The 262,301-nt window shown below is 42.3% G+C and overlaps 3 protein-coding genes across 7 annotated transcripts; 2 read left to right on the plus strand and 1 right to left on the minus strand.

Moving 5' to 3' along the window:
* Positions 1-310: 310 nt before the first annotated feature.
* Positions 311-5,262, plus strand: NKX2-6 (NK2 homeobox 6). The gene is made up of 2 exons (XM_064272683.1): positions 311-621; positions 4,652-5,262. Exons 1-2 carry the CDS (start codon positions 348-350, stop codon positions 5,260-5,262), a joined length of 885 nt encoding a protein of 294 aa, XP_064128753.1. The 5' UTR covers positions 311-347.
* A 29,026-nt stretch (positions 5,263-34,288) lies between these two features.
* Positions 34,289-40,387, plus strand: NKX3-1 (NK3 homeobox 1). Its single transcript, XM_010592369.3, has 2 exons — positions 34,289-34,656; positions 36,063-40,387. The coding sequence occupies exons 1-2, from the start codon at positions 34,329-34,331 to the stop codon at positions 36,479-36,481; spliced, it is 747 nt and encodes a 248-aa protein (XP_010590671.1). The 5' UTR covers positions 34,289-34,328; the 3' UTR covers positions 36,482-40,387.
* A 24,940-nt stretch (positions 40,388-65,327) lies between these two features.
* Positions 65,328-193,789, minus strand: SLC25A37 (solute carrier family 25 member 37). Of its 5 annotated transcripts, none has more exons than XM_003412472.4 (8): positions 193,519-193,789; positions 157,769-157,997; positions 155,728-155,784; positions 148,423-153,432; positions 129,598-129,925; positions 125,056-125,204; positions 70,079-71,892; positions 65,328-65,767 (listed from the first exon to the last, which is right to left on the minus strand). In XM_003412472.4, the coding sequence occupies exons 1-4, from the start codon at positions 193,741-193,743 to the stop codon at positions 152,912-152,914; spliced, it is 1,032 nt and encodes a 343-aa protein (XP_003412520.1). In that variant the 5' UTR covers positions 193,744-193,789; the 3' UTR covers positions 65,328-65,767; positions 70,079-71,892; positions 125,056-125,204; positions 129,598-129,925; positions 148,423-152,911. The 5 variants fall into 5 exon arrangements, with proteins under 5 accessions (XP_003412520.1, XP_064128754.1, XP_023406776.1 ...); XM_064272684.1 differs by lacking the exon at positions 193,519-193,789 and adding an exon at positions 168,702-177,702; XM_023551008.2 differs by lacking the exon at positions 193,519-193,789 and adding an exon at positions 164,284-168,686.
* Between the last annotated feature and the right edge of the window lie 68,512 nt (positions 193,790-262,301).

Below are 262,301 nucleotides of genomic sequence, written 5' to 3' on the forward strand. Positions count from 1 at the left end.
AGTTTTCCTTGCTTTTGCAAGCCGTCAGTAAGACCCAAATTTCTCGGGAGGTGCTGGGGATGGGCAGGATTAGACGGTTGTGAGGGGAAAGCTCTTGGTGGGGGGAGGGGAGAGGTGCAGGATTAGCACGTGGTTTCTGCGGGAACCAATGAGGGTGGCGGTCTTGTCTTGCAGCCTTGACCCCCCCCCTCCCCGGGCCGCAGGAATGGCCCAGCGCGGTCGGGACGCTGGGCGTCTGTCCCTGGGCTGGGATCCACGGAACCTGCAGCAAGGAGAGCCAGGTAGTTTAGGGCGCTGCGGTCCTCGAGGACTAGGGACGCCCCGGCCCCGCCCCCTCCGCCTTCGGGATGCTGCTGAGCCCGGGCACCTCCACCCCCTTCTCCGTCAATGATATCCTGCGGCTGGAGCGCGAGCAGAGCCTCCCCAAGGCCTCTCCACTCCTGGAGGCTCGGAGGAGGCCGGAAAACTCTCGATGCTTGCGATCGGACCCGGAACCGCGCGGATGGGAGGTTCTCAACACCGAAAGCGGCGGCGACAGGAGCAGGCAGGAAGGGTCAGAGCCTCTGGGGGGTCCCTGTGAGACGGTCTTGGAAATGGACGCGGAACGGTTGGAGGAGCCACGTAAGTAGCGCTCAGGTCTTGGCTCCTACCGGGTTATTATCGAGGGAGGTCCCTACCGATCGGTGCTGGGGAGGGGGGGCGGGAAGGGCGTAGCTCCTAGTTTCCTGGTCTCCGAAGACCCCTCGCCAGTTTCCCTCAGTTGAAGAGTCCAAAAACCAGGCCTCTCAGGTCCCACTACTACCCACCCGCATACCCAGAGAGCTTCTCGCGCCTAATAAAAGGCTCTGACTCAGGACTTCACACCGCAGCCTGCCTTCTGATTCCCACAGAAGCTCATCACCCCCGCTCACGGCCACAGTCCGCTCACGGCCACAGTTACCAGAATTTCCAGCTTCTCTTTCCCACTGCAACCCCCCCCCCAAAATATCTCAGCTGTGCCCACCTCCCCCCCACACACACAAGCGGGCGCGCGCGATAGAGAGAGAGCCCCTTTCCTGTCATCTCCAAGTCTCTCTCTACCCTAAACCATCTGCGAAGAAAATGTGACCTTCAAAGCAGCCGAGCCTGGAAGCAGAACCTCAGTCGGCTCTGGGTATCCGGCCCTTTCTTGGGTTTTGCTGAATGGCCTGCCCCAGTCCCGCCATTCCTCTCCCGCAGTTCCTCCTCTCGAGGGACACTAGAAGTGGGGACCAGGTGGTGTCTGAGTCCCTTGAAGTAGAAGGCCCAGCGGGTGCTGGCGGCAGGGTTTGGCGTCTGGGAGCATGTTAAGGCAGCTCGGGTTTTAGCTGCCCTGGGAGATGGCAGAGTCCTGGCGCCTGGTCACCGAGGGCGCAAAGGCGAGCCCCTACACCTGTGTCCATCCCTTAGGAAGGGGAGAAGAGGGTCAGGAGTTCAGTTGGGTCGGCTCCGGCGACCCAGGAGAATTCGGCAGGAAACGTCCACAATCCCAAGGATGAAAAAGCCACCCTTCCTCTTGCGGCAACAGGTTTGGTTTTTCTCTCACGGAACCCCTAAGCCTAGGTCCACCGTCTCGGATCAGGTCTGGGGGACCCCGAGAGATGTGAGCGCTCCTCAGGGCGAGTCTTCTCTGCCAGTCTGCGCCACGGTCCCTGTATTCAAAGAGCAAACTAACCAAATAAATAAAATCAAGATGTTGGTGCGACGTTATTCGCCGACTTACAGGCCGGTTTGGCAAGATCTTGGAAAGCAAAGAACCTTTGCTGTGTTCGCAAAGAAGCTGGTGTGTTTTCTGCAACCGATGCGAACTCCCTTGACCTTGCTTTTTCACTTCGGCTTTGCTGAGAAAGGATCGCGCTCCTCGGACCACCTCTGTCACCTTGCAGCGGGAGGCTCCCACCGCACGTTCCTCCTTTGCTGGCGATCCCGAGTCAAGTCTCTTCTCTTCTGCGGCTATCGTGGACGCCGAGGAGGGACCAGAGTCCCGCTCCAGGAGCTAAGCTGGCGGGCCGGGGCAGCGCTTCGCGCGGTGGACTGGGCGCCGCATCTGTCCACCCAGACTTCAGACGCGCGGAGCTGGAGAGGCTCAGGATTGTACACCAGGGAGCGCGTGGCGCCGGAACCGGAGGAAGGTTGATCTTTGTCCGGAGCGTGCAACCCTCAGCTTGCGTCTTTGGGGACTTTGAAATGGGTGCTGCTTGCCCCACAGCATTGCTGAAGGTCAGCTGTTATTTTCTGATTTGCTAAGATAACGAAGCTTCCTCAATATTTTTCCTTTTTGCCAGGGAAGAAGTCCTCGAGTTCTCTGACCCAGACACTGAGCGCAGGCTTCCCTAAAGTTGTTCTCTCCTCAAACGTCAAATACCAAACAGCCCCATACCCAGGGAGACTGTGCCAGTGCGCTTGGGGATTTGGAGTCGGGTGCCAGCCCGCACAGGCTCTAATTAGTTCAGGCAGCTCAGGCGTGCCATGTCCCGCCTCACGACGAGCTTGAAGCCCCTCCACACCTGTAGTTTTCTCCTGGCGTGAGTTTTTATTTAAAAACATCAGCATTTCCTTTTTTTCCCCCATCCTTGGCTTAAAACAGATCCTAAACCAAGAGAGAAGAGAGGTGGGGAGAAGGGAAGAAAAGGCTGCATTCTGGCGGGGCTTGAGGCACAGGGTCAGCAGTCTGTGTCGGGAGCCTTGTTTTCACTGCTTCAGTTTGGAGCCCCCGCCCCCACCGGGTTCCCAGAGAGGGCCCTTCCTCTGGGGAAGGAGGACTTGAGGGACTAAGCACGTGCCACCGACCTCACTGGGAAACCCCAAGGGAAGAGGCCACTTTTCAAAAAGTTAAATGTGGATCTCAGCTTTTCATACCCCTTAAAGAGAACATCCGTTTCTGCTTCCCAGCCAAGAGCCAGGAGTCAAGAAATATTTTGTTTTATTTTGTTAATTTGGATTACAGAGCATCATGGCCAAGAAAGATGGGATGGGTCTCTGGTGCCAGAGGAGCAGTTGGTTACTAAAAAGACAAGGCTGTATGCAAAAGGGGGAGTAAAGGTAGGAGACACACTCAAGACTCCTGTTCCTGGGCTGGTGGCCAAGTATCCTGGGATGCACATGGAAGCTTTGACCAATGACTTGGAGGCAGAAAGACATCTCCTGGTGAGCACTTCACCCAGCTTCGGGCTTCTCTGGACACGGTAGCAGACGGATCTGGAGAGAGGGTGTCTCTTTCTGTCTCCCCACCCCTCTTCTCTAAGGATGGTCCAGAGTTTCTGTTAGATAGAGCCCAAACTAACACTCGATCCTAACACCTAAAGCTTTCCCAAACTCAGCCACACTTCAGAATTGAGATCCCATGGAACTGCCCTCCCACCGATATACATCAGATACATTCTACGAAGGAAATGCAGCCACCTTAGAAGCTTGATAGTTTATCTTTTGGGAAATGGTGTGTATACCCGGGACCATAGAGTGTCACAATTTACATATATTCCCAAAGCTACAAAAGCCACCCAGCTTGGGAAGAAGAGACATTCAAACTGGCCTGGGGGGAGGCATGCAGGGGAAGGTTATCGAGGAAGGTGGATCTCTCCTTTTTGTTTGTTAATGTTTCATTTTAAGTAATTATATCTCAATATCACACATAGTTGCTCTCTTTTTTTGTGTGTGATAACTCCAACACTCAACAGAAATACATTCTTCCTGAAAAGTCAGTTAAGTAATTTTTATTCTACCTTCTTTTTTTTTTTTCTAATTGTGCTTTAAGTGAAAGTTTACAGTTCAAGGTAGTTTCTCATACAAAATTTATACACATTGTTATGTGACCCTAGTTGCTCTCCCTATAATGTGACAGCATGCTTCCTTCCACCCAGGATTTCCAGTGTCCATTCAACCAGCTCCTGTGCCTTTTTACCTTCTCACCTAGCCTCCAGACAGGAGCAGCCCATTTAGTCTCCTGTTTTTTTTTTTTTTTTTTTTTAATCTAGAGTCGCTGTGAGTCAGAATCCACTGTATGGCACTGGGTTTGGTTTTTGGTTTTTATCTACTTGACCTAAGAAGCACTGTCTTTACGAGTATCATTTTATGTCTTATAGTCCACTCTAATCTTTGTCTGAAGAGCTGGCTTCGGAAATGGTTTCAGCTCTGGGCTAACAGAGAGTCCGGGGTGTCTTCCGGGGTCCCTCCAGTCTCAGTCAGATCATTAAGTCTGGTCTTTTAACTAGAATTTGAGTTCTGCACCCCACTTTTCTCCTGCTCCCTCAGCAACACTGTTGTGTTCCCCATGAGGGCGGTCATTGGTGTATTCTATCTTCTTGGTAGCTAGATGAATAGATACGCTCCATGTATCTCTCCTCACCACACCCCTAATGGTAATGCTCCCTGGTGACATACTTACAATATGAATATTATTATTGTTATATATATCTCATAATATTTGCCAATTCAATGTCACATGTACAGTTTAGTGATATCAATTACATTACTCATGTGCGACCGTCACCAATAATTTTTCTATCACCAGGAATAGAAACACACTTCCTAAACAACGACTTCCGAGGAAGAGGAACTCTTGGTCGCAATGTAAAAATTGCTGAGGTGTGAGCCTTAGGCTAGGTGCTGATGGTGTTCCCCCCTGTGCTTTTAGAGCCCGGCCTGAACGCAGCCTCGTCCCCCCGCGGCGGGACCAGGGTGCCCGAGCGCGGCGTTGGGAAGAGCGGAGGCGGCGCGGAGCGGCCCAGGGCGCGGCCACGGCGGAAGCCGCGCGTGCTCTTCTCGCAGACGCAGGTGCTGGAGCTCGAGCGGCGCTTCAAGCAGCAGCGGTACCTGTCGGCGCCGGAGCGCGAGCACCTGGCCAGCGCGCTGCAGCTCACGTCCACGCAGGTCAAGATCTGGTTCCAGAACCGACGCTACAAGTGCAAGCGGCAGCGCCAGGACAAGTCCCTGGAGCTGGCGGGCCACCCCCTAGCGCCGCGGCGGGTGGCGGTGCCCGTGCTGGTGCGGGACGGCAAGCCCTGCCTGGGACCTGGAGCGCCGGCCTTCCCGAGCCCCTATGGCCCCGCCGCGGCGCCCTATTCCAGCTACGGAGGCTACGCCGGCGCCCTCTACGGTGCTGGCTACAGCGGCGGCTACACGGGCGCGCCCCCGGGCCCCGCGCCGCCCGCACCCTTGGCCCGCGGGGGCTTCGGCGGGGGCAGCCCTGGCGGAAGCCGGGACGGCCATCTGCCTGCCACGCTGCAGGGCGTCAGGGCCTGGTGAGGCGACTCAGCTGGGCCATGCCCACCGGGCCAGGTACCCCATCCCCGCTCCTCCGCGCGCGGGCGCGGCCGGGGTGAGGGGCCGCCTCCCCAAAGGGAAGCGGACATGAGACGGCGCTTTCCTCCCCCCAAAAACGATCTCTGGGACTGCAAATTGACACCTCACCTCCCCGACGAGCGACCCCCTCTCCCAAGGCCCAGGGAAGGTTCTGCCCCTAAGAGAAGTAACGCGGGGCCTTGGCAGCGCAGGAGGGAGGAAAACCAAGGGTACCGAGAGGTGTCGGAGCAGGAATGAGAGAGACAGGTGGTGCTTTTCAGGTCTTTGACTAAGAGCTTGAGAGCCTTTTTAATTTGTGTGCAGCACCCGCGGGGCTCTAGGCTGGAAGAGTGATGTAGAGGACCTAATTTCCAGCGAAAGATGGGGGAAGGATGAGAAGACAGGAGCGAGGGAAGGGGGGCGAAGACCAGCGAAGAGGAAGGTCTAGCAGGTTCACGCAGAGGGACCATTGCTGAGAAGTAGGCCCTTCTGTGGGGCCTAAAAAGTCCTCCAAAGGCAGCGCTCGTGGGGACTCACTACTAATCCAGTGGCTCACTCTGTTGAGGAGTCCAAAGATTGCCCTCCAGGAGTGTCGTCTATATTCTGTCTGTCCCTTCACTGTCACTTGCATTTTATCTCTTGTGTACAGTATAACATCCTGAGTAAATACACTACATATATTTGTGTGTGTGTGTGTGTGTCGCGTGTGTGAATCTGAGTCTGTGTGAACCTATACTCTTCCTGGCTATTTTGAAACAACTTTAAATTGAAGTAAAAATAAAACTCAGAAGTTCCGAGCCTGCAAAACAGGATTTCCTAAGGAGACAAAACTAGCTCTGCCCTAAAGGTGGCTTGTTGTCGTTAGTTGCCTCCCAGTTGGCTCCACCTCATGGGAACCCTGTGTATAGCAGAAGGAAAGATTGCCTGGTCCTGTGCCATCGCCACCATCACTGGCATGTTCGAGTTCATTGTTGTGGCGATTGTGTAGTGCCTTCCCACCCAGGGAGCTCGTCTTCCAGCACTGTATTGAACAGTACTCTGTTGGGATCCATAAGGTTTCCACTGGCTAATTTTTGTAAGTAGATCACCAGGCCCTTCTTCCTAGTCTGTCTTAGTCTGGAAGTTGTGCTGAAACTTGTCGCTGTTGGTGACCCTGCTGGTATTTGAAATACCCACAGCATAGCTTCCAGCAACATAGCAACAAGTAAGCCAGCACAATAGGACCAGCTGATAGACGGACGGGGGGTAGTTTACCTGATTTCTTTTCTCACATCTCCCTCTCCCTTTATAAGGTTTTCTTTCAAAACATAACCAGCTTCTAAATTCTATATCAGGAAAGCAGATGACATGGGAGGACACCTCCACAAGTCCATGTATGGCCATCCTTAAATGATGGCTAGGAGCCTGAACTTTACGGGAAACTTATGACCCCCCCCCCAAAAAAGAAGAAGTTATGCAAGCTGAACACTGAAAACAAACTCATTCTGTTAATGGTAGCATAAATTCAAATAGGAAATTTGTCTTCGGCAGGCACCGTCATAGGAAAATCACCCCCCCTCCTCCGGATTATCTTTTCAGGCAATAAAAACTCTGGTTCTTCATCTCTTGGACCAGTGATTTGTCAAAAGTTGAATTCTAATATTTAGTAAATTCTAATATTTAATGAAAAGGCACTGCCCTTGCAGTGTCTCATTGCTAAATATGCCCTGGTTTTTCTTCTGAATTGGGAAAGCAGAGACTGCTTGATTCTATGTAAACTGTAACTCACTATAGTTTAAATGCTTTAAATTGTCTCTGTTTAAGTTAAAAACCAAGAGTAAATGTTTATATTTTTCTCACTACCATTTCCTTACATTTTTTTCTTATTTTTGTCTGCATCCATTCTCTTTTATTTCTTCATTTTCACAGCCAATAAAACTGTATTTAGAAACAACCCCACTGTCTTTAAATTATACTTAGTGCTGACACCTGGGCTTTTTTTAAAAAAAATGCAGTGTGTATATTTGGAAATCTCAAATATTCCTTGGTCAATTAAGCTGAGATGAACTAGAGATTAAAGTTAAACTCTCCATCATGAGAAAATTGTTATGTTCTATGATTATTCTTCTTTCACGTTTGGGTTTATTCCTGACAAGAAGAAAAATTACTCAGTGAACACTGGCCTTATATTTATGACAGCTGAGTTTAGGTCCCACTGCTACCACTGAGTAACAATCTGTGTGGCCCTAAATTGTTAAGTGGTTAGGTTAAACTACTTCTAAGATCAGAGTCTAAAATACATATGTTAATTTTTAAAAATCCTTTGTTGTTTTTTGTGTAAGGTCCCACCTTGGAAATGAAGGTCATGGTGGTATAGTGGAAATTAATAAATGTCATTTCCTCCACCCTCCCGCTCCCTTCTAACAGAGAATGTAACAGAAGAAGAATTTACAGACACGTATTGTTCAGAATCGGCCTTGCATCTGTGAATTATCCAAGTCAAAGGCTCCCACTCCACCCTCCACACCTTTGTCTATCACATGGGAAGGCATGAGAAAAGAGGCTGCCCAGAGTGAAGCGGGGAAAGAAGCTTAGATCAATCACCAGGAAATCAGCCATCACTGAACACTCCTGGTGGACACCAGAGAAAAATAGGATTTGGCTGTCAGCCTTAGAGAATTTATTATCTAATTGGATAACAAAGACTAGCATAAGAAAAAGGTATCTAAAAATACAAGGTGGTGTGTGCTGCGTGTCAAACAAGAGAACAGACAATAAGTTCTCTCCGGAGAGAAAGAAAATCCAGTGCAAGCCGGGGTGCTTAGAGAAGGCTGCCCAGAGGAGGCGGGTTAAGCCTGGTGATTAGTGTGGCAATAACACCACTTATGAGGAGAGGTTCTGAGAGAGGTTCTAGGGACTTTGGATTGAAGAAAAGTCAATGGGCACATCCTAAAGCCAGAGTTACATTTTTTAGTTGTTTGAGACACAATTGAAAGCTAGCTTCTGCAAATTTTAAGACTGCATTCAGTTGGCTGAAGGCGTGAGGGAGGGGGAAGGAGGGTTGCTTAATTATACATCCAAGGTTCTTCAGCTGTTTCATTGACCTGCGCCATTTTCTGTTGTGCTCCCCAGATCACTCCAGCATACGTTTTTGCTGGTCTAAAAAATATATACCCCTAACTAAAACCTTGTCCGTGTACAATGCACGTGGCTTTTCTCTCCAGACCACGGCACAGAAGTTTGAGGTTCACAGGACACCAACAGCTTCTTTCCAAAAGGAAAGGAGGGCGAGAGAGTGAAGGAAAACTCTCTCCCATCTCTCCATCCTGTCAGGATCACTTTAAAATGCATCCCTCTCCCTGCTCCTCAAACCCGCCCCCAGCAGCCCATTTTCTGTCTCCGTAATCTCCTTTCCACCAAAAGCAGCTCTTTTTTTGTGACTCCTACCGAGGACTGCTTATCCGAAGCGGGGCTTTCACCAAGGAGCTTTCTGTAAGCAATCAAGGCTCTTATCTGCATCCTTCAGTCCCGTCACTCCAGTCACCTCTTAATGTTCACAAGTTCCTCAAATGGGAAGTAATTGACCTCTAAACAAAACAAAAAGCTCTCAGAGAGATAGCGGAGGTTCCTTTCCTGACTGTCCCAGGGCTAGGGGTCTCACCTAGGCCAGGTGGATAAGTCAATAAAATTGCAGACTTCCTGGCTCCCTGTCCCTCCTCTCTCTGTCCCAGCCCCACTTCAAGCCAGCTCCATCCAGATACCATCTGCAAATCAGATGGAGTATGAGTCCAACTCTAGACGTCAGAGTGCCCACGGATTTCTGGTATTTATTGTTTATAATGTTATCATTATTATTACATAAATTTTGGGGGGCGTGTTTAATTTTTTAAATTCCATTTGAAGTGTCTACAGTCTCAGAGTTCATACCAGCTCTTTATTTTATCAGCTTACTAACTGCCCCCCCCCGCCACCTTTTTCACAAAACAAGGGAAGTCTCAAGCTTAAAAGCTGTGGCTCTCCGCCCCCCCCCCACACCCCATTCTCCTCTTAAAGAGGCCCTGTTAGACAGATGGAAGAAGGAAGAAGGGAGGGATACTGAGTCAGGAGTTGTTGCACCTGGTTCTATGTGATTTGAGCAAGCCTAGTAACAATCTCTCTAGGAGTACCTGGTTGGTGCAAACACTTAAGCGCTAGACTACTAACTCAAAGGTTGGCAGTTCAAACTCACCCAGAGGCATCTGGGAAGTAAATCCTGTGGACCTGCTTCTAAAAGGTCACAGTGTTGAAAATCCTATGGAGCGCAGTTCCGCTCTGCGCACATGGGGTCACTATAAGTCCAAATCGACTTGATGGCAACTAACAACAACAGTAACCTCTCTGAAACTCGGTCTTTCCATTTATAAAATTAAGGAGGTAGACCTCTGAGGCTATGATTTTAATTTGGGGTAGCTCCCTTTAGATTGCAGATGGCTTTGTTTTTCTCTTTTTTTCAATCGTGAGCTATATCATACACCCAGAAGAGTATGTAGAACATTGTATAGATTAAAGAAGACAGTGAACACAGTTGTAACTTCCACTCCAGGCAAGAAACAGGGACGCCAGCTCCCCCAGAAGTCTTTCTCCCCAAGCGCCTCCCACACTGAACGCCCTGGCCCCTCCTCTTCTTCCCCCAGGAAACAGCTATTCTGACTTCTGTGATCTTTAATTTTGCATGCTTCTCTTTTTGAATTTACCCACATGGACATATCCCTAAACTATATGGTTTAATTTTGTTTGGTTTTGAATGTTACAGAAATAGAATCATACTGCATGTGCGCTTTTGTGACTTGCTTCTTTTGTTCAACTTGATGTTTGATTAACCCATGCCTGTTGTTTCAGTTTGCCAATTTCTACATTGCTACATTGTATTGCTATATTCCTTGCTATATTGTATCCTGTTGGATGGCTATACCTCCATTTATTTATTTACATGTTGATGAAAATGTAGGTAGTTCCAGTTGGGGATTTTAACAAGAGTGCTGGCAGTGGTGCCCTTTCTCGAAAGAACAGCTGTATTCTATAACTGGAGTTTTTCCTGGGGTCTTGTAACTGTTATAGCAAATTACAACCTCACACTAGTCCACCGTTTTAACTATTGTATGATTTCATTCTGTACTCACCACCTCCAGCTGAGGCAGCAGATATTACTGTTTCCATTCACAGATGAAGAATCTGAGGGCCAGAAGATATCAGCCACACTGACTTAGTGGCAGAACTAGGACCAGACCCCAGCCCTCTGCCCTCTGGCTCTGGGTTACTTGCACTGAATACTCTGCAGGAGTTCAGGTCCTCACACAAATCAGTTGACTGCACAGTGACACTGTTTTCTTTGTCCTGAGTTAAAAATGGATAGGAATAGGAGTCTTTTGGAAAGCATCAAGAGAGGATACATATGAAGCAAGATGCCAGAGAGGGTGGGAGGTGGATGAGAGAGATAAAACTTCTTCTTTTGATGCCTGTGGATAAACAGAATAAAGTCCTTGTGGGTTTGGATCTCTCTGTGAGTCTCGCCTTTGTCCATTTTTGTCCACACTTTCCTCGTACTTTGAACCCCTAGGGATACCAATTCCTGTTTCCTAGCAGCCAGCTCTGGAAAGTGGGAAAAATTCAGCCCTTAAGCTGTTTCTTTTCCTGAGTCCCCCCTCCCCCCATAGTGGAGAAAGAGCTTCATGGGAAGTCACTTTGCCTCCCCCTGACTCTCTGTTTAGACTTGTCCAGCGAGCTCCCCCTCCATCAGCCCAAAAGAAGGATGTGGTCTCAGTGATACAGTCCAGATTCTGCTGGAAGGAAAGCAAAGATATGCCCAGCAGCCATGACCACAGGCCTCCAGAGCTCTTTCTAACTCTGCCCCTGTGGGGCCGTCTTTATAAGCTGCTCTCAGTCTAACCCGCCTCCTTTCCATCCATTCTTCAGTGACTCCTGCTTCCTCCTGTCACCAGCCCAGCTTAATTGCCTGAAACCTTAGGACCCAGGAAATTGGAATCCTAAGTGAGGACTTCAGTGGGCCAAAGGTGAACCTTTCCTTTCCTGGCTCCTGTCTTCAGTTCTGCTCTGAGCGCCCCCCTCTGTACCCCTCTACCCCTTGCCTCCCTGGACATCCTCCATGAGAAGCCTTTCTTAAAGCCCTAGATTGAGTCAGGCCCCCTGGTGTGGGTTCCTGTAGCCCCTTGGACTTCTACATTATAATGCACTTATTCTCAGTGTCTATTGTCCCTTTTGAACAGTCAGCTTGGTGTCTGTCTTAGAGCCCAGGATATTTCTAGTATACCCTGCCCCTGCCATAGAATAGAGGCTCATAGCCATTTGCTGATTGATCAAATGGATGAACAGTTGCTACTTGGCTTCCTTGCATGGCCCCACAAAGTCTGCATTAAAGACCCAGGCCCCTTGGTGGTCAGAATTCTCTGGAAGGAACATGTAACTAAGTTCTGGCTAGTGGGATGTTAATAGAAGAGATGTGTGTAACTTCCAGGACAGGACCTTCGCTCCACTTCCCTCCTCTCCTTGCTGCTGGCTGGAATGCAGATAAGATGGTGGAAGCAGTAGCAGCTGTCTTAGATTATGCCAGACCAACAAGATGGAAAAAGCCTAGGTCCTTGACACCATGAAATCACCACATTACATGAGAGAAAAATGAACCTTGGTCTCATTTATGCCACTGTTATTTTGGCCTTTGTTGCAGCAGCTGAACATGTATCTCAACAATAGAAGACACAAGGCTGGTGATTAGAAAAACTGATACAATTGCAATCAATGTTTAGAAGACGAATAAATCATGCCACAGTGATCTGGGAGAGCCCCCATTAAAGAGGAGAAGCTTGAGACAAGCCTCGAAGGATGAATAGAATCTGGATGGGTGGAGGGGAAGGTTATGGAATTGGGTGCCTAGATGGATATACAGAGAAACACAGGAAACAAAGTGCGTGAGCCAAAACCAGCCAAACCCAGTGCTGTCGGGTCAATTCCGACTCATTGCGACCCTACAGGACAGAGTAGAACTGTCCCATACAGTTAAGCGCATGAGAAGCAAGGACTTTATGCAAGGTGACATTGAAGGCAGCAGTCTGGATACTTCCATCCAGGGTCCTGGTTTCCATCTTGCCCTGCACACTCTCCCCAGCTAATTTCTACTCAAAGCTTAACTACCAGTTCTATGCAAATAACTCCCAAATCCCAAAACTACCAGATCTACATCTCCAGCTCAGCTCTCTCTCTTCAGTTCCGGATCAGAATTGGCAGTTACTTCTGGGCTTCTCTATTTGACTGTTTCCCAGATACTTCAGTCTAAAACAGAGGCCATCTCTCTCCACCCCTCTCCTGCCAAACCTGCTCAACTTTCTATAGTCCCCCTCCTGTTGACGCTGTTGCCTTCTGCCTGTAACCCAGGCTAAAGTTCCATTGTCCTATTTAGCTCTTTCCTCTCTCTCATTAACAGCAGCTAGTCAAATGGCAAGTTCTCTTAATTCTATCCTCAAAGTAAGTCCCGTACCTGCCCTTCGTTAGGGTCCCACTGCTACTATTTTAGTTCAGGTCATTGTCTTTCATTGACTGGAGGAAATAGCCTCCTAATGGCCTCCCAGGGTCAAAGTGTATGCTTATGGTCAGATTTAGTAGGTACCGCTATTTATCCAAAGTAGTTGTGTCAATTTACACTCCTGATAGCTGTGTTTGAGAGCTCTGATTGCTCCACCTTGTCGCCACCCCTTTGTTTTTCTTTCTTTAATTTTTTACATTTTCTATGTTTTTTTTTTTATTGTGCTTTAGGTGAAAGTGTACAGAGCAAATTAGTTTTCCATTCAATAATTTATACACAAAGTGTTCCCATGACATTGTTTGCCATCCCCACAGTGTGTCAGCACTCACCCCTTTCCCACCCTGGGTTCCCTGTTTCCATTCATCTGGTTTCCCTGCCCCTTCCTGCCTTCTCATCTTTGCTTTTGGGCAAATGTTGCCCTTTTGGTCTCTTACAGTTTCTTGCCATCCCTTTCAATTTTCTTTTTCCCTCTCCCTTCTTCCACCTTAAGGCCTGGCAATCTACTTTTGAAAAATCAGCCGTTGAAAACCCTATGGAGCCCAGTTCTACTCTGACACACATGGGGTTGCTGGGAGTTGGTAACGACTTGATTGCAAATGTATTGCAGGCAGTACAGGCAGGTAATGAGTGCTCTATAAATATTTGCGTAATAGTATAGATTTGCATCACCCCTCGGGGAAGGAGTGGGAGATTAAGTGTGAAGTGGCACCCAGTCAGAGGGTAGAGAAAACTAATGCTTATCAGGCCCACACTAAGCGCCAGGTACCTAGATTCTTGGCACACGCTATGTCATTTAATCTCCATAATCACCTCCATACTTTAGGATTCAAAGATTCTAATTGGTTTTCACTCTGCTTCCCAAATTAGGAAGCTGAGGTTCAGAGCAATTAAGTAGCTTATCCAGAATCACCACCACTAAGGGTAGAAGTTGAGCCTCCAAAACCCATTTGCTTTCCCTTATTTTCTGTTGCCTTTTCATGATCATTACAGGCTGCTGTCCTTTACTGTCATTTAACTACTTAAACATGCAGCTCTATTTTCTAACAATTGAGCATTTAATACCTGCCTGCTGACTGACTGTGGTGTCTTTCTGATCCTGCGATTTCCTCCCACCTTCAAAAAGAATAATCCGAGGGAAAAGGTCTGACCCAAAGAGGGCCTTCACATGTATGAGATATATAAGATTACAGGGATTCCATAGGCCCTGCCGTCCAGCCAGGATGTCTGCATTCAAAAGCAGTCGTTTCATAAAAGTATTATGTATACTGCCAAGAACATTTGCGTTGGAGATAACGGCACTTTTTTTATGTAAACCAGCAGCCATTGCTTGCAGAACTTAAAACTTTCCGCCAGGGGGCACCATTACCCCCACTTTACCCCACCGGAGAGGGAATTCCCAAAATTCCTTGTAACTCCACTCAAAGCCTCTGTATTTGGGTTTGAGTTATGTTTCACCATCAGGCTTCTTTTTCAGGTCAAGCCCTTTGCTGTCCTGTTTGGATGGTGACAAGTAGGAGTGAGCAGAAGGAAGCATCGAATCAATAGATGAAGGGCTCCACAGGCACAAGCTGTTGGCGGTGGTTTCAGTGTGACAACTATTAATGATAACATTGGTGATGTCGGTGGCTACTGAGATTCCTGGGGCACTTCACAGCACACGAATCTCCTCCGTAAATACTCTCTCATTTAATCACCATATGAAAACCAACCATTTGCCAGCCTGTTGACTCCAACTCATGGCAACCCCGTGTGTCTCGGAGTAGAACTGTGCCCCACAGGACTCTCACTGGCTGAGTTTTCGGATCATCAGACATTTCTTCTGAGGTGCCCCTGAGTGGGCTCAAACCACCAACCTTTTGGCTAGCAGGTCAGTGCTTAACCGTTTGCACCACGTGCCACATATGCAATGCTATTCTCATATAGCTAAAGAAACTAGGGAAACTGAGGACTCGCCCAACCAAGGTCCCACGGCTTGTAAGTCACAGAGGCAGAATATGAACCCACTAATCCTGCTTCCAGATCCTTGTACAGGTTTGAGTTGTGCATCTACCATACAACTGTCTGAGTTTAGAATACCAGCCCTGAAGGGTTGGTAAAGCAAATACTGCCCATAGATTGGACTGCTGGCCCTGTGCACATTTTCACCTCTCTCCCATCTCCCTTCAAACACCCTGAAGGGAAAGTGATCTGATCACCTCACTGAAATTGAGTGGCTCAAAAATAAAAAAAAAATTTTTTTTTCTTTTTCTACTCAGAGCAGAAGTTGGGGACTCCTTTGAGATTAGACTTAACTGAATCTGTTGGACTCTGGCTTACCTCTGCCACTGACCAGCTTCATGATGGAGGGTTGTTGTTGTTAGGTGACATCGAGTTGGTTCTGACTCATAGCAACCCTGTGTATGACAGAATAAAACATCGCCTGATCCTGCACCATCCCCACAATCTCTATTATGCTTAAGCCCATTGTTGTACCTACTGTGTCAGTCCATCTCCTTGAGGGTCTTCATCTTTTTCACTGACCCTCTACTGTACCAAGCATGATGTCCTTCTCCAGGGACTGATCCGTCATAATAACATATCCAAAGTATGTGAGATATAGTCTCGCCATCCTTGCTTCTAAGGAGCACTCTGGCTGTACTTCTTCCAAGACATATTTGTTCTTCTGGCAGTCCACGGTGCATTCAATATTCTTCGCCAACACCATAATTCAAAGGTGTCAATCTTCTTTGGTCTTCCTTATGCATAGTCCAGCTTTCGCATGTGTACGAGGTGATTGAAAACACCATGGCTTGGGTCAGGGGCACCTTAGTCTTCAAGGTGACCTCTTTGCTTTTTAACACTTTAAAGAGATCTTTTGCAGCAGATTTACCCAATGTTATGTGTCTTTTGATTTCTTGACTGCTGCTTCCATGGGCATTAATTGTGGATCCAAGTAAAATGAAATCCTTGACGACTTCAATCTTTTCTCCGTTTATCATGATGTTGCTCATTGGTTCAGTTGTGAGGATTTTTTTTTCTTTATGTTGAGGTGTAATCTATACTGAAAGCTGTGGTCTTTGATCTTCATCAGTAAGTGCTTCAAATCCTCTTCACTTTCAGCAAGCAAGGTTGTGTCATCTGCATAACACAGGTTGTTAATGAGTCTTCCTCCAATCCTGATGCCCCGTTCTTCTTCATATAGTCCAGCTTCTCAGATTATTTGCTTGGTATATAGATTGAATACGTATGGTGAAAGGATACAACTCTCATGCATACCTTTCCTGACTTTAAACCACGCAGTATCCCCTTGTTCCATTCAAACAACTGCCTCTTGATCTATGTGCAGGTTTCTTATGAGCACAATTAAGTGTTCTTGAATTCTTATTCATTGTGATGATATCCATAGTTTGTTATGATCCACACAGTCCAATGCCTTTGCATAGTCAATAAAATACAGGTAAACATCTTTCTTGTATTCTCTGCTTTCAGCCAGGATCCATCTGACATCAGCAGTGATATCCCTCGATCCACGTCCTCTTCTGAATGCAGCTTGAATTTCTGGCAGTTCCCTGTCAATCTACTGCTGCAACATTTTTTGAATGATCTTCAGCATAATTTTACTTGTGTTGTGATATTGTTCGATAATTTCAGCCTTCTGTTGGACCACCTTTCTTTGGAATGGGTACAAATATGGATCTCTTCCAGTCAGTTAGCCAGGTAGCTGTCTTCCAAATTTCTTGGCATAGATGAAGTGAGCACTTCCAGCACTGCATCCATTTGCTAAAGCATCTCAGTTGGTTTCTTAGTGCTGCCATAACAGAAATACCACAAGTGGATGACTTGTCTCACAGCCTAGTAAGTTACAAGTCCAAATCCAGGGCATCAGCTCCAGAGGAAGGCTTTCTCTCTCCCTAGGCTCTGGAGGAAAGTCCTTATCCTCAATCTTCCCCTGGTCAAGGAGCTTCTCAGGTGCAGGGACCCCATGTCCAAAGGACGTGGTCTGCTCCTGGTGCTGCTTTCTTGGTGGTGTGAGGTCCCCAACTCTCTGCTTTCTTCACTTTCCTTTTATCTCTTGAGAGATAAAAGGTGGTGCAGGCCACACCCCAGGGAAGCTCCCTTTACACTGGATCAAGTGGGTGACCTGAGTAAGTGTGGTGTTACAACCCCACCCTAATCCTTTTAACATAAAATTATAATCACAAAATGTAGGGCCACCACGGAATACTGGGAACCATGGCCTAACCAAGTTGATACACACATTTTTGGGGGGACATAATTCAATCCATGACAATTGGTATTCCCTCAATTTCTGGAGCTTTGTTTCTTGAAAAAAAATAAATTTTATTTTTTGTTTTTTGCCAATGCTTTCAGTGCAACTTGGACCTCTTCCTTCAGTACCATCAGTTCCTGATCATATACTACCTTCTGAAGTGACTGAATGTCAACCAGTTCTTTTTGGTACAGTAACTCCGTATATTCCTTCCATCTTCTTTTGATGCTTCTTGCATTGTTTAGTATTTTCCCCGTAGAATCCTTCAATATTGCAACTAGAGACCTGAATTTTTTCTTCAGTTGTTTCAGCTTGAGAAATGCTGAGCGTGTTCTTCCCTTTTGGTTTTCTATCTCCAGGTCTTTGTGCGTTTCATTATAATACTTTACTTTGTATCCTCGAGCTGACATTTGAAATCTTCTGTTGAGCTTTTTTACTTCATCATTTCTTCCTTTCACTTTAGCTAACTGACATTCAAGAGCAAGTTTCGGAGTCTCTTCTGACATCCATTTTGTTCCTTTCTTTCTTTCCCATCTGTTTAAGAACTTCTTTCTTTCTTCATGTATGATGTCCTTGATGTCATTCCACAACTCACCTGGTCTTCGGTAATTAGTGTTCAATGCATGTTATGGATTGAGTTGTGTCCCCCCAAAATATCTGTCAACTTGGCTAGGCCATGATTCCCAGTATTGTGTGATTATCCACCATTTTGTCATCCGATATGATTTTCCTTTGTGTTGTAAATCCTACCTCTATGATGTTAATGAGGCAGGATTAGAGGCAGTTATGTTAATGAGGCAGGGCTTAATCTACATGAATAGGTTGTGTCTTAAGTCAATCTCTTCTTAGATATAAAAGAAAGAAGCAAGCAGAGAGACATGGGTACCTCATACCACCAAGAAAGCAGCACCTGGAGTACAGTACCTCCTTTGGACCTGGGGTTCCTGCAAGGAAAACTCCTAGACTGAGGAAAGATTGATGACAAGGATCCTTCTCCAGAGCCAACAGAAAGAGAGAAAGCCTTTCGCTGGAATTGGCATCCTGAATTTGGACTTCTAGCCTCCTAGACTGTGAGAGAATAAGTTTCTCTTTGGTAAAGCCTTCCACTTATGATATTTCTGTTATAGCAGCACTAGGTAACTAAGACAATGCTTCAAATCTATTCTTGAGATGATCTCTAAATTCAGGTGTGATATACTCAAGGTTGTACTTTAGTTCCCGTGGGCTTGTTCTAATTTTCTTCAACTTCAACTCAAATTTGCATATGAACAATTGACCGTCTGTTCCACAGTCAGCCCCTGGCCTTGTTCTGACTGATAATATTAAGTTTTTCCATATTTTCTTTCCACAAATGTAGTCGATTTGATTCCTGTGTATTCCATCTTTTGAGGCCCGCATATATAGTTGCCATTTACATTGTTGAAAAAAGGAATTTGCAATGAAGAAGTCATTGATCTGTCAACCTTCCCAACAGAAGGGATCTTGTCAAAAAGTGGGTCTAGCCCCAGGAGAAGAACAATGGGAGCAGAGGCTGCAGAGGGCATGGTGAGGACAGGCCTCCAGGGGCCTCTGTTCTCATGCCCTAGAGGGTCAGAACTAAATGGGTGAAGTTGTGTTGTCGTTGATAGATGCCCATAGAGTTGGTTTCGACTCATGGTGACCCTACGCACAATAGAACAAAACACTGCCCTGTCCTGAGCCATCCTCACAATGGTTGCTATTTGAGCCCATTGTTGCAGCCACTGTATCAGTGTATCTCCTTGAGGGTCTTCCTCTTTTTCAGTGACCTTCTACCTTACCAAGCATGATGTCCTCCTGCAGGGTCTGGCCACTCCTAATAACGTGTCCAAGGTACATGAGACGAAGTCTTGCCATCTTCGCTTCTCATAAGCATTCTGGCTGTACTCCTCCCAAGACAGATTTGTTCATTCTTCTGGCAGTCCATGGCATATTCAATATTCTTCACCAACACCATAATTCAAAGGCATCAATTCTTCTTCAGTCTTCCTTATTCATAGTCCAATTTTTGCACGCATATGAGGCAAAGGAAAACACCATGGCTTGGGTCAGGCACACTTTAGTCCTCAAGGTGACATCTTCGTTTTTTCACACTTTTTAAAGTGGTCTTTTACAGCAGATTTTCCCAGTGCAATGCATTGTTTGATTTCTTGACTGCTGCTTCCATGGGTGTTGATTATGGATCCAAGTAAAATGAAACCCTTGAGAACTTCCAAAAAAATCCAAGGCAGTTTCTTGGCCCACATATCTGAATGTCAGAAAGGCTTAAGGTGGAGCTGGCCTAAGGATAGCTGAAACCAGGACTCAAAGCCATCAAGTTGCTCCCAATCCACCTCTCATCTCTGTTTATCTCCATGTTTGGCTACATTATCTAAGCTGGACAAAACCATGGCCAGGAACGCAGCTGTACTGGCAACTCAGAATCACTTCCTTATAACTCCATACCACTCTCCTGTCAACTTCAGGTTGAAAATCTAAGTCAGTTTCCCTTCATCACAGGATGTAATGTACATCAGGCAAGATTCAAGGATGGAAACGCTTTTGAAAAGTCAGCCTCAGCTATCCAAAACCTCCTTCTTGAGGGTTATCCTGCCTCAACAATTCACTTGCTAGTAATCTCCTAATCCATTATCTCAACAGTTCCTTATGACAGTAGGGTCTACAGTGAGAAAGCTGGCAGTTCAATGTGTTTACTGTATCTCTTCTTAGTCTTCACCCATGGAACAAGTAGTGGACTTCCATGAATCTAACATCCCATAAACCTAAAGAAAGTAACTCAGAGACTGCTACGCCAGCAGTGGCTATCACTTTGCATCACTTCAGTCTGTCTCTCAGGGTTGTATTATCATCTCTGAGGCACCAAATAGAAACAGGCAATAAAGACACCATCATGATATAAGACTTCTATTGGAGAGGTTGATTTCATCTCTTATCAGCATCCTTTCGGACCATGGAGCTAGTCACCTCTCATCCTTCTGATGGAATCCTATTCATTATGACCCTTTAATAGTAGCATCTCTTAGCCTAGGGATGAAGAAATGAGGTGATATAATTTTTTGACCTTTGTATTCTCTTACACATTGGAGTAAAATTCTCCATACCTAAAAATAGCCTATCTACAGAGCAAGGCCAAGGCTCCCAGGGTAGGCCAAGGTGTAACGCAGTTGCAGGCTTGCCCCAAGGATGGCGAGTAGTAGAATCTGGGCAGGGACTTGGAGGGGCAGTAAGATGAGGACAGGCTCCATTCAGGAGGATCAAAATTATCAGAGGTAGAAGTGCATAAAACTCAGTCCCTGAATGCCAGTCTCTGCCTGCACACATTCTCACTATCACCATAGCAGCTGCAGACACTCTGGTGCCATCCACACCAGCCTCTAGGCCTGCAGCGGTCCTTTGATGATGGCCTTGCCATTTGTTTTGACTTGACCACTCCTCTGTAGAAGTTGCAGGGAGGGAGCACACAGACCAGGACTTGGCTTTGGTTCTATACCATCTGCAGAAGGCTCTGCTCCCAGGATGGCTGGTTCACTTCTGTTTGAGAGGCTCCCCCTCAGCTCTGGGCCTCAAAAGTTGTCCCAATTTTCAGAACAACTGTGTATCCAGAACTAGTATACCCAGAATTCACCCAATAATGCTGCTGAGGTAGTAATTTACTTCTTCACGCAAATCTCTTCTTGCTCCTCAGGCACTCACAGGTAAGATAATGTGACCATTCGGGTAGCTTTTCTGAGGTGAGTTGGTGGAAGGCCAGCATCCCTGTCTGGCCCTTAGGGGGCATCAGAGACAATGCTGAATGTTGAGCTTGGTCAGGCACTGAACTAAGTGCTTCACATACTGGACCTGGTGTAACCCTCAGGACGAATCTGCGTGACAGGCACTGTTACTCCTATTTACCAGGGGCAGTGAACTAGTTTACCCAAGGTCGTGCACCTTGTAAGTGACAGAACTGGGTGTAAACTCTGGCCTGTCAAAGCCCACACTGTAGCTGTCCTACCACCCTGTTTCTTTGCAGTAGCTCAGGCATAGGCCCACCCTCTCTACTCTCACTGTCATTGCCCTGGGTCAGCCTTGTAACTGGCCACCTGATTCCCCTCATGCAATCTGTCTCCACTTCCATCAGCACTATCTTTCTAAAACACAAATTGGATGATGTCACTTTCCTCTGTTCCAGAACCCTCTGCAGCTGAATAGCCTGGAGTATATAAACTCTTCCATATGGCAGTCCAGGCTACTTCCCTTACCGGACATGCCTTCCCTCTTTCTCTGCACCTTCGCCAATCTTCTCAGTGTGCCAAGGCGCCTATAAAGACCCACCTACTATGAGTCGGAATCGACTGGACAGCAATGGTTTTTTTTGTTCTTCCGTGAAGGCTTCCATTCTGAATCTGCCTGTCTCAAAGGGAGGCAGAGTTGAAAAGGCTCCTGTGCCTAGTGGTTTTCAAACTACGTTCTAAAAAACTACAAGGGTCCTTGGGACCACCACCGGGACCTAAGGGGCAAAGGGGGGAGGCTCTAGCTCCTTCCGCTGCCTCAGTGGCAGCAGATCAACCTTGTTGTATTTGGGATCCATGTAAAATTTCATTTGTAAAAAGTCCTGCTGCTAACATAAAAATAGATAATTATATTTACAATAATAATATCACAATAAACAGCATCCAAACTAATCTTCTGATTTTACAGATAGGGAGCTCCTACAACACTTGTCTACTTTTTATTTGAAAACTAGGTATATTAGCCCTGCACATTTAATTGCTTTTTCCTGTGTATATCAGTCTCCCCAGCTGAAATATAAGCTCCTCATGGGCAGGGGCCTGGTCTCATATCCAGCTGTCTCCAGGGGTTAAGAGATGTCTATTTTTATGACTATTTCATTGTTTACTGGGGCCCTGGTGGCACAGTGATTAAGGGTTTGGCTGCTAACCAGCCACTCCTTGGGAACCCTTTGGGGCAGTTCTACTCTACCCTATGGGGTGGTTATGAGTTGGCATGAACTCGACGGCAAAGTTTTTTTTTTTTTTTTTTTTGCTTTTAATTTCATTGTTTGCTTAAGATATCTCTTTAACAAAATCACACAATGCAGATACAGCTAAAGCCCCCCCCCATCCTTTCCTTCCTGCTCTCTCCCCAAGGGTAACTACCACCCGAAAGTTTGTGTGAATCATTTCTCTGCATGTTTTGTGGTCTGTTTGTTTTTTTCGATCACATATAGACATATTCTTACACTGTGTGATCCATTTTCTGAGTTTCAGTGTTTTGTGTAAATGGTATCATCCTTATCCTTTTATATCTTGGGTTATCTCAAACACATAACATGAGATGACTGATACTTTTCCACATGAATCTTGTTTTCCCAGTTGGGCTCTAAGCTCCTTGAGGGTACACATTATGTCCTATAACCTCCCAACATGCCTCTTTCCAATTCATACCACATAATGACTCCAGGGACAAGTTTTACTTATGCCTTAAAAATGTGGCGTTTCCTCCTCTATGGGGTCCCTGCCAGGAATAACACCAGCAGAAGACAGCATTGTCTGGTGGCTAAATATGCAAGACCTGGAGCCAGCCTGCCTGGTGGGAATCTTGCCACTTATGAACTGAGTGGCTGCAGGAAAGTTAATCAACTTTTCCATGCCTAGGGTTTCTCTTCTGAAAAATGGGAGCATGACAGTAGCCACTCAGAGTTGTTGTGAGGGTTAATGGAGTTAATACATGGGCTTTGAATAGCACATCTATATGTCAGGTGTTAGCTGTTATTGTTTCAGGGGGTTCCTGGGTGGCATAAATGATTTGCGCTCAGCTACTAACCTAAAGATCGGTGGTTCAAGCCCACCCAGAGGCTTTGAGAAAGAAAGGCCTGGTGATCTGCTTCTGTAAGATTACAGCCAAGAAAAGCCCATGGAGCAGTTCTACTTTGTAACACCTGGGGTTGCCATGAGTCAGAATCAAGCTGATGGCAATGAGTGTGTATATATATATATATTTCCACTGAGGTGTCATAGAAATAAAACACCGGTAAGGGAGCTTCAGCTGTGCAGGTAATACTTTATTTTTTTTAGAAAAATACATGAAAGAAATCTAATTCTAATAATCATCTCTGTATTTTTGAATGTTTAAAATAATTTATAGCAAAAATCACTCTATTTAAGGAAATAGAAATAAAACTGACCTACACATTGAGAGACCTGGGTTAAAGTTCCAATGTGGTCACTAACATGTGCAATTTTAGATGAGTCACAGATTCTCTGAACCTCAGTTTCCCCCTTCTAAAATAAGGCTTAAAATCTCTTACCATCCACATTTGTGATTTTTTAAATAGGAATGCCACGATAACTCCTGTTTCTGGACATTTCCCTCTCTCCAGCACACCCTGTTTTATGTCTTCTGTTTGCCCCCTTCTTCTCCCAGTACCCTAGAGTGGGGACCTGGAAACATGTATGAACGGGATGAAAGGTTTTGTCCTTGCTGAAAGCTCTTCAGGCATCAGTGTGCATCAGGGTGGTCCAGAGGGGTCTGCCCTCCCTCCCCACATGCCTGGGGTAGCCATTTCCCCTAATTTGCTGTAAAAACACCAGGATGGCTTCCCTGGGTCTCCTCCCTCCGTGGGAGTGACAAGGACAGGACATATCTCAGACCACATATGAATCCCTCCCTGCCTGAGTGACTTACTCTCTACCCAGTGGTCAGAACCTGAGTAGTCCCAAATAATTACCGGGAAAGTGTCCACTAGAGAAGAAACCGTCAGTAGTTCCAGAAGAAAGCAGCTTTCCTTGTGGGACAACCTCTCTGAGTACACAGGCTCTGTCTAGTCACAGAGGTCAGAAGAGTAAAGCCAAGCAGAGTGCCACCCCCCAGCCCCTCACCACAGGGCAATCTGCTCCTACCTCATCCCTAAAGATTGGTTCTGCTGCCTTATCAGATGCTCAGCCACCCCGGATACCATCATTTTGGGGCACCAAGAGGCTAAAATAACCTGCTCAGTTTTATGGAGGGCACTGGGAGCTGGAGGGAATAGGAGAGGGTCAGTCTCAAATTGCTTCTGGCAGCCAGAAAGCTGTGGGAAGGTCAGAGCCTCCTCCCCTAGACAAACAGCCCCCAATGTGTCTCCCAGGTGAGGGCGTCTGTTAAGCTGTTGAGCAGACTAGGCAAGGAAGGCCCTGGCCACCCAGAGAGCACAGGGGAAGCTCCACAGCCGCAGCCACAGCCTCGGACTCCCCAGAAACAGGCAGCAGCGGAGGGGCAAAGAAGAGGTTACCAGGGGCACCGTTAGCAAAATACTCTTGGGCTCCAATTGCCCAATAAATCTTCCCCAGTTGCTTTGCTTGGGTGGTAAGCACTGGAGGGCATGATGAGGTTGAATTATTATTTGCCACGGAAGTTTCCCAAAACCCTAATCCCCTTTGTCATCCGGAAAGGCCTGCAGGAAAAGTTGGCATAAACGGTTACAGGGTTGGAGGGGCAAACCTTTTCAAAGGGCCTCGGGATCAAGGAAGGGAGGCCTTTTGGCAGGTATGGGATTTGAAACATGAGTCGGTTTCACAGTGAGATAAAGGGCACAACAGCATAAGAAGTCTGGAGTCCCTCAAAGACAATGGAAGAAATCACATGGGTCTGTAGCAGGTTTCACCTCTTCCCCGTAGTACCCCCTACCTTCCCTCACTGAGCTGCTCAGAGCCCTCAGCTGATCACTACTCAAGCTGGGGTTTGGGGGTCCATGGACAAGTAACATCAGCATCAAGTGGGAGCTTGTTTGAAATGAAGAATCTCAGGGCCCACCCAGACCTACTGAGGCTGAATCTGCATTTTAACAAGATTCTCAGGTGATTTGTTTTTTTTTTAAAAGTCTAAAAAGAGTCCCTGGGTGGTGCAAATGGTTAATGTGCTCAGTAACCAAAAGGTTGGAGGTTCGAGTTCACCTAGAGGTACCTGGTGATCTACCTCTGAAAAATCAAGCGTTGAAAACTCTGTGGAGCACAGCTCTACTCTGACACACAAGTGGTCACCATGAGTTAGAATCAACTCCATGCAACTTTTTTTTTGGTTTAAAATCTGAGAAATGTTGCTCTAGCCAACCACAGTTCTATTCCCTGGTCCCTATCTCACCTCCTCCAGGCTAGTTCCCCTGTGCTCTGAACTGATCTCTTTACAGGACTCTACTCTGTCGAACCTATTGCTCTATTGCACTCTGCCAACTACCCATTGGCCAGTCTAATTCATGCCATTATATATAAATGGCTGATAGCAACTTAATGGGTTACCAAACTGACATTGCACTTTCATATTAATACCTGTCAATAATCTTAACCCAAATAAAATACCTGGTGGAAAAATCTGGCACTGAGCCAGTTCAGTGGGAGGTAATGCTTTTTAATCATTCCAGGGAGGCACTTGCCTATGTTTCAGGCCAACTTTGCAGAAGGTGATTTAATTCACTCCCCTTGTCCTTCTTTTTGATGGCTCTGCCTATGGTACTTCCTCAGGAGAAGAGAGAGAGAGAAGCAAGGAAATAAGATAAGCTGAGCAAGGCTTTCTGTAACAACCAATGGGGAACCTTTGTAGCCCCAGGTGATTTGTCAACAGTCTTCTTTGCCCTTCTCACTTGATGAAACTGGAGCACGTTGTCTCTCTTCTCATTATAAGTCAGACATCAAGACAACTGAAACGAGGTTCTGAAAGAGCCTGACTTGTTTTCAAAGTCTTTTCTGAGTAGTCAAATCAATAGCTGTTTATTGAGCATCTGCTATGTGTCTAGAGCATGGCATGGGGTGAAGGCATGGGATTTGGAGCTAGAACAAGCCTGGGTTACCTGTGAGAACATGGGCATGTCATCTTTGACCTCTCTGCACTTCAGTCCCCTTATCTGTAAAAAATGATCCCCAGTGGGTTATATAAAAAAAAAACCAAACCAAACCCAGTGCCGTCGAGTCGATTCCGACTCATAGCGACCCAATGGGTTATTAAAAAAAAAACCCTATGGTGAGGATTAAATGTCTACAGCGAGCCTTTTAAAAATGTTAGCTATTTCTCTCCCCTTTCCTGGTGTGATGCAGGAAAAGGAGAAACTGAGCTACAGTCCTGACAATCAGTAAGGCTAACAGTTTTATTGGGAGGACAAAGCTCAAAAGCATAAAATGATTATATATTTCAACGCAATATAGGATTAAATGTCCAATGAACAATGCAGCTATTAGTGCCTACAAAGTCTTTTGGGTGGAAACTGAACCAGTGAAGATAAACAAAACCAAAAAAACTCAAACCGACTGCCCTTGAGTCTATTCTGACTCATAGCAACCCTATAAGACAGAGCAGAACTGCCCCGTAGAGTTTCCCAGGAGTACCTGGTGGATTGGAACTGCTGACCTGTTGGTTAGCAGGCATAGCTCTTAACCACTATGCCAGAGGGTTTCTGAAGGTAAACAAGAGAGTGCAAATATGCACACACCATGCATAGAGGCTTGGAGAGTGGCCTGAGCATGATGAATGGGACCATGACAAAAACAGTCTGCAGAGGCAGGGGAGGATGGGGAAAGAAGGGAAGGGAAGGTGTTATGGACTTAATTGTGTCCCCCCCAAAACATGTGATATAATATCATTTGGGAGTAGTGTTTTCTTTGTTAAGTTAATGAGGCCATATCACTGTAGGGTGTGTCTTAAACCTAATCACTTCTGAGATATAACAAGAGCAGTTTAGGCACAGAGAAGCAAGCATGAAAGAAGGGGAAGATTCATGCCATGTGGAGATTGTCAAGGAATGAAGGAATGCCAGGTTTACAGAAACTGAAAGAGATCTTGCCCTACAGACAACAGAAAGAGAGCTTTTCCCTAGAACCAGTGCCCTGAATTCAGACTTCTAGCCACCTAAGCTGTGAGAAAATAAATTTCTGTTCTTTAAAACTACCCACTTGCCAAAGCAAAGAAGTTTCCTGAATAAACTGAACGCTTCGAATACCACCGTAGCAGGGGCGTGGGCTTGGGGGCCATGGTTTCAGGGGACATCTAAGTCAATTGGCATAATAAACTCTATTAAGAAAACATTCTGCATCCCACTTTGGTGAGTGGCTTCTGGGGTCTTAAACGCTAGATTAATCAGTTGGTCTCAACTCACCTGGAGCAAAGGAGAATGAAGAATACCAAATTTTACACAAGGAAAATATGAGCCCAAGAGACAGAAAGGACCACATAAACCAGAGACTCCATCAGCCTGAGACCAGAAGAACTAGATGGTGCCCAGCTATAACTGATGACTGCCCTGACAGGGAACACAACAGAGAACCCCTGTAGCGAGCAGGCGAGCAGTGGGATGCAGATCTAAAATTCTCATAAAAAGACCAGTCTTAATGGTCTGACTGAGACTAGAAGGACCCTGGAGGTCATGGTCCCTAGACTTTCTGTTAGCCCAAGACAGGAACCAAACCGAACTCTTCAGACAGAGATTGGACTGCACTGTGGGATAGAAAATGATACTGGTGAAGAGCGAGCTTCTTGGATCAAATAGACACATGAGACTATGTGGGCAGCTCCTGTCTGCAAGGGAGACGAGAGGGCAGATGGGGTCAGAAGCTGATGGAATGGACATGAAAATAGAGAGCGAAGGGAAGGAGTGCGCTGTCTCATTAGAGGGAGAACAACTAAGAGTATATAGCAAAGTGTATGTAAGTTTTTATATGAGAAACTGACTTGGTTTGTAAACTTTCACTTAAAGCACAATAAAAAAAAAAAAACTACCCACTTGTGGTATTTCTGTTACAACAGCACTAAATAACTAAGACAGAAGGAAAGGAGAAGGGAAGCTGAGGCCTCTATGTGGGGGCCCTGGAAAACCAGGATGGCAAGCTGGGATGTTGGGTTCTCAGTAGCCAGAAGTGTGGCAGAGGAAAAGTACCACTAGGCTAGACCTGAGGCACATTCATTCATTCAGCACACTCTTTACTGTCTCTCCCTCCGCAGTTTTATTAGGAATTCCTGTATTCAGAGCTAATATTTGGTTTGCCTCTTTGAAGTGTGCCTAATTTATTGTAAGGGATAGGGGAGGTGTAGCGCCTAACATTACCAGTAGGAGTTAGCCATTCCTGGGGATGGTCCTGTGCCGTCTTCACAATCATTGCCATGTTCGATCCCATTGTTGTGGCCATTGTGAAGTGTCCTCCAACCTAGGGGGTCAATCATCCGGCACTCTAACAGATAACATTCCATTGCAATCCATAGGATTTTTAATGGCTAACTTTTGGTAGTACTGAAGGAAGAACTCCAAGCTGCACTGAAGACACTGGTGAAAAACAAGTCTCCAGGAATTGACAGAATACCAACTGAGATGTTTCAACAAACAGATGTGGTGCTGAAAGTGCTCACTCGTGTATGCCAAGATGCCAAGAAATTTGGAAGACAGCTACGTGGCCAACTGATTGGAAGAGATCCATATTTATGCCTATTCCCAAGAAAGGTGATCCAACAGAATGTGGAAATGATCTAATAATATCACACACAAGTAAAATTATGCTGAAGATCATTCAAAAACTGTTGCAGCAGTACATCAACAAGGAACTGCCAGAAATTCAAGCTGGATTCAGAAGTGGATATGGAACAAGGGATATCATTGCTGATGTCAGATGGATCATGGCTGAAAGTGGAGAATACCAGAAAGATCTTTACCTGTGTTTTATTGACTTTGCAAAGGCATTCAACTGTGTGGATCATAACAAATTATGGATAACATTGCAAAGAATGGGAATTCCAGAACGTTTAATTGTGCTCGTGAGGGATCTGTACATAGACCAAGAGGTAGTCATTCAAACAAAACAAGGGGATACTGCATGGTTTAAAGTCAGGAAAGGTGTGTGTCAGGGTTGTATCCTTTCACCGTATTTATTCAATCTGTATGCTGAGCAATAACCCGAGAAGCTGGATATGAAAAAGAACAGAGCATCAGGATAGGAGGAAGACACATTAACAACCTGTGTTATGCAGATGACACAACCTTGCTTGCTGAAAGCAAAGAGGACTTGAAGCACTTACTGATGAAAAGCAAAGACTACAGCCTTCAGTATGGATTATACCTCAATATAAAGAAAACAAAAATCCTAACTACAGGACCAAAAACCAACGTCATGATAAATGAAGAAAAGATTGAAATTTTCAAGGATTTTATTTTACTTGGATTCACAATCAATGCCCGTGGAAGCAGCAGTCAAGAAATCGAATGACGCATTGCAGTGGGCAAATCTGCTGCAAAAGACCTCTTTAAAGTGTGAAAAAGCAAAGATGTCACCTTGAGGACTATGGTGTGCCTGACCCAAGCCATGGTGTTTTTAATTGTCTCATATGAATTTGAAAGCTGGACAATGAATAAAGAAAACTGAAGATGAATCGATGCCTTTGAATCATGGCGTTGGCGAAGAATACCGAATATAGCACGGACTGCCAAAAGAACAAACAAATCTCTCTTGGAAGAAGTACACCCAGAACGCTTCTTAGAAAAAAGGATGGTGAGACCTTGTCTCACATACTTTGGACATTGTCTTAGTCATCTAGTGCTGCTATAACAGAAGCACCACAAATGGATGGCTTTAATAAAGAGAAATGTATTTCTTCACGGTAAAGTAGGCTAAAAGTCCAAATTCAGGGTGTCAGCTCCAGGGGAAGGCTTTCTCTCTCTATACTGGTCTTCTCATCCATCTTCCCCCAGACTAGGAGCTTCTCTATACAGGGACCCAGGGTCCAAAGGATGCATTCTGCATCTAGCCCTGCTTTCTTGGTGGTATGAGGTCCCCCTGTTTCTCTGCTTGCTTCTTTTTTTTATCTCAAGAGATTGTCTCAAGACACAATCAGTATTACAGATTGAGTCCTGCCTCACTAACACGACTGCCTTCCATTCTCCCTCATTAACATCATAGAGGCAGGATTTACAACATGTAGGAAAGTCACACAATGCTGGGAATCATGGCCCAGGCAAATTGATACACATTTTTTCGGGAACATAATTCAATACATGACAGACATGTTATCGGAAGGGACATCATGCTTGGTAAAATAGAGGTCAGTGAAAAAGAGGAAGACCCTCAAGGAGATGCATTGACACAGTGGCTGCAACAATGGGCTCAAGCGTAACAACAATAATGAGGATTGTGCAGGACTGGGCTGTGTTTCATTCTGGTGTATGTAGGGTCGCTATGAGTTGGAATTGACTCAATGGCACCTAACAACAAAGATTTTTGGAAGTAGATTTCCAGGCCTTTCTTCCTAGTGTATCTTAATCTGGAAGATCCACTGAAACCTGTCCACCATGGGTGACCCTGCTGGTATTTAAAATACTAGTAGCAGTACTTCCAAGATCATATCATAGCAATAAACAAGCCACCACAGTATGAGAAACTGACAGATCGGTGGGTGGTGGATATATATATTTAGAAACACACACATATATATAAGAGAGAGAGTTATTTTAAAGAACAGCCCATGAAATTGTGGGGCCCTGGCAACTCCCAAATATGTAGGTCAGGTAACAGGCTGGAGATTCCTGCAGTCTTATATCCCAAAACCTGTAGGTCAGGTAATGGGAAGAATGAACAGTGAGGAACTTCTGACAAAATATCTATTTAGAATCTGCAGGAAGAATACATTCTAGGGAGAAGTTCATTTTTGTTCTTAAGGCTGTTTGAATGAGGCCCACTCACGTTACCGAGGATAATCTGATTACTTAAGGCCAGCTGATTGAATCGTATGTAACTACTTCATAGCAGAGTCTAGTAGTTTGATCAAACAGCTGGCCACCAGTCTAGCCAAGTTGACACATAAAGTTAAACATTACACTGCTCTACTGCTATATATCCTTCCAGGTATACTCTGAATGTTAGAATACTAGAATGTAAAATACTGGATAGACAATTTATAAATACTTCTTTTTTTTTTTTACTTTTTTTCACAATTGGTTCCTTCTCTAACACTTTTGGCAACTTGAACCAATCTCTTACTATATTGAGGATATGTTCCCAAGTCAGTACATTGTGTAGTTGTATATTTCTAGGGTAAATCTCAAAGCATGGAATTGCTATGTCAAAGGATATGTCCAGTCTTAATTTTGACAGATGTTGCCAAGCTGCCATTCCAATACATGAAATGACTTACTCTTCCTCCAATGTGGTACGAGACAAACTGTTCCTCCATGCTCCCACCAACATTGGACAATACCTATCTTTTTAACCTTTACCAATCTGACAGGTGGAAAAGGGGTATCTCAATGTGGTTTTAATTTGCATTTCTTTAATGATGAGTGTGGTTAAACTTTTTTTTTTATGTGTCTGTTTATGCTTTAAATCTTTGAGCCATCTGGGATTTATTTTATTGTAAGAAGAGAACTTTATGTTTTCCAAAGGGCAGTGCTAGTTATTAAATAATTCACATTTTCTCCACTGATCGGAAGTGCTACCCAGCTCTAATTTTTTTAAGTGAAAAAATGTCACTTGAACCTAAACCTCACACTATACACAAAAATTAATCCAGAATGGATCATGGATTTAAATGTAAAATATAAAACTATTAAACTTTTAGAAGATAACATAAGAGAGCATGTTCAGGGCTAGTCAAAGAGTTCTTAGACATGATATCAAAAGCACAATCTATAAAATGAAAAATTAATAAATTGGACTCCATCAAAATTTTTTTCTGCTGTGAAAGATCCTGTTAAAAGAATGAAAAGACAAGCTACAGACTGGAAAAAATATTTACAAACCACATACCCAACAAAGGCCTTTTATAGAGAATATATAAAGAACTCTCAAAACCCAACAGTAAAAAGCAAAAAAAAAAAAAAATCCAATTATAAAATGGACAAAAGATATGAACAGATATTTCACCAAAGATGCGATGCAGATGCCAAATAAAGACATAAAAATAGGCTCAACATCATATTGCAGAAATGCAAATTAAAAATTAAAACCACTAAAGTATCTCCTATCTTATGAAACCACCTACCACAATGGCTAACATTAAAAAAAAAAATGATAACACCAAATGCTGGTGAGGATGTGGAGAAACAGGAACTCTCATACATTGCTGGTGGAAATGTAAAATGGTACAACCAGACTGAAAAATAGCTTGGTGGTTTCTTACAAAACTGAACAGGCACTTACCATATAATCCAGCAATTGCACTCTTGTACTTTTATTCCAAGGAAAATGAAAACTCTTGTTCACACAAAAATCTGTACATGCATATTCATTTTTTTTATATTCAAAGGAACTTGATTCATAACAACAAAAACAAAAAGAAACAACCCAATGTCCTTCAATGAGTAAATGGTTGAACAGACTCTTGTAGAGCCACACAGTGGAAGACTACTTAGCAATAAAAAGAGATGAACGATTAATACAAGCAACAACCTGAGTGGACCTTAGGAGCATTACGCTCAGTGCAAAAAGACAGTTCCAAAAGGTTATATATTATACAGTTCCATTTATACAACATTTCCAAATGGCAAAATTACAGAGATGGAGAACAGATTAGTGTTCTCCAGAAGTCAGGGAGGGAGAGGAGGGGCTTCAAGCTGGGGAGGTGGTGGGCAGTATTCAAATACAAAGATGTAGCATAAGGGAGTTCTTTTGTGGTGATGAAATCATTCTGCCTTGTGATTGTGGTGGTAACAGAAATCTACATAAAAAATATATTTTTACACGTGATAAAATTGCATAGAGCTATACGCGCACACACGCACACGCACACACACATGCCCACACCAGTGCAGGTCAAAAATGGTGAAAATGGAATAACTTCTGTAGTCTAGCTAACAGTAATGTACCAATGTCATTTTCCTCGTTTTGATATTGTGCTACAGTTATATAGATAGGATGGAGACATTGGGGGAAGCTGCAGGTACTGTTTGGCAACTTCCTGTGAATCTACAACTATTTGAACATAAAAAGTTAAAAAAAAAAACTTTAAAGAAAAGAGGCCTAAAAAGATGAGAGAAGAAAGCCAACTTTGCCGAAGACCTTCCCATTGCACAGCGTGAATGGCTGCTTTCTCCACAATAACCTATCCTCACGCCCACCCCCTAGAAACACACAACATACCATCCTGGTGAAAAATTTCCAGTCTAACGGAAAGTGCCTTAGACCAGGACTTACAGAGAAGCTGCATCAATAAAAATAGTTAAAACAAAATAACAGAATACTTTTCTCCAGACTGACCTATAGTTAATATTTTAACTCATTGGATTTATCATGTGTGATCTGTCATCTATCCATCTCATTGTTTCTGAACCATATGACAGGTAAGTTAAAACATGGCTCTTTGCCCCTACATAATTTAGTGATTGCTTCCTAAGACCAGAATTTCTTAAGAATGTTATCTTACATAATCACAATATAGTTAACAACTTCAGTAAATTTAATATCGATTCATATTGGTGATATTCTACTTTTGCTAGTTGACCCAACAACGTTCATTACAAAATCCAGTCTAGGGTCAGATATTGCACCTAGTTGTCACGTCTCTTTGAGAGGCTTAGATTTAGTAGATCCAGCTTTCACATCGATCTTTCTGTCATCGTCACCCACTAAAAACATACCAAACCCGTTGCCATCGAGTCAATTTCAACTCGTAGGGATCCCGTAGGACAGAGTAGAGCTGTGCCGTAAAGTTCCCAAGAAGCAGTTGGGGAATTGGAACTGCGGGCCTTTTGGGTGGCAGCCGAGCTCTTAGCCACTGCGCCACCAGGCACCCAGAATTCCCATCTGAAAAGTAGGATGACAGTGATTGCCTCGCCTATCTCTCGAGCTGTGATTAAAGCTGGTTTCCGTCCACACCAGCTAAATCGAGGATTTCTCTTCTGTATCAATATTCCTGAGAAGCGTGTCAACTTTTACGGGGTGGTTGGGTAGAGAAGGTCCACTTTGGCCTTCGCTCCGGGCTTGGGGAAGGGGCTTGGGGTGGGGCAAGGCTAGCCAGGAGCAAGCAGTAAAGGGAACTTGCAAACTAGCCTTCGAGGGAAAAGGGAATGAGACCCTGCGAAGTGACTCCTCCCTCTCCGCTCCCCCTCACCTGGAGGGTCAGGCGGCCAATCCAGAGCGCAGCCCCGGGTCCGGCGGCCAATGGGAAGGCGGCGCGCCGTGCTCCACCGGCGCTATAACTGAAGGAGGAGCTGCGGAAAGTGAAAGTGGTGGCCGGAGCGGCGGGTGCAACCCGGGACTGGAGCGCAGCGGCCCGAGAGGAGCCACAAGGATGCTCAGGACTCCGAAGCTGCGGCCAGGGGTCGCGGGGACCGCCGACTGCCTTCCCCAGACCACGCCGCCGCCGCAGTCCAGGCCGCTCACTTCCTTCCTCATCCAGGATATTCTGCGGGACTGCGCCGAGCGGCGCGGCGGCAGCCACACGGGCAGCCCGGAGCCGCAGCCCCAGCCGCAGCCCCCGCGCGAGCTGGCCCCGCACCAGGACCCAGACCCGGAGCCCGAGGGAGGCCGAGGCCGCGCCGGAGGCCCGGAGGACGAGCTGAGCGCCCAGCCCGGCGCCGCTCCGGGGGAGGCCGGGAACCTGGCGGAGACCGAGCCAGGTACGCTGGCGAGGCCGGGGGTGGGGTGAGGTCCTGCGGGAGCGGAGGAAGGGCCGAGAGGCTGGAGGGGCTCTAGGGCCGGGGGAGGGTTGCTCGGAGCAGACCTCACCGAGCTCGGGATGCAGGGATGCTGGGCCCACAGTGACAGACGAAGAGACAGAATCCTACAGTCCCCCCGCACCCCCTCCCCGGGCGCGCCTCGGGGATCCCCTCTGAGCCCCGGCGTCAGGGCGGCGCACGCTGTTGACATCGGCTCGGCGGCCGGGCGCGGTGCGCTCTGCTCGGCGGCTCCTGGCTCTCTGGGACTCCAGAGCGAGCGCGCACGCAGCGCTCAGCCGGCCGCGGGCAGTCTCCAGCCCTCCAGCGTGGGAGATGGAAATCCCCTGCCAGCTCCGAGCGACCGACTGCCGGACCCTTGCTCGGTACCAGCCCCACGTTACCTCTTCTTGGCGGTTAAGATAACTAATAATAACGTATCAATTGGTTAAGAGCTCGGCTGCTAACCGAAAGGCCGGCAGTTCGAATCCTCGAGCCGCTTCTTGGAAACCCTATGGGGCAGTTCTACTCTGTTCTATAGGGTCGCTATGAGTCGGAATCGACTCGACAGCGACGGGTTTAGTGTTAATAAATAGAGTTTAATTCGCAAACACTTCCTTTACTTCCCAAACCGACAGGCAGTAAGAGTAAATTTAGGAGTTCCCTCTAGTCTTCAGGAGGTATAACGTGGTCGGAAGATTTTAGAGTAGACTTAGTTTCTTTTCCACCGCTCTTTATGAGGCAACCTACCGCCTCGTTTAGAGGAAAAGGGATTAGAGCAAGAGAATGAATTTGCTGCTGCCAGTTAACCCTTGCGTCTTTGCTATCACACAAGCCCTTTCTTGCCCATCCCGGATGTTAAGGCCGGATGCTTTTTGGTCCCACTTTACCAGGTATCTTATTCCTCAGTGCCTTTTCTGCTTCCCTTCTCCCACCCCAACTCAGTACACATATCCAGAATCCCTATTTAGTTCAACCAATAAACACCTCTAACTGGGTTCTTGCAAATTATGAGGGAACAAACAAACAAACCCGTTGCTGTCGAGTCGATTCTGACTCATAGCAACCGTATAGGACAGAGTAGAACTGCCCTAGAGCTTCCAAGGAGCACCTGGTAGATTCGAACTGCCAAACTTTTGGTTAGCAGCCGTAGCACTTAACCAGTAGGCTACCACACATAATATACATATTTATTCATTCTCCACTCTGGAGAGTTCCTTAGTCATGTGAAAAAAGTGAAATGTAACCAGGATGACAGTGGGCTGTTTGTTCACTCACTAAAGAGATAAGGGTGGATTGAATTCTGTTCTCTTCCCCGCTAATATGTAACTTTGTTTTTCCCATCCCTCTTTCTCCCCTCTACTTTCCAGATAGGCACTTTGAGACTTATCTGTTTGACTGTGAAAACACTTCAGGCGCCTTACCAGACCTCCCGCCAACACCCAAGCAGCCACAGAAGCGCTCCCGAGCAGCCTTCTCCCACACGCAGGTCGTTGAATTAGAGAGGAAGTTCAGCCATCAGAAGTACCTGTCAGCCCCTGAAAGGGCTCACCTGGCCAAGAACCTCAAGCTCACTGAGACCCAAGTCAAAATCTGGTTCCAGAACAGACGCTATAAGACCAAGCGAAAGCAGCTCACCTCCGACCTGGGAGACCTGGAGAAGCACCCCTCCCTGCCAGCCCTGAAAGAGGAGGGCTTCAATCGGGCCTCCCTGATCTCCTTGTATAACAGCTATCCATACTACCCCTACCTTTACTGCCTGGGGAGCTGGAGCCCGGCTTTCTGGTAATGCTTGCTCTGATGACAACCATGTGTGACCAAAACCTGCCTTCCCCAGGTTCTCTCTGGGAAGCAAAAGGGGCCAGGGTTAGGGAGGACTGGGAAGCAAGAGGTGTGCAGACCAAAACTGTTGGAGGTTTGCATGGGGATCCAAGATTCTTCACTGGTGGGCCAGAGAAAGATCTGGAACTGTGAATATTTTAATATTTAAACAATTTCCCAAACACACAATGTAGGTCATTTTTGCTTTTTGAAGGGGGGAGGGATACACTCAGGTGCTGTTTCCAGCACTTTGTATGATCTGTTCACATCACTTCTGGGGATTCCATCCCTATGCCTTCATCCTCTGTGTAATTGAATATCGACTCTGAAAGAGCAAACCTGAAGGGAGAAAGGACAGCCAAGATGAGAATGTTGCCTACACTGACCTTGGAATATGACCAAAGTTTCTTTCTGTCTCTGTAAGAGAGAGGGATATAGAGGGCCTCAAAGAGAAATTCCTCATGCTCAGAGCAGATTGGTGTGGGATATGGAAATGAGTGGAGCACGTGGTGGCACAGTGATTAAGAGCTATGGCTGTGAACCAAAAGGTCAGCAGTTCGAATCCACCAGCCACTCCTTGGAAACCCTGTGGAGCAGTTCTACTCTGTCCTATAGGGTCTCTATGAGTCGGAATCAACTCGACGGCAATGGGTTTGGTTTTTTGGTTTTTATGGAGATGAAAATACCAGCTGCTGCTTATTTCTTTTTAAATAGTACACCAATTTAAGTATTTATAGGGTGGTCCCAGGTAGAACAAGACCCACTTGCTATGGTTTTTAAGACACGCTGTACAAACCAAAACTCCAAGTGCAAGGGTTGAGCCTCTGGTAGGAGAGCCCCATCATATCCAAGGTGGGGGGCTCAAGAGGTTCTCCACTCTGCTGGGGGTATTGCATTTTTTTATTGGCAAAATGTAAAAAGGCCTCTTGTGGACCTTTTTGCTCTGGGCCTGAGAATTTAGACTGAGAACGTTCGTGGAGTTCTCAGGCTATAATTCATGCTACATCACGACATACCACCTAATTTTTTTTTTTAATTTTTATTGTGCTTTACGGAAAAGTTTACAAATCAAGTCAGTCTCTCATACAAAAATTTATACACACTTTGCTATATACTCCTAATTGCTCGCCCTGCAATGAATCAGCACACTCCTTCCCTCCATTCTGCATTTTCGAGTCCATTCTGTCAGCTTCTGGCCCCCTTTTGCCCTCTCATCTCCTGTCCAGACAGGAGATGCCAACATAATCTTTTGTGTCTACTTGAACCATGAATCTCATTTTTCACCAGTATCATTTTCTATCCCATAGTGCAGACCAATCCGTGTCTGAAGAGTTTGCTGTGGGAATGGTTCCTGTCTTGGGCTAACAGAAGGTCTGGGGACCATGACCTCCAAGGTCCTTCTAGTCTCAGTCAGACCATTAAGTCTGGCCTTTTTATGGGAATTTGGAGTCTGCATCCCACTGCTGTCCTGCTCTCTCAGGGGTTCTCTGTTGTGTTCCCTGTCAAGGCAGTCATCAGTTATAGCTGGGCACCATCTAGTTCTTCTGGTCTCAGGCTGATGGAGTCTCTGGTTTATGTGGTCCTTTCTGTCTCTTGGGCTCATATTTTCCTTGTGTAAAATTTGGTATTCTTCATTCTCTTTTGCTCCAGGTGAGTTGAGACCAACTGATGTATCTTAGTTGGCCACTTGCTAGCATTTAAGACCCCAGAAGCCACTCACCAAAGTGGGATGCAGAATGTTTTCTTAATAGAGTTTATTATGCCAATTGACTTAGACGTCCCCTGAAACCGTGGTCCCCAAACCCCCACGGCTGTTACGCTGGCCTTTGAAACATTCAGTTTATTCAGTGAGCTTCTTTGCTTTTGGTTCAGTTCAGTTGTGCTGACCTCTCCTGTATTGTGTGCTGTCTTTCCCTTCACCTAAAATAATACTTATCTACCATCTAATTAGTGAAAAACCTTCTCTCTCCCTTCTTCCCTTCCTCCCCCCTCTCATAACCATCAAAGCATATTTTCTTCTCTGTTTAAACTATTTCTCCAGTTCTTATAATGGTGGTCTTATACAATATTTGTCTTTTTGAAACTGACTAATTTCACTCAGCATAATGCCTTCCAGATTCCTCCGTGTTATGAAGTGTTTCACGGATTCATCGTTGTTCCTTATCAATGCATAGTATTCATTGTGTGAATATACCATAATTTCTTTATGCATTCATGCATTGATGGGCACCTTGGTAGCTTCCATCTTTTTGCTATTGTGAACACTGCTGCGGTGAACATGGGTGTGCATATATCTGTTCGTGTAAAGGCTCTTATTTCTCTATCACCTAATTCTTAACTGGTGGTATTCCTTTATTATTTGTTCCTGTTTACAGAAATCATCCACCGAAGGGCTTCTTTTCAGTCATACTTTTAGTCTGGCTGCACCTAGCATAGACTTCCTTATTTAGCCTAAGACTGTGTCTTTTTTTTTTTTTTTTTAAGCTCTGTCTCTCTAGGGTTTAAAACAGAAAAAGTAGGGAGCCAATTTTGAATTTGCTCTTTTTTCCTCATTTAAAAATACACAGCATTAAATTCTAAATCCTATTTAAAGACCTGACAGATCTAGAAGGTCACTTACTGATGCTTTGATAAGACTTGCTGGTGGTTCTGTTGCTACCATTCAAAGTCTGACAACCCTTTTTGCTTGGACTCCCTACTGGCAGAGGAGGCAAATGACACTGGGCTCTCACACGCAAGGAACAGCGTGCAAAATGCAGGGCCAGGTGTCATGGCACTGTCTGGTGGAAATAGAGGCCTCATGGGCTGGGGATAGACAGAAGTGCAGCCCAGGCTTTGCAGAGCGTCTTACCACCCAGTCCACGGAGAAAGCTGAAGGGGCTGAGGACTTTGCAGGGAGAGGCTAAAGAAAAGGAAACCATTTTCAAAACACAACATTATTGTAGCTTCCATCACCAAAAAATGAAATTGCCCAAATGCTTTAGGAACTGTAATGCCTACATATATTTCTTAGAAGTCCTCATTTCCAAAGTGGGTCACTAGTGGCTTCAGAGAGAATGAGAGGGGGACAAAGGGGAAATTTGACTGCCTTTCCATTCTTCCCCATCCTGTTATCTCAGGTGACCTGGTGGTGAGGAGACCGGTTACTAATGAGGTAGCCTAAGGCCTGGAAGTCTCTTGATCCCACTACTTAATTCTATTTAGCAAGAAACAGGATACAATTTCCTAATACTAAAGCACCAGTTTACTGTTGATGGCAAAACTGCCAAAGTAAATTGATAAAAAGTTGGCTAGTTTCACCCCATTTTCTATGGTTTGGGCTCCACATTGAAATATTGTCAAAAGCCATGTACTTTCGACAGCCACCACCATACTAGTTGGCACAGAAGGCAGGAGAGCTTAAACTGCTTTCTCCTTTTTCATGTGTCTTTCCTAAGTGCTTTAATACTCACTCTCTACTCACTACCCGTTCCCTCCCCAAGTCTCTGAATTTAATTCATTCTTCCTGAAATTCCATGTTAGACATTTTACTGTGATGTTGCCTTGCCCCCCTCCAAAAGTCTTTGTTTAAAATTTTTTTCTTTCATTGAATTAGTTACTGAGTCATATCTTACCTAGTCAAAAAAAATTTTGAAGAACTAGTGTATCAGTATCTGACAGATGCTGGACAATGTCCTCCACCATCTCACCCAGACAGCCTGCTTCAGTTCTGTTTCATAGATTAGTTTGGGTTTCCCACATGCATAGCAAATCCTGCTCCAATCTGTAATGTTAAAGCCTTGACTTGAAGTTTAGTAAAGTAGCCCCAACCAAACTTTATTTTTCTATGTATTTTTTGCGACATACTAGTGTTTTTAAAATAAAGTACTGTGTCTTTATTAGAAATACCTGTGTGTGTGTGTGTGTGTGTGTGTGTGTGTGTGGTTTTTTAAAAATTTCTTAAAGACTGCATTCTGTTTAACTTACATGGTTCTGGTTACCATGTTCTCCCACCATCAGCCCACCTGACAAACCTCTGGAGACCAAAGAACCAAACTCAGCAGCTTAGCCAGTAACAGATGATGGTCAGTGTCTTAAAAACACATTGCCCTTGGATCCTGGCAGATCACAGGAGGGGAAAGATATTTCTGTATTCAGTTTAATAAATATCTGTTCCATTTAAGTGATAAAACCAATACCAGTTGCCATCATGTCAACTTCTACTCATGGCTACCCCACGTGTCAGAGTAGAACTGTACTCCATAGGATTTTCAATGGCTGATTTTCCTGAAGTAGGTTTTCTTCTGAGACGCCTCTGGGTAGACTAGAACTTCCAATCTTTAGGTTAGCAGCTAAGCACATTAACCATAGATACCACCGAGGGACTCCATCCAAGTGGTACCTCTTGTTTAAATTTAAAACATTACGTTTTTACTTACATTTCTTGAAGACCCTGAAGGGAACACAGAAACCACACCAGTATTTCTTTAAAAACCCCCCTTTCATCTCCCACTAGCCCCTCACAGTTCCCCTGTCCTGTTGCACCTATGTCTCCCTGAAAATTTAACCTTCAGCCAGAGTAGACAGACGTGTTGCGACACCTTTGAATTGGAATCACAAGTACTGAAAATAGGTTTTATTAATGCGTCAAAGTTAAAAAATAAATGCATAAAATGTCCTTCATCCCTCTGCACTTAAGGCTTCATTAAACCCCACAAGTAGAATGTCTCATGTACCCGATTTCCTGAGAGAATTGATGGTTTTCTCCCCCCAACCCCCGCTCAAGGAAATAGAAGCTTAAAGAGTAAGGTGCTTACTCTAGGTAAAACATATCATAATTTCAAAGTTTGCTCTAATCCTTTAAGTACATTGTACACACAGGTGGGGCCTCTCATAGCATGTTCACATCATGAGATTTGACTCTTTGCACAAATCTATACCCATTCTTCCCTTCCCCTGGGAGACTATTAGCTCTCAAATTACAAAGGCTTTTGCAGTAAATTTACAGATGTGATTTATTTATTTATTCACTGTTTTAAAGTAACTAATCCAGGAAATTAAACACAAATCTCTCATCTCTAAAGAAAATTCTCCTCTGCCTTCTCTTCTTTGTCGCTTTTCCAACTTTCCTTCAATATCTCTGCTAACCTCACAGCCATCTTCTTCCATCAATTCCCCTTAGCCTGTCACCTGTTCGTAGTGTTTGAAATTCCTTTTCAATCTGTCTCTCAGGTGACTTCAAGTGTAAGTTTCTGGAGTCACTGTAGTTTTGCCACTGGTGGTACCATTAACCCTCCCCAGGCCTCCTGGGGGCCATAGCAACCAGAGGGGAAATGATTTACACTAAAAGAATACTTTTTCTTCTAACGACAAAGCAAATAGTTTTTCTAGGATGGTGTTAACATTACGTAAACTCCCTGGGTGGTGTGAACAGTTTGTGCTCCACTAGTAACTGAAAGGTTGGCAGTTTGAACCCACCCAGCAGTGCTGCAGAAGAAAGGCCTGGCAATCTGCTGTAAAGATTATAGCCAAGAAAACCCTACGGAGCAACTCTACACTGTAACATATGGGGTTCTCCTGAGTCAGAATTGAGTTGATGACAATGGGTTTGGTTTTGAGGGGGTTAATATTACACATCTTGACCTCGAGAGGGACCTCAGAAGGTGCAGTGGCCATGACGAGAAAGCCCTGGAAACCACTCAGAGATGGAGAGTTGCATGCAGAAGATTTATTGAGAGTGTTCTCGGGACATGCATCTGTAAGGAAGCAAGGACGGCGGGACTGAAGAGAGAAGCTGACCCACTACACTGTTTCACAGTTCCAAAGCCAAAGTGCCCCAAATTAAGGCAAGGGCCCTGGGCATTTGTATCCCATCATCGGTCAATCTCAATCATTGGCTGTGGGCTGCCTCCTAAAAGTGGGAGTAACCTTGGGCAATGCAGCTCCTTTCCGTGGAAGGCAAAGCCCATTTAGAGACATAGCTTTGAGTCATTAGCAGCCAATATTCCCAGCAGCTGGGGGCTAGGGGGCGTCCATTGACTCTATAGAAGCACCAGGGAATCCACTGCAAGACATAGGATTTTTTCCTTGATCAGTGTCAGGGCCATGGTCACCACCATTTTTTGCAAGGAGGAAATCTGAGTTGAGAGGGTCCGGCTAGCCTTAGTGCACTGAGTTCTGCACTCAGGCATCCAGACTCTGCTCCTCCCCACTGCCATCATGAATATGTCACCAGGGCATGTTTTTCAAAGTCAAGAATTATTTACTGCCCCAGAAAAAGGGCAGGAACGATAGTCCTCGGACATGAAGGGCTCCTAGTTTAGCCATAGACTTGGCCTTCACGCAAGCTTTCCCAGACAGACGACTAACTCACCATGAGGCTTATCTAAAGTCTGCAAGGGAAAGGAGAAGAATCTCAGTTTCCATAGTCTGCCCTCCCCTCCCCTCTGTAAAGGCTCCAGTTGGGTTTTGACTTATTTCCTGGGCTTGCTGCTGTGGGATGGCTCACTTAGGGCAAGTCCCTGTGTGACCTCATGTAACTGGTCACTCTCCACCTGTTTCCGTGATGAAGTCAGACCTTATTAGGGAGGTGATGGGGCAGAGAGGAAGAGGTGGCATGCTGAGAAACATCCCTTCTCTCATTGGAACCATTCTAGGATACTTGGAAATTATGATAAAAAAAAACAAAACAAACCTAGAAGTCTATGTCGATGTGCAGGAGAATAAATGCTGATTATAATCTCTCGAAGGTGAAAGTCCAGTGTTTTGTCTCTAACACCAGTTGTCTCACATTCTCAGCTGCATTTGCCAGATGCCCTTTAGTCCAGTGGTTTTCACCACTGTCTGCACATTGGAATCATCTAGAAGTCTTTAGAATAACATAAGGAAGGTTCAGCCCTACTTAACACCAATTACATTCTAATCTCTGGAGGTAGGGCTCAGGCATCAGTATCCTTTAATACTAATGTCCGAGGTTGCAAATGACTTGCTTAGCTTTTTTTCAGCTGGTCTGGCTGCTCAGCCTCGCAGGTGCCAGGACAAGAGAGAACTACCTGAAGGGTCAGGAAGGGAGGAGTGGGGGGTGGGTTGGTTTTTTCTTTTTTTTTTTTTTTTTTTTGCTTGCTCTTTCTTTTTCCAGAGAACAGATGTTCATCTTTTCTTGCTTTCTTCCCAAGCCTTCTCCTCTTGGAGTCTCTGACATCTTCAAAAGGCCCTCTGTAATCCAGGAAAGCTCAGCTCATTCCGGCTAATCCCCCACTCAAAGTTCAAGGTATTCAAACTTCCTGGGTATTTTCATAACCTGTCCACAAGCACTTACTATCCATCTCCAACCAAGGCCCATCCGGAATGATAACATACTCTTTGACTGCCCCCGTGGAGGAGAGGAAACAAATTCCGTCCTCAACTATTGCCGAGGAGTTTTAGCCTATCCTGGCAGTACAGAGCTTTGTTTGTGCATTGTTGGGAACAGCAGGTGTCATTTAACATCTGTCAATTAGCGTCAGGGTTCCCTGACAACACATCTATCAGGATAAATAGTGTCTTAACGCTGATATAACATTTACACTTCCTTCTGCCAAGTCAGTTATTTTAATCTTTTTTTTTTAAAATTGTGTGTGCAGAGATGGGTAAGGGTAGAGGCTGGCTCAAGGGGGGAAGAAATATGCCTTTTGACCACACTTTTTTGGGGTAAAATTTGCATGCAATAAATGCATAGTAGGCATAAATTTGACCTATACAACATCTGAAAACAGGAGTGATAGGAATGAATTTGCTCTACTGAGTTCTTTTTATTCAGAAGAATACAGGGAATATTCACAACATGGAATGGAAGGTGGGGAGGAGATGTCATTCTCTCATGGAAAAGTTTGGCATCTCTGTCCATGCCGAGAGCTTGTTTATACCTGGATTGTTGATGTCCCCGCCTCCCCCTTTAAGGAAGATGATACTGATCAAAAGTTGAGATGTGCAGATTTTGTGCCTTGCAAAGACTTGGACGGCGACTGATTGGATACAAGGGACTGGCCCTGAATAAAGACACACTAAATGGGGTTGCTTATTTAGCTTTAGAAGGGCTCTAGTAGGTAGCCCACATCTCCTTTCTGTGAAGAAACCCACATAATGAAGACATCAGCCTGAAGGGCTTTTCAATTGAATTAGAGAAGAAAGGCACTTTTAAGGACACTGCAGACTTTTCTTCAGCTGCTCTCTTAGTCAATATTTAGATTGACAGGCTGCATTGATGATGGAAGCTTAGGACAAAGGTTCCAGGGTCTTCACTGTGGCTCAGACAAATTATTTCTCTGGGTTTTTAATTTTCCTTATCTGTAAAATGGGTAAATGAGACCCTCTGTCAATGTGTAAATTGCTTCAGTGGAAAGAGTTCTTTAAATAGACGAAAGGGAACGGGGTGAAGAAGGATGACGGGGCGGGTGAGGAATGACATCTTAAGGACACTAGCAGTTTGGATTTTAGAGTTCTGCAGCCTTCTCTCTCCAGAATCCTTACTCCAAAAATGTCTTTAAAGCTTTGACTTAAATGGTGTAGCCTGTTGCTGGATTGTTGCATTTTTCCTCTCAGCCAGTTCAACTGCCTGTGCTTTTATTATCTTCTTATCTTGGATGGGCAAAGGAAAGGAAGGAGAGACAACAAAGAGTCCAAAGCAAGAGGGAAGGGACTGGATGGGTAGTTTTCCATGGCCTGTGGAAGCACCTTTGTACATACGTGAGCTCACCACCCCTCTCGTTGGCTCCTGATTGACCCCTGAGTAGAGAGATGGCTCCACATCCTAGAGACTGGGTTTTATTACAAGGACAGGCTGGGGGCATGTCAACTTTGGCATCAGGAAGGAACACAAGCTGGACCAGGATCTGAGGGAAGGTGTTTTCATTATAACTAAATAGGTCTTATAAAAGCCTGTGCAGGCACAAGCCTCAGGGTAGCACGGTGAGTTTTGTTTTATTTACAGAGTAGCAGCTTGATGGAGAATGAGGCACATACTACACCAGGGGGTTATAGGAAGGACTTGAGAGAGCTAGCTGACCATGAACATCTAATCTGAGCTTGTGCAGCAACCAAAAGTGTACGGTGTCCCAAGCAATGGAGCTGAGTGTCCCTACCTACTCTGCACTGATCAGACGGATGTTTGACCCTGGTCAACTAGATGACTGAAGCATAAAGGAAGGAATGAATTAATTAGTGAATGAATCCCCACCTTACCTTAAGTACTAAGTTCAGTTCTGAGCACCATATATTAAGGAAAATTGTAGCAAGTTCAGAAGAGCATAATTGAGATGGTTAAGAAAAAAACAACTACTGCTATTGAGTTGATTCCGACTCATAGCAACCCTAGAGGACAGAGTAGAACTGCCCCCAAAGGTTTTCCAAGGCTGTAACCTTTATGGTGGAAACCCTGGTGGTGTAGTGGTTGAGTTTGGCTACTAACCAAAAGGTTGCCAGTTTGTATCTACCAGGTGCTCCTTGGAAACCCTATGGGGCAGCTCTACTCTGTCCTATAGCGTTGGAATCGACTTGATGGCAATGGGTTTTTTATAATCTTTATGTGGAAGCAGACTGCCACATCTTTCTCCCATGGAGCAGCTGGTGAGTTGGAACCAACAACTTTGCCGTTAGCTCCTTAATTGGGATGGCACAGGGGTTGAGAGCAGTCACATGAAGAAGAGTTGAAGAAACTAGGGATGTTTAACCAGGTAAAAGGAAGTTAGGGCTGGGGGGGGGGTAGTAAAGAGAAGAAAGATGAGACTTTCTCTGTTGTCCGAGGTAGAATCCTCAGGGTGACACAGCTCAGATGATCAGCAATTTCTGAATAATCTTTGGGCTGTCCCAGATAATGGGAATTTCCACTCCCTGGAGAGCTTCCTTGAAACTGAAACTATTTGGTGAGGAGGTTGTAAGAAGAATGGACATTCATAGCACAACTCTAAGATCCTTGCCAGACCTCTTGTTCTATGATTTTAAAGACTAGTTTTGGGTTCTAACGTGTCCACAGCCTACTAACTATGAGATTAGGGAAAATCGCCCCAACTTCTCTGAGCTTCAGCTATTCTTTTGCTAAATGAGGAAATTTACAGTTAAATGGTGGGGAAAGGAATCAAATCAGTTGTAGAAGTCCCTTCTCTGATTCATAAGTGAAACAAATAACTGTGTGATTTCAGGGACAAAAGGATGTATTGCGCCTAAATATGTTTCCTCTCCAGCTGACTGATATCTGAAATTCTACCTTTAGAGATACATTCTTGGGCCTAAAGAATCTGTCTCCAGTTAAAATGTGGATATTTCTGGGAGAAGTAAAGAAGTAAATTCAATTAATCATTTATCCTTGAATATAAATAAGTTCATTAGTTTCAACAGAGACAGCACACGTTACTGAAAATGGATCAGTATAAAAGAAAGGGGAAAACAAAAAATAACATAGAGGCTTGAGAAGAAAAAAATAAATTTCTATTTTTAAATTTCATCTAAGTTTAGCCTTGCCATAAGTCATATAGTTCTGATCGTTTTATTGCTTCATCTTACATTCTGGGCTTAAACTATCACATTCTTTTCTCAGAAACCTTTTGATTTTAGACCTCAGTACATGTATATTGTTGCCTGGGAAACGGGTGTCCAGGGAAAGGTAACACCATTGTTCTAGCAGCCAAAGAACAGACAGGAATGATGAGTTCTCTCAGCTGTATCATTAGAGTTTTCCTTCTTCCAACGTAGAAATTAGTGACTCAGTGACTATAGAGGGGGGCACAAATATCTTCATATTTATTTTAATTTTTAACAAAAATGTTATAACTCTAAGCCTTTACCTAAATCAATAACTGCAGAGGTTTCTCTCAGTGAAGTATGGCATATTGAAAATAGCATGGATTTCATGCCATCAGCTTTAGGGCTGACCTGTAACCCTAGATGCACTGCTATATTAGCTGCTTGAACTTAGGCAAATTATTTGACCTCACGGAGGCTCAGTTTCTTCATCTTTAAATAGGGATAATAATGCCTTATTTATAAGGTTAGTTATCAAGAGTTGTCAACTCACTTTTCCTCTTTTTAAAAAAAGTCTATTTTGCAACAATGTTGTTGTTGCTAGGCGCTTCTGCTAGGTTTTGACTCGTAGCGACCCTATGTACAACAGAACAAAACACTGCCCAGTCCTGTGCCATCCCCATGATCGCTGTTATGCTTGAGTCCGTTATTGTAGCCACTTTGTCAGTCTATCTCCTTGAGGGTCTTTCTCTTTTTCGCTGACTCTCTACTTTACCAAGCATGATGTCCTTTTCCAGGGGCTGATCCCACCTGATAACATGTCCAAAGCATGTGATACAAAGACTCACCATCTTTGTTTCTAACAAGCATTCTGGCTGTACTTCTTCCATGATAAATTTGTTCCTTCTTTTGACAATCCATGGTATATTCAATATTCTTCACCAACACCATAATTCGAAGGCGTCAATTCTTCTTTGGTCTTCCTTATTCGTTGCCCAGCTTTCGCATGTATTTGAGGCCTTTGAAAACACCATGGCTTGGGCCAGGTTCACCTTAGTTCTTAAAGTGACCTCTTTGCTTTTTAACACTCCAAAAAGGGCTTTTACAGCAGATTTGCTCAATGCAAAGCATCGTTTGAGTTCTTGACTGTTGCTTCCATGGGTGTGGATCCAAGTAAAATGAAACCCTTGATAACTCCAATCTTTTCTCCATTTATCATGATGTGGCTTATTGGTCCACTTGTGAGGATTTTTGTTTTTGTTATGTTGAGGTGTAACCCACACTGAAGGCTGCAGTCTTTGATCTTCATCAGTAGGTGCTTCAAGTCCTCTACACTTTCAACAAACAAGGTTATGACATCTGCGTAACGCAGGTTGTTAACGAGTCTTCCTCCAATCCTGATGCCACATTCTTCTTCATATTATCCAGCTTCTTGGATTATTTGCTCAGCGTACAGACTGAATAAGTATTATGAAACAACACCACCCTAACGCACACCTGTCCTGACTTTAAACTATGTAGAATCCCCTTGTTTTGTTTGAACAACTGCCTCTTGATTGATCTATGTATAGTTTCCTCATGAGCACGATTAAGTTTTCTGTAATTCCCATTCTTTGCAATGTTATCCATAATTTGTTATGATCCACACAGTTGAATGCCTTTGCATAGTCAACAATACACAGGTAAACATCCTTTCTGCTTTCAGCCACGATGCATTTGACATCAGCAATGATATCCCTTGTTCCACGTCCTCTTCTGAATCCAGCTGGAATTTCTGGCAGTTCCCTGTTGATGTACTGCTGCAGCTGCTTTTGAATGATCTTCAGCAGAATGTTAATTGTGTGTTATATTAATGATATTATTCAATAAATTCTGCATTCTGCTGGGCCACCTTTATTTAGAATAGGCATAAATATGGATCTCTTAAAGTCAATTCGCCAGGTTGCTGTCTTCCAAATTTCTTGGCATAGAGGAGTGAGCACCTCTAGCGCTACATCTGTTTGTTGAAATATCTCAGTTGGTGTTCTGTCGACTGCTGAAGACTTGTTTTTTGCAAGATCTTCAGTGCCGCTTGGACTTCTTCCTTCACTACCATCATTTCTTGATCATATGCTACCTCCTGAAATGACTGAACCTCGAGAAATTTTTTTTGGTACAGTGGCTCTGTGTATTCCTTCCATCTTCTTTTTATGTGTCCTGTATTGTTCAGTATTTTGTCTATAGAATCCCTCACTATTGCAACCTGAGGCTTGAAGCCTCCAGTTGGAACAATAGCAACAACCAAAAAGGGGGGGTGGGACCCACCTACAGCTGCTGATACTAATTAGACATAACCAATCACATCATGGGATCAGTTCTCTTGGTTTGGGGGCTTAGGGCCATAGTCTTCTGGGGCAATCCAGTAAATTAGCATAATATAGTCCTTAAAGTTTATGTTCTACCTCCCAGGATGCGAGCAGTGTCTGGGGTCTTACAAGCTTATGAGTGGCCATCTAAGATACAATTATTGGTCTTTATTTATGTGGAATGAAAGAGAAAGAAGAAAACCCAAGAGAATGAACTGGACTACAGGACTAATTGTCTACATGAACCACTGTCTCCTCCACCTAGAGACTGGAAGAACTAGATGGTGCCCAGCTACCACTGCTGAACACTCTGATCAGGAACACAATAGATGAATCCTGACAGAAAAAGAAAAACAATGTGGAGCAGAAGGTCAAATTCTTAAAGAATCCAAATTTGCTAGACCTATTGAGGCTGGAGGAGTCCCCAGGACTATGGCCCTGAGTTGCTTTTCAAAGCTTGAATTGAAACTATCCCCTGAAGTTACCTTTAAACTAAGTAACAGTTTAGCCCAGAGAGTAAAGATTGTCACTCTTGAGTATTTTTTCCTTAAAAAAAAAAAAAAGTTAGCTATTTTAAAGCCCAGATGAGAAGGTGGGGGGGGGGGGAGTGGGGGATGGAGGCAGAAACATGAAGCAAATGAAAGTGAAACAACTAGAACAGAAATAATGAGAATGTTGACACAATTTGAAGAATGTAACCAATGTCAGTGATTATTGTGTCTCAAAACTGGAATGGAAGTGGATTTGCTGTGTATTTTCACCAAAAATAAAATAAATTTTTTTAAAAGTGAAAAATATAACAAAAAGTCTAAATTTTATCCAAATATACACATAAATTTTACCTACTATCATTAAATATATGCAATTGTCACATAACATACTTTATATATACTTTCCCATGTAACTACACCTAAAAAAAAAAAACCTTTGCCATCAAGTTGATTCTGACTCACAGCGATCCTATAGGACAGGGTAGAGCTGTCCCACAGGGTTTCCAAGGCTGTAATCTTCATGGAAGCAGACTGCCACATCTCTCTCCCAAGGAGCAGTTGATGGGTTTGAACCACGAAATTTTTGGTTAGCAGTCAAGCCCTTAACCACTTAGCCACCAGGGCTCCTTCTGTAACTATACAGCTACACAATATTTGCCATTTCATTTTTTGTGACTGCTTTAATATGCCAGTAGGTTAATACTCCATAATATAGAACCATCATATTATTGTACATTAGAATTGTTGATAAGTAGATAGACAGCCAGAGAGATAGATAGATGGATGGATGGACGGACAGACAGACGGACAGATGGATAGATGGATGGATAAATAGAGAGTTTTCAAGACAGACTCAGGGGAAAATGCAGACAAAAGTTACCATAAAAGGAACTGAAGGTGAGTCTCCAAGATGTGGTAGTTTCTCCTGGGCTGAGCTATAATTCTATGGTATTCCATATGGGGTCTTTCTCACAGGAAAGAGGGCTATATACCCTGAGGTTAAATTATTAGAGGTGGAGGACTAGAGACGAGAGTTGCTTGCTTCGATGCCCAAAGTTGGATTTTGCAAATACAGACAAAGAAAATAAATCAACAAAAATAGCTAAGAAGCATTTCTAAACGTGTCCAGCTGCAAAAATTTATGGCTCTTAGCTCTCAGAAAAGGTCATTTCAGATAAGACAACTATTTATACAGAAAACAAAAACGAAACATTTATTGATTGGGTTTCAGTTGACTATCTCTAGTCCTAGGAGAGGCACTAAGTGGGAAAAAGTCTTCCCAGCCACACTGCTGTTTGCCAGTGCCTCATTCACTAAAGTCTCCCAAATTTTGGACTAGAAAATTGAAGTTCAGGGCTTTATGACCATGTGGACCATTATTTTTTCTGACATTTTTTTATGAAAGAGAGACAAGGACTCAAAGGCATAAATATTCTCGAGCTGTATGTAGGCTTTTCTGTGGACAAGTGAGATCTTTGAGTGCTGCAGAAGAGATGGCTCATGGCAGAGATTCCCTTAGCAAGGCAATAAAACTTTCTCTTTGAATAGATCCAATGAATCTATTTTTCAAAGGTTGTGTGACTGTACGAAAGTTATTCACTTCTCAATACCTTAGTTTTCTCATCTTTAAAGTATTCTCTAAAGTCTTGTCCATCTCTGTTGTTGTTGCTGTCTTGTCAGCCTTGACTCTTGGCAACCCCATTTGTGCAGAGTGGAACTCCATTGGGATTTCAAGGCTATGACCTTTCAATCTCTGATGGTGTCTATATAAACATAAATTTGAATATATTACAATGTAAAAATAAGAGGAAGAAAGAGAATCAGGAACAGGAGATGGAACTGGAATGTGTAGCTAATTGCCTCCATGAACAACTGTATCCTTTGCCATAAGACCAGAAGAACTGGGTGGTGCCTGGCTACCATTACTAAACATTTTGATCAAAGATTCTATAGAACAATCCTGATCAAATTCTCATGAAATCCAGAATTTCCGGAGCCATAGAGCCTAGATAAGCTAAAAACTATTGCCCTGAGATAATCTTTAAACCTTAAATCAAAAATATTACCTTGTTATGGGTTGAATTGTGTTTCCCCAAAATATGTGTTTTAAATCCTAATCTCTATGCCATTTGGGAATATGTTGTCTTTGTTACGCTAATGAAACAGGACTAGAGTAGAGTGTATTTTGAGTCAATCTCTTTTGAAATATAAAAGAGATTAAACAGGCAAGTGAGAGAAGTAGGGATAGGGTAAGGTAGATGTAAAGACACATGGAGGTCTCAAAGAAACCAGGAGGCAGAAGCTGAAGAGACAAGGACCTTCCTCCAGAGTTGACAGAGACAGAAATCCTTCCCCTAGAGCCAACACTCTGCATTTGGATTTCCATTCTCCTCAATTATGAGAAAATAAATTTGTATTTGTTAAAGCCATCCATTTGTGGTATTTCTGTTATGGTCGCACTAGATAACTAAGACCCCTGAAGTCTTCTCGAAGCCAAAAAATAGTTTAACCTAACGAGTAAAGAATATCTGTCTTGAGCATTGTGCTCTTTTAAGAACTATCTCTATGGGATCAAACTAACAATAGCAACTTGAAGGATTAGATAGGGACATTAGGTGGTAGTGAGTGTATGTTAACAGGGGAGGAACAATTTGGAAAAGGAGGGTGAGAACGGTTGCACAACTCAAAGAATGTAATCAGTGTCACTAAATTGTATATGTACAAATTGTTGCATAGGTGTATGTTCTGCTGTGTACTTTCTCAACAACAAAAATAAAATAAAATAAGAGAGGCAGAGCCAAGATGGCGGAATAGACAGACGCTTCTGGCGAGCCTTCTTTACAACGAAGACGGAAAAAAACAAGTGAAATGAGTATATTTGTGACAAGCTAGGAGCCCTGAGCTTCAAAGGCAAGCTTAGAAAATGAACAGAGGAGCAGGGGGAGGAAGAGAGGTTCAGAAGCAGAGAGGAGTTACCCACCCTCAATCCCTGGGAGCCCTCAGGCACCACTCTGGGAGCTGCGATGGTGGCAGGCTGGTACTACCATTCAGGAACAGTTTCCTCAGGGAGAAGCAGCCAGCCACACAGCCTACTCACACCTCCGGAACCTGAGGAGAATGGTGCTGTCAGCAAAAGCTAAGTACTCGCGTATATTTTACCATGCCCCCCTCCCCACCCCCAAGCCGGCTTCAGCGGCTGAATTCCCTGGGCCTGAGATAGGCACTGTTGGGCACCTAGAGCCATCCTCCCGGCCCTGGAAAAGGAAAAAATTTGCATTTGGAGGAAAACATAATTTGCCAGCTCCACTAACATGGGGAGCTCAGGACAGAAGTGGCTCCTGTTCAGGCATAAATGGTCTGTGGACTTTCAGCACCTTTCCCCTCTGCATGGACCTGTGTGGGCCTATTTCAGGAGAAGAGGCCCTTGTTGACAGACTCCAGTCATTTCAGCTGTGCTGTGGAGAGGTAGGTGTTTGACATTTGACATTGCTTTGCCTATTAAACAGAGTCCTTACCAACCCGCATCATGGGCCTAAGGACTGGTAGCTCCACTCATGTCACCCAGCCACCCATGACAGGGGTCCAAGGATAACTGGTACCTTCCAGTCCCTACAACCAAAAACATTGGGTGCCCATGATCCATCTGCAGAACCCACCCACCTGCACACTCTAGGCAACAGGGATGCACTTTCCTCAGAGATACTCGAGGGTCAGTTCTCAGCCCCCTGCGTTGTTCAGAGTGTGACTCCCTATTGCAATCAGATACCGGGACATACACCAATCACCCCTGCCCCTCTAAGACTGTAGCACAGAGCCTGTACCACACACTTGATGATCAGCTACCTGGACACCTGAGCTGAATTCATACAAGAAAAGTGAATGGACTCTTAGACTGATATACCTGATAACAGCTCTAGCCATCTGCGGAGAGGACATCAGAGCTCCAAAGATGAAAATAATCAAGCTAGCTCACTCAATTAACCCATTTGGGCATACTGAAACAAAACAAAGCAAGAAGCTACGACACAGTAAGCAAGCATAAATTAATACAATAACTTATAGATGGTTCAGAGACAACAGTCAATATCAATTCACATAAAGAAACAGACTATGATCACCTCAACAAGCTCTCAAAACAAAGAATCCAGGGATCTTCTACATGAAAGTGCCTTCCTGGAATTACCAGAGGCAGAAAACAAGGGATTAATATACAGAACCCTTCAAGACATCAGGAAAGAAATGAGGCAATATGCAGAACAAGCCAAGGAACACACAGATAAAGCAACTGAAGAAATTTGAAAGATTATTCAGGAATATAATGAAAAGTTTAATAAGCTGGAAAAATCCATAGACAGACAGCAATCAGAAATTCAGGAGATTAACAATAAAATTACAGAAGTAGACAACTCGATAGAAAGTCAGAGGAGCAGAATTGAGCAAGTAGAAGCCAGAATTTCTGAACTTGAAGATGATAAATCACTTAGCACTAATATATTTGAAGAAAAATCAGATAAAAGAATTTTAAAAAATGAAGAAACCTTAAAAAAAATTTTTTTTTTTTAAGAATCATGTGGGACTCCATCAAAAGAAATAACCTACCAGAGTACCAGAACAGGGAGGGATAACAGAAAATACAGAGGAAATTGCTGAACATTTGTTGGCAGAAAACTTCCCCGATATCGCAAAAGATGAGACGGTATCTACCCAAGATGCTCATCAAACTCCACATAAGGTAGATCTTAAAAGAAAGTCACCAAGACATATTATAATCAAACTTGCCAAAACCAAAGATAACGAGAGAATTTTAAGAGCAGTGAGCAATAAACAAAAAGTCACCTACAAAGGAGAGTCAATAAGAATAAGCTCAGACTACTTGGCAGAAACCATGCAGGCAAGAAGGCAACAGGATGACTTATTTAAAAAACTGAAGGAAAAAAATTGCCAACCAAGAATCATATATCCAGCAAAGCTGTCTCTTAAATATGAAGGTGAAATTAGGACATTTCCAGATAAACAGAAGTTTAGGGAATTAGTAAAAACCAAACCAAAACCACAAGAAACACTAAAGGGAGTTCTTTGGTTAGAAAATCAGTAATATGAGGTATCAACCCAAAACTAGAACACTGGGCAGAGCAATCAGAGGTCAACCCAGACAGGGAAATCAAAAAAACAAAGCAAGATTAAAAATAAAATTAAAAAGCTCAAAACAGGGTAACAGCGATGTTATTATATAAAAGAAGAAAACATTAAAATAATAAAGAGGGACTAAGAAATGTAATCATAGACCTTCCATATGGAGATGAAGATACGGCGACACAAAGAAATAAAAGTTAGTTTTAAATTTAGAAAAATAGGGGTAAATAATAAGGTAACCACAAAGGAGACAAACTATCCTACTCATCAAAATAAAATACAAGAAAAAAATAGAGACTCAGCAGAAACAAATTCAACAACAAGGAATATGAGGAAAGGACAATATGTAAAGATAATCTACCCAGCACGTAAAATTAAGTGGGAAAAAGAAACTGTCAACAGCACACAAAAAAAGACATAAAAATGATCTAACTAAATTCACGCCTGCCCATAATTACGCTGAATATAAATGGAATCAATGCACCAGTAAAGAGACAGAGAGTGGCAGAATGGATTAACAAACACAATCTGTCTATATGCTGCCTACAACAGACACACCTTAGACTTACAGACACAAACAAACTAAAACTCAAAGGATGGAAAAAAATGTATCAAGCAACAACAATCAAAAAAGAGCAGGAGTGGCAATATTAATTGCTGACAAAATAGACTTTAAAGTTTAACCCATCATAAAGGATAAGGAAGGACACTATATAATGATTAAAGGGACAATATACCAAGAAGATATAACCATATTAAATATTTATGCACTCAGTGACAGGACTGCAAGATACATAAACTCTATCAGCATTGAAAAGTGAGATAGACAGCTCCACAATAATAGTAGGAGACTTCAACACACCACTTTTGGTGAAGGACAGGTTATCCAGAAAGAAGCTCAATAAAGACACAGAGGATATAAATGCCACAATCAACCAACTTGACCTCATAGACATATACAGAACACTCCACCCAACAACAACCAAGTATACTTTCTTTTCTAGTGCACATGGAACATTCTCTAGAATACACCACATATTAGGTCATAAAGAGCCTTAGCAGAATCCAAAACACTGAAATATTACAAAGCATCATCTCTGACCATAAGGCCATAAAAGTGGAAATCAATAACAGAAAAAGCAGGGGAAAAAATCAAACACTTGGAAACTGAACAATACCCTGCTCAAACAACACTGGATTATAGAAGACATTAAGGATGGAATAAAGAAATTCATAGAATCCAATGAGAATGAAAACACTTCCTATCAGAACCTTTGGGACACAGCAAAAGCAGTGCTCAGAGGTCAATTGATATCAAGAAATGCACACATCCAAAAAGAAGAAAGGGCCAAAATCAAAGAATTATCCCTACAACTTGAACAAATAGAAAGAGAGCAACAAAAGCAACCCTCAAGCACCAGAAGAAAACAAATAATACAAATTAGAGCAGAACTAAATGAAAAAGAAAACAGAAAAACAATTGAAAGAATTAACAAGACCAAAAGCTGGTTCTTTGAAAAAATCAACAAAATTGATAAGCCATTGGCTAAACTGTCAAAAGAAAAACAGGAGATGAAGCAAATAACCCAAATAAGAAATTAGATGGGCCATATTACAACAGACCCAACTGAAATTAAAACAATCTTTTTTTTTTAATCAGATTACTACAAAAAATTGTACTCTTAACAAATTTGAAAACCGAGAAGAAATGGATGAATTCCTAGAAACACACTACCTACATAAAACGAACACAAACAGAGGTAGAACAACTAAATAGACCCATAACAAAAGAAGAGATTGAAAAGGTATCAAAAAACTCCCCCCAAAATAGTCCTGGCCCAGACAGCTTCACTGCAGAGTTCTACCAAACTTACAGAGAAGAGTTAACACCATTGCTACTAAAGGTATTTCAGAGAATAGAAAAGGATGGCATACTCCCAAACTCATTCTATGAAGCCACCATATTCCTGATACCAAAACCAGGTAAAGACACCCCCAAAAAAGAAAATTACAGACCTGTATCATTTTTTTTTTATCCCTTATGAACTTAGATGCAAAAATCCTCAACAAAATTCTAGCCAATAGAATTCAACAACATATCAAAAAAATAATTCACCATGACCAAGTGGGATTCATACCAGGTATGCAGGGATGGTTCAACATTAGAAAAACAATTAATGTAATCCATCACATAAATAAAACAAAAGACAAGAATCACATGATTTTATCAATTGATGCAGAAAAGGCATTTGACAAAGTTCAACACCCATTCATGATAAAAACTCTCAGCAAAATAGGAATAGAAGGAAAATTCCTCAACATAATAAAGGGCATTTATACAAAGCCAATGGCCAACATCACCCTAAATGGAGAGAGGCTAAAAGCAGTCCCCTTGAGACTGGGAGCCAGGCAAGGATGCCTTTTATCACTGCTCTTATTCAACATTGTGCTGGAGGTCCTAGCCAGAGCAATTAGGCTAGACAAAGAAATAAAGAGCATCCAGATTGGCAAGGAAGATGTAAAATTATCTCTATTTGGAGACGACATGATCTTATACACAGAAAACCCTAAAGAATCTTCAAGAAAACTACTGAAACTAATAGAAGAGTTCAAGAGAGTATCAGGATACAAGATAAACATACAAAAATCATTTGGATTCCTCTATGCCAATAAAAAGAACATCGAAGAGCAAATCACCAAATCAATAGCATTTACAGTAGCCTCCAAGAAGATAAAATACTTAGGAATAAATCTTACCAGAAATGTAAAAGACTTATACAAAGAAAACTACAATACACCTCTGCAAGAAACCAAAAAAGATCTACATAACTGGAAAAACATACCTTGCTCATGGCTAGGAAGATAACATTACAAAAATGTCTATTCTACTAAAAGCAACCTATATGTTTAATGCAATTCTGATCCAAATTCCAATGACATTCTTTAATGAGATGGAGAAACAAATCACCAACTTCATATGGAAAGGAAAGAGGCCCCAGATAAGTAATGCATTACTGAAAAAGAAGTACAAAGTGGGAGACCTTACTCTACCTGATTTTAGAATCTATTATATCGCCACAATAGTCAAAACAGCCTGGTACTGGTACAACAACAGATACATAGACCAATGGAACAGAACTGAGAATCCAGACATAAATTCATCCACATATGAACAGTTGATATTTGACAAAGGCCCCTAAACAGTTAAATGGGGAAAAGAGTCTTTTTTTTTATTAACTTTTATTGAGCTTCAAGTGAACGTTTACAAATCAAGTCAGACTGTCACATATAAGTTTATATACACCTCGCTCCGTTCTCCCACTTGCTCTCCCCCTAATGAGTCAGCCCTTCCAGTCTCTCCTTTCGTGACAATTTTGCCAGCTTCCAACTCTCTCTATCCTCCCATCCCCCCTCCAGACAGAAGATGCCAACACAGTCTCAAGTGCCCACCTGATATCATTAGCTCACTCTTCATCAGCATCTCTCTCCTACCCACTGTCCAGTCCCTTTCATGTCTGCTGAGTTGTCTTCAGGAATGGTTCTTGTCCCTGGCCAACAGAAGGTTTGGGGACCATGACCACTGGGATTCCTCTAGTCTTAGTCAGACCATTAAGTATGGTCTTTTTGTGAGAATTTGGGGTCTGCATCCCACTGATCTCCTGCTCCCTCAGGGGTTCTCTGTTGTGCTCCCTGCCAGGGCAGTCATCGGTTGTAGCCAGGCACCATCTAGTTCTTCTGGTCTCAGGATGATGTAAGTCTCTAGTTCATGTGGCCCTTTCAACACAGTCTTTTAAACAAACAGTGCTGAAGTAACTGGATATCCATTTGCAAAAATATGAAACAAGACCCATACCTCACTCCATGCACAAAAAGGAGCTCAAAATGGATCAAAGATCTAAATATAAAATCTAAACGATAAAGACCATGGAAGAAAAAATAGGGACAACGTTAGGAGCCCTAATACATGGCATAAACAGTGTACAAAACTTTACTAACAATGCAGAAGAAAAACTAGATAGCCGGGAGCTCCTAAAAATCAAACACCTCACACTCATCCAAAGACTTCACCAAAAGAATAAAAAGATAACCTACAGGCTGGGAAAAAGTTTTTAGCTATGACATTTCCAGTCAGCACCTGAGCTCTAAAATCTACATGATACTGCAAAAACTCAACTGCAAAAAGACAAATAACCCAGTTAAAAAATGGGCAAAAGATATGAACAGACACTTCACTAAAGAAGACATTCAGGTAGCTAACAGATACATGAGGAAATGTTCACATTCATTAGCCATTAGAGAAATGCAAGTCAAAACTACAATGAGATTTCATCTCACTCCAACAAGGCTGGCATTAATCCAAAAAACACAAAACAATAAATGTTGGAGAGGCTGTGGAGAGATTGGAACACTTACACACTGCTGGTGGGAATGTAAAATGGTACAACCACTTTGGAAATCGATTTGGCACTTCCTTAAAAAGCTAGAAATAGAACTACCATACAATCCAGCAATCCCACTCCTTGGAATATATCCTAGAGAAATAAGAGCCTTTACACCAACAGATATATGCACACCCATGTTCATTGCAGCACTGCTTACAATAGCAAAAAGATGGAAGCAAGCAAGGTGCCCATCAAAGGACGAATGGATAAATAAATTATGGTATTGTCACACAATGGAATACAACACGTTGATAAAGAACAGTGATGAATCTGTGAAACATTTCATAACATGGAGGAACCTGGAAGGCATTATGCTGAGTGAAATCAGTCAGTTGCAAAAGGACAAATATGGTATAAACCCCTATTATAAGAACTCAAGAAATAGTTCAAACAGAGAAGAAAATATTCTTTGATGGTTATGAGAGGGAGGTGGGAAAGGGGTATTCCCTAATTAGATAGTAGATAAGAACTGCTTTAGGTGACGGGAAAGATAACACACAATACAGGCAAGGTCAGCACAACTGGACTAAACCAAAAGCAAAGATGTTTCCTGAATAAACTGAATGCTTTGTAGGCCAGGGTAGCAGGGGTGGGGGTTTGGGGACCATGGTTTCAGGGGACATCTAAGTCAATTGGCATAAGAAAATCTATTAAGAAAACCCTCTGCATCCCACCTTGAAGAGAGGAGTCTGGGTTCTTAAGCACTAGCAAGCGGCCATCTAAGATGCATCAATTGGTCTTAGCTCACCTGCATCAAAGGAGAATAAAGAACACCAAGGACACAAGGTAATTACAAGCCCAAGAGACAGAAAAGGCCACATAAACCAGAGACTACATCGGCCTGGGACCAGAAGAGCTAGATGGTGCCTGGCTACAACCGATGACTGCCCTGACAGGGAATGCAACAGAGAACCCCTAAGGTAGCAGGAGAGCAGTGGGATGCAGACCCCAAATTCTCGTAAAAAGACCACACTTAATGGTCTAACTGAGACTAGTAGGACCCCGGTGGTCAAAGCCCCCAGACCTTCTGTTGGCCCAGGACAGGAACCATTCCCAAAGCCAACTCTTCAGACATGGATTAGACTGGACAAGGGGTTGGAGAGGGATGCTGGTGAGGAATGAGCTTCTTGGATCAGGTGGACACTTGAGACTATGTTGGCATCTCCTCCCTGGAGGAGTGATAAGAGGGTAGAGGGGGGTTAGAAACTGACGAAATGGACACAAAAAGAGAGAGAAGAGGGAGGGAGGGAGCTGTCTCATTAGGGGGAGAGAAATTGGGAGTATGTAGCAAGGTGTATGTAGGTTTTTGTGTGAGACACTGACTTGATTTGTAAACTTTCACTTAAAGCACAATAAAAATTAAAAAAAAAATGTAAATATAAGGTTTGCATATAAGACCTCATTCAAGCAGATCCCCAATAATTTGTCACAACGTCTGGTCCAATGTAGGCTGAGTTCAATTTTCATAATCTAAAAGGATTTTCTTCACATGACTGTTAAACAGAATCAAAAGAAATAATGCTATTAGAGTAATTTAAGAACTGTAAAGTGTAATATGTATTATCCAGATGCTAACTTAGTTGGGGTCTCCTGGCCCACTGAGAAGCAGATAAGCTTAGCTCAGACCCCCATTCACGACCTGTCAAAATCCAAACATTTAGCAAAATGGTTGCTAATTCCTAGTGGGCTCATTTCATTCTCAGTTTTCTCTGTGTGTCACTGCGGACAAAGATTTTCAAATTAAACATCAAATGGCAATGGGTTAATGGGTTTTATTCCTAATTTTATATCATGGAATTCCCACTAGTTGCTTCATCACATGTGGATTTCAGCCTTATTTCATCTGCAAATCCCTCCAACCTCCTATCTTTCTCTTTCCTTCTCTCTCCTCTGTATCCTTCCTTTTGGGAACAAAGAGAGTCTCTCTCGTTTCAAGAACAGATTCACCACCACTTTTCATTGCCTTGGCTCATGACTTCACGTGTTTTACCTTCTTCCCTAAGCCGTTTATCAAGGTAGTTTTATAGATGATGGCATTTTCCCAAGAAGAATTCTGGTGCTACATAATAATAATAATAATTCATTGATGTTACATATAAAATTCATAATGTAGGAAAATTTTCATCTGGAAAATTTAGGCAATTAAAAACAAAAACCTTTCATTTCAAGCAGTCTTAAAATGGCTTTATTTGTACACAGGGGTAGACAAACAGTCTATGATTACGTAAGGCTCTGAGCTAGACCTTGAAGAGTCAACGAAGTTTAAAATACAATACAAGGGCAAAAGACCTAGAATAGCCAACACAATACTGAAGAGGAACAAAGTTGGAAGACTGACACTGCCCAACCTCAAGAAGCAGTATAAAGCTACAGTAATCAAGACTGTATGGTATTGGTGAGAGAATAGGCATAAAGACCAATGAAACAGAAGCCAGAGACCAGAAACAGATCTACAAAAATATAGTTAACTGATCCTTGACAAGGGAGCAAAGGCAATTCAATAAAGAAAGGATAGTCTTTTTAACAAATAGTGTTAACGAAAAAAATGATGAGGTATTTGACTTTCATCAGAGCCAACTTGTGACAGAGTTGCCAGAAAAGATCACTGTCACTAGTCAGGGACTACTGTATTAAATTCTTAATAGGAGTTGTGAGGAACCCTGGTGGTGCAGTGGTTAAGAGCTTGGCTGCTAAGCAAAAGTTTGGCAGTTTGAATCCACGAGCCACTCCTTGGAAACCTTATGGGGCAGTTCTACTCTGTCCTGTAGGGTTTCTATGAGTAGGAATTGACTCAATGGCAATAGGTTTGATTTTTTATGATTTGTCTATTGCCTTAGGCATTTAATTTGCATTAATTTCTCTGTGACATTTTACAAGATTGGAGCCAGAGGACCCAGTCCATGGCCTTGAAACAGAACAAAGCTAACTGGCCCACAAAGGTAAAAGATCCATACTTTTGTTAATGTATGGTTCCAACCAGCTGAGCCAACCAAGCAGAGCCAGGAGATTCTGGAAACCCTTTGTATACATGTACTACTTGAAGAGTCCTTACGGGACTCTATGTCAGAGAAAAAATCAAGCCATCATCTCCATTCCGGTCCTTAAACCAAGCCAAAGCAGAAATAGAACATGGGAGCTTTTGACTCCAAAGCAAATGTTACATTTACAAGGCCCCGCCACCTCACACTGACTTAGACTGCCAACTCTGGCCATCAGAGTGAAGTAGTGAACTGTGGACAATACAATCTATCACCCCTGGCAAAGGACCCAGTGCAGGAATGTGCTCCACTTTCAACACACTTGCATCCCCTTTTAATTACAGTGCCTGTCAAGAGCTCTCAGCTCCCACACACCCAGTTCCTTACAATGCTGGACTGTTCTGTAGCTTCCCTGGGCAGCAACAGAGTAACAAACACAACTGCTAACTTCAGCTTCTCAGGGGAGCAAGGGTCCCAGCTGACCTGATCAGTCCAACAACTGTTACTGACTTGTTCTTTTCCAAGTCAGGGAACCCTGCCTTGATTGAGGGGAATAGGCTCTCTGCTGCCCTCTTGTCCCCAAAGAAGTAATTTTCCTGGGTGGCAAAAAAAAAAAAAAAAAAAACCCGTTGCCAGCCAGTTGATTCCGACTCATGGTGACCCTATAGAACTGAGTCAAGCTGTCCTATAGGGTTTCCAAGGCTGTAATCTTTACAGAAGCAGACTGCCACATCTTTCACCCATGGAGCAGCTGGTGGGTTTGAACCACCAAACTTTCAATTAGCAGCTGAGAGCTTAACCACTGTGCCACCAGAGAATAAAACTTCCTGCAGCCCTGGGAAAGAAGAGTTGTTCAACCGGAAGAAGTTCAAATCTGGTTTCTTCCATTATTCAAATCAAACCACAGTACCTGACAGAGGAAATCAATCAATTTTAGCAATGATGTTTAATTCTGGCTGGGAGACTTTACCCCAAATATTTCCATGGCTCCATACAGATGATGCCTAAAGTTTAAATTGGATAGGAGCCCATGGATACTCAGATTTGGGATTCTTTTAAAGAGAAGGAAAAGGGAGACTGGAGAAACAAAATTCCTGAAGGCTTATAGTCTGCTTTCTGGGATATAAATATTCTAATAACTCTAACTTTTCCTTCAGAGAATGTTGCCGATATGGGAGCCCTTGGATCTAGAAGAACAAGAGAATCCCGACAGCTCAGGCTCTTGCAGGAGCAGGTTCCACATTTGCTTTTTATCAGCTTTTTCTTGGAAAGGTCAGTACAGAGATAAAGAATCTCTGAGGTAACTAGCCACAAAGCCGGTCTTCAAAACCACTCTCTACTAGTGTCAGGTTGTTATTTATAATCATCCCTCAGCACTTGAAATGGAAGTATAGAATGCATAATCTAAATTTGAGAGATGAGCTTTACCCTGGAATGGAGTTTGGGGGGCTTGCTTCTGCTCCATACACCCCTCTTACCCTTAAGCTTTTCAGCCATAACCTGGCCACCCAGTTTAGGCAGATTTCACCCCCTCCCCAAGAATCTATTGAGCTTTTCATCTATACCAATGGAAACTGAATCCCTGAGTGTTGCTTTTCTGAACTTCTTAGGAGCTAATACCTGTAAAGAAGCTAACCCAAAACCATTGCCTAGAAGCCAGGACAGATTAATTAATAAGTTGTTAGCATTATTATTATTACTTTTTAAGAGATAAGGAAACTGAGAATCAGAGAATCTGTGACTTGGCTAGGATACACCACAAGTCAACGTTGAGACCAGAACCAAAACTCTGGGTTCTTTTTTCTTAATCTAGCAAATAACGAAATATAGTAAATTCAATCCATGTCTTTGTAAAAAATGATACTGAAACTTTGTAACAGCATACCCCTGCTCTTTTTCCAGAGGATCTGCTTTAATTCCCAAGAATGAATTCTAAACTGATGCCCACCTACTGGGGATGCTGTGGAGGAGGTAACTGCACTGGGCAGAAGATATACCACTTAAATAAGTTCTCTGTGTAGATTGGTATAGGAACCCATTCCACAAAGAAAGGCTGCAAGCCCTCCACATTATTATCATGATAGCAAGTTGCTAGACCTGTGGTTCCAAACTTGTAGTTACAGATACTGGGGTTTACAGTATAACTTTAAAAAACTAAGCATCCCACTGTGAACCAAGCACAGTCTGTACGCTGAGTAAATAATGTTTTTTGTGCATGTAGATGCCATTGTAATTATAAACACAAATGTATTAAAAACTTAACAGTGGCTTTTTGCATTATCTATTTTCTCAATCAGTAGATACTAAAGTTACTGAATATCATGAAAATCCATGAAATTTTTAGATGTTGAAAGAGTTTTTTTCTATAATCATAGGAGGCAAAAGAAAAAAAAAGATAGATATCTGCTCATCAAAAGGCCCTATTAAGAAAAGACAAGCTATAGATTGGGAGAAAATATTTTCAATATATATATTTGAAAAAGGAATTATATCCAAAATACGTAAAGAACTCTAACAACTTAACAGTAAGACAAACAACTCAATTAAAAATGGACAAAAGATGTTGCATTAGTTTCCTATGGCTGCTGTAACAAATTACCCTCAACTTGGCAGCTTAAAACAACAGAAATTTATTCTTTCACAGTTCTGGAGGCCAGGAGTCCAAAATCAGTATCACTGAGCCATAATCAAGGTATCCAGTAGGGCCATGTCCCCTCTGGAGGCTCTAAGGAGAATCCGTTCCTTGCATCTTTCAGTTTCTGGCAGTTGCCAGCATTCCTTGGCATGTGGTTGCATTATTCCAATCTTCAAGTCCAGCATCTTTAAATCTCTTTCTACTCCATCTGCATATCTCCTCTGTGTATATGTTAAACCTCCCTTTGCGTCCCTTTTATTAGGATACATGTGATCACATTTAGGGCCCATCTGGATAATCCAGGATAAGGTCCTTAGCTTAATCACACACATTTTTTTTTTTTTTTTAAACAAGGTAATATTTACAGGTTCCAGGGATTAGCACCTGATACCTTTGGGGAGCCATCCTTCAGCCTACCACAGATGTGAATAGGCAGTTCACAGAAGAAGATATTCAATTAGCCAGTAAGCACACGAAAAGACATTTAACACCGTTAGCTATCAGAGAAATGAAAATTAAAATGACAATACGATGCCATCACATACCCAGTAGTGTTGGTAAAGATGTGGAGGAACTGGAACTCTCATAAACTGCTGGTGGGAATGTAAAATGGTAGAACCACTTTGGAAAGTTTAGCAGTTTCTTATAAAGTCAAACATGCACTTACCATATGATGCAGCAATTCCACTCTTAGGTATTTCCTCAAGACATATGAAAACATGCTCACATGAAGACTTGTTATGCAAGTTCTTAGCAGCTTTATGAATAATAGAAAAAAATGGAAAAAAAAAAAGTAAATCAACATGTAAATGAATAAGACAAATTGTGGCATATCCATGCAACGGAATGGTACTCAGCAATAAAAAGGGATGAATTACTGATACATGTAACAACATGGATGAATCTCTAAAATATCAAGCCAAGAAAAAGAAGCCAGACTCAACAGAGCATATGCTTGATGATTCTATTTTTTATTACGCTCCAGATAGATAGACAGACAGACAGATAGCTTCTGTCAAGTTGACTTCAACTCATGGTGACCTTAAGTACAACAGACCGAAACGTTGCCCGGTCCTGTGTCATCCTCATGATTGCCAGCATGTATGAATCCACTGTTGCAGCTATTGTGCCAGTCCATCTCACCAAGGGTCTCTGTCAGCCTTGCTGGCCCTCTACTTCAGCAAACATGATTATCTTCTTCCAGTGATTGATCCCTTCTGATGACATGTCATCTAGTCATCTAGTCATTAGTCATCTAGTGCTGCCATAACAGAAACCTCACAAGTGGATGGCTTTAACAAAGAGAAATTTATTTTCTCGGTCTAGTAGGTTACAAGTCCAAATTCAGGTCGTCGGCTCCAAGAGAAGGTTTTCTCTCTCTGCTGGCTCTGGAGGAAGGTCTTTGTCCTCAATCTTCTCCTGGTTGAGGAGCTTCTCAGGTGCAGGGACCCCGTGTCCAAAGGATGTGCTCTGCTCCTGGTGCTGCTTTCTTGGTGGTGTGAGATCCCCAACTCTCTGCTTGCTTCCCTTTCCTTTTATCTCTTGAGAGATAAAAGGTAGTGCAAGCCACACCCCAGGGAAATTCCCTTTACCTTGGATCAGGGATGTGACCTGAGTAAGGGTGGTGTTACGATCCCACCCTAATCCTCTCAACATAAAATCACAATCACAAAATGGAGGACAACCATGCAATACTGGGAATCATAGCCTAACCAAGTTGACACACATTTTTGGGGGTATACAATTCAATCCATGACATTCCACCCTTTGGCCTCCCCAAATCACATCCTTGTAATATGAAAAACATTCACCCTGTCATATCATAGCAAAAGTCTTAACTCCAAGTCCAAAATCTAAAAATTCCTCTTCATCTGTGAAGTCTAGAACACAAGTTATCTGCTTCCAAAGGTACAACGGCAGAACAGGCACAAGCTAGGCTTTTCCATTACAAATGAGAGAAACTGGAGGGAAAAGAGGGATAACAGGCACCAAGCAAGTCAGCGGAACATACTACATTAGCCCTCAAAGCTTTGAAAATAATCCTCTGTTCTCTAAGACAGTTTACACAATGGCCCTGCCCTCCAGCCTCTAGGTATTGGCCACAATCTCTGGATTCTGAGTGGAAGCCCCTCAGCCCTGGGCTTCAGCTCTACCTTCCAGGTCCACTGGGACAGCAACTCTTCTCCCTCATCTTTAGGCACACCATTCTCCTAGTCCATGTGAGTGGCAGTCCCACCCTTAGAAACACCAGAGGCCATGGCTCTACCATTTGAAACCCCTGAAGTTATGGCCATACATTTTGAGACTGAGGCAGCTCAGCTTCTTGTGTTCCTTGTCTCTTCAGCTTCTGTTTCTTGTTTCTTTGCCTCTTGGCTCCTTGAGCTTCATGCTCGCATCTGCCCTGCTGAGGTAAGTGTTCCAAAGCTCTGTACCTCCACCAAAAGTGCCCAGAGGCATCCCACTCCCCCAGGAAGCCTCCTGCACACAGGCACTCAGCTCTCTGGTTCCATGGGTCAGCTCCAGCGTTGTCTGGCACTGGTCTTCTGGTCTGCCAGTCCTCTGCTGCTGTTTCTCACCATCTTTGCCTTCTCCACTTCTCATTGTGTCTAGGTCTTCCATCCATTCACAGTTTCAAAACTATTCCCACATTTTAGGTATCTGTTAAAGCAGCACCCCACTCCTGGTACCAAATCCTGCCTTCGTCATCTAGTGCTGCCATAACAGAAATACCACAAGTGGATAGCTTTAACAAAGAGAAATGTGTCATCCTCATGATTGCCAGCATGTTTGAATCCCTTGTTACAGCTATTGTGCCAGTCCATCTCACCAAGGGCCTCTCTAACCCTCTCTGGCCCTCTACTTCAGCAAACACAGTATCTTCCTCCAGCAATTGATTCCTCCTGATGATATGTCCCAAGCAAGCAAGTCAGATATCTATTATGACCCATAAGGTTTTTCTTGGCTAATTTTTGGAAGCAGATCACCAGGCGTTTATTTCTAGTCTGTCTTAGTCTGGAAGCTCTGCAGAAACCTGTCCACCATGGGTGACCCTGCTAATATTTGGAACAACGGTGGCTAACTTTCAGCATTACAGCAACATGCAAAGCATCAAATTATAAGAAACTGACAGACAGGTGGTGGTATCAAGCTCTATCAAAGATAAATCTATTATATTAAGTGACAGAAGTCAGATCATTTGTTATCTGGGTCTAGGGGTGCGGGTGGATTTACCAGGAAGAGGAACAAAGAAATTTTGGGGGTGATAGAAATGTTCTATATCTTGATTGTGATGGTGGTTACATAGATGTATTAATTTCTCAATACATATCAAACTATACATATAAAATGAGCACATTTTATTGCATGTAATGTAAATGTAAATACAGTTGATTTTTAAAAGTGTTTTTCCTACTCATAAATATTGGTTTCATTTACCTTGGACCAGGGTTCAATGAAATGATGAATGGGTCAAATCCAGCCCACTCTCTCTTTGTGTATGGTCCACAAGCTAAGAATAGTTTTTTATTTTTAAATGGTTGGAAAAAAAATCAAAAGAAGAATAATATTTTGTGACCATAAAATTTTATGAAATTCAAAAAAATTTTATTGGTGCATAGCCATGCTCATTCATTATGTATATACCATATTTTACACAAATAACACACGCCTTCTACGTTTGCCAACCATGCCCTTCCCCCATGAGTTATTTTCATAAGCACCACTATGTCAATGCTGTTAAAAAAAAAATTGACACAGCAGCACTTATGAAAATACCTCACGGAGAGGGGAAGGTGCAGTTGGCAAACAAATGTAGAAGGCGTGCATTATTTGTATAAAAATATGATAGCCTATGGCTGTATCACACTATAAGGGCAGTTGAATAGTTGCAACAAAGATGATATAGTTCACAAAACCTAAAATATTTATTATCTTGTCCTTTACAGAAAAGGTCTGTTGACCTCTGCTCTAAACAATAATCTCAATAACACCATCCCTTTGCAGGCTACGAGAAAGGAATGACTGACCATGTTTGTTCATTCGAAACAAAGAGGAGGTAAATGAGCCTATTTAGGGAGAAAAGAAACCAAGGTAAACCTGTAACAAAATCTATTTGCATGTTTTTCCCTAATCAAGAAGCTTGCCAACAGCTCGGCTATTAGAAAGTATTGGTGTTCCTTGGAGTTTTTGCACCTTTGTGAGAAATCATGGTCAGGTTTTGAGTTGAGTTCCATTGACAAAACATCGGTCTACCCTTTACTACAAAGTTAGCCTGATGGGGCAGACAGCTTGCTGGGTCTGAAAAGGAAGAAGGACTACAGAAATTAATACTGTTCCTCTTAGGCCCAACTGTTCCCTCCCACTTTCTTTTTCTTTAGACAGCCATGTTCTTCCTGTAAGGGCTCTCAGAGCACTTCAGAAATATATAATCATCCACAAAACCTCTTAACACAGATCTTCTATATCAGTCCCCTAGCTTCAGAAAGGATTCCATGTTTTTCCCCATTCAGTCTCCTGGTTCCATGGGCAGTTGCAAGAGCATGGATTCACATCATTTCCTCTTTTCTCTATTCTACCTTGCCCTGTCTGTTGTCAGGACCCAAACCTGTCCTAAAAGGTTTCAAGCGTCAAAGCAAATAACATTATGTTGCCTTCTAATTCTTCACAATATTTTTATTTAAGGGAGACCATGTTAAATCAGAAATACAATCAGAATTTTCCATAGAAGTGAGGATGGTGAAATTTTTACTTGCTTTCTTTGAATACTTCATCAGGAAAGATCAACTGCTAGAAGAGGACATTATGTTTGGTCAGCAAGAACAAGGGAAACCCTCCATGAGATGGATTGACAGAAAAGCTGCAACAATGGACTCAAACATACCAACAATAAAGCTGACGCAGGACAGGGCAAAGTTTTCTTCTGTCATACATAAGGTCACCATGAGTCAGAGTCAACTTGATAACAACTAACAACAACAACAATATTAAATGCACTTCTAGAGGAGTTTAATGGGGGAAAATAATCAAAACAAGTCTGTGGAAATGAGAACAGACAGACAATTAGCTTTACCTTGATGATGTGGTGGTATTCGGGTGGTTACAAGTTCATTACATAATCGAAGCCTAAAGTCTTTTTTTTCCCCCTGATGGTGACTGTCTCACTTCAGTGGTCACCTCTCTGTGTCAGGGTCTGGGACACTGATTCAGTTTTTCATTCCTTAGGAGCATGTAAATTTACACAGTTTTATAGTTAGAGACATACTGCCTGCTCCAGTCAACAAAGTTAAATCCAGAAGCCTCAACTTAGAAGCTTTCTTCCCGAGTAAGTGATACATTTCCTCCTGCTGAGAACATTTTGCCTCCCCTGAACCCAAAGCAACAAGTCAGGGGAGTGAACACATCATTTCCTTTGGCAAATGAGGAGAAATGACAAAAGGCTGAGTATCTTTGTATTTATTCTGAAGAAAAGGTGACTAACTGCTTTATTTATCTAGTAAAATCCTTCCCCAGGTGAACACACTGAGGTAGAATATCTTACTTGCAATTGAGATCTGGGGCATTGAAAAGCCTAAGCCACTGTACATATAAATCTCTTTTCAAAGAAGCACAGGAGAAGATTTTAAGTAGAATGAAAACAAGTCCAAACTGAGGGATTACAACTGAATAGTAAGTTATTGGCTAGAACCCTGATTTGAACCCATAAACTGCATAGCAGCTGCTGTTATTTCTCCAGAGATATGCTTCCCTCTGAGTGCCTCATCTCCAGTGAGATACAATGAAAATGCTTCCTGTCTGGAGCAAAGGAGAGTGAAGGAAACCAAAGACTCAAGGAAGAAATTAGTCCACAGGGCTCATGGCCCACACAAACCACAGCCTCTTCTAGCCTAAGACCAGAAGAACTAGATGGTGCCCAGCCACCGCTACTGACCATTCTGACCAGGGACACAAGAGAAGGTCCTGGTTAGAATGGGAGAAAAATGTACAACAAAACTCGAATTCCTAAAAAAGACCAGACTTACTGGGCTGATAGAGACTAGAGGAATCCCTGAAACTATTGCACTAAGATACTCTTTTAACCTGGAACTGAAGCCACTCCCAGAAGTCATCTTTCAGCCAAGTAATAGATTAGCTTATAAAATAAACAATAACAACAATGAGGAATGTGCCCCTTTAAACAATCAACCATACAAGACCAAACAGCATTTACCCAAAAGCAAAGATGAGAAGGTAAGGAAGGACAGGGAAACTGAATGGATAGAAACAGGGAAGGTGGAATGGAAATGGTGAGAGTGTTGACATATTACGGGGATTATAACCAATGTCACAGAACAATTTGTGTATAAATTGTTGAACAGGAATCTAATTTGCTGTGTAAACTTTCATCTAAAACACAATAAAATATTTAAAAAAAAGAAAGAAGAATGAAAATGAGACCTACTCTTGGTCCCTGGAAGATCTACTTGAACAGGCAGGTAGCCTGAGGAAAGTCCCACCTCCACCTGGTAACTTGAAATCAAACTATCTAGTTGACATGAAATATGCCAAAGAAAGATCAGATGTTGGTATTACTTTGCCATCTTCTTTACTTTCTTCTAACACATTAAAGTACATGAATTCAAGAAGGCTATAAAAAAAAAATTTATGCATGTATAGCCTTCTCACTTAGGGGGCCTTCTACAGCAAATTTTTTGATTGTTGTTGCCTTAGGGTCAAGATCAGTTCAGGGCCTTACTTACCGAGTGCTGCTGTAACATAAATACCAAAGTGGGTGGCTTTAAAGAACAGAAATTTTTTTCTCACAGTTCTGTAGGCTGAAAGTCCAAATCAGTGTCTTGGCCATGTGGATTTCCTCCTTGTTGGTAGCCCTGATAGCCCTGGGCATTCCTAGGATTAAAAAACAAAACTAACTAAAACAAAAACTATTTTCAAACAGGATTGCATCCACAGGTATAACAGTTAGGATTCCAATACATATTTTGTGAGGGACACAATTTAATCCATAGCAGGACCTTATGGAGCCCTGGTGACACAGTGGTTAACCTATCGGCTGCTAACCAAAAGGTCAGTGGTTCAAATCCACCAGCCACTCCTTGGAAACCCTATGGAGCAGTTCTATTCTGTTCTACAGGTCTTTTTTTTTTTTTTTTTTAGGTCCTTATGGCTCTGGTTACACCATCAGCTGTCATGTACTCTAATCCAAACAAAGTCAGCATGGTAAAGTAGAAGGTGCCTTGGCCCAGGATGCAGAAGACCTAGCCCCACCTGAATTCAGTATTCTCACTGATCAATGGGGGTACTAATATGTGTTCTACCCATTTCACCCAGGCATGGAAGAAACAGCTGAAAAGAAGGGCAAAAATGCATATACTATCAAGTAAAAATTAGCCCATGCAAGCCTATTAGGAGGCAGAAACAAAATTGAGAAGATGGAAAAGTTAGCTTTGGGCTCCTTCCTCCCACTTTGGTTGTCTTCATCTCTAAGAACTACCCAGCTTTGTCCTCCTGATGTACATTCTTCTTTCCTTTCTCTCCTCCCTAGTCCAAATTATTCTTATCAAGCATGTCCCAACCCTAGGGCTCTTGACTAAACTCACTTGCACAGAGGTAGTAATGAGAGAGAGATGGTTAGGGTGAAATGTCTCCATTTCCCACTGTTATTGAGCTTGCAATATGCTACATTAAGATCTTCAACTCCATAAAGGAGCTATGGGGGAATCTCAAGCACCAGGGCAAAGCTTTGGGGAGACATTTTGGGCACTCAATACTCATGGCCCCTAAAAATCATGTTACAGAACTGACTGCCTACCCTGCCCAGACTAAGACTTATCCTGGAAAGAAAAGGTGGTAACTAGTATTTCTCAAGGGCTGACTTTGTGCCAAAGTCCCTGGATGGTGCAGTTAAGCACATAGCTGCTAATCAAAAGGTCAGTGGTTTGAATCCACCCAGAAGTGCCTCAGAAGAAAGACGTAGGGATCTACTTCCGAAAAATCAGCCAGTGAAAACCCTGTGGCGCACGGGTCTATCTGGCACACGTGGGGTGGCGATGAGTTGTAATCACTCAATAGCAATTGGTTTGGTTTTTTTTGGGGGCGGGGGCTTTGTGCCAGCACCTTTACATACTTTACTTCATTTCATCAGGTGACTGACAGCTTTCATTTAATTAGTGTGAAAAGCTGTTAGAGCTGAGAAAGGCTTTAGAAAGCACAGTCCCCCCCCTTGTTTTCAGGTGTGCTGGCTTGGACCTCAGTGATGGGGTACTACTCAAGGTCACACAGCTGGTTGTGGTAGAGCTGAGTAGAAACCAGACTTCAGTATAAAGATTGTGCCCTTCCTTCCATTCTAAGGCTAAGCTTCTCCCGTACTGTAATTCCATTCGAAGCCAAGTCTGAGCAAGACTTTGTGTGATTTATTTCTGAAAACTAGACATGCCCTTGGTCCCCTTCATAAGCACTGATAGAGTGAAGCTAACTAGATGATTAATTTTATCACATTCCTGTTCACCAAGGGCCTGTACTTGATCTCAGGGTGGGGCTACTCAAAAGTAGTTTTCCTACACAAAATGATTCGTGAACCATTGAAGTACTTTCTTCTCTTTTCTGAAAGCTGGAAATACACACATGAATTGGTGTGACATGTATCTATGGTGTGTATGTTCAATGAAAGTGTCACACAAAGTGTGAACTGCTTTTGTTTTATATTTCTGATATATGGGTTCATGGTTTCTATTCACCTTTCTCATTTCCTTCCTGAGGCAGGTATAAGGCAAAACAACTGGCTGTGCGTGATTTATGCAGGCAGATAGATTCAGGCCTGTTGGCATATCCTTCATTCCAGCTTCCCACCTGTATGCCTGACTGATCTGTTTCCAGAACCAGCCTCTTAAAAAATGACAAGGAGGGAAAATGTGCATATTCTCCCAGGATTGCCTTGCCCATCCCCAAACACTTTTCTCCTTCCTTTTCGCCCATATCTAAATCCCACATTCAGCCAGAGTATAAGATCATGCTGACTTTTGTTTCCTTATAAATGAATACATGTTGTGCTGTTAAGAACTTAATATGTAACTTCACATATTTTTAAAGGCATTTTTAGGAACACGTTCTAAGGAGAGCCTGAAGAAGGCAATGCAGAGCCAGAGGAATGAATCTTCAGGAGGGGAATTTCAGGTATTAGTGGAGGAGATAATCTGAGAGAAAAAGGAGGAGCTTCCTCAGTGCCTTTTAAGTCACCACAGGGATTTGTAGGTGGTGTGTTAATAACCTCCCTGATATTGCTGGTTAACTCAGATTCGACCACTATTTACTGAATGCGTATTATGTGCTACACAGTGTAATAAACACTTCCCAATATCCTGCCTGGCTTAAATTGACATAAACCTAAACCAAACCAAGCCCATTGCCATCAAGTTGATTCCAACTTACAGCAACCCTGTAGGAAAGAGTAGAACTGCCCCATAGTGTTTCCAAGGCTGTAATCATTATGAAATCAGACAGCCACATCTTTCTCCCAAGGAGTGGTTGGTGGGTTTGAACCACTGGCCTTTTGGGTAGCAGCCAAGCGCTTTAATGACTGCACCACAGACATAGAGGTCAAAGCCATCCACAAATACAACCACAATGATTGTTCATGAAGCCAAAATGGCAGTATACAAATGACATTTTACTATACTGTGGTCCCAGATCCCAAAATTTCCAAGGATAGAAAAATAAATCAATGCTGTGGTATTGGTGATTGTTGCCACAGTCAAAGTCTAAGTAGCAGGGTGAGAGTGCCTTTAATACAGAAAATCAGTGCTTTTAATTCATAAAATTCTGAGCTCATAGTAATGCCTCAGTTAAATGCAAATTAACTCATTTCCCACATCTGCAGTTCAACCAGAGCTTTATGCACTGGCTTTAAAAACAAAACACAGCCCTCATACAGTCTCAAGAAAAATTACAAACTCTGATAGGAGTTACAGTATTCTAAGGTAACATTTACTAAGCATATTCTATACTCTAGGAATTGTGTTTAAACTTTACAAGAATCATCCAATTTAATCATCACAACAACCTTATGAGGTAAGCAGAGAGCCTAGTTGTTGTTATTCATATTTTTACAGATGGAGAAACTGAGTCTTAGAGAGTTTTTATAAATTGCCAATCACTCAGCAGGTAAGCAAGTGATAGAGCCAGGACTAGAAACCAACCTCTCTGATGCTCACTCCTACATACAATATTCTCCTATGTAGCAGAAGAGAAGATGAACAGGCTGACTGGGGACTCCCAAAGAAACAGGAGGTAGATCAGGCTGTCTACCCTCAGCTACAACGTTGTGGGAGACTGCCAATGCCAGAGAAGGAGGGGAGGGTGGAAACGGCCAGAGCCTTCCACCACCTGGCTACAGCCTCCCTCCCTAGCTGAGCACCAGCAAGGCTTCTTTTGCTAAGAACACAAGCCCAAGCAAAATGGTTGAATGTATTGTATCAAGGTCATCTTGATCCCCTCTGTTTATCCTCTCTCTCAGCCACTTCCTGAGCAAACTCACTTAGCTTACCCAATCCAGCCCTGTGCACTTTTGAACTACCACTTCCTGAGCAAACTCACTTAGCTTACCCAATCCAGCCCTGTGCACTTTGGAACCAATCACCTCCCTCACCTGAAATCCCAAAATGTTCCTTTCCCACTCTCTCAGAATTGTTCTGCCGATGAACAGAGCTTGTGACTTCTTTTTTAAACCTTCTTCCGTATATAAACCAAGGCGGCACGGTAAGATCCGGCAGTCAACAAGACAGATGTCTTTGGCAAAAGGTGAGCTAAGCTTCCAAACTTACTGGATCAGTTGAGACTGGAGGACTCGCTGAGATACTCTTTAAACCTTGAATCAGGACTATTGCCTGAGGTCATCTTTTAGTGAACTAACAGATTGGCACACAAAATAAAGGATATTACCTGTTTGTATGGGGCTCCATTAAAAAAAAATCTATATGGAACCAAAAAGTCAGCAATTAGCCCAAAGCAAAGTTGAGGAGACAGGAGGGGCAGGGAGATTAGAGTCCTGGGAATGGAACAACCAGAACGCAATTAATGAGAATGACACATTGTGAAATATGTAACTAATGTCCGTGAACAACTAGTTAAGAAATTGCCAAATGGGAATCTAATTTGGCACTTAAACTTTCACCAGAAACACAATAAAATGTTACTAAAAATCTGAGCTAAGCCTAGTGAAATTGTGAGGTGAGAAAAATTTGCCTTTCTTTACCTTCCCTTTTTGACTTTTCTCCCAAACCTCCTCAGCTTCACATTTTTGCTCCAACTTATTTGGGGGGTTTCAGATTCTTTATGCCCATTTCTTCTTTATAATACCTTCAAAGAAAATTTCCCTCAGGAAGAGACATGATGAACTCATTTATTTAGACATATAAGTGGCTAATAATGGCTTTAAATATGGAGTTGTCATGAGTCTGAGTTGACTCGAGGGCAACGGGTTTGGTTTTTTATTTTTTAGGCATTTTAACTCAACACAAAGCAATTCAGTTTATGCCAAAGAAATGAAGCTTTAATTATAAACATCTGAAGCCGAGTCAAGAGGAACATTAAAAAAAGGAAATAGGATAATTTTCAAATTCTAATGTCTCTAAGTAGACAATTTCCACCTATCAGGATCATCATAGCAATTTTAATTTTTTACTTTAGGGGAAAAAAAAATCTAATCATCCATCACTTTATGTTAACATTAAGTTTTATCATATAGGCAATGAATACCCACTAAAAATATTATTCAGAAAACTGACTCGGTAAAAGTAATGTTTTAAGATTTCTTGGCAGAAAATATGGTTGTTCAAGTAACTTACTATCTAGTTGGGAAGAAAACACTGAAATGAAAAAAAATTAGCATACAGTAAGTATGCTAGAGATTATAAATGGATATTAAAATATAAGAGAACTCTATGGAGCTTATAGTGGTACTTTAGCTTGGCAGCAGGTGCCCTTTATGAATAGATCTCTGTACCTTGACAGACTCTCCACTGAACATACTAAAAATGCTCAACAATATATTTTAAAACCTTTTTCTATGAATCTTAAATGCATTATGCTAAGTGAAAGAAGGCAAACTCAAAAGACTACTTTTTTGTATGATTACAATTATATGATATTCTAGAAACACCAATACTATAGGGACAGAAAATAGCTCAGTGGTTGCCAGGGGCTACAGGACAGAGAAGGGGTTGATTACAAAGAGGCAACATAAAGGAATTTTGGAGCGTGATGGACCTGTTCTTTATCTTCATTAGGGTGATGGATTCTCAGCTGTATGAATTTGTCAAAACTCATAGAACTATGTACCAAAAAGGGTAAGTATTACTGTACATAAATTACACTCAATTAAAAATAAAATAAAAACTAACCTGAACACCAAAGCCAGGCAAAGACACCACAAAACAAGAAAATTACAGACCAATATCTCTCATGAATATAGATGCAAAAATTCTCAACAAAATTCTAGCCAATAGAATTCAGCATCACATCAAAATAATAATAATAATACAGCACAACCAAGTGGGATTCATAGAAGGTATGCAAGGATGGTTCAACATTAGAAAATCAATCAACATAATCTACCACATAAATAGAACAAAAGAATCACATGATCATCTCAATTGATGCAGAAAAGGCATTTGAAAAAGTCCAACACCCATTCCTGACAAAGACTCTCAATAAAATAGGAATAGAAGAGAAATTCCCCAACCTAATAAACAGCATCTACACAAAATCAACAGCCAATGTCGTTCCCAATGGAGACAGGCTGAAAACATCCCTGCTGAGAACAAGAAAAAGACAAGGATGCCCTTTATCACCACTCCTATTTAACATTGTGCTGGAAGTCCTAGCTAGAGCAATAAGGCAAGAAAAAGAAATAAAGGGCATCCAAATTGGAAAGTAAGAAGTAAAACCATCCCTTTGCACAAATGATATGATCCTATACATACAGAACCCCAAAGATTCAATAAGAGAACTACTGGAACTAATAGAAAGATTTAGCAGAGCAGTAGGACCCAAGATCAAAATAAAAAAAAAATCAGTTGGATACCTATACTGCGACAAAGAGAACTTTGGAAAGGAAACCAATACAATTTATTAATATCCCCTAAAAAGACAAAATACTTAGGAATAAATCTAACCAGGGATGTAAAACACCTATAGAAAGAAAACTGCAAGAAACTAAAAGAGACCCACATAAATGGAAAAACGTACTGTGTTAATGGATAGGAAGACCCAATATTGTGAAAATGTCAGTTCTATCCAAGTCAATCTACAGATGTAAGGCAATCTTGATCCAAATATCAACAGCATTATTTAACAAGATGGAAAAACTAATTACCAACTCTATATGGAAGGAAAGAAGATAAGCAAAGTGCTATTGAAGAAAAAAGAACAAAATAGGAGGCCTCACACTACCTGATCTCAAAACCTACTATACAGCCATGGTAGTCAAAACAGGCTGATACTGATACAATGACAGACACATAGACCAATGGAACAGAATTGAGAACTCAGATGTAAATCCACCCACCTATTGTCAGCTGACAAAAGACCAAAGACCCTTAAAAGGCGAACAGACAGTGTTTTTAACAAATGGTGCTGGCAAAACGGATGTCCAGCTGTGAAAAAATGAAACAGGACCCACACTTCACACCATACACAAAAACTAACTCAAAATGGATCAAAAACCTAAATACAAAACCTAGAACAATAAAGATCATGGAAGAAAAAATAGCGACAACACTAGAGGCCCTAATACATAGCATAAATAGAGTATAAAACATAACTCACAATGCACAAACACCAGAAGAGAAACAAGTTAACTGGGAGCTCCTAAAAATTAAGCACCTGTGCTCTTCAAAAGACTTCACCAAAAGCGTAAAAGTTTTTGGCTATGACACATCTGACAACGGCCTAATCTCTAAAATGTGTAGAATACTTCAACACCTCAATAAAAAAAAAGACAAATGATCCAATTTAAAAATGGGCAAAGAATATGAACAGGAGGTGGAGCCAAGATGGCGGAATAGACGCTTCCGGCGAGCCCTCTTTACAACAAAGACCTGAAAAACAAGTGAAATGAGTATATTTATGACAAACTAGGAGCCCTGAGCATCAAAGGCAAGCTTAGAAAACAAACAGAGGGGCAGGGGGAGGAAGAAATCGTTCAGAAGCAGAGAGGAGTTACTGGACCTGAATCACGGAGAATCCTCAGGCACCATTCCCAGAGTGGTGGTGGCGGGCTGGTACTAGTGTTCAGCCACAGTTTCCTCAGGGAGAAGCAGCCAGCCACACAGCCTACTCACACCTCCGCAACCTTAGAAGAACAGCACTCTCGAGAAAAGCTAAGTACTTGCGTATATTTTACCATGCCCCCTCACCCCCAAGCTGGCTTCAGCGACTGAATTCCCTGGGCCTGAGATAGGCACTGTTGAGCGCCTAGAGCCATTTTTCTGGCCTTGGAAAAGGAAAAAATCTGCAATTCGGGGAAAAGATAATTTGCCAGCTCCAGTAACACAGGAGCTCAGGACGGAAGCAGCTCCTGTCCAGGCATAAATGCTCTGTGGACTTTGAGCAGCTTTCCACTCTGCATGGACCTGTGTGGGCCTATTTCAGGAGAATAGGCCCTTGTTGGAAGACTCCAACCATCTCAGCTGTGCAGTGGAGAGGTGGATTTTTGACATTTGACATTGCTTTGCTTATTAAACAGGGTCCTTACCCACCCACATCATGGGCCTAAGGACTGGTAGCTCCACTCAGGTCACCCAGCCACCCAGAACAGAGGTCCAAGGAAAACTGGTACCTCCCAGTCCTTACAACCAAAAACATCGGGTGCCCATGGTCCATCTGCAGAACACACCCCCCTGCACGCTCTACGGAACAGGGACACACTTTCCTCAGAGACAATTGGGGGTCAGTTCTCAGCCCCCTGACTTGTTCAGAGCGTGACCCCTGCTGCAATCAGATACCGGTACATACGCAAATCACCCCTGCCCCTCTAAGACTGCAGGACAGAGCCTGTACCACACATTGGATGATCAGCTACCCGGAAACCTGAGCTGAATTCATATAAGAAAAGTGAATGGACTCCTAGACAGATACACCTGATAACAGCTCTAGCCATCTGGGGACAGGACATCAGAGATCCAAAGGCGAAAGTAATCAAGCTAGCTCACTCAAATAACCCATTTGGGCATATCAAAACAAAACAAAGTAAGAAGCTACGACACAGTAAGCAAACATTAATACAATAACTTATAGATGGTTCGGAGACAACAGTCGATATCAAGTCACATAGAAAAACAGAACATGATCACCTCAACAAGCTCTCAAAACACAGAATCCAGGGACCTTCTAGAGGTAAGTGCATTCCTGGAATTACCAGAGGCAGAATTGTTGTTATCGTTGTTAGGTGCTGTTGAGTCAGCTCCGACTCATAGTGACCCTATCCACAACAGAACGAAACACTGCTCAGTCCTGCGCCATCCTTACAATCGTTATGCTTGAGCTCATTGTTGCAGCCACTGTGTCAGTCCACCTCATTGAGGGTATTCCTCTTTTCCACTGATCCTGTACTTTGCCAAGCATGATGTCCTTCTCCAGAGACTGGTCCCTCCTGAAAACATGTCCAAAGTATGTAAGACGCAGTCTCACCATCCTTGCTTCTAAGGAGCATTCTGGTTGTACTTCTTCCAAGACAGGTTTATTTGTTCTTCTGGCAGTCCATGGTACATTCAATATTCTTTGCCAACACCACAATTCAAAGGCATCAATTCTTCTTCAGTCTTCCTTATTCATTGTCCAGCTTTCACATGCATAGGATGTAATTGAAAATACCATGGCTTGGCTCAGGCGCACCTTAGTCTTCAAGGTGACGTCTTTGCACTTCAACACTTTAAAGGGGTTCTTTGCAGCAGATTTACCCATTGTAATGCATCTTTTGATTTCTTGACTGCTGCTTCCATGGCTGTTGATTGTGGATCCAAGTAAAATGAAATCCTTGACAACTTCAATCTTTTCTCCATTTATCATGATGTTGCTCATTGGTCCAGTTGTGAGGATTTTTGTTTTCTTTATGTTTAGCTGCAATCCATACTGAAGGCTGTGGTCTTTGATCTTCATTAGCAAGTGCTTCAAGTCCTCTTCACTTTCAGCAAGTGAGGTTGTGTCATCTGCATAACAGAGGTTGTCAGCGAGTCTTCCTCCAATCCTGATGCCCCGTTCTTCTTCATATAGTCCAGCTTCTTGGATTATTTGCTCAGCAAGAGGCAGAATACAAAAGTATAATATACAGAACCCTTCAAGACATCAGAAAGGAAATGAGGCAATATGCAGAACAAGCCCAGGAACACACAGATAAAGCAATTGAAGAAATTAGAAAGATTGTTCAGGAACATAATGAAAAATTTAATAAGCTGGAAAAAAACAGACAGACAGCAACCAGAAATTCAGAAGATTAACAATAAAATCACAGAAGTAGACAACTCAATAGAAAGTGAGAGGAGCAGAATTGAGCAAGTAGAAGCCACAATTTCTGAACTTGAAGATAAATCACTTGGCTCTAATATATTTAAAGAAAAATCAGACAAAAGAATTTTAAAACATGAAGAAACCTCAAGAATCATGTGGGACTCTATCAAGAAAAATAACCTATGTGTGATTGAAGTACCAGAACAGGGAGGAATAACAGAGAATATAGAGAGAATTGCTGAAGATTTATGGGCAGAAAACTTCCCTGATATCGTGAAAGATGAGAAGGTATCTATCAAGATGCTCATTGAACATAAGGTAGGTGTTAAAAGAAAGATATAATCATCAAACTTGCCAAAATCGAAGATAAAGAGAGAATTTTAAGACCAGCTAGGGATAAACAAAAAGTCACCTACAAAGGAGAGCCAATAAGAATAAGCTCGGACTACTTGGCAGAAACCATGCAGGCAAGAAGGCAATGGGATGACTTATTTAAAAAACTGAAGGAAAAAAATTGCCAGCCAAGAATCAAATATCCAGCAAAACTATTTCTTGAATATCAAGGTGAAATTAGGACATTTCCAGATAAACACAAGTTTAGGGAATTCATAAAAACCAAAACTACAAGAAATACTAAAGGGAGTTCTTTGGTTAGAAAATCAATAATATCAGGTTAACCCAAGACTAGAACACTGGGCAGAGCAATCAGAAGTCAACCCAGACAGGGAAATAAAAAAAAAACAAAGCAAGGTTAAAAAAAAAAAAAAGCTCAAAAGAGGGTAACAGCGATGTTATTATATAAAAGAACTCGGAAATATAAAAGAAGACAACATTAAAACAATAAAGAGGGACTAAGAAATGTTATCATAGACCTTCCATATGGAGACAAAGATACGGCAACACAAAGAAATAAACGTTAGTTTTAAATTTAGAAAAATAGGGGTAAATAGTAAGGTAACCACAAAGGAGACAAACTATCCTACTCATCAAAATAAAATACAAGGAAAAAAAAAATAGAGACTCAGCAGAAACAAAATCAACAACAAGAAATATGAGGAAAGGACAATATATAATCTACCCAGCACATAAAATTAAGTGGGAAAAAACAAACTGTCAACAACACACTAAAAAAGACATCAAAATGATTGCACTAAATTCATACCTACCCATAATTATGCTGAATGTAAATGGAATCAATGCACCAATAAAGACACAGAGAGTGGCAGAATGGATTAAAAAACATGATCCGTCCATATGCTGCCTACAAGAGGTACACCTTAGACTTGGAGACACAAACAAACTAAAACTCAAAGCATGGAAAAATATATATCAAGTAAACAACAATCAAAAAAGAAGAGCAGGAGTGGCAATATAAATTTCTGAGGAAACAGATTTTAAAGTTAAATCCATCATAGAGGATGAGGAAGGACACCATATAACGATTAAAGGGACAATATACCAAGAAGATATAACCATATTAAATATTTATGCACCTAATGACAAGGCTGAAAGATACGTAACAAAAACTCTATCAACATTGAAAAGTGAGATAGACAGCACCACAATAACGGTAGGACACTTCAACACACCACTTTCAGTGAAGGACAGGACATCCAGGAAGAAGCTCAATAAAGACACGGAAGATCTAAATGCCACAATCAACCAGCTTGACCTCCTAAACATATACAGAACACTCCACCCAACAGCAATCAAGTATACTTTCTTTTCTAGTGCACATGCAACATTCTCTAAAATAGACCACATATTATGTCATAAAGCAAGCCTTAGCAGAATCCAAAACTTTGAAAAGTTACAAAGCACCTTCTCTGACCATAAAGTGGATATCAATAACACAAAAATCAGGGGAAAAAAATCAAACACTTGGAAACTGAACAATACCCTGCTCAAACAACACTGGATTATAGAAGACATTAAGGATGGAATAAAGAAATTCATAGAATCCAATGAGAATGAAAACACTTCCTATCAGAACCTTTGGGACACAGCAAAAGCAGTGCTCAGAGGTCAATTGATATCAAGAAATGCACACATCCAAAAAGAAGAAAGGGCCAAAATCAAAGAATTATCCCTACAACTTGAACAAATAGAAAGAGAGCAACAAAAGCAACCCTCAAGCACCAGAAGAAAACAAATAATACAAATTAGAGCAGAACTAAATGAAAAAGAAAACAGAAAAACAATTGAAAGAATTAACAAGACCAAAAGTTGGTTCTTTGAAAAAATCAACAAAATTGATAGACCATTGCCCAAACCGATAAATGCAAAACAGGAGAGGAAGCAAATAACCCAAATAAGAAATTAGATGGGCCATATTACAACAGACCCAACTGAAATTAAAAGAATCCTATCAGATTACTATGAAAAATTGTACTCTAACAAATCTGAAAACCTAGAAGAAATGGATGAATTCCTAGAAACACACTACCTACATAAAACTAACACAAACAGAGATAGAACAACTAAATAGACCCTTAACAATAGAAGAGGCTGAAAAGGTAATCAAAAAACTTCCAACAAAAAAAAGCCCTGGCCCAGACAGCTTCACTGCAGAGTTCTACCAAACTTTCAGAGAAGAGTTAACACCACTACTACCAAACGTATTTGAGAGCATAGAAAAGGACGGAATACTCCCAAACTCATTCTATGAAACCACCATATCCCTGATACCAAAACCAGGTAAAGACACCCCCCAAAAAGAAAATTATAGACCTATATCCCTCATGAATGTAGATGCAAAAATCCTTAACAAAATTCTAGCCAATAGAATTCAACAACATATCAAAAAAATAATTCACCATGACCAAGTGGGATTCATACCAGGTATGCAGGGATGGTTCAACATTAGAAAAACAATTAATGTAATCCATCACATAAATAAAACAAAAGACAAGAATCACATGATTTTATCAATTGATGCAGAAAAAGCACTTGACAAAGTTCAACACCCATTCACGATAAAAACTCTCAGTAAAACAGGAACAGAAGGAAAATTCTTCAACATAACAGAGGTCATTTTTACAAAGCCAACAGCCAACATCACCCTAAATAGAGAGAGCCTGAAAGCATTCCCCTTGAGAACAGGAACCAGAGAAAGACGCCCTTTATCACCACTCTTATTCAACATTGTGTTGGAGGTCCTAGCCAGAGCAATTAGGCGAGGCAAAGAAATAAAGGGCATCCAGACTGGCAAAGGAAGAAGTAAAATTACCTCTATTTGCAGATGACATAATCTTATACACAGAAAACTCTAAGGAATCCTCAAGAAAACTACCGAAACTAATAGAAGAGTTCAGCAGAGCATCGGGACACAAGATAAACATATAAAAATCATTTGGATTCCTCTACACCAACAAAAAGAACATCAAAGAGGAAATCACCAAATCAATAGCATTTACAGTAGCCCCCAAGAAGATAAAATACTTAGGAATAAATCATACCAGAGATGTAAAAGACTTATACAAAGAAAACTACAATACACTTCTGTAAGAAACCAAAGGAGACTGATGAAGAGTGAGCCAATCATATCAGGTGGACACTTGAGACTGTGTTGGCATCTTCTGTCTGGAGGGGGGATGGGAGGATAGAGAGAGTTGGAAGCTGGCAAAATTGTCACGAAAGGAGAGACTGGAAGGGCTGACTCATTAGGGGGAGAGCAAGTGGGAGTACGGAGTAAGGTGTATATAAACTTATATGTGACAGTCTGACTTGATTTGTAAACGTTCACTTGAAGCTCAATAAAAGTTAAAAAAAAAAAAGAGACTAATGTAAGTGGAAAAACATACTTTGATCTTGGATAGGAGACTTAACATTAAAAAAATATCTATTCTACCAAAAGCGATCTATACATTTAATGCAATTCCGATCCAAATCCCAACAACATTCTTTAATGAGATGGAGAAACAAATCACCAACTTCATATGGAAGCGAAAGAGGCCCCTGGATAAGTAAGGCATTACTGAAAAAGAAGAACAAAGTGGGAGGCCTTACTCTACCTGATTTTAGAACCTATTATACTGCCACAGTACTCAAAACAGCCTGGTGCTGGTACAACAACAGATACATAGACCAAAAGAACAAAATTGAGAATCCAGACATAAATCCATCCACATATGAGAAGTTTATATTTGACAAAGGCCCCAAAATAGTTAAATGGGGAAAAGACAGTCTGTTTAAACAAATGGTGCTGCCATAACTAGATACCCATCTGCAAAAAAATGAAACAAGACTAATACCTCACTCCATGCACAAAAACAAGCTGAAAATGGATCAAAGACCTAAACATAAAATCTAAAACGATAAAGATCATGGAAGAAAAAATAGGGACAATATTAGGAGCCCTAATACATGGCATAAACAGTATACAAAACATTACTAACAATACAGAAGAAAAACTAGATAACTGGGAAGATAACTGGGAGCTCCTAAAAATAAAACACCTATGCTCATCCAAAGACTTCACCAAAAGAGTAAAAAGACTACCTACAGACTGGGAAAAAGTTTTTAGCTATGACATTTCCAATCAGCACCTGAGCTTTAAAATCTACATGATACTGCAAAAACTCAACTGCAAAAAGACAAATAACCCAGTTAAAAAATGGGCAAAAGATATGAACAGACACTTCATTAAAGAAGACATTCAGGTAGCTAACAGATACATGAGGAAATGTTCACAATCTTTAGCCATTAGAGAAATGCAAATCAAAACTACAATGAGAGTCCATCCCACTCCAACAAGGCTGGCATTAATCCAAAAAACACAAAACAATAAATGTTGGAGAGGCTGTGGAGAGATTGGAACACTTATACACTGCTGATGGGAATGTAAGATGGTACAAGTACTTTGGAAATCAATTTGCTGCTTCCTTAAAAAGCTAGAAATAGAACTACCATACAATCCAGTAATCCCACTCCTTGGAATATACCCTAGAGAAATAAGAGCCTTTACACCAACAGATATATGCACATCCATGTTCATTGCAGCACTGTTTACAATACCAAAAAGATGGAAGCAACCAAGGTGCCCATCAACAGATGAATGGATAAATAAATTATGGTATAGTCACACAATGGAATACTATGCATTGATAAAGAACAGTGATGAATCTGTGAAACATTTCATAACATGGGGGAATCTGGAAGGCATTATGCTGAGTGAAATTAGTCAGTTGCAAAAGGACAAATATTGTATAAGACCACTGTTATAAGAACTCAAGAAATAGTTTAAACAGAGAAGAAAATATTCTTTGATGGTTACGAGAGGCGGGAGGGAGGGAGGGTGGGAAAGGAGTATTCACTAATTAGATAGTAGATAAGAACTACTTTAGGTGATGGGAAAGACAATGCACAATACAGGCAAGGTCAGCAGGACTGGACTAAACCAAAAGCAAAGAAGTTTCCTGAATAAACTGAATGCTTCGAAGACCAGTGTAGCAGGGGCGGGGTTTTGGGGACCATGGTTTCAGAGGACATCTAAGTCAATTGGCATAAGAAAATCTATTAAGAAATCATTCTGCATCCCACCTTGAAGAGAGGAGTCTGGGTTCTTAAGCACTAGCAAGCGGCCATCTAAGATGCATCAATTGGTCTTAGCTCACCTGCATCAAAGAAGAATGAAGAACACCAAGGACACAAGGTAATCACAAGCCCAAGAGACAGAAAAGGCCACATAAACCAGAGACTACATCAGCCTGGGACCAGAAGAGCTAGATGGTGCCTGGCTACAACCGATGACTGCCCTGACAGGGAATGCAACAGATAACCCCTGAGGGAGCAGGAGAGCAGTGGGACGCAGACCCCAAATTCTCATAAAAAGACCACACTTAACGGCATGACCGAGACTAGAAGGACCCCGGTGGTCATGGCACCCAGACCGTCTGTTGGCCCAGGACAGGAACCATTCCCAAAACCAACTCTTCAGACAGAGATTGGACTGGACAATGGGTTGGAGAAGGATGCTGGTGAGGAGTGAGCTTCTTAGATCAGGTGGACACTTGAGACTATGTTGGTATCTCCTCCCTGGAGGGGAAATGAGAGGGTGGAGGGGGTTAGAAGGTGGTGAAATGGACACGAAAAGAGAGAGTGGAGGGAGGGAGCAGGCTGTTTCATTAGGGGGTGAGCAGTTGGGAGTATGTTGCAAGGTGTATATAAGTTTTTGTGTGAGAGACTGACTTGATTTGTAAACTTTCACTTAAAGCACAATAAAAATTAAAAAAAAAAAGAGTATGAACAGACACTTCAACAAAGAAGACATTCAGGCAGCTAATAGACACATAAGGAAATGCTCACTCACAATCATTAGCCATTAGAGAAATGCAAATCAAAACTACAATGTGATATCATCTCACCCCAACATTATTGGCACTAATAAAAAAACAGAAAACAACAAATGTTGGGGAGGTTGCAAGGAAATTGGAACTCTTATGCACTGCTGGTGGAAATATAAAATGGCACAACCACTATGGAAAACAATAAGGTACTTCCTTAAAAAAGTAGACATAGAAATACTATACGATCCAGGAATCCCACTCCTAGAAATGTATGCTAGAGAAATGAGTGGTCACACAAATAGATATACGAACAACCATGTTCATTGCAGCATATTTACAATAGCAAAAATATGAACACAAGTGCCCAATCAACAGACAAGTGGATAAAAAATTATAGTACATACACTCAATGGAATACTAGGCAATGACAAAAAGAAATAAATAAAACTAAATTGAAAGAAAACAAAAGCCTTTTCTTAAATGTATTGTTGAGTTGTTAGTCTAGTAAACAGTACTCAGATACCAAAAGCTGATTGAAAGAGGGAATCTAAGAAAGTAAGAGGAGCACCAAATCTGGACTTCTCTTAAAGACATTTTCTAATGCTGGTTTACTTGAGTTTTAGTAGTCAAGACTCCAAGGCTTGTGGAGGATAGGAAATAAAGTCCACTTTAGGGACTCTAAAAGAGAGTCACTTGCATAAAACTGGGACTCCAAAGGGTTGCAAATTTAGTTAAGGATGAATTAGAAATAAATTTGCTTTACCAACGCTTCCAACAGAGGACAGCTTGAAAAGTTCTTTGTCTCAAACTTGATGTTGAGCGGAGAAGAGAAAGAAAATATCCCTTGGGAATTAACAACTAGAGAAGGGCCTTACATGTATTTGTAGTCTGAATGCACACTATCTGGAAAGACTAATACATCTCAAGCCAAAAATTTGTTTAAGGGTATTTCTGAGTTGGTAATGTCCCCCTCCCAAATGCCTGGAAGAAACAAAAGCAAATATCTTCCTTGAAGGAATTTACCTTAAACTCAATCCTCACAGAATTTCCTTAAACTTCCAAGAAAGATGACTCAGTCAAAATTACAAAACACACAAGAAGACAAGTTTCCATCAGTGAAATGAAGCACAAACAACACACAGCTAAATTAGATCTTCCAGGATTTGCCAGATTTTAAAAAGAATCAAACACAATTTCTAGGGATGGAAAAGCTCATGATTTAAAATTAAAATTTAACTAATGAGTTTATAGCAGATTAGAAGCAGCTGAGGTGAAAAAATAAAGAACTTTATGCCAGATGCATCATCAGAAAACCAAAGACAAAAAGAAGATCATAAAAACAATTACAGTGGGAGGAAAAAAATAGAAAGCAGGTTACCTTCAAAGGAATTAACAATAAAACTGACAGTTGACTTCTCAATTAAAATAATAGAAGCCAAAAAGTAAATGAAGTAGTATCTCTAATGTGCGAAGGAAAAAACACATTCTGTTAATAAAGAAAATTCTAAAGGGTGTAATTCAAGCAGAAAAAAAAAATCCCAAATGGAAGCTCTGAGAAGCAAAAAACAATGAGAAGAAACAGAGCAAACATCCATTAATAATAGGAACATGAAATGTATGAAGTATGAATCTAGGAAAATTGGAAATTGTCAAAAATGAAATGGAATGCATAAATATTGATACACTAGACATTTAGTGAGCTGAAATGGAGTGGCATTGGCCATTCTAATTCTACAATCATATGGTCTAGTATGTCAGGAATGACAAATTGAAAAGGAACGGTGCCAAACTCATCATCATAAAGAACATTTCAAGATCTATCCTGAAGTACAATGTTGTCAGTGATAGGATAATATCCATCTGCCTACGAGGAAGACCAGTTAATTTGAATATTACTCAAATTTATGCAGCAATCACTAAGGCCAACAATGAAGAAATTGATTTTTACCAACTTCTGCAGTCTGAAGGTGATGAAACATGCAATCAAGATGCATTGATAATTACTGGTGATTGGAATGAGAAAGCTGGAAACAAAGAAGAAGAAACATGATAGAATTTTTCAAGACCAATGACTTTTTCATTGCAAATACCTTTTTTCAACAACATAAATGGCAACTATACACATGAACCTCACCAGATGGAATACACAGGAATCAAATTGACTACATCTGTGGAAAGAGACGTTGGAAAAGCTCAATATTACCAGTCAGAATAAGGCCAGAGGCTGACTATGGAACAGACCAACAATTGTTTTTATGCAAGTTCAAGTGGAAGCTGAAGGAAATTGGAACAAGTCCACGAGAGTCACAGTACAACCTTGAGTATATCCCACCTGAATTTAGAGACCATGTAAAGAATAAATTTGGCTCATTAAACACTAATGACTGAAGACCAGACGAGTTGTGGAATGACATCAAGGACATCATACATAAATAAAGCAAGAGGTCATTAAAAAACAGGAAAGAAAGAAAAAAACAAAACAGATGTCAAAATAGACTCTGAAACTTGCTCTTGAATGTCAAGTAGCTATAGCGAATGGAAGAAACGATGAAGTAAAATGGCTCAACAGATGATTTCAAAGGGTGGCTCAAGAAGAAAAACATTATAATGACATGTGCAAAGACCTGGAGTTAGAAAACCAAAAGGGAAGAACATGCTTGGCATTTCTCAGGCTGAAAGAGTTGAAGAAAAAATCCAGGCCTTGAGTTGCAGTATTGAAGGATTCTGCAGTGAAAATATTAAATGATGCAGGAAGCATCAAAAGAAGAGGGAAGGAATACACAGAGTTATTTTACCAAAAATAATTGGTTGACATTCAACCATTTCAGGAGGTAGTAAATGATCAAGAACTGATGGTACTGAAGAAAGAAGTACAAGGTGCACTGAAGGAACTGGCAAAAAACAAGGCTCCAGAAATTAACAGAATAACAATTAAGCTGTTTCAACAAATAGATGCAGTGCTGGAAGACAGCTACCTGGCCAACCAACTGGAAGAGATCATATTTGTACCCATTCCAAAGAAACGTGATCCAACAGAATGCGGGAATTATCTAACAATATCATTAATATCACACACAAATAAAATTTTGGTGAAGATCATTCAAAAGCAGTTGCAACAGTACATCAACATGGAACTGCCAAAAATTCAAGCCAGATTCAGAAGAGGATGTGGAACAAGGGATATCATTGCTGATGTCAGATGGATCTTGGCTGAAAGCAGAGAATATCAGAAAGATGTTTACCTGTGTTTTATTAACTATGCAAAGGCATTCAGCTGTGTGAATCACAGCAAATTACGGATAACATTGCGAAGAATGGGAATTTCAGAACACTTAATTGTTTTCATGAAGAACCTCTACATAGACCAAGAGGCAGTCATTCAGACAGGACAAGGGGATACCATGTGATTTAAAATTAAGAAAGGTGTGTGTCAGTGTTGTATCCTTTCACCATACTTATTCAATCTGTATGCTGAGATAATCTGAGAAACTGTACTATATGAAGAAGAACATGGCATCGGAATTGAAGGAAGACTCAGTAACAACCTGTGTTATGCAGATGATACAACCTTGCTTGCTGAAAGTGAAGGGGACTTGAAGCACTTACTGATGAAGATCAAAGACTACAGTCTTCCGGATGGATCACACTTCAACATAAAGAAAACAAAAATCCTCATAACTGAACCAATAAGCAACATCATGATAAATGGAGAAAAGATTGAAGTTGTCAAGAATTTAATTTTATCTGAATTCACAATCAACACCCATGGAAGCAGCAGTAAAGAAATCAAAGGATGCATTGCATTGGGAAAATCTCCTGCAAAAGACCTCTTTAAAGTGTTAAAAAACAAAGATGTCACCTCGAAGGCTAAGGTGTGTCTGACCCAAGCCACGGTATTTTTGATTGTTTGTATGCATGCAAAAGCTGGACAAAGAATAAGGAAGATTGAAGAAGAATTGATGCCTTTGAATTATGGTGTTGGCAAAGAATATTGAATATACCATGGACTACCGGAAGAGTGAACAAATCTGTCTTGGAAGAAGTACAACCAGAATGCTCCTTGGAAACAAGGATGGCGAGACTTTGTCTCATATACTTTGAAGACGTTATCAGGAGGGATCAGTCCCTGGAGAAGGACATCACGCTTGGTAGATGGTCATCGAAAAAGAGGAAGACCCTCAGTGAGATGAATTGACATAGTGGCTGCAACAATGGGCTAAAGCATAATAACAATTGTGAGGATGGTGCAGTGTTTCATAGTGTTGTACATGGAACACCTATGAGTCAGAACCAACTAGAAGGCACCTAACAACATGTTTAATTTAGAAGACAGAAAAAAGTAAAACAAAACATTCCCAAAGGAAGTACAGTAATAATGACAAAACTTGATGAATATCATTGTACGATAGAGAAGATCAACAATGCTGAAAGTCAACACTTTGGGAAAAAAACTAATAAAATCAACAAACCTCTGGCAAAATTGATTTTAAAAGGGAGAAAGAACAAATAAAAAATATTAGGAAGAAAAAGGGAGTTGTATCTACAGAAACTACAGAGTCTCAAAAAAAAAAAAGAGAGAATATTATGAATAAATTTATGCCAATAAACTTGAAAACAGATTATATGACACATTCCTACAACAAGATGACATCACAACAGTTTCCAAAAGAAAAAAAAAAATTCTGAATGTCCTATGATTATTCAAAGAATAATTAATGAATAAAAACCTTTCCGTGTACATACTCATACACACATCAAAACAAAACATCAGGCCCAAATGATTTCCTCAAACACTCAAAAGATAAATAAAATAAGACTCCAATCTTACCCGAAATATTCCAGGGTATAGAAAAGAGGCATACTCCCCAAATCATATTAAGAGGTTACCATAACTATGATACAAAAACCCAAGAAACACACTATAAGAAAGGAAAATCTCAGGCAAGCCTGATTCATAAACATAATTAAAAAATATATATATATAATTAGCAGACCATAAACATTTTTTTAAAAAGATAATACATCGTGAATAACTTTGGCTTATCCCCAGAATACAAGATTGGTTTAACATTAGAAAATCAACCAATGTAATTCACAACATCACAAAATTAAGGAATTGAGAACTATCCCATCACCCCAATAGATGCTGACAAGATGATAAAATTGAACATCAGTTCATAAATAAAGCTCAGGAAGGCAGTAATTGAAAGGAATTTCAAAAAACTTAGGGCAATCAAATTTAGAGGGGAAAATGTGAAATCTTTCCCTCCAAAATCTATAACACAACAAAGGTGTCCACTGTTACCGCTTCTGTTCATCATTGCTTTGGATGTCTTAGACAGCAGAGTAAGGCAAGGAATGAATGATATAAGTGTTAGAAGGAAAGAAAAAAAACTGCTATTCATAGACTATATGATTGTCAATGTAAAAAGTCTAATGCGTACATAAATCATTAGAATTATTGAAAATTTAGCAATGCTACTGAATGCAAAGTCAATGTTCAAAAATCAATAGTACTTCAAAAATCTTTGAGTTGAATTGAGACTCCAGAAAACAAACTAATTGTATTTCTACACACCAACAGCAAGCAGGTAGAAAACATACTTTTTTTTTCTTTACGGGATAACCTTTATAATAGCTTGAGAAATCTAAAGAAGTACCTAAGAATAAATCTATAAAAGATATCCATCTCTTTATGGAGAACTAGTATAACATTTGAAGGTACTATAAAAAAAAAAATTTTTTTTTTTTAACAAGGACCTATATTGTTGAAGAGATATACCATATTTATGGAGAGAAAGAATTGACAACCTGGTCCTGAGAGCATGTTTCTCATGCTCCCATGGAGGACAGGACTATCCCCGCAATGATGCATCCAAACAACGGTAATCCCCGGTAATCCCTGGGGATGGCCCTACTGGCGCCAATAAAAGGGCTACCCCATGCAAGGAGCTTGGCTGAAGAATTCCCGTGGGTAGCAGCTCCTTAAACAGTCCCTTACTGGTGGAAAATTTTGGCTGCGTTGTCAAACTTTCTGATCTTTGATAATTTTATAGGTGATAAATGGTAATTCAGAGTAGTTTTATTTTGTATCTATATTATGATGAGTGAAATTGAACATCTTTTCACGTGATTAAGAGACATTCATGTTTTCCTCTTTGAGCAATTTTCCTATTGGATAGGGATGGCCCTATCAGAGCCAGAAAAAGGGCTGCCCTATGTTTTTTTTTTTTTTTTTTTTTTTATGCAGAGAGCTTGGCTGAAGAATTCTGCTGGGTGGCAGATCAGCCCTCTCTCTTTGGTTCCTGCCCCATACCTGATTACATTATACAACACACCCATGATTATGAAGTGACTGTGACTGCCCTTTTTAAATAACATACAAAACTACCCTCACTCACATGTATATGAGTTCTTATATATTTGTTAAAAGTTTCAATCAGCTACAATCCCACCTTGGATAAACCTCATAGAATATGACACCACCATTGTAAAGGGATATTTGTTAAAGAGGGGGCAGTGTGGGGCAGAGAAGTAGCACCACCTTGGAAGACAGAGACTGGAGTTCAGGTATTAGCTCTGATATGGACTCCAGACTGGTCGCTTAACCCCTGGGACCTCATCAGTATGCCTGAAAACCAAACTGGATGACTGTTTAGCTTTTATGTGTTAGAATTCTTAGTAAATCAGTTTTACAACCACATCTCATGAATTGCCTTTGTTTTCTTTCTTTTGTATCTTGATTTCACTTATGGCTTGAAAACATTATGGGGAAAAATCCTATATTTTACTTCTTTTATATATCTATTAGGGGCTACAAAGAGTTTAGGGTGCAACAGGGACTAAGTAAGTGCTTTACAGGATGAATGTGTGAATGAATGGCATTGAATTTGCTTAAACTCTCCCTCACAGGAGCTGGGAGTCTCCAGGCAAAAATGAAAGTTATTCTCCAACTCTCTATGGTCTGGGTAATATGAAAGACCTTGCTTTAAGGAAAACTTATGCACCAAAAATCTTTTGAACGCTGACAGCTGTCAATGATTCTTTGCTTTGGGGTCTGAATCAGTCAGGGGTCCAGCAAGAAGAACATGGCACACTCAAAATGGGTAATTTAAGAGTTTAGTAGAAGAACTATTTACAGAGTGTGGGCAGGGGTTAGGAAGAACAGGAAGGGATGATGCAGTTGTAACTTGCAGCAAGGAGCAGCAGTTACAGCAGTCCTTACCAAGGGGAGGTCTCGAGGGAAAGTGGAGGCAGCATGTACCGGAAACCAGCGGGGAGAGCTGAATGGAAAAGCCTGCCTGACAGAGGCGATGCCTTCAGCAGAGGGATGCAGCCAGCTCATGGCCAATGGCAAAGAGGGACCCAGGGAAAGCAACACCCCAACCTTGTTTCCCTCTGGCCACCTACACTTAGAACCTGCAAGATGCACATTTATTCTAGAAAGTGATCTTTGAATTATAACCATTTTCCCTCCCAAGGGCCCATTGAAGGGTCAGAAAATACATATGTGAGAACTAAAACAATGACTGTGCCAGAAAATTTTAAAATGGGGTTGCATTATAAAGGAAGCCAAAGCAAGGAAGCCACAGACCAAAACACCAGAGGCAAGATCAATCCTTTCCAAGAGAATCTCAGAGATGCTCCAAGTATGGGGTCCCAAATATGAAGAGAAACTGTGAGCCATTGGGGCAATTATCAGGGTTAATAATGAAAGAAAATTAACTATGTTTTTATTTCAGCTGATCCAGAAAGTTCTAGATTTTACCCCACAGGTTTCTTGTAATATATTTCCCAATATTTTCATCAATGGTTTTTTTTTTTTTTTTTAACATAGATATCTGCTCTTTTTTGATTAGTAAGTCTAGCCCTGGAGCTCTCTCTGGAATTCCCTCCCTTGTGGGCATCCTTTATGCCCAGGATGTGCCTACACTCTACCAACAGTGAACAACATCCCTGCGTTGAGGGATTCTACAAGTGGGTGGGGAGAGGCTTCAGGGAGCAGCAGGTTAGGGACTTTATGGAACAGTTCTACTCTGTCACATGGGGTCGCTATGAGTCAGAATTGACTCAACGGCGCCTAACAACCACAACAGTCTATATCACCTCAGCAGATACAAAGGGGAAAAAGAAAGCAGTCGTGCTCCTTCAGAGAGGGAAATACACAAATGCCCATCACACCAGAGAGCAGCCTTCCTGTTTTGCCTGTCTCTCATCTACACACCCTGAAGAAAAGCCTGACAGCTAACACGCCCCACCCTTTGTGAGAAGGCCAGAGAGAAAACAGACCTCTTTAACTGAAGCAGAAACTCCACACCAATTATTTACACAAATCAAACAAATGGTAACACTTTATACACACCATTCTGTACCTTGTTTTTTTTATCCTGTATTTTAACCTATATTTGGAAACGTTTTCATACCTGTGCAGGGGTTTCTTTATTCTTTTTTTTACAGACTGTATATTATTTCATTGGATTGATGTACCATAATTTATTTAAACAGTTCCTTGTCGTTGCTGTTGCTCAGTGCCATCGAGTCAACTCACAGTGACCCCATGTGACAAAGTAGAACTGCCCCATAGGAGCCCTGGTGGTACAGTGGTTAAGAGCTTGGCTGCTAATCAAAAGGTCGGCAGTTCAAATCCACCAGCCTGTCTTTGGAAACCCTCTGGGGCAGTTCTACTCTGTACTATAGGGTCGCTATGAGTGGGAATTGACTCGATGGCAATGGATTTTTTTGTTTGTTTTGTTTTTTAGGGTTTTCTAGGCTGTAATCTCTATGGGAGCAGATCACCAGGTCTTTCTCCCAAGGAGCCTCTAGGCGAGTTCAACCTGCCAACCTTTCGTTTAGCAGCCAAGTGCTTAACTGTCACGCAACCAGGGCTCCTTAAATAGTCCCTTACAGGTGGATAATCTTGGCTGCATTGTCAAACTTTCTGATCTTTGATAATTTTATAGGTGATAAATGGGAATTCAGAGTAGTTTTATTTTGTATTTATATAATGATGAGTGAAATTGAACACCTTTTCATGTGTTTAGGAAATATTCATGTTTTTCTCTTCGAGCAATTTTCCTATTGGGTTGTGGGTTTTTATTATTGAAAGAAATCTAACAACCAAGTGGGGGGAGAGGGCTAAAAAGCAATGAAATTAAGGCTTTTTAAAGCCCATCACTCATTTGTAATTAACTTTTACAAAGATTCCCCTAATTAAAGAAATCAGGTTACAAACTTCTTACAAATATAACTCCATAAATGTAGCATAAGAGAAAAGGCATTGCTAAAGCCACCAAACTCATAGTCTCTTACAGTCTGAAAACTGGAGGGAACCTTCTACATGGTTTGATTCTACTGACTCATTTTATAGATACAACCCAGAGAAATTAAGCGAAGTATCCTTTGTGACTTGAATTCAAATCTCAAAACTACTAGCCTAGTAATCTTTGTACTTTACTTTGTTTCTCCTTTTAATCTGCTACTTAGAGAAACCAGAATTTTCTGTCCTTGGTCGAAAGTTTCTTTTTGGGAGATATGTGAACAGCCAGCACCACCCTCAAGGAAAACCCAGGACAGCTGACCTCCAAGTTTTTCTGTTGGGTGTTTCACCTAACTGGGGCCATTGTTCTCCCAACCTTGACCTTAAGCTCCTATAAAGGAAAGAATTCTGCAACATAGGGTTGCAAATAAGTATTTCAGATTTCTCCCCAGTGATAGACAGGACAGAACAAGGGTAGCCTGTACAGAGGTGTGGCTAGGAAAAACTTTCAGAGTCCGAACCTGCGCTGAATCTTGTCATCCAAGATAAACACACAGCTTAGTAAAATTTCAGGTGCTTGGTTATTTGCCTTTATGTCTGATCCCCTATAAAGGAGGAGTAATATTTGATGAGAAACAAAGATTTGAGCAAACCAGATAATAATCACGTACTGAGAATAGACACAGGAGTTTAATTGTTTAGATCCTGGATTAATATATGATGTCCCAGTGCAAGGACTCCAGCAGAAGCCATGGATAGGCAAGGCAATGTAGCCCCTGCTGCTGCTTACGTTGGAGGGTGGGGAGCAAGGGCCTCTCTTCTTTTAGAGAAGGAATCAGATCTTTCTCGCTTGTCTTTCTGGCTGTCTCTTCCTGTGCAAGAATAAGAGTTAGGAAGAGTGCCTGGATGGGCTTGGCTGAGTTGTGCTGTAAAGGAAGGACAGAAACGGATCATCTCTGAACCAGAGCTCTCTCAGCAGTAGGCCAGGAGATAGCTGCCTACATAGTCAGGGCTGCCCTGTATGGTTGGGCAGTTTGTGAATTGTTCAAAGGCATTTTCTGAGGGAGTACAGGGGCTGAAAACTAGCCTGCCCCCCACCAACCAAGCCATGTGGGGTAAAGAACTTTTCCTCTATACAAAGGCAGCTGCAGGGCTGCATCTGCCCAGAGAGAGCACCGTTTTCTAATCCAGGCAAAGATGCCAGGTAGGTTAGGGGCATCCTGGGATCTTATTAGAAATGTAGGTTCTCAGGCCCTACTCCAGGACTACTGAACCACAATCTTTCCATGAACGAGAGCCCCATGTAACTTGTGTACCCATTAAAGTTTGAGAAGCACTGGCCCACATCTCCCTCAGCCTAGAGCTGTAGCAGGGGCTACATTGCCCTTCCCTGTCCACTGCTCGTGTTGGAGTCATTGCATTAGTTTTATATCTGATGTCATTCCACTTTACAGAAGGGGGAAACTGATACAGAGGAAAGTGCTTTGCTTTGTGAAAAGGTAGGGTAGGCCTCCTGAGTCCAAGCCCTTTACTGGCTTTTCCAGCTAATAGCCTTTTATTTTCTCCAACCAATTATTTCATAGAAGCACAGTAAAAGGAAGCAAGCATCACCTCACATTTTAACTCTCAACAGAGAAATTGTTAAGTTTTTCTCCTTAGCATTATCTCCACCATTCTGTTTCTCCACCCCTCGTTCTCCCTCTCTTCTTCTTCCCCTCTTTCCCCACCATTAGGGAGGGTCTCTTTTATCCTTTTTTTTAAAGCTGATTAACATTTTCCAAGTCTCTCCTGTGTGAGTCCCAGGAAAGAGAGGTTTTCACAGCACATTTTCACAGGATGACAGGGTCTTCCCAAACAGGGTCCCTGTGTCTCCTCTCCTTCCCTAGAGTTTCATGATCCATATGTGGGAGCATGTTTGCTAAGCTCAGCAGTTTGCTCAAAGGCAGCTGCCTTGCATGCCACCTGGCTCCCTGGGGCTGGGGACCGTGGTGCTTATACACCCAGAGGCTAGACTTTCTCTCCAGCTGATGCACTCCTGGCCACCTGGGCCCTCGACTGAGAGCCACCGATTTCTCTCCCTCCTCACACCTGCTCCCCACTTCCAGCCCTTTGTATGGTAGGTAGGAGGATGTTGAAGGAGTTTCCATCCGGAACTTTTTGCTAAAACAAAAACAGCAAAAGGAGCAGCCATCTTCTTAAACTGAAGACTGAGGGAGTAGGTGGTAGGGTCAGAAGTTTAAGAGAAGTAGACGTTTTACATTGTTACACTGGAGAAAGAGAGCAAGAACTGATAGGGAAACACAGGAGGGCTGGGCGGCTGTGTGACTTTCTACCAGCCTGCTGTGGTAATGGAAAAGGCAGACTTTTGGATTCATACACATTTTCTCTCTCTTCTCTCACTCACTTTGCCTTGAGAGTAAGGATGGTTTTTTCTAGAGGGACCTCTAGCTCATTAATAACCAATAAGTGATGGGGAGAAAAAGGAGGAAGGAGAAACTTTTCAATAAAATGGGGCCTGACTAGCCCAGCCCAGTGTCTCATTATTATGGCAAACCACTCACCTCTCTGAATCATAATTTCCTTGGATATAAAAGTAGGATAACGACAACTATCCAGTCTACCACAAAGGGATATAGAAAGAATCACATAAGAAAAAGTCGGTGAAAAATTTTTTGAAAAGTATACAGTTGCTCTAAGAATACAAGGTGCTACTGATGTCAAATTATTGTCTTCAGTGCTTGTGAGAAATAATGTGCGTAATAATTGTTGAGGAGTCCCTGGGTACAACAAACGGTTAAGCACTTGATTACTAGCTGGAAGGTTGGCTGTTCGAACCCACCAAGAGGCAACTCAGGAGATTGGCCTGGTGATCTGCTTCTGAAAGGTCACAGCCTTGAAAACCAATGGAGCAGTTCTACTTTGCACACATGTGGTCACCATGAGTCATGATCAACTCCATGGCAACTAACGACAACAAAAAATAATAATTAAAAAAAAACCCACTGCCGTGGAGTCGATTCCAACTTATACGACCCTATAGGACAGAGTAGAACTGCCCCCATAGAGTTTCCAAGGAGTGCCTGGTGGATTCGAACTGCCGACCTCTCGGTTAGCAGCTGTAGCACTTTACCACTACACCACCAGGGTTTCCACTAACAGAAAAGAATTGTTTATCAACCAAAGAATTTACAATAAAATTAAGGAACTGAGACATATAGCATAAAATAATATGAGCTGGCTTATGGTAAGTACCAGATGAATGGTACAGGCACAAATGTGCTATGCAAATGTAGTGCAAAGAGTGATTTGGGAAGGTCTTACTGAAGAGATGAGAGTTGAGCAGGGCCTCGTAAGCAGTGCTGTATTCCCATAGGTACAGTAGAAAAGAGAAGAAGATTCTTCACGTGATATTAGATCACAGAGGAGTGTATAAGAGGTGAGCTTCACCAGTCAAGTTAATCATTTCTCAGTATGTTACAATACCTAGGGATAATGTCTGACTTCCCTCTGGATAAGATCAACAATTTCTTTTTTACTATATTATGTAGTAATCAGTATTATTGTAGCTTTGCTGCCTACTATATTTGGTTTGGCTGCACAAACTCTTTTTAAATTACTTCTCCTTGCCTATTATCTATTTATTGCCCATGAAGAATCATGCTGACCCTGTCTTCAGTTTTTAAAAATCAATGTTTGGCTTTCCTATTTGTTAATGCTCAGGTCTTAGGGCACCCAAATTTCCTGATAAATGTTAACGTTTGGCTCTAAAAAGAGCAGTGTGAAATTACCCAAGAAGGAACTCTTAAGCACTGTGAGCTCTGTTCGATACTCAACAGATTTTGCTTCAAGGAAATCCTGTTCTCTGAAGAAGCTGTTATGGTCTATTGGACCAGTACCATACCTTGAGAAAGCTCTAAGGGCCATATTTACACGTTCAGCTGTCATAGATCCAAAGTAGCCATTAGCGGTGATTAGGTAAATAGATTGACTTCAAATGTCCCTAAATACATATTTGCAGGATAATAGGCTATTGGGTGAGGTGTTTCTTTTTGAAAGAAGCCCAGATTTTCAAAATGAAACTCTGGTTAGGTTACAAGCACACTGCATAGCGCTGTCCCCGTCTCTGTATATTATCCATGAACGTATCATTGTTGTATCTGATAATGCCTTAGCCTCCTTTGGGCTCTCTAATGGTGATGCCTTCTAAGTATCCAACATTTGCTCAATGAGAAGCTCAAGACACTAATCAGTATTCTAAGTTTTAGAGCAGGGATGTCCTCAAAGGTAATAATGGATATCTGTGAGCGACTTTCATTACTTCAGCCTAGTGGAAATCATCTGCACTCAATTAACCACATTGTCTAATTTGAGTGTCAACTATGCATTATAAAGGTTAAGAGTTCAGAGCCTGGAGCCACACTGTCTGAATTTGAATTCAGCACCACAACTCACTAGGTGTGTCCAACTTACTCAACCTCTCTGTACCCAGTTTTCTCATCGGTAAAATAGAGATAATGCTACCTACCTTATGAGATGGTTGTGAGGCTTACCTGAGTTGATACAAGTAAAGTACTTTGGGCTGTGCCTGGCATCTAGTCAGTTCTTGAAAAGTGTTTATTATTATTTTTTGCTTTTAGCTAAATTATATGAATGCCAACCAGATATTTCATGTTAATCAGAAACTCTGCTTGGCAATGATACATATTGCAAATTAATTCTCATTAATTGTTAAATATAACGTATTTTATAAGCTATCTCTTAAAAACAGTTTGTACAAGAGAAAGGAAGTAAAGGGGTCATTGGTAGTGAAAATGTTGGGTATCACTGTGTTTATTTCTTTAAGATAGTCTTGGTTGTACCAGTGTTAACACTCATCCAAGAGCATACAGGGAACACTCACTCAGAGAATCCAGTCCTTTTAAGCAGAATAATAATGGTCATTTAGCAACTGGATATAGTCTCTGATTCTAGCTCTATCAATTTCCCATTAAATTATTCAAGGAGATTCAGAAAAATACAAAAGTGAAAATTAAAACTGAAAGACACTCTAATACCAGAATCTGGGCAAAATCTCCACTAGATAAGTCAGATCGAGCTGAATAAAGGAAAAGCCTACCCAGGATGATAAGGAACTTAAAATGCAAAACACCTAAATTAAAACCCACATTGGAGGGAGTAAATGCAGCCAATGTCAACATCATTCAAAACACAGTTTAGGGATTACCTCTTCTAGAAAGCTTTCCTGAGTCAAGCGTCTCTTTTTCCATTGTGAGTATTCCTAGTGCAGCCTCTATATTCTTTCAGAATGCCACAGCATACTGATATTATCTGTTTGTAGGCCTAAGTCTAATTCTAAAACACAGGGACTATGTACAAGTCATGTTTACACCATCAATAACTGGCAGAAAGTCTGGCTCACAATAGGCACTCAATATGTACTAGCGGAACTGAACAGTACAGTCTTGATCAAACCTTTTGCTGAAAGCTATCTATGCTCTTTGCTGTGCTTTCCTGAACTACGAGTTTAGTAGTCTGTCAAAGAAATGAATTTGTTTATTCATTTTGTCAGTTAGTCATTTTTTTCACTTGTTTAATACCCTTTGAGTTTTCCCCATGTGCCAGATGACATGTGCGTTCAATCTAATGTGACTTGTTTCTTTGGAACCCAAGCTGATGCCTAGTATGGCTAATTCCTTTTCTTTGTTCTCAGAAATGGTTCCTCCAGTAGTTCACTCAAAAACTTTTTCTAAGACCAATGTCAAGCTCATTGGTCCATAATTTGGTCAACATACCTTCTTCATTGTTTCAAAACTAGGAACCACAGCTGTCTATCTCTGATACCACTCTCATTCCTTGCAGATTCTTGTATTAGAATGCATTAACATATGATCCTTCAAATATCACTAGCAACAACAGTCGGACCATCTCAGCCACATCTTCTAAGTGGCATAGAAAGTAACATTTTAGGACCAGAAGACTTACAATCATCAAGAGCAGGTAGATGCCATCTTATTTTTATCAATTATAATTTTTCTTACAGTTTATATAGGAAGATCATTCTCCCAGACAAAGAAGATAGAAGGAAAATAGATAGTAGACAATAATGTTTTCCTTGGCAACCTATAGATAATTCACCACCCAAACAAGGCAGTCAAAACCAAAGTTTGTATTTGCCAAAACTGAAGATTAACTGCTATAGAATTGTCTTCCCACTGAAAATAATTAGAAAACAGGACAAAGCATATGAAATACCTGTTTTCAGATATTGGACAGTCAGCTTAGCATAGCGATGCCTGAGTGAAGGGAAACTAATTAGGTGAGCCCTACAATTGCCCCAGGTTACAGCCTATAGATAGCTTCTAGTCTTCAGCACAAAGAGGGGGAACCCAAATATAGTCTGCTGGTCTTGCTGAGTTGCGGAGGAAGGGATTGGAGTTTGGGGAATCTGAGGTAGCTAGAATTTGTGGGGAGGAGTACTGGAGAGAAGGGAGCTGTGTAGAAAGAAAGCTCTACACATGTGAGGTGAAATTCCCTGAGGCCAGGGAAAGATCTGCCAGAAAGAAACACACTAAACATTTTCCAGAGTTCACAAAGAACTAGAAATAATTCCTGTTTTCACCAGCCAAGTGTGGAGAGATTTCATAATATGTGGGACATTGGCTGCCATGTGCTGGAACTGGCTTGTACAAGCTAGAGAGAACTGTTGTTAAATTTTTTAGGGATTTTGAGAGCTGTTTGATGTCATATTGGTAGCTTGAAATTGGCTACCATAGGAAGTCAGTAAATGCTTGCAAGTCAGTGTTTGTTTTTTTTTTTGGAGAACCAAACCAGCATACCACTGGTCATTGATTGGGTAGTCTTTAGAAGAACAATGCTTTAGTTAGAAATTAGAGATTAGATGGTTGCCCTTGAGTCGATTCTGACTCATGGTGACTGTATGTACAAGAGAAAGAAACATTGCCCGGTCCTACATCATCCTCACAATTGCTGGCATGTTTGAGTTCATAATTGCAGCTACTGTGTCAATTCCATCTCACCAAGGGTCTTCCTTGTCCTTGTTGGCCCTCTACTTCACCAAACATGACGTCTTCGTTCAGTGATTGATCCCTCCTGATGACATGTCCAAATCAAGCGAGTCAGACAATGTTCTGTTTTTCACTGGCTAATTTTTGGAAGTCGATCACCAGGCCTTTTTTAGTCTGGAAGCTCTGCTGAAGTCTGTCCACCATGGGTGACCCTGCTGGTATTTGAAATATTGGTGGTATAGCTTCCAGCATCATAGCAACATGAAAGTCACCATAGTACTGCAAGCTGACAGGCAGATGGTGGACACTTTAGTCGACCCATTGCCGTCATGTCAATTCCAACTCATAGTGACCCTATAGAACAGAGTAGAACTGTCCCATAGGGTTTCCAAGGCTGTTAATCTTTACAGAAGCAGACTGCCACATCTTTCTCTTGCCAACCTTTTAATTAGCAGCCAAGCACTTGACCACTGTACCACCAGGACTCCTTTGGGAAAGGAGGCTAAATTAAGTATAAATTAATCCTAAAACAAAAGCTGCTCTGAACCCATCCTAACAAAGCTTAAAAGCAAGCCTCAAAAGGATCAAACTAATCTCAAGTAACTTAACCTCAATAGAGGCACAACACTTAGACAAAATACAAAACACTCGGACAAAATACAACAAAATTCAGCTTTTAAGAATATAACATTCATAATCACATGAATATATAGCCTTAAATCTATTAAATAAACTGGATTCATTATATATATATAAAAAACCTTCAAAAGAGAAAACTCCAGGCCCAGAGGATTTCATTGGTGAATTTTACAAAACGTTAAAAGAATAAAACCAATCCTACACAAACTCTTCCAGAACATAGAAGAAAACCAAACCCAAACACGTTGCCGTCAAGTCGATTCCAACTCATAGTGACTGTGTGTAACAAAGTAGAACTGCCCCATAGAGTTTCCAAGGAGCTCCTGGTGGATTCCAACTGCTGACCATTTGTTAGCAGCTGTAGTTTTTTTTCTTTAACCACTACACCACCAGGGTTTCAGAACATAGAAGAGTAGGAGGAAATTCTATGAGGCCATGTTTATCCTGCTATCAAAAGCAGACAAGAACATTACAAGAGAAGAAAGCTGCAGAGCACTAGCCTTTATGAGCAGAGACACAAAATCCTTAACAAAATATTAGCAAATTGTATCCATCAGTATAAAAATAATAACACATAATGGTAAAGTGTGGTCTAACCCAGGAATGCAGTAACTGCTTAAGATTTGAAAATCAATCCATATAAGTCACCATATTAACCCATTAATGAAAGAAGCCAGACCCAAGATTCCATACTGTACAATTCCATTTATATGAAATCCTAGAAAAGGTAAAACTATAGTGATAGAAAGCAGACCAATGATTGCCTGGTGCAGGGGTGGAGGGAGGAGGCTGACTGCAAAGAGGCATGAGGACAGTTTTGGGTGTGATGGAAATGCCACATTTCTTGATTGTGACAGTAGTTATGTGACTACACGAGACTACACGTTTGTCAATATTTATCAAAATGTACACTTAAAAACGGGCAAATTTTACTGTATGTAAATTATACCTAAATAAAGCTTATTCTTTTTTTTTTTTTTCTCAAATCAACAAATGCCCTCATAGCAAAAAACAGTTGAATCATCTTATTTCTCTAGGTCCCTCTTACCCTTCCTTTATAGCCCAGTGATACCTTAGTGGAAACCCTAGTGGTGTAGTGGTTAAGAGCTATGGCTACTAATAAAAAAAGTCAGCAGTTCGAATCCACCAGGTGCTCCTTAGAAACCCTATGGGGCAGTTCTACCCTGTCCTTTAGGGTCGCTACAAGTCAGAATTGACTTGATGGCAACAGGTTTGGTTTTTGTTTTTTGTTTGTTTGTTTATTTTTTGATACTTTAGTGCAATGTAAGTTCTGTGATATTTTTTTAAAGATTTAAAAAAAAATCTCATCTAGCATGTATAACTGTTTTTGGTAGGATAGTTGGTCCAAATACCCTAGCCTGATTTTTCTTAATGAAGAGTCTCAAAGAAAAGTATAAGTCAGTTGCCGATGAGTCAATTCCAACTCATGGTGACCCTGACTCATGGTGAAACCATGTATGCCAGACTAGAACTGTGCTCCACAGGGTTTTCAGTGGCTGATTTTTCAGAAGCAGATTGCCAGGGCTTTCTTCCAAGGTGCTTCTGAGTGAACTCAAACCTGCAACCATTTGTTCCACCCAGGCACGTCTAAGGAAAAGATCAAGTATGGGTATTTCAAGCCCCTGAGTCAGAATTAACTCCATAATAGCAACTGATTTTTTGTTTCGGTTTTAGTAGCATGGCGGGAGGAGTGGGGGAATGTTTTTGTCACGATGGTGAGATTTTTCCTTTTTCTCTGTTTTTTGTTATGAAAGTATACGTTTACCCAATTTGACTTGATAGCAGTGATTTTGATCTTGGCTCATAAGGTTGGACACTTTTCTTTGGTTCAATTAAGAAATATCTACTCATTCATCAGTGACAATAAATATGTCAGGAATTGGACTTAGCAGTCAAATGATGAGTTTTAGAATTGGTTCTGTGTGATCTTCAAGAAGTGAACAAGTTGCTTAACTTCTCTTGGTTTCAATATCATCTTTCATAAAATGAGGCTCAATAATTTCTAAAGTGCTCCCAATAAAATCTGACTCCTGGCTCTCCACAGGAAAGACTCCTGCTGCTGCTTAGAATTGTTCATTTGCCTTCAGTTCATAACTTCAAAAGTCATGACCATAAAATATTTTAGTGCTGAATTACACTCAGTTTGTTCTCGTTGTTAGGTGCCATCGGGTCGGTTCTGACTTACAGTGATCCTATGGACAACAGAACGAAACACTGCCTGGTCCATATTCAGTTTAGTGGTCTTAATATACAAAAACAACTCATCTGACTAGCACTCAGTTCTCCTGATTTCTCAGTTCTCCTGGATATAATCAAGGATCAGGTAAGAAGCTTTAAAGGACGGAGGAGAGGAAGGCCTGTCAGCAGTCCATTCACTAGTTTGAGCATTTTCCTAAAAGAAGAAAACCATAGGCTTACTTAGGGCTAATTTGTTGGTTATTTTCCATCCAAAACTAATAATATTAGTTTGTTCTCAAGCCCATGATAATAATCAGCAAATTAAAAAGTACATTGACAAACTAATTACAAGAGATAAAATAAATTAATAAAATACAAATGATCCGGTATAGACAATAAACAGTCCTCCACACATACTTCAATAGGTCCTGAGGGAACTGCTGTATCGGAGTCAAGTATAATTACTGATTTCACTAATGTTACCATCTTATGCTTCAGGGGACAACCTCTCAGATGTCCAGAAAACTCGCCTCTCCAGAATGACTCACCTTTCAACAGTTCTGGAAAGCTGATGTTTACTGTCAGCCATTTCATATGAGTAAATGTTGTGCTCTCAACGATACTGAAGCTCCTTGAGGGGAAGGGCTAGCTTATATCCTTCTCTGTAGCTCCCATACAGCCAACTAATCTGTATCAATTACTTATGAGGCTAACGGTACCACCCTCACATGACTGTGGTTTAGGTAAAGCATTAAAATGCCTAAGACAGAGTCTGGCACACAGTTGCTGCTCAATGTTAGTTGAATGAATGATGTCAAATGTGTTGTGCAGCTCAAGCAGTACTTGAATTACTATTAATTTTGGAGTCCCTGTGTCTTCTTCAAAACTGTATTATATGCTTGGGATGCCATCCCTTTTTCCCCCAACTCATCAATCCTTCTCTCTACGTAATGAAGATAATCTCTGGTAATAATCCCACAAATTCCCAAGACTTTCCTGATCAGCCTGAAATGGTCCGATGCTTCTCTTCAATCTCATGAAGGATGAATTGCAAACTCCCCTGGCCTTTGTTCCTATTCTCTTTTCAAAACGCTTTTTTTCCCCTACTTGAAATTTCTCTTATCTCTGACTCAAAATTGACACGAATTGTTTACAGATTGGGTTTAATATTTACATTTTATTTTCTCATTTCACCCTCTGTGGTCACATCCACATGACTGTCTTACATTACATATTTTTAGTGTCTTGGTGGGACATGCCATTGAAATTATTTTTTAGTTTCCTGTAGGCAGTTAGGTTCTTAAAAATACCTTTAGAAACGTGAATTAAGAATCCAAGAATTCAAGCACTTTCAAGGGAATATTTTCATCAGATGTTTTCTGACAACAAAACAGTTTTTAATGGAAAAAAGACAGTATTAATTTGTAATTGTTCTGTGAAATTCTGGGACAAGTCAACAAGTCTATTGCGTAGTTCTTGTAACAGCTAATTTGGGAGTCTGTAAGATAGGTGGCGCTGAAGTGATATAATTCAACATAAGTATTTAACGTATTTAATCTCTCATTGAAATATAATGACAAAAGTATTTTGAATATTAGAAAATAAAACAGTAAGAAAAAAATAACCTATGCCCCCACCCCCCGATAAAACTATTTGTATATACTTGAGAAGTGCTTGTTGAGTTTGCCCCGGAGGAGTTTTAAATCTGTGTGGGAGGAGGCAAGAGCTCCCCACTTGCAGGAGTTACAAAACAAGGTGAGACAATGTGGAACCAAGTGCTAAACAGAGCATTTAAAAAGGAGAGAAAATAGAACCTACAGAATGTCTGCCTACAAAAGGGCTTGGAGATACTGTACCCAAAGTATGAGAAAATGTCCAAAAACAAACCTCTTTATTCCAGTGACATGTTGGGTGAATGATACGCACTGGGGAAGTGTTCTTGACACCAGTAACGCTTACTGACCATGCAGAAGACAAGGATTTTTAACCCATCAACTGGGATACAATTGAACCCTCACAGAAGTAAGATCATGGGAGATTTTGTGAAGCTTTGTTCTTCTTCTACCCTTGGTGGCTCAATGGTTAAAGAGCTCTACTGCTAATGAAAAGGTCAGCGGTTCAAACACACCAGCCGCTCCTCGGGATAATGATGTGGCAGTCTGCTTCTATAAAGATTATAGCCTTGGAAACCCTATGGAGCAGTTCTACTCTGTCTTATAGGGTTACTAAGAGTCAGAATCAACTCGACTGCAGTGGGTTACCCTTCCTTGGATATGGTTTGACACCTTTTTAGAGTCATAGTCGAAACAAACTCTAAGTTAGGCCTGAACACTTGTGCAGATACTAACACACACTCCAGACTTAGGACATCATGTTTTCATTGTTTCCTAGAACAAATGACAATCTGAGAAAAGCAAGCAGTCATGCATATTTATACTGGGAAATTCTTTAAATGTGCATTCTATTTGTATAGGGTATGTACCAAATTTCTACAGTCAATGAAAAACACTGCTACTAGATGCTGTATGGCATTCTCTTTTTGTGAATTGATGTAGGGGTTTCTTTTCTTTCCAGCCAAGAGTTTGCAATTTACACCTGCGATTTCCAGTTTCGAAAATCACATTCTATGCAGCTTAAATATTTATTTTCATCACTTAAAAACAAATTAAAAACTAATAACCAAGTTAATAAATTTTCACCCTAACGCTGTTACTTCACCAGCCTACTAATATTCCTAAGATTCTTTCCAAATCAGAAATATTAGGACTTACTGTGGGATTCCAGAAAATTCAGTAAAAAAAAAAAAAATCTCTCCAATACCTAGAATCATAGCAATATTAGAGTTGTACATGAGCCCTGGAGATTATTTAGTCCCATTTCTTCATTTTACAGTTGAGATTCTGAGAGATTAACAGACTATTAAGATAATATAGCTAGTTATGAAAGAACTTCCATAGCATGCTTCCTACGTAGTGTTCAAATAATGTTTGTTGGGTGTCTTGCCTATGTCAGGTACTTGCGTTTCTTGCCTCTGGATTTACCGAGATGGAAAAGTATGTCAAAGAACTTAGTGCCCTTCAGGTATCCCGCTTCATTCAGCACTAGGGTTTGGCATCACCTCTTAGATATTTTCCACAGAGGTTGCACCATTTTACATTCTCACAAGCAATGGATGAGGGTTCCAATTTCTCTACATCCTTTCCACCACTTATTATTTTCCAAGTCTTTTTTTTTTTTTATAATAATCATCCTAGTGGGTGTGGAAAAGCTCAATACCACCAATCAGAACAAGGGCAGGGGATGACTACAGAATAGACCATCAATTGTTCATATACAAGTTCAAGTTGAAGCTTAAGAAAATCAGAACAAGTCCAAGAGAGCCAAAGTATGACCTTGAGTATATCCCACCTGAATTTAGAGACCATCTCGAGAATAGATTTGAAGCATTGAACACTAATGCCCAGCGACCAAAAGAGTTGTGGAATGACGTCAAGGACTTCATACAAGAAGAAATCAAGAGGCCATTAAAAAGACAGGAAAGAAAGAAAAGACCAAAATGGATATCAGAAGAGACTCTGAAACTTGCCCTTGAATGCAGAGTAGCTAAAACGAAAGGAAGAAATGATGAAGTAAAAGAGCTGAGCAGAAGATTTCAAAGCAAGCTTGAGAAGACAAAGTAAAGTATTACAATGAAATGTGCAAAGACCTGGAGTTAGAAAACCAAAAGGGAAGAATATGCTTGGCATTTCTGAAGTTGAAAAAGTTGAAGAAAAAATTCAAGCCTCGGGTTGCAATATTGAGGGAATGATTCTATGGGCAAAATACTGGACAAAGCAGGAACCGTCAAAAGAAGATGTAAGGAATACACAGAATCACTGTTCCAAAAAGAATTTGTTGACGCTCAAGCATTTCAGGAGGTAGCATATGATCAAGAACGATGGTACTGCAGGAAGAAGTCCTAAGTGCACTGAAGTCATTGACAGAAAACAAGGCTCCAGGAATTGACGGGATACCAACTGAGATGTTTCAACAAATGGGTGCAGCAATCAAAGTGCTCACTCATCTATGCCAAGAAATTTGGAAGACAGCTACCTGGCCAACTGACTGGAAGAGATCCATATTTATGCCTATTGTGGAAATTATTGAACAATATCATGAATACTATACATGAGAAAAATTTTGCTGGAAATCATTCAAAAGTGGTTGCAGCAGTACATGGACAGGGAACTGTCAAAAATTCAAGCCAGATTCAGAAGAGGACATGGAACGAGGGATATCATTGTTGATGTCTGATGGATCCTGGCTGAAAGCAGAAAATACCAGAAAGATGTTTACCTGTGTTTTTTGACTATGCAAAGACATTCGACTGTGTGGATCATAAATTATGGATACAGTTGCAAAGAATGGGAATTCCAGAACACCTAATTGTGCCTATGAGGAACCTGTACATAGATCAAGAGGTGGTCGTTTGAACATAACAAGGGGACACTACATCGTTTAAAGTCAGGAAATGTGTGCATCAGGGTTGTATCCTTTCACCATATTTATTCTGTTTCTATGCTGAGCAAATAACCCAAGAAGCTGGACTATACGAAGAACAGGGCATCAGGACTGGAGGAAGACTCGTTAACAACCTACATTATGCAGATGACATGACCTCGCTTGCTGAAAGTGAAGAGGACTTGAAGCACTTTCTGATGAAGACCAAAGTCTACAGCCTTCAGTATGGATTCCACCTTAACATAAAGGAAACAAAAATCCTTACAACTGGACCAATAAGCAACATCATGATAAATTGAGAAAAGATCTAAGTTGTAAAGGACTTCATTTTATTTACTTGGATCCACAACCAACACCCACGGAAGCTGCAGTCAAGAAATCAAATGATGCATTGCATTGGGCAAATCTGCTGCAAAAGACCTCTTTAAAGTGTTGAAAAGCAAAGATGTCACTTTAAGGCCTGACCCAAGCCATGGGGCTTTTAATCACCTCATATGCATGTGAGCTGGACAATAAGGAAGACCAAAGAAGAATTGATGCCTTTGAATTATGGTGCTGGTGAAGAAGAGTGAATATATCATAGACTGCCAAAAGAACAAACAAATCTGTCTTGAAAAAAGTACACCTAGAATACTCCTTAAAAGAAAGGATGGAAAGACTTTATCTCACATACTTTGGACATGTTATCAAGAGGGTCCAGTCCCTGAAGAAGGACTTCATGCTTGGTAAAGTAGATGGTCAGGGAAAAAGAGGAAGACTCTCAAGGAGATAGACTGACACAGTGGCTGCAATAATGGGGTCAAGCATAACAATGATCACAAAATTGGCGCAGGACTGGGCAGTGTTTCGTTCTGTTGTACATCAGGTCACTATGAGTCGGAAGTGACTTGATGGCACCTAACAACAAAGTGGGTGTGAAGTGGGTGTGAGCATCTTTTCATGTGTTTACATTGGGCATTTGTGTATCTTCTTTGGAGAAATGTCTATTCAAGTCCTTTGTCCATTATTTAATTGGATTATTTCTCTTTCTGTTTTTGTTGTGGGAGTTCTTTATAGATTCTGGATATTATATATTTATCAGATATATGGTTACCTAATACTTTCTTCCATTCTGTAGGCTGTCTCTTCACTTTGTTGATAGAGTCCTTTGCTGCACCAAAGTTTTTAATTTTGATGAAATTGATCTATTTTGTCTTTTCTTGCTTGTGCTTTTGGTGTCATTTCTAAAAATCCATTGTCAAAACAAGATCTTTAAGCTTTACCACTATGTTTTCTTCTAAGCATTTTATTTCTTATATTTAGGTCATTGATCTATTTTGAGTTAATTTTTGTATATGGTGTGAGGTAAGGGTCTAACTTTATCCTTTTGAATGAGGAGATCTCGTCCTAGGAGGGTTCCCATCACTTTTAAATTTAGATATTTTTTCACAATTTTAAGTAGATTTTGTACCAATTATTTCAATAATGAAGATTGCCTATAACTGTAGATATGAGGGACTGAAATACAAAAAGCAAAGCAACTTTTCCAAGATCACACATCTAGTAGTGGCAGAACCAAGTCACTTACCACTCCCATTGTCCAGAGATTGCTAATCTCTGTGCAAAGAGGTAAAGAATTTGCCTTGCACTTAACATGGCTTTCAAACATGGTAAGAATTTGAAAGCAGAAGAAGTAAAAGACACAGAGGAGATATTATGGAAGATCAAATAAAATTTGTTTTCTCTTCACTTTAGTTAAAGAAATGACATGTCTAAAATTGATCCTAATCCAAATTGTACATTCCAGGGATAAGACTTGCCCATTTTAAAGTGTGTTGTGGTGCAATTAAGAGATACACTTAAGGCAGGGATTAATTTTGATCATTCTCCTTAGGGTTTTTTTTTAAAAGAGAGTACATAGATGAAATCATAACACACCCCAGCACCTCACCCCTGCTGCTTCACTCCTTCCAACACATGACAACATAAGGCAGAAAGGAGGCCCTAGGTCTCCCAACCAGGTTTTAGTTCTTAATTGTCTGTTTTACAGTAGGCCACTGTTTCTTCTTATGTAAACATGAAGAAGATGTCATCGTCTGGAGCAAAGAGGCTAGAGATGTCCTCTCTTACTCAGCAGGGCAGGGGCTGGGTCCCCCTCTGTGTCTCAGAGGACAAAGCATTTATTGTGACACCTCTGGTCTGTGTTCTTGGCTCTGGAGACTACTAGTTATGTTTCTTTGACCTGCTCAATAATCCCTAGACTAACTCAGTTGCAGTCCAACCAAATAATAAATATTGAGGACTCTGCTCTGCCCTAGGGAATACAGAGATATGATAGCCATGGTCTCACCCTTGGTGATTTTAGGGACTAGCTGAGGAGAGAGGAGGGAATCCCTAGGCTATCGGGCCTGGCTTACGCCTCTACAGTGTCTAGGAGCTGGTGCAAATGGCCAATGCACTTGGCTGTTAACCAAGTGGGTTTGAGTCCACCCAGAGGCGCCTTGGTCTACCCAGAAGTGTCAGAAGTCCTGGCGATCTATTTCTGAAAAATCAGCTGTTGAAAACACTATGGAGCACAGTCCTACTCTGACACACATGGGGGTCACCATGAGTCTGAATCAACTTGACAGCAACTGGCTTTTTAGCATGGAGCATAAGGAAAATCCTCCCACTTCCACCCTTGATGAGGATGCTCTTGGTGACTTTGCTATGGTGATAAAGGGACTCTAGATGAGGCAGATGGAGTAGTGAATTTTCTCAACAATCCCTTTGGTTGCTCCCTAAGGAGCCATCTCAGGTATAGCCCAATTGAAGTGGTTCTTCCATTCTGTGCATGGCTGTCCTCAGCCACAGGGCCCAAGAGCTAGCAGCCACTCCCAGCAGTGGGGCCTGTCCTCATCCTCATGCTACTGGCCTCTGGAACCACTTTTAGGCCCCAGACTAGGCTGTGTTCCACTCTCTTAGCATACCACTAGAGGGTCACTCCTAGCAGAGCCCCCATGCAAACCTTCAAGCAGCTATGCTACTAATCACCTCTATCTCTGCAGGAAGATCCCATCAGCACAAGTTCAGCACAACTAACATGAAATTCACTATCTCACCCCTCTGTCAGCCTCAGCAATGAGATGTGTTCTTCCAGTATTTGTTGCCTCAATTAATGGCAGAACTAACTTAGTCGGCCAGTCCAGTGACTTCTACTTCTTCTCCCTTCATATTCAACTGACAGTCAAGATTTCTAGTCTCCATGGAAAGCTATAATTGAAACTAAGGATATGATGGTATCACTCAATCAGATAAGGAAACTGATGATCAGAGAGGGGGAGAAAATTTCCCAAGGTTACATAGCTGGTTCATGGAAGTGTTGGAATAAGATTTCTCCGTTTAGACATTCAGTTTATTATGCTTTCCAGGGCACTATGTTGTCATCCAAAGTATGTGTCATAAAATTACGTGAGCTACAGGAGTGTATGGTAGAAGCTAAGGCCAGAAAGCCCAGCTATCACCTGAAATGAAAGTGCTCCTTAGAACAATCAATTATATGAGAGCCAAAAGGGAATATTTGCCCAAAAGCAAAGACGAGAAGGCAGGAAGGAGTAGAAGATCAGGATGAAAGGAAATGGGGAACCCAGGGTGGAAATGGGGAGGATGCTGACATATCATGGGGGAATGCAACCAATGTCATGGAACACTTTATGTACAAACTATCGAATGGGAAACTAATTTGCTCTGTAAACTTTCACCTAGTGCACAATAAAAAAATTTTTTTTTAATATTTCTTGTCTAGGCCAAAATTCTATACCCTTTTCCATGGACACTGGCCTTATACTAATTAGACTCTTGAAATACATTCTAACTGGTTTCTCTGGCTCCGCTTTTTTAACTTCTCTAGTTTTTTTTTTTTTTCCTGCAGCCCTGGTGATGCAATGATTAAGGGCTCAGCTGCTAACCAAAAGGTCAGCAGTTCAAATCTATCAGCCACTCCTTGGAAACCCTATGAAGCATTTCTTCTCTTTTTCTATCCAACCTCCAGATTTATCGTTTCTTCCCCATGCTAAATAAACTTTGGTGGTTCCCTGTTATCTACAGTTTAAAATTCAAACGCTATGGTAAGACATTTAAGACACTGCATCACCAAGATCCAACCCACCCTTCCTGGCTCATTTCTTACTGCACTCTATCCTGACTCTGCCTTCAAGTCTCATTGGAGTATCCATTATATGTATCCCCAGAATTTGGCACATATGTCTCTGCAGTGGCCTTCTCCCAGAAAGGATTAACCTTACTTAATATGTTTCTCCCAGAAAGGATTAAAAATTAAGCATATTTATCCATGGTCCAATTCAAAAATTACATTCTCCTGTTAATCTTTCCCCCATCTTCTCAATCTGAATTAGTACCATTTTCTAGGTTCATGTGGCACTTTGTTAATAAATAGAATGAGCCTACAGTTCAGTTCACTTGGGATGCTCTCACTTTATGCCTAATGTCTCCTCTTATTAATGGTTTTCTCCTTTCACTCTCAAAAATGTCCAAGTTAGGAGCCTGAACGGAGCCAGAGGTTTGTGCTTGGCTACTAACCTAAAGGTCGGTGCTTCAAACCCACCCAGCAGCACCATGGAAGAATTACAGCCAAGAAAACTCAATGGAGCAGTTCTACTCTGTAACACATGGGGTCACCGTGAGCCAAGATCAACTAGATGGCTTCCCCAGGGCCCAGCCCACTGCCTAACACATCATAAATGCTCAATATTATTTGTTTATAAAGTGTATTTTAGTTGGGCTTCGAAGGATGAGTATGATTTGAAAAAGCAGAGAGTAGAGACAATTTTTTTTAATGATCATTTTAGTGATACTAGGGATACTAATAAATTACATTGCAGAAAATATTAGTTAATTCCAACATCTCAGATCTAGTGTATTTCCTGACCTGCTGAGCAGAAAGCACATGGGGAGGTTTTTGAACATGAATTCAAGGCTATGGCTGGCAGCTGTTCCTCAGGAGTTGGGCAGCCCCAGATAGAAGGCTGAGTGGTTTACACACAGATTCCCCTAAAGGCGTGCCTGACAAAGCTCAGCAGACTCTGGGTGAATCTAACGCAACAGAGCAGCAATTCCGGACTCCATCAGGAAGTGAGCATCATTAAATTGGATGTCCAATCAGTACAAATGCTTGAAAAGTTATGTGCAATCTCCCCAACTTCGGATAGCTCTGAAGGGTTATCTGAGCTGCAGAACTCCCCACGGGGTTGGCAAAGCTTCTGTTGCTCTGCATCACCACTCAAGTTCTCCCTCTGCCTAGTCTTGCTTCCTTCTCCAGTCCACAGATGCTGATCCCCAAAGCATTGCCTAAGAAACCTGCTGCACACTAATCATTGCAGTGTTTGCACTAAGGGAACCTGACTCACAACACCAGCCAAAGAAATAAAAGCCAAGATCATGATTCCAGAATGCTTACAAATTAACTGGAAATATCAAATTCATTCACAGGAATAAATAATAACAGTATTTATAAGAGTATAAATTGTAAGACTTTTGAAGGTAGACCCCATGCCCCGTTTATCTGAGTATTTTAAGAGGCCAGCAGCAATCCTAGTTCTAATAGCTGTTTGTTTAATGGATAGACAGATGGTTGGATGGAAATTGAATGAAATAATTATTACACATGAGAAGGGCCGTAAGACTTCAGAGGAGCACAGATCACTGTGGAGTTTGGCTCCTCGGGAAGACTTCACTAAGGAAGTGGCACTTGAGTAAGGTATTAATGTACAGCAGGGAGATGGAATTACAATCTGAAATATAGGAAAAAGTCACAAATAGTGAAGGCCAGATTAAGAAAAAGCAAATCTGAGCAGCTATCTACAGAGCCAATTTATAAGGGGCACAAAAATATCACTAGAAATACAACAAAATGGATAATTATATGATTGTGTGTGTCCATACTTCTCTTAAGGATAGTATTAGAGGTGACTGGAAGTAAAGCTCCAATGAGCCTATTGAGGTGAAGGGGAAACCCTAAGGGACGATGCTCAGATAACAACACATGGTCACCTAACTTCCTTTTGAGGAGGCAGACCTGAGTACACACAGGTTTAGGGTGAGAGCTAAATCGTTCAGTACGTTAGAGAGCCTGGGGACTACCACTGCCATTCTTCTCTGATCTTCCCCCATACAGCCATCAGCCACTCCCCTAAAAAATGTTGAACAAACATTTAAATAATATTAGTTTAAAGGAATGTCATTTGATTAGCTTACTCTGGGAGCCCTCATGTCTCAGTTCAGCCCTAAATCTAGAGATAATAAGTAATGTGGAAAAAATGAGAAAGATATTGCAGATATTAAGGTTGTATCACCCACAAATGTATTAAAATGCTATTTGAAGCCATTTATACTTTTGTAAGTTCCATGAGAGTACAACCGTTGCATTCTTGTGTGTGTTACTGGGAAGATACTGCAAGGAAGGTCTAATCCATGTTTTCACTCTAAATTCAACAGTGTCTGGACACACAGGAGAAGCTGATCAATGACAGCGTAAGCCTTACTCCCAGCCCGCAGGACTAAGACTCCTAAATATTCTATAACAAGAGTCTTCCCTTTACTCACCAGGAAAGCAATGGATAAAAAAGGAAATCATAAGGGTCAGGGGGTGAGCAAACCGAGATTCACAGCACCGTCTGGAGGAAGTGGCTGGTGTTGGAGGGAGGATAATTGTAAAAACAGTAAGACATGAATTAGGATTGTTCTCTCAACCAGTCTCCAGCTATTCATGATGGGGACCTAGGGTTGCTCAAAGTCTTGTCTTGCTAGGAGCACAAAGATTTGCAGTCTCAATACAGTTTAAGGGAAGGAAGTTTCTATACTTAAGCATCTGCTGGTTGGAGCACAGAATGGAGGTACAACAAGTCCACCAGGGTGCAGAGAACATCAAAGTCTCCCCATGATCAGGGACACCCCTAGAGTCATCGCAGGACTCTAGGGAGGGTATTACTGCAGAGACAATGAAAACTGATAATGCCGGGGTTACAGAGGAGAACAGATAGGTAAGTCCAGATGGCCATTTTTGAGCCCATGTGAGACCACAGAAGCTCTGAAGAACCAAAGCAAAGTGTGAGGGGATGGAATATCCAAAGCTTTAAGGAGAAGACTAACTCAAAGAAATACTGTTTGTTAAAAATATTATGACTCTGCTGTCACCTCCAACACCAGATGGCTGTTCTTGGGGAACGCAGGTGTGTGTGTATGACTGAGTTTACTGAGTTCACTAAAAGGATCATACACACCTGGACAGCTAGAAAACCCACTCCTAACTGTTTATATCTTGGGTGATTTCCTAGTTAGTGAAGATAGAAGTAGCCAGCTGGCTCATCCTGAGAGTACTCATCAGCAACTCTTACAGAAACATTTCGTCTATTTTCCTATCAGGAGTTTTCTGGTCTTGATGGCATCTGGAATAACCAGCCTGATACAGAAGTGAAAACAACTTCAGGAAGGCAGAGTAAACGGCTGTTGATGTGATCAGAGGTTTTGAGTGCTATAGAGAAAGTCCAAGGACTTAGAGAAAAATTTCTCCCATGCATCCTCCTGGCAGATGCCTGAAATTCTGTCATTACAACTTCACTCTGTTGACCTTTAATGCTGCTTATGGCATTTTAACTCCTAGATACACTTGAGTTTATTTTTTTAATTTAATTATGAAAATAGATACTGTATTCACATGATTCAGAAGCCATACATATGAAAAGTTTGCCTCTTACCCCTGCCCTTCACCACCCAGGTGCCTCCCATACCCTCCCACCATTGTTATTAGTTTCCTATGTATCATTCCAGAGTTTCTTTTTGCAAAGAAGAGCAATAGAAATACATATTCTCATTATTCCCCTCTTTTACTCTCCCCCCACAAAAAAAAAAAAAAAGCCAAACCCACTGCTGTCAAGTCAATTGCAACTCGTAACAACTCTATAGAACACAGTAGAATTGCCCCATATGGTTTCCAAGGAGCAGCTAGTGAATTTGAACTGCTGACCTTTTGGTTAGCAGCCATAGCTCTTAACCACTGAGCCACCAGGGCTCACCTTTTACCCAAAGGTAGTCTGTTATAGCATTCTTCTTGGCTTTGATTTGTGTGTGTGTGTGTTTTGAGAGGATAGAGGTTTGTTTATATGTTTGTTTTTTACTTAAAAATACGTTTTTAGCAGTTTTCCATATCAGAAGTTTCTTTGTTTTTTAACAGCTGGATGGTATTCCACTGTATGTACATACCATATTTTTTTGAATCAGTCTCTTATAACTATCCTTAGGTTGAATACAATCTTTTGCTATTACAAATAACCTGGCAAGGGTGGAGCCAGTAGAAGCTGCCACAATGGTCATTTTGTACGTGTGCAAGTAGTTATCTGGAAGATAAATGGAAAAGAATGTAACAAAATGAATAATAAAATGGTAGATCTATAACCAACCATATCAATAATTATATTAAATATAAATGACACAACCACACCTTTTAAAAGACAGAGATTGTTAGATTGGATTTTTTTTTTTAAAGACAAATAATGCTACTTATAAGAAATCTATTTTAAACATAATGATACAGATAGGCTAAATGAAAAAAGATAAATCATGAAAACACTAATCAAATGAAAGCTGGAAATACTGTATTACTATCAGACAAAGTCAAATTCAGGACAGGAAAAATTATCAGGAATAAAGAAGGCCATTATTTAATGATTAAAAAAAAGTCAATTCACCAAGAAGACATAACAATCCTAAATGTGTATGTGCCTACAACAGACTCCAAAATACATGAAGAAAAACTAATAGAACCAAAAAGAGAAACAGACAAATCCACAATTGTACTGGGAAACTTCAACACACTTCTCTCAGTTATCAACAGAACAAGTATACAGAAAACCAGTAAGATATAAACCCAAAAAGCCCATTGCCATTGAGTTGACTCTGACTCATAGCAACTGTATAGGACAGAGTAGAGCTGCCTCATAGGGTTTCAAGAAGTGGCTGGTGGATTCAAACTGCCAACCTTTTAGTTAGCAGCTGAATGCTTAACCACTGAGCATCCAGGGCTCCAGTAAGGATATAGAAAACCTAAATAATACTATATCATGCAACTTGACCTAATTGACGTTTAGAGAACATTCCTGTCAACAACTTCAGAATACAAACTCAGTGCACATATGCCATTCAGCAAAATAGACTAAATTCTAAGTCATAAAATAACCCTTAATATATTTTAAAAATCAAAATCATACAAAGTGTGTTCTCTGATGCTAATGGAATTAAACTATAATTCAATACCATAAAGATATCTAGAAAACCCCAAATATTTGGATATTAAACAGCACACTTATAAATAAGCCATAGTTGAAAGAAAAAGTATCAAGGAAAATTAGCATTTTTTAACTGAATGGAAATGAAAATACCACATATCAAAATATTTAGGATGCAACTAGAAGCAGAGCTTAGAGAGAAATTTATGCCATTACATGCTTACATTAGAAAAAAAGAGAGGTCTTGAAACAATAACCTAAGCTTCTACCTTAAGAAACTAGAAAAAAGAAAAGCATACTAACCCAAAGTATACAGAAGGAAAAAAATAGTGAAGATAAAAGCAATGAATAAAATTGAAAATAGAAAACAAGAGAAAAAAATCAATGAAACCAAAAACTATTTGAAAAGATAAAAAAAAAAAAAGGAAGAAACTTCTAGCCAGACTAACCAAGAAAAAAAAACAGTAAGACATAAATTGCCCATATCAGAAACGAAAGAGAGGATATCACCACAGACTAAAGATATTAAAAAGGTGGTAAGGGAATATTATGAACAATCTATGCCCATAAATTTGACAACTTAAATGAAATGAACCAATTGCTTGAAAGACACAAAGTGCCAAAACTCACATAAGAAAAAAAAGAAAACTTGAATTTTTTAAAGAAATTGAATTTCTAATTGAAAATCTTCCAATGAAGAAAACTCCATCCCAAATGAATTCACTGGTGAATTTTACCAAGCATATAAGAAAGAAAGAATGCCAATCCCACAATCTCTTCTAAAAGATAGAAGAGGAGGAAAAAAAAGAGGAAACACTTCCCAACTCATTTTTATTAGGTCACCATTATCTTGATACTAAAACCTGAAAAAATATCATGAGAAACCTACAGACCAATATTGCTTATGAACATAGACACAAAAATCCTCAATAAAATATTAGCAAATCAAATCCAGCAACATATATTTAAAAAAGGATAATAGAAAAAAAAAAAAGAAATTTTTTTTTTTTCTATTAGATAATACGTCATGCCTATTTTGGCTTTACCCCAGGAATGCATGACTGGTTAAATATTCTAAAATCAAAGTAATTAACCATATTAATGGACTAAAGAATAGAGGCCACAGGATCATTTCAATAGATGCAGAAAAACATTTGAAAAAAACTCAGCAAGCTTTCATAATAAAAACTCTCAAAAAACTAAAAATGGAAGAAAACATCCTTAAACTGGCAACGAATGTCTATAAGAAAACCTACAGCTAATATACTTAGTGGCAAAACTCTAATTATATACACCCAAAGATTGTGAACTAGGCAAGGATGTCCAACTTCACCCTTCCTATTTATTATCATATAGAAGTCCTAGTCATTACACTAAGGCTAGGAAAGAAAAATATAATCATTCAAACTGAAAAAGAAGAAACAAGACTGTCTCTGTTCAAAGACAACATGATAGTCTATGTAGAAAAGTCCAATGAATTTATAAAAAATAAAACCCCCTATTTTATAGCTAATAAGTGAGTTTAGCAAGGTCACAGGATACAAGGTCAGTATTCAAAACTCAACAGAATTTCTATATGTTAGCAACAAACAGTTGAAAATCAAAGGTTTTAAACTACTGTTTCCAATAGAATTAAAAAATGAAATACATAGGTATAAAATCTAACAAAATATGTGCAGGATCCATATACTTAAAACTATAAAAGACTGAAGAAGTAAATTAAAGAAAACCTAAATTAATGGAAAGATATACCATGTTCATGGATTTGTTATTGTTAGGTGCTGTTGAGTCAGTTCCAACTCACAGTGACCCTATATACAACAGAATGAAACAGTGCCGAATCCTGTGCCATCCTCATCATTGTTGCTATTTTTGAGCCCAATGTTGGAGCCACTGTGTCAATCCATCTCCTTGAGGGTCTTCCTTTTTTTTGCTGACCCTCTGTTTTACCAAGCATGATGTCCTTCTCCAGGGACTGAACCATCCTGATAACATGTTCAAAAGTATGTGAGACGAAGTCTCACCATCCTTGCTTCTAAGGAACATTCTGGTTGTACTTCTTCCAAGACACATTTGTTCATTCTTCTGGCAGTCCATGGTATATTCAACATTCTTCACCAATACCATAATTCAAATGTATCATTTCTTCAGTCTTCTTATTCATTGTCCAGCTTTTGCATGCATATAAAAAAAAAAAGTGATTGAAAATACTATGGCTTGGGTCAGGCACACCTTAGTCCTTATGGTGACATCTTTGCTTTTAAATGCTTTAAAAAGGTCTTTTGCAGTAAATTTTCCCAATGCAATACATCATTTGATTTCTTGACTGCTGCTTCCATGGGCATTGATTGTGGATCCAAGTAAAGCGAAATCCTTGACTACTTCAGTATTTTCTCCATTTATCATGATGTTGCTTAATGGTCCAGTTGTGAGGACTTTTGTTTCCTTTATGTTAAGGTGTAACCCATACTGAAGGCTAGTCTTTGACCTTCTTCAGTAAGTGCTTCAAGTCCTCTTCACTTTCAGGAAGCAAGGTTGTGTCATCAGGGTATCATAGGTTGTTAATGAATGTTCCTCCAATCCTGATGCCACATTCTTCTTCATATAATTCTGCTTCTTGGATTATTTGCCTATCATACCAATTGAATAAGTATAGTGAAAGGATACAACCCTGACACACACCTTTCCTGATTTTAAACCATGCAGTATCCTCTTGTTTTGTTTGAACTACTGCCTCTTGGTTTATGTACAGGTTCTGCATGAGCACAATTAAGTGTTCTGGAATTCCTATTCTTTGCAATATTGTCCATAATTTGTTATGATCCACGCAGTCAAATGCCTTTGCATAGTCAATAAAACAAAGGTAAAACTCTTTCTGGTATTCTCTGCTTTCAGCCAAGATCTGACATCAGCAATGATATCCCTTGTTCCAGGTCCTCTTCTGAATCCAGCTTGAATTTCTGGTGGTTCCCTGTCAATGTACCGCTACAACTGCTTTTGAATGATTTTCAGCATAATTTTACTTGTGTGCATGACAGGAATGATATTGCTTGATAATTTTCACATTTGATTGGATCACCTTTCTTAGGACTAGTCATATGGATCTCTTCCAGTTGGTTGCCCATGTAGGTGTCTGGTAAATTTCTTGGCATAGATGAGTGAGCACTTCCAGTGTTGCATCCATTTGTTGAAACATCTCAATTGGTATTCCATTAATTCTTGGAGCCTTGTTTTCACCGATGCCTTAATGTTTCGTCAATGATGCTCATATGTTGAAAGACCCATTATTCTGGGATGTCAATTCTCCCCAAATTGATCTATAGATTCAATGCAATCCCAATCAAAATCTCAATAGCATTTTTGTATATATTGACAGGTTGATTATAAACCTGATATGCTAAGGTAAAGAAAATAGAATAAAAAAAAAAATAGAATAGCCATGGAAAATTCACAGGATTTCAAGACTATCTGTAGTAATCAAGACTGTGGTATTGGTGAAAGGATGGACACATGCATCAGTGGAACAGAACGGAGAGTCCAGAGAGACACTCGTACAATATGGTCAATTAATTTTCTACAGAGGTGCAAAGGCAGCTCAACAGAGAAAGGGTAGTTTTGGAGTTTTTGAACAAATGGTGATAGAATGTTTGGAAATCCTTATACAAAAAAAAAAAAAAATGAACATTGACCCATACTTTGCATTTGTTAACTTATAGAAAAATTACCTAAACATTAGTCATAAACCCAACTTTGGAAAGTAAAACTTCTAGAAGAAAACACAGGGAAAAAAATTGTTGTGACCTTGGGCTAAACAAGGAGTTCTGAGATAAGGCACCAAAAGCACAATCCATAAAGGAAATATTTATAAATTGGACTTAATCAAAATTAAAACCTTTTGCTCTGTGAAAGGCACTTTTAACAGAATGAAAACACAAGCCATAATCTGGAAAAAAAAATTGCAAATGACATAGCCGACAGAGGATCTTTACACAGAACATATAAAGAATTCTCGAAATTCAGCATTAACAAAAATAGGAATGAATAAAATAAATTATAAGAAGAAAAACTCAATATTAAGACACAAATAACTCAATTTAAAAATGAGGAAAAGATTTAAACAGATACTTCCCCAAAGAAGATACATGGATTGCAAATAAGACCATGAAAAGATTGTCAAAATCATCAGTCACTGGGGAAATGCAAAATTAAAACAACAATGAGAAACCACTACACACCATTAAAATGGCTACAATAAAATAAAACTGACAATACCAAATGATGAAAAGGATGCAGAGCAACTGGAATGCTCACATATTGCTGCTGAGAATGCAAAATGATACACCCATTTTAGAAAACCATTTGGCAGTTTCATATAAACATACACTTACCATAAAATCCAACTGATGGTGATCCCATGTGTGTCAGATTAGAACTATGCTCCCAAGGGTTTTCGGTGGCTGACTCTTCCAAAGTAGATCACCAGGCCTTCCTTCTGAGGGACTTCTGGGTGGACACAAACTTCCAGCCTTTTGGTTAGCTGCCAAATATGTTAACTGTTTGCACCAACCAGGACTTTGCACTTATATTAGAACCCAGCAATTCCACTCCTAGGTATTTATCCACAGTAAATGAAACTTGTGTCTGACAAAACAGATATTAATATGTTTAGAGCAACTTTATGATGACTACTTATAATCATCAAAAACTGAAATCAATCTTAATGTTCTGTAATTGGTGAATGGCTAAAGAAACTACGGTATATTTATACAACGAAATGATATTCAGCAATAAGAAGGAGCAAACTATTGATATACACAACAACATGGATAAATTTCAAATACATTATGCTAAGTGAAAGACCAGCACGTGTCTGTTGGTTTGTCATAATTTGGTGGCTTGCATGTTGCCGTCATACCGGAAGCTTTGCCACCTATGTTTCAAATACTAGCAGGGTCACCCTTGGTGAATGGGTTTCAGCTGTGTTTCCAGACTGAGACAGACTAGGAAGAAGGATCTGGCAGTCTACTTCTAAAAAAATTGGCCAGTGAAAACCTTATGAATAGCAACGGAACACTGACATAGCGCCAGAAGGTGAGCCCCCAGGTTGGAAGGCACTCAAAATATGACTAGGGAAGAGCTGCCTCCTCAAAGTAGAGTCAACCTTAATGACACGGATGGAATAAAGCTTTCAGAATCCTCATTTGCTGAAGTGACACGACTCAAATGAGAAGAAACAGCTGCAAACATTCATTAATAATACAAATGTGGAAAGTACGAAGTATGAATCCAGGAAAACTGGAAATTTTCAAAAATGAAATGGAACACATAAAGATCGATATCCTAGGCACTAGTGAGCTGAAATGGACTGGTATGGACCATTTTAAATCAGGCAGTCATATGGTCTACTATGCCAGGAATGACAAATTGAAGAGGAATGGCGTCATGTTCATAGTCAAAAAGACGATTTCAAGATCTATCCTGAAGTATAATGCTGTCAGTGATAGGATAACATTTATACACCTACAATGAAGACCAGTTAATACGACTACTATTCAAATTTACACATAACCATGAAGGCCAAAGATGAAGAAACTGAAGATTTTTACCAACTTCTGCAGTCTGAAATTGATCAAACATGCAATCAAGACACACTCATAATTACTGGTGAATGGAATGTGAAAGTTGGAAACAAAGAAGAAGGACTGGTAGTTGGAAAATATGGTGACAGAAATGACACAGGAGATCCCATGATAGAATTTTGCAAGACCAACCACTTCTTCATTGCAAATGCATTTTTTTCAACAACATAAACAGTGGCCATACATGGGCCTCGCCTGATGGAATACATAGGAATCAAATCAACTACATCTGTGGAAAAAGACAATGGAAAAGCTCAATATATCAGTCAGGACAAGGCCAGGGGCCAGCTGTGGAACAGACTATCAGTTGTTCCTATGCAAGTTCAAGTTCGTGTTGAAGAAAATTAGAACAAGGTCACAAAATCCAAAGTATGACCTTGAGTATATCTCACCTGAATTTAGAGACCATCTCAAGAATAGATTTGATTCATTGAACACTAATGACTGAAGACCAGACAAGTTGTGGGATGACATCAAGGTCATCATACATGAAGAAAACAAAAGGTCATTAAAAAGACAGGAAAGAAGAAAACACCAAAGTGGACGTCAGAAGAGGCTCTGAAACTTGCTCTTGAACACAGAGCAAATAAAGTGAATGAACGAAATGCTGAAGTAAAAGCTGAACAGAAGATTCTAAAGGGTGTTTCGAGAAGACAAAGTAAAATATTATAATGACATGTGCAAGGACCTGGAGTTAGAAAACCAAAAGGAAAGAACACGCTGGGCATTTCTCAAACTGAAAGAACTGAAGAAAAAATCCAAGCCTCAAGTTGCAATATCGAAGGACTCTACGGGGAAAATATTAAATGGTGCAGGAAGCATCAAAAGAAGATGGAAGGAATATACAGAGCTACTGTACCAAAAAGAATTGGTCAACATTCAGCCATTTCAGGAGGTAGCATATGATCAAGAATCAATGGTACTGAAGGAAGAAAGAAGTCCAAGGTGCACTAAAGGCATTGGCAAAAAACAAGTATCCAGGAATTGACGGAATACCAACTGAGATGTTTCAACAAACAGATGCAGCACTGGAGGTGTTCACTCACCTATGCCAAGAAATTTGGAAAACAGAGCTACCTGGCCAACAGACTGGAAGAGATCCACATTTGTACCCATTCCAAAGAAAGATGATCCAAGAGAATGCGGAAATTATTGAACAATATCATTAATATCACACACAAGTAAAATTATGCTGAAGATCATTCAAAAGGGGTTGCAGCAGTACATCAACGAGGAACTGCCAGAAATTCAAGACAGATTTAGAAGAGGGTATGGAACAAAGGATATCATTGCTGATGTCAGATGGATGATGGCTGAAATCAGAGAATACCAGAAAGATGCTTACCTGTGTTTTATCGATTTTGCAAAGGCATTTGACTGTGTGGACCATAACAAATTATGGATAATATTGAGAAGAATGGGAATTCCAGAACACTTAATTGTGTTCATGTGGAACCTGTACATAGGCCAAGAGGCAGCCGTTGAAACAGAAAACGGGATAGTGCATGGTTTAAAGTCAAGAAATGTGTTCATCAGGGTTGTATTCTTTCAGCATACTTATTTAATCTGTATACTGAGCAAATAATCTAAGAAGCTGAACTATACGAAGAATGGGGCATCAGGATTGAAGGAACACTCATTAACAACCTGTGATAGGTGAATGACACAACCTAGTTTGCTCAAAGTGAAGAGGACTTGAAGCGCTTACTAATGAAGATCACAGACCACAGCCTTCGGTATGGATTACATCTCATCATAAAGAAAACAAAATCCTCACAACTGGACCAATAAGCAACATCATGAGAAACAGAGAAAAGATTGAAGTTGTCAAGGATTTCATTTTACTTGGATCCACAATCCATGCCCTTTGAAGCAGCAGTCAAGAAATCATATGACACATTGCACTGGGCAGATCTGCTGCAAAAGACCTCTTTAAAGTGTTAAAAAGCAAAGATACCACATTAAGGACTAAGGTGTGTCTGACTCAAGCCACAGTGTTTTCAAACGCCTCATATGCATGTGAAAGCTGGACAATGGATAAGAAAGACTGAAGAAGAATTGATGCCTTTAAGTTATAGCATTAACGAAGGATATTGAATATGCCATGGACTGCCAGTAGAAGGAACAAATCTATCTTGGAAGAAGTACAGCCAGAATGCTCATTAGAAGCAAGAATGGCAAGACTTCATCTCGCATACTTTGGACATGTTATCAGGAAGGTCCAGTCCCTGGAGAAGGACATTATGCTTGGTAAAGTAGAGAGTCAGCAAAAAATAGGAAGACCCTCAAGGAGAGGGATTGACACAGTGGCTGCAACAATGAGCTCAAACATAACAATTGTGAGGATGGTGCACAACCAGGCAGTATATTGATCTGTTGTACATAGGGCCGCTATGAGGGGGAACCAACTTGACGACACCTAACAACAACAAGTGAAAGAAGCCAGATCAAAGGTCTATCTATATACTGTAGAAGTCCACATATATTACATTCTGGAAAAGGCAGAACTATGGGAGTGTAGAACAGATTGCCAAGCGTTAGGGGTGGGGAGAGGAGTTGACTTACTAAAGGACAACATGGGGAAATTTGGGGAGTGATGGACCTGTCTTGTATCTTGATTGTGGTGGTGGTTAGATGACTATGCATTCCTCAAAACTCACAGAACTGTATATACTAAAACAGTGCATTATAATACATATTATTTGAAAAATAAATTTTAAAAATTTAGCAGCCTGTTGAATTCTTCAATTTCATGTCTTCCTCCCTTTAGTTGATGTATGCATTTCTAAAACTTGAATGCAAATCGAACTCCTATAAATTTAAATATCTAAAAATTCACCAAGTGAGCTTCCTTTTAAAAAAGAATCTTAAAACTAAACAAAATGCTATTAGAAAGTAAGCATGATACTGATATCATGTGTGTAAACCAGCTCTTTGGATTTCATCATCTGTTTAAAGTGAGGAGAATATGCAACTTCAATAATTTTTCAGGACATTTTTTTTTTCCACAGCTGTGATCATGAATAAGTTATTCTTACTGCATTTTCCATGCCAAGGTGGGAAAAAAAGAGCTGGAGCACTCCTCCAGTACCTCCCCCAATACCTACACGCCCGGTACCTAGCACTGGAGAAACCCAATGTTCTCTGGCTTAGAGAAAAGGGAAACTGGAAGGTGGGGCTTGGGGAGCCCAGGTGTGCCGTGTCTGTCCTTTGTTAATTCGTGCTCAGAGCTGAAGGTCACTGGGGCCTGAGCCCCATGGAGCTAGATCTCTGCCACATCCCTCCACTCACCCTGCCAGCCTCTGAATGCCCTGATGTCAAGTGCAAACAGCAACACCATGAGAAAGAGGAAGTGGCCTTTGTCTCAGCTTGGTGCTTAGTGATGTATGTCAGTGATGACACCTATTCAATAGACCAGGTAAACTTTACGCTCCTTGTTCTTGGCTTCTTTCTGGTCCTGTAGTTAGCTCAGGTGCTCCATTCGCTAGTTTGCATATCCTGGTCACATTTCCTCAGGCCTCACTTTCCCAAGCTGTGTTCAGGTTCAGTAGTCTTTCAGAAAATCACAGACAGCTCTGCCTTTGCTCCTCCTAGCTTCCCCACTTGGTCCAGCAACTTCCTGAAAAAACAATGGATGTAAATCTCATTGTTATCAATCACGAGCTTATTAAATGCCCAGGGGAGTTCCCTAACTAAAGCAAGCCCAATGGGTCTTCTTTATAAGCTGAAGTTTCCTTTTATAAAGGTACTAATCCCATCCCCCACCCAACACACACACAGACACACACACACATGCACACACACACATACTTGCCAGTTTCTCCAGCTACTAAATCCTTATTGCCACACACAATTTTTGATCTGATGGGCATTCTAGTAGTCACTCTCCTGGGTACCTTACAATTATCTATGCTTTAACGCAGTGACTCTGGGAGGCATAAGCTTGAACTTAATTGCTAGGAATCAAAACTACTCCTGGGAGCTCCAAGCTTCTATCAAAAGTATTTCCTCTTCTTTCTGTACCGTGCACTTCGGCTCCATGTAGCACTCCCTATTGACATGATGCCTCCTCCACAAAAGGAAAAGGCGGTGCCAAACAGCAATTAACCCAAGCTGAGGATACACTTACACGGTGCATTTAGTAAATAAAAAGACGTAGGTTGTATTACGAATGTATTACCAAAATACTACTAGAGTTCAGTTTCTTTAACCTGGACTCCTACCATAACCAGAAAGAGTCGGTGAATAATGCTAAATTTGTAAAATAAAGTCAGATTGAAGCCATTAAGTGTCTTATTACTAAGAACCCAAAGAGTATCCGTTAGCAACAAAGAGGCCATAGATCCCTGGCCCAAACCATCCATCAGTCTCTGCCAGGTTCCCGCTAAGCTGATTTCTCACTTGTTGAAGGAGAATTGTAGGTCAGGAGGACCAGTCCCTGACCAGACTCTGCCTCATCCTGGCATGCAAAGCCATGGCTCATTCCTGAAGGATTCTAGGACCATACCAACCTTAGGAGCAGAGCTGTTTGAAGAACTTCATAGGTCTGAGGCTCTCCTATTTTTGGAGTCCTCATCCCATATTAAATGAACATTGTAAAATTTGCCCACATCCCACATTAAATATAATTTCTATTCAGCTACGTAAGAATTAGAAGCAGTTAATAGTTGATACAATGTTTTATATACATTCAATTGTTTATTAATTTTGCTTTTACATTAGTCTTTTCGTATTTTGAAACCAGTACCCACCCTGAGATGCCTCAGAAGACAGGCCTAGTGATCTGCTTCTGAAAGGTCAAGGCCTTGAAGACCCTAAGGAGCAGTTCTACTCTGCACACATGGGGTCGCCATGAGTCAGAAATGACTCTAACAGCAAATAACAACAACAACTTTTCATTTTGGTCCCTGGGTGGCACAAAAGGTTAAGTGCTCTTGTACTAACTGAAAAGTTGGCAGTTTGAATCCACCCAGAGATGCCTTGGAAGAATGGTCTGGCTATGCACTTCTGTAAGGTCATAGCCACCAAAACCCTATGGAGCACAGTTCTGCTCTGCGCACATGGGGTCACCGTGAGTCAGAATTGACTCAAAGGCAACCGGTTTTTCTTTTCCGTTTTCAAACCTTCCCATTGCCCCCTACAATGCTGGTACACCTAAAGCACTGTGCCTGTAGTGCTTAATGGATACAACAGCCTTGTACAGAGGAGACAGGAAGCCTGCCTCTGGATCAAATGCCTGGTACACCCAGCTTGATGTTGGCAGGAGAAGCACGTTCCTGGGGTCTTTTGCCAAACTGAAAGGGTTCATGCTTTTGCCAACCATGGCCCAAAATGTTTGAATAAAAAAGAAAGTTATAAAACCCATAGTCGGTTTCACTTATATTATTTGCTTAATCTTCACAACAATCGTTTGAGTGTGAAATGATTGTTCATTTGGTACAAAGAGAAAATACAGTACGAAATCTTTTAGTAACTTGTCCAAGGCCTCGCAGCTAGAGAGTGGGGTTCTGAACCAAGTCTCGTGGCTCCAAAGTCCGCAGTTTTCAACTGAGTCATATCCCCTGCAGGCCCAGAGGCAAGTCATGACTACCCTTGCTGACATTTTCAGTTATATAAATATTGGCCAATTTCAATGACTACTTAATGCTCTGTCCATTCACTTTGTTTTATTTGTATCTTCTAGAAGCTATTCATTCCTTTTTACCCCCTATATCTATTAGTCCAAAATGACTTTGTTCAAGCTATAAAGGGTACCTCCAACTTTAAGTTTTGTTTTTTGGTGTGTGTGTATGTGTGTGCGTGCATGTGTGTGTGTGTGTGTGTGTGTGTGTTTAGGAGGTAGATTTCAATCACCTTCTCTGCCCCTTCTCAGCCTTACCCACTTTCTCCTCTTTATGCCTCGAGTGCCCGCCGTCTATAGAAATCAGTTGGCACTTGGAACCTAAGGTCATTTTTCTTCTCCTACTTGTGTGGCCTCTTTCAAAGTCTATGATCTATGACCCACTGGGTCAGGATTAGATCTTAGGCTTCTTGCTATCTCCCTTAGCAATGTGACCTAGTGGTAAATGAGTCCTTGTTTCAAATCTCCCTCTGAAGATAACATTAGGCAAGCTCCATAGCCTTAGCCAAGTCACCTAACTTTTCAGTGTCTTTATTTAAACAGTGGAACTGCTTACCTCACTGGATCATTATAAAGATGAGAAAGCAAGACAATATATATGTGAGTGCTTTGCAATCTAGAAAGTACTATGCAAATACACAGGATTATTAGCCAAAAGCATGACTGATGTTGGCAGGAGAAGCACGTTCCTGGGGTCTTTTGCCAAACTGAAAGAGTTCACGCACTGTAACAGTTTAACCTCTACTGCACTGGTCTTCCCAAGATCACAGCAGGCAAGTAAACCAGGCCCAGATATGATGTGACAGCCAGTTCAGAGGTCGGGGTTCTAGAGAATGAAGGAGAAATGTCAGTGAGTGCCAATCTTGTGGCTGAGAGGGAAGGAGGCTCTAACCTCAGGATGAAGAGGGAGAAAGGAAAAAGTCAGATTCTTTGACTAGTAAATCTCGGCTTAACAATGCATCGGGAAAATACTTGCTATGGAAAAAGAATTCCCTCCACAGCACACGGAAGCAAAGCTTCCACCTGTAACAGAATCCCAATCAAAGAGAGACACCTGGGTACTCAAGATCCAATACAACCAAGCCTCAACCTACCTCTTCAAGTCTAAAACGTATCTCCCTATCCCCTAGGCTGACATCTACTCCAGGCCTCTTTCATCTTCCAAATGTTTTCCAAAACCCTAAGCTTTGCTCACGATAGTCCATCTCTCCTAGAAAGTTCTTCCTTCATTCAAAGCCAGTGTGTCTGCCCTTGACAGAAGGAATAGTTTTCTCCTCCGGTACAAAGCCTATTTCACCTACCACGAAACTTTTAATGCCCCACTCCTCTGAGTTCATAGTTCATAATGCATGCATCACCTATGTGGTGCCATTTTATTGTCTTATACAGTGAGCCATTCTAGAAACATGAGTGAGCAAAAGAGTGTTTTTAGTTTGAGTTCACCAGAAAGCAGAGTATGAGCCAAGGAATTGAGGATAGGTAATATATTTAGAAGATGATGCCAGAACGCAGAAGTAAGGGAGGGTACAATGTGAGGCAGAGAAGGAAGAAAAGTCAATCAAAAGCTAGTTACCACCTTGAGCAACTGGGTCTCAATCCCACTGGGATCCTCTGAGAAACCTTATAAAACAAAGCCAAGATAATAATTATGCTTATGTCAGGGGTTATTGGGAGCGTTAAAAAAGCTAGTGTTTGAAAGGACACTTTGTAAACTGTAAAAGACGTTTCAAAAATCAGCCATTATTATAGCAAGTCTGGCCCAGAGGCTACCTCTGCGCCGAAGCAAGCCCTGGTGTGCCCAGCCACATAGATTTCTTCCTTCTCTGGAAAATTCCAGCTTGTTCCCATACTGCCCTGCATTATTATTTATTTAGGCATCATGGGTCTTTTATTGCGTCCCCCACCGACCACAATGTCTTGCACTTTTGAGTTTTTACAGCCCATTCAGGGGTTCTCAGCTGCTCCCTGGATAAAACACAGGCTCCGCACACAACACTCATGGTCCTCCATGGGTGGAGACCTGGCTGTGGCAGCGCACACTTTCTGGCCCACTACGCTTCTCTCTGCCCCTCCCTGTACGCGCTCCTGCTTCCACTGTCTCTCCAAGTTGCAATGCCCTCCTCCACCTTGACTTTCTCCATCTAACTGGCACCCATCGTTTTAGAGTCAGCTCTATCAACTTGTCAGTGAAATCTTTTTTAGGTCCCTTCATTCATGCATTCCGTGAGTATCTTTTTTGAGCACCTACCATGTGCCAGTACTGTGCAAGGTGTTGGGGGCACAATGGTGAACCAATCAGACTTGACCTCTTCCCTCATGGATCTAGAGCTTTTACTCCTAATGAGGCCTGGCACTAAACAATTTGCTTTGTATGGTTTGTCTTGACAACTATTTCATAAATGTGTATTGTATATCTCTAGCCTGAAACCTATATCTTTGAGTGAGGCTCGTTTGTACCCCCCACTCACAAGCAAAACAGTGTGTGGCATATAACAAGCATATGTCAAAATAGTACATGCTATAAGACAAAGAAACACATCAAAAATTTCCAAAACTACAAACATAACAGAGAACCTCTGAAAGAGCAGGAGGAAAGTGGGATACAGACCTCAAATTCTCATAAAAAGACCAGACTTGATGGTCTGACTGAGACTGGAGGGACTCCAGAGGCCATGGCCCCCAGGCTCTCTGTTAGCCCCAAACTAAAACCATTCCTAAAACCAACTCTTCAAAGATTAGACTGGACTGTAAGACATAAAATGATACTGGTGAGGAGTGTGCTTCTTCGCTCAAGTAGACACATGAGACTGCGTGGACAGCTACTGTCTGGAGGTGAGATGAGAAGGCAGAGGGGGACAGGAGCTGGTTGAATGGACACGGGAAATACAGGGTGGAGAGAAGGAGTGTACTGTCACATTGCAGGGAGAGCAACTACAGTCACATAACAATGTGTGTGTGCTTTTGTACGAGAATCTGACTTGAATTGTAAACTTTCACTTAGAGCACACACACACAAATTCCCAAACTGTAATAGCTATTCAATGCAGTGATCAATTAAAAACACCTAAAATGCACAAAAAAAAAAAAAAATTTTTTTTTTTTTAAATGCACAAGGATGCCTGGATACAAATATGACTACCTAGATGCGAGAAGGTTGAGTTCAAGTTTCCTAGACAAGCTTAAGTTAACGCAATTTCCTTTAGAAATGCTATCATTTGAGAAAAATTAACATCTGGTACCATAGTGTTCAGGAGCTGAGACCAATGCGTGCTTCTAACTGCAGTGCGAGATGAGGCCTATGACTCCTGTATTAATGAAAATCAGATGCCACCTTGTGGTCAACAATAGAAAGTCAGGGATTTAGCTAGGCAAAAAAAATCCACTGCTCTGAAACTGAATGAAACATAAAAGGGCATTCTACAAGTAACACACTCCATCCCTTTGGGAACAGTGTATCCCCACATTACGCCTCAAAACACTTCTCTGCTCCAATCTATGACTTCCTTACAGTCACAATCTTTAATTCGCATAGACACTACATACAAACCTCCTGCAGTCCTCCTGCTCTAGTCCATAGGGCTGATGGCCACCTCACTCAAAGTCCAGTGTTGCTCAACCCCGGACAAACCCTCAAGGAAATTTAAGTCCCTGAAGAGTAAAGATGACATTGCAGATATTTTCAAGGAAATTAGGTGAAACACAATTTCTTTCCATTAGCAAATAAATTCAGTGACAAGTGAATGGTCGCTTTGCTAAAAACCTGTCTATATGAAGTAAATTTTTTAACCAATACTTTAGAGTTACACGTAAGTGCCCAATTTTGGCAGTACTGAAAAGTTCACAATTTCCACAAAACGAAGAGTTATTCAAGGAGCCCTGCTGGTACAAAAGTCATGCATTTAGCTGCTGACTAAAAGGCTGGCAGTTTGAATTCACCCAGCAGCTCTGCAGGAGAAAGACCAGATAACCTGCTTCCGCAAGGATTAACCCGTTGCCATCAAGTTGATTTTGACTCATAGTGATCCTATAGGACAGAGTAGAACTGCCCCATAGTGCTTACAGACAAGAAAACCCTATAGGTCAGTTCTACTCTGTCACATGATGTCACTATGAGTTGGAATCGACAGCACCCAACAAGAGTTATTCAATAGAAAAGGTCAATATAATCATGCTTTACTGCAGATACTATCTATTTGTTGTTGTTGTTAGGAGCCATCGAGTCAGTTCTGACTCATAGCCACCCTTATACAACAGAACAAAACACTGCCTGGTCCTGCGCCATCCTCGCAATCTTTGCTATGTTTGAGCCACTGTTGCAGCCACTGTGTCAATCCATCTTGTCAAGGGTCTTCCTGTTTTTCATTGACCCTCTACCTTACCAAGCATGATGTCCTTCTCCAGGGCCTGGGCCCTCTTGATAACTTGTCCAAAGTACATGAGACTAAGTATCACCATCCTTGCCCCCAAGCAGCACCATCTATTTAGATGCTTTAAAAAAACAGTTTAGACCTAGAGACTACAATAAACAATACCACAGAAAAACTACATGGTGTTTTCCTGTAGCAATAGACTATTTGAAAATAAGGGCACTGCTGCTCACTGCTAACACATTTCCGAAGCTGGAGGAACTCAATATGACCTACTTCGTGCCAGGCACTGTGCTGGAGCTCAACAAGAGACAGACCAACAGTTCTCACTCACAGAGTTTGGACAGACATTAAAAACAAAATATGCATAAATAAACACATTATTTAATTACAACTGCATAGAGAAGTAGCAATTACAAACATTACAGAGTTTAGGGAGCAGTGAGTTTATGCAAATAGGAGAGGAACAACTCGAAAAAGGAGGATGAGAATGCAGAACTCAAAGAATGTAATCAATGTCACTGAATTGTACATGTCAAAAGGGTTGAATTGGTGTATGTTCTGCTGTGTGTATTCTCAACAACAACAAAATTAAAATAAATTATATAAGAAATTCATCTCTCAATGGGAAAAAAACAAACATTATAGAGAAGGATGCAAAATATACTTACATCCATCACTTTCCTACACCAAGTTCATGGATTTTTGTGTTTTATTTGTAAAGTAGTTTAGGAAGTGGGAAATGAGAAGTAGTAAAGAAAAATGATCATGCATGATTAATTCTGGTAGGAAGGCTAAAAGACTTGTGAAGATTTTCCTTCTAATCTCATATAAAAGCATGTGAACATATTTTAATTATATGCTTATATAGAGGCTAGGTTCCTGGGTGGCACAAATGGTTTGCTCTCAGCTACCAACCAAAAGGTTGGTGGTTCAAATTCACCCAGTGGCACCACACTAGAAAGGTATGACCCTCCGCTTCCATATGGATCACAGCCGAGGACCCTCATGAGATTGCCAGGGGTCAGAATCAACTCAGCCACAACAGGTTTGGTTTTATACAGAATCTGGAAAGATCTTGAATGATATGGACATTATCATTGGATAGTCCAGCTAGAAGAGCTATTATATAGGTCATTTGGCCCAACTTTTTCATTTCGTAGATGAGGAAACTGCAGAGCAGAGAGATTAAATGATATGCCCAAGGCCACCCAAAGTCACCCAACCAGTTAGGGCCCAGGCCTCTGAATGTACTGACCTATCCATTATGCACTCAATAGTTAAAATGGACCAGAGCAAATAAATTACTTCATTATACCAACAAATAGACAAAATTATCTTTGTACTGGTATTCACTATAAGGTAAGTATACGTTTTTCAAATGTGGCTTTTAGAAACTTGCTGATCTTAAAAACAAAAGAGGTATAGAGGCCAAGGTGGAAATTCAAGACAGCATCAGTAAACAAAGATTTTAATCTAAATCAAAATCAGCAGAAATAATTCCTTCAAATGAGAAGCTGGATCAGGTAAATCATGGCAGAAAAAATCTAAGGACAATTGTCCAATGAATGTTCTTGCAATCCTAGCTCATTGGAACACCATGAGACTCAGAACCACATGTTCTATTCTGTAAAGGAAGTTTTTCTACCACAATGAATAAGTAGGCTCAGCAGTTGGCACGCCCTTTTCCTCTAAAATACTCCTCTCCTGATGGCTCTTCCCATTAATCATGACCTTGATAGTGGGTGATTTACCCAGGTTTCACTCATTGTGAGCTCGAGAAGGACTCAAACCTTACAATTTGCCCTCAGATCCTGGGCCCTGCCTAAAAATTATGAACTCACCATAGAGTTTTAACTAAACCATGAATAAAACCAATGGAAGTGATGGAGAATAAGCAAGAACAAAAGAAAGCAGCTATGACTTGGGTATTACCAGTTTCCAGGCAGATATATGTCCCACTTACTGTGGAAAGTGAAAATCCATGATTAGCATGAGTTAAAAGAACATGAGTGAAGAGGCTCTTAAAGAAACAATTTCAACAGGAAACTGTGGAATTCTAAAGTGTCTTCTCATAGTCAAGCCTTCACAGAAGGTCCCCCAAAGTAATATTACCTTTAGGAGACAAGGCTGGAGAAATAGGTAAGCTTGGAAGAATTCTCAATTTTTTTAAATGTACTGGAGAGTACAGATTTTAACTGGTGTCTGGCTGGGAACCCCTGATGAAATATTCTTCCTTCCCCACTAAAATATCAGTATATCCCAGTATCCAGATATTCTATAAATCCTTTAACTTCTTGATATATATTTAGCTCATTTCTACTTTTTCACTTTTAAGAACGAGCCTAGGATGTACATTTTTGAGTGCTTTTTCCTTTATCTCTTTAGGTAACTATTGGAATATTATGTCAGATACATTAGAAATGACACTGGCAGGGAAAGCAGATGAACTTGGTGAAGGTGGGAGTTAGAAGGGAATCAGAAAAGGCAAGAGCAAGGGGAAGGGAGAGACAACTTACAGACCGGGAGAGAATTTTTTAGGAAGCATACATTTGATAATACAGAATATATAAAGAACTCTAACAACTTAATAACAATAACAAAAAAGACAAACAACCCAATGAAAAACTGGACAAAGGACATGATTAGATATTTTGCCAAAGAGTATACACAAAAGGCTAACAAGCACATGAAAAGATGCTCAATGTCATCAGTCATTAAACCAAAAACAAACAAAAAAAAAACACCTGTCACTGTCTGAGTCGATTTCGACTCATAGCAATCCTGTAAGATAAAGCAGAACTGCCCTATAGGGTTTCCAAGGCTGTAAATCTTTACAGAAGCAGACTGTCAGATCCTTCTCCCCTGGAGCAGCTGATGGATTCAAACCACTGAACTTTCGGTTAGCAGCCAAGTGCTTAACCACTGCACCACCAGGGCTCCTTTATTAGTAATTAAAAAAAAATTGCTGTTGATTTGATTCCGACTTATAGCAACCCCATAGGACAGAGTAGAACAGCCCCATAGTGTTTCCAAGGAGAGCCTGGTGGATTTGAACTGCCAACCTTTTGGTTAGTGGCCATAGCTCTTAAACTCTACACCACCAGGGTTCCAACTAGTAATTAGGAAGATGCAAATCAAAAGCACAATGACATATGACCTGACCCTCACTAGAATGGCTATGATTAAAAAAAAAAAAAGGGAAATAACAGATGTTGGCAAGAATGTGGAGAAACTGAAAGTCATCTATTGCTCATGGGAATGGAAAACAGTATTGCCTCTGTAGAACACAATTTCATGGTTCCTTAAAAAGATAAATACAGAACTACTATAACCCTATATGACTCAGCAATCCCACTACCTTCACTAGAATGGTTATGTTAAAAAAAAAAAAAGAAGAAGAAGAAGAAGAAAAATAAAAGATTTGGCAAGAATGCAGAGAAACTGAAACCCTCCTTCACTGCTGAAGGGAATGTAAAATGGTACTGACTCTGAGGAAGAAAATTTGGTGGATCCTCAAAAAGTTAAACATAGAACTACTATATAACCAATAAGTAACCTCATGATAAACGGAGATAATATTGAAGTTGTCAAGGATTTCATTTTACTTGGATCCACAATCAATGCCCATGGAAGCAGCAGTCAAGAAATCAAACAATGTATTCCATTGGGCATATCTGCTGCAAGAGACCTTTAAAGTGTTGAAAAGCAAAGATGTCACTTTGAGGACTAAGGTGTGCCTGACCCAAGCCATGGTTTTCAATCACCTCATATGCATTCGAAAGCTGGACAATGAATAAGGAAGACCAAAGAAGAATTGATGCATTTGAATTATGATGCTGGTGAAGAATACTGAATATACCATTGACTTCCAGAAAAAAAAGAACAAATCTGTCTTGGAAGAAGCCAGAGTGCTCCTTAGAAACAAGGGTGGTGAGACTTTGTCATGTACTTTGGACATGTTATCAGGAAGGACCAGACCCTGGAGAAGGACATCATGCTTGGTAAAGTAGTGGATCAGTAAAAAAGAGGAAGACCCTCAACAAGATGGATTACACAGTGGCTGCAAAATGGGCTCACACATAGCCAACACGATAAGGATGGCGCAGGACTGGGCAGTGTTTCATTCTGTTATATATAGGGTCAGAACCAACTCAATGGCACCTAACAAGACCATTATATAACCCAGCAATCCTAATTTTAGGTATATACCCAAAATAATTAAGAGCAGGGATGCACACGGAAAGCTGTACACTAAGGTTCATTACAGCACTATTCACAGTGGCCAAAGAACCTAAATGTTAAAAAACAGAAGGATAAAATGTGGCACATACATACAATGGACTATTAATCAGCCATAAGAGAAATGGTGCAGTGGTTAAGAGCTACAACTGCTAGCCAAGAGGTCAGCAGTTCAAATCCACCAGGCGCTCCTTGGAAACCATACGGAGCAGTTCTACTCTGTCCTATAGGGTCACTATGAGTCAGAATAGACTTGATGGCAACAGGTTTCAGTTTCCTTTTTTTTTTTTTTTTAATAAGAGAAATGCCACCACTCATGTGGTTTGCATGCTGCTGTGATACTGGAAGCTATGCTACCAGTATGTCAAATACGAGCAGGGTCACCCTTGGTAAAGAGGTTTTAGCAGAGCTTCCAGACTAAGACAGACCAGGAAGAAGAATCTGGCCATATACTTCTGAAAAAACAGGACAGCGAAAACTTTATGAATAGCAGCAGAACCTTTTCTGATATAGGCCTTACTCTATCTACCTGATTTTAGAGCCTATTATTCGGACACAGTAGTCAAAACAGCCTGGCACTGGTACAACAACAGATACATAGACCAATGGAACAGAATTGAGAATCCAGACATAAATCCATCCACATATGAGCAGCTGATATTTGACAAAGGCCCCAAAACTGTTAAACTGGGAAAGGGCAGTCTTTTTAACAAACAGTGCTGGCATAACTGGATATCCATCTGCAAAAAAATGAAACAAGGCCCATATCTTACTCTCCATGCACAAAAACGAGCTCAAAATGGATCGAAGACCTAAATATAAACTCTAAAATGATAAAGATCATGGAAGAAAAAATAGGGACAATGTTAGGAGTCCTAATACGTATATAAAACATTATTAAGAATGCAGAAGAAAAACTAGATAACTGGGAGCTCCTAAAAATCAAACACCTATGCTCATCCAAAGACTTCATCAAAAGAGTAAAAAGATTACCTACAGACCGGGAAAAAGTTTTTAGCTATGACATTTCCGATCAGCACTTGATCTCTAAAATCTACAAGAAACTGCAAAAACTCAACTACGAAAAGACAAATAACCCAATTAAAAAATGGGCAAAAGATATGAACAGACACTTCACTAAAGAAGACATTCGGGTAGCTAACAGATATATGAGGAAATGCTCACGATCATTAGCCATTGGAGAAATGCAAATCAAAAGTACAATGAGATTTCATCTCACTCCAACAAGGCTGGCATTAATCCAAAAAACACAAAACAATAAATCTTGGAGAGGCTGTGGAGAGATTGGAACACTTATACACTGCTGGTGGGAATGTAAAATGGTACAATGACTTTGGAAATCGATTTGGCACTTCCTTAAAAAGCTAGAAATAGAACTACCATACGATCCAGCAATTCCACTCCTCAGAATATTTCCTAGAGAAATAAGAGTCTTTATATGAACAGATATATGCACACCCATGTTTACTGCAGCACTGTTTACAATAGCAAAAAGATGGAAGCAACCAAGGTGCCCATCAATGGATGAATGGATAAATAAATTATACTATATTCACACAATAGAATACTCAGCATCGACAAAGAACAGTGATGAATCTGTGAAACATTTCTTAACATGGAGGAACCTGGAAGGCATTATGCTGAGTGAAATTAGTCAGTTGCAAAAGGACAAATATTGTATAAGACCACTATTATAAGAACTCGAGAAATAGTTTAAACTGAAAAGAAAGCACTCTTTTGTGGTTACGAGAGGGGGGAGGGAGGGAGGGTGGAAGAGAGGTATTCAATAATTAGATAGTAAATAAGCACTACCTTACATGAAGGGAAAGTCAACACACAATACAGGGGAGGTCAACACAATGGGACTAAACCAAAAGCAAAGAAGTTTCCTGAATAAACTGAATGCTTCGAAGGCCAGCATAGCTGGGGCAGGGGTTTGGGACCATGGTTTCAGAGGACAGCTAAGTCACTTGGCATAATAAAATCTATTAAGAAAACATTCTGCATCCCACTTTGATGAGTGGCATCTGGGGTCTTAAACGCTAGCAAGAGGCCATCTAAGATGCATCAATGGGTCTCAACCCATCTGGATCAAAGGAGAATGAAAAACACCAAGGACACGGTAATTAGAAGCCCAAGAGACAGAAAGGGCCACATAAACCAGAGACTTCATCATCCTGAGACCAGAAGAGCTAGATGGTTCCCGGCTACAACTGATGACTGCCCTGACAGGGAATGCAACAGATAACCCCTGAGGGAGCAGGAGAGCAGTGGGATGCAGACCCCAAATTCTCGTAAAAAGACCAGACTTAATGGCCTGACTGAGACTAGAAGGACCCCGGTGGTCATGGGCCCCAGACCGTCTGTTGGCCCAGGACAGGAACCATTCCCAAAGCCAACTCTTCAGACATGGATTGGACTGGACAATGGGTTCGAGAGGGATGCTGGTGAGGAGTGAGCTTCTTGGATCAGGTGGACGCTTGAGACTATGTTGGTATCTCCGACCTGGAGGGGAGATGAGAGGGTGGAGGGGATTAGAAGTTGACAAAACGGACACCAAAATAGAGAGTGGAGGGAGGGAGCGGGCTGTATCATTAGGGGGAGAGTAATTGGGAGTATGTAGCAAGGTGTGTATAAGTTTTTGTGTGTGAGACTGAGTTAATTTGTAAACTTTCACCTAAAGCAGAATAAAAACTATTAAAAAAAAAATCAAATGGAACCCAGAAACATCAATATCCTAGGCATTAGTGAGCTGAAATGGAATGGTATTTGCTATTTTGAGTCAGACAATCACATGGTCTACTATGCCAGAAATGACAAATTGAAGAGGAATGGTGTCATAGTCTTTGTCAAAAAAGAACATCTCAAGATCTATCCTGAAGTACAATCCATATGTCTAAAAGGAGGACTAGCTAATACTATTATTCAAATTTAGGCACCAAGCACTAATGCCAAAAAATGAAGAAATTGAAGACTTTCACCAGCTTCTGCAGTCTGGAAATTGACCAAATATGCAATCAAGATGCACTGATAACTACTGGCGATTGGAATGGGAAATCTGGAAACAAAGAAGCATCAGCAGCTGGAAAATACGGCCTTGGTGATAAAAAATGACACCAGAGATCACATGATAGAATTTTGCAAAACCAACAACTTATTCATTGTGAATACCCTTTTCCAACATCATAAATGGAGACTATACATGCAGCCCTCAGAAGATGAAATACACAGGAATCAAATCAATTACATATGTGGAAAGAGATGGTGGATAAGAGCGACATCATCAGTCAGAACAAGGCCGGAGGCCAACTGCAGAACAGACTACAATTGTTCACATGCAAGTTCAAGCCGAAGCTGAGGAAAATTAAATCAAGTCCACGAGAGCTGAAGTACAACTTGACTACATCTTACCTGAATTTAGAGACCGTCTCCAGAGTAGACTTGATGCACTAAACACAACCGCCTAAAGACCAGACCGGTTGTGGAACGACATCAAAGACATCATAAATGAAAAAAGTAAAAGGTCATTAAAAAGACAGGAAAGAAAGGAAACACCAAAATCGATGTCAGAAGAGATTGAAATTTGCTCTTGAACATAGAGCAGCTAAAGCAAATGGAAGAAACGATGAAGTAAAAGAGCTGAATAGAAGACTTCAAAGGGTAGCTCAAGAAGAAAAAGTATTATAATGAAATGTACGAAGACCTGGAGTTAGAAATTCAAAAGGGAAGAACATGCTTGGTGTTTCTCAAGCTGAAAGAACTGAAGAAAAAAATCCAGCGTTTAGTTGTAATTTGGAATGATTTTATGGGCAAAATATTGAATGACACAGGAAGCGTCAAAAGAACGTGGAAGGAAAACACAGAGTCACTGTTCCAAAAAGAATTGGTCAACGTTCAACCATTTCAGGGGGTAGCATATGATCAAGAACCCATGGCATTGAAGAAAGAAATCCAAGATGCACTGAAGGCACTGGCAAAAAACAAGGCTTCAGGAATTGACAGAATACCAATTGAGATGTTTTTTGACAAATGGATACAGCACAGGAGGGGCTCACTCCTCTATGCCAAGGAATTTGGAATGCAGCTACCTGGCCAACTGACTGGAAGAGATCCATATTTGTACCCATTCCAAAGAAAAGTGATTCAACGGAATGTGGAAGTTATCGAACAATATCATTAATATCACATGCAAGCAAAATTTTGGTGAAGATCATTCAAACATAGTTGCAACAATATATCGACAGAGAACTGCAGAAATTCAAGCCGAATTCAGAAGAGGACATGAAATGAGGAATATCACTGCTGATGTCAGATGAATCTTGGCTGAAAGCAGAGAATACCAGAAAGATGTTTACCTGTGTTTTATTGACGATGCAAAGGCATTCAACTGTGTGGATCATAACAAATTATGGATAATACTGGGAAGAATGAGAATTCCAGAACACTTAATTTTGCTCACGTGGAACCTGTACATAAACCAAAAAGCAGTCGTTGGAACAGAACAAGGGGATACTGCTTGATTTAAAATCAGGAAAGATGTGTGTCAGGGTTGTATGCTTTCACCATATTTATTCAATCTGTATGCTGAGTAAATAATCCAAGAAGCTGGACTATATGAAGAAGAATGCAGCATCAGGATTGGTGGAAGACTCATTAACAACCTGTGAAATGCAGATGACACAACCTTGCTTGCTGAAAGTGAAGAAGACTTGAATCACTTACTGATGAACAGCAAAGACTACAGCCTTCAGTATGGACTGCACCTAAATAAACAATGAACCCTCACAACTGAACCAATAAGCAACATCACGATAAATGGAGAAAATACTGAAGTTGTCAAGGATTTCATTTTACTTGGATCCACAATCAATGCCCACAAAAGCAGCAGTTAAGAAATCTGGGCAAATCCGCTGCAAAAGACCTCTTTAAAGCGTTGAAAAGCAAAGATGTCACTTTGAGGACTAAGGTGCGCCTGACCCAAGCCATGGTATTTTCAGTCACCTCATATGCATGTGAAAGCTGGACAATGAATATGGAAGATCAAAGAAGAATTGATGCATTTGAATTACATTGTTGGTGAAGAATACTGAATATGCCACGGACCTCCAGAAGAACGAACAAGTCTGTCCTGGAAGAAGTACAGCCAGAGTGGTCCTTGGAAGCAAGGACGGCAAGACTTCGTCTCATGTACTTTGGACATTATTAGGAGAGTCCAGTTCCTGGAGAAGGACATCATACTTGGTAAAACAGAGGGTCAGCAAAAAAGAGGAAAGCCCTTAATGAGATGGATTGACACAGAGGCTGCAACAATGGGCTCAAGCATAACAACGATTGTGAGGATGGCACATGACGGGGCAGTGCTTCCTTCTGTTGTACATAGGGTTGCTATGAGTTGGAACGGACTCCACGGCGCCTAAAAACAAGAGAAATGAAGTCCTGATACATACTACAACATAGATGGACCTTAAAACATTATGCTGAGTGAAATAAGTCAGTCACAAAAGAACAAATATTGTATGATTCCATTTATATGAAATAGGTAAATGTATAGGGTCGCTATGAGTTGGAATCAACCGGATGGCAAAGGGCTTGGTTTTTGTTTTTTTGGTATAGAGACCAAAGCTGATTAGTGGGAGGGAGGTGGAAGAAAGAGTCATTGTTTAGGGAGCACTGAGTTTCTGTTAATGGTGGTGGAAATTTTTGGAAAAAGATAGTGGTGATGGTTGCACATGATGAACATAATATCACTGAATAGTACATATAAAATTTGTTGAATTGGTATATATATATATAAACCAAAAAAACCAAACCCATTGCCATCAAGTTGATTGCCACTCATAGCATACATACATACATATATATATATACACACTACAGTTTAAAAAAAAAAAGATTAAGGGGAGGGGAAAACTAACCAGTGACAAAGAGGACAAAAGCAAGGAGAAAAAATCTGGAAAAAAAATTGAGTGGCTTGAGCTGCATTTTCATTACACCTAAGCATGTGGAATGATGACTACCCCTTCTTCATAATCACCTCACTTCTTGGTTTTCTTCATAATTCTCTAACCACTTCAGTCTCTCCTGGCTCCCATTTCTCTCCTTACTATTTAATATAAGCATTGCATTCCCCAAGATCCTTTTTCTTTCTTAGGCCTCTCATCTGTTTCTCTCAACTTTAACCATCACACCCCTTCAGATAACCGTCAAATCTTCAGCTCCAGTTCCAGCCTTTCTCCTGAGCACTAATGTTGTATTCCCTGGGTGGTGCAAACAGTTATTCGGTTGCTAACCAAAAGGTTGAGGGTTCAAGTTCACCCAGAGGCACCTCAGAATAAAGTCCTGGTGATCTACTTCCAAAAAAATCAGCCATTGAAAACCCCATGGAGCACAGTTCTACTCTGACACACATAGGATCACCATGAGTTGAAATCGACTGGATGGCAACTGGTAGGTAGGTAGTATCTCTACCTAGATGTTCCACTGGCATTTCAAACTAGTTAACTTCAGAAGTTAACTAAATTCAGTTAACAATTGTTGCTGTTATTAACAACTGTTGCTGTTGTAGAGGATGGGGAAAATACTAGGCTAGAGAGCTATGGAGAAAAAATGTGAATAAACTACCGCCTCTCTCCTCATTGGGCACACATCCTGGGCAGATGCCAGCAAAAATGCAAAGTGAGATAGGCCACAGCAGGCTTTAGGCCAGGGTCTGAGGAGGTGGGAGTGATCATATCTGATAATCCAATCATGAAGAGCTTTATGATGAGGTAGTAAATGCTATCTTCAGGGTGACGTTAAAGGAAAGACAGGACATTGACGGACAGAGAGGGAAGGTAGGAGAAAGACATTTCAATAGGAACAAAACACTGGAAAGAAGTTGGCACTATCCTGTTCAGGAAATTAAGACCTAAGAGTCTTATACGTCCATCCTACTGGACTACTCTGTTTCTCTCCAGTCCTTCACACACGAAGCTAAATTGGGTATTGGCATATACAGGAGAATCTATACTTAAATTCAATAAGCAATGAGGATCCCTTGAAGAATTTGAGCAAGTGAGTAACATGGGAAGCATCTGGGAGCAGGGGTGAGGTCTCTTCGAGTAGTGAGATCTGGGAGGTCTCCAGCAGACCATTAAAAATTTAGATGTGGAGTTGAGGAGGGAAGTCCGGGTTACTACATCCTCACATCAAGAAATCATCTTCCCAGAAGAGACAGTTAAGGCTGGGAGGGCAGTTCAGCACCTAGAAGATGTGAAGAGAAAGGAGGTCCAAAGGCAGAACCTTTCCCAGAGGCCATCCTCAGGAGCCCTAGGAAGGATTATGAAGCTGATGGGGGAGCCTGAGAAGTTAGTCACAAAGGTGGGTGACCTGGTAAAGGGCAGGAAAAGGAAGACAAGTGAAGGAACTTAAAAGAGAACACTCAAAGTGTTCTGCATGCCCAAGGAGAATGAGGACTAAGGAGATACCAGCAGGCTTAGAGCAGATGCATCTTCTCTACCACCACCTGCTTTTCCTCTCAGCCAGGTCTTCCTCCTGACACTGCCACTTCCCTCAGCCAGCCTATTCTCATCTTGCCCCACAGTCCTGTGCCACCGAAGCCTCTGTTAAATCCACTTCTATGCTCATTAGTCCTCATTCTGTTCCAGTTGCCCTTGCCTTTTTCCCTTAGTCATCCCTCTTCTGGACAACTTCAACGTGACACCAAATTAACCATCTCCTGGCCTCCAGGTGTTCCTTCTTGACCCCACCCTGCCCACTTCTGTCACAGGACTTTTCCTAAAGCAGGGCTTTAATCATAATATCCTCTTCCCAAAGACCCTTAATGACTCCCTATTACCTCCTGATTATAAAGGTCAAGCTCCTTACCATGGCAGTCAGAGCTCTTCCGGCTTAGCACTAGGGCATCTCCTAACGTCCTTATGTTGCAAACCAAGCTCCTTTCTCTGAAATTGCATTCATTACTCTTAGGGCACCCGCTGCATTCTGCCTTAGACCAGAGACAATTATTTCCCTTTCGGCAATGACACCGCACTTCCACTCCCACCCAGGAGTTGTGTGTGTCTCTCTTATACAACACTGGGTTTATTATACTCTTCTCTGTCATGTGAGTCCCACTCAGGCCACTCACGTGGGCTGGAGTGGAGTCTCTCCTAAAGAGGGTTTGGAAACTCATAGAGGAAACCTTATCCTGGAAGAAGACCTTGGCTCAGTAGCAGAGGGAACACCTTCCTTTCATGCCCTCTCTAGGGCTGCAGTTTGAAGAGTGTGGACATGTTGAGGGAGTCCCTGGGTGGTACGAACAGTCAGCACACTCGGCTGCTGACAGGAAGTCCATGCTGAGGCACCTTGGAAAAAAAGCCTGGAGATCTACTTCTGAGAAATCAACCACTGAAATCCCTATGGAGTGCAGTTCTACTCTGACACACATGCAGTCGTCATGAGTCAGTCAATTCCACAGTTTTGTTTTGTTTTTTGACGTGCTTGAGAGGGCTCCTGAATAATGCTGGCAGCCGCTAGGAGAAGCATGGAGCAGTTTCTCTCTGAGCCCTCAGAAGAAATTAATATGGCCAAGACCCTGAATTTGAACTTCTAGCTTACAAAACTGTGAGAAAATAAATTTCTGTTCTTTAAAGCCACCTGCTTTGTAGTATTTTGTTATGGCAGCCCTAGGAAACTAAGACATGCCCTCCACCAAGAAAGAAACCCACCCCCCTGCCCTGCATGGTGAGAAGTCACCCAAGAGGCTCCCAGCCTGGCCCTGGCATGAAACTATGTCTCTGGGTGGCCAAGGAGGCGGTGTGCTTCCCTTCTGGTAAGCGGGTTGGAAGAGTAGTTCCTACCAAAGCTAGGGATTCTGATCGTTAATGTGTGAGACTGGAAAAGAGACAGCCCCATAAATGAGGTCCCTTTTTCCATCCACACAGCTGTAATTTCAACATTCCCACCACAGAGTCCAGGACACTTCAAAGATCAATGCTTTATTTTCTCTAGCTCCAGTGTTATACAACTGTAGCAGCACATCAGAGATAAATTCCCCCCACATAAACACACATTTCTCCCCTTCTTCAAAGAGCTGGCAATTCAGAGGCCGAAACAATGATATTTACTATAGGCATTTAGGAAATAACACTGCCCTACCCCTATCACATACATTGTGCGTCTTGCAGATAGAAAGCAGCAGTACATTTGTATTTCACAGGCACAACCATCCTTAAATAAAGTTAAATAAAACCTCATTGGCATAGCAATGTGTTGGAGATGCGCCTTCAGGGAACTTTGGAGTACAGCACTTGGAATAAGACACAAACATTAAAAAAAAAAAGAAGAAGAAGAAAAGAAACAGAAACCACACATAGGATGTAGGTCACTAAATTCAATCCAAAGTTAAGAAAACAGGAAGTCGTGATCTGAAGATTTATCCCATTTGAAAAAAAATTATTTTTAAGTACTAAAATGAAAGTAAAACTCTGATTTATAAGTGGCTGACCTTAAATCATGGTCTGAGGAGAAGAGCGAGCACACACACACACACATACCCGCTATTAAAAAGAGTATTGTACTCATGAAGATGACACAGGACTGGGCAATGTTTCATTCTGTTGTACCTGGGGTTGCCATGAGTCAGAGCTGACTTGACAACAACTAACAACAAAACGACTGTACTCATGTGGCACTGCTTGGCCGCAGATGTCACTCAAAAGGCAATAATAACCAAGTACACGCCATGATTATATGGTCATCGTTGGGGAGAGGAAAAGCATTTTCCTATTTAGCACCTCACAGCGTCAAAGTCACAATCAACAACTGGACTGCAGTCTGCATCAGACAATTCAAACTTCAGAGCTAAGACTAAGTGGAAAACTCACTCCTGCAAAATGAACGACCACTTATATCCATTTAGCGCTATACCGCTTCCAAAGTATCTTTAGATACAATACTCATTCAACCTCACAACCACTCAGAAGGCAGGCAGAGCAGTGGTGTCACCTATTCCACAGAAGATCGGTCCCTCGCCACACAGCAAGAGGGAAGCCAAGACCAGACCTTCTGACTCCCAGCCCACATAACTCTGAAATCCAGTTCCTGCCTCTCCTTCTTGTATGCCCCTAACAATGGTAGCTTTTCCAGACAAGTGAGCGTTTTCTTTTCTAGATACCATCTAAAGCAAAATCCTGAAACAAGGAAGATTTTGCAGCAGTGCAGCATCACCACATTTAAGTAGACTAAACGTGGGGTTGGATAATCTTTAAAAAATTTGATCTGACTTTTTCCTTTATTCCCAGAATGTAGCACTAGCCCAAGACATGAATGGAGGACAGGTACAAACCATTTTTAGCAGCAGCATGGTCTCCAGGGGCTTTTTGCATCCCAGAGGGGGACAGTGCATACTGCAACTGGTTTCCTCTGGGGCATGGGTCCAGGGTGGGGCTGCACAGCAGCCAGGCCCTGCTCATGGGGTGCATGTGGGAGGGACACCATGTGTCAGCACTCTCCTGTCCTTGATCTGAAAAAGGAAGTCAAATTACCTGTTGTTTTAATAAAATTTCTCGTAACTATTAGAACAGAAACAAAAACAAAAGCTACTGGAGGTACTGTGTGCATGGTCCCAAGACAAAAACTCTCCGAGTGCAACCTGAGCTCTACCCTGGAAGTAACACTACCCAAAGAAGCCCAGGCCTGAGCCTCAGCAAGATGCACGGCTTTGGCGGGGCCTGCAGCCGAAGGTCCTGGCCACCACGAACTTCCCCCACTCAAGCCCACCAAAATGAGAACACACAGGTGCTTCTTGCTCATTTTTAAAGACAGACTCTGGTGAGGGCTCATAAAAGGAAACTGTTGTCATTCAGTCTTCCCATAGGCAGTGGTCTGGCAGCAATTCAGATGGCATAGCTAGAGGGAACAGGCTTATATTTTCTCTTAGGGATCATCTGACTTGGGACACACCATTTCAGAAAACAAAGCAGTTACGCCTTATGTTCTTAGGTGACATGGACCTAATGAGGCTGAAGAATGGGTCCGAACGGTGCCCTTTTCCATGAGGGTCTGAGTCAGGCTTCAGCAATTAGGCCAAGGCTAAAGGGCCTGCTGGCTTCTGCCACTACACAGGTAAGAGGCTCTGTGACAGGGAAGTAATGATCAGGACAGGGCAGGAGTGTAGACGCACACCATAGATACGCTTACTATGTTTTAAAAACCCCGACTGTACAGGAAAACAAAAGAGGAGAGTTAGCCAAAGCACAGATAGGAAATGATGCCCGAAGTACCTCTGTTAAAGGTTGATGAAGAAATACATTAAGAATTAAGACAGGATTTATCCCAACTACCTGCACAACAAGTAGCCGAAGGATTGTATTTCAAGGTCTTAATAAGTGCCAACCCAGGAGACATGGGTTCATGTCATTCACAACCCAGGGAAGGCCTCCATAGGCACAAGACCGGTAACAATCATACTGGGGGCCAATGTCCTACAGCGTTACGGTTCTGCCACCCAGAGTGTGTGCGTGTGTGTATACAGAAGGACAGAACGCTCCAGGGCTTTATCTTCGGTCCTGGAATTTTTAGGGAGGACAAAGAGAAAAAGCACATGAAGGTGAGTGACTGAATAAAGGGCGGGCGGGGGGGAACGGAAGAGAAGTAGCTGGAAGTAATACATCATTATTTTGATTTTTTTCAACGTACCCTTTTTTCTTTCATGAAAAGAGAAATTCAAAATATAAACTTAATATTTATTATTTTACATTCAAGTGAAACTCCCATCTGGGGGCTAAACAAATTTTAATCCAGTTACTCTGGTGCCTTTTTACTTAACCTGATGGAAGAATTTAGCCCTCTATTTTTTTTTTTAAACAGCTGTATATTCGCAGCTGTAATACTATTTGTACACACGCACAGGCACACACCCGAATTCAAAAACTTCTACATAGAAAAATAAAGGATAAACATTATCCATCTATTTCATACTGTGTCCTGGAACTTTTATATACATAAAATTTGTCTTTAATGTTTTCAGTCACTGCACATGTTCTTCCCTCCTCTGTGTTCTAAGATTCTGGAGAGGAGACTGTGACAGTGAAGCAGAAAAGCTACATCCCTCGTCGGGAAGAAGAGAAAAAGTCATTTCTCCTCCCCTTGTAAGGTCTCTCCCCGACAAGCACCACCTCGCGCCTCCCTGCGGACAGCCTTTGGGTAGGCCGCCATCTCGTCCTCCCCCTTTTTCTAAGGCAGCAGGAAGCAGAAGGCCCATAGTGACCACCCTGCAAAAATAATCTTGGTGTGAGGACAAGGGAATGGAAGCAGGCAGGGAAAGCCTTGTAAAAATAAAAGATTCTGGAATCACTTCCCACTGTCTGTTCCTTTAGTATGGAGTTCGATTCTCCAGCTTGTGCTTCGTGAGGAAGTACTTGAAAAACTCATAGACGGACCAAGAAATGGCGGTGGATGGCATCTGGTAGATGACACGTGCCTGCACGCCTTTGAAGTAGCCGGGCAGGCCATTGAGCTGGTACACTGTCCGGAAGGCATTGGCCATGCCCGACAGGCGACCGCTGACGTTGGCCAGGGAGAGAGCCACATGTTCCTGAGTGTTGAGGAGGGTCTTACAGACGTCGAGGGGGGTGGTGGCAGCCGCAGCAATGGCCCCCGCCAGCCCTCCTGAGATAATGTGAGACTGCGGGTTGTACTCGCGATGAGGGTTGACCTGCTCCTGCAGGAACTCGTAGGTGATGAAATGGATGGACTGGAAGGGAATGTTCATGGTCAGCTGCGTGGTGTAACTCCGGTAGAAGGCCCCCAACCCCTCAGTCCTCCACACTGTCCGGATGCAGCTGAGGGCTGACCGGTGGGGCGAGTTGTACATCTGCATGCGTTGCTTCACAACTGTTGTCGGGCCATATAGCAGTCCAGACGGGCAGCAGGTGGTCAGTTGGTTCGGTTTGGCCCCACCCCCAGGTTGGGGTGAAATGAGAAGCCAAGCCATAAAGAGAAACAGCAAGTTAGATACACTGGTAATGGCCCCAAAGAGCTAGCACACACCCAGCCCCAGCAGGAGAAACCACCATGGGCTGGAGCCAGGCAACCCCATTTACAAACGTGTCTTGAGAACCTGGCCAGAAAGTTGGCTATCTCCCTAAGTCTTTTTTCTCTGCTTGAGCCTTGTTTAAGGTGGCCTGTAAACCTGGCAGCCACTTCAGGCTGGATTAGCTGGCCCAATCTGTCAGGTCCAGAGGCAGTAGCCTTTGGCCTCCCCTCTGTCCTCCTTGTCCCTAATTCATCTGCTGGGCTTGTTTACCCCCACCTACTTTGCATGGTCTGTACCTCTGACAGTGTTTTAAGTGTCTGTGTCACAGTACTCCTGGAAGAGACATTAGAATTGTGTCTGCCAAGGAGTTCAACCACAAACTCCAATGAAGACGCTGGCTTTGTTAATACAAAAGCAACTGGTGGTTCAAAGGCCATGAGGCAAGCAAGGGCAAACTGTGGTCACTTATGCTTAAAGTTTTAATGGTCCCTTCGCACTGACAAATGAGTACATACAATGTGCTTTTCTTTAAAGAATTAAAGACCTGAAGTCAATAATAATGACAGGGAAAAGTGGGCGGGGGGGGCGGGGGGCTGATTAGGGCCTCATTTTTGCTCTTTAAAAAAAAACAAAACCCATGGGCTTACTAGCCACCCACCAGGTCCCTGTATGAATCACCAAAAAAAAAAAAAAAGCCCATGATACGTAGTATGTAAGTGCATGTATCTATTTGGGGATTTTAAGTCTTTCATTGAACTACCCCCTAGAGGGGTTTCCCTCCCCCTGCCTACCTAAGAATACCTCTAACCAGTTAATTTTTTAGGATAATCTTTCCTGGCCCCAGAGCACATACTTGAATACCAAATTACAGGACAAAACATGGAGACCCAGGAAGACAGGCAAGTCTATCTGAGGAAGTCACATCTCTTTAGAAAGATGACAGGTATAAGATAAAATAGAACACAGGCTTTTTGAGCACTCCACTTTCTAAATAAAAAGTGTAAACAGTGTGAGTCCCTCCAGCAAATCTCACCCTGCAGATAAGAAAACCAAAGTGAAAGGAGTACCTTTCTTCACCTACACAACCTGGTAAACCCTCAGTCCCACAGAGAAAGGGACTCCTCTCCCCCCCTCTCCCAAGAGGATATCCCTTAAGGTCAGAATGCGTCCTTTGACTGCTAGGACATGGGGAGGCAGCTGAGAGCAAATACATTTTTAAAAGACAAAAACAGACGAACTTAAAACACAAGACTTAAAATGTTGAAACCTTTTATCTCCAATTCTCCCTTCTGGCAAGGGACCATTTTCAGATGGAGGGGAAAGGTGGAGAGAGATCCACATCTCACCTAAAGCCACCATCAGACAGAGAATAACCCAGCTTACAACATGCCCAGTACCAGCTCCACAAGATCCTCACTATTCAGACCCGAGTCGGCTAAGGACACCAGGGTATGTAAAAAGCCAACTCAAGTCTTCATAGCTGGCATTTGCTTCATAATAATCCAGAAATTTAAAAAAAGAGAGAGAAAAAAAAAAAGATAATATGGGGGATCACCAAAACAATATGGCAAAATGTTAATTTTTGAAGCAACATAAGGGATGCATGGAGGCTAACAATATTATTCTCTCTACATGTATATTTTTATGTATATATGCTTGAATTTTCCACAATAAGAAGTTCACTTTTTTTTTAAAGTGAACTAAACACTGTTCTGCTGTGTATATTCTCAGCCACAACAAAAAATTTAGAAGTGAACTAAACACAAGCCCTAAGAATGGCCTTTGAAGGGTTCTTCCTAAATTTGCTAGTTTTGATAAAGGTTAACAAGGACCAGAAATGTGTGTGTGACCCCCACCCTCAGAGATTCTGATTCCCTGGTCTGGGGCCAGGCCTGAGAATCTGCATTTCTTACAGGCTCCCAGGCGATGCTGATGCTGCTGGTCTGAGAACCAGACGTTGAGTAGCACTATTTTGGAGAACAAGAAAATCACAAAGCTTGAACACTCATGTCCCTTCTTCAGGCCTTTAATAACACAATAAAGAATTTTCCTGCTTGTTCCAACTGGGGGGCCAGGAGTCCCCTTCCCACCACCTCTTGTTCTGCCCCTTTGCACATCCCCTACTGCCCCTCCCTGGGACCATGAAACATTACCTTCTGCTGGATTCATTACCGCATCGTGGAGCAGGGTGGCCATACTCCCAGCTATCCCTGCAAAACAAACTCCATAAAATTACCCTCTGGAATCTGATGTTCTGAGGAAGTTCCTGGAACCTAAAATCAGACAGAAGCCTGGACCTGGCTTTCTAAGAAGCAAAACTGACTACCAACTCCACCCAGGTGAGTGGTGACTAAACAATAATGAAAACACTAGATAAAAAATGGGGAACATTAACACAGACACGGTTACCCACATTTTAATATATTGCATGACCCTTCATTTACTTTTTTTATAGTCAACTCTTGGAAATGGCTAGACCTGCTTAAGTTGTATGGCACCCCCAAATCCCCCTTATGGCTTTTTTTACTATCTAGATTTTAATTCCTTCTCATCCCTTGCCCTTGTCTACAGATTAACTGGCTCTGCTCTTAAACGGGGTGGGGGGGGCGGGGATTAAGCAGGAATATGTACAAGGCTGAGGGGGAGGGGAAATCTTTTAAGAAAATTTCCTTAGTAAAATATGAGCAATTTTTAAGAAGATAGGCAAGGAAAGGGGAAGTCTGAAAGACCTGCATATGGCAGATTTCCATGGTAAGTTTGTAAAAACATGACTTGCTTGGGAGATGGCAGACGCCACCTGGGAGTCTCATCTGGCCTGGCTTCAAGAGTCAGGAACCTTTAGAAGCCTGAAGGTGGCCTGGGATTTTACTTTGGTTTTGGGTTTCCTCCCTCTGTGGTGACACTGCCAAGTGATTAAAATGACCACTGAATAGTGGGAAGCTCACGAGGGAGAGCAGGGTAACTCTTCAGGAATGCGTACGTCCCTCCTCGCCCAGGCACACTTATAATTACCCCCAAGAAAGATTAAAACCAACCAGAGCATACACCAGAATGTGGCAGAAACAAATGGGCAGAGCCTGGTAGAAACTAGGTTATGTCAAACTCCATGCAATGGATGCAGTGACCAAAGAGCTAAACTATTACATAAGGCAATTTCACCAAAAGGAAATCCCCCCGCCCCCAAGCCGGCAACGTGACATGAACTGGGGTACGGCATCACAGTATGGCTCCTTATGACCATCTCACTAAATGCAATGAATGGCCAAATTAAATGACTTGCAAACCAGCCAGATGTATGTATTATTACCAAGGTTTGCCGGTGGAAGGGGTGTTTTTGGTTTTCTCTGAATGGAACAAAAAGAGAAGAGAAAAAAGTTGTTGCTGGTCACGTCTACTCCATTCTTGAAAAATCAATTTTGTCAAAATAAGCACCCCTTTGCTGCTACCCATATTCCCATCCCATACCCAGACAAAAAGCAACAAAAGCCAAACCCACCCAAGAGGAAAGAACAACCACTCTGCCCGCCCTAGTAAAGCATGCCTTATGTAAGAGCTGTGCGCAAACTCACAACCCCCAACCGCCCGTCCCTCTCCCTCACAACAACAAAACTATTTCAGCCCTTGCTCGCAGGGAGATGCAACTCAGACAAACAGAAGAGAACCAGGGTAAAATTCCCAAATCCCCGGAAGCTTAAGGTGGGAAAGGTCGTCTGTGCTGGAGCAAATCCTTTGTCAGCCATAAAACTTCTTGACCTTTTAAAGTTTAGTTAGATCTTGACGTTGCAGAGACCTGTTGTACCAGTTTTTAAATAGTCTCAAAGAAGCTGTCCAGATAACTTTTTTTCTGAATCCAGCATTCAAAAGTTTTGTTTCTATTCAGGGTTTTTCCTATGTCTGATCATTAATCGCTTTTGAATGTTTAAAAAAAAAAAAAAAAACCCACACAACAAGAAAAACTGAAACACCTCTGTCACCAATTTCCCCAGGCTTCAGAAAGTGAAGGAGGGGAATGGAAAAAAGTGTGTGTGTGTGTGTATTTGGGTGGGCACACACACACAACGCTAGAGTTCTTTATTCATAAGCAAGCCGAAGACGAGGCGTTAGGCTGCTGGGTCACAGGGAAGAAGAGCGCCCTGGGGAAGGGTCTGTTGAAGAAGAGAGCTTTCTAACTCCAGACAAATGCTTTCAAAATACCATTGGCTAGGTGGCTGTTTCCTTGGTGGTGGAAAACGTCATTTAAAGTCCTTTTCATGTTCTCATAGCAGGCAAAATACATGGCGTGGGCAGGCCCCGCGCCTGTCACCATCACGTTGATGCCTCGCAACGGCCTCCAGAAGCCTTCAGTCCGAACAATTTTCTTCAGGGCTCCATATACACTTGTGTACTGGGCTTTGGGATCTGGATGCAGACTCTGCATTCGTGTCTGGAGAAGGGGGAGAAGAGAAAACAACAAAATAGGTGTTAATGAGGTCAGTAAAGAGAGAAGGGGGGGCCCAGAAGGGAGAGGGAGGAAATAGTCCATCTTCATAGCTTTAAGGATTTCTTAAGGAGCCCTAATGGCACAGTAGTTAAGCACTCGGCTGGTAACCCGAAGGCTGGTGGTTTGCACCCACTACCAGTTCCTTGGGAGACAGATGTGGCAGCTCTACTCTGTCCTGTAGCATTGCTATGAGTCAGAACTGACACAACAGCAATGGGTTTGTGTTTTTTAAGGATTTCTTGGTGAAGTAAAAGTTTTCATTCTATCCCTTCTGTAGTAGTCTCCAGCCCCCCTCTCCCCCTCCACACACACATATACAGACATTCACATAGATCTCACTAAGCTGGGGTTGGGGGCTGAAGGGGGGTGGGCAGGATTTGGCGTAGGGAGGCCTTGCCCTACCATTTGCAAGCTGGGGGCCTCTAATGAATCCTGTAAACTCTTTTGAGTCACAGAAGCTTTAACTTGTTAGCTGAAGACCAGGGAGTGGGGGCTACAGGATTGCTGCAAGCATCAAATGAAAGAATGCATGTCAAAACCCTTAGTAAATTCAGAGCCCTAGAGAAATACCCGAATTGTTATCGTGCAGTTCCCACTCTGGTCCCAAAGTCTTCTCCATCCTCACTTATCTGAAACCTCCTGCTTAGCTCCTACCACGAAATCTCCCCAGAACCCTCTAGCCCTCATGCCTCTATGGGGCAGTCCTACTCTGTACTACAGGGTCATTATGAGTCAGAATCGACTCAATGGCAGTGAGTTTTTTGGTGGTGGTGGTGTTATTACTATCATTAAGGGATTCATCAAGAGGCTAAATGAAGGTTAAGTAATGCAGTTCCAATATAAAATATGTAAGCTCCATGAAGGCAGGTTGCATCTGTCTTATTCACTGAAGATCCCCAATGCCTAGGACGGTGTCTAACTCCCAGTGGGAGCCCAGCAAATACTTGCGGAATGAAATGATGAACAAACAAACAAACACAACTTAGAATTCCAACCAGGGTAAGGGGGTACTGTCTCTTAGCCTACCTTTCCTACATACAAGCCATGCTTTCTGGGACTTATCTGTCCTTCCTATTGTTCTTTATCTAGATCTTTCCCTATAGATAAAAAGTCCACATTTCACTGCATTTTTCAAGCCCAGGGTCTGTCCTGCTGAACCACAAGCACAGCAGAGGCAGCCTGTCTCTAAGGGTCTAACTTGGGTCCATCAACAAGGGGTGGCTCATGCCAGTCACACTGCCAGAGGAGAGGCCACCAAGTCTTACTCCTGGACCGCCTCCTCCTTTCCTGGCTTCCAGCCTGGGGCAAGGTGTCATCTTGTTCCCAACAGGGTTTAAGACCAGTCTCTAGTACAAGGTCTTCATTGGGGCCTAAGAGGCAGAAATAAAAGATCCCCAAGCAAGTACGGCTGGCAGTGTGAGAAAACCTACAGAACCCTGAACCAGGAGTTGAAAGACTGCATTCTGACCTGACTCTGGCTCCAACTAGAGCCAAATGGCCTCAGCTAAGAAATCTCGCTTCTCTGGTCCCCACTGTCCTCAAATGGAAAATGAAGGGGAGGCTCACAGCAGTGGTCCCGAAACTCGGCTGATTATCACAATCACCTGGGAACTGTTTAAAACTACCAATCCACGGGCACCACCCCAACATCCACTGATTGAAAACCTTTAATTCTCCAGATGATTCTGATCATCACTTAGTTTGGAAAACCACTAAATGGCCATTTGGGCTGGTTTCAGCTCAAACACTTTGTAATAACATTCTCCATCTGGCCTTGGCAGTAATGCGATGATTCATCTTTGGTTACTGAGTGGGGAGTGGTTAGGGGGGACAGTGGGCGAAGGAGAAGGAGGCAGGGGCAGGAAATAGTGGGGTATGTGGTGACAAGGCTTTGAAGCCAGCCAAACAGACATCAATCTGAATTCCAGTCAGGGACCTCGAACAGGTTCCTCAATTTTGGAGCCTGGTTGTTCTCATCTGTGGTAATACCTCAGAGAGCTGCTGGGAAGATTGAGGGAGATAATCATGTAGAACACCTGGCACTGGTTGGCAGTAAATAATTACCGGTCTCCTCTTCTCCCCTACCCTCCATATATGTGAAGTCATCTGGAAGGCCTCTCCTTCACAAATCTGTCAGCCAGAGACTTACAAGGAAAATGTAAGATTGATTTCTCAACGTCCCCCTCTCCTTTTTTTATATTAGAGGCGGGGCAGTTGAAGAGGGGCAAATATTACTGAACCAAAACATACAACCCTCTTATGGAAAAGAAAATGACCACTGAATATCACTGTGCCCTTGGTGGATTTCTCTGTCCCTGGGGAGTGGTCTACTCAAGGATAGGCCACATTTAATGATGCCTGGCCAGTCAGCATCTTGGAGCCCCCGGTTGAGACAGAGACAGGTGGCTGGTGAGTGCAGAGACGAGCCTGTCAAGACCTTTTGGGCCCACCACAGCCACACTGGCAAAATTTGGGGCCAGGGCCTCTTCTGTCCCACAGCAACTTCACTTGTGCAACCTGTCCACACAGAGCACCCACTTGGGGTCAGGCACTGGGGTACTGAGAGGAAAAGATGACAACGGAAAGGACGATGAGGACGGAAACAGGGACTTACGTGACGATACAAGAGAAATATAGCATGGACTACCGGGCGGGCCAAAAAGTTGTTCAGAGAGGGGACCTGGAGTACTGAATGCTGCACCAGGGGTCAGAGCCAATGTTATAGGAACTTCCTCAGAAGAGAGGCAGATGGAGGCCGAAGGCGGGTGGAGAAGAAGTGGGGCAGCAGTGGCCAGAACCAGAGACTTCATCAGCTTAGTCTCTTTTTGTGGGGACTCTGCCTGTAAAATGTAAAGAATGAGGGCTGGGCATTTTCTATGTACCTTGTGGACCAGAGAAAGAGAAAAGTGGGGTGAGGGTGTGGAGAAGAAAAAAGAAAATGAATGAACAGGATGCAGAGAGGACAGACTTAAAAAAAAAAAAAAGACAACGGAGACAGAATTTCACCAACTTTTCACAAATGGCTTTTCTTGTCGGGAATTCATTTCTTGCTCTCAGGATCTGGCTGCATTCCTCCCCCATTTCCATATAATAAATTTCCATATTTTGTATTTTAATTCTCCTGGCTTGGAAATTCATAATGTACATGGGCCTATTAAAGTCTTCTGGAAGCCCTCCAGGAAAGAAGCCTGTTTAACTTAGTTTGAAGGCCCCTCTTAAGCTTCTTTGGCAAGGGAAGGCTTTTTCATTTGATAACTAGTTACTCCTTGCTGAAGACACTTTGGAAAACACTGCTGCAGCCAATGGTGAACCCTGAGGTGGGAAGTGCACCAGTCAGCTCTGGGTGTCTGACCCTTTCAGCACTCTGCACTGGAGTTTCCAGGGCAAGGCCTGAACTGGGGCATGGTACATCATCAGGGTGGCCCTGTCTTGCATATGACTCAGGGTCACTTCACACCAACTAGTGCAATTTGGCTCACTTTCAAAGAGGCTGGAATGGGGAAAGTACACTGGCCCAGAAATCAGGAAACTGTCACTCGCTGTGTGACCCAGAGCAAGCCCCCTCCAGCTCTAGAATTGCAATCCTAGAGGAAGACTCTGTGTCAAACAAAGATTGTGAAACAAACTCTGTATCTTCATTTAGCTGGCTCCATGAACTCCCAGCAAGCCCAGAATGGAGTGAGGGGTCAGTCCTTTACTTAAATTCTCACCTAAGAGAACAAAACAGGAAAAGCCTGTATTGTTTACCTGTGCTTTTACTGAGGGGAGGAGGGAGGAGATGGAGTGGAAAATGTGTGTTCTGTCCCACGTGAGCTTTTCATTCTTACTCACGGGATCATATAACGTGAGCCCTTGAGGAGAGAATTCATCTAGCCCAGCACCTGCCTCTTCAGATGAGAACCTGGGGCCCCCGGAGGGAAAGGACTTACCCAAGATCACATGGATAAGGAGTCATCACAGATGAGATCTCACACCAGAAAAGAGAAAGGAGAAAGCTGAGCCTGATAGGAGGCTTCAGGCCTCCCTGAGGGTCCCGCTGGGGATCTCCCGGCCCACCCCTGGCCCCTGCAGCATCTCTCAGCCAGTCTTCTTACCAGACCCGGAGACAGCTGGCAATTCCCAACTCTCCTTTCTCAATTTCTTAAAAATAAAAAACAGGTGGTAATACATATTTAAATATATTTTAATAATTTAAATAATATATATTTTAAAACAAAATTTCCCATATTTAAAGTATGTACAGCACTTTTAAGAGCCCTGGTGGTATAATGGCTAAGCACTCAGCTACTAATGAAAAGGTTGGCAGTACAATCCCACCCAGCATCTCTGAGGGAGAAAGATCTGGTGATCTGCTCCCACAAAGATTATAGCCTAGAATTATGCTGAGAGAAACTAGTCAGTTGCAAAAGGGCAAATATGGTATGAGACCACTATTATAAGAACTCAAAAAACAGTTTAAACAGAGAAGAAAATATTCTTTGATAGTTACAAGAGGGGGTAGGGAGGGAGAGAGAGGGGTTTTCACTAATTAGATAGTAGATAAGAACTATTTTAAGTGAAGGGATAGACAACACACAATACAGGAGAGGTCAGCACAACTGGACTAAACCAAAAGCAGTTTCCTGAATAAACTGAATGCTTTTCTTTTTTTTCAAAGGCCAGTGTAGCAGGGGTGGGGGCTTGGGGACCATGGTTTCAGGGGACATCTAAGTCAACTGGCATAATAAAATCTATTAAGAAAACATTCTGCATCCCACTTTGGAGAGTGGCGTCTGGGGTCTTAAACGCTAGCAAGCAGACATCTAAGATGCATCAATTGGTCTCAACCCACCTGAAGCAAAGGAGAATGAACAACAGCAAGGACACAAGGTAATTATGACCCCAAGAGACAGAAAGGTCCACATAAACCAGAGACTACATCAGCCTAAGACCAGAAGAACTAGATGGTGCCTGGCTACAACCAATGACAGCCCTGACAGGGAACACAACACAGAACGCCTGAGGGAGCCAGAGAGCAGTGGGATGCAGACCCCAAATTCTTGTAAAAAGACCAGGCTTAATGGTCTGACTGAGACTAGAAGGACCCCAGAGGTCATGGTCCCCAGACCTTCTGTTAGCCCAAGACAGGGACCATTCCCAAAGCCAACACTTCAGACAGGGATTGGACTGGACTATGGGATAGAAAATGATACTGGTGAAGACTGGGCTTCTTGGATCAAGTAGACACATGAGACTACGTGCGCAGCTCTTGTCTGGAGAAGAGATGAGCGGGCAGAGCGGGGCAGAAGCTGGCCGAATGGACACGAAAATGGAGAGTAGAGGAAAGGAGTGTGCTGTCTCATTGGAGGGAGAACAACTAGGAGTATATATATAAAAAAAAAAAAAAAAAGCAGCAAGGTGTATACAAGTTTTTGTATGAGAGACTGACTTGGTTTGCAAACTTGCATTTTAAGCACAACAAAAATTAAAAAAAAAAAATATATTACAGCCTAGAAAACCCTATGGGGCTGTTCTTCTCTATCAAATGGGTTGGCTATGAGTCGAAATCGACTCAATGGCACCTACCATGGTACTTTTAGGACCAGGAGAAAACAATGCAAATTCCCATTCATTCATCTACTCAAAAGCAGCTATGCTCCTGCTTATAGTCAGGTGCTGCCCCAGCAATGGGGACACAGGCGGATGTGCCCGCATGGGGCTCCTGGTTCAGGTGGAACCAGGTACAGACACAATTCCAATCCAGAAGCCAGGGTCTGAGCTCCAGAAGGTTGGCCAGGAATTTCTGTTCTAGACTTTCTCCGAGAGGAAGAAAATAAGGTTTAAGCCAAATCCCTTGCCTTGAATCAATTCCAACTCATACCGACCCTGCAGGACAGAGTAAAACTGCCCACAGGGTTTTCAAGGCTGTAAATATTTATAGAAGCAGACTGCCGTTATCTTTCTCCTGCAGAGCAGCTGGTAGGTTTGAACTGTAGATCTTTCAGGTTTAGGCACCGAAAAATGCTAGAAAAATGCCAAATAACATAAGCATCTGCTGCCCAATATGTGCTTCAGAATTAGAAATCAAATCTGTAAGTTTAATTCTACCTTTTTGCTAATTATTCCCAAGTAGCACTGAAGTTCACTAAATAGAACCATAGTAAAATGCCTAAGCCAAACTGCAGGGCCAAACACCAGCCCCCTCCCTATTTTCCAAGCCCCATTGCTCATCCTGGAAGCAAAGCCTTACCCTTCAGTCCTCTGACAGGCAGAGTTCTCTGCTTCCACCCCTCAGCCATCCACAGCGCTGTGTTCCCACTACATGGGATCTGCTAATGACTCTCCCAAGAAGTGCCAAGGCCAGCTCCCATCAACAACCACCCACAAAAGAGAATATTGGGCAAAGGAGGTTGTTCCTAAACAGAGTCCTCCCACACTGAAATACTAAGCCACAAATACAGCATAAGGTCAGGAGGAAGAGGCTTTTTTGGCACCGGGCTTTGTGGAAAGGATTGTCTTCCAGAGTAAAACCACAACCTCATCTAGGACTTGGAAAGCCCTATCTCACCTTCCAGAATCCCAGGAGGCACAGTACACATGAAGAAACCCAAACCACATCAAGGAACACCACACACAGTAAAACTTTCAGCCTCCTAGTTCAAGACTACCAGCATTACTCACTCAGGGCCCATTCCCTTACTCTGCTCATTTACAGAAGATGGACTCTTCATAGCGCTTTCAACGATCATACCCTAGCCCTCTGAAAACACATGTAATCATCATCAAAAATGGACATGTGGTGACCATCCAGCATCATTACCACGCTCATTAACCAAGTATGGAGGAATGCAAAAAATCCTCTAAGGGCGAACAATGAGAGTCATGGCTTTCTGAAGCACACCTAAATCTATTCGCATGTTCAAACTTTCAAAGCACATTCTCTTCACATCTCCCAAATGGCAAAAATGAAAAGTGTATATACAGAGAAAACATATGTGTGTGTATGTATATATACAGATATACATATACATTCTTTGTATATTATTACGCATATACACACATACATATATATGAATATATTCTCTGAAAAAAATATCAAAAGGAAAACTTGTTCCTCGTAAAGTTCAGGAACCAGCAAGAGAAAAATGACTCCTCAAAAGTAGTCACTGAGAAGAAAACCAAAGACAAGGAAACAAAGAAAGGTTAGTCCAAAGGACTAATGGACCACAACTACCACAGCCTCCACCAGACTGAATCCAGCACAATTGGATGGTGCCTGGCTATGACCACCAACTGCTCTGACAGGGATCACTGGTCTGACATAGACTGGAGAAACCCTGAGAGTATGGCCCCCAGACATCCTTTTAACTCAGTACTAAAGTCACTCCTGAGGTTCACCTTTCAGCCAAAGATTAGACAGGCCCAGAAAACAAACAATAATCCATGTAGCTCAACCATGTATATGAGGCTAAATGGGCACACCAGCCCAGGGGCAAGGGTGAAAATGCAGGAGGGGAGAGGAAAGCTGAACGAATAGAAATGGGGAACCCAAGGTCAAGAAGGGGAGAGCGTTGACACACTGTGAGGTTGGTAACCAATGTCACAGAACAATATGCATATTAATTATTTAATGAGAAACTCATTTGCTCTGTAAACCTTCATCTAAAACACACACACACACAAGAGTATCTCAGGGCAATAAATAAAAAGATTACAGCTGTGTCACATGGGGTTGCTATGAGTCAAAATCGACTCAGTGCCACCTAATAACAACAGGTTTTATGTTCCAGCAATATGAGTGCAATCTACATGGGTCTCCCACATTCTCCCCTTCTATTTAGTTAAACAAGTTGCTGATGAGCCAAATCTAATTAATGGCGACCCCATGTGTGTCAGGGCAGAACTATGCTCCACAGGGTTTTCAATGGCTGATTTTTCTGCTGTAGATTGCCAGGCTTTTCTTTTGAAGCACCTCTGGATGGACTGGAACACCCAACCTTTCAGTTAGTAGCCAAGCACATTAAACATGTGAATCACGCAAGGACTCCACCTATACTATACCTGCTATATCTACATCTCTACTTGTATGTCTATATCTATTCTATATTCATATACCTCTGTTGGTGAGTGTAACATGCAAATGACAAGTTCAAACAATGTAGAAATTTTAAAACGTTTTATTTAATCCATGTCCTACGCTTCACAGAAAAATTCAGATGTCACGCTGTTGAAAAGAAATCTGAAAATACAAATCACCTCAGATAAGGCCTTGGTATGCATTATTGATAAATTTTATCACATTTTCTTTTTGTGGATAAATTCAAGGTAAAATAAAAAATCTCCATGTTTAAAAAAAAAAAAGTAGTCCTTGCCCTCCCTCCTGAAAAAGGGAGAATCATATGGGTAGAATGGTACAAGGGGAATTCCAGGCATACACATTTTGAAAAAAGCTCCCCAGCTCATTCTGAAAAGCCCCTGTTAAGACTCACGACTTCAGAGCAAGCAGAAGGTTCCACTCTCTGGAAAATCAGTTTTGTCTTCTTACCAAGACAGAACAAAGAAATAATGAGGCCTGATGAAAACACGAGTCCAGCTAAATTACGTCTGCATCAATTTTCCCACCTACCTATAAGAAGCCCCAGGCTTCCTTCTGTTTTTAGGCCACCCTGATTTGGGGGGGACGGGGGTAGGGGAATGGAAATGAGTTCATATATGTGAGAACCATAAGGGTGTTCTGCCTTTACAATTATGTCCCCTGGTGCCCCACTTTCCAGAAAGATCACATTTACCCTTCTGAACAGACCTGTCACCATCCGACCTTCCTGGAACCTGCTGCCTCTAAAGTGCAGGCCTGGACTGCAAAGGGTTCATGCCACCTGCCATTCAGACTCTCCAGACACACAGTTCTGAAACATTCAGGGTCCGTCAGCGGCATGCTCAGAAGCACTGCCGTTTCTAGGGAAAAACAACCAAATGAAAGGCTTCCATCCCACATTTCAGTACAAAATACAAATTCCATTAAGAAAACCACAGCCAGGTTTCTCAGCCTCTCAGACAGGAAGCCACAGCAGCAAACATCGCTTCTCCTTGGAATACGCCACAGCAGGGAATACCAAGAGCGTAGATTCAGATTCTAGATAACATCCAATGGGGAAAGGATGCTCGAAAGTGGGGACATTTAAACTGCATCAAGAAAGAGGAACGGTCTTCAATCAGTATGAAATGGAGCTGTTACTACAATCTCTTTTACGCTATTTGATTTTTTAGCTACATGCATATGTTACTTCAGTTTTTTTAAAAAAAAGCAAACAGAGCAGGGAGAGGAAGAGAACAACCCTGGCTGAGGGAATGTGAATGTGCAGGTGTATCTGGGAAACAAGGACATTGTGGCTGGAGGGTATGTGTGCAGAGTAATACAATGGTAAGATACAGTTGGAGAGGTGGCCCAGGACTTAGGGTAATGGCTGGTACGTTAGATGATCGATAGATGTTTGCTGGAAGAAAGGCAGGTTGGGACTAGACTATGGGAGGCCCTGAATACCTTGCCAAGGAAATTAGAATTTACTTAATAATCATGGTTACCTGTTGCACAGGACAGCAATATGACAGGAGCTACGAAGAGCCACACAGTAAGCAAGACAGGTGGAAATCTCCTGCAGGTGGGAGAAGGGAACGGGCTTACGGAAGAGAAGCCCACCCTGCTGGCTTATGTTACAGGCTGGCCGCTCTCTCCGAAGATGCCACCACCTGCAAGGCCACCATTGCATCGTCACACACTACTTAGATCTTCCTCCCTACCACAGGCAGCAGCTCATGGCCTTGCATGAGGCTCAAGTGATGCCATTCTCACATTCCTTGACCCCAGCAGCCAGACCTGGTCCCCCTCTCCTCCTCTAGTGAGTCCTACAGTAGAAGGAAGGAGGGAAGAAACAATCTGTCCCTGGCTCAGGCCCAATGCACCAGGGAGGCACTCACAACATCCAGTTTGTGGCCCGCCCAAAGGATTATCTCTGCCCCACAGGTGGGGCAAATTCCCAAGATTCCAGGTAACAGGGCTGGGATTTCATGGGTGGGACTGGTGACCTTGCTGGGAGGAGAGGGATGGGAGCGCACCGGGCTGGAGGTAAAGCCTGAACCACCAGACACCCCGACCCATGTTGCCCTGCTCTAATAAGAGCAGCAGGGGCTGGGGGTCCTAGGTTCTGATCCCACATCTGCTTGAACTGACTGTATAGCCTTAGGTAAACCAATTTGCTTCTGAGGCCCAATGTCCTTATTTATAAAGCAATTATAATGAAAACAAGAGTAATATTAGCAGCTAGCTATGCTCATATTGCAAATGAGGAAACTGAGGCAATAAGTAACTTGCCCCAAGGTCACAAAGATATGAAGTACAGAAATAAGTTTGGAAGCCAGGCAGTCTGGCTCCAAAGTCATGCTCTTAACCACTAGGCTAAGGGGTGGACTCTAAGAGATCATAGGTGATCTCTAACTTCCTTCTGTCTCTGATACTGTCTTATGACCATGCTAAATTACATGTATACCATCCTCCTATGTGCCTGACCTTTTTTCAAGGGGAAACAGCCCTGACTATGTCAAAGTCACCCAAATCCTCACTGGTTAATGTCCATATGGCTCCTGAGGTGGTTTACTGAGCAGTATACTTACAAGCGGAGTTCGTGGTATTGCAAACAGTTAACATGCTCAGCTGCTATCCAAAAGGTTGGTGGTTTGAGTCTGCCCAGAAGCACCTCAGAAGAAAGGCCTGCTGATCTACTTCTGAAAATGCAGCCACTGAAAACCCTATGGAACAGTTCCACTCTGACATACACACGGGTCGCCATGAGTCAGAGTCAACTCAATGGTAACTGGTTTATACTTACAGGCAGTCATGATCCCAGTCCCATGAAGGTCATGGGACTTCACTCTGTCCCACAATCTTGGCAATTAGTGTGACCACTGGTTCTAAGCAGAACTGGATAATACTGACTGGTGTGATACAAACCCATTCTCTCTCCTGGAAAAGAGTTCAAACCATTTGTCTGGCAAATGTTGCGGGCAGGAGGGTTATCTCGATAGATGAAAACCTAGCGTTCCCATCACTAGTCAAAGGCTAAGACTGAAATATTCCGAAGGCCAGACTGCTTTCAAGGAAGAATTTAATTCACTGCTGTGGCGTGGACTAACTAGGTCCTACCACTAACTCGGCCAGCCCTTGTCTATATCATCGGCTTATAAACATCCCACTTACAAGTAGGGACAAGATGCCACATGCAGAACTGCAGAAACACCTCATCCTCGAAAGCTTTTTATTTTCCTGGTGTGTAGGTAAACTCCTGAAGGAAGCATCATAACATCACATCGAAGAATAAATTTAATTGAGTCCACAACAAAGCCCCCTCGAAACACATCGACTCACCATAAAACACCAGAATACCTACTGTGCGTGGGACAGAAGACGGGCCCTGGTCTCTGCTCCCCACTTCAGCCACAACAGGTCTGCCATCATCTCTTTGGTATGTTGGGGCTCCCTATGAGTTTTTTTTGATTACTGAGTTCTAACACCCATCTACCCTCGCCCCACTTCATTCTGCAAATGGGGACATAGTCCTGGCTGGCCTGAGCTCCCAGCATGGATGAGACTTGGCCCTGCCCACCTGACTCCCAGATCCTAGTCCACCCAGCCTTTGCCCATAATTTGCCGAAAACTCCAATCACAGAAACCTAGTCAACCACCCACCCAATGCTCAGAGGCAGCCTCTGCCCATAAGGTACTTATGTTCTAATTGGAGAAACTAGACTAGTAAGAGGTCTAAATGCAACAGGAATGGAGGTGGGATGTGGGGGCCAAGGGGACTGGAGGAGGGGATCAAAAGGGAGACCTCGTGTGTAAGGCAAGCATCCCTTCTCAACACGGCCCAGGATGGCAGGGCAAGACTGAGAGAATGGAGTCTGAAGTTCATTCGTTCACTGAACAATTACATACTGAGCCTCTACTCTATGCCAGACATCATTAAGAACTAAGCAGGCAGGGACAGCCCCGTCCTCAAAGGTCTCACAATCAAAATTCTGTTCTAGTTTTTAGTTGTATGAACTTGGTGAAGTTATTAACTTTTCTGAACTTTACTAGGTATAAAAACCCTTAAACCACATGCTTCCTCAGGTGAAAAAATGAGAAAACTTAGGTACATCCATCACCTAGTACAGTGCAGTAGATGTTCAATAAATGTTTATTATTATAATTATTTTTAAGAGAGGCTCCAATATGTTCACTGCCCGGAAGGGGGAGGACCACCACCTATGTAAATATAAATGGGTTAAAATCTCATTACAAACACCCACCAAAACCAGCTTAATCTTGCCTAAGGTGTGGGTGTTTCCCCCTGCATGCAGACAAATGGCTGTTTAGCACAATGTTTTGCATAAAAACCCTTTCTCATTAAAGAGTTTGAAATTAATCACATTAGACTCTAGAACAGGACAGATCATAAACCACACAATGGATCTCTAGGTCCCATAAAAAAGTTACCAACTGGGGGCATCTGGACACCAAGCCACAGTTCCCACATCCTCACAAAGAAGGGGAAGGAATGAAGCCCTACTCTGACCACCTCTGATTAGTTAAGATTGCGTGACAAAGATGCCCTCCCAGTTCCCGCTGGACTCCAGACCCACGCAGGCCAGCTAAACAATGCAGTGGTCAGCTGTCCAGGCTCTGAGCCCCACCTGTGTCTAAGTCCCAGCTCTGCCACTTCCTCCCTGTGTCACCCTCAGCAAGTTACTTAATCTCTCTGAGCCTGTTTCCTAATCTGTAAATGTGCCTACAAAACAGTGCCTACAAAACAGTGCCTACATCTTCAGGTTTCTGTGACGATTAAAAGAAATAATGGACGAAAAACCCTTTGCATGGTGTCTAGCATACAGCTGCCTTGCTGTTTCGGGTGAACAGCAAATTCCTAGGAAGATGTTATTTTTACTCTAATTCCTTTATACAATTCTCGTTCCGTAGGAGGAAGAAAATCAAACCAAAAGCAAACCTGTTGTCGTCAGTTCTGACTCATGACAACCCCATGTATGTCAGTATAGAACTGAGCTCCATAGGGTTTTCAAGGCTCTGACCTTTCAGAAGCAGATCTCCAGGTCTCTCTTCCAAGGCACCTCTCAGTGGGTTCAAGCTGCCAAGATTTTGGTTAGCAGCTGAGCGTTTAACTGTTTGCACTACCCAAGAACTCTGGTTAGAAGCAAGCCCACCCATAATTACTGTACACTGACAGTAGAAGACATCTGAACAACCATTCAGCTTTGCTTTCCCTCAGAAAGGGCCCAGAAAAGGAAAGGGACTTGCCCACAGTGGCCTCATAAGGGTGCCTGTCCCTCTCACCCCCATACACTCACCTTTCTTTACTCATCATTTCTGACTGAATGGACCAGCCTGCTTAAATTAATCCTCATTATGTAACAAAGGAAATTTGGATAGCTAGAGACGTAGGAAAAAAAATCACCAGTGTTAGTTTACATAGGCACAAAGGGTCCAAGATGAAGGTGCTGCAGGAAGCTCACTCACCTGGCCTGGCTAATGTGCTCAGGGCCCAGTGTTGTTTGGCAAAAAACCAAAACCAAACCAGTTGCCATCGAGTTGATTTCAGCTCATAGTGACCCTACAGGACAGAGCAGTATTGCCCCATAGGGTTTCCAAGGAGCAGCTGGTGGATTCAACCTGCTGACTTTTTGGTTAGCAGCCGAGCTCTAAACCACTCTGCCACCTGGGTTGTTCAGAGAGCTTAAAAAAAAAAAAAAACCCACTGCTGTGGAGTCAACTCTGACTCATAGAGACTCTTAAGACAGAATAGTGCTGCCCCAAAGGGTTTCCAAGGCTGAAATCTTTAAAGAAATAGACTGCCACATCTTTTTCCTGCAGAACAGCTAGCAGGTTCAAAACGCCAACCTTTTGGTTAGCAGCTGAACGCTTAACGGCTATGCCACCACTGCTCCTTCCTGGAGAACTTTAGCCAGTGCTAAAAGTCCGTGGCTAGGGCTGGGCAGGGAACCTAAGTACCACCCAAGATTCCCTGACACTGCTGACTGGCTCCCACTGCAGTGTGGTCTTGCATGGCCAACCACTGTGGAAAAGGCCCTCACCACTGCTCAAGGGCTTGCTACTCTCTGAACTGACAAGAAAACAGCCCCAGGGGCAACAGCTACAGAATTGGGCAGGGGGGAGTCCTTCGTGGGTTCTGCACCCCTCTACCATGCTGCCCAGCAGCCCTGGGGAACTTGGCCCTTCACAGCCTGTGGGTGTGAGCAGGCTCTTAGGTCTCTCAGATAAATCCACATGGCACTGAAAAATAGAGATGTTTACCTGAGTATGTCTTACTTTACCAAATGGGGGAATCCTCGAATATGTGCACCTAAATGTGCACATGATAAAACAGAGAGAGCCCTGTTCCAAAAGTCAGAAGATCTAAATTCTAGACCAGCTCTGCCACCACCTGACAGAGGAACTCCGAGCACTCACTTCACCTCTAGGAAGCATGGAATTTCCACCAGCATGGAAGCCCTATAAGGAAAGAGATTTCTTCTCCTTTGTTCGCCTATCTATCACAACTGTAAACATCTGTTGAATGAATAACTGGACTTAATGGACTATCTCTAAGGAGATCCTATGGAGCCCTGGTGGCGAACAAGTTAAGCAATGAGCTGCTGACTGAAAGGTTGGCAGTTCGAGCCACCAGTGGTTCCTTGGAAGAAAAGACCTGGTGATCTGCTCCTGTGAAGATTACAGCCTAGGGGCAGTTCTACTCTGCCCCATAGGGTCACTATGAATCGGAATCAACCTGATGGCACACAACACCACCACCAACGAGATCCTGTTCAGCCTTTAATGTTCTAGATCTATGAAACCTATAAAGAATCCTTTGAAAAACAAATGTGTGTGTTTTACTTTGAGTGGAAGGTAGATCTACATTATTCTACATCAGAACTACTTGAAGCAGAAACACACCTGTATTAAAATTAAAAAATAAAAAATAACAAGATTTCTAAATCTAATCAATGGCTCATTCCACACAACATTTCATAGTCTGAAATGTCAGCACAGCCAAGGAATTCAGACAATAGTTCCTTGGGGTTTCCCATAACACCTGGAATAGTAGGGCTTTTGTTTGTTTTTGGTAAAGGCAGCCAGTGGTCTCAAATGCACAGAATTCCCTGGACACAGCAATAATCTTGGGCCCCAGAGCTCGCCTTGTAAGGAAGCACCCAGAAGGTCAGTCCAGGGGCTCCTCAACGGAAGCAAAGGTTTAACAGAAGGCGAAACGCTCTAGACACAGAGCTAGAGCCCTCATTCTTCCCCACATGCTGGACGCTGCCCCAATTATGCAGCGCCTCCCTTTCCTGTACATGCTGGCCTGTGCTACCCCAAAAGATCTTATCCCTGGAATCAGCAACCCAACTGCTCGGACATGGAGGTAGCTGATGAAAACGCTGCCAAACATTAGTGACAATGCCAAAGATTCCAAGACACTGTCCCTGCCACCAAAGCCAGGGCAGCTGGGACGGCACCACAGAGTACTATGGTCACAGCTCTCCTGGTGTCCATGCTGAATGGGGCCCAGGGAGCCAGGCGCCTAAAAAGCCTGTGCACTTCTCTCAAGTCAGGACTGGTCCTGCCAGCTTCCACAATGCTCACTTTCCACACCCTTCACAAACCCTACCATTAGCCTACTATCCATGGGAAAAAAGATGTTTAGAAACAGCCCTGTCACCAGCCTTCTCTCATTCACTCCTCTACATATAATTATATCAGGTGATGTGCCTGCATGTCTGTCTCCCATTAAAGTCTGAGAGAAACGTGAAGGGACAGCATCATTCACGTTTATGATCTCGGCGCCTAGTGCTGTGCCTATTCAATAAATGACTGACATAGGCTCAGGGATGAACTAGATCTCACCCATACAAATTTCACCATACAAAGCAGGCAATGAAAGGTCCGCACTCACTCCCAGCCCTGCGCTGCTATGCGCTTCCTGATGATCTGTGTCCCGTGGCGTGATGCGCGATGCACTCGAGGAGAGCAGAGGCCCCTCACAGCATTTTCTGGGCCTACCCCATAGGCTAAGAGTCTAGGACATAAACCCCTATGAAAACCCTTCTCCAGCGTACAGGGAATGCTAGAGGTCTGACTAGGTGTCCAGGGTGAGTTCCCCAGATGTTTCTGAAGCCAAAGTCAGGTCTTCCCCAAACACTACTGTCAAATTATCTCCATAATACTAGATGATTTACACGCAGGCAGGGCCTGATCACAGCTCTAGAGGATATTCTCCCACTATCCTCACACACTTTTCACACCAAAAAGCAGTAATAAAGAAAAATGACAAAATACCAAAACCAAGAGGCTTGGTGTTCTAAGGATCTCAGGGGAAAGACACCAAAGGAAACATCTTAACTTTCACCCTCCAGGGGGCCTACGTGCTACAAATAAAACAAGGTAGACAATATGTAAAAATGGTTTTATAAGTTTTTTGGGGTTCATTTTTTAAGTTTTATTGAGTGCTGAAGGCAATGGGAGGAGCCTTCAATCATTGGGGTAAGATACCATGCTGATTAAAACCTTCTTCTAGAAAACAAAGAGCTCAGGTGTACATTTTAAACCAAAGCCAGCTTGCTAGAAAGAAAGCACAGGATTTCCAGAAGTGGGAGAAGGCTGGTACTGGGGATGATCCTGAGTCCCCAGACTACAACAGTCTCAGTTAGCAAAATGACATGGTCATTCTTAAAAAAAAAGTATCGAGCACCTACTAAATAAATGCCAGTGTGATGCTAGGAGTACCGGGGATTAATGATGAACAAAACACAGTCCTTGCCTTGAAGGAGCTTACAGGCTAGTAGTGGAGAAGAACACTAAACACACACACACACACACACACAAATCACACAAATAAAAAATTACAAACTCGAAAAGTCATGAAAGGATTCCTCATGGTGCAACAGTTAAGCACTTGGCTGCTAACTGAAAGGTTGCTGGTCTGAACCCGCACAGCAGCTCTGCAGAGGAAAGACCTGGTGATCTGCTTCCATAAAGATTACAGCCAAGAAAACCCTATGGGGCAGTTCTGCCCTATCACATGGGGTCACGAGGAGTTGCAAATTGACTCGACAGCACTGAACAACAACCACAGTCATGAAGCAAAGGTAGAAGGTACTATGAACAAATACGGAGGACCTAATTTAGGTATGGGGAGGCATCCTGGAAGTGACTTCTAGGCAACGATCTGAAGAGGTTGGGTGGCGTTGGGTAGGTGAAGCATGGGAGAAAGGGACTCTGGGGCACAGGAAGCAGCAGGTAGGATGAGAACACAGGCCCTGAGGAGCCTGGAAGCCTGGGAGTAGCAGGAGATGAGCCTGGGATGAGGCATGAGGACATAGAACCCATGCTAAGTCCTGAAAACCACAGCACAAGGAGGGTAGATTTTACCCTTCATGCTATGGAAGCCACTATGGAGTCTGAAGTAGCAAAGTGACACGATCCAATTTACTTTTTAAAAAGAACACTTGGGCTGTTACACAGAAAAACTGTCGGGGGCCAAGGGAAGAACAGGTAAATATGAGGAAGTTTGTGACCTGGAGCAAGGCTGCTGGCAGGGGAGATGAAGAGAAGGCAGAGATCTGACATGTTAGGGAGGGAGCATCAATAGGACTTGGTGAAAGATGGGCTGGGAGGGGCAATGGAGAGAAAAAATCAGGGGTGATTACTAGGTTTCTGGCTTGAACAACTAGCTAGATGGAGGTTCCCTTCATTAAGATGGGGAAAGACCACAAAAAAGAAGGGCAGATTTGAGATGAGGGGATGGGCAAGGAAGGATTTCACCTTTGTATATATTAAATTTGAGATGCCAGTGAGCTGTCCAGTAGGCAATTAGGTACATGGGTCTGGAACAAAGAAAAAGTCCTAGTCTAGAAATAAACATTTGAAAATCATCAGCAGATGACCGTTAGGATGCCATTATCCCAGTTAAGAGTGTAAAGTGAAACGGGAAGAGGGTGTGGGACCGAGCTCTGGGTAACTTCTAATGGTGCGAGATTAGGCAAAGGAAGAGGATCTAACAAGGAAGCACGAAAAGAAGCAATGAGAGAAGTGACTTCTCCCTACTTTGAATCCTCATAGCCCTTTATTTTTACCTCTCTTGTACTCTTATATTGTACATGTTACACTACAATTTCACTTGCAGGTGCTTGCCAACTATACTTTAAACTCTTGTGGCAGGGACTGAGTCTCACATTTGTAACCTCCACGCTCCCTTTCATAAAGCAGTAACCCAGTGATGAAGGGATCCACGAAAACACCAAAAATGAATCACATATACCTGCCATTTTACCATGTCCCCTTCAGCCTGAGCATACCAGTACTATATTCTGGTGCTTCTAAGTCTTTATTCTAGAAACAGTAACTTAAAAAAAGAATGTCATCAGAGAGAAAAAGTTCAGGAATAGGGATCTAAGCACAAAAGTGCCACCCCTGTCATCACCGCCACCATATACATACAAACATACACACAGACACACACACAGGTGAACGGCAGGAAAAAGTCTTCACTTCTTCTTGCCATGGTTTTCTCTCTTCTCTGCCTTCTTTTATTCTGCTTCCATTTAGAACTTCCAGAACACAATGGAGAAATTAAGATAATGAAAACTAAACTTCAATATGCTCATCCGCTCCTGTGAATGCAACCTTTATACGGAGACGCATGACAGGCTCCCAATTAGATGGACAGCATCGGGCTCTCACATGGCTCTCTTTACAGACACATGCCCTTCAGCAATCCTAAAGTCAGAAGGTGCAGTGTCCACAGGACTACATCTGCTTCGCACCTAATGGAAGTCCCAGCCTATCTGAATGGAAATGGTCTCTGGTCCCAGTAAGGGGCTGCACCTTTGGCTCGTAACCTCTAGGTCCCTGGCCAGAGAGCCCGCAGATCATGTATCCCGTATATTCCTGACAGTGACATATCCTCAAATAAAAACATGGGCTCAATTCCCACTTCCACTGCCCTAATTCAGGCCCTCACCATCTGTTGTTTGGGGACTGCAGTAGCCTCCTGGAGGATTGTCCTGCCTCTGACAGATCCCCCTCTAATCCATCCTCTCTGCTGTCAGTTGCTGGGGTTACCACAGGTCTATCTGATCACAACACTCCTCCACTTAAAAACCTTCAGTGGTACCCCAGATACCTGCAGCAATGCCTTCAAAGAATATCAGGGCAGGCTGTTGAATGAAGATTGGGTGCCCTACCCCTAGAGAGTCTTTCAAAGAATACTGATCTACAGAATCAAGTCCAAAGTCCATTGGCAAGGGCTTCCGGGAGACCATACCCTCCCTGTCCCTACTTTTGGAAATTCCTATCATGCCATGAATTGGCCCTCTGCACAATTTCCTACTTGCTCTCTCTCTCTCTCTTTAGAATGCCCTTCCCTCATTCCTCCATCTGCAAAATGCCACTCTTGAGGTATGGCTTGGATTATCCTAGGTCCTCAAGACCCTTGCCCTTTGACCCTCCAGGCAGTGAGAGACACCTCTTCATGTGTCCCCTTGATAACAAGTGTGTGTCTATCAGTGGGCTGTGGTCATATATATGCCTATCTGTCCTCCCCACAGTGTGACAGCTCTGGGAGGGTAGAGGGCAGGACTGGTCTCCTAGTGCCTGGAAAAAGTAGGTTCACCAAGCCTGTTAAAAGGGTACCTAAGACCAGGGTAAGTTACCCAGACATACCCCACATCACACCACAGAGCGGCCTCTTCTCATAGAATTGCTTTTCAGTCTGCTTGGTTTTTGATCTCTTGCCTTGGCTTTGGAACAGAGAAGAAGGAAGAGAAGAAAGAAAGGAAGCAAATGAAATAGGAGAATGTCACTGTAAAATCTAAAGGGCGCACGAGTCATCGGGAGTGATGACACTCCCGTCACCGTGAGGTGAGATGGTGCAGCCAGCCTCCTAAAGTGAGGAATGGTCCCCCCACTCTCTGTCACTCCTGCCCCCTCTCTCTCAAAATGCTCAGGCTGTCTGGGCTAAGCTCATCTGTGCTGCTGGCAACACTGGGCAACCTTGACCATACCAGCTGACCCCTCAATGACTCAGCTTCCTTCCTGGTACTGAACTTGTGAAAGGTCTCCAGCAGGAGGGAGTCAGAAAGCTATAAACAGGGCCTCCCAGAAGCATCTGCTACACTTCTCCCCTTGATTTCAAAGCAGGACTACGGCCATTCAGCATTTTCTGGAATCACCTGAATGAAGGAGAGATTAAATAGCTATAATTTCCAGGCAGACATTTTGGGATACAGGGGCAAGTCAGGGTGCTGAAAATGGTATTCACAGCTGGTTGCTGTCCCTACTTCTCTGCCTCCTTGCAGAATTCCACTGCAGGGGTCTTCTCAGCTCCCTCTTCAAAGAGGAGTGCTTACCAGTCTATTCTTCACATTCAGAGTCCAAAGAGGGAGGCCACAAGTTATACCGCCCCATGGGAATAAGGAATAAAAATTTCAGAACTGGAAATTCCTAAGAAACCATCTGGCTTTGGTTCAAACTTGCTAGTTTACAGGTGAAGAAACTGAGACTCAGAGAAGTTAAGTGTTCACTCAGTTAGTGGACTTCTGGTCATCTGAAGCTAATTATAATTCATCCAAAAACGTCAATAGAAATATTACGTGTATGTTTATACAGAAAGAATCGGTGTTTGTTTTGGTTTTCCTCATTTCATTTCCTGCCCTTTCATTCCCTGCCCCCCATACTCAGGTGACACTAGGAGCGGCGGATTCTGGGGTTTGCAAAGACTCCCGGTCGCTTATACCCTGGTTGCTCAAAGTAAAAGATCAGAAATCTGTTTTTAAATCTAAAATATCTTTTGTTAAAAAAAAATTTCCAGCATTGTAGTAGCTTTTGGTTTGAAAGAGAACTTCAGAAACTTTCTTGTGATTATCAGAAAACACAAAAGACCCTTGGAAGAGCTACACAAGGAAAGTTTGTAGCACGAATGCTCACCCAAAGTCAGGCGGGGCGTCACCCAGTGGGCATACTCTCAGAAGCCTATGGAGGGAGCAGAGCCAACTCCAAGGATCAATGGAATCTGCTGCCACCTACATTTCTACCAATAAAAAAAAATACTACCCCAAAATGACAAATTTCAGTTTCAACTCCTCTACCTCCTTCCCAACCTTGAAAGGTTTTTTGGAAGCCAAGAAGTAGCTACATTTTAACTTGTATTTTCCCCATTCCTATTACAGTTTTTACAATTAAAAGTTATTTCTGAAGCTGGTATTCTTAAAGTTCTCAGGGCTAAATATAAATCTGCATTAATTTTCAAAGCTGATTTAACACTTCACTCTTTCTGGCCTGCCTAAATACATTTACATTAGTCCAGTTACCGCCTGAGAGGCCAAGATTCAAGGAAAAGGAAAAAATGTTTTTAAACACAATTACACTCAAAGAGAGATCTTCAGTCTCTCACACACTGTAGGTTCTTGACCCGTCACTGACAACATTTCTCTACCCAGGTATTTTCTACGCCTCAACTTCTTCCAGATCAAGTCTTTGATTCTATACTGACCACTTCTTCTGAGTTAAATAGCTCAGCATTGTCTAACGACAATGAAAAAGGCCAACACACCGCTTCCTTCAAGACACCCAGCAAACAGGTTTTATAACAAAGACCTCCTTAGCCAGGGGACTCCATGGATACAGAAGGAGAGGGGTGGCACTGGGGTCAGTGGGTTTGTGCCTGTGTCACAGCACTGGCTTCTGGGAGAAACAGGACTCAGTTCCAGAAGCTGCGAGATCCAGGTACTTCTGTCTAACCCTTAGACTAATATAAACACTTGAAGAAAAAGCCTCAAGGGCTGAGTCTTGACCAGCTTAGAGGCAAATGGACAAGCTGCTGACTGAACCCTCTGTATTTTCTAGGAACCTCCAACTTTGAGAAAGAAACACTTAAAGGAAAGAGAGAGAACAGGAAAAAAAAAAAAAAGACTTCAGCTATATAATGACCTTGTAGAGTGACAAAAAATAATACATGAATTCAGACTACTCCTGAGTGTCAAGAAATCCCGGCACAGTTGTTACCTACATTTACCACCATCCTACAGTTCGTCAAGGCCTTCTTTATCCTACAAATTATGACCTGGTCACAGGGGCCCATAAAGGTCACTTGGGCAAACCCTAAAACTTCACATCACATAACCAGATTTAATTTTTAGCTACATACCTGGCCTCTGCTCCAGCTGACACTTGCCACTAAAGCCACCCATTATTATAAACCAATTACACATAGAAAAGCCTTTGATATTACAACTTTCCTCCCTTCCTCCTTTTGTCATGGTCTTCCTCTAGTCCTCTAGGCTCTGCCATGCAAGTTCCCACCCAGGGAGGAGGCTGGGCTTCCCTCGAAGCCATGGGGCAGTTGCCAGAGGCAACCTCCGGAGGCAGTCATTCGGTGGTGGTGGTGGCGGTGGCTGTGGCAGAGCAGGGAATTAAACTTTTAGAACAGGGAGAAGAGCAGCAGCTGCAGATTCAGCCCAGGAGGCTGATGATCCAAACTGCAAAAACTTCCCCCGCTGACTTTGCAGTCAGATGGCTCAGAGCAGAGCCGCACAATCAGAGTGTTAGTAGCGTGTAGGCACCTTGATGAAGGCCAGGTACCTCTGGGCCGAGCCATGTCTTTTCCAGGGACAGAAAGACTTGTACAGTTTTGTTCCAACTTCTGTATCTCCTTCAGGTCTAGATATTAGTTTCTTAAATATTACTGCCTCACGGGGGTTTCCTGACCCTTAGACAATTTGGGTTCCCTGAGGAGCTACACTTCCCCTCCGCAACAACATTCATCACCCTTGAGAGGAATGATTCACTTGTTCTCTGTCCTCCCTGCTAGACCTGAACCTATGGAAGGAGAGACCTTGGATGCGTTGAGCTTCCTGTCCCCTGTCACCGAGATCGGGAGGTTGTACCCAATTATGCTCCAACTCCTTAATTAATTTGGTCATTCAATGAAGTCCAGGGAACGAAGTCACATTTTTGTAAATGCCCTTCAACTTTTCCTAGGCAGAGACAGTACTGACTCAGGCTAATGCAAGCCAACGTTTAGCAAACAAGCCATTCAGACAGTAACTAAGGAGAGCAGCTTTCTTGGTTCTTCAGTTACAGACACACCCTGGATTTCACTCCTTCCACCTTTATATGTATGTATATATACACTAGAATCTTCTCTCCTTTCAAAAGGCTTCCCTGTCTCTCCAGTCTAACTTCTTGGATCTAAAACCCTGCTGGCTACCCAGCTCCTTTAATGAAGGCTTCCGCCAGCCCTGGGACACCCACAATCCTCTTCCATGGCCAGGCAGAGGAGGCAGGAGAGTGGCAGCGGCACCTCGACACGAGGGCAGCTGTGAGTCAGAGGCAGTGCCGAGAAGGTGGTGCGGGGCTCTGCCCGGTGTGTTCCGTTTCCCAGCACACCCAGCTGGCAAGCTTCCTGCATGCTGCAGGCGCCCACCCGCCACCTTCCGTTCCTCAAGCCAGGCGGGGACAAGGCAAAGAGCTGGCAAAACCATCCACTTGGCACCATGAGGACAGAGGGAGCAGGGACCCAGACACAATGGCATCTGTGTCCTCCCCATCCTTCTCCTCTTACTTTCTACGTCAGCAAACAAGGAAAACAGACAGGAAGCCTAGGGGGAAAACCCAATACATAGATGCACTTCAGGACCACCAGTCACCACCCTGGGCCTGGGAAAATCCCAGCCCCAACATCCTCAGGCTCATCTGCCTGGCACTCAAAGGGACAGACTCCTTAAAGTAAGCATATAAAATAAAATCCCACAGAGATCTTCACAGGTCGTAACAGCCCTGGGCACACTGTTGTACTCCCCGAAGGGGGTCTCATACTACCCAAGCCTGCCGTGTGCTGCTGGATGCAGTTATCAGCATCATTGATCCTACATTATCAATTTAAAATATATTTCAGAGAACACTCTGAGTACAATGGCTCTTCCTCATTATTTAGCTAATGGGCCAGCAGCAGACAGCCACCACTGCTTTTACCCAACAGATGGGAGACACTGTGTGTAAGGAGAGAGGTGAAGTGCCCGAGGCCACGCACAGAATCCTCCAGTAGAGCTGGAATGGGAGCCTGTATTTTCCATTCCCATGTGCTCACCTTACCCCTTTAACAGGATCCCAGTCTGATAATAAATACAATCACCTAGCACCCACACAGAGCTTTACACTTTTTAAACTGTGTTCACTGCAAACCTGGCTATATTCTCTTACTAGATGCAATATGCCTGCAGACAGGGTAGGTGTTGCTACTATTCCACATTTAAAATGAGAAAACTGCAGCCCTAAGGGGCCAAGGAACTATGAGGCAGTGCTCTTTCCAATAAGTCATTTTTATACTGTGACCTGGAAAGGAATTCTCAGACCAGTCCAAATTCTAATCACCATAGAGTCCAACTTCAACTCCCTGCTGAAATGAGAAGGTGCCACGGCAGCTGTAATTTGCTCCAGAGAGAAGAGCCAGTCAGAGTCAAATAACCCACAGCAAGAACCATCTGTCACCATACCCTTGCCCTCCTTACTGGAGTATGTGACACCAAGGAACTCCTACATATACATTAGAGCCCTGCACTCTGAGCCATACTTTGCTTTGAATCTAGTTCCTCCCTTCCAGGAATGCAGGTGGGGCCCCATCATCAATCCCAGTCCTTTCTCTCTCATCTCTCAGAAGGCAGCTCAAGGGTTCCACCGTCATTAACATCTGAGCCTGTGCCCTAGCTTCCCACTTGCTTGCTCCCACCTGATCCCCTTCCTCACTTCTTCCATTTTAGCTCTGGTATAGCAGAAACAGGAGCTGAGAGGAAAGACCCAAGTTCTAGGGCACATTATTTATCTGAAGCTCAGTTTTCTAATCTCTTAAATGAGAAACAGCACATGCCTTTCCCGTCTTCAAAGAAGAGCTAAGAAAATCGAGTGACATAATAGAAGTTGGGGATAATAACAAAATTTTGCAATATACAATTACAAAAGCAATATACAAGCATAACCAGGGACTTAATACCTTTAGAAACAATAACAAGAGCTAATGTTAACTGAGCACTTACCACGTGCCCAGCACTATTCTTAACACTCTATCATCTGAGTTCTCATAACAACACTCTGAGGTGGGTATTTCCGTGATCTCCATCTTACAGATGAGAAAAATAAGGCACAAAGAGGCTTAAGTAACTTGATCAGAGCTTGTGCTGTTAACCTGACCACTCTTCTCTTAATCATTAAGCATACTGCCTCTGATACAATCAGTCATTAGCTTAGCATATTAAAGTTTACATAAAGGTCATTTACAAGGGGGATCCCAGCTAGGCTTCTCAATACCCCTGTCAAGTAGGTAAAGCAGATGATATTAATGTAGTTCCATGAGGAGACACTAGCTCAGAAAAATGACTTACGCAAGGTTTCAAAGTTAGTTAATGGGAAGAATGGCAAGACCAGGGCTCAAATGCATGGGCCAAGACCCCTGGTTAATGTCTCTCCCATGAGCCTCGACACTAGCCTAAGTCTGAGACACACCCCTCCCCAGGCCCCAATTAAAGCAGCATCTTAAGTGTTCACTTGATGACTGTGGCAAGGGACAAAGGCTGCTGGTACCACAATAGGGCAGGTCAGGGGCTTTCGTCAGCATCAGGCACCACAGGCCATGAGGCCAGCCAGAGTTTAGGGTACGAGAGCTTTCTCAGTCTCTCCAGCTAGATGTGTCCAGTGGATCCAGAGGCCTGGTGGTCCCAGAGGAAGTCCTCTCAGTTACACAAAGCTGCAGTTCCTCAACCTAGTCTATAATAGCCAGTCATTTCCTAAACCTGTTATGCAACTCTTGCTTCAACCAAGCTGCTGCTGGGATTTCTCCCTATTTCAACATTTTTTGTTTTCTCGTCAGAGAGAAGGCATGAATGTGAAGCCACAGCACCTCTTAGTGACCAGACAATGGCCCTTCTTAACTGTCTGGGATTACCAGTAGGGTGGGGGATATTTTTGGAGGCACCTTCTATTAGCCAACTTGAGCTTCCAGAATGACGAACAACCACATGAGTGCAAAAGAGGATGGGGAGTGATACAACTGAGGACCACTGCCTCCTTCAGCAAAAGAAACCATTTCAAGGGTGGCCTACAAAGAAAGCCAGAATGACAGCCCCTCCCCTCCCCTGCCCCAGCAGGCTCCAGGCCTTCAAGAAGATGGCAGCTTGAGCACACCAAAATCCAGATTGTTTCTTTTAGCCCATGTGAAAGTAAATACCAAGACAGGCAATTCTTCAAAGGGAGTCAGTCCTGCCACACAAGTTCAAGGTCTAATTATAAGGAGCATGTTTTGGGGACAGAGACCATGAGTTCTTATTTTTACATCCCAGTGTCTAGTACTGTGCCTGGCTCTGAAAGGGTACTCAGTAGGTATGGAATGAATAAAGCGAGCAGCCAGATGAGTAAATCATCTCACCAGGGTACAATTGCTGTTCATTTGCTTCTACCGCAAAAAAAGGACACACAAAAGAACTGAGAAAGTTTTTTTGGTGACCAAGAGACATTATGGATTTAAAAACAATACAAAACAGCTAACATTTGCTTTATGGCAGCTTTTATAGTATTTTTCCCCCATATTTCTTTCAAACAGCCATGTCTTCACTTTTCACTCAATATTCATTGGATACCTTTATGTGGCACCCTGTGGACAAGTCAGAGAAGGCCTGAAGGGAGGAAAAACCTCAGCCTCTGTGCCTGCCCTGCTGTGAAGTCCAGGCTCTACCCTGAAGGCAAAAAGACCAGCTGAAAGATTACAAGGTGAGGAAAGATACCACCAGCTCTCAACTAGAGAAATGTCACTGCTCCTCAGTACCCCCTGCCAGCTCTGCTGCATCAGGGAGAACAGGCTGGGGCCTCTAAGGCCACAGTGGGCAGGACCAATTAAGAGCCTACTGTAGTAATTCTTTCAACAAATATTAATGAGCATCTGCTGTGTGCTAGGTACTGTTTTTGGCAATGGGAATACACCAATGAACAAAAGAATAAAAAAAAACCTGCCCTTGTGGAGCTTACATTCTAATGAAGGGAGATAACCACAAACAATACAAATAAGTAAATGATATTATATTTTTTTATTATATTACATATTAAATTATATGTTATTATATTATATGTTAGAAGGTAATAAATGCTGTGGAGAAAAGTCAAGCAGGGAAGGGGAAGAGGGAGTGTAGGGTGAGAGGAAGGGAAAGAACAATGAATTTTAGGTCAGGTGGACAGGAAGCCCTCAATGAAAAGGAGACATTTGAGTCCCCTGAACCCAATGTAGTAGCACTGAAGAGAGAAGTCAACAAATTCAAGAGGTACTGTATTATAGATGGAAAAATCAACAGTCTTGGAGGCATACAGGGAGGGGAGAGGGGAAAGGAGAAACACTAAAGATATTAACTAAGTTCCTGGGGGAGGGAATCCAGGCAGAAGGGCAGGACTGAGAGGAAGGTCTGGATGTCCATTCTGGACACACTAAGTTTGAGGAGTCTGTGAGACAGCCAAGTGGACATATCAGCTCCCAAGAGAGTCTGGACCAGAGTTACAGATCTGGGAGTTACCAGGACAGAGACATATGTCCTGTGGGAAGAGAAGAGGACTGAGGGCAGAATTGTGAAGATCAGCAGTAAAGGGAGATTAGGAGCCTGCAAAGGGAACTGAGGAGTAGCCAGACCAAAAGAGGGAAAACAGAGACAACTGTGGGCCCAAAAAGGTTAAGGGCTCCAAATGGAGGCGCACTCAGAGGGTCAAAGGCAGCAGAGGAGCCAGGAAATAACTGAGCTCAGCAACAACATCACCAGCAGCCTCAGTGAAGTTTCTAGTGGGGTGGCGGGCACAAAGGCCAGACTGCTGTGGGATGACGAGGTGAGGAAGCAGAGACCAAGAGTCAACAATTCTTTCATAACACTTGTTATTTTAAGAAGAAGGAAAAAAAAGGCAACAAGAGTTTGTCTGTTTACGGGAGGAAAGAGAGGGTAGTACCTCGGTAGGGCATATGGGGTCAAAGTGAGATGTTTGAGGTTTGTTTGTTTGTTTGTTTGAGATGGGACAGGCCTGAACCTCTATAAATGCATTTGAGAAGAAGCCAAGAGAGAGGGGAAAAACTGGGTGACTCAAGAGAAAAGTGACAAAAATAACTATCCTTGTCATCATTTACTGATAACTTATTTGTCAGGCACTGCAGCCAAGAGCTTTACATAATCTCATTTAATTCTTTCAGCAACCCCATGGGGTAAGTATTGTTATTAACAGCCCCAATTTGTGGAGAAGGAAGCTGAGTTTAAAGAGGACAAGTAATGTGCACAAGGTGTAGGTAAAACCAGAGTTCAGATCCAGGTCCGTCTGGGTGGTCCATAAACATCGTCCTTCCCGCCTAGGGGGTTCAGAGCCCTTAGAGGGCGATTTGCCTTAGAATGACAAAGCTTACCTCTTACCTTATGGCAGGAGGAGAGTGGTGAAGTGAAGGTAAGTGGGTTTGGAGGGAGAGTGACAAGGAGATGAGAGAGTTTAACTGGGGTCTGTCATGGATTGAACTCTGTCCTCCCAAAATAAGTGTCAACTTGGCTAGGCCATGATTCTCAGTATTTGACAGTTATGTAATGATGTAGTTTGGCAGTCATGAAATGATACAAGTTGGCCATAGTGTAATGATAAAGTCATCCTCCATTTTTTGTGATCTGATGTAATTATCCTCCATTTTATGTGTTGTAAGTCCTAAAGCCTCTATGAGGCAGGATTCGGGTAGGGTGTATCTTGAGTCACACCCATTAAGTGCTGTCTTACTTAAGACACCACCCTTCCCTGCCTTACTGAAGTCACACCTTTGCTTGAGTCATACTTTTTATCTTACAAAAGATAAAAGGAGAGAGAAGTGAGTAGAGAGGAGAGGGATCTTACGACCACCAAGAAATAAGAGCCAGGAGTGGAAAACATCGTTTGGACCCAGGGTTCCTGCACTGAGAAACTCCTAGACCAAAGGGAAGATTGATGCCAAAATCCATGAAGATCTCCAAGGAATGCCAAGCTCACAGGTGTTGAAAGGAGACAAGGACCTTCCTCAAGAGTCAGCAGAGAGAGAATGCCTTCCCCAAGAGCCAGCTCCCTGATCTGGATTTCTAGCCTCCGAAACTATGATAGAATAAATTTCTGTTTGTTAAAGCCACCCACTTGTGGTATTTCTGTTTACAGTAGCACTAGATAAGTAAGATAGAGTCCTAGTTACTTTACAAACTAGAAAGCAAATGGAGAGGTCAGAGATTTGAAGAGAAATAGGATGTTCTAAAGCAGCTGTTCTGGAGGATGGAAGCAAACTGACTAGAAAACAGGGAAGGATGAACAGTGGTGCTGAGAGCCCCACTGCGGCCAGAAAGCATGAACATGCAGGGGCAGCAACTGAGTCAACATGTGATTTTCTCCACAAGTGCTCAGCTGTCCGATGGACAGATGGATTATCCAGGATCAGGGTTTGGACAGACCGGTGTTAGATGAAACAAAGGCAGAGAAACCGAGGAAACAAGAGTGGGTGAAGTGATAGACTAGATAAGGAAAACAGGAAAGGGTTGGGGGGAGGGGCGGAGGAGACAAGAAGACACTAGAGACCAAGTAGACTGTGACTGTGAGAAAGCTGTGGCCAGGCTATGAGATGTCTGATTCAGAGGTGGAAAGGTTCTGGATTATGACAAGGCCCAGGTAAGGTAAAGGCTGTTGACCTGAAAAGCATAAAGAACGGAGAGATTTGAAAGTTAGTCAGGTGGTAGTGACACAGATGGGAAGTTCTTAGGATGATGTCAGGATTTGTGATGGAGAAGTAGTCTATGAGCCAGATGCCAGGGTCCTCATGAATGAAGGAAAGTGATGACAATCATGATGATGATGCTGAGGACAGATGATATTTTTAGACAGTGTTCACTATACATCTGAGGGTGGAACACCCTAGCTAAGCAACTCCAGTTAAAGAGAATGTGATTAGATATATCCCTCTTATGGAAGGTATCAGCTATGAACGTACAAGGTGGAGGCAGGAATGAAAAGAGCAGGTTTGGGAGAAGGTAGAAGTCATTCTAATCACCTAATGCTTCCTTAAGTGGTCCAGCAAACATCGTAATTTTAGAGATATGTCTGGAGCCAGCACTGATAGAACCAGACAGCTCATTTAAGAGTTCCTTAAAAAAAACAAAAAACTTTCAGAAGGAAAGGCTGAGTTCTAGGGGAGATAGGAAGAGAACCGGAAACAAACAGGAACATTCTAGGGTTCAAGACAGACGGCCAAAGGCTTCAACGCTAGTTCACCCAATGGGTCAGGGGAAAGCAATGCTCCTGAAGTAGGAAAGGGAGTTAAGAACCCAAGTCTATAAAAAAGGGAAAGTGGGATCGATGCCCTGAAATCAGTCACTGCTCCAAAGAGCAGATGGGACAAAAGCCCTTGTGGATAAGATGGCCACAGGTGGCTAAAAGGTGCCCAAATGGAAACCGTGAAAAGCAATGGCCTCCCTTTCATGTGACACACACATTCCCTACTCCCACATACGCATGCCTTTGAGGTTTTAAACAATGCTGTCAGTTAGATTCCCTCGTTAAACCCCAAATGCCTCTTTGAAGGGGGCATGGAGTCAAAAAGGAGAATTCTTGTATTTCCTCTGTTTCATGAGGGTACCTTCATTGCTCACTATAATCCTGGAGGCTACACTCCAACCCCTCTGCCCCAGCCCACCCCTCTCCAACCCCAGGGCAGAGGAGGCTGGTGGCAGGCAAGAAAGGGAACATAAGGGGGACGAAATGCTGAATCTGGGACTGTAAAAGATTCCCACTCCTCCTCCAGAATCAGGCCTCACCGGTACATGTCACGGCTATGGGTATCACCATGTATCCTGGGAGTTCATGAAACAGAGGAAGTTCAAAAATGAATACTACTTTTTTGACTCCATGCCCCCCCCGCCAAAAAAAAACCCCACATTTAAAAAAAAAGCACCTCCCTTTGAAAGAGAGAAAAGAAGGGAGGGGATGAACTTGGATAAGAGAAGACAGGAGAAGGGAGAGACAGAAAAATCACTATAATTTTGTTCCAGGAACCAGAGCAATTTGGGATTTCACGCCCATTTGAAGCCGAATGGCATCTACTGTACTTTGCTTCTATTGCTGAAGGACTTTGGAAAGCACTGTGGGTGGGAGGGGACTCTGGCAGCTGCCTTAACTCCCCTGAGCACCCTTCTACCAGTCAGCCTGCATCCTGGAAACCATGAGGAGGAAACTCCAATGTTAAGGAATTCTGAGCTGCCCTGGCCACCTGCCTCTGCTTAGTGCAGCTCAGAGCTCAGCAGGGCAAGCTACGGGAAGCCAATCAGGTCAATACGAGGGTTCTGCTTGCTCAGCACTCGCCAACTCCTAGAGAGAATGCTGAGCCTTACAATGCTTGGCTCTCAGATCTGTGGTCCTCTCATTCCTTCTGAAACTCAGCTGGGAAGGAAGGCTTATCCTAAGAGAGTTAAAGGACAGGGTTTCCCTGGCAAGGAAAGCAAAAGAAAGGGCTGTGAAGGGGTCAGCGGAAGTTCCCTCACTTCAAATCTTTCCTGTTTCCTTCTGCCTCTGCTTTCACCACCACAGGACTCAGCATGGTCTACAAGCAGTGTGCCTAATCTTGCTGGAATTTCCTCCTCCACCCACCTGGCATTCTCCCCACAGTCTTGAGCACTCCAGACTAGGGGTTCTCACAACCACCCCAAGTGCCCGTCTCGGCTACCATGCTACTGCAGAGGACCAGAGAGATCATAGGAAACCTGTACCCCAGGTACCCGCAGCGGGGCTTAGGGTTGACATGAGAAAACCTGTAGCCAAAGGACCCAGGAATCTGGCCCTTTATAGATTAACGAGCACTCATATTTACCCACAGTGAAAAATTAAAGAGGAAGACTCAAGAAGGGGCAGAAAGATTGCTGAAGGTCTTCCAAATACTCACAGGCTGTCGGCTGCTGGAACTTGAGAGCCATGAGTGATCACCAGGCTGAACGTTTTTCATACTTTTTTGACCATAATGCCCAACAAGAAGTAGATTTTACATTGCCACCCAGGGAACATACATATATATACAAAAAGTCGTGAATTACCACATCTCCCTGCCACATGTCATGCTCACTTATATTGTGTACTCTCACAAATCTCTTTCTAAAATGTCAATCACACTAATGGGTCACAATCCACAGTTTGAAAAACATAGGTCATTAAGTATAATGTTGGGGAGTGGGGTGGCACCTCATGAAAAAGCATATTTAATATTACAGTTTTAAGGATTTGCAAAGCTGGTTTTCGGCATTATGACCACACACCAAGCCGCTCCCAAGGCTCAGCACTGAAAGTGACCAGTGCTGGATTCTGTTGTCCACACTGCCTGGGACAGGATAGCTAGAAAAAGTAACACTCTCCTTTCACATCCTAAGATCAAAGTTTAAAACGTACGCCTTTCAAAATTAATTTTTTCTTACAAGATATGATTACATTGATTGGGTTTCACCTGTAATGATCATTTTGAAACTTCAAATAACATAAGAAAGGATAAACAGATGTTTTGTTTTTATTGAAAAGAGGAATGGGTTAAAAGTATTGAGAAAAACTGATCCAACAGCCCCATTTTATGAGCATCAAAACTAAAGCATAGAAGTGTCTAAGGCATGAAGCCAGATAGGGGCCGAGCTTAAAACCGAACCCAGGCTCTCCTGGTTCAATTACTCAGGGTCTCCATCATCCAAACTATTTAAGAAGAACACAGACGGGGTCTTCCGAAGTGAAGCATGTGTGTGGCTGAAGGACAGATGCATCCCTGGCACCTCACACAGGGCACGGACAACCGTGTCAGTGATACTGGTATCTGTTGCAGCCTCCCTGTGACCTGAGCTCACACCACTTCACTCTCTCTGCGCCGTTTGTCTCAGCTTAAAAATGAAAAGAATAATCCTCGATACCCTTCCAAGAAAGTTGTAGGGAAAAATGAGAGGTGCTTTCAAATTGTATGCTTAAGAACCGCCTGCTTAAGAACTGAAGAAATGTGAAGGGTAGTAATTTGGGATCAGAATTAGAATTCCAGGACCTGGAAGATCTTACTGATTAGCCACCCAAAGCCTTCATCTTACAGTCCAGCCCCATAAGGTAAATAACTTGTCTAGGAAAGCCAGACCAGCATCTTCTACCGTACACGCCACGCTAACCTGTCTGTAGCTTGAAACTGCTACAGAAAATAATGTTAAGTATAGATGACATCTGGGTCAAAACAAACCAATGTCTCAGAGGCAGAGGAGGGGCAGAGAGGAAATTAAACACAGATCACACAATTTAAACATATGAGACAAATGCTTCATTAGAGTATCAAAGGGAGCTCAAAAGGCATGACTAATTACTTTTAATCTTAAAAATGAGCAAAAATGATGCCTAGAACCAAACTCATGGTAAAAAGGCCAAGGACCTCAAAGGTGGTAAAGTTCCTTGAGGGAACATTCAGCTCGACAACTTCAGAGTCTGCAGCCTGCTCAAATAGTATCTCGCTACTACTAACTTTCCCCAGACTCTGCCCAAAGCACTTGAGACAACAGCTTCAAATACAGAGAATTTTATTACATTTGAGGGCTTCCTTCCTATACAAAAGCCATCTGGTATCTGTCCTAGAGGAGTTTGGAAATCCCAAGAGACAAGATCTCCTCCATTCCCTTGGCATCTGTGGCAGGCAAGAACCGTTTGTCTAACTCCCCACTGGGACACTAGAGGGATAGGAGTAATGACTCAGGCACTGCAGCACCATGACAGACTTAGGCCTGGCTTTATTACGAATGCCCCTTCATTTTCTCCCTGGACTTGTGCCTGTCCAGCCATCAACCGTCAGCTCTCCAACAGATGCCCAGAGTAGGAAAAGCCCTCTGAGTTAGACTGGCTGGCCTTCACGCCTGCTTACTTGGACCAACATCAGCAACAAGATACAGTTGCGGGGCGGGGTGGGTAGTTTTGTGGACCATGCCTAGCCATCTGGAGAGGCCCCCAGCTCCCCCAGAACACTTGAGCTGCAGGTCAGAGAAATAAGCAATGTATGAGACTTAGCAAGTTAATCAGTTCACCTCTCTGTACCTCAGTTTCTTATCTATTAATCCCCCCCCCCTTAACCTGGGGATTAACTATTGTGTGAATGAGATGACCTGTGAGTATGAAAATGCAATGTGTAACTACTAGTCAATACTAGTAGTGCCCCCTGCACTATCCCTGGCCACTCAGTCTCCTGAGCAGGCTGACAGAGGGCAGTTCTAATGCTAACAGGTAACATTCGCCTGTTAAAGTCACCTCTTTACAGAAGTGTATTTACAACTCCCTGGGGGAGTGACCTAGCGCTGGTGGCACAGTGGTTAAAGCGATGGATTGCTACAGAAACGTTGGTTTGAAACCACCAGCGGCTCTGCGGGAGAAAGATGCGGCAATCTGCTTCCACTAAGATTTACAGCGACCCTATGAGTCGGAGGCAGTGGGTTTGGACAAACTGAGTGCCTATTACACAACCCATATTAAGGGCTGTATGGCACAAGCTCGCCTTCCAGCAAACAAAATGAGAAGGCAAATGTCACTGCAAGTCTCTCTGCTGCCCACTGCCCGAACCCCGAGGACATGGGATCTCACGGGGCGTAGCTTAGCCAATACTCCCAAGAGAGCTGCCAAAGGCTGAGAAGTCCAGCCACCCCCACGCCCCCCAAAAAAGCCCGTGAGCAGAAGCAAAAGGCCAGGGCTGGCGGGCGCGCGGCGGGGCTGCGGCCACGTTTCTCCGCGCGAGTGTGGTTACCGCTTCCCCTCCGGGAGCACCCTCGGCAACGCTGCACGTGTGGGCAGCCTCAGCCTCCCCACACAGGCCTGCCGGCGCCTCGCGCAGCAGCTCGGGCACGGAGCGAGCCCACGGGAGTCCACGACGACCCAGGACCCCAAAGACCGCGGATCGCAGGGGCAGGAGTAGCAAAACTGTACAAAGCTGCACCGATCCCTCCCTCTGGATCCCCGCCACGACCACCAAGGCCAGCGGCGGGCGCCACCAGCCGGGACAGCAGAGGGAGCGGCGGCGGTGGGGCTGCGGCAACCTCGCCGGGTGGAAAGGCTCCTCGGTCGCCGAAACGTGCGGCGGAAGAAGCGGCGCGGCGCGCTCCCCGGCGCCCAGGCTGCGCGCCCACTCGGGTAGGGACCCCCGCCCCGCCTCCGGCCCCCGCCTGCTCCGGCGCCGAGGGGGCGGAACGGCCGCAGTCCGCCGCGCTCCACGGCCGGCACTGCCCGGTGGAGAGCGTGCTCTCATTGCGTTGCCGGGTTCTGGTCTTGCGCGGGATTCGGCCGCCCGCGCGTTCTCTCTAGCTCTCGCTCGTTCTGTCTCCACAACGTCTCCTCGGGGCTCACCTTCACTGAGTCTATTGGATACATAACCGAGTGCTCCAGGATCCCGGCCATCGCTCCGGCTGTCATGTGGGTGGATAAAGAGGCGCTGGTCGGCAGGTTCTCATAGTCCTCCGACCCGGCGTCCTTGCTGCCGCCGCCGCCGCCGCCGCCGCCGCCATCTCGGGTGTCCCCTTCCATCCCCCGCCCCACAGCCTGGCTCCCTACGCCGCCGCAGCGTAGCTCCATCCGCCAGCTCCCCAGGGGACGGGCGGCTGCAGGAGGTGGGTAGGGAGGGGGAGGGGGTGAAAAACTTCACTTCTTAAAGTGGGAACCACCTCCCTGGCGCTGCGGCGCCTGACGCCATGGCGGGATGGGGTGGAGCAGAGGGGCCCAAGACACCAATCACTAGAAAAGAAGCGGCCAGCCGCCGCCTGCCATTGGTGTGCGGGACAGTAGGGACCCGCCTCTTTGTGTGACGTCAGCTGTCCAGTGCAAATTTCCAAGCAACCGGATGGGGGCGAGAGGAGACGTTGGGGCGTCGTGGGAAGTTGTACTACCTCCAAGGTGGTGCTGCCCCGCTAGGGGCAGGCCAGTGGCCATCGTTGGAAGGGTCAGCCAGGCCTCAGGGGGCTATGCCTAGAGCTGGAGTGAGATAAGTTACAACGACTAAGGCGGGGGAAACCCGCCCCCAGAGTCAGTGGTTTTCAAAGAGTGTATTGCTCAGCAAGCTGTGGCATTTCTAAGGTCTGAAGGGAGGGAAGTTGTTGTCATGTCAGTTATGGTGGTTGGCGTAGAGGGAGGTGAGTAGAGGCCACACTGCAGGATAGCAGTTGTGAACCTTCCTTTGTGCAACACGAGGCCGTATACCATGGATGGGACAGCGTTAATACCCAAGGTCATGTTTGAGCTGCTCAGTCGGGGGGGGGGGGGGAAACACCCATTTATTCAAAATCTATTTCTTTCACTGAAAACACTTTTCTTACGTAGTGCTAATTTCTTACAAAGAGGCCAGATCCACCCTGAGCTGGACTGACCTAGATGATAAATAGTAACCAGGATGGAGCCCTTCAGAGGAGGCACCTCAAGCAAATTTTCTTTGGGTTTGACATGCTTGAAAAATGTTTGTAGAGGCCAGGTTGCACAGAGTGCAGAATGGCTGACAGTAAAATCTTGCAGCGTGTGTCTACCTGTCTTTTAAGACTCTCTTCTCCTAGTCCTTGAAGTCATCCCAAGCTGGCTTCTTAAAGTGCAACCCACTTTATCTTGCTCCTTTGAGGGAATCTGCGTATCTGAATAGGCATGTTCCAGGCCTTAAGACTTGACTCTCAGTGATCTACCTCCCAGGGCCTCCCTGCCTTATCCAGAGAAGACTTCTGGTCGCAAAAGCTGGGCCTTGAGATACGAAAGGGCAGAGGAGATGCTGCACCTGCTCTTTGCCCTCACCCTGTCCCAAGATTCAGGTTACAGCAACCCAGGCAGCTCTTAGGGAGTTGAGATGCAGCGATACGAGCATTGTCAATACAGGCCTCAAGGCCAGGGACCCTTTCCGGGTTTTTGATAGCTGTGAACAGTAGCTCCCAAGATGAGCGTTAGGGATCTGGTAGATCCACAAACACTGTATCTAGTGATTGCTAGAGAAAAATTTCCTACTGTTCTAAGAGTTAATTTTTAAGAAATTTGATCAAAAGCTGTTGCTATTCATTTAAAAGCATATGCCATTTAACCAGTACATTTGGGTGGGGGGCAAGGGGGGAGAGCAGGAAAGGCACCTTTATTTCCTCGTATAAGGAAAAGGAGTCAATTGGAGCTGCCGCTGCCAAGGCTGCTCCTTAACCAATACATATTAACCCACTATTCTACTTCTAGGAAAGCAACACAAAAGCCTAAATATTCATGAAGCTCTTCTTGAAAGCATTATTTATAGTAGGAAATAATTGGAAACAACCTACATGTTCAACTAGAGAGGGATGGTTAAGTAAACCATGACATGTGTACTTGTTGTTAGGTGCCGTTGAGTTGATTCTGACTCACAGCAACCCTTTCAGAGAGTAGAACTGCCCCATAGGGTTTCCAAAGAGCAGCTAGTGGATTTGAACTGCCAACTTTTTGGTTAGCAGCCAAGCTCTTAACTACTACACCACCAGGACTCCATATGTACTTAATGAAATATCCAGCTATTAAAAACAGATTATGATATGCAACATGAAAAATAATTATGATATAATCTTATATGAAAAAGCAAAAAGAAAATTCTATAAATATAAAATTCACAAATACGTAAAATAAGCACATGAAAAGAGTAAAATGGTTATTGCAATAGTGAGGTAGGATTATACATAGCTATTTTTACTCAAAAGCCCTGGTAGTAGAATGGTTAAGCACTCAGCTGCTAACTGAGAGGTTGGCAGTTAGAGCCCAGTAGCTGCTCCGTGGGAGAAAGATATGGCAGTCTGCTTCTGTAAAGATTTACACCTTGGAAACCCTATGGGACAGTTCTACTCTGTCCCATAGAGTCTCTATGACTCAGAATCAGCTCATTGGCAGTGGGTTTGGTTTGGGGGTTTGTGGTTTCACTCTATTTTTCAGACTTTAAATAATATTCATATTCTATAATTTTTTTAAGTGCCTAGAATTTTTTTAGAAGATTTATGTATCTATTTATCTGTCTCTCAATGAATGAGAAATGCTCTGAACTTTGCAGTGGTAGAATTGGTGGAAGGAAGTCACCTTTTGGTGGTTAAGAAAATAGTTGGCAAGGGTAAACATGCCCAAAATCTTCAGAGATATAAGGTTTTTTTTTTTTTTTTTTTTAATTTCACTAGATAATTACATCAGAATCTGTTAGGAAATCTTTTTAGAACATTTTATTATAAATACTCAGTATTTTTCCCCATATATTATAGATATGGTGGTTTGGCAGTCAGCATACATGTTAAATTACTTTTTGTACTGCAGTGGCCAGAAAGTTTAAAACTACACTTCTCAGACTCCCTTGCAGCCAGGGGTCTACATGTGAATTATATTCTACCAATAAGATTAATTAGGGAGATCTAGAATGTTTTTTTTAGAAGGTAGAAATGAGATGGAGGCTATCTTCCTGCAGCCTTGATGTTTTCTGCTGCCTAGAAAGGTCACAGACACTCGGGCAAGGGGCAGTTGGGGTGGTCAGAGACTTGCCTATTGCAACAGCACTGCAGTGTCTGGACACGAGCTTCATTTACAGTGTTGAGAGACAATTGAGGCAGTGGAGGTGGAAACAGTAATGGTGGCAGCCTACTGATCCCTGAACTGAAGCTTCAATAGGTGGCCTTCTGATTCCTCACCTTTGTGAACATGGCAGAGGCAGCCATTCCCTTGGAAAGCCAGTTTGGCGGTGTGGATCTGAGAATTCTTCCTGGAGCCTAGAATCTGCTCCTCCACACCTTCCAATGATATTGTATATAGTAGCAAAAGGGTATAATAATGAAGGAGCCACTCCTACATGCCGGAAACACAGCATCCAGCTTTGTTCTAGACCTCTGGGGAAGGCCCACTGGGAGAGGGGTGACATCTCAGACACTATAACCCAGTGTTTCAGCCACACTGTCAGCGGGGAGGGAGCAGCTATTTCTCTGAAAAGCAAGAACATGGGGACCAGCAGCAGAGGAGTGGCTGCTAATCTTCTCCCGTGGGAGGGGCCAGAAGACTCAGACTGACTTGCTGGTGCTACCAGAGTCTTTCATAAAGTTCCTGGACATTGAAGCTTTTAAGACGTCATCATACTGTCCTAGCCTAACTGGAAGCCAGCCTCCACTCAGAAAGGGGAAATTGTAGAGGGTGTAGGGTGAAGAGCACTTGCCTTGGAGTCATGGATCCTATTCAAGCCCTAGTTCTACACTATTTACTAGCTATATGGCTTTGGCCAAATTTGTTGGCCTGCTTCCTCCTCTGTAGTGCATGGACATTGATACTTAACATATAGTAATGTTGTGAAGAGTGAGTGAAATACAGAATGTGAAAGCTCATGATAAAGTATATATAATTTGGGGGTGTTGGGAGGTAAGAGGACAGAAAGGGGTACAGAGAGAGAAGAGGTCCAGGCTTTCTCCAAAATACTATTTTTTGCAGAATAATTCTCTAGCCCTGACATCCTCTGTCCACCCATGCAAACACCCAGATACAACAACACTCTATTCAGAATTTAGCCAATACTATGTCTCCACTGGAGCTCTGGTGGCACAGTAGTTAAGAGCTCAAATGCTAACCAAAACGTCGGCAGTTCAAATCCACCAGTCATTCCTTGGAAGCCCTATGGGGCAATTCTACTCTGTTCTATAGGGTCACTGTGAGTCAGAAACGACTCAAATGGCAATGGGTTTGGTTTTTTTGGTTTTATATCTCCTCTGCCATATGCCACAGAGAAGGTCTCTTGACATGGAGCTACTGCAGCTGGTGTGGTACCAGGGTGGTGGGGTATGTTTCCTGTCTTTGTTTATTACAGTGTGCACTCATCCAAATCCTTGTTAATTTTAAGTCAAGCTTTTATATGTTGGGAGGCCTGAGAGGGCCTTGTTCATATCTGACCCTGTAATCTCAGAATCCCTTGTTTTCCCAGAACAGCACTGTGTTTCTAAAAACTCTATCTGTGGCTCCTGCTAAGGAGCCCTGGTGGCACATGGTTAAGTGCTCAGCTGCTAACCAAAAGGTCGGCAGTTCAAGACCACCAGATGCTTGATGGGAGATAAATGTGGCAATCTGGTCCCATAACAATTACAGCCTTTGGAAACCCTATGAGGCAGTTCTACTCTGACCTATAAGGTCACTAAGAGTCCGAATCAACTGACAGCATCGGGTTTAGTTTGGTGTTCAGTAGTTCATATTCAGAGATGAGCTTCCTCGTGAGACAGAAGAGGAAATGGTGATGAAAAGCTAGTCTCAGAAACCCCAAGTCAGATAAAGAAGAGGTGGGGAGTGAGCCATCAGGTGCAAAGAACCTCCTCACTTTACCAGGCTTCCTTTTACAAAGGGTGGTGACAGGCAAGGATCAGAACTGGGGGCTTAATTGGCAGGTGTAGAGAGACATTTTGACCTGATTTACTTCCCAAGAACCTGCCTGTGCTCACACTTCCTCAGACTCTACTGGTTGAGTCCACTAATAATCCTCTCGTGGGATGTTGCTGGGCCCTACTGCTGTGTGACAGTCAGCTTATTCCTCTTCTGTGGAGATTCACTGGCAAGATGTAGCAGCCCCAGCTTCCTTTCTTTCCACATCAGGGGCCACCATCTCTGCCCTGCTGTCCTGTTCCCGCCTCCAGCTTGAAGATGTACCTTCTTTCACTGAAGAGCCCACCCTGACCACAGCCCTCTGACTATAGCCCTCTATCCCACCCCTTTGTCCACCTCTGGGGCCTTGAGCCACCCAGTATCCACCTACCACAACAGCTTACATTTGGAATTTTTTCTCTCTCCTTACCTATTTCTACAAATGTACTCGAGTGTCTCCATGTCCTAATAAAATCTCCCTTCCCACCTTAAGCTATTGCCTTACTTCCCTCCTCCATCCTGAAGTCCTTGAAAGAATAATCTATGCCTGTTGTCTGTCCTTACTCACAATACACCCATTCCTTAAACCCTTGCATAGTGGTTTCTAATCCCCTGGACTTTTCTAAAGGAGTTCTGGTAAAGTTCACCAGTGACCTAAATGCCAGATCAGCTCACCTCTTACCAGCATGAGCCTCTTGACCTCTACCTCCTCTGGAATTCTTTCACTCTTGCTCTCTTCCTGCCCTTCTGACGGTGCCCTCTGCCTCCTTCTCTACCTCTCCTTCCTCTCTTAAACCACATCCTGTCCGCAGAGCTCTTCTCCTCTCTTCCTTTCAGTAATCTCTTCCATTTCCAAGTTCCAGTTACCAATTCTGTCTCTGTTTTAACTCTTGACTTCTCTGAATTCCAGTTCCACATTTTCATGTGCCTAGACACATGGTGGTGGTGCAAACAGTTAACAGACTTGGATGTCGCAATGGTTAAGGTTTTGTGTAAACTTGACTGGGCCATGATTCCCAGTGGTTTGGCAGTTAAATGATGTAAGTTGGTAGCTATGTAATGCTGTAATCTCTTCCATCATAAGAAATGTTATAATGGAATCACCTTCAGGATGAGACCTTTCATGAGCAGTTGAAAGGGATTTTCCTTGGAAGTGTGGCCTACATCCGACACAGGTGGACTTTCTGGCAAAGCTCGTTGGCTTTTGCTCGCTCTGGATCCTGCAGCTGGCTCCTGTTCATCTGACCTCCAGCTCTTGGGACTTGAGCTAGCAGCTTACCTGCCAATCTTGGGATTCATGAGCCAGAGGCCTGCTGTCTGAGCTGCCGATCTTAGGTTCACCAGCCCCTGCAGCTACATGAGTCAAGGGAGGCCTCCTCCTAAACCATGGACTTGGGACATGCCAGCCTCTATGACCATGAGGGCCATTTCCTAGATATAAATCTCTCTCTCTATATATATATATATATAAAAAAAAAAATTTTTTTTGCACGCTTTATTGGTTTTACTTCTTTAGAGAGCCCAGCCTAAGAAAGCTGCTAACCAAAAGGTTGAATGTTGGAGTCCACCCAGAGGTGCCTTGGAAGAAAGGCCTGGGATCTACTTCTGAAAAATCAGCCAGTGAAAACCCTATGGAGCACAATTCTACTCTGATACACAAGGAGTTGCCATGACTCAAAATCAACTTGATATCAACTGGTGCTGGTAGTGGTACTATTGATGAATGGTTAAATTGTTTCCAATTGGGATCTGTTATGGATTGTGCTGCTGTGAGCATTCTTATACATGTCTTTTGGTGCACACAAGTATGTATTTCTCTTGGGTGTATATGAGAATTGCTGAGTCACATACTATGTGCATATTCAGCTTTAGTAGATATTACCAAATAGTTTTCCAAATTGATTATATACGTGCTGGTTATTTTAAAAGCCGGACTAAAAATACTCCTGATTATGTTGACTTTCACCTGTAAATTCTCAATTGCTCTGTGATTGTTCGCCAACAGCAGCTGAAACTGAGGTAGATACTTGAGAAGCCCACATGATTAAAGGTCGGGAGAGACGTACTGTGCATAATAGAATGCCATAGGTAATAGGGTGGTATAGTGGTTAAGTGCTATGGCTGCTAACCAAGAGGTCGGCAGTTCAAATCCACCAGGTGCTCCTTGGAAACTCTATGGTGCAGATCTACTCTGTCCTATAGGGTTGCTCTGAGTCGGAATCGACTCGACCGCAAGGGGTTTGGTTCTGGTTTTGGGGTATAGGTAATAGGCTGCTATGGACAGAGAAAACAAATGTGAAACCCAAATGGAAGATCACAATGGTTGGTGTTCCAAATCATGAAGGAGCTGCTTCTCACAAGGGCAACTCTAAGAAACAGCAGGTATTTATTTATTTATTTAATCCTCATCTGTCTCCAGAGCACATGCTTTTTATTTTTATGCTGTATCATCTCCATTACCTTAAAGAGCTCCTCCTCTATTCTCAGTAGTCTATTTGACTCATTGGAAATATAGCAACTATCCTGACTGAAAGATCATGATCAATGAACTCTCATTAATGATGCGTAGAGCTCAATGGTAAAACTCACTTGTGGAACTTGGCAAATGTGCCAGTGTGCTAATGTGCTGTGTCAGGTGAACTTGGCCAGAGTGGAGAATTGATGACTATTGATTTTTATAGAGTAGGCATCTGAGATATGACTAATGACAGCAATAGAGGAGTCTTATCAGCCTCAGAGTTTATTTCAAAGGTGAGTGACGAAAGAGTACTGAATGAAACACTTGGGCTTTAATCCCAACACTGCCACCAACCACTTTTGTGTCCTTGGACAAGTTCCTTTACCACTTGGCTCTCTTCTGCTCACCTGTAAAATGAGAGTCTAAGACCGTATCATGTTCAAGGTCCCTTCCAGCTCCCTGGCTTCATAACTCCATGTTATCCTAAGAAAAGTAACATGGTAATTTAATATTTGTGATACATACTGTCATGGGTTGAATTGTGCCCCCCTCCAAAAAAATATGTGTTTTAAATCCTAACCTCTGTGCTGGTGGTTATAATCCATTTGGGAATAGGTTGTCTTTGTTATGTTAATGATGCGGGATTAGTGTAGAGTGTTGTAAAAGAGATTGAATAAGCTAGCAGGGCAGAGATGGGGGAAGAGAGATGCCTAGCTGAATGAGGATCACCCAAGAACAGAAGCTAAAAGAGACAAGGACCTTCGTCCAGAGCTGACAGAGAAAGCCTTCACCTAGAACCAGCATCCTGAATTTGGACTTTTAGCCCCTTAAACGGTGAGAAAATAAATTTGTTTGTTAAAGCCATTCATTTGTGGTATTTCTGTTATAGCAGCACTAGATAGCAAAGAAACATATGTACTTTGAAAGAAAAGAAAATGTCATTTGTTCTCTCTTCTCCACAAACTATGTTCAGAGCCTCCAGATCTGAGAGGCAACTCGATTTAATTTCCTGTAAATCTTTAGCGTTTGCGATATTTTAATGCTATTATATAGAAATGGTAGTACAATGGTTAAGTGCTCAGCTACTAACCAAAAAGTTGGTAGGTCAAATCCACCAGCCATTATGTGGGAGAAAAGACCTGGAGATCTGGTCCTGTAAAGATTACAGTGTAGGAAACTCTATGGGGCAGTTCTACTCTGTCACATATGGTCGCTGAATGATTCTTACAGAGAAGTCATCTGAGATATGACTAATGACAGCAATAAAGGAGTCTTATTAGCCTTTGGGAGACCTTGGTGGTGTCGTGGTTAAGAGTCTGGCTACTAACCAAAAGGTCATCACTTCAAATCCACCAGGCACTCCTTGGAAACCCTATGGGGAAGTTCTACTCTATCCTATAAGGTTGCTATGAGTCAGGATTGACTTGACGGCAGTAAGTTTGGTTTCTGGTTTCTTTGATCAGCCCTTGAGTCAGAATCAACTCAACAGAACACCACAACAACAATAATGTAAGAATATAGGCCACTTTTCCAAAGAACCCATTGCCGTCGAGTCAGTTCCGACTCATAGAGACCTTATAGGACAGAGTAAAATGGTCCTCTAGGGTTTCCAAGGAGTGGCTGGTGGATTTGAACTGCTGACCTTTTTGGTTAGCAGCTGAACACTTAACCACCAGGGCTCTTACTCATTTAAGAAATGCTTTTTGAATGTTTACTCAATTTATATCTTCAAAGAACTTCCAGTATCACAGGAGAGATAAGATGGGGTACTACAACTGTTACATAAAGTAGAAGGAACTAAGAGCCCTAAAAGAGGCATTAAAAGAGCTACAGGGACATGAGGAATTCTGGGAAGATAGTGGCATAAACAAATCATTCCAACCCTCCCCCATAAATACAACAAAGAAATGGTGCCTAGCTTTGAGGGACATACATCAACAATGAGTCAACATATGGTAGGAAAATCACTTCTCCCACCATCCCTGCCCCAGCCACATGGGCCACCAGCTGCTGGGAACTGGGAAAGTGACCCCAGAAAAAGAGCCTGTTTCTCTAACCACCACAGCCCCTGCCTGTACAAAGAGACAGAACTCAAAGCCTCTGCTCTAAAGTCAACAAAGCAGACCTTCTCAGGGGTGTGTTTGGAGTGTGCCAGCACCTTGCCCACCTGGACACTGGAGGTTGCAAGCCTACTATGAATTGCTACAAAAAACCCCCGGAATGGAGTCTGCTGTCATAGGCAACACTGTGCCTAACTCCCTGCACACTCCATACCTCAGGCCTTTGAAATCAACAGGACAGACCTCCTGGGGTGTCAGTTTGGGTCTCCCTAAACCCCCTTCCAGTTGGTGCTGAGGACTGCTGACTGAGGTTGTTGTGTACTAGGAAGCAGACATCTGCAGTGGAGGCTACACCCACAGCCAACATACTCTGGGTGGTGGGGCTCTGATAGCAACAAGACAGACCTCCCTGGGGGTCCATTTGTAGTGTGCCAACACCTCCCCCACCTGGACACTGTTGACTGCAAGGCTACTGCAAATTGCTACAAAAGGCCCGTTCAGTGGAGTCTGCTCCCATAGTAAACACTCTACCAGCCTCCCATTGCCCTGCATAGCTCAGGCCTCTGAAACCAACAAGACAGACCTCCTGGGGAGTTAGTTCAGGTTCTGTTTGCTCCCCTTTTGAGTCAGTACTGAGGATTGCTGATTGAGGCTGCCGTGTGCTAAGAATTAAGCATCTTTAGTGGAGGCTACAACCACAGCCAACATACTACAGGAAGGGCTCTGATAGCAACAAGGCAAACCTCCCTGGACATCTGTTTAGAGTATGGCAACCCCTCCCCCACCTGGACACTGTCACCTGCAAGCCTGCTGTGAATTACTGCAGAAGAGCCCTGCAGTGGAGTCCACTCCCAGAGTCAGCACTTTGCCTGCCTCCCTGCATACCCGATAGCTCTGGCTTCTGAAACCAACAGTACAAACCTCTCTGGGTGTCAAGTACAGTTAGTCTGCCCCTATTTCCAGTTGATGCTGAGGGCTGCTGACCGAGGCTGCTGTGTCTTAGGAAGAAGGAGCCTTGAGTGGAGGTTGCACTCAGAGCCAACAATCTACCAGCTGAATCTGATAGCAAAAAGGCACACCTCCGTGGGGATCTGACCAGAGCATGACAACCCCTTCCCCACTTGGTAATTCTTAATTACTAGGCTGTTGCAAACTGCTACAGAAGACCCTCATAGTACAGTCTGCTCCCATAGTCAGCACTCTACCTGCCTCCCTGTGTATCCGCATAGCTCAGACCTCTGAAACCAACAGGACAGACCTCCCTGGGGATCAGTTTGAGCCTGTCTTCACCCCCTTACAGTTGGTGCTGAGGACTGCTGACTGAGGCTGATGTGTGCTAGGAAGCAGGCATCTTGATGGAGAATACACCCACAGCCAACATACTACAGGGTGGACTCTGTTAACAACCAGGCAGGCTTCACTGGGGGCCTTTTCTTCTTAAAATGTAACTACACCTCCCCCAACTGCTAACTGTTGGCTGCTGGACTGATACGAACTCCTATAGAAGGATCCCCATAGTGCAGTCAGGAGGTGAGTCGCCTAAGTTGAGACTGCTCCCCCAGCCAACACAGGGCAACTGGGGCTCTGAAATCAAGACAAATCATCTGGAGGTCCTTCTGGGGAGTGCCTGAAATGGAGAAAAGTCCACCTGTCCATCCACTGAATATCAGCTCAGAGATAAGCAACCCCCACAGAGCAGGGAAGGAAACCTCAGGCAAAACTGGAAGGCAACACTCCGCCCCAAAGGGGGCTTGCTGGGTATGGGTTTTCTAACTGTAAACGTGATTGCAGAAAACAGAGAAGGAAAGGAAGTAGTGATCAGAGAGAGAGATGACTGCACCGTTGGTGGACAAAGTGATTAGTTCATGATATCTCACCTAATTGGCAGTACCTGCTGGTGGAAAAACTGACCACAGCATGTTCTCTGGTCTGTTTGGGAGAGATTGAAAGTTGAAAAATGAGATCTGGAACTTTGAAATCCCAATTAAACCAGGGAGAAAGAAGGAGCTCTCACCCCAAAACAGCACAATATACATTCTACTCCAGTGCACATGGATCATTCTCCAGGATAGACCACATTTTATGTCACAAAGTAAGTCTTGATAAATTTAAAAAGATTAAAATCATACAAAGTATTTTCTCTGACCACGACAGAGTGAAGCTAGACATCAATAACAGAAAAAACCTGGAAAATACACAAACATATGGAAATTAAACAACAAACTATCAATGGTTTAAGGAAGAAATCACAAATTTCTTAGAGTCAAATGAAAGCACAACTTATGAGATACAGCAAAGGCAGTACTCAGAGGAAACTTTATAGCCATAAACGCCTATACAAAAAAAGAAGATCTTAAATTAACAGTGTAACACGACAATGCCAGGAACTAGAAAGAGAAGGGCAGCCTAAGCCTAAACCTACCCAAAGAAAGGACATGACAATGATCAGAGAAGAAATAAATAAAATACAACAGAAAAACAATAGAACCAATAAAACTAGAAGTTGGTTCTTTGAAAAGATCAGTAAAATTGACAATCCTTTAGCTAGACTAGACTAAGAAAAGATACAAAAAATAAAAAATGAAAGAGGCAACATGACAACTGACCCAACAGAAATAAAGAGAATTATGATAGGCTGTTAGAAATAACTCTATAGCAACAAACTGGATAACCTAGATGAAATGAACAAATTCTTAGAAGCCTACAGCCTACCCAAACTGACCCAGGAGAAAATAGAAAGTCTCAACAGACCCATAACCAGTGAAGAGGTAGAATCGGTGATCGAAAACCTCCCAATAACAACAACAACAAAAATTCTGGGATGAGCTGGCTTCACTGGGGAATTTTACCAAACATTTAGAGAAGAATGGATACTAATATTGTTTAAACTCTTCCAAAAGATAGAGAAGCAAGGAGTACTTCCTAATTCACTCCATGAAGCAAGCATAACCTTGACACCCAAACCAGACAAAGACATCACACACACACAAAAAACTATAAGCCAATATCTCTTATGAATATAGATGCAAAAATCCTCAACAAAATACTAGCAAATAGAATCCAACATCATATTAAAAGAATCAAATACCATGACCAAATGGAATTTATTCAAGGAATGCAGGGATTTTTCAATAATAGAAAAACCAATCAACGTAATACACCATATCAATAGAACAAAGGAAAAGAGCCACATGATCAACTCTATGGATGCAGAAAAAGCATTTGAAAAAATCCAACACCCTTTCTTCATGAAAACCCCAAAGAAGATTGGAATAGAATGGAAATCCCTCAGTATGATTCAGGCATACATGAAAAGCCAACAGCCAACATTATACTTAATGAAGACCAAGAGCTTTTCCCTTGATATTAGTAACAAGACAAGGTTGCCTGCTCTCACCACTTCCATTAAATATTACATTAGAAGTCCTAGCCAGACTGGGAACCATGGTCTCAGGGAACATCTAGCTCAACTGGTATAACATAGTTTATAAAGAAAATGTTCTCCATCCTACTTTAGTGAGTAGCGTCTGGGGTCTTAAAAGCTTGTGAGCAGCCTTCTAAGATACTCCACTGGTCCCACCTCATTTGGAACAAGGGAGAATGAAGAAAACCAAAGACACAGGGAAAGATTAGTCCAAAAGACTAATGAACCACAACTACCACACCCTCCACCAGACTGGGTCCAAGCACATCTAGATGGTGCCCGGCTATCCCTACTGACTGCTCTGAAAGGGATCACAATAGAGGGTCTGGCACAGAGCTGGAGAAGAATGTAGAACAAAGTTCTCGGTCACAAAAAAAGACAAGACTTACTGGAGAAACCCCAAGAGAATGGCTCCCGGACACCCTTTTAACTCAGTACTAAAGTCACTCCTGAGGTTCACCTTTCAGCCAAAGATTAGACAGGTACATAAAACAGACAATAATACACGTAGCTCAACCATGCATATGAGACAAAGTGGGCACACCACCCCAGGGTCAAGGACAAGAAGGCAGGAAGGGACAGAAAAGCTGAACGAATGGAAATGGGGAATCCAAGGTCTAGAAGGGAAAAGTGTTGACACGTCACAGGTTTGGCAACCAATGTCACAAAACAGTATGTGTATTAATTGTTTAATGACTAACTAATTTGCTCTGTAAACTCTCATCAAAAGCACAATAAAAAAAAAAAGTGTTCCAGTTTGAATGATAAATTATATGGTCACTACAGTGCCCTGGTGGAGCAGTGGTTAAGCACTCAGCTGCTAACTGAAAGGTCGGCGGTTCAAACCTACCAGCCGCTCTGTGGGAGAAAGATGTGACAGCCTGCTTCCATAAAGATTTAAAGCCTTGGAAACCCTATGGGGCACTTTGACTCTGTCTTAAAAGGTCTCTGTGAGTTGGAATCACCTCGATAGCAATGCCTTTTTTTTTTTGGTATAGCTATAAGCGATGCTATCTCAGAGGCAGACCCTATACACTGCTAATACAATCAGAGAGGTAGAAAAATAGAGAGGAGTCAGGACAAATTCTAAGCTTGCTAGGTGCTTGGCAGGTAAAATGCAGGGGAAAAAATGACATTAGAAGAAGTCACTGATTGGAAGGAAAGATAATAAAAAATTTAGTTTTAAACCAGAAAGTTAGAGTTGAAGGGACGGGGGGCCTTCAGATAAAGAAACTGGAGCAAGAGATTACTTTCCTAACGTCCCCAGTCACAGTCAGGGAGGCCTCCTGATCTCCCTCCCCAAGTATGAACCTCTTGACCCGCTACCTCACTGATCTGTAGATTCAGACAGAATAGTCAGGTAGAGCATCTAGTTAAAAAAAGGCAACTGGTTGCCCTCACATCAACTCTGACTCAAGGTGACCTTATGTGTGTTATAGCAGAACTGTACTCAGTAGGGTTTTCAGTGGCTTAAACGGTTTTGTTTAATTTTCCCTCTGTTCTTTAGTCATCTGGTCCATGACAACAGCGTGCTTACCTAGGCCCTATGTCTCTCTATTCCCAAAAGTTGGTGACCAAGTCGTACTAAATAATGGCAACTTTTATAGCACTTGATAACTTTCCAGCACTTTTATTTATCTTATCTCATTTGATCCCTAGGGCTATGGTTGTGGAATAAGGAGAAATATAGGCCATGTAATATGTTGTGGTTGGGTCAATTTGTAGCTGTATCCCAGGAGGATTGATTAATGGTGCCAACATCAGCAGAAAGGGAGGTATGACACAGAACTCTGTCCTTTGACCAGGTTCAATGCAATTATGTTTTATCAACTACTGGAAAAAAAAAAATCATGGAATACAGACTTACCAACCTCTTAGAAGACACAATGCCAGGAGGAGTAGCTTCTTGCAATGCCAAAAGTCAAGGTTGTTTTAAAAATATTTTAAAATGTGAAGTTTTACCGTCAAATCTTAAAAATAACAGAAACACTAGACAAGTTAGAACACTCCTGAACTAAAAAAGGCTTCACATGACACTATAGTTGCCTATACGCTCGTACAAGCTCCAGCTCCTAGAACATGTTTCCTGGTTCACCTCACCTGGATAGCTGCTACTTGTCCTTCTTGTCCCCTTTTAGATGTCACCTCCTCTGGAATGCTGTCCCAACCTCACAGATTTGCTTCCAGTTGCTCAAGTAAAAAACCCTAGAGTTATCTTTAGCTCCTTATTATCTTTCACACAAAGCATTTGATCAAGTCATACTAAATAATCATGCTGGCTCTACCTTCAAAATATATCCAGAATGTGACCATTTTTCACCACCTGCACCATCATCTCACACGTGGATTTCTGCAATACCCCTTCTCTGCTGCCAGGCTCTGCTCTGTGCCCCCCTGGTCTATTCTCAACACAGCAGCCAGAGTGGTCCTGTCACCCCTCCAGTGCTTTTCCATCTCACTAGAGCAAAAGCCAGTATCACATCCTTAGGATGTCTCCAAGACTCCGTGCTGTGTGGCTCCTCAGTTCTTCTTTGACCATATCTCCTGTTACTCTCCCTCGCCCTCACTACAGCAGAGCCATTCTAGCCTCCTCGTTATTCCTAGCAAGTTCCAGGCCTACCTAAGCGCCTTTCCTCTGCTTAGTGCTGTCCAGTGGAACTTTCTGCAGTGATGGAAATGCTCCATTTGGCAGTGTCCATTATGGTAGCTGGAATGGACTCGACAGCAATGGGTTTGGTTTTTTTGGTTTTAGTCACATGTGGGTATTGAGCACTTGGAATCTGGCCAGTGCAACTAAGGAACCAATTTTAAGTTTTATTTCATTTTACTCAAATAGCCACATGTGGTGGATTGGATGGTGTAGCTCTAGCTGTTCCCTCTGTTAGAATCCTCTTCCCTCCAATAGCCTCTTGGTCAATCCCCTGTAGTCTTTGTTCACATCCCTCCCTTTCAATGCAGAATAGCCTAATTACCCTATTGAATGCAGTGGTCTGCCCCTCACTCCCTGACTTTCCTTATCTTTCTTTCCCTATTCTATATTGGGTTTTTTTAATAGCACTCATCACCCTCTAATATACAATATCTGTTTTATTTATTATTCATTAATTCACAATATAGTTTTATTTATTATTTGTTAATAAACAACATGGCTTATTATCAATTAGTACACAATATAGTTTTTTATTTATTAATATATAATATAATTTTATTTATTGTCTATACTTTTTTATAATGTCTATTTATTTATGTTTATTGTTTATTATCTGTCTTCCCCCAACCAATAGAATGTAAGCTTCTCAGAGGGGAAGTCTTTGTTTTGCTCACTGGCACCTTCTCAGAATCTACAATGGTGCACTTTTTAATGAATGAATGAGTGAATAAATGACAATGTGAGCTAGGCACCCCACTTCTGTGCTCTTGTATTATCCTGTAATTCTCTCATGGTAAGACTTGATGCACTGAAGTGTAATTGACTGGGGTTTATTTCTACTTGAAAACATATTTTTTAATTACATGTTTGCCCATGAATAAATTCCAGTTGTCATGTAATGGTTTACTTGTCTGACCATCTCACTAGACTGCAAACCACAAGGAGTCCAGAGCTTGTCTGCCTCGCTGAGGGCTGCAGCTCTGCTCCTGGCACAGTGCCCCACACAGAGGAATGACATCTTCCTAGAGTGCAGGCACTCTTCTAATGTCCTACATGCATTTAATCCTTGCAAGAACCCAGTCAGGCAGGTGCTGTTATTATCTCCATTTTATAGATAAGGAAACTAAGGCCCTGAGAAGTTCAGAAACCTACTGAAAAGTCCATGGTAAGAGGTGAATCTCGGATCCTGACCTAGGAAGTCTGGCTCCAGAATCCAAGCTCTAAACTACTACACTGAATTGCCTCACGTTTATGAGTAAGAGCCAATAAAAACTGTTGAATGCATGAATGAATAAATGAAATGTGGCTGCCAAAAAAGGAATGCATTCTTAACCTACGTTAATGAAAGTATCTAGATAATAGAGATTATAGTCCCAGGACACAGTACAGGTCAGCTCAGTTTAGGATAAACCCTTTTCCAAAAGAGATCAGTAAATTGAAGTGTGTCTGAAGAACTAAAACCGCACTAGCAAAGGCCCTGGAAACTATGAAATAGTGAAACTGCTTAGGATTTTTTGAAGAGTGGACGGTGGTAATCCACGATTTTTCTTCACATCCAAGGATTCCTGTTGGAAAGGGACTAGACTGATGCCATAGAGCCCTGAGGGCAGAGCTGGGCAACTGGTTGTAAGTCACAGGACAGCCGATGTCAGCTCACTGTGTGAAAGAATTAATCGAAAAATTCAAAGATGAGAGTCTGCCTTCTGAGGCAGTGAGTCCCCCACCATTGAGAGTGAACAGCCAAAGCCTAAGTATCAGGGTAAATATAGGGGCATTCTTAAATTTGGGTGGGAGCTGGACTGGATGGCCCTTAAGGCCCTTTTTGATTTTTAGGTTTTTATTTACTTCTTTGTTTTAAGCATGTATTAAGCACTTATTATGTCAGTAACTGTATTGAACATGGATTATTTTATTAACTATTCACTACTAGAGGTCACCCCCACGTGTCTGTCAGCTTGTCGTACTGTGGAGGCCTGTGTGATGCTCTGATACTGGAAGCTATGCCACCAGTATTCAAATACCAGCAGAGCCACCCATGGCGGACAGGCTTCAGCTGACAGACTAGGAAGAAGGATCTGGCAGTCTACTTCTGAAAAGAATTGGCCAGTGAAACCTCATGAATAGCAGTGGGACATTGTCCCATATAGTGCTGGAAGATGAGCCTCCCAGGTTGGAAGGCATTCAAAAAATGACTGGGGAAGAGCTGCCTCCTCAAAGTAGAGTCGATCTTGATGACACGGATGGAGTCAAGCTTTCCGGACCTTCATTTGCTGATGTGGCACGACTCAAAATGATAAGAAATAGCTGCAAACATCCATTAATAATCAGAATGTGAAATGTATGAAGTATGACTCTAGGAAAATTGGAAATCGTCAAAAATAAATGGAACTCATAAACATCGATATCCTAGGCATTAATGAGCTGAAATGGACTGGTATTGGCCATTTTGAACCAGACAATCATATGGTCTACTATGCAGGGAATAAAAACTTGAAGAGAAATGGCGTTGCATTCAACATCAAAAAGAACATTTTAAGATCTATTCTGAAGTACAGCTGTGTCCATAATAGCATAATATCCATACACCTACAAGGAAGACCAGTTAATACAACTATTATCCAAATTTACACACTAACCACTAAGGCCACAGATGGAGAAATTGGAGAGTTTTACCAGCTTCTGCAGTCTGAAATTGATTAAACATGCAATCAGGATGCATTGATAATTATTGATGATTGAAATGAGAAAGTTAGAAACAAAGAAGAAGGATTGGTAGCTGGAAAATATGGCCTCGGTGATAGAAAGGATGCCAGAGATCAAATGATAGAATTTTGCAAGACCAACAACTTCTTCATGGCAAATAACTTTTTTCACCAACAAAAATGGCAACTATACACGTGGACCTTGCCAGATGGAATAGACAGGAATCAAATCGACTACATCTGTGGAAAGAGATGATGGAAAAGCTTGATATCATCAGTCAGAACAAGGCCAGGGCCGACTGCAGGTCAGACCATCAATTGCTCGTATGCAAGTTCAAGTTGAAACTGAAGAAAATTAGAGCAAGTCCACAAGAGCCAAAGTACAACTTTGAGTACATCCCACCTGAATTTAGAGACCACCTCAAGAATAGATTTGACACATTGAACTCTAATAACCAAAGACCAGACAAGTTGTGGAATGACATCAAGGACATCATACATGAAGAAAACAAGAGGTCATTAAAAAGACAGGAAAGAAAGAAAAGGCCAAAATGGATGTTAGAAGAGACTCCGAACCTTGCTCTCGAATGTCAAGTACCTAAAGGAAAAGGAAGAAATGATGAAGTAAAAGTACTGAACAGATTTCAAAGGGCAGCTCAAGAAGGCAAAGTAAAGTATTATAATGACATGTGCAAAGAGCTGGAGATAGAAAACCAAAAGGGGAGAATATGCTCGGCATTTCTCAAGCTGAAAGAACTGAAGAAAAAACCCAAGCCTTGAGCTACAATACTGAAGGATTCTGTGGGGAAAATATTAAATGATGCAGGAAGCATCAAAAGAGGATGGAAAGAATACACAGAGCTGGTTAACATTCAGCCTTTCAAGAGGTAGCATACAATCAGGAACTGATAGTACTGAAGGAAGAAGTCCAAGCTGCACTGAAGGCATTGGTGAAAAACAAGACTCCAAGGAGTTGATGGAATATCAATTGAGATGTTTCAACAAACAGATGCAGTGCTGGAAGGGCTCACTTGTCTATGCCAAGAAATTTGGAAGACAGCTACCTGGCCAACCAACTGGAAGAGATCCATATTTATTCCTATTCCTGAAAAAGGTGATCCAACCAAATGAGAAAATTATCAAACAATATCATTAATATCACACACAAGTAAAATTTTGCTGAAGGTCATTCAAAAGTGGCTGCAGCAGTATATCAACAGGGAACTATCAGAAATTTAGGCCAGATTCAGTAAAGGATGTGGAACAAGGGACATCATTGCTGATGTCAGATGGATCCGGGTTGAAAGCAGAGAATACCAAAAAGAATACCTGTATTTTATTGACTACACAAAGGCACTCGACTTTGTGGGTCATAACAAATTACAGATAACATTTTGGAGAATAGGAATTCCAGAACACTTCATTGTGCTCAAAACCTGTACACAGATCAAGAGGCAGTTGTATGAGCAGAACAAGGGGATACTGCATGGTTTAAAATCAGGAAAGGTGTGTGTCAGGGTGGTATCCTTTCGCCATACCTATTCAATCTGTATGCTGAGTAAATAATCCAGCAGCTGGACTATATGAAGAATAACAGGGTGTCAGGATTGGAGGAAGCCACATTAACAACCTGTGTTATGCAGATGACGCAACCTTGCTTGCTGAAAGTAAAGAGGACTTGAAGCACTTACTGATGAGATCAAAGACCACAGCCTTCAGTATGGATTACACCTCAACATAAAGAAAACAAAAATCCTCACAACTGGACCAATAAGCCACATAGTGATAAATGGAGAAAAGATCGAAGTTGTCAAGGATTTCATTTTACTTGGATCCACAATCAACACCCACAGAAGCAGCAGTCAAGAAATCAAAAGACACATTGCGTTGAGCAAATCTGCTGCAAATGTCCTCTTTAAAGAGTTAAAAAGCAAACATATCACTTTGAAGACTAAGGTGCACCTGACCCAAGCCATGGTGTTTTCAATCATGCATGTGAAAGCTAGACAATGAATAAGGGAGCCCAAAGAAGAATTGACGCCTTTGAATTATGGTGTTGGCAAAGAATATTGAATATACCATACCATGGACTGCCAAAAGAATAAACAAATCTGTCTTGAAAGATGTACAGCCAGAATACTCCTTGGAAACAAGGATGCCAAGACTTCATCTCACAAGCTTTGGACATGGTATCAGGAGAAACCAGTCCCTGGAGACATCATGCTTGGTAGAGGGTCAGTGCCCAAAGAGGAAGACCCTCAACAAAATAGACTGGCACAGTGGCTTCAATGATGGGCTCAAGCTTAACAATGATTATGAAGATGGCCCAGGACCAGGCAGTGTTTTGTTCTGGAGGCTACATGTCCAAACTAGGGCCTCAACAAGGGCAAGCTTAGAGGCAGGTGCTGCTTGTGTTCTGTAATTACTTAAAATCATTTTGCTGTTTTTATGCTTCCCAGTTTTCACCCTTACTTCCTTCTCTACACTCCTGACCTCCTTGATTTGTTCAGTAGCCATCCTTGTGATATCACAAGCACAGGGCTGGGACTCAAGTCGCCTGCATGTCAGTCCCAGGTGCCATTGGCAGACTGTGTGACTTAGAGCAAATCAACTGCCCATTTAATGGTTTCTGTTACTTCCTTTGTAAAATGAGGCAGTGAGACTATTCATGTATCCATTTGTGCATTCATTCATTCAATAAATATTGAGCACCTAATGAGCACTAAACATTTTTTTAGGTGCTGTATTATTGCTGATTTCTCCTGCAGCTAAAGTTTTATGCTCCCTGTGGCTTTTCAGTAGTGCTTTCTCTGTTGCCATGTGCTGGATCTCATAAGTGGAAGTGTTCTGTTCCCAAATAAAACCTGAGTGTCCTCAGACAGGCCAGATAGTCCCTGCTAGTGGTGGAGAAGGGGAAGAGAGGGAAAGATCACCAGTAGGATAGGCCAAAGCTGCTCGAACTATGCTTGTCCACTCAGCCTCCCACTGGGAGGAATTTCCTCAGTCTCCATGGCCTCCAAGCTTCCGTCAGAGGTTCTGACCAACAACCATCTAAACTCATTATAGTGCATACCCCAGGACCTGCTTTAAAAAAAGATCACTAAACTGATGGAAACCTTTGAAAGTAGATGATGATGATGGTTGAACAGCATGATAAACATATATGACCGAATTGTACATGGGAAGAATGTCAAAAATGCAAACAATTTGTTACATATATATTTATTACAATTTTTTAAAAATTCCTAAACTGATCTTCTTACCTGGTAGCCTGATTTATAATTGCTGTCTGTGAGTACTTAAGGGGCTGCATGCAGTATGGTGACCCCTCACAGCTTCGGCGATGAGGGAAATTTAGCTTTCCTCTGAGTGTCAAAGCCTAACATCTACTCACAGTAGACCTGTGAGTAGAGCTGTGCAGGCACCTGAGAGATGATGATGCCTGGGTCCATAAAATCTGCATAATAGATTGAAAGTAGCAATACTGAAATTAAAAAAACAAAAAAAGAATGGGTTAGTCATGAAGGCTTGAAGTCTAGTAAAAGGAGAGTGACAGATAGAAACCTTAGCAGCACCTGTCCACCCAGAGATGAAGAAGGAGGCAGCCTCAGCAAGGCTTTGAGCATTCCCACCCATTTGACAAGCCTCCCCAATGCTGAGAGATGTGGAGGGATCAGAGCGTGAATGGCATGCCAGCATTTAGGTGCCTTTGATTGTATAAAGTACTGGTACTTCTCTTGACGCCACGAAGCATTTGACTCATTTCATTCCCGTTTCTGGCTCTGTACTCTCCCAGGTAACTGACTGGGTCATTCTCTGGCTTTCTATGAGGGTTGGCCTATGCAGAGGGAATGTGCTGAGGATATGGACTTCGGCTTTTTATTTCTCCCTGTAGATTAATGGATAACTTGGCAGTCTAGTTTCACACATTAATCATGTGTGTTTGATAAATACGAACCAGTCCCTGAGAAATCAAAGTACTCTCAGGGCACTGGCAAAAGCAGGTTTGTGAGTCTGGAAGTTGGCGGACTGTGGTCAAGTTGCCAAGGTGTAATGAGCAGGACGAGGCCATACCCCCTGATGGCCACACCCAGAGAGTTGCTTGGTCGCCTGACACATCATTTTTGAGCACCTTTTAAGTGCTACACACTGAGCTAGGCACATGGGAAATACGTGCTCCTGCTCCCTCAGAGTCCTTGGTTTTGTTTTCTAGAGCAACTTCTACAGAAATTAAAATAACAGCCCTTTCCTACCTCTTCTCAAACCAAAAGACTACTTTAAAAAAAAATCATTATAAAATAAATACAGACTGAAGGAAACTCCTGCAGGCCTGTCCTGCCACTCCCTGAGATTTTGCTGACATGAAGGCTTTCTTTTAATTAGTGGTTTCCATTGGCAAGGCCTTCTTAAAATCCTGCTTCTGTCTTTGCTATGCGCTACCTGTACATGTCAGCAAGTGAGAGCTGCAGAGACTCTGACTGTAGCCAGGCTGTCAGGAGTCAGGTGAGGACCCCGCTGAGAGGCAGATGGGGAGCACTCAGGTGCATGGGCACCCAAGAGACAAATCCACCACAACAAGGAAGCCATTACGGAGTTACCAGGGATCCAGCCGGGTTCAGATGTTCTTTCAGTTTCATTATGTTTTAAAGTGTCCAGCACAGTTGATGAAGTTGTGAAAAGGGCCCTTGTTCACCTACCATATTTAACCTCACAGGAGGCTCTTCCAGAAGAGTCTCAGTGACATTTATCTTCCACAGGCTTGCAAGGCCTTTGTTGGTTGATTAGGGGGAGGGTGGGTTCAGCCCTGGGTCAGAAATCATCTTCTCTCAGGCCAGAGACACATGCATCAAGCAAGATGTCTTGGAGAGGTAGTGGGTACCATGAGATAAGCTGGGAGGGACCTGTCAAGGCAAGCACACCCATGCCCAAACCCAGAAGGAGGAAAGGCTCTTAAAGGGGCAACATGAGGCATGTTTGTCTCCCGAGCATGCTCTGATAGTTCAAAACGTTCAACTGTATGATTTTGGCTTAAAGGACATTAAACTATTGTAATACACTGTAGCTAGTTGAGCCATGGCATTGTCCAATGGCAACTAGTAGGAGTAGTATAAGTTCTTTTTATGTTCTGTAAGAGACATTTTATAAATGGTAGCTCCTGTATGTAGATTATTTAGGAACAAAAATATCAAGGTGTTGTTGCAACAACGCAGGGCTGCATAAGAGTCACTTCATGCTAAAATACAGATTCCCAGGCACCACTCCCAGAGATTCTAATTGGGTAGGTTTGGGTTAGGATCTAGAAATCTGCATTCCAACAATCTCCTCTTCACTACCCCCATACCGCCAAACCCCATGGCATGCCTCTCAGTATACTGAGTGATTCCGATGTGAGATATCAGAGGCCACACTGAGAAACTCTATGGAAAGGGAACTGGGCTGGGAGTGAAAAGGCCTGGATTTGGGAATAGCTATGTGTACTTGGACAAGTCCCTTCACCTCTCTGGGCCTCCATTTCTGTGTTTATAAAATAAGGAGCAATATTCTAGGAGTTTAGGCACATTCACAGTGCTCTCCCAAGACCACGGGTGTCGCAAATCTGCTATAATTGACCCTCAGATTGAGTTTTCCCCTAAAGAGGATCAGTTGAAACACAGAGCTTTCTCCCAATTCCCACATTCAGGACTAGGCCTTTCAGAAGACATAATACTATACTTTGATCTAACACAATCCCTTTCTCCGTAGATAACTTTAAGTACTTCCACAGGCATAATTTGTTTTAGCCTTCTGTAAGGCTAGACTTCAGGCAGAACAAAGAAATAACCTCTGTGTTGACGGAAGGGAGACTGAGACACAGAGAGATGGGAAGCTAAGAGGCGTGGACAGCCCCCACCTTTCCCTGACTCTTGTGCTTTGTCCTGGGGTCTCCAACCATCTTTTCCTTGATATTTTGCTCTGAGTTTTTGCTGCATATACACATCATAGGAACAATTTGCCCGGGCCCTGCACTCTGTAAAGTGAGAGCCCTGCTTCTAAAAGGAGTTTGGAAATTTTATTCTATGTGCTTTTACTAAGTCTGGTCACCACAACCTTAGCTAACTGATAACAACTAAGGAGCCATAACTTCCTGCTCTCAGAGGCTTGGAATTTAGTTGTGAATCATCACCTCGTTGCGTTACTACTACCTGGCTATTGCAGTATGAAAAAAAATGAAGAAGGGTGAAAAACAGTGCCATACAAATAAGAAAGTTGGTATTTGTCATACCTGAGCTTTGCTGCTCCCTTTTACACTTTCCCTTCTCTTCCCCCTTCTGGTTTTGCAGAGTAAGCCCAAAATTACAGTCCCAGATAGGTACAAACCCATCTGGGTCCTCATTTCGTCAATTCTATAAGTTGTTACTTACAGAGACTTCCAGAGAAACTCTTGTGTAAAACCACAAAATCCTATAGCAAATACTGTGTGACTCCTGTTTCTGTCTCAATTTAGGGTTATCCCTACATTTTATCTACTGGCAATTCATTTCCGCAGCAAGAGCCCTGTGCCAGTCGCAAATCCATTGACCTTACAGAGGTTAAAAATGAAAGAAGTAAAAGAAATAAGTCACTCTTTCTTCTCTACCTTCTACTACCTTCTACGCTTGAAGTCAGCATTTGAGAACACCCCTGAAAACCAGAGAAAGGTTTACTAATTTTTTTTTAAGGTTTGAAACAGCCAAAATAGACACCATACAGTTTGTGTTCTTTACTCTTAAGGACCCTCTAAGATTCTCACACTGAGCCCTCATACATTATTTTACAAACAACTCCAAAAAGTTAACTTCTAAACCCATGGTGCATTAAAAATAGCAGGCTAGAAGGAAAGAGGATGCTATAGACAGATATTGACAGTGTAACACGTGGCAGCCTTTAGAAGCTGCAAGGCTGAGAATGTTATAACTAGATACTCTGTGTTCAGTTTAAGAAAGCAGAAAAGTAGAGGAAATATTCTGGAACCCTTTCTACTCCGAATCGTTACAACGTAAAAATGTTCAAGAGATTAAACAAAATACATCCTCAGCTATCTGAGAAAACTCACTCCCAGAAAGTAGCAGTGTTTCACTGTAGTTAAATATTTATCCTCAGTAAGTTGCTAAGTCAAGGAGCCCTAGTGGCTCATTGGTTAAGCGCTTGGCTGCTAACTGAAAGTTCCGTGGTTTGAACTCACCAGCTGCTCCACAGGAGAAAGATGTGGCGATCTACTTCCGTAAAGATTACAGCCTTGGAAACCCTCTGGGACAGTTCTACTCTGTTGTATAGGGCCACTATGAGTCGGAATCAACTGGACAGCATTAAGTTGCTAAGTCAAATCCTTTTAGTGTGCTGGTTTATAGAGCATCGGTTAGCGGAAGAGCCATTTACCTAGAAATCCCTGACTAGCTTTGGCTAAGTGAATATTGGGACCATTTTCTATACTTCCAAACTTTGAGAAGTTACCTAATTTTGCAGTGAAGCCAGCCACCCTTCCCCAACACAGTGGTGTATATCTAAGTGTGTGGCATGGATGGGGCGGGGGGGGGGGGGCGGTGACACAGGAAAGGTATGTTTAAAGTGATCTTAAAAACTAATTTTTAAAGAATTTTTGAGACTTTCAGCCAGTGCTCTAAAAATAACTTTTTTATTACAAATGTGATGGATGAACATTGTGGAACTTTTAGAAAACTCAGACAAAAAAAGAATAAAGTAAAAATCACTTATAATTTCATTTCCAAGAGATAGAATTGTGAACATACATTCTTCACATCTTTTAGTTTTAATTGAACACATGTACCTTATAAACAAAATTAGAATATCATATATGAATCTAAATTACTCCCCATAATCCCAGCCCTTCCCCCTATCCAGGCAACCAGCCACTCTTGGGAGTTTGGTGTGTTTCCTTCTAGAATTTATACACACATTCACACACACACACATATATATGTGTATATATATATATATATATAATTGTATACATGTTGTTGTTGTTGTGTGCCATTGAGTCGATTCCAACTCAGACAGTCCTATAGAACACAGTAGAACAGCCCCATAACTATATATAATGTATTTCAAGTGTTATGTTTACATAAGAGGCATCATACTATATGATGTTTTTGTAATCTAAATGTGTTAATATACAGACCAAGTTTCTTTTAACTGCTGAATAGTATTCCATTGTATGAATATGCCATATTTTATTTGCCCTTTCCACTATTAGTGGACAGCTAAGATTGTTAACAATTTTTCACTGCTACAAACAATGCTGCAGTAGATATCTTACCTGAGTTTTTCTGTGTCTCTCTGTTCTAAATTCCTATAAGAGAAACTTGTGGGGTCAAAGGCTATGCACCTACTGCCTGCCTGCTAAAGTGGCTGTGTCATTTTAGAAAATGAAAGCAGAGGATGAAACTTCCTGTTTCCCAGCAATCTCAACAACCCTTCACCTACCAAACATTTCCATGACCAGAGTCATAGATGTAAAATGTTATCTGTTCATTGTTTTATTTGGTATTTCCATGACAAGGATGTGTTTGAGCATCTTCTTATACATTTATGGGCATTTCTATTTCCTCTTCTGTGAACTGCCTATTCATAGCCTTTGCTCATTTTTCTAAAGTGGTGTGTTTTTTTCTTATATATCCTTTATACTAATACTTTGTTACAGGTGTTGCAAAATGTTCTCCCAGTCTTCATCTTGTCTTTTAACATTGCTTGGGGCATATTTTGTTACATAATTCTTTTTACAATACAGATTCAATCTAATTATGAATTTAATTAAAAAATTTCAGTCTTTTACAGTACAATTTTTGCTTTCCATGACTTATTTAGAGTCTCCTTTTTCCAAGTAATATAATGATAGTTTTCTACACTTTTTTTCTAGTAGTTTAAAATTTTTATTTTGAGGGTTTAGGTTTTTCATTCATCTAGAGTTTAATTTTGGGTATCATGAAAGATAGAGGCTTGGCTTTATCTGTTTTGTCTACATAGCCAATTTTCTCAATACCATGTGTTAGATAGTTCATTCTTTCCCCCACTGATTTGAAATGTCACCTGTATTACATACTAAATTCCTAGTACTGTTTCTTAGCTTAAAAAAAAAAAATAAGTTCCATTGACCTAGCTCTAGTTTTACAATGAAATGAGACTGATATAATTGCTCTGCAGTGTGTGTGTGTGTGTGTGTGTGTGTTTTACAACCTACTTTTTTCACAGAAAACTGCAATAGGAGAATGGGTAGATTCTGGTAGCCACACGATGAAACACTATAAAGAAATTAAAGCAATGTGTGTCCACATGGATAAATTTCCCAAACTTAATGTTGCGTTAAAAACAAAAAAAAAGCAAGTTGCATAAAAATTTCATGGAGAACACCATTTGTATAAACATGTAAAGCAATATTAGTTTAAGAATATATATGTAGTAAAAAAGTAAAAGGAAATTCATGAGAATGATTAAAACCAACAGGATCGAAGATGGATTTACCATGAAGCTTATGAAGGTCCACTTACATGGACCCCTTTCAAGGTCCTGCATTTAAAATTTTATTTCATATTTTTTTTCTATTATTCTCTCAAATTATATTATCTTCAGGCCTTCAGGGAGGAGGGGTTGCTGGGTGAGGGGTGCAGGAAAGAGAGAAGAGAAAAGGAAAGGAGAAGAAAAAGAAAGAAAACAGTCTATCCTAAAAGACTGCTGGCTTGTCAGTGCCTGCAATGGCATCACTGGCCAGTTCTTAGGCACTAGGGCCTAAAGGTCTGTTTGCTGTAAACTAAAGGGCAGGACAGCAATTGTATCTGACTTGATTTTTAGTTCAGTGGTCCAGTGCCTTGTATACTCCCAGACCTAGAGGAGATTTAGCAAAAGCTAGCTGACAGTGAGGTACTCCACTCCTGAAGGGAGAAAAGAGTTCCCAAGACTGCTTCTAGCTGCTAAATAGCTTGCCTCAGTCAATTCTTCTGGCTAGTCTAGCTTCGTCTGGAAGCTCCACTGAAACCTATCCAGCATCATAGCAACATACATGCCTCCGCTGACAGATAAGTGGCAGCTGCTCATGAGGAGAATCTAAACTGCATGGAAGGCAAGAATTCTACCATTGAACCACCACTTCCCCCTTTGAGTTCTCAAAATACAGAGTGGTCCAAGAGAAGGTCTTCATGCAAGATGCCAAGTGTGCAGGCATGTGTCTAGGACCATGGCTGAGACATCAAGGCACCCTAGAGCCACAGTTCTTTAACCTTCTAGGCTCACATTCTCATTCCTTTTGCTCAAAGTTTGTACCACTTTGTTTTAGCAAACCAACTACAGCAAAATAAACAAATGAATAAAAAATAAAAAACTGACAGAAATATATTCTGTGAACATTTTTCCATGTGATTAAATATTCTTCTACAGTATTTTTTTGGCTGCATAGCACTAAGTTCTATGGCCATGTCAAAATTTATTTAACCAATAACTATTGTTTAGATGGGTTCCAGTTTTTGCTTATGATAAAAAAAAAAATGGTGTAACAACTAAATAGACAATAGATAAGTGGTAACTTTGGTGAAGGGTAAGACAGTATACAATATTGGGGAAGCCAGTGCAACTTGGAAAAGGCAAGGTCATGGAGCTCCACAGACACACCAAACTCCCTGAGGGGCCAAATTGCTGGGCTGAGGGCTGTGGGGACCATGGTCTTGGGGAACATCTAGCTCAATTGGCATAACATAATTTATAAAGAAAATGTTCTACATTCTACTTTGGTGAGTAGTGTCTGGGGTCTTAAAAGCCTATGAGTGGCCATCTAGGGTACTTCACTGGTCTCACCCCTTCGGGAGCAAGGAAGAACGAAGAAAACTAAAGATTGAAGGTACAGATTAGTCCAAAGTACTAATGGACCACATCTACCACAGTCTCCACCAGAGTGAGTCCAGTACAACTAGATGATGCGCAGCTACCACTGACTACTCTGACAGGGATCACAATAGAGAGTCCTGGACAGAGCTGGAAAAAATGTAGAACAAAATTCTAAGTCAAAAAGAAAGACCAGCCTTGCTGGCCTGACAGAAATGGGAGAAACCCTGAGAATATGGCCCCTGGACACCCTTTCAGCTCAGTAATGAAGTTACTCCTGAGGTTCACCCTTCAGCTAAAGATTGGACAGGCCCATAAAACAAAATGAGACTAAAGGGGCATACCAGTCCAGGGGCAAGGACTAGAAGGCAGGAAGGAACAGGAACGCTGTTAATAAGGAACCCAAGATTGAGAAGGGAGAGTGTTGGCATGCTGTGGGGTTGTTAAACAATGTCATAAAACAATATGTGTACTAAGTGTTTAATCAGAAACTAGTTTGTTCTGTAAACCTTCAACTAGAGCACAATAAAAAAAAATGGTGTAACAAACATTCTTATTGCTAAATACAGCAGTGCTTATTTCTTTAGAAAACAATTTCTTTATCAAAGAGTCTGAACAGTCAATTGAAGGCTTTTGAGATAGATTGCCAAATATAACTCCAAAAAGTAGAATCAATTTACTGTCTATATAACAGTATATGAGAATACCTGTTTTCCCAAACTGAAGCCAACACTAAATGTTCACATGAAAGGAAAAAAAAAGTCCATTTGATAGACAAAAATATGGCATCTCATAGCTTTAATTTGCCATCAATCATAAGGCTAAATTGTCATATGGTCATTGGACATTTATGTTTCTTCTTCGTTGATTTATTAGTCATGTGCTTTGTTCTGTCTTTTATTGAGGTATTCCTCTTTTTATTATTGATTAATGAGAACTTCTTATATATTATATTAATTCTTTTTCATGTACGTTGTTAATATTTTTCCTTTTTGTTTTGCCATTTGCCTTTACATTTTATTTATTGTGCTTTTCACAGTCAAACATTTTTTTAAGTTAGATATATTAATGTATTTCACTTCAGAGTTTGTCTTTGGTGCTTTTTAAGAAAGTCTTTCCCCCAAAGGTTATATAAATATTCACCTATGCTTTTCCCCCAACACTTCCATGGTTTGATTTTTAAAATCTATTCTAGTATTTTTATTCTAGTATAATGGCTGCAGTGGGAATCTAACTTTTTTTTTTCCAAAGAGTTAATCATTTCGTGAATAAACTATCTTTTTGTTACTGATATTAAATGGTACTTTAATTATATTCTAAACTGAGCCTGTGTATGGATTTTGAGCAGTCTGCCATAGATTACTAACCTAAGGGATAGCACTTTGGACCAACCCAGCACCTCCAGGGAAGAAAAGCCTGGCGATCTGCTTCTGTAAAGATTAAAAAACAACAATATCAACAAAACCAAACCCACCGCCATCGAGCCCATCCCCACTCATAGTAACTCATAGTTACAAGGCTGTAATCTCCGCGGAAGCAGACTGCCACATCTTTCTCCTGCAGAGCCACTGGTGGCTTGAGTAGTTCACAGTCTGTCACTTTAACCACTGCGCCACAATGAAAACCCTATGGAACAGTCTACTCTGTCACCATGAGTCAGACTGACCTGATGGCAGCTAATGACAACAACCCCATCGCCATCAAGTCAATTTGGGCTCATAGCGACTCTACAGGACAGAGTAGAACTGCCCCATGGGGTTTCCAAGGAGTGGCTGGTGGATTCCAACTGCTGACCTTTTGGTTAGCAGCCAAGCCCTTTACCACTGCACCACCAGGGCTCCTGTGACAACAACAACAAGGTTATATTAGTTTTTGAGACAGCAGACTCAGGCTTTAGCTACTATTTGGCTTTGTCATTAACAAAACAGCTTAGACCCTTTCCACATAAACTAGAAAACACATTTGACAGGTGAAAATGCACTCATAATTTGCTTTGGTGAAGAAACCACTGAGAGAAGCCTTTAAAGCCAAGAATAAGGTAAGGAAGGGCCTTTCTAACTACCAGGGTTGTGGAATAATGGGTACTGTGACATTTTCCACGCTCAGGGCAGGTGGGCCCCTCAGCAAAGAAATCCCTGGATGCCTCACTTTAGTGTGTCTTGTGCCAGGTAAAAGCCGTTGCGGTTGAGTGGATTCTGACTCATAGTGATCCTCTAGGGCAGAGTAGACCTGCCCCGTAGGGTTTCCAAAGAGCAGCTGGTAGATCTGAAATGCTGACCTTTTGGTTAGCAGCCGAGCTCTTAACCACTGCACCACCAGGGTTCCTGTTCCAGGTAAAAGTAAGGTCTCTGCAAAAGCGTAGAGCATTTGATAATTGTGCTTTAGCCACTTTTTAGTCTCGCTTGCAGTTTCCAAGGACTGGTTGGGAGCAGGGAGAACTTAAATTTCTTACATTTCTCTCGTCTATAAAAAAAATTTTTTTTATGCCAATACGTGTGTCCGACCATGAAAATGGAAATTAATTCTCAGGGCCCGGATTACACTGTGCTTAGTACCCTGGGGTCCTGGAAAGTTTCAGTCTGGTTCGTTGGCAGCCTCTCTGTTCCATCACAGAGTTTAGCTCCTGCGACGCCCTCCTCCCGCTCACAGTTCCCTCCCCGACCGTGCAAATACGGGCTGCACCTCCTGGTCGCGCAGTGCCCGTGTGCGGAAGTCCCAGGGAGCCCGCCATGAGAGCTCTGGCCCTGCCGCCCAGGGTGGACCTAGCAGCCAGGCAGAAGAACCACCGGGCGGCCTCTCTAGCCGCGTCTGATGGGCCCTGTCCTGCTGCCTCCAAACCGGAAAGATCAGGCGTGTGAACAAGTCGGCCCCGCTTGAAATCCAGAAGGAGGCCTAATTACTACTTATCTCAGTTTTCCCTGTTACCCTAAATCCTAGCGTAGATCACAGGGAGTTAAGTTAGGAACTGAACGCAGGCTTTAGAAGGAGGGAGGAGGGGAAGCCCAATTCGCTTCTATTGGTAGGAGAGGAACACGTGAGCCTAAAGAGTTACTGGGCTCTGCCGTGGCAACACAAGTTTCTTCAACTAGTTCATTTTCACTGGGCTCAGCCCACCTCACATTTTTGGGCTTTGTTTTCTATTAATCTGCTTCTTAAAATGTAAAAACCCTTTTGGAGTAGATTACAGATATCCCCTTACACTGCTATTCTTCCAGGCAAATTCAGTCACTGAAGAAGTACAAAACAGCCTGGTTTGTTCAAACTTTTGCCACCAAATAGGGCAGAGAGAAAGTGTTGAAGAAGAGGTGTTTTCTCTACCGTAGATTCAGCCAACTGGAAAGTAGATCTTTCTTTGCAAAGTGTACAGCCAAGCCCAGGAGACAGTGGTAATAAATATAGATGGCAAAAAAGAAAAAAATGGTGCAGCATCTTGTCTCCGACTTAGGCTTAGTGGAGCCACCAAGTGCAAAAGATGATGACGGGAGAAGACACCAGCTCCACAATGCTTCCAGGACCTTTCTAGCCCTTCCTTCCTCCTTCCACCTTCCTTCTCTTCCTCCCTCCTTTCTTGTGGAACTCTGCTGAACACTGGGGAGGGAACATGGTGGTGAACTAGGCCCAATCCATGTTCCCGTCTCTCCCCCTTTCGGCTCCTACAACAGTTCATGGGCTGAACTGTTACCTTGTGCTATTTAAGTCTTCATTTGTGTATTTTATTCCCCTAAACTCAGCAGTGGGAATCCTTGTGGCGTAGTGGTTAAGAGGCTGGCTGCTAACCAAAAGGTCAGCACTTCGAATCCACCAGGTGCTCCTTGGAAACCCTATGGGGCAGTTCTAGTCTGTCTTATAGGATGCTATGACTCGGAATCGACTCGACGGCTGCAGGTGTGGTTTGGTTTTGGTTTTGGTTTTTAACTTTGTTGTATCCCTTACAGCTCATCCCAAGCTCAAGATGAAAAAAATGAGTTTTCAAATGAATGAACAAATCTATAATGCTAACTCCACAGGTTCAATAGGAGAAACTGGTCCCTTTAGGGATGTTTCTGCAGACTAATTAAAACTGGTAAAGCTCTTCAGAAAGCTGCAATGAAGAGTATGGTTTGTCTTTAAGTTATATTCTGAACCTTTAGACTCAGAGTTAAAATGTTCCCACAAAGAACATTTATGAGCTATCCATTGATTTGAGATGTCCCCATTATTATTACTTTTTTAACATTTTACCATGAAAAAGTTCAAACAGATACAAGAGGGGAGCAAACTCCCGTAATACCTATCCCAGCTCCAACAACTATCGGTTTATGACTGAGTTTTTGTTTCACTTGTATTTCATCCAGGAATCCCTCAGCAGTGCAAATGGTTAATGTGCTCAGCTGCTAACTGAAAGGCTATTGGTTCAACCAGAAGTGCCTCAGAAGAAAGGCCTGGCAATCTACTTCCAAAAAGTAAAAGACACTGAAAGCACCGTGGAACGCTGTTATACTCTGACACGCATGGATTCACCATGAATCAGAAATGACACGATGGCAACTGTTTAGTTTTTTTTTTTTTTGGCTTTACAATTCCTCCATTCATTATCATCCCCTTTCCTCAAGGATTATTTTGAAGCAAACAAAATACATCACGTCATTTTATCCCTAAATATTCAATGTGTTTCTCTAAAAGATAATGACTCTTAAAAAGAAAAAAAAGTTACCCTCATAGTGCTCTGATCTTTGAGGAAGAGTCTGAAGGCTGCTGAGTTCCCTCAAGATGTGCTTCTGCCAGCCCCCTGTTACTGTCACACAGGACACCATGGGTTCTGGAAATCCTGCTTCACCGCCCCCCCCACCCCCCCGCCCCCCCCACGCATTTCCCAGTGGCCCGCTCTTAGGGGAGCTGGCTTCTAAGACAGGCTTAAATGGGTACATTCTGAAGCCACACAGGCTTAGAATCCCAGCTCCACCACTTCTTACCTCTTTCTAGTCCCTATTCTGTGACCACGAGCAAGACAATTAACATTTCTGTGCCTCAGTTTCCTCATCTGAAAGTTAAGATAATACACTTACCTCGTGGGGTTTCCCTCAGTTAGGGATTAAATGTGTTAAAATAATATGAAGCAATTGGAACAGTGCCTGGCACACAGGAAGTACCATGTAAGTGGTGCTGTTGTTATTCTTTGTTTGGTATATATACCGTTTCTACCAACACCACCTACTCCCTGAATACTGACAACGATAGCCCCTCATATGTGCACAGGAATATATGTATTTCTCAAAGCACCTGAGTGTACATTGTGGAGTTCAATCATGCACTAATCCATGAGGGTGTGAGGCCCAGAGGGATTCAGACGTGTTAAAGTAGAGCAGGAGAAATGCAAAGATTTAGTTACAATTAGCCTATTTATATGAGTCAGACACGGGAGCTCTGGTGGCACAGTGGTTAAGCATTAGGCCGCTGACTGAAAGGTCAGCAGTTTGAACTTACTAGGTGCTCCACAGGGAGAATGGTGTGGCAGTCTGCTTCCGTAACGATTACAGCCTTGGAAACCCTGTAGGACAGTTCTGCTCTCTTCTGGAGGGTCTCTATGAGTCGGAACCCTTTCGAGGGCAATGGTGTTTGTTTGTTTGTTTATGATGTATCAGAAGAGAAACCTGGTGATCTAATTCTGAAAAATCAGCCATTGGAAACACTAGGAAACACAGGTTTACGCTGACACGCCTGGAATCACACATGCTTGGTTACGACAGGAAGAAATTCGAACAAACCAGATGTCTAACAATAAGAGATGGGTTAAATAGAGCATCTCCGTACGGCGTCACCATTATAAATGAGGCAGGAGAACATCTAATATAAAAATTGTTTACGTTGAGTTACTTGAAAAAAGAAAGTTACAAAACAGTATGTAAAATATTAATCCATCATGCATTTTTTGGTATATTATGCTTGGTAAAAAGACCAGAAACATATACACCAAAATATTAATATTGGCTATTTCTCAATGAAGCAACAAGTAGTCGTTTTTCTTTTCTGTGCTTGAATTTTCTAAACGTTGCATAATGAATATGTATTACTTTTACAATAAGGAAAAGGTAATTGTCTAAAAGCAGGACAGAATTGTATATACAGTGCAGTTATGAAAAAGATTAGTGAAAATAACAAAACAGTAATGGCAGTATTGTAGGTGATTTTTTTCTTCATCTTTTCAGCATATTCTGGGGGCAATAAGTTGTTTCTACGAAGATAGTTCAGATAAGAAATGGAGGCACAGTAAGTGGGCAGCAAAGTTCTCTGGCTGCACACACTCACCTCTGCTTGCCCTACCTTAAAAGAACCAGAACAGGTGTGGTCAAACCTCCCCAGAGATGCCCAATGTTTCCTTTCATCCCTGACCCATGACTTAAAGCTCTAGGCTGTGACTGTCACATAATAACAGGGATGCAGTCTCCGAGCCCCTTCTCTTATTCTTGGCTAAAGAGCGCTGATAAGCTACATGAGGAGAGAAGAAATGGGCCGCAGGGCCCTGTGTGTGTTGGGGTTGAGGGCGGGGGTGCTCAGCCTGTCAAAGGTACCACCCCTTGCTATCTGTAGGGGCGGGAAGCCAGTCCATCAGCTGTGCCACACAGACAGCTGTGCTTCCCCAGATTCTGGAGCTGCAACCATCTTCCCACTCCAGATGCCAGCTGTTAGGGAGGAGGGAGGCCTGGAGGCACACGTGTCAGTAAGTGATAGGAGCCCACCCAGTCCAAATATTTTGGATCTCCCTAATCTACTTTCCTAACAAGCATGTCTAGAACAAAATAAAACAAAACCAAAAACAAATAGAGGTGAGGAAACAAAAGGAAGTGAGAGAATGAGAGAAAAGTATCTTGTAGATAAAGCGTCTACTTGGAACGGCAGTTGGATTCTCTGGGCACCCTAGGAGACAGGTATCACGGAGGGTGGTATGGTCCAATGAGCAAGGCTATGGGCTCAGCAGTCATAGGCCAATCTCTGTTGTTTCACCCACTGCCTATGACTCTATTATCCAGGGCAAGTCCCCTTTCTAGGGCAGTGCCCCTTCTGCAAGAAGCAAGTGTGACCTCAAGAGTAAGAATAACTCCTTGGTCCTGGAAGGTGAGCTACCAGGGCACATCCGCCCTGGATAACCACAGGAAGGAGTGAGTGGTTGGTTAAGCCTTTCTGTTTTTGTCTGTTTGGACCCTCCTGTCAGGGCAGATCATCATCACTGTTAAACTTGCTGCTTCTAGACCTGCAGGTGAGGAAATAGCCCCCAGCCCCCTATAATGGCCCTGTGTGGGTGCAGAGCCATGCCCGGCCTGCCTGTCAATGCACTCAGCTCTGAGTGGCTCTGATAGTTCATGGCCGGCCCTCCAGCAGGCTCTCACAGCCCACGAGGTGGTTCATGTACTTATCCATTGGCCCTAGGGTAAACCAGTTTGCTGGGAATTTTTTTTTTTTCCTTCAGGTAGAACGAAAGCAAAAAGTATTAGTGACCTACTTCTACCAAAATTTTGCACACTGCCCTGGAAGCTCTAGGAACTTCTTTTCAGTATGTTGAAAGGCAGTTACATACCTGTCTTTGCACAAATGGAGTCTCTAGCAGTGATTTCAGTCAGATTTGAAGGCAAAAATATGAAAGTAGAGCAATGCTGAGAATTCGGATTGTAGGAAAGAAAAATTCTCCCTGACTCCCTATCTTCCTAAGTTTTCCTTCGGGGGTTTGCTCTTAAAATCCCACTGAACGCTTCCATTGGCCTCCAAATCTGGCTTCAAGGATTGGTTCAGGTTTAAGGTTCACTCTTCTAGGCCTAGCACTGGGCACGATGTGGAGGAGGATACAAAAGAAGAATAAGACTTGATCTTAATGTCCTCCAATCCAGCACGGGTGACAGAAGTCACGCTGCGGGCTAACACTGACCGGAACAGGTCAGGCAACAGTCAGGTTCCGACCTAAATCACGTGATACCGTCCATGAGTCTGCTCATTCCAAATTGACACCATCCCCAAACAAACAGATAAATTGAATCCTCAAATGGACCCCTTGTATGTTCACATCAGCCTGGGCTGTTAATAAATGTGCTGCAGGGATAGTCCTCTGCTCAGAATGCAGGAGCTAGAGGGAGACCACTCGGTACCATGCCAAGGGCATTCTGGGTCACATTAATGATGACCTACAAGCAACAGCACCTAGGTCTTTTTTAAATGTATCTGTCAGCGTTTATATATGTCTTACCCAGAAGATGGAGTCCTTGGGTTGTGTAAACAGTTCAGCGCTCAACTACTAGCTGAAAGATTGGAAGTTCAAATATACCCAGAGACATCTCAGAAGACAGGCCTGGCAATCTGCTCCTGAAAGGTCACTGCCTTGAAAACCCTATGGAGCACAGTTCTACTCTGCACACATGGGGCTGCCATCAGTTGAAATTGGCTAGATGGCAATTAACAACAACAACAACAACAAAACCCAGAAGTCAACAAAGAAGAGAAGATATTTACTGGGACCCCCAATTTAGTTCCACAGCAGATCCACTTCTCCTTTGCTGGGTGTATTTTCTTCATTTGCTTTATGTTTCTTTTCCTCTTTTTACAGGCCTAGTCAAGCCTCGCGTCTTCTCCAACTCTCACTGATATCTCCTACTGTTTTTCCAGCTGCACATCAGTATTATTAAACTAAAACTAGTTAATGATTTATAGTCTATGCTTCATATCTAATAACACTGACTTATTCTGTATATGTTGTCTTCCAGAGGCTGCAGCAGCCAATACTTCTCTGAGCCCCACCAGGGTGACCGCACAAAGTCCAGCAAGCCTATCACCAGGAAAATAATGATAAACACCACTCTAAGCATCTAGTAATGGTCTGTGCTCTATCACTTAATACAAATGAACCTCTACATAGCTGAATACTTCCAGTGAATATTCAGGTAGCTGCTTTGGAAAGCAGAACACCTAATGATAGCCATAACTTGCAGCTTTTGATAAAAAGCCAATTAGACTTTTGTATCATATTGTTCAAACTCGTGTTCATCTGCAAAAGGATTACAATCAAAATCGTCATTATTTCAAATAATAATCTGTATAAACCCACTGCCGTTGAGTCAATTACAACTCATAGCCACCCTATAGGGCAGAGTAGAACTGCCCCACAGAGTTTCCAAGGAGCGCCTGGCGGATTCAAACTGCTGACCTCTTGGTTAGCAGCCATAGCACTTAACCACTAGGCCACCAGTTGGCGTTAATTCCAACCAAATAATATGTGCTTCGTTCTGTTGTACACAGGGTTGCTATGAATCGGAACCAACTCAATGGCACCTAACAACAACCATATGTGTGGTAGATATAATATTTGTGAATAACAATTACCAAAAAGTGCAAACACATCCAAGAAATATTTCAAGGCTTAAATCCGTGTGCCAGCTCTACCTAAGAGAAGAACGATAAGTAAGACATGAATATTCTTTCTGTTTACACATCTGGTCCAAAAGCCTAATATATTTGACTTATTATGAGATTTAGAACTTACATTGTGGGGCAATATATATATATTTCTATGAAGACACCCCCAATCGAAACAAAAATACATGACTGAACAAATTCATCATCAGGATAGAGGTGAACACAAAGGTAAATAGCAATTACTTTCTTAATTATTTACTCCTTGCTAGGAATATTAGTCTCTGTGTTGTATGTACTAATTATACAGGTAGTCCTCAGCTTACGATGGGTTCCCATTCCAATGACTTTGTCACAAATCAGCTCTGAAGTAAGCTGAATACCTTTTTTGTTTGTTTTGTTTTCATTACTCTTGCCTTTCATTGTCAGTATCTTTATAAGTCTGAGCTTTATTTGTCTTTGGTGGCTGGAAACAGTACATATAAACTTACAGATATGGTGACATCAGCAAATTACATGCTGCAACATTGTATGTAGTACATATTACTGACGATAAGATACAAACACAAATGAAAAGAGGGTCGTAAGTGCAGCTCGTGGTAACTCAAATATGTTGTAGGTGGAGGACTACCTGTACTTCCTTTGTAGATAATTGAGAGGAGGTAAAAAAAAAAAATTCCTTTCAAGTACATAAACAAAAGTACTGTATATCCAATGTAATATTAGGCTGATTGAGTCTGGCCTAGTATAATTTTGACTATAACAAGTAACTTAAAAATGATTTTTAATTGAAATATCTAACAGTCTACCTAAGCAATCATGGCCCCTGCTTACAGTGAATTAAAAAAAAACTATGGCTTATTTCCATATAAATGGATGTATTTTAAATTCTTTAAATTATTTGTTCTTTTAAGTAGGTAAATAACCTGTGAATTAGTTTCCTACCTGTAGCAAATTACTACAAATTTAGTGACTTAAAACAATACAAATGTATTCTTTTATAGCTCTGAAGGCCAGAAATCCAAAATTCCGTTCATTGGGCTGCAGCCAAGATGTTGGCAGGGCTGGTTCCTTCTGGAAGCTCTAAGGGAGAATCTAGCTGGCCTCTTCCAGCTTCTGGAGGCCATCTGCATTCCTTGGCTCATGACTTCCTCCTCCCATCACTCCATTCTCTTATTCCTGTCCTCACATTGGAATTTCGGTGTTCCCGTATATAAAGTGGACATTATGAAGTGTATGCTATGTATGTCTTGTTATTGTTGTTGTTGTTAGTTGCTGTTGAGTCGGTTCCCATTCATGGCAACCCCATGCACAGCAGAATGAAACGTTGCATGGTCCTGTGCCACCTTCATGATTGTCGGTATGCCTGAGTCTGTTGTTACAGCCATTATGTAGTGCCTTCCAACCTAGGAAAAAAAAAAAATATATATATATATTTTTTTTTTTCCAACCTAGGGGGCTCATCTTCCAGCACCGTATCAGATAATATTCTGTTGTGATCCATAGGGTTTCCATTGGGTAATTTTCTGAAGTAGATCAACAGTCTGAGTCTTCCTAGTCTGAACCTGGAAGCTCTGCTGAAACCCGTCGGCATAGGTTCCAGGATCATAGCAATAAGCAAGCCACCACAGTACACAGGACAAACTGATAATACTATATACTATAATACTATATACCCACTCCTCACTTATCAACATGGGTAGGTTCCAAAGACCAGGTCATGATGCGAATTTGGTGTTATGCGAAAATGGAGGATGACCACATCAGATCACAAAAAGGAGGATGACTATATCATTACATAACTGCCAAACCACTGAGAATCATGACTCAGCCAAGTTGACACATAACCTTAACCATCACAGCCAGTGTTACTCTCGCCTCACACCTCAGCGTTCACTACTGCTAGATGTACATCATTAACGCACAAAATGTTTCGATAATAGGTTTTTTACTCTCATAACTGTGAAATATTGAATAACGAGATAGTCGATAAGTGAGGAGTAGGTGTAATTACATACAATTTGAGATAATGCTTTTGAAGTGTCCTGTAAATGGTATATACTCTACAAATCTAAGGTGGTCTCATAAAAATTGTGATAATGAGACATGATCAAAAGAGGCAATAATGTTCACTCACCTTTAAAACTTGCCTTCTATATCAGCAGGAGTATATCAGCATGGAAAAAAACAGCTAGCACAGCTAAGGAAAGCGCTTTGAAACAAAATAATGTAAACAAGCAACTCTAGATCTCCTCTAAGCCTCTTTCTTTCCTAAATAACCAATACAAACACTTCCTTCTTTAGGACACATGAGAGCTGTATACATTTGTACCCAGATTCCTTAAAGGAAAGGTGGCGTGCCAGACCAACTCAGTCCTCCAACCCCCAAACTCTTGGTGTCTCCTTCCAGTCATTCCTTCATACTCACACACCCTGTCTTGTTTCTAAGGAAAATGCCTCTGAAAAGGCTCATCAGGAGCCTTACTGCTCTCAGAGCACAGGCTGCAGCACCCTGGGGGTGAAAGGATCACAAGCAATCAGGCTTACTTTTCCTTGAGCACCCAAGAACTAAGGGTAATCCACAGCAGGGTGGAAGGCTCTTAGCGTTTTGTCAGACACAACAAAAGGTCGAGAAGTAGATGAGCTCTCCTTCCCTCTCACAGGCCTCACTGGGCCCATTCTTGGTTGTGTACTTCTATTCTTAGAAACAAAACAATTTTCTTCTTGGAGTCAAATCTTGTGGTTTTCTTTTCTGTTCTGGGACAGTCCTAATCCTTGGGCCTCAGTTTCCCCACCTTTGTATTAAGTAGGGGGTGTTCAGTTGGTCACAGACAAATAGGATTTTGTACTCGCAGTCTTCGAGTACAACCATCCCATTTTGCAGATAAAGAAACTGAAGCCAGGAGAAAAGGAGTGACAGCAGAACTCACACAAGGGCTCTGCTGGGATCTGAACCTGGGTCTCTGACTCCCAGTGTCTAGCCAGTAAATACAAATTATATCATCTCAGCAGAGTCTGGTGTTCTTCATTCATTATTCTATGTGTGTTCACCTTGCCTTCTCAACTAGCTTGTCAGCTATTCAGGGGCAGGGGCTATGGCTTGGCCTTTTTATATGTTCCTCGAGGTACCCAGGCACTTCCTGGGGTTCTGCAGACACTGTTGACTTGAGAATGGAGGGGTTATTGATGGAACACAGGAAGTGTGAATTTTGACTGGAGAGAAGATGTCAAGATTGATCCAGAGTTTGAACACTACTCACATGGCCAAGTGTGGGTGGGGGTTCTGGGTAGCCTCTTACCAGCTGGGTGACTTTGGACAAGTTTCTTAACTTCTCTGAGCCTCAGTTTCTTCAACTATAAAATTGGGGATGACAATACCTACTGTACATGGTTGTTTGAGGATTTAATATACCCCATACCTGAAACTAGCTTATTTTTGTTAGAGTTGTTATTACTATAATTAGGTAGAGGAAAGCATAGGGCCACTGAGATTTGGGGGCCTTACAGAACTACAGTAAGTTCCAGTGATTCTGATGGAGGAGGTGAAGTGGATTGAGAAAAAAATGAAGCAACTCCAATTCCTGGAGCTCAAAAGACCTGTAATTAGCCTCTAAACCCTACCACTTCACCAAGGTAAAATGGGTGTGGCTGCCCCTCCTTGCTTCCCTACAAACCCTCAGGAGGTCAGTTACCCTCTTAGACTCCTTTGAGGCAGTACTCAGTGTTCATTCTGACTTGGCCTCGCCTGCATACGGAGGGGCGAATCCAGGGCAGGGGCAGCACTCATGTGACTTGCCCTAGCCACACACCCCTCTTAGAAACTGGCGGCTGTCTCCTCCAGCATGGCCAGCCTGTGACTCACTATCAGCTCTAGCAAGACTGAACCATGGAGATAAAGGACATGTCTACAGCTGTGCAGGTTACTCTGTTGGGTGGAGGCTGGGTGGGCCACCAAGCTGAAGGAATGGTGACAAAGCTATGGGGGCAAAATTTCCCTCTGACCTCTAGAAGAAAATAATGGCAGAGAGATAGATTTGTTGGAAGTCCCCTTTCAGGAAATTTCATCTCAGGGGTCACCAATCTAGGTTAGCCCACAGAATGGTTTTCGTCAGCATGGCACAGGCTGGCAAGTGAGGTTCGACTTGTGGTTCTTCCAACTCCTGAAGTGGGGTCCTCTTCCTGCTAACTGAAAGATTGGAGGTTCGAGTCCATCCAGAGGCACCTGGGAAGAAAAGCCTGGTGATCTACTTCTAAAACTTGAGTACAGTTCTACTCTGACATATATGGAGTTGCCATGAGTTGGAATCGACTGGTAAGCAATTGGTTTCAACAGGTATATACATGGTAACCCTATGTACAACAGAAAGAAATGTTGCCCAGTCCTGTGCCATCTTCATGATTATCAGTGTCCCCACCTTACAACAAGTATTGCCGTTGTCGTGTGTGTGTGTGAGAGAGAGAGATTTATTTTAAAGAACTGGCTCATGTAATTGTGTGGGCTGGCAAGTCCAAAATCCATAGGTCAAAGGACAGGCTGGAAGCTCTAGCAGTCTTGTGTCCAAAATCTGTAGGCCAGGCAGCGGGCTGGAAATTCCAGCAGGGTGTCTATTTACAGTCTTGAGGCAAAATCTTTCTCGTTCAGGAGACTTTAGTTTTTGCTTTTATGGTCCTTAAATGACTGGATCAGGCCCTCCCATATTGTGGAGTGTTTCACTAAACAACTGAGCACCATAGCCTGGCTAAGCTGACACATAAAATTAGCCATCACAGTAGGTGCTCCATATATATTAGTGGAAGGCCAGAGCAATTGCCAGATATCAGTCCCTGAAGAAAGCTGATTCTGAATTTAAACCGCGTTTTATAGCATCATGAAGCCCAACTCAGAGGCCTGGGGGAGTGGAGAGGCCTGCTGCTTTCCTCTGTGGCTCCCTGACCAGCTGGCCTGGGACTACCCCCAGGCAATGAATGCTTCTAGACAATTAGTAGGGAACCTGTTTCCTGTGGACTCAAGCGTGTGGGATTCTGCAATAAGACAGCGGACGAACCATTTCAATAACAACAGCAGAATGTTCTTGTCTAAGAAATATGCAAGGCATGCTCTAGGCAATGTTTCTCCCATTCTTGGACCTCTACTTTGGACATGTTATCAGGAGGGATCAGTCCCTGGAGAAGGACACCATGCTTGGTAAAGTAGAGGGTCAGCGGATAAAAGGAAGACCTTCGATGAGATGGATTGACACAGTGGCTGCAACAATGGGCTCAAACACAGCAACGATTGTGAGGATGGTGACGGACTGGGCGTTGTTTCATTTCGTTTTACGTAGGGTTGCTATGAGTTGAAACTCACTAGACAGCACATAACAGCAACAACAACTAGGAGTTTAGAAAAATTCACTTTAGTCAAATGACCTTTATAGAGAACATCCTACGTGTTAGGCAATGTACTAGGTGCATCAAGACAGGTTGATAATCGGTTCAGGTCTTGGATCTGTCATTTACTAGCTGTGTGATCTTGATGAAATTACTCAACCTCTCTAAATCTCAGCTTCCTCATCTGTAAAGTAAGGGCAACAGTACATATCTCATGAAGTGCGTACATATATACTTCACATTGTGAAGATGAACTGAAATAGTGTGTAATATGACTGGCATGTCTCAGGAGCTCAGTAAGCTATTGCCATCCATCATCATCGTTATCAAAAGGGCTACTGACAAAGCACCCATGGAGAAGGAGGGGAAGGTGGCCATGAATCTAACAAAGGGATTTTTCTGATTGGGGCAGGCTGGGAAAGAATGAGTTGATAGAAGGAGCTCTCCCCATCTCTCTGGAGATCTCAAGCAACCCTAGGAGAAACCCACATCCTGGCCTGGAAGGGAGTGTGTCCATCTGACAATGAGGAACTGGAGGCTGGGGCCCCCACTCTGGGGCTAGGGCCCTTGATAATGACAGCAGTTTATCCATCCTGTGTCCACCCAGCCCTAGGAGGCTCTCCAGAAAAAGATAAGCTCAACTCATTAGTCTCCCTCCCATATAGCAGGTACTTCTCTTCTAAAAAAACCAAAAAAATCGTACATTTTTTTCTAGTAAGTGCTTATATTTGGAAAGTGTTAGAAAAGTCAAAATAACATTTTACCATGACCCTAAGTCTAATCACCCAGAACAATCACACTTCTACATACAAGATTATTTTTAATGCACCAATTTTTGCTTTTTAAAAATAACATAGTTGTAATCAGAATATCATTTTATTCTACTTTTCTTAATATTATTTCATAAGCATTTTTCATTCTTCTTACAGACTTTATAAAACACAATTTTAAAGGTCTATCTCTGATCTGGAAACCCTGGTGGCGTAGTAGTTAAGTGCTATGGCTGCTGACCAAAGGGTCAGCAGTTCAAATCCGCCAGGCACTCCTTGGAAACTCTATGAGGCAGTCTGCTCTGTCTGACAGGGTTGCTAGGAGTCCGAATCAACTTGATGGCACTGGGTATCTCTGATTTGGAAGCCCTGGTGGCGTAGTGGTTAAGGGTTACGGCTGCTAACCAAAAGTTCGGCAGTTGGAATCCACCAGGTGCTCCTTGGAAACCGTGTATGGGGGCAGGTGTACTCTGTCTTGTAGGGTTGCTATGAGTCGGAATCAACTCAACAGCAGTGGGTATTTACCTCCGATTTTAACTAGGAGATACATTTTTATGTAATTATTCCTGCATTGTTAGATTCTTTCCAACTTCATGCTATTATAAATAACATTGTGTTAACATTCTTATATTAAACCATATTCTGTAACTTGAATTCTTTCCTTAGACTAAGTCTCCAAAATGGAATTCATATTATTAAAGGACATGAACATTTATAAGACTTTTAATAAATCCGAGACATCTTAAAATGATTTTCAGTTTTTTCTTACTGTACATATACTACATACTCATTGTAAAAATATTAAAGATAGACACAAGTAAAAAGAATGAAAAAATTGTTAATAATCCCACCACCCCAAAACAACAATGACTGAAAATAGAAGACTATTTGGAGTGGGTCGAAGAGAGAAGGGAAGGTAAGAAAGTAGAAACAATACTTTCCAGAAGTTTGCTGTGAGTAAAGAGCTGCGAATGGGATGCTAGCTAGTGGAGGATATAGAGTTAAGGAAGGATATATCTTAAAAGATGGACAGTATGAGGATGCATTGTGTGCGGATGGAAAGGATCCAGTAGAGGAAGAGCAAGTAACTGTCTTACTTATCTAGTGCTGCTATAGCAGAAATACCACAAGTGGATGGCTTTAACAAACAAATTTATTTTCTCACAGTTAAGTATGCTTTGTTGTTCGGTGCCTTTGAGTCTGTTCCAACTCATAGCAACCCTATGTACAACAGAACCAAATTCTGCCCAGTCCTGCACCGTCCTCACGATCGTGGTTCTGCTTAAGCCCATTGTGCAACCACTGTGTCGATCCACTTCACTGTGGGTCTTCCTCTCTTTCGATGACCCTCTATCAAGCATGATGTCCTTCTCCAGGGACTGATCCCTCTTGATAATGTCCAAAATATGTGAGATGAAGTATCGCCATCCTGTCTTTAAATAGCACTCTGGGTGTACTTCTTCTAAGATGGATTTGTTCATTCTTTTGACACTCCATGGTATATTCAATATTCTTCACCAACGCCATAATTCAAAGGTGTCAATTCTTCTTCGGTCTTCCTTATTCAACGGCCAGCTTTCACATGCGTACGAGGCAATTGAAAACACCATGGCTTGGGTCAGGTGCACCTTAGTCTTTAAAGGAACATCTTTGCTTTTTAAAGAGGTCTCTTGCAGCAGGTCTGCCCAATGCAACATGTCATTTGATTTCTTGACCGCTGCTCCCATGGACATTGACTGTGGATCCAAGCAAAATGAAATCCTTAACAACTTCAATCTTTTCTCCGTTTATCATGCTGTTGCTTATTAGTCCAGTTGTGAGGATTTTTTGTTTTCTTTATGTTAAGACGTAATCCATACTGAAGGCTATGACCTTTGATCTTCATCAGCAAGTGCTTCAAGTCCTCTTCACTTTCAGCAAGCAAGGTCGTATCATCTGCATAACTCAGGTTGTTAATGAGTCTTCCTCTGATCCTGATGCCCTGTTCTTCTTCATATAGTCCAGCTCCTCAGATTATTTGCTCAGCATACAGACTGAATAAATACGGTGAAAGGATATAACATTGATGCATATTTTTCTGGCTTTAAACCATGCAGTATCCCCTTGTTCTGTTCAAACGACTGCCTCTTGATCTATGTAGGAGTTCCTCATAAACACAATTAAGTGTTCTGAAATTCTCATTCTTTGCAGTGAGAATTCCACACAGTCGAATGCCTTTGTATAGTTAATAAAACACAGGTGAACATCTATTTAGTGTGCTACAAGTCCAAATTCACGGCACTGGTTCTAGGGAAAGGCCTTCTCTCTCTGTTGGGTCTGAGGGAAGGTCCTTGACTCTTTTTAGCTTCTGTTCCTCAGTTCCTTGGAGATCTTCATGTGGGGTGGCATCTCTCTTCCCCCATCTCCGTTTGCTTCTCTGTGCCTATTCTGCTCATTTTATATATCAAAGGTAATTAGTTTTTGACACACCCGACACAGACATGGCCTTATTAACATAACAAAGAAATCCCTATTTCCAAATGTGATTACATCCACAATTATACATTTATTGTCAGCGAGTCGATTTCTGCCCAATAGAGTTTCCATGTGGATTCGAACTACTGACCTTTTTGGTTAGCAGCCGACCTCTTAACCACTGTGCTACCAGGGATGAGGGGGGACATAATTCAATTCACAACAGCAACTATTCAGCAGAGAGGGAGGATGAATAACCACAGGCACACAGTCTTTGAAATGGCCAGTCTCCACTTGGATTCAGGGCACAGGTGGAGGGCTTGGCCTTTGATAGAAACAGGGAAGCTTCTTCTGCTATAACTACAAAGAAAACAGAAAATACGAGTTCAGCTGCCAGTAGGTTTGTAGACTTGGTGATAGGAAGGTATCAGAATGCTTCCATTTTCTTAAGGAAGCATGAGACTGAAGTTGGGTGGAGCAGGAAGCACATTTGAGAAGAGAGGAAAGATATGAAATAACTGCCCTGAGAATGGAGAATCCATATTTACAGGGGAAACATCGCAGGGTTGCTGGTAAGATTTGAGTGCCGATTTGAAGTTTATGGCTGATTCCTTCTTTGATTGCAAGCCTTGGACATTAACTATGGTTAAGTTAAACAAGAAAGGAAACTATTGGAAAAATGGAGAGTAGTTCACATTGTCATAGGAAAAGCTGAAGAACCAGAGTTCCAGAGACTAGCTTAGCACTGAGGATCTCAATAACAGGGACTTATGGTAGAATGGGCTTCAGCCCTCCACGTTCAGATTCCAAGGAGAGAACACTTAATTGGCCCAGACTGAGTCAAAGGAGAGCAATGAATTGATTCAAAGTCTCACTAAGACTGTATTCCGTGGGAAATGAATACCTCATCAAGGAAAATTGTGATGCTATTACCCAACGAAAATGGAAAGGATTCTGGACAGACTAAAACAGATGACGATTATGTAGTCATGAATTGAAGTGTAATCAGTCAGTTGGGTTGTGTGTTTTTCTCCAGCAATATTCAGCCTCTCTAGGGCAGACTCAAAGAAAGTGAGTGGTTGTGATTGAGCTAGGAGAGTATTGTGGAATAAGGAACTGAATATAGTAATTAGAGCTTACACAATTGTAGGAGAAGCTGGGGAAATAAAAGGATCAGAAAAAAGCCACTAACCAGCATTAGGCATTTGCGGGGATATCTGGAAGCTAGTCACATCTGGGAGTCCCTGGGTGGTGCAAATGGTTATGCAATTGGCCGCTAACTGAAAGATTAGAAATTTGAGTCCTCCCAGAGGCACCTCAGAAGAAAGACCTGACAATGTATATCCAAAAAATCAGCCATTGAAAATACTATGGAGCACAGTTCTGCTCTGACACACATGGAGTTGCCATGAGTCAGAATTCACTTGCCAGGAATTAGCTACTGGTAAATATATATCCAGCCTCTGTAGTAGGACCGTGATGGGGCTGGTGTAGAAGTTTGTGAAAGATTATTGGTTATCTAGAGCTATTGTCTCTATGAGTTTGCACCAGAGTGCCTGGAGGTAGGCCCAGGGCTGCTCACGGTTAACAGGGTCAGCAGTAGGGAAGAAGAGCTGAACCCAGAGATGGGATGAGTGAGTACAGACTGGAAACTCTGGCACTTCTGTGTCTGCTTCTCATTGCCTGTAACCAACCACAACCCAAATCTTACACAATTTTACTTTAGGCCAACTCTAACTTCAAACCAAACAGAGAAAGGGATTCTGGGAAACATAGTTTCCAGTGTAAATATGTTAACAATAGAAAGTTATGGCGAAGTGGAAGAAAAAATAGACAAGAAAGGTTAGAATATTTTCAGGGGAGTGATTGTAATGATGAATCAAGGAATCCAGAATGTGTAGTTACAGGAATTGGCAGTCTCATGTTCAACTAATTTTTGCATTGGACATGCTAGAGTAAGTGAGCTGTAAGGATAAAAGATGATGATCACAAAGTGGGATGCTTGGATTTGAGATTTTGGATGTGATATGGCTGTTGGTGAAAACAAGGTCTACAGTAGCTGAAGTGATGGAGACCAGGGTGTTGGAAGAATCATTCATGTGGATGTTAAAGTTCCTGAGGATATTGGTTAGAACAGGGATAGAGAGAAATCAATTTGCCTAGAGTTAAGGTCTTCAAGTGTGTGGCAGTCACCAAACCAGTAGATTGTTAGAGAACAGCAGTAAGGACAGGTGGAGACTGAGTTTGAAAGAAACTGAAGATTTTGAAATAGAAGGAAGAGAAGTGTTTTTAAAAATGGCAATAGAGAGCAAAAAGGGCTCCTATTCACCTCATGGCCTTGAGGTACGTGAGGGTGAGAAACAAAGAAGACAAAACAGACAAAAAAACTACCTGCTGAGAGAGCTACCTGGAAAGAGGTCCTGAAGAGACAGCCAGGTTTCACACAATGAAAAGAGGTAGAAGGTGTATTCAAGGAAGAGGGCGAGAATACAGGGACTGTGCTGATCACTCAACAAGTGTTCCAAAACGGCACAATGAAATCTCCCCCAGAGGGCAGGAGTGAGAGGTTGAGTCAAATTAGGAATTATTTTAGGACATGTGAGTTTCAAATGTCATAAAGCCAACTCAAAGCAGATTAAACAAAAGAAAAGAGAATGTATTTGCTCATATAACTGGAAATTCAGTGGGGTCACCAGCTTCAGTCCTAGTTGAATCCAAGGACACAAACCACATCCTCAAGATGGTCTCCTTCAGTCTCTCCACTCTGCTTTCTTCTGTGTTGGCTACATCCTCAGGCAGCCTCTCCCCACACAGCAGCAAATGGCTCCCCACCAGCTCCAAGGGAGCACGAGCCTCAGCACCAGTGAAATCCCAACCCTGAATCACTCATTGTGTTTAGTGTGGATACATCTCTGAGTGGCCATGCCTGGTTCCACTGCCCCCCGCCTCCGCCCCGGGCCCAGTAGGTCCAACTCTACCAGGACCACATATTGATGAGTACAGAAGATGTTCCTCAGAGGAAAACTGGAAAGAGAAAGGAGGTAGGACCCTGGACAGACAAAACATCAGACATCCGTATCGGGTATACACAGAGCAGGGTGGGGATGAGGTCAGGGTGCTGTTGAATCATCGCAGAGTTTTGGATTTGGACTTCTGGTGGTCACTAAAGAAAACAGGGGTATGGAATATGAAGCATGATGGGGTTGGTACTGATTAACTTCTTAGGGGAAGTCGGCAATCTTCAAGTTGTGTTCAGGTAGTCCCCGACTTATGATATATTTGAGCTACTACCAACCGCACTTACAAGCAGTTGGGTTTTTTTTTTTTTTTTGGTACATCTTATCATGAGTAATATGTACTACACACAATGTTGCGGTCCATAATTTGCTGATGTTATCATTCCCATGCCAACCTCAAAGACAAACAGAGATCAGATTTCTAAAGATACTGATAATAAAAGGCAATAATAAAGAAGACAGGGGAAAAAATGAGGTAGTCAACTCATGTCAGAACCAACTTGGAGTGATCGGAACAGACCACTGTAGTATGGAGCTTGGCCACAGCGCCATCTACCCTTGTGTCATAGCCGAGGGGAGCCAAGGCTCAAGATGGCCTCTGGGTGATTGCTCATTTCTTTGGCTCCAGATAGTCTGGTGGTCTAGCAAAGAATCATTTGAAAAAATGTTTAAAGTTAATGGGGATATTTCGAGAGAAAAAGTTAAGAAAGATGCGATAGCAGCTCTTGGCAACCTGAAGAGATGGCCTCTGGAAGAGGGATGAAACTTAACGGACGTGGCTCCAGAGAGCAGAACCAGCACCAATGAATGCAAGTTAGAGGGAAGTTTTGAATTAATTATTATAATTAGAACTGTCTATTGAAGAAATGGGTTCCTTCCGAAATAGTGAGTACCCTGCTCTTAAAAGTGCTTAAGCAGGGTTTTGGATGCCTCTAGTGGTGGGAGTCAGATGCTGGGGAAACCCTGGCAGCATAGTGGTTAAGTGCTACAGCTGTTAACCGAGAGGTCAGCGCTTCAAATCCGCCAGGCGCTCCTTGGAAACTCTATGGGGCAGTTCTACTCTGTCCTATAGGGTCGCTATGAGTCGGAATCGACTCGAAGGCAATGGGTTTAATCAGATGCTGGAGCCCTAGTGGCATAGTGGTTAAGTGCAGTGGCTGCTAACCAAAAGGTCAGCGATTCAAACCCACCAGCAGCTCCTTGGAAACCCTGTGGGGCGGTTCCACTCTGAGTCGGAATTGACTCAACAGCAACAGGCTAGTCGGATACTATCTAAAGGCTCCTATACTGGGTGTTAGGTTCCTGGGTAGAGCAAACGGTTTGCACTCGACTATTAACCTAAAACTCAGCAGTCGAACCCACCCAGCAGTGCCGCAGAAGAAAGGCCTGGTGATCTTCTTCTGTAAAGGTTACAGCCAAGAAAACCCTACGGAGCCCAGTTCTACTCTGAACTCCTGGGGTTGCCGTGTGTAGAATCGACTCAAAAGCCACTGATTTGGGGGTTTTGTTTTTTTTTTTTTAATTGGATTTAAGATCAAGTCAGAACACTTTTAAGGTAGTTTCCAATAGATTCCCTAACTTTATTTATATGTGGAATGAGAAAGAAATCATCAGCAAAATGGTGCAGTAGCTAAACGTTGTCAGTGTCCTCTCACTTCCCTTTCTTGACTTTGTTTTTGTATCTCCAGGCACCTCCATCCCATTCCTCCATGGAGCTGATGCTGTCAGAATGCCTACTGGACTCCCCCTGAGATCTGCCTTCTAGTCACAATGCTACTGCTGCAGAATTACCCCCCTTCTGCCCCATCAAAATTTCCAGGATCTGATAAACGCCTACTGTCAACAAACAATATAGATATAAACCAACACTATGAATTTCAGAATTTGAGAACTAGCCCACTGAGCCCTGTTTGAGGAGCTATAAACTTAGTCCCTACCATATATTTTAAGTCACTTTTCACTTTTTATCTTCCGTGTTCATTCTTAAATGTGTTTTAATTAATCTTTTCCCCTTCAGATAGTTATAACCTGTGGCAAGAGTTGTATAATACAATATTTTGAATCCTCCACAAAATTTAGTATTTCGGCAATAGATTAACCCCAAACCCACTGCTGTCAAGTAGATTCCGACTCATAGTGACCCTATAAGACAGAGTAGAACTGCCCCATAGAGTTTCCAAGGAGCACCTGGTGGATTCAAACTGCTGACCTCTTGGTTAGCAGCCGTAGCACTTAACCACTACACCACCAGAGTTTTCAGGGCAATAGATTAGTTGATTAAAACCAATATGAGCAAGTTCCATCCGTTAACTAGTTTGTTCATTTGTTCAAAACATCCCTGAAAGGGAAACAACATCAAAAAAGGAAAAAATCTGAAAAGACACAAAATATGCTTGGAAGACTGTCTAGGTACCAGACACTGTGATAGCTGAGAGACAGAGGTGAGAAGACAGAACCCCTGCTCCATCTGGTGGAGAAGTGAGACAGAAAGTGGCTACTAAGGGCCAGGCACTGTGCCACACACCTCATGTGATGATCTCATCTTGCTCTTAGACGACTCGATACGGCAGGGGTTATTAGCTTCATTTTATAAATAAGAAAACTGAGGCCCAGAGAGGACTTTGCCCCAGAAAATAAGGATCAAAATTCACACCCAGGTGGTCTCCATGCTGCCTATAAACAAAATACAATTGCAGAACAAATTAGCTTTCACCGGAGAAGACATACTTTTCAACAGTTCCCAGGAAGAGAGAAAAACTGCCTAGGATAGCTCATGGTGGAAACCAAAACGGAATTAAGCAACGCCTGGGGCAGGAGTAGATGTATCTTATCAGGTAGAGCTCTGAATGCCCCTCTGCAGATGTGTGATAGGAACAGCTCCTCAGAGACGCCTTAGACCATCTCTGATGGACAAGTTTTTGTCCCACCCTGCTGTGCTGCGGAGGGCCCAAAGGCTCGGCTGCCATCTAGTGGTATGTCTGAAACCTGCATTGCAGGACTTTAAAAAACGACCTGGCACCGACAGGCTTTTACCATCTGTGAAAAGCTGATTCAGAGTTGGCTGTAATGGGTCCTGAATCTCAGACATGCATAGCACTAAAAAAGAAATCCAACATAACCCCACAAAAGAACTTTGTTTGCTGCCAGCATTACTGTCGAATCCATACCCTTGAACTCAGTGGCCTCTCTCAGTCCACACTTCACTTTTAAGGCTTTCTAGAGAGAAATTTGAACAACCCTCCTTAGTCTCCTTTGTATTTCTATTCATTTTAGTTGTGAATGTGGGGTGGGGGGGAACCTCAGTTACTCTAGTCTTGCTAATCTAGACCTTTTGGGTAGCAGCCAAGCACTTAACCATGACTCCTGACCATGTAGGAGTCAAGGAATTTGGGCAGCCTGTAGAAGCTGGAAAAGGCAAGGAAACTGATTCTTCCCTCGAGTCTCCAGAAGAGAATGCAGAACTGCCAACATCTTATGTCAGCCCAGTGAGACCCATGTCAGACTTCAACAGAACTGTAAGACAACAAATTTATGTTGTCTTAAGCTAAGTTTGTGGTAATTTGTTAGGAAAGCAAAGGGTCTCCTTTAGGCTTTGAGATCTCAAGGTCTCACTCAGCATCAAAGCAAGAACTGTCTGGAGATAGGCTGCCTCTCAGAGACTTTGTGTTCTGATAGGGCCACGTTTTGGGATTTTCTATTAGGATCTGGGAGAAAAGGTATCATTGCTGTTAATTATCTATATTAATACTCAGATAACATTCACTCAGAAAGTAAAAAGGTCTATTCTGTTCCACCTAATGAGGTTGGTCACTCGTGCTCCTAGCCTCCAATAAATATCTTCAGGCTCTTCAAAAAGTTCTGGATTGGGGGCTCTTGGAGATGCTTTCTGTGCCCCTCCTCATTAACTTGGACACACTCTGGAGAGAGATGTACTAATATGTATTAGAGAGAGGGCAAAAATCACATTGTCTCTTCCAAGAAATATTGACTCTTAAAGAAATGCACATTGAATCTTCAAGTTGTCCTTACCTCCTTAACCTAGCAATTTTATTCTTGGGAATTTACCCTAAAGAACTAATTCAAAACTAAAGCTTAGGAGGTGGGGCCAAGGTGGTGGAGTCATCAGATGCTTTTGGTAGTCCCTCTTAAACAGCAAAGACCCCAAAAAACAAGTAAATCAATTATCTATGACGATCTAGGAACCCTGAACATCAATGACAAATTTGAGGAATTGGACTCAGTGGTAAGGGGAAGGAAAGACAGTTTAGAAGCAGCAAGGAGTTGCCAGACCTGACCCGGTGGGAACTGGCACACCACAAGCTAGATCCATTGGCATGATGTAGTGAACTAAGCAGTGGTGTTTGGGATGTAGTTTCCACATCGGGAGAGACCAAGTGGCAAAGAGTCCACTCACGCCTCCAAAATCAGTGAAAAGCGGCACTCAATTGGCAATAGATAAGTACATGTGTCTAACTACCACGTGGATCAAAAAACACCCCTTTGAGAAAAATCCCTCTCCCATTTATCTGCCCCCTTCCTGCTCTGCACTGAGTCTGAGCTGGCTTCAGAGACTGTTGTACCCCCTGGGCCAGAAGTAGGACCTGTCACATACCCTGAGCCATTTTCTTGGCTTTGGACATGGAACAAATGAACAAACATGGAAAAAATAATCTGCCAGCTCTTCTAAGCTGGGAACTCAGGGCAGAAACGGTTCCTTTGCCTAGGCACAGGCATAAGGAGTCCATGGACTTTGAATACCTTTCACTCCTGCATAGACCTGTGCGGGCCAATTACAATAGTGTAGGCCCTCATTAGCACAGTACAACAGGGAACATACCTAAAGTTTAACCTCAACTTTATCAGCTATATGGTGGAGAAGCACGTTCATGACATTTGACACCACTCTGCCTATTAAACAGGGTCCTACCTACCCACATCAGTGCCATGAGGACTGTTGGCTCCACCCACGCCACCTAGCCACCCATGACAGGGGTCCAAGAATAAGTGGTGCCTCGCAGTCTTTACAGCCAACAGCATTGGGTGCCCACAGTCTGGCTGCAAAACCCACCCACCTACATGCTACGGAGAACAGGGAGATGCTTTCCTGACAGACACTCAGGGGTGGCTGTCAGCCCCCTGCCTTGCTCAGGGCATGACCCCCTACTGCAGCCAGATACCTATACCTACACCAATAACCCCTGCCTATCTAAGACTATTTTTTTTTTTTTATCTAAGACTATAGGTGAGAGTCTGCACCACGCACTTGGTCACCAACTCGCTGGACACCTGAGCTGAACCCATACAAGAAAAGTAAACAGACTCCTGGGCTCACATCCTCCTGACAGAATGCTAGAGCTTCAAAGACACCAATAATCAAACTACTTTACTTGAGCAGCCTATTTGGGCATATCAAAACAGAACAAGAAGCTAGGACAAAATAAGCAAACATAAAATAAATATAACAACTTATTGATGGCTTGGAGACAACAGTCAATATCAAATCACATAAAGAGGCAGACCATGATGGCTTCAGCCGGCTCCCAAAACAAAGAATTGAGAAATCTTCCAGATGAAGATAATTTCCTGGAATTACCAAAGGTAGAATACAAAAGATTAATAGACAAAACTCTTCAGAAATCAGGAAGGAGATCAGGCAAAACAAAGAAGGCCAAGCAGCACACAACCAAAGCAATAGAGAAACTTAAGATTAGAGAAGGGCATAATGACAAATTTAATAGACTGCAAGGATCCATAGAGAGACAGCAAACAGAAATCCAGAAGATTAACTATAAAATTTCAGAATTAGACAACTCAATAGAAAGTCATAGGAGCAGAATTGGGGCAATGGAAGTCAGAATTACTGAGATTGAAAATAAAACACTTGACACCAACATATTTGAGGAAAAATCAGAAAAAGAGAATTTTTAAAAATGAAGAAACCCTAAGAATTACGTGGGACTCTATCAAGAGGAATAACCTATGAGTAATTGGAGTACCAGAATGGGGTGGAGAACAGAAAATACAGAGACAATTGTTGAAGATTTGTTGGCAGAAAACTTCCATGATATTGTGAAAGATGAGAAGATATCTATCCAAGAAGCTCATCAAACCCCATGCAAGGTAGATCCCAAAAGAAAGTCACCAAGACATATTATAATCAAACTTGCCAAAATCAAAGATAAAGAGGGAATTTTAAGACTGGCTAGGGTTTTTTTTAGGGATAAATAAAAAAGTCACCTACAAAGGAGGGTCTATAAGACTAAGCTCGAGCTACTTAGCAGAAACCATGCAGGCAAGAAGGCAGTGGAATGACATATATAAAGCCTTGAAGGAAGAAAAAAAAAAGAAAATCCAGTCGAGAATCATATATCTAGCAAAACTGTCTCTCAAATATTATGGTGAAATTAGGGCATTTCTAGATAAACAGATATTTAGGGAATTTGTAAAAACCAAACCAAAATTACAAGAAATTCTAAAGGGAGTCCTCCAGTTAAAAAATCAACAACATCAGATAACAACTCAAGACTAGAGCACAGGACAGAACAACTACATATCAACCCAGCTAGGGAAGTCACAAATAAATCAAAGCTATAACACTGAAAATAGAGAAACAGAGAAGTCAATATGTAAAATATGACAACATTAAAACAAAAAAGAGGGACTAAATAATGTAGTCATAGATCTTCCATATGGAGATAAAGTCAAGGTGATATCAAGAAATAAAAGATTGGTTTAAACTTAGGAAAATAGAGGTAAATATTAAGGGAAACACAAAGGAAACTAACAGTCCCACATCAAAATAAAAAATGAGAAAAACTCAAATACAAAATCAACAGCAATGAAAAAGATGAAAAGAAAATACGTAAAGAAAAATGACTCAGCACAGAAAATTACATGGAACAAAGAAACTGTTGACAACACACCAAAAAACGCACCAAAATGACAGCATTAAACTCATACCTATCAATAATTACGCTGAACGTAAATGGACTAAATGCACCAATACAGAGACAGAGAGTGGCAGAATGGATGAAAAAAACACGATCCATCTATATGTTGCCTACAAGAGACACGCTTTAGATGTAAAGACACAAACTAAAACTCAAAAGATGGAAAAAATATATCAAGCAAACAACAACCAAAAAAGAAGAGCGGCAATATTAATTTCTGACAAAATAGACTTTAAAGTTAAATCCACCACAAAGAATAGGGAAGGACATTATATAACGATTAAAGGGTCAATATGCCAGGAGATATAACCATAATAAATATTTCTGCATCCAACGACAGGGCTCCAAAATACATAAAACAAACTCTAACAGCATTGAAAAGAGAGATAGACAGCTCCACAATAATAGTAGGATACTTCAACACACCACTTTTGGTGAAGGACAGGACATCCAGAAAGAAGTTCAAGTAAGACATGGAAGATCTAAAGGCTACAATCAAACAACTTGACCTCGTAGGCATATACAGAACACTCCACCAAACAGCAGCCAAGTATAATTTCTTTTCCAACACACATGGAACATTCTCCAGAATAGATCGCATATTAGGCCATAAAGCAAGCTTTAACAGAATCCTAAGCATCGAGATATCACAAAGCATCTTTTCTGACCGTAAAGCCATAAAAGTAAAAATCAGTAACAGAAAAAGCAAGGAAAAGAAGTCAAACACATGGAAACTGAACAACACCTTGCTCAAAAACTACTGGGTTATAGAAGAAATTAAGCACAGAATACAGAATTTCACAAAATCCAAAAAGAATGAAAACACATCCTACTAGAACCTTTGGGACACAGCAAAAGCAGTGCTCAGGGGTCAGTTTATAGCAATATATGCACATGTCCAAAAAGAAGAAAGGCCCAACATCAGAACATTAATCCTACAACTCAAACAAATAGAAAGAGCAGCAAAAGGAGCCCTTGGGCACCAGAAGAAAGCAAATAATAAAAATTAGAGCAGAATTAAGTGAAATAAGGAATAGAAAACAATTGAGTTAACAAGACCGAAACCTGTTTCTTTGAAAAGGCCAACAAAATCAATAAACCATTGGCCAAACGGACAAAAGAAAAATAGGAGAGTAAGAAAATAACCTGAATAAGAAATGAAATGGGTGATATCACAACAGACTCAATTGAAATTAAAAGGATCATAACAGAATACTACAAAAAGTTGTACTCTAACAGTTTGAAAACCTGGAGGACATGGACAAATTTCTAAAAATATGCTACCTACCTAGAGTAACACAAATAGAAATAGGACAAGTAAATAAACTTATAACAAGAGATTGAAAAGGTAATTAAAAAGCTTCCAACAAGAAAAAGCCCTGGCCCTGATCTGATGGCTTCACTGGAAAATTCTACCAAACTTTCAGAGACAAGTTAACACCACTACTACTGAATGTATTTCAGAGCATAGAAAAGGACAGAATACTCCCAAACTCATTCTGTGAAGCCAGTATAACCCTGATACCAAAACCAGGTAAATCACCACAAAAAAAAAGAAAATTACAGATCAACAACCCTCATGAACTTAGATGCAAAATCCTCAACAAAATTCTAGCCAACAGAATTCAACAACATATTAAAAAAATAATTCACCATGATCAAGTGGAATTCATACCAGGTATGCAGGGGTGGTTCAACATTAGAGAAACAACCAATGTAGTCAATCACATAAATAAGACAAAAGACAAGAACCACATGATCTTATGAATTGATGCAGAAAAGGCATTTGACGAAATTCAACACCCATTCATGATAAAAACTCTCAGAAAAATAGAAATAGAAGGGCAATTCCTCAACATAATAAAAGGCATTTATACAAAGCCAACAGCCAACATCATCCTAAATAAAGAGACTGAAAGCATTCCCCTTGAGAACGGGAACCACACAAGGATGTCCTTTATCACCACTCCTATTCAACATTGTGCTGGAGTTCTTAGCCAGAGCAATCAGGGTAGAAAAGAAATAAATGGCATCCAAATTGGTAAAGAAGAAGTAAAAGTATTTCTATTTGCAGATGATATGACCTTATACACAGAAAAACCTAAAGAATCCACAAGAAAACTACTGGAACTGATAGAAGAGTTCAGCAAAGATCAGGATACAAGATAAACATACAAAAAGTATTTGGATTCCTCTACACCAATGAAGGGAATGTTAAAGAGGAAATCACCAAATCAATACCACTTAGAACAGCCCCCAAGAAGATAAAATATTTAAGAATAAATCTAACCAGAGATGTAAAAGACCCAGACAAAGAAAACTACTAGACACTATTGCAAGAAACCACGTAAGTGGAAAAACATACATTGCTCATGGATAGGAAGACGCAACATTTAGAAAATGTCTGTCCTACCCAAAGCAATCCATAGATACAATGCAATCTTGATCCAAATTCCAATGACATTTTTTAATGAGAGGGAGAAACAAATCACTAACTTCTTCTGGAAAGGGAAGACACTCCAAATAAGTAAAGCATTACTGAAGAAGAAGGACAAAGTAGGAGGCCTCACATTACCTCATTTTAGAACTTATTAGACCACCACGGAAGTCAAAACAGCCTGGTACTAAACTAGTACAGCAACAGATACATAGACCAATGGAACAGAATTGAGAATCCAGACATAAAATCATCCACCTATGAGCAGCTGACATTTGACAAAGGCCCAAAGTCACTTAAATGGGGAAAAGAGTCTTTTTAACAAACGATGCTAGCATAGCTGGATATCCATTTGTTAAAAAAAATGAAACAAGACCCATACCTCACATCATACACAAAAAAAATTAACTCAAAATAGATCAAAGACCTAAATGTAAAATCTTAAAAGGATAAAGATCATGGAAGAAAAAACAGGGACAATGCCAGCAGCCCTAATACATGGCATAAACAGAATACAAAACATTACTAACAAGGTACAAACACCAGAAGAGAAACTAGGTAACTGCGAGCTCCTAAAAATCAAACACTTACGCTCATCCAAAGACTTCACCAAAAGAGTAAAAAGACAACCTACAAACCGGGAAAAAAAATTTGGCTCTGACAAATCCGATCAGCATCTAATCCCTAAAATCTACATGATACTGCAAAACCTCAACAACAAAAAGACAAATATCTCAATTAAAAAATGGCTGAACAGGCACTTCACCAAAGAAGACATTCAGGTGGCTAACAGATACATGAGGAAATATGATCATTAGCCATTAGAAAATGCAAATCAAAACTGCAATGATACACCATCTCACCCCAAGAAGGCTAGCATTAATCCAAAACACACAAAATAATAAATGTTGGAGATGTTGTTGAGAGACCAAAACTCTAATACACTGCTGGTGGGAATGTAAAATGGTACAACCACTTTGGAAATCGATTTGGCACTTCCTTAAAAAGCTTAAAAAGCTAGATTATGACCCAGGAATCCCACTCCTTGGAATATATCCTAGAGAAATAGTAGATATGTGCACATCCATGTTCATTGCAGCACTGTTGACAATAGCAAAAAGATGAAAACAACCTAAATGCCCACAAACAGTTGAATGGATAAACAAATTACGGTATATTCACACAATGGAATACTATTCAAGGATAAAGAACAACGATGAATCCGAGAAACACAACATGGATAAATCTGGAAGGCATTATACTGAGTGAAATTAGTCAGTTGCAAAAGGACAAATAATATGAGACCACTACTATAAGAACTCAAGAAAAGTTTTAAACACAGAAGAAAACATTCTTTGATGATTACGAGAGTAGGGAGGGTGGGAGAGGGGTATCCACTAGCTAGATAGTAGACAAGAATTATTTTAGGTGAAGGAAAGGACAACACACAATACGGGAGAAGTCAGCACAACTGGACTAATTCAAAAGCTAAGAAAAAAAAATGTTTTTTTTTTTTTTTTTAAGCTCCCTGAATATAACCAAAAACTTCAAGGAACAGAAGAGCAGGGACGGGGATCCGCCGACCATGGTTTCAGGGGAGAGACAGGTCAATTGGCATAACGAGGTTTGTTAAGAAAATTTTCTGCATCCCCCTTTGGTGAGTGGCGTCTGGGGTCTTAAAAGCTAGAAAATGGCCACCTAAGACACATCAATTAGTTCCAACCCACCTGGAGCAAAGGAGAATGAAGAACATCAAAGACACAAGGAAAATATGAGCCCAAGAGACAGAAAGAACTACATAAACTACAGACTCCATCAGCCTGAGACCAGAACTAGATGGTGCCTGGCTACCACCAATGACCACCCTGATGGGGAACACAACAGAGAGTCCCTGATGGAGAGGGAGAAAAGTGGGGTGCAGAACTCAAATTCTAGTAAAAAGACCAGACTTGATAGTCTGAATGAGACTGGAGGGACCTCAGAAGACTTGGCCTCCAGACTCTCTGTTAGCCCAGAACTAAAACCATTCCTGATGCTGACTATTCAGGTAAAGATTAGCCTGGCCTGTAAGACATAAAATGATACTGGTGAAGAGTGGGCTTCTTGGCTCAAGTAGCTACATGAGACTAAGTGGGCAGCTCTGTTCGGAGGTGAGATGAGAAGGCAGAGGGGACAGAAGCTGGCTGAATGGACACAGGAAATACAGGGTGGAGAAGAAGAATGTGCTGTGATGTTGTAGGGAGAGCAGCTAGGGTCACATAACAATGTGTGTGTAAGTTTTTATATGAGAAACTGAATTGAATTGTAAACTTTCACTCAAAGCACAATTTAAAAAAAAGAGGTTGACTTAAAAAAAAATAAAGCTGAATGAAATGTTCCTGAAAATGCTTATTACGTGATCTAAAATGGTAAAAGCAACAACAATAGCAAAGGAAACCATCACAGTGTCAATATAATTCAGCAACTCAAGTAGGTGGGTAACATTATTTCCATTTTACCTTTGAGAAAACGGGACTTTGGAAGTGAATAATTTGCCAAGGGTCTTATAACTTGGCAGTACTTGGCAGTTGAGGTTGAGGATATGCCACTGACCTTTAATGTATTATGATTCAGTGCCATTATGGAATCATTAAAATTGCAGTTATTAATAATATAAAACCATATAAAAACATCCTTATTATACTAAATGAAAACACCATATTATAAAATAGTATTCATTTAATAATCATCTATTGACCACATGCTTTGCATCAGATATTGTACCAAACCAAAACCAAACCAAGCCCAGTGCCGTCGAGTCGATTTCGACTCATAGCGACCCTGTAGGACAGAGTAGAACTGCCCCATAGAGTTTCCAAGGAGCACCCGGTGGATTCGAACTGCCGACCCTTTGGTTAGCACCCGTAGCACTTAACCACTACGCCACTAGGGTTTCCATTGTACCAAATACCAAGTAATTAAGGGGAGCCAAAATAGATATACCCACTGCCCTTTGGGACTGAGGTATGCATGATTAAAAAAATGTAAAATGATGTATACATGTGGAAAGTAATATACAAAAAATTGAAGTAAAAAAAATGTTTTTCAGGGCCTGGTGTATATTCTATTTAATCCTCTAATATTACCTTTTCAGATATAAAAATTATATTAACAGATAGTGCAGGAAGAAACCGACTGGCAGGAAGAAACTTAAACACCTTGCCCTAAGTCAAGATGCAGAGCAGAAGTGATAGCAGACTCCTTGTTGAGGAAGGAAGGCCTGAATGTACTGTTTAGAAAAACAACAAAAAACAACCTGGTAGGTCTGGAGGTCAGGATCCTCCCCAGCAGGGGAATAGAATCCAGCTGAACACACAGGTCCTTCGCAGGTGGGGTCAGCCTTGGGAGGCCAAATTTGAGCCTGAACTGACACTTCCGGGTATTTGGAAAACTTTCGCTGGACCAAGCATGGCTTGGAGGGATGGTAACACCTGTCTCTACCTGTCTCCCCAACTGCTGAGAGGTTATCTATGAAAGCGTGTGCATTGCATTACTCATTTTTATGCTGCTGTCTGTGTGGGGCAAGCCACATACTCTGGGCCTCAGTTTCTCTGTGTGAACGAGGAAAATTGGGACTTACTAATCTCCAAAGTCTTTTCAATCACCTCATATGCATGTGAAAGTTGGACAGGGAAAAAGGAAGACAGAATAACTGATGCTTCAAGCTGTGGTGTTGGCAAAGAATATCGGATATACTGTGGACTGCCAGAAGGAAGAACAAACCAGTCTCAGCCAGAGGTTCTCTAAAAGCAAGGATGGAGAGACTTCTTCTCGCCTACTTTAGACATGTCATTCGGAAGGACCAATAGCTAAAAAAAGAGATGATGTTTGGTAGAGGGTCAGCAGGAATGAGAAAAACCCTCAGTGAGATAGATTGACACAAGAGTCACAGCAATGGACTCAGACATACCAACTATCATGAAGATGGCACAGGACTGGGCAACTTTTTGGTCTGTTGTACATAAGGTTGTCATGAGTAGGAGGTGACCTGACGGCAACTAATAACAACAACAACAATTTCTCAAGTGACTTCTAAAGACTGAAGCTATGGGGAAATGTGCTGGGCTCTAGGCCAAGTACAACGAATACAAAGTAGGCAAAGCCCCTAACCACTAGTTTATAATCTGAGGACACTTTTATGAGGGTGCAGACATGAAGACCATTTAGATAACCGTACAACTATTGGACAAATGACAAAAGTGAGAGACTCGTTAGCAATGAACACTAATTTCAACCAGTATATGCGGAGTAGAGTGTGATTAAGAAAGGTATTTACAGAGATCTGTTCTTCTCCCTTGACTTACCTTCCACTGCCAAACCAGAAGGTAGTTTTTAATAATAATTAATAGCTGAAATTTATCAATGCATTACTACATGCCAGACACTGTGCTTAGCATTTCACCTGGATTATTTCATTTAATCCTCTCAGCAACCCAAATAGGTGTACAATATTATCTCCATTTTTACCTTTGAGAAAATGGAAACTTAAGAAAAGTTAATAATGTGCCAAAGGCCTCATAACTAATAAATGGTCCAGCACTTAGAAGTTCAAGAAGCTGTGGTGGCTCAGTGGTTAAGCGCTCAGCTACTAACCAAAAGGTTGGCCATTCGAACCCACCAGCTGCTCTGCAGGAGGAAAATACGGCAGCCAGCTTTTCTAAAGATTACAGCCTCAGAAACCCTATGAGGCAGTTCTACTCTGTCCTATAGGGTCACTACGGGTCAAAATTGAGTCAACGGTAACAGGTTCAGTTCGAGTACTTAGAAGTTCAGGTTGAGGATATTGCACCCATACATTATCATTGCAATTGAAACTTTGTATCTAATTAAATATACTATTTCCTCCAAAATCAGCAAATAATACAGGCTCCTCTGCCCTCTCTGCTGCCCCACCTCTGATGGCAGCCAACAGCCTCCAATCAATCTCCCAATCTCCTGTGTTTTGTGTCTCTGTGATCAGCAATTGCTGTCCAAGTAATGTTCCTAACTCTTGTTTCTTCCTCTCAGCCTCTCATTTCTAATACACCTCTGTTCCAGTCCTCCACACTTTCACTTTGCCCAGTCCAACCCTTTAGTAGCCCTTTACCTTGTAGCATAGGGGAGTGGTTTTCGAGCTTCAATGTGAATCAGCATCACCTAGGAAACCAAACCATGCCCATGCCTGTTGAGTCAATTCTGACTCATGGTGACTCCCTGCGTTACAGAGTAGAACCGCTCCCTAGGGTTTTTCTGGCTATAATCTTCGCAAAAGCAGATTGCTGGGTGGGTTTGAACAACAAACCCTTAGGTTAGCAGCCTATTCACAACTGTTTGCATAGCCCAGGGATGGGACTTGTTAAAACATGGATTGCTGGACCCCACCCAGAGTTTCTGATTCAGTAGGTCTGGGGTACCAAACCAAAAACCTGTTGCCATCAAGTTGATTCTGACTTAGAGTGAACTCATACTGTTATCAAAGCCATACTCTTTATGGAAGCAGATTGCACATCTTTCTCCAGCAGCTGAGTGCTTTAACCACTGCATCACCAGGGGTCCTTAGGTCGGGGTGGGGCAGATAATTTTTTTTCTAGCAAGCTTTCAGGTAATGCTAATGTTGCAGGTCCTAGTGCCACATTTTGAGAATCACAGCTCTGGGAAACCTCTGCTCTACCGTATTTCTGTCTGATGCTAACATTTTCCTTAAACTCTTCCCAATGTCTTACAAATAAGGAAACCTGGCTTTCCTGGAAGGCACTGTATCCAGGGATTTCTTCTCCTTGATCCCCAACTGCAAGGTGAGGAGAAATAGTCCCATCGATGTTTCTAACATCCTTGTCTAACAATTTCTTGATTTCTTCAACTCTAATAACCATTTCCACACCAGCCACCCATTGCAAGCATGGCCACACCTTAGCCCTCCTCACCATAAACAAGAGGGGGTTCTCCAGGCCCCAATCCAGGGTAACCCCACAGTCTATTTACTCCTTCCCTGTTTCAAGGCTGCTAGAGAGTGACAAAACTGGGATCCGTTATGTATTCAAATCTGCTGACTTCTGTTGGACCTTCATGACTATTCAGTTCTCTTCATAGTCTTCCTGGTTGACTCACTCACATTCCTGTTGACTCCTTCTTTCAACCTCTGCCAATATCCCTTAGCTCCCACCTGCTTCATACACTCCATCCTGGGCTAATGACATTGCCACCAAAATAGCCAACAAAACGGAGATCAGCTGTGACCCACCTCAGCTTCCTTCTTATTCACGTTAAAACGTCTCTGCTTCTTCACCACCCTCTCTTCCTTCCCTCCAATCTCAAGAGTCTTTCCTCCTCTCAGTGTCTTTGATTCCATCTCATTCCACCTCCTCCAGGTGCCTTATTCCTTTTGTTTTCTCCCCGCTGAGATTGCCTCAAACATTGGTAGGGCCTGGAGTAAGGGTATATGCATGTTTAAGGAGTTTTAGGAAGGTTATAAATCCAGATAACAAACTAGTAAATCAATCTGTGAAGTTGGTTTCCACAGAACAGGAAGTCAGTAAAAATATCAAGGTCCTGGCTGTGGCCTCAGATCCCGCTCTCTCACCAGCCATTTCTACAAAGCCCTTAGGCCTGCCCACAGCCACGGGCAAGGGCAGATAGCATCTGCAGGCCGGTTCCAGACTGCCCCGCGTGGCGATCTTTGCTCCACCAGCAGGCTGTGCATTCTGGAGCACTCACAGAGCCAGCTTCATGGGCACCGAACACGTGCAGTTGCACAGGGCCTGGTGCTTATAACAGCCTCACACTTGGTTTAACGCTTTGCTGTCATCATCTTTAGGCTCTTAATAATTTTTGAACAAGGAGCCCCCCATTTTCATTTTACAATGGGCCAGCAAATTATGTAGCGGTCCTAGGCAGCCATGCCCTCTTCTAAGAGTTCTGAATCTCAGCCTGGAGGTCGGGGTGTGGGTATGGAGACTGGAAAGGATACTTTCTTGCTTCTCGCTTCCTGCACTGTCCCCTCTCCCTTAGCCTAGAGGTAGTAGCTGCTTCTCCGTACCTGCTTCTTCTGGACCCCTTAAAATCAGTTGCCTTTGAGTCAACTGAGGCTCAAGGTGACCCCATGAATGTCGGAGTAGATCTGTGCTCCATAGGGTCTTTAATGGCCGATATTTTTGGAAGTAGATTGCCAGGCCTTTCTTTTGAGGAGCCTCTGGGTGGACTCCAATCTCCAATTTTGGGCTAGTGGCCGAGCATTTTACAGTTTGGACAACCACTCCTCTGGAACCCTTACAGCCCTCTCTTACCTCTTTTTGTAGTTAACTACCTTCTAGACCAAAGCACCAAAGCCATTGCTGTTGCATCAATTCCAACTCACAGTGACATAGGACAGAGTAGAACAGCCCCAAAGGGTTTCCTAGGCTATAATCTTTATAGGAGCAGATAACCAAGTTTCTTCTGACATGGAGTGGCTGGCAGGTTCGAACTGCCAACCTTTCAGTTAGCAGCCGAGTGCTTAATAATTTTGGAACAAGAGCCACCAGAGCTCTAACTACCTTCTACTAGTTAACAATTCTTGGTATTAAATTTTCCTTGTTCTAATAACCTGTATGCTTCCTGTCTCCTGACTAATATAAAGAGACAAACAATAAACTAAATAAAAAAGTAAAATATTTTGTGTGCCAAATGATGATACGTGCTCTAGAGAAAGAATAAAGCAGGGAATGGGCATAGAGAGTTTGGAGGTGAAAGAGGACAGGTTGCAATTTTAAATGCAGTTCAGAAAACCATCACACAGAAAGAGGTTGGATTGAAAATCCACATTCGACTTCCTCTCCCCAATTCCAATGAAGATGACTAGAAAATGTAAAAATAGAGTTCAACATGTATCATCCCTGGCTTTCTCTTCACCACAAAGCACCATAAAATAAGAATCCTCTTGGCCTATTACCTGCCTTAGGAATGCTGGGCTTATAAATGAGGTCATGTCTGTTAAGGCTATGATCTCCTTAAAAAAAAAGTTGTATTAAATATATAGGATTATTAGCCAAGCCACTCAAAAACATGTCTATACACGAATGCACTGGAAGGCAAACAGGACTAAGGAAGAGCAATAGGACTTATCATTTTCAAGGACCTCACGATTCCTTTGCTTCCATGACATCTAGCACCTCCCAACCCCCCTAGCCCGCCCCCCACCACACACGCACACACACACACACTCATGCACACACACACGGCTAGTAGGGACAGTTTGATGGTGCAGACATCACTTCTAGCCAACCTGTGCTCCGTAGGATGGTGGGTTAAAACACTTGGAGAGCAAAGCTCGCAGAATTACAGGGTTTTTCAAAAAGATAATTAAAAAGGAATCCTGTTTAGGTTTTAAATATTGATGATTTTTAACTCTCCCTCATCCATCCATCAATATTCCCACATGCACAATTCTAAAGGAATCTGGAGTTCAATATTATTTTATGCTCAATTTCATGCCAAGAAAAGGAGGGGAGGAGGAGGAGGGTGAGAGGAGGCGATGGAAGGAGAAAAACTTGTTTCTAGTCCTCTCCTTTGACTCTTAGAAATGATGGATTTTAATGGTCTCAGGGGACATCTAGCTCAATTGACATAACATAGTTTATAAAGAAAATGTTCTACATCCTACTTTGCTGAGTAGCATCTGGGGTCTTAAAAGCTGATAAGCGGCCATCTAAGGTACATCTACTGGTCCCACCCCGTCTGGAGCAAGCGAGAATGAAGAAAACCAAAGACACAAGGGAAAGATCAGTCCAAAGGACTAATGGACCACAACTATGACAGCCTCCACCAGACTGAGTCCAGCATAACTAAATGGTATCCGGCTACCACCACGGACTGTTCTGACAGGGATCACAATAAAGGGCCCTGGACAGAGCGAGAGAAAAGGGTAGAACAAAATTCTAACTCACAAAAAAAAAGACGAGACTTACTGGTCTGACAGAGACTGAAGAAACCCTGAGAGTATGCCCCCGTCCACCCTTTGAATTCAGCACTGAAGTCACTCCTGAAGTTCACCCTTCAGCCAAAGATTAGACAGTCTATAAAACAAACCTCAAGAGCATTGGGTTACTGGGTTTGGGTTATAAAACAAACACGTATGAACACATGTAGTTTAATCATGTATATGAGGCCAAATGGGCACACCACCCCAAAAGCAAAAATAAGAAGGCAGGAAGGGATAGGAAAGCTGGATCAATGGAAATGGGGAGTCTGAAGTTGAGAAGGGGAGAGTGTTGACACATT

This window comes from Loxodonta africana, chromosome 19 (genome assembly GCF_030014295.1).
Source record: "Loxodonta africana isolate mLoxAfr1 chromosome 19, mLoxAfr1.hap2, whole genome shotgun sequence".
NCBI classification, from domain to species: domain Eukaryota; kingdom Metazoa; phylum Chordata; class Mammalia; order Proboscidea; family Elephantidae; genus Loxodonta; species Loxodonta africana.

Bases quoted from the DNA above. Each gene is read 5' to 3' on its own strand.
- SLC25A37 (XM_003412472.4), bottom strand. From the start codon at position 193,743: ATGGAGCTACGCTGCGGCGGCGTAGGGAGCCAGGCTGTGGGGCGGGGG. The intron at 157,998-193,518 runs GTGAGCCCCGAG...CCCCTTCTCCAG, and splicing joins ATCCAATAGACTCAGTGAAG to ACACGAATGCAGAGTCTGCA. The intron at 155,785-157,768 runs GTATTTTGAAAG...TTTGTTTTGCAG, and splicing joins AAACAGCCACCTAGCCAATG to GGATAGCTGGGAGTATGGCC.
- NKX3-1 (XM_010592369.3), top strand. From the start codon at position 34,329: ATGCTCAGGACTCCGAAGCTGCGGCCAGGGGTCGCGGGGACCGCCGAC. The intron at 34,657-36,062 runs GTACGCTGGCGA...TCTACTTTCCAG, and splicing joins CCTGGCGGAGACCGAGCCAG to ATAGGCACTTTGAGACTTAT.
- NKX2-6 (XM_064272683.1), top strand. From the start codon at position 348: ATGCTGCTGAGCCCGGGCACCTCCACCCCCTTCTCCGTCAATGATATC. The intron at 622-4,651 runs GTAAGTAGCGCT...CTGTGCTTTTAG, and splicing joins GGAACGGTTGGAGGAGCCAC to AGCCCGGCCTGAACGCAGCC.